The 266,840-nt window shown below is 37.0% G+C and overlaps 5 protein-coding genes across 8 annotated transcripts; 3 read left to right on the forward strand and 2 right to left on the reverse strand.

The window, feature by feature from the left end:
* Window positions 1-11,879: 11,879 nt before the first annotated feature.
* On the forward strand, window positions 11,880-40,544 carry LOC121422244. Of its 2 annotated transcripts, none has more exons than XM_041617153.1 (11): window positions 11,880-12,038; window positions 20,603-20,745; window positions 22,849-22,908; window positions 23,402-26,893; window positions 29,090-29,266; window positions 33,638-33,738; window positions 35,046-35,222; window positions 35,656-35,778; window positions 37,028-37,112; window positions 37,734-37,888; window positions 39,977-40,544. In XM_041617153.1, the coding sequence occupies exons 2-11, from the start codon at window positions 20,710-20,712 to the stop codon at window positions 40,185-40,187; spliced, it is 4,617 nt and encodes a 1,538-aa protein (XP_041473087.1). In that variant the 5' UTR covers window positions 11,880-12,038; window positions 20,603-20,709; the 3' UTR covers window positions 40,188-40,544. The 2 variants fall into 2 exon arrangements, with proteins under 2 accessions (XP_041473087.1, XP_041473088.1); XM_041617154.1 differs by having other exon boundaries at window positions 20,626-20,745.
* Window positions 40,545-43,166: 2,622 nt separating this feature from the next.
* LOC121422341 (lysosomal alpha-glucosidase-like) lies at window positions 43,167-81,325 on the reverse strand. Of its 2 annotated transcripts, none has more exons than XM_041617321.1 (17): window positions 80,859-81,325; window positions 79,807-79,952; window positions 78,807-78,975; window positions 73,580-73,676; window positions 70,103-70,341; window positions 68,059-68,190; window positions 65,943-66,053; window positions 64,587-64,700; window positions 63,707-63,803; window positions 62,991-63,108; window positions 55,576-55,709; window positions 52,592-52,743; window positions 50,665-50,813; window positions 49,226-49,367; window positions 48,433-48,649; window positions 46,946-47,160; window positions 43,167-45,853 (listed from the first exon to the last, which is right to left on the reverse strand). In XM_041617321.1, exons 1-17 carry the CDS (start codon window positions 81,237-81,239, stop codon window positions 45,791-45,793), a joined length of 2,676 nt encoding a protein of 891 aa, XP_041473255.1. In that variant the 5' UTR covers window positions 81,240-81,325; the 3' UTR covers window positions 43,167-45,790. The 2 variants fall into 2 exon arrangements, with proteins under 2 accessions (XP_041473255.1, XP_041473254.1); XM_041617320.1 differs by lacking the exon at window positions 68,059-68,190 and adding an exon at window positions 68,330-68,461.
* Window positions 81,326-83,823: 2,498 nt separating this feature from the next.
* LOC121422338 (DNA-dependent protein kinase catalytic subunit-like) lies at window positions 83,824-222,051 on the forward strand. 2 transcript variants are annotated; one of them, XM_041617316.1, is made up of 89 exons: window positions 83,824-84,018; window positions 85,493-85,569; window positions 86,527-86,694; window positions 87,447-87,555; window positions 90,928-91,040; window positions 91,606-91,705; window positions 92,854-93,026; window positions 93,748-93,903; window positions 94,527-94,622; window positions 95,646-95,728; window positions 97,095-97,170; window positions 98,111-98,279; window positions 99,744-99,793; window positions 100,247-100,369; window positions 100,889-101,023; window positions 103,857-103,975; window positions 104,897-105,056; window positions 106,569-106,859; window positions 113,506-113,659; window positions 114,625-114,740; window positions 115,443-115,635; window positions 116,704-116,846; window positions 117,336-117,459; window positions 118,907-119,058; window positions 121,302-121,429; window positions 122,349-122,443; window positions 123,803-123,905; window positions 125,029-125,162; window positions 125,994-126,063; window positions 126,432-126,607; window positions 127,330-127,553; window positions 128,333-128,455; window positions 131,100-131,194; window positions 131,592-131,724; window positions 135,875-136,012; window positions 136,704-136,975; window positions 138,568-138,685; window positions 139,644-139,801; window positions 140,695-140,797; window positions 142,097-142,224; window positions 143,396-143,603; window positions 144,648-144,826; window positions 145,268-145,436; window positions 145,965-146,118; window positions 150,607-150,791; window positions 151,547-151,687; window positions 152,025-152,144; window positions 152,951-153,094; window positions 153,881-154,020; window positions 154,506-154,637; window positions 155,918-156,026; window positions 161,354-161,484; window positions 162,877-163,026; window positions 163,785-163,958; window positions 164,732-164,830; window positions 165,554-165,764; window positions 166,339-166,528; window positions 167,422-167,622; window positions 168,551-168,666; window positions 169,102-169,233; window positions 171,086-171,265; window positions 172,724-172,811; window positions 173,795-173,918; window positions 174,935-175,073; window positions 175,823-175,894; window positions 176,454-176,564; window positions 178,181-178,306; window positions 178,720-178,818; window positions 180,440-180,548; window positions 182,682-182,793; window positions 183,542-183,698; window positions 185,196-185,370; window positions 186,107-186,217; window positions 187,392-187,480; window positions 189,971-190,154; window positions 190,720-190,889; window positions 191,937-192,059; window positions 194,937-195,116; window positions 195,417-195,593; window positions 196,103-196,171; window positions 200,662-200,794; window positions 207,284-207,572; window positions 208,201-208,290; window positions 208,846-208,944; window positions 210,725-210,796; window positions 212,227-212,428; window positions 217,298-217,486; window positions 218,132-218,265; window positions 219,748-222,051. In XM_041617316.1, the coding sequence occupies exons 1-89, from the start codon at window positions 83,871-83,873 to the stop codon at window positions 219,950-219,952; spliced, it is 12,519 nt and encodes a 4,172-aa protein (XP_041473250.1). In that variant the 5' UTR covers window positions 83,824-83,870; the 3' UTR covers window positions 219,953-222,051. The 2 variants fall into 2 exon arrangements, with proteins under 2 accessions (XP_041473250.1, XP_041473249.1); XM_041617315.1 differs by lacking the exons at window positions 83,824-84,018; window positions 85,493-85,569; window positions 86,527-86,694; ... (14 more) ...; window positions 106,569-106,859; window positions 113,506-113,659 and adding an exon at window positions 113,810-114,000.
* Window positions 222,052-222,084: 33 nt separating this feature from the next.
* Window positions 222,085-228,868, reverse strand: LOC121422339 (39S ribosomal protein L12, mitochondrial-like). Its single transcript, XM_041617317.1, has 5 exons — window positions 228,720-228,868; window positions 227,831-228,077; window positions 226,594-226,671; window positions 223,899-224,036; window positions 222,085-223,389 (listed from the first exon to the last, which is right to left on the reverse strand). The coding sequence occupies exons 1-5, from the start codon at window positions 228,776-228,778 to the stop codon at window positions 223,273-223,275; spliced, it is 639 nt and encodes a 212-aa protein (XP_041473251.1). The 5' UTR covers window positions 228,779-228,868; the 3' UTR covers window positions 222,085-223,272.
* A 30,934-nt stretch (window positions 228,869-259,802) lies between these two features.
* LOC121423026 lies at window positions 259,803-262,117 on the forward strand. Its single transcript, XM_041618297.1, has one exon. It carries the CDS (start codon window positions 259,884-259,886, stop codon window positions 262,083-262,085), a length of 2,202 nt encoding a protein of 733 aa, XP_041474231.1. The 5' UTR covers window positions 259,803-259,883; the 3' UTR covers window positions 262,086-262,117.
* The last annotated feature ends 4,723 nt before the right edge of the window (window positions 262,118-266,840 follow it).

Consider the following 266,840-nt stretch of genomic DNA (forward strand, 5'->3'; position numbering starts at 1 on the left):
ACAAGATTATATACATGTATATCTCACTGAACAGACAATGCGAGCACCAGGAATGATTTGTACCTACGCGAATTCACGTTACAAAAAGTTATGAAAAATATGTAATGTAATATAATAAATATAACATGAAATAATATGATATAACATGATTTTTTTCTCCCCCTCTATATATATATGTTTCTCTTTCTTTTCTGTTTCTCCCTCTTTACCTCCTCTCATTTTTTTAGCCAGCCGATGGGGGGGGCACGTGCCCCCTCCCCCCTTCCCTCGTAGTTCGTATTACGCCACTGCTTCCCTATAAAATTAAGCTTAATGTTATTTTCATTCGGGGGAGCATGGAGCGACCGAGCACGGTATTTTCCACCTCAATTCTGAAACTTTTTTCTACCTGCCTTCTGGGTATTTCCGTGAATAGATTATGAACCATGTACGTCATGTCCTCTCCCAGGACCGTTTCTTATTCTTCTTCCTGTAAAGTACAGACTGCCATATTGGCATATTATCGTACTTGCATGTGCTTGTCAAGTGCCCAGATGAATAGTGCGAGTAAAAATCTCTACTAGACTAGAAACATTTTGTAAAAAGTGGCCTATATAAACTTTAAGAAGCATTTTGGGGTAAAAGTTGGGAACCGGACTGTTTAACACAATTCAAATATGCTGAATCTGATAAGATCGGTTCCCAAGCTGATTTCTCATGTTTTGACCACCTAATTTGCATAAACAAAATGGCTACCAATCTGGCCATTCAAAATATTATTTTTACAATGTTCTCTAATTATATTCGCTTTGACAGACATGGATACTGCAAAATCTTGCATACATAGCATGTACCATTTGGAAAAATTGGCTATTTCGGTTTGCGGCTAATTAATTATGCAAATTTATGCATAGACTAGAGCCATTCTGGAAAAAGAGGCCTATATATAAACTTTAAGAAGAATTTTTGGGTAAAAGTTTGGAACCGGACTATTTCACACAATTGATTCAAATATGCTGAATCTGATAAGATCGGTTCCCAAGCTGATTTCTCGTGTTTTGACCACCTAATTTGCATAAACAAAATGGCTGCCAAATTGACAATTCAGAATACTATTTCGACAATGTTCTCTAATCATATTTGCTTTCACAGACATAAATACTGCAAAATCCTGCATACATGCGTGTACCTTTCTGGAAAATTTGTTATTTTTGCTTGTGGCTAATTAATTATGCAAATTTATACATATTTTGGATCATTATGCTAGAATTTGATAATTTCAGCTCAAATGTTTATATTTTTGGTACAAATAGCATTTGCATCATTACAAATAATTGTACGACCCTTAGAATATAATATCACAGTGAATAATAATGTATTTTATTGTTTTTTTTTAAATTTCTCATGTAATTCTTTGTATTTTGTCCCTTGTTTGTACATGTTTGTTATGAGATCTGTCAAGGTATTATCACTGGAAGAAAATAATCAGCTTCAATGATTTAATTATGTAATCACTTTTTTACATTTTTATTCGTATATATCCATGGGCATAAACAGATGCACCCCATCTGCAAAGGTAAATTCGTGCAGGGAGTGCCTTCCCGTTTAAAAGCACACTGGTGGAGACCCAACGAATTTCAGGAACCGATCAGTATTCAAGCGAGTGTCACTATTAATTGTTTCAATTTTTCTTATAAAATGGTATCTTGAATTATGATATCAATCAATTTATTCATATTTACAATTTTAGATGATGAATTATTAAATTTGAATTATGACAGTACTGTAATTCTCAACTCCTAATAGTCAATTAGTTGCATTTAATATCCTTTGGAGAAGTTATGTTCCCCTACCAATAGAATCTGATCACACATACATGTATATATATTTAGTGTGTTTTTCTTTAGCAAAATGAAGTGAAAACAGTCTGCTGAAATGAGATGTCCTGTGTGTTTCTCCATTATGCTTGTCAAATAGTCCCGATTTTGAAAAAAAAATATAATCCATCTAATATCTCATTTTATCATATCAATTAGACCGTTTTCCATGTTTTAAAAGCCAGACTGTGATTTCCTAAAGTTCCACTACGAATTAGTCACTGCATATATCCTTTCAATAAAAAAATTGATCATTGGACTTCATTAACAGATTACTTGTGCATCTCCATAATATATATTTTCCAATGCAGCACTGCACCTGTCCTATCACGGTTTGTCGCTTCATCCAACTTAGAGGCATCCAGCTTCCCCCAGCTTGATATACACCTTTACCTTCGTGGTGTTGAATGATCAATGTCAGCTCGATTTGGTGTTCCATATTTCATTGATAGGGCAGCCTCATATTATAAAAGTCATCTCTAATTGTTGAAATCAAACCAATTTAGTACAAGTATTCTGCGGAGGCAGTTCGTATCGAAATCATCGTGTTTTTGTTCTTGAGATATGTCCGATTCTCATGTCACAGATCCATAGAGAAACATAAACTTTTGTCTTGAGAGAGATCTGCTGTCTGACCAGATCTTGTTTCAGGTGTTAAAATGCTCGGAGTGCACCTTTTTAATACCGCAGTGAATCATGTCCCTTTGGCCATTTATTAAACTTCTGATATTCACACATCTTCATATCTTCATAAGATAGACTATTTCTAATTGATAACGAAGATATCTTTCAGATGATGGTGGGTACCTGACATGTTTGGCAGTCATGTAGGTTATTATTAATCCACTTCTTTTGATTGGTATTAAACTCAACAGCATCCAATAGCTTACAAAGCTCTGATAGGCATGCGAGTCTGATATTTCACCATCAAAGTCTAGGTCTAGAATTTTCTTCGATTGTAGAGCCAGGATATCTGTTTCTATGAGGAAAACAGTTGCCTATGTTATTTTTAACTTGACAACCGGTTTTGATACCACTGAACATGTCATTCTTTTTGGAAGACTGACAGTCTGTTTTGGAATTGATGATTCTGCACTCCAATGGCTTTCCTCTTACCTTGCCAACAGAGCTGTATGAAGCTGTATTCATCATTGGCGTGCAGTATCCTGTGACTACCCTTTGCTATGGAGTTCCTTGGGAGTCTGTCCTTTGTCCCTTACTCTTCAAACTGTACATCACTCCTCTTGGCTCTATACTGTGGCTTCATGGTCTTGGTATACACTTCTGATACACTTGATCCAAAAGTTAAAGATACAGAGGTTCGTGCAGCTGATTTTGTTGTTGGTACTGCCATTGAGGATTCGATTTTGGATGAAGGTCAACTTCCTGGAGCTTAACGATAAAAAGCGAAGTATCTTGTTCTGTCATCTCCATATATGTGTAATTATTATGACTACAACTCTAGTCTTAATAGTTGAGGAAGCTATATATCTCCAGTATGCAAGGGTAGATCTCTTGGCGTAGTCTTTGATAGAACAATGAGCATGAAGAAATGCACATCAGATGTCTGCCAATCTGCATATTACCAGCTCCACAATATTGCTGAGATCAGACATTGTCTTACATGAGGTGGTGCAGAAAATATCATCCATGACCGGATAACCTCTAGACTGGACTTCTGCAACTGTCTACATGCTGGTTTACCTTCATCAGGCATCCCGAGCACTTTTTAACCATCATGACCATAGGACGCAGTATGAAAATTTGTTCTGCATTGGGCAGTGACTGGGCTGGAAGCCTCCTCGTTTCGCCCATTTTTTTTATCATGGAGCTAATCTGTGTTTAGCCAAATGTTTTCATCATTTCCTCTTCTGTATTCAGTATCGTTTGTAAAAGAATCTTCCAAGGCAAGGATAGGATAGAAGCTGTGGATTTCAGTTATCACTTTGATGGTTGACTTGGGGAAAATGTATCGTTGCCAAATAAATGAATAAATCGGTAATGACCAAAAAATTATAGCAAGTGATCCAGTAATACAGACCCTTTGCATTTGTCACAAATTGTTCTTTGGTTAACTGCTTTGATTGTAGTTCTGATGGAGCTGAATCAAATGATATGATTGTGCTACGACGATGTTAACAATGTACCGATACTTATATCAGATTGATAAACTACACTGCTTAAGTCATACATTTATTTCATTATTAGATATGTTATAAAACATTATATTTCTCTTTCAAGAAATTTAATTTCAGCATGATTACAGGTTTTCCAACTCCTTAACTGTTCTTTTCGTACGGGTTCATTGAATTGGTAATTGGCATGATTATAGGATAATAGGCATCAAAGTGTTTTTATATTGGGCATGTCTACTATACCTTGCAAGTATAGTACTTTCTATATACAGGTGTGGGTGTGGGTGTGGGAGCATGTGTGTGTATTTGTTCCTGAGTACAATTAACATTTGTGGCAAAAGAAGTTTATCAAATGATTCAATCACTGAAGCTTAATATTTGTCTGCCATTGATATTAGTGTTTTAAAGATCTCATATCAAACAAATCCAAAGCAAATGGCAGAAAATACAGGAACATAAAGAAAAATTTAAAAAATGCTAAAATACATAGAAAAAAATGACCTAAATGTTATATCTAAGGGCCAAACAAGTATCATAATGATACAAATGCTATTTGTACCAAAAATGGTAAACTTTTAGGTGTAATTATCAAATTATAGCATAATATTGCAAAATATGCATAAATTTGCGTAATTAATTAGCCGAAAAAAGAAATAACAAATTTTCCCGAATGGTACATGTTATGTATGCAGGACTTTGTAGTATCCATGTCGATGAAAGCGAGTATTATAAAAGAATATTGTAGAAATAAGATTTTAAATGGTCAATTTGGCAGCCATTTTGTTTATGCAAATTAGGTGGTCAAGACATTAAAAATTGGCTTGGGAACCGGTCTTATCAGATTCAGCACATTCAAATTAGTTGAAATAGACCGGTTCCCAACTTTTACCCCAAAATGCTCCTTGAATTCAAATTCTCCCAATATTGGTCTTGTCTATACAAAAGTATGTGCGGCTAAAAACAGAAGAGGCCTTATAAATTAACGAAGCCTCCTTTGCTGCACCTCCCGCTCCTTCTGGTAGCGAGTAATGAAACTCTCAGCTGATGGCGCACCATGACCCTGGAAAGCGGGGGTGCTGTGTGTATTGATTCTCCATATAGGCAGCACCCCCTAGAATTCTGGGGGGGGGGGGTGTGGGAAAATATAACCAAAAGTACGCTCTTTATGTAGTGAACCTCCCCCCCCCCCTCTTTTTTTTTTGCTTGTCAAACTTCTCTGGCCAAACATTTCGTATTGTTGTGATTTTTTAAAATTTTTTTTTAATTTATGCTTTTTACAGCAGCACCCTCAGTCAAAAAAAATCGTTCCCAGGTCCCTTGGCGCACTTAACACTCTTTGTATAATGCTTCTCAAAAATTCAGGAGGAATGCAAATCCAGATAATAGTTGATACTAGTATGAACTTCTTTAATTCTGACAAATTCATCCATATATTCTGAAAAAATGTGTTCCACTTATGTCAAAAAATACAGGAATTGCTAGAGTATATTTTCGTTTGTCCTCTTTCCATCTTTCTCCATCATCTCGATTTGTTTCTATTTTTAATTCTTGCTCATTGCATTTTTTTTATTATTAAAAAAAAGAGTGGTAAGGAAAATACCATACCACACATAGTGACCCCGACGGGCCTGCCAAGTATGCAGTGATTATCAGTCAAACATTACCAAAATCAACTAAAATCTCAATTTGAAAAATATATGCACAGGCAAATGACAAAACCGTGTTTAAAACACATGCTGATTCACAATTTTTATTCATTCATTTTGTATGATATATAATTTGAATGAGATTGAATATAAATATTTCCTCATTTTTTGTTTTGTATATCACATGCTTTAAACTTGCCGTTTGACTCATATCAGATTTTTTCCCCTCAAACCCAACTTTCATTTTCATCTGCTATATTGTTAACGTATGTGCATCAGTGACATATGGGCGGATATTTATATTTATTTTGCAGATCATTGACTATGAACTTAGAACTTGCTATTTATTTTTTTTTCTTTTGAATTATAATTGTGTTTGCATATAATATGTATAATTATGTTTGTAAGAGACATCCCTCACTGCCTTACCTGGAGTTGGAAGGAATGACTTGCGGGTTACAGGAATTTTATATTTCTTTTTTTTTCTTCCAGGCAACTCCAGGACTGCAGCGGTGAGTCATTTTTTTTTTTAAATCATGCTTTGTAATGTCATAATTTTATGTTTTTTGTTTGTCTGAAATACCGTATAAATAATGATGATAATAATAATAATAATGATAATTTTAATAACAAAAATAAAATATCAAAATTCGAATTCATCGAAATGATACATGTATTTTGGACTAAATGACCTTACATTTTGAGTGAAAACCTTTTTCTTTTTTTCTTTTCAAATTTTCCAGAGTGAATAAAATAAGATGAGGGGAAGACAATGGAAAATAAAACGAATCTTTCATGTCACTATATAAAATTTTCGGTAGCGCTTCGCGCTCGCATTGCCTGTTAGGTTATTGTTCAATATTGAGCTTATAAGTTTTGACTTCCATTATTTTGTGTGATTTACAAACTGATTTTTAAAAAGTGCTTTGTTAAAATGACAGCTTTATGGTCTGAATATTGACATTTTCTGCTCGCGCTGAGCGCTCGCAAATTTGGATTTATTAATTACCTATTATTTTCGTGTATTCCATTTAATTTGAAAAATATCCCTTTTCAAGTCTGATTGTCAAAACGTATATCAGATAGCGTAATTGCTATATATTTATTTTCATCTGCTATATTGTTGACGTATATGCATCAGTGACGTATGGATGGATATTTATATTTATTTTGCAGATCATTGACCATAAACTTAGAACTTGCTATTTTTTCTATTGAATTATAATTATGTTTGTATTATGTATATGTTTGTAAGAGACATCCCTCGCTGCCTTACCTGGAGATGGAAGGAATGATTTGTGTGTTACAGGAATTTTATATTTCTTTTTTTTCTTCCAGGCAACTGCAGCGGGGAGTCATTTTTTTAAATCATGCTTTGTTATGTCATCATTTTATGTTTTTTTGTTTGTCTGAAATACCGTATAAATAATGATAATAATAATAATGATAATTTTAATAACAACGTTTTTAAAAATACGATTTTTTTAATACTTACATCATGTAGATATTGAGAGGTGTGTAGTCTGATAACACCAATCATCGGATTAGAAGAATGTGGTGAGATGACTTGATGTACAATGAAATTAAGTCACGGAATATTACAATTATGTGGTTCAAACGTAATTTGCACGAAGGCTTGTTATGCCTTGCTCAACGCGTGTGGGTCAGAAATCTAAAGCAGAATGAGGAAGGTAAGATCATTCATGGACCAATAGCAATAGCCTCAAGAATTTCAAGTCCTATCAAGTTCGGGAGTTTCTTCACTGCATTCGAACGACAGAGAATAGCCCACTTTATAAACGAATAAGGATGACGACAGATACACGTCTATAGGCCCGCATGTAGGCCTATTATATGTCGAGCTTTCAGATCGTTCTCCTAGGGGCGTTGACAGCGGGGAATGCTATCAACCAATCAACTCTTTGGGAGAGTTCAAAGTTTCCCGACAAACACAGTGGTGCTAAAAAAGTTCGTGAACCCTCTACCAAAAATGCTCTCCTTCATGCTGAGTTGTTGAATGGAGACAACAACACATATAATGTTCGGCGAGCCCAGAAAAAATGTTATCATTGTAATATTCTATCAATTGACTTGACTACAAATGTAAAATATCACGATGGCAGAACTTGAACACTTAAATAATTATGTTCATTTTTTCATTAACTTATTAGCACCACATGTATATGCATACAGTATATCTAGGCTATTGATTTCCGTTTCACAATGTACACAATATAATTAAAAGAAACAGAACAATATCAAAAATGTGGCTAGACCTATCACATATAGTACATGATTATAGATTACATAATTCCAGTGCTAAAAATTAAGCTAACTCTAATGACATTTTTAGTTTAGAGTAAACCGGAGAGGCTTGCCGAAAAAAAGTTTGTATACCAAGCCCCAAAACCTATAAGATATTAGTTTGATCACCTAATTTACAACAAAAAAAGATTAAGTTCGTAGAAAAAAATCATCTATATGCACTTTGCAAAAGAATCATCAAATGAGAGGACCTTAAAAAACACAATATTAGAGCCCCCTCCCCCATGTACGCCAGTGCTCCAACGTAAAGCTTAATGCAGGAAGGGTCCATACAGGTGGGGCCGTTGTAGAGCCCTCCCGAAGAGCCCATTTGAAGGTAACAGACGAAGAGCCCCTCTACATGTGATCTGGGACAGAACTTTGGAGATCTAGCATAGTAACTCTTGTTAGGCAGGGATACAATAGGGGATTATCTAGCCTTTGGCTAATTGTCATCATTTAATTTATTTCACTTTCTTACTAATGATAATGCATAAGTATTTCGGGATGATTTGTTCTCTTATATCATGTATATGTTTTTTCTTTCTTTCCTTTTCCAGCTCTGCTTCCGTTTTCCATTTTTTTTTAAAGTTTTCTTTTCAATTTTCCTTTCCTTTCCCTTCCCTTCCCTTCCCTTTCTTTCTTTCTTTCTTTCTTTCTTTATTACTTTCATTTATTTATTTCTGTCTCCCATTTTCCAAGATCTTTTTTTTCCCCTGTGAAATCCGCCAGGGATGGGCAGTCTGCCCCTGCACACCCCTCCCCTGCCTGTTACGCCAATGGAGGGACCATGGTAACATAGATACCTTACACAAAGTCGTCATTGAAATCATGTGATAATGAAGTTGTTCTATTATGCACGTATATAACGCACATACTGGAAAGATATAACAATGGTTAGTATTATTGATTCACGTTCTTTATTAGCAATCAATGTTCAAGACTATAGATATTGATTATACATTATTATTATAATAAGGGTCTGGGATCACTGTTGGCATGTTGGATATTGTCGCTTGTTGTTTGTTTAATGGTTTGTGATTTGCCACTGTTTACTAGATGATATCACTAGTTTGCTCGTTATTATTTTTTATCAAGTCACTATACTTGTTTCCTTATTGTCATCAGCCGTATCCCTCGACCTCTCCTTGGATGATCTGCAGAACAGTGAAAAGGGCATTAAAAGACCATGGAGCTATTATAGAAATACATTGCAAATGAATGCACATGTACAGTGTACGTCATACATATGTCCCAATAATTAAACAATAATTATACTGGCTGAATTCAACGTCCTTTTTATTACATAGTTAAAGATAATTCTACCCAACAAACGGTTGATTCGAATCAAGATAGAAAATCAAACTAGCGTATATAAGACTGAAAATTTCTTTGGTTAACTCACTATTTCTTTTGTATTTTATATACATATATATATATATATATTTTTTTTTTTTGAGGCAACTTTGCAAAAGAATCATCAAATGAGAGGACCTTAAAAAACACAATATTAGAGCCCCCTCCCCCATGTACGCCAGTGCTCCAACGTAAAGCTTAATGCAGGAAGGGTCCATACAGGTGGGGCCGTTGTAGAGCCCTCCCGAAGAGCCCATTTGAAGGTTACAGATGAAGAGCCCCTCTACATGTGATCTGGGACAGAACTTTGGAGATCTAGCATAGTAACTCTTGTTAGGCAGGGATACAATAGGGGATTATCTAGCCTTTGGCTAATTGTCATCATTTAATTTATTTCACTTTCTTACTAATGATAATGCATAAGTATTTCGGGATGATTTGTTCTCTTATATCATGTATATGTTTTTTCTTTCTTTCCTTTTCCAGCTCTGCTTCCGTTTTCCATTTTTTTTTAAAGTTTTCTTTTCAATTTTCCTTTCCCTTCCCTTCCCTTCCCTTTCTTTCTTTCTTTCTTTCTTTATTACTTTCATTTATTTATTTCTGTCTCCCATTTTCCAAGATCTTTTTTTTTCCCCTGTGAAATCCGCCAGGGCTGATGGGCAGTCTGCCCCTGCTCACCCCTCCCCTGCCTGTTACGCCAATGGAGGGACCATGGTAACATAGATACCTTACACAAAGTCGTCATTGAAATCATGTGATAATGAAGTTGTTCTATTATGCACGTATAACGCACATACTGGAAAGATATAACAATGGTTAGTATTATTGATTCACGTTCTTTATTAGCAATCAATGTTCAAGACTATAGATATTGATTATACATTATTATTATAATAAGGGTCTGGGATCACTGTTGGCATGTTGGATATTGTCGCTTGTTGTTTGTTTAATGGTTTGTGATTTGCCGCTGTTTACTAGATGATATCACTAATTTGCTCGTTATTATTTTTTATCAAGTCACTATACTTGTTTCCTTATATTATTATATTGTCATGAGATATACCAGATTACCGATATATGCCGGGAATATATGTACTAGTATATATATATATATATATATATATATATATATATATATACTAGTATATATATATATATATATATATATATATATATATATATATATATATATATATATATATATATATATATATCGGGATGATTTGTTCTCTTATATCATGTATATGTTTTTTCTTTCTTTCCTTTTCCAGCTCTGCTTCCGTTTTCCATTTTTTTAAAGTTTTCTTTTCAATTTTCCTTTCCTTTCGCTTCCCTTCCCTTTCTTTCTTTCTTTCTTTCTTATTATTTTTTATCAAGTCACTATACTTGTTTCCTTATTGTCATCAGCCGTATCCCTCGACCTCTCCTTGGATGATCTGCAGAACAGCGAAAAGGGCATTAAAAGACCATGGAGCTATTATAGAAATACATTGCAAATGAATGCACATGTACAGTGTACGTCATACATATGTCCCAATAATTAAACAATAATTATACTGGCTGAATTCAACGTCCTTTTTATTACATAGTTAAAGATAATTCTACCCAACAAACGGTTGATTCGAATCAAGATAGAAAATCAAACTAGCGTATATAAGACTGAAAATTTCTTTGGTTAACTCACTATTTCTTTTGTATTTGAGGCAGCTTAACATAGCAAATGTGGAAACAGTAAAAAAAAATCGTCAGCAAGCGAAGCGAGCCAGAAAAATTTTACCTAAAATGATTTTGAAATTGAATTCTAGTGATAGCTTTGGAAATCTAGCCAAAGTAAACATGTCTATAAATATAGACATTATATAAGAACAGCATTGTTCGTCCCACTCATGGACCCCGAGCATGGTTCATACGTCTGCAGTAGTATGATGGGGGACCTAAGCTACGCACTTGTTCACAAGCGATGTAAAATATGCCAATTTTTATCATCTTTTACTAATTATCGCATAAAAGTTCGGACTGCAGTTGTGAGCCAGCGCCAGCCACCATGAGGCAATATTATGGTAATGTATTTAAAAAACAAAGTAAAAAAACCATCGATATGCAGGCGGCAGAAAGGAGTAAATTAACCCTTTAAATTAAATAGAGGATCAGGAGAAAAGATCAGTGAAAAGATTTTGAATAAGAAAATGCCATGCTGGTTTTTCTACCATTGTAGGCCTACATAGTTTTTGTGGCTCAACTTACCCCAGAAGGTGGCTCAAATAATATCCCACAGATGGGGCAATATAAGTTGAGCCATGCATGGCCCATATCTCTTTTTTCAAAATGTTTCAGAAGAATTAAATTTTAAGGCAAGGTACTTATTTTTACAAGATTATTAATCATATCAATTCTAACATGCAAAAAGTGTCATAATTTACCCCGCCTTCCCCTACGGTAGGTACGGTACATGTACGACTGTCCAATATTCTACCAAGGCAAATTAATTTTGCGGGAAAATTTGAGCTCGCTTGCGCTTCGATTCGCTTCGAGCTAGCTGAGCTGAGCGAGCTAGCGCTATTGCGTTAGCTAGCTAGGGCCGGATGAAACCGTATATAGATGATCGATTCGCTAATAAAGCTGTGCCAAGCATGGACCCAAAGTCAGGGGCAGGGCATGCGGATGCGATGGTGTTACTGTTTGATAAAATAATTGGCAAATTATTCAATCTGGATTGCACTGATTAATAATTCATTGTTAAGGTAAGCATGAACAATAATTTGGATATTTTTTTTACGCAATGCCAATGAATAAGTCCCCGGAGCATTCACGCAGCCGGCGCCGCGGCTGCCCGCTCCATGACTCAGTCATGAGCTACCGTAGGCCGATCAGACCCCGTGCGAAGCGACGGCATTGCCGGCGCTCAGTGGGCCAGATTGCCAGAATGAGTTGAAAGTGCGCCAAAATTATATTCCGTGGTATATCTATACTTTATAATGTTGATTAATATTCTCCCTGCCATTACAGGTAATTGCACTTTAAGTAGCCAGCTTCAAGGCTGGTGCAGAAAATCCAATCATGCTAAGACTCCGCTGATTTATTTTTTTTTTAATTTTTTTTTTTTTTAACTGCACGTAGAATAGATCTTCCACAGCACTGTACATACTGCTGCAAAATTCTAGAAGTACGATGATACACCAACCTGGTGGACTGTACTTTAACGGATGATAATGATGCAAAGTTTTGGAGTTGCTTATAAAACCTAATGTTCTAGAGCGAGCAGCTTCATCAGAGAGGGACCCCTGATAAGCTGCATTGTGGTTTCCAAGAAGAACACTCCTGTTCCTTACTTAGGACCTTAATAGCAGCCTCTTCACCTTTTCATCAAAGCTAATACTAAACATGGTAGAATAACATATTCATTCCTTGATGCTGCCAAGGCATTTGATACAGTGTGGCACGGTGGTTTTCTTAGAAGCTCTATCAGGTGGGTGTGACTGGTTATCTCTGGGAGCATCAACTGTATGAAGGCCTTGGAGCTTGTGATGTATGCCAATACATGTATCATTGCCTAACTACAACTGTAAGATATTTATGCCTAACTATATGAAACCACTATGACTCGACCAACAAGTTCGAACAGAACCAGAACTAGATATTTAGTGAACAATAGAACCTATTACAGTCATGAATAGACCAACTCTCACTATGCGTGTAAATACATCTGTAAATAAATCAGTGGTAAATGAAGAAAACCACATAAGTAGTATTGATGATGGAAAGTAACCATCAGTAAGAATATTAGATTAACACATCTTTGGTCAATTGTAGAAGTAGCATTAACTAACAAAGCAATTCTTGGAAGATAAGGAGAAAGGAAATTATTGTATCAAAGAAGTTGCATGGAAGGACAGACAGAGCAACTGGGTTCTTATCCGACAAGATGTATGTCAAGGAGGAATTCTCTCCCCTCTTTATTTGGTCTACATCGATGAACTCGTGCAATAGCCGAGGAAGAGTGGCATAGGTTGTAAAGTACTCTCCAGATGTACAACTCCTTGCCAACTGCCCTAAAGATGTTGTTGTTGTTTGTTGAAAATTAATGGCGACCAGTCATATTTGACTATTATCGCCAACTCGTTAGGCCAACTATTATTTCTTTTCTTTTTTTCGACGTGTCTTTAAAAAAAAAATCGTTCCTCTCCTTCTTTTTTTTTTATCTTTTTTCTTTTCTTTTTTATTATTATTATTATTATCATAAAGACTATCGTATCTTACAGGTTACCGCATGATCCCGTCCTTTCTAACGACACCGTCCAGACATCGTCCTGTCTCTCCGGTGTAGACAGGGGGCTCCCTTTGGGATACTCTATAGTCTTGAAACTCGAAAAAGAAAATAGAAATAAAAATGATAGTCTTTTCCCGTGAAATGATCTCGCATATACCAATCAAATACATGTATGTCTGTTTTGTTTTGTATAAAAATGATAAAATTTGATATGGGGAGGTTAGGATGATTCGAAATTTATGGGGCATCCAAAATAAGGGCTTTAATAAATGGAATGGTGCATTGTTAAATCAAGGTTGTAAGTTAGATGAACATGGAATTAGTAAATAATATATATACACACATGCATATACATATTTTGTTTCCTTTCCTTCCATTTCTTCATTTTTATTATTTTCCTTTCATTTATTCTCCTCTTCCTTCCATTCTTCTTTTTTCTTTTCCCTTTTCCTCCTTCCTCTCCTTTCCCTTTCTTTTCCTTTTTTGTTTTCTCTTTCTTTCCTTTGTCTTTTTTTTTCCTCAAAATGGATAATAAGCTCTACTGAATACAAGGCATATAACCTAGAGAGAAAAGAGATATATCTTATTCTAAAACTAAAGTGAACAAGGACCATCATCTCATATGGTCATTATACTCATATAAATGATATATATACACACATGTGTATCTACATGAATAAATATACTAATCAAATATATATATTTCTCTCTTTCCGCCACGGAAAAAAAAAAAAAAAAAAAAATCCTATCGAATTATTCTTTTTGGAAACGTTTCGTTCTTTGAACGAAACGGACCAGTGCATTTTGGACACCAGGGTCCCAAGAATTCAGGAGCCTGGGAATTCCCTCGGAATCGGCGATGTCTGCCTCTATAAGAAGCATCGACCTTTCAATTAAATATTTATGACATTTCACAATATAGTGTTCAATTGTTTCTTTCTCCGGACATGACTTGCACTGTCCCGTTGGGTGTATTTTCATTCGCCAGAGATCTTCATTTAGTCCTATATGGCCTAATCGGAGTCGACGGAATATCTTTTCTCTTGCTCGGTCTAATGAGCAAGTCGGTGATTGTAAGACCGACTTTTGGATTACTTTATAGTGGGTGTTAGGGGAGTTTTGCCATCTAGACTGCCATTGATTAAAAGAAATTATCTTTAAAATGTTATTCACTTCGGACGTACATAAGTAATTTGTTATTTCTATGGGTTTATTGAGAGCTGCTTTGGCATGAAAATCAGCACGTTCATTACCCAGTATTCCACAGTGGGAGGGGATCCATTCAAACCTAACATCAATATTTTTCAATTTTAGATGGGACAAACTTAATAGTATTTCCGAAATGAAATTTTCCTCTTTGTTATTCTTTAATGCCAGTAAAGCACTTAAGGAGTCTGTGAAAATAACTGTACCTACATAGAGGTTATCTAGCTGGTGTAGCCAATTAAGGGCAAGCATGATACCTGCCAGTTCGGTTCTGTAAACAGAAGTACCATCTGACAATCTCTTTGATTGTTGATAAGAGAATGCTGGAACGCAAAATGCTGCAGAACTGCGCCCTTCCTTGGGTGTTTTGGATCCGTCCGTAAAAATGTGGAGCTGATTATTCCATTTCGTATTAATGAATTCTAAGCTTGTCTGTAACAAATGAAATGGATTATCTGACTTACTTACCTGGTTTGTCAGTTCCGTTGATATAACTGGTTCCGTTAGTAGCCAAGGGGGGAAATTTGTGGGTTTGAATTTTTCTATACATAAGTAATTATTCGAATTTGCTGTTCGATACCCGAAAGGTTTATTGCAATTCTTACCTTCCATATACTGATATTGCCAGCAAGGTTGTAAGCTTGAGAAAAGAGGATGCTTAGGTTGAAGTTCTATACTATGTTTGAATTTATGAGCTAGCTGTTGTCTTCTTAGATCTAGTGGAGTTTCTCCCATTTCTACTTGCAGAGATGCTAAAGAGGTAAGTGGAAGTGCACCTGCACATATCCTTAAAGATTGGTATTGTATTGAGTCTAAAGTTTTCTTAACACTTTCTGAAGCACTATCATATGCCTCACATCCGTAGTCCAGGAGGGATCGGATATAGGATCTATATATCATCATTAGAGACTTAGAAGAGCTTCCCCATGACGTACCAGTTAAACATCTGAGGATATTCATTTTTTTCTTACATCTGGTTGCAATGTTCTCTATATGTTCAGTCCAGGTAAGTTTCTTATCAAAAATCATTCCTAAAAAGCGATGCGAATCTTCACATTTTAGGGGTATGCTATTTATAGTAAGATTTATCTCAGATAATTTTCTACTCTTAGTAAAAAGTATGGGGACAGTCTTCTTTTGAGAAAGCTGGAGGCCCCATGAGGAGAACCAATCATATAGAACATTCAGATAATTTTGTATTTTCTTGGTAATGAAAGGGATGTTACTGCCAGAGATCCATATTGCACAGTCATCGGCATACAGTGAAATTTTAATCGAGGGATCTGTAGGGATATCATGTAACATAATGTTAAAAAGTGTGGGACTGAGAATACTACCTTGGGGGAGACCTCTATCCATCTTGAATTCTTTTGATAATTGCTTATCAACACGAACTTCATAAGTGCGGCCTTTCAAAAAGTTGCGGAGAAAACTAAGCAAGTTCCCTTGTATACCTATTTCATTCAATTTATGAACTAGACCTTCTATCCATATCGTGTCATATGCTTTATTTATGTCCAAAAAGATAGCTAATGTATGTTCCTTGTTATTTATACTCTTTTGAATGTCGTTCTCAAGGTTCACTATACTATCTATGACACTCCGGTTTCTTCTGAAACCGTTCATGAAGGATGGTAATATTTCATGTTTTTCGAGGAACCAATCGAGCCTTGACTTGATCATGGTTTCCATGATTTTTATCAAGCATGATGATAAGGCTATGGGCCGATATGATGAGGTATCACTTGAATTTCCGTTATGTTTTAAAATTGGGATCATTATTGAGTGCTTAAGCTGGGATGGGATTTGTTGTGTTTCCAAAATCGAATTGAAGAGCAAAAGTAAGTACTCTTTTGCTACGAGGGGAAGGTTTTGGTATACTATGTAAGGTATTTTGTCCTTACCCGGAGCAGAATTTCCTTTCTTTTCGATAGCTCTATTGAGTTCTGTAATACTTAATTCCTCATTCAGGACATGCGTGTTTATTTCCTCTGGTCTATTATTTTCCCTTTTTTTAAGTTGTTCGAAAATAAATTTCTGCTTGTTTTCAGTGAAATCCGTTGCTTCTTTGGTAAAAATCGTTTGAAAGAATCTCCCAAACAAATCTGCCTTGTCTTGGTCAGATTGGACAATTGTGTCTTTGTCTTTCAATATTGGGATTCTCTTGGGATGGGATTGTATACCGTTAAGTCTTTTAATGCACTTCCAAATAGTGGATTCTGGGACAAATCGATTAAGGTTCTTACAAAAATTATGCCAGTACTGCTGTTCACTTCGACGGAGAATTTTCTGCGCTTCCGCCTTCTTTTTCAGAAAATTATTCAAATTTTCAATAGAAATTGTTCGGTTTAATTTCCTTTTGGCTTTATTTCTCTCCTTAATTTTATCCGAACACTCTTTATTCCACCAAGGGATCGGCATACGCTGTTGTTTTTTCTTTTGGGGGGAAATTTTATTTAACACCCCAGTTATTTTGTCTACAAACTTACCATATAATTCAGTTGGATTTTCTTCAGTGTTTTCTGCATTGTTTTGCTTAAATACCTTTTCACATTCAACTGAAAAAAGTGCCCAGTTCATAGTTCGAAAAGGCCATCTGATATCCTCTTTTTCTTTTTGCATAAATGTATTATTACTCAGTAATTTGTCGAGAGTTATATCAATAAAAATTGGATAATGATCACTGCCGAACTGGGTTGGCGATGTAGACCACTCGCATTTGCCAGCTAAAGAAGGTGAAGTTATTGAAAGATCTAAAGCTGATGTTTTGGCATTCCTCGAGTCCATTCTTGTGGCAGATCCATCATTCAAAAGAACCATATGTGTGTCATTAATAAGATTTTCAATAATTTTCCCATTATGGTCTGTTCTTTCACCTCCCCACAGGGTGTTGTGAGAATTAAAATCTCCTACTATTATATAATTGCGGTGGTCTAGTATACTCACTTTAATTTCTTTAACTATATCATCGTTTAGTTGTTTACATGGATTATAAAAATTAACAATTCTACAAGTAAGACCTTCAATATATATATCTAAAATTTGTAGTTCTAGGTCCGTTTCTATTGAGGGGTAGGCATATTGAAATGAATCATGAATGTATATTGCACATCCACCTCGATGTTGGGATTGTCTATTTTTGGGGATACAGGTATATTCTGGAAAGTATAAATTAATATTGTCATTAAACCACGTTTCTTGTACACAAATAAGGTGGACTATTTCATTTGCTTTATTTTTGCTATTGACAAATTTCAAGAGCTCAGCTCCATGAGCTGGTAGACCTTGTGCGTTCCACTGAATAATGGAAAGCACAGCTAATAATGATGTAATAGAACTAGCTCTGGTCGTTCGGCTGAACTGGGCCTGAGCCCCTGAGTAAAAGTCTTTCTGATGACACCTTGATTAGGTGAATGATATTCTTTTCACTTATATCTTTGTAAAAAAGTTTCAATAATTCAACTATGGAAATTATCAATCTCTCACATGCTTCTGTTGTTGGTAACATCTCTGTTGGGGGGTTGTTCACATCATCTTCTATATCTAGACTCTGGGTATTCAAGTATGTGCTAGATGGAACTTTCCTCGGTGCTTCATAAGGTGGGGGTATAGATCTACTTGAAGTTTGGGTTGAGGGAGCGCTGTTGGATGGGGGACCTCTATTGGATTGGAGTTCAGCAGGCCTAATTGGTTGATGAGGCCGATAAGAGCCCCGTTGTGGGGGGTCTTGGTGAACTTGTTCTGGGATTGGATTTGAGTTAGGAACAGATTGGTTTTGCCTTTCACCCCAAACTTTTGTAGCTTGGGCGTATGTTAATTTACTTTCATATTTAATTCTCTGAACCTGTTTCGCCTTTTTTGCTTCTTTACATCCGTTGTAGGCAGCGGAGTGTGCCTCTCCGCAATTTGGGCAGCCCGGATTGTCTTTTCTTGGACATTCATTGAAAGAGTGAGGTTCTCCACATCTTACACATCTCAATTTAGATCTACATTGAACAACTGTGTGCCCAAACATTTGGCATCTGTAACACCTAGTTACTGGCGGAATATAAAGTGCTACTTTAAATGATTGAAAACACATTGTAATATTTTCTGGAAGTTGCTTGTTGAATGTTAAAATAACACTCCTAGTTGGGACGAAAACGGGTTGGTAATCGTTTTCAGCATTTCCAGTTCTTTTTGACATCTTTCTTTTTGCTGCTATAACATTTTGGTGTTTCAGTTCTTCTTCTATTTCTTTATCTGTCATATCTATGGGGATTCCTGAGATTATTCCTCTAGCGCCAACAGCTTTTTCTTGGACTTTTACCGGAATGTTACCAATTGACTGGATTTGCTGTAGGCTTCGATGTTGTTTTTCGTTTTTACATTGGACTAGAATTCCAGCGTACACATGGTTGATCCGCTCAATAGGAGACAAACCAACACATTCTTTAATTGACTTCGCAATATCTTTTGGGTTTATATTCTTCAATGATTTTTTCTTGTCGATTGGAACAATTAGAGTTTTCAGATGATTGGTGCTATGAATGGAAGTGCTGCGGTTAGGAGAGGGGGTTTTGTAGTCAGTATTTCGTGATTCAGAATCGCTGGAAGAGGAGTCCGCTCTGAGCGAGATAGATTCTACCGCCAGACTTCCTTCACGTTTGCGTTTATTTTGGCGTTTTTTATACGTGACAGTCCGGACATCCTCGTCCATGTCAAAAGGGTCGACTTCCGGAGCGGAAGTCGACGCCATATTGGGTGCGCCGGGGAGAGGCGGGAATTTTAAATTCCGCCACGTGTGTGCGTGTATTAGTGCTAGTAGTACTAGAGTGCAGTTAAAGCCCAAATCTTAAATGCTACCTTATCTCGTAAAATCCAACTCACCCATGCAGTCTCCGAATCTCAATTACAAGAGTATATGCCCATGAAATCAAATTCCAGAAGAAAAGTAAAAATTTTCTGTCAAAAAGATGAAATTTTCTCCAAAACTTGATCCGATCGGGAGAGTCACGTCAGTACGTCAGAGCACGTCAGAGCAGATCTACAGGCTATGCTTGATATTGTCTTAGAGTACACTATACCGTGGCACTACACCATCAATTCCTCTGAAAGTGCTGTTGTGTTCTTGGTTGTAGAACTTTTGGGGCCATGGCCCAAACCCTTTCATCTGTTTGCCAGTGCTCCACCCTGGAACCTCTTGATATTGGAGCCATTTGAATCTTACACAGCTGTCTGTTACTTTTATCAAATAGCGGGTATTTTTATATACATTGTAGATACATGTAACACATTTATTCAACACAGATGTTGTAATAAACCAAATATTTTGATATATTTTTACATTATATTCAGCAAATAGCATATCATATTTCATTGCTTTTCATTTCATTGTCTCCTTTGTTTTCTTTTATTTCCTCTTGGCTGTTGGACCAAGCCCCCCCCCCCTCCTGTACACCAGTACTTAACATAAAGCTTAATGCAGGGAGGGTCCTTTGAAGGTTACACACGAAGAACCTCTAATGCATGAGGTCTGGGGCAAAGTAAACAGCAAAAATTTTTATGGAAAAAATTTACTTAGGTAGTATAGGGAGTAGAGAGCTATAGATAGCTTTGGTTTATTTGTCATAAAATCATAGGATTACATGCAGTACTCTACCTAGGAAAGTTGAGGTATGAAGAAGAAATGAGAGAATTTGTTCCAAAATTGTTTTTCAAAACAAAAGATTACATGTAGGAGGAAGGTTTCTAGTACCAATAAGTGCAAAGCCCACAAATCATTTATGCATTACCTTTTAATGTTTTGCAATGCAGTATTATTGTATTTTGTATATCTAATTCTACTTTCAGGGTAGATTGTTTCATTACATTAGCTGAATTAACTGCTTGAAGAGAAATTGACAGGCAACATTGAAGAGAAGTATTCCACATCTGAAAGGACCTCTGACTTTTTCACCATGGCAAGCCCTTCAGCTGGATTAACCAAAGAAGAGGTAAGTTTCGGTTAAAAATGAAGGAATGTGTTACTTATGTTGATGAAAACGCTAATTTTTACATTTTCATCTAGAGTAAACTCAAATTTTGGGATTGTTTCTAAAAAAGTTGTGGAATTAATAATCACAAAACTTGTATTACTTGGAGGTAAATCCAAAGATAGCTGAATTTAGTTCCTCGGACCATGTAATAGTTCTTAAAAACTTAGTGATAAATAGAAGGTGGTTCACTTCTGCTTCATAATTGAACAGGCAAATTTTTGTGTGCCTTCACAACGCAATTTTCCATATGCATTTGTCAACATTGTATCAGAAAGCGTTAATTCTAGATGCATTAATTATTTTAAAGTGATTTTCCGTCTCAAAAAATTGCCTATTCCAATTCAGAAATCTGAAATTCTGTTTCAGCATGTCAGAAAGCGGAAAGTCTGTTTCCCCATACTTTGTGTACATTAAAAAGTAACAATTCCATTTACCCATTGAATAGCAATATCACAACACTCGCGTTAGTCAAAATTTGCATCTGCCACTGTACCAACAATGCAGTAGAATCTATTCTAATGGGATCTATGCGGGTACACAAAATATTTTGACAAACACATTTACAATGTAGCATGAATACATCCTTACCTTTCACATTATTAGCATTATTTTATGGTTAAATGAAGTTTTCTCAATAATTTGGGGGTTTTTGGACATTGTTTTCAGCAGTCGATGATTTTTGCCTATAATCTGCCATTTTGGATTTCAAGACCTCGATATCGTGCTGTTACATCTTCAAACTTATAGGGCAGGGACACACGACCGTGTTGTTGTAATCAAACAATGTCTGCGTGAATGTTTTTGATAAGCTCAACTCCGCCCGTGCCCGGCCAAGGCAGGGTATACGTTACAGGCACGAGGGGGTACAATCGAGTGTGATGAAGTCGAGTGCACTCAAGATGTGTGCATTGTCATGATTGTAGCGAAGTAAGATCATGTTTTCTGGGGTTTTGTGGCCATTTAATATTCATATTTTGTTGAGATATTTGAGTAATTTCTGTTGCTCTTCTGTGTGTTTTGAGGAAAAATATGTTTTCCATGATTTTCCATTTGAAATGCTACTTTCCTTTTCAAAAGGGCCTTTCTGTCAATTCTGTCCGTTTTCCACAATCGCAGAAAATCAATGTCCCTAATTAATTTGTATGTGTTTGTATTGAAATTATTTTCTATATTTCTTAAGCAGGAGGTTTGAAGATTGAAGTGAAGATAGATTGTGAGATAGAGAGAAGTGATATTTCAAGAATTTTATTTTCTCTTGTTCATGATGCCCCATGTCTTTAATATGTAAGCTAACAAATGAGTTTAGCCCATTATTAAGTGAATAATGCCCAAAGATGCATGGTCCTAAAACATCAAGTTTCAAATCAATTTCTGGTATGATCTAATTGGAGGACAGGATTGTTTTTGTGGTCATTGATTTTATATTTTCTCATAAAAAGATATTGTGCTTAGTTTAGTTTCAACCTTTTCTGATATATCCAGTAGTACCTAAACCTTCTATGGTACCAAATTTTGTAAAATTGTCCCACATAAACTTTCAAATGGTCATACAGTAAAGACAATTTTTTTTAAAGGATCAGTTGTTACTCTTAAGTACATGGTCTAGGGTACCATAGACCTGTGGTTGATAATTTAAAATTGATCATAACATTGATGTTATACACTTAAGCTACAGAGCATCAAGGCTCTACATGTTGTAATCTCAAATTGGGCTAAATTTCTTCAATTTTGAATAATGAGGATTAAATGTAATACTATGTACTCTGTATACTCTGAATATCTCATGATGGCTTTATTATAATTTTTTTGTAACTTACTGAATGCAAATCTGGTCTTTTTTTGATATTTCTGTACAAAGTGGATCAACGAACACGTTGAGTTTGCAAAAATATATTAGCATATTCCCCATCTTAGAGCAAAGCCAGAAAACAATAGATTCAGTGAACCGAATCTATTCTCTAGTTTTTACAGGTAAAAGTGAGTTTAATAAAGAAAACTGACTGGGAGTGTATATGTTCATTCATTAATTCTTGATCTTTCATTTGACTTTTCACTGTACAGATCAAAGAACGTCTAGCTCAGATGAAGAAACAGTATGCACAGATGCAGAAAAAGCTTGAGGTGAGGCCTGCTACCGATGCTACTTTTACCGGTAGTAGCATTTTGTTTTCCATCATTTCACAATATGTATAGTTTTGCCTCTTTTCAATGAATTTATTATGGAAAGAAATGTGTGAATTAGGTTTAGCTGCTTTGGAAAGTCTTTTGGTGGTACTGTGAAACCATTAAAACTTAGGGAATCACAAACCCCTTTAAAAAGTAAACCTTTCATGCTGAGATTGTGTACATATATAGTTTCTGCATACACTTGTCATGTACAGTGATTCTATTTCAGTTTGTAAGGTCATCAATTGCTTTCCATGAAGAATTTGTAGAGTTAGGCTGTTGATCCATTTCAAGCAAATATTGAGGAAGGCGACATAGGTGACGAGTATTCATACATCCTCTAATATGCAGATGCTTTTGGAGCAAAAGTGTAAAGTCACATTTCAACCCAATTGTTGAATACTGCTAACTCGCTTAATCTGAGTACCTTAATATTTTATCCAAACAGAAATCTGACAAGGCTGCTAGAGTGAAGAGGCATGTGAGCAAAAAGATTGCTGATTACAAGCGGAAGCAGTCAACAGGAGGATCTCCGGAGTGCACCATCTTGAGAGCAGATGACGTATCCACAGTCACCACTGGGAATACAAGAAGCCCATCTCTGTCCAAAGACAATAAAGTGTGTCTGTCTTCAGAACTCAAACGATCCACCTCAAGGAAGAAGAGTGGTAAGCGTCGGAGCGTGTCCTTCGTTCTTTCACCTCAGTCAACACCAACAAGCAGCAGACACAATGCTGTGCAAGGGACTGAGGTGGCCAGTGCAATATCAGGAGATGATCGTTTGGGAGTGAATTCACAACATGACTGTCGTATGTCACCTGAGCCACACATCCAGAATGCAAGCAGGCCAATGAAGGAGTCTGGAGATGCACCCAACAAGATTTTGTTCAGGAGTGGCAAATCTCAGAAAAGAAAACCGTTGGTACATGTAGTTCCATCTGGAGAAATTGGCGTTGACCAGTCAACAGATCTCAATGAAGGCTTTGTGTCAACAGATCTCCAGAATTCAGAACAGAAAAAAGACAAGGACATCACTACTGACAAATCTAAAACAAAATCAGATCCGGGGGATTTCATGAAACCTGACAAGGATTCCCCAGATGCAAAAACACCCCCAGAGGATACCCAGTTTGATCTCTTTGCTGATACAGATGAACAAAATGAATTTCAGCATGCCACTGAGGTCTTGTTCCATTCTCCAGTCAATAATGACAGTGCCTCATATGACAAGATGAGTGCAGCATGTGCACCAATGCAGACTGTGTCATCTTGTGAACTAAACACCTTGACAACAAAACAAACTGAAAAGGAGCCACAACCAAATTTTGTCTCGGGGTGCAGGATGAAAAGGCATGAGGATATATCACAGGAGTCTGTTATTATACTTGACGAGACTCAAATAGATATATTTCAGTCCCAGACTACCAGTAGGTGTAGTCAAAACAATGAGATTGAAATCTTGGAATCAACAGGAGTACAAGAGGCACTTCCTAGAAGCACATCAAATACTTATTCTGGAGCAGTGACTCTCAAGAAAAGCCCATCTATGATGGTATCAGAACCAGGTTATTCCCTAAAGAATCCTATGCATGTGAAGTTAAATAAAGACAAGATGGTGTCCGGTGGACATCAAGATATGAACCACAGTGTGCCAGATGATGAAAGTGCAGAAGATCCAGACGTCATTCCAAGCACCTTTCCTGAGGATCATGAGCCATTGACAATAACAAAGAACAGCGTATCCAATCAGAATTCTAGCACAGGCAATTCAGATGTCATGAAAACTAATTGCAATCAAGATAAAATGCCTTCACCTCAAATTGATGAACACAAAAATGATTTCCAAAGTTCATCCAAACATATTGTGGATGAAAAAGGAGACAACAGTGAATATGAAATGAAGGGCAGCAGTCAGGCAACTGATGTTAAAGAAGTAGACTTAGCTGTAACAAAATCCAGATTGTCTGGAAATGGGGAAATAGTACACAATGAAGATGCACAGTGCGTATTGAGAAACAATGACGTTAAAAAGGACACCAATCATGTTGATCCATCTTCGGTCCACCTTGATTCTCAAAACATTCTGGTTAGCTACCAAGAATTGACTTCTCAAATGATTGATACATCTCCTGAAGGAAAGGGAAGGACTGATACCCAGAAGAGGACGAGGAGGAGAAAGAACCAAAGAAGCATTGACAATCTCTCGGTGGATGACATCAGTTTGAAGGATTTTGTAGTGTCGCAACAGAACAGCCAGGAGGGCAATCACACCTGGATCGACGGACTAATGTACCCAGCAGAATACTATGTCAGGAAGACCAGGAGCATGTCGAGACCTTCGCCCAATCTACATTCTGCGCCGGTTCTTGGACAGAAGCGTTTGTCTAAAACTTCTCGGGGGAGAAAGGGGTCTGTGACGAGGACCACTCCCAATGGTGTGATGAGTGAGCCAGTTCATACCGAATTGCCTGATGTTGGCAAGATCCAGGCGGGAAAGGAAGGGTCTGAAACTGTGTCTTCAGAAAACTTGGAATCGGGTAATAATGACGCCTGCTTATCAGTAGAACAATCTCAGGACTTCGTTAGAGGTAGACAAATGGCAATAAGTGAATCTGTACATGACAAGGAATCACATCCTCCAAGGAAGATGAAAGTTTTGCGCAAAGCATCAACTACTAAAAGGAAGCAGGGAAGAAAAACCTCTCGCAAGAAACTGGAAAGTGACTCGGAGTGTACCATTACACAGGCAGCCACAACTTCTCCAACAGGAGCCCATTTTAATTCAAACAATGGACAAGATGAATACCAAAATGAAAGGCAGGATAATTGTGATCATCCTGAGCCAACAACTACTTTTGATAATGATCATAGATTACCTAATGGAGAAGAAAACAAAACTACGTCATCTATTTGTCAACTTACAGGGGGTTTGGCTTCACAGAGGAATTACGCCAAAGACACAATATCAGTTTCCTCAGGCTTGGTGTGTGAAGATAGTAAACACTTCTCTATCACTCAGATGACAAATAATCCACTGGAGAGCCAGTTCACACAGACTCAGGTCCCAAGTAACTTTGCCTTGCCAAAGGTATTTGGTAGTCCTGGACACTCCACCCAGTGCCCTGTTGGTCTGTCCCCAGTTTCTCCATCTTCCACACCCATGAATGCACTTTGCAGCCCGACCTTGATGCCAACTGCATCTCATCATGGGAATGAAATGGATCCTATTCAAACTGGGGAACATACATTTAAGCAACACTTTGAAGATAACCCGGAGTGCAATGACCAGCAGTGGATGTCAGAAGTGTACCTTGCAGATGTTGTACCTGAGGTTCCAGCCGATATTGATTCTGAACATCAAGGCTTGGACAGTCAACACGACGTCCATGCAGGACGTTTATCTCTTGATGGATGTGATATTTCACCCTCAGAAAATCCTGATAGGAATGAGCATATCCTGCCAACTCTGCAAGATGATCCCATAATAGACTCAAAAGTTAGTGACATTCTTGTGAAGAATGGGACACGACTTGTTGGCAGTGTCATAAAAAATGAACACAATCTTCCAGGAGGGCATGATCAGGATTCAGAGGATTTGTTTTCCCAACTGCATGTTCCTTTCAACGATGTCCAGGATGATAAGTGTGCATCTGAAAGGACTCCTGCCAATGACTTCAAAGACAAAGAACCCATCACAGAGCACCTCCCGTCCAGTCTTCCAGGTGGTCCTTCTAGCCTTTGCAGCAACATAAACCAGGGATCCCCCATGGCCGATGCAGCTACTGGGACTCCGCCTGAGGTTGCTGAAATGCCTCAAGCACAATCACAGTGCACAGACTCCTTGAAAAATGGATCAGAGATTGATAGGCATTCTGTGAAAGAGACATCTGAAGATGGCTTTATTGTCAAAGAATGCTTCCAGTTCAAAGGTTGCCTTGAGGTTAGTATCAATAATCTTCCCAAAGTTGAATTTTGATGAAAAGTAAATTTTCGGGCATTGAGTAACTTCGTCCAGGGCCCAGCTAATCCGCTAACAGTCATAAAAAATAAGTCAATTGAATGCAAGCAATCATAAAAATCACACTACAATCTATCACGAAGCTCAAGGTGACGGGGTGGAGGTTGTAAAATAAAATCACTGATTCAGTTGTTAATTCAGTTATACAAATGTAATTACAATGCTATTGGTCAGACAGGTCTGGTCAAAGCTTTGTAAAACCAAGTGGTCAGTTTTATATCAAGATATGTATGATTTTGCAATAAGGGTACCATTATACCATGACGATTTCCCTGGCAGGCGTGGTCCCCATGTGTCACATTCTATTAAGGTTTAGCCAATGAGTTTACATCTTTTTTTTTTGCTGCAGAAAGTTATTTTTTTTAAATCAAACTCAAATATGCAATTAATTAGAAGATGTAAGATTTTGAGACCCAAGATACATTTGCAATTGATCACTAGTTTCTTGCAGTGTTCCCAGAGGCTAAAAAGTACATGTAGAACTTGACTTTCTGATAGTAAATGTTACATCACCCTTATCTTCAAAAGTCTTTATGGCTCCGCCCCCCCCCAGGGAATACTAACTTTTCAAAATACTTTTGGTCTTTCATATTGTCAGTGGAATCTCCCCAAGTTACAATACATGTAAATCTTTGATTCATTGTAATCATAAGGTTCCAACCCACAGGAACTTTACAATGCTCAATGTCTAATCTATTTACAGCTTTTGATTTCAAAGAAATCATGGGGAATTGGCGTTTGCTCATGCTGGGCCGAACCTGTGGAAATCTTTTCCCACAAGTTTGAAAACCCAGACTCCAGTGACCACCTCTTGGGGCATTCTAAAGACATGCCTGTATAACGGTGCTTTTTTGACGGACAACCTTTTATGTATTCATTTTTGTCTCACCTGCATAGCAGAGTGAGACTATAGGCGCCGCTTTTCTGACGGCGGCGGCGTCAACATCAAATCTTAACCTGAGGTTAAGTTTTTGAAATGACATCATAACTTAAAAAGTATATGGACCTAGTTCATGAAACTCGGCCATAAGGTTAGTCAAGTATTACTGAACATCCTAATAGAGTTTCATGTCACATGACCAAGGTCAAAGGTCATTTAGGGTCAATGAACTTAGACCATGTTGGGGGAATCAACATCAAAATCTTAACCTGAGGTTAAGTTTTTGAAATGTCATCATAACTTAGAAAATATATGGACCTAGTTCATTAAACTTGGACATAAGGTTGATCAAGTATCACCAAACATCCTGCATGAGTTTCACGTCACATGACCAAGGTCAAAGGTCATTTAGGGTCAATGAACTTTGGCCGATTTGGGGGTATCTGTTGAATTACAATCAAAACTTCAAAAGTTTTTGGATCTGATTCATGAAACTTGGACATAATAGTAATCAAGTATCACTGAACATCCTGTGCAAGTTTCAGGTCACATGATCAAGGTCAAAGGTCATTTAGGGTCAATGAACTTTGGCCGAATTGGGGGGTATTTGTTGAATTACCATCATAGCTTTAAAAGTATGTTGGTCTAGTTCATAAAACTTGGACATAAGAGTAATCAAATATCACTGAACATCCTGTGCGCATTTTAGGTCACATGACCAAGGTCAAAGGTCAATGAACTTTGGCCATAATGGGGGTATCTGTTGAATTACCATCATAACTTCGCAAGTTTATGTATCTGACTTTTGAAACTTGGACATAAGAGTAATCAAATATCACTGAACATCCCGTGCGCATTTTAGGTCACATGACCAAGGTCAAAGGTCAATGAACTTTGGCAACATTGGGGATATTTGTTGAATTACCATCCTATCTCTGTAAAGTGTATTGGTCTTGTTCATAAAACGTGGAAGTAAGAGTAACCAAGTATCACTGAACATCTTGTGCGAGTTATAGTAGTTTTCAAAGTCAGCACTGCTGCTTTGTTGAATCGCGTGATGCAGGTGAGACGGCCAGAGGCATTCCACTTGTTTAAGTTTGAACCTGTAATATATATTTTTTCATCTCTTATTTGCTGTGGAGCACCTTGAGCATCTAATTAAGATGGAAAGTGCACTATATGTATTATTGTTGTTGGTGTTATTGTTATTATCAATCAATTAAATTTATCTCTTTCAGCCCAGATCAGAGCACTCACTAGAAGTCCAGAGTATTGTTTCATCTGTCTTTATCACTGATGATGTATCAGAACCTCTGATAGCTGCCGTCTCTCCTGAAGAGATCACATTCTGGATACTTCGCAGTGACCAAGATGGAAAGAGTTTTCAAGCTTTGTGTTCATGGAGTACAAATGAGGTAAACTAATCTATTCTATGGATTTTTTAAAATTCATTCTTTATCCTGAAATTACTTTTATTTTGTTATTTTTCTTACATCAATTTTCATTTTCGGTTCTTTTTTATTATATTTTTAATGTCGATGTATCACATACACATTGGAAACTATTTTACTAATTCATGCTCAACAGCTTAGGTGTACTAAGACTTTTGAAGGTTTAGGTGAAAAAAAAATTTCATGCAACTGCTTGTGGATTTTAGACTGAAATTTATGTTAATTAAGGTGATACTTCAAGCTAAAAATTATATGTTTTGGACAGATAGAGAAAAATCAGATAAACAAATGACTGAAAATTTAATCAAAATTGAACAATGAATAACAAAGTTATGACATTTTAAAGATTTGCATTATTTTAGTTAAACAGTTTTATGCATGTCTCGATGATTATTCAGTTTGCAAACTTATGATGTCACATTCCAACTTGTTCTTTCATATTTTATCATATGAAATTATATTTGCCCTCCAAGAATAAAAATGATTAGATTGACAACTTATTATTTATTAGATATTCAATGCTGCAACTGATTATATTGTAAGGGAGACATATGATGCACACATGTATGAAAATAATACACAATTATGATTTTATGTTATAACATACAGAAAACGAAAAGTAGGGATATGACATCAGTCCATGTAATGAATATTCATGAGGTGCATACAACTGTTTACACAAAATATTGCTTAACCTTAAAATTCATTAACTTCGCTACTCTATCAGGTTTTGATGAAATTTTCAGCCTTCTGCTCAGTGACTTTTACTCTATTTATATCGATGTCATTACTTTAAGCGCAGAGTACTTCTTCAAGGATGTTTCACAGCCTGGGCCCCTTCTTACAAATAGTTACGATTGATCCAATCAATTGTAACTCTATAGAAATCGATTAATTTCAATTTTTTTTCTATTGGAAATTTGCACAATGTCCTTTGTAAACATTCAAGAAAGCAATGAATGCATGAATATACATTCTGGTTAGAAAATATGTTGAACAAATATCAGTCCTTCACGTTTATAATTTCGTGGAGCTCAATAAATCGCTCTCCTTATTTTTTTGAGGAGCTCGATTGAGCTCAGAATCGCTCTCCGTGAGGAGCTCAAATCAATTCATTATTATTATTATTATTATTATTTTATTCGGCATACAGAATCAAATAAAATATTACAAACAAGTGAATACAAAATGCAATAGAGTCATACAGATTATAATATAAAATTCAAGACAAAATTGCGTTGTATCAGGTGCGTCTGGTCAAGCTGCCAGGGTATGGAAAAAGTTAACTTAATAACTATGGTCCGCAGACCTTCCTCCCCATACCTGACCAGACGCACCTGATATTGATTGAAATAATACATATATATATACATACATGTATATCAAAGTAAAATACGTACATTTGGTAATGGTCATGATGTATAAACGAATGGAGAAAAATTATGAAAAATTATTAAATCATTGCATATAATCACTAATTCAAAAACATAAACATAACATAATCATTGTTTAACGGCCTCGTTTTATAATGCTTCCAGGATTACATGTACATCAATTGCTGTGATAGAGTGAGAAACAGTTTTATGTAAACGGAATGAAGATATGCTCAAAATATAAAGTGAGAAGTTTATACAGTTGTATTTTGACATAATCAAAATTTATATGAATATTGCACCTTAGGGATATCCTATGTTGTTTATTAGTATTGTTGTTATTGTTGTGATTGTTAATAGTGGTAATAGTAGTAGTAGTACGGTAGTTATATTAGTAGTAGTGTAATAGTAGTAGTAGTATAGTAGTAGTAGTAGTAGTAGGGTAGTAATAGTAGTATTGGTATTAGTAATAGTAATATTCATAGTGTATCACCATGGGTATTATAATTTATACATATAACACAATTATTGCCCTTTGTTTGTTATTAAAATTATCACCAACTGTTCACAATCAGAATTTTAATCAATGTTATTACCGGTATTGATAGAATTAATAGCAGAAATGTAATTTTTATCAGCAACTCTTTGAGGAATAGATAGAGTCACAATGTGAATGTATTCATTAATTTAAATCATGTACATATAAAGGACTTCAAGTGTAAGCACCAAGTGCTGAATCGAATCAATAAAGCGTCATTACGTAGATCTCTAGGAAGAGTTTCCCACAATCTTGGGAATGAGTTTACGGCAAAGGATCGAAGTCTCTCAGTCCGAGCAAACATATGTTTAAACTTCAGATCAGAGGTGTATCGTGGGTTTACAACTATAAGGCTGTTTACACTATCACATGATATGTTCTGAAAAAGGCACTTCATTATAAATGATATCAATATGAACTTCCTTCGAGACTGCAAAGATGACCAGCGCAACTGTTGCAACCTATCGATGTATGACATTTCTCTCCGTCTTTGTTTCAGGACAATCCGTGTAGCTCTGCGTTGTATGGATTCAATTTTATCAATTAATTTTTGCGTGTAAGGGGTCCAAACAGGCAATCCATACTCAATTATAGGTAGAATGATGGATTTGTACAGGCAGAATGTGGCACGAGGGGAAAGGCCAGATGAAACATTAGAAAGAAGGCCAAGAAGCCGGTTTGCCCGTGATGTAATATAGGAAACATGACTATCCCAGGTTAAGCGACTGTTTATCATGACACCAAGATACTTTGTCTCATTGACAACCTCCAGTGGGATGTCGTTGATGCAATACTCTGGAAAACCAGGATTCTTTGCACAAGATATCCTCATTACTTTAGATTTGGAAGCATTCAGACACATCCTGTTATCCTGGCACCACTGGTTAATGATATCAATGTCCCTTTGAAGGTTTTGTTGATCGATAGGAGCGTAAATGGGACGAGATATAACGGTATCGTCTGCAAACAAAGCACATGCCGAGACAATATAGCGAGGAAGGTCATTGATAAATATGTTGAATAGACAAGGACCCAATACGCTTCCCTGTGGAATACCAGATGTCGGTGAACTCCAAGTAGAGAAATGTCCTTTATACTGAACACGTTGTTGACGTTCAGACAAGAAGGAGCGAATCCAATACCAAACATTTCCAGTGATGTTGTACAATGAAGACAGTTTATGTAAAAGAATGTCATGGGGCATACGGTCGAACGCCTTTGAAAAATCAAAGAAGACTGCATCGATAGGAGGCGAGCGACGCTGATCTAAAATGGTCAGCCATTGGTTGGTAATGGTCAGAAGCTGGGTCACACATGACTTTTTAGATACAAAACCATGTTGAACTTGAGACGATAAGCAATTTACTTCCATATGATCACCAATTGCTCTCGAGATGAACGACTCCATCAGCTTACTAACAACGGAAGTTAGAGCCACTGGACGATAGTTCGATACAAGCGAGCGGTCACCAGCCTTGTAAACAGGAGAAATATTGGCCTGTTTCCACAAAATAGGTATTGAGTGATTTCGGAGAAATATCGAAAATAAGCGCTGGAGAACTGGTGAGATGGTATGCACAGATTTCTTGAGCATAATTGGCGTGATTACAATACATGTATCATATAGCAGATTTTTCTTAACATTGTATATATGCAATAGGTGCGTTAGCTTAATATTAATTAATCTGGTGAAACTAGGCCTGGGTCACGTCAATACGTTTACAAGATGTCGTAAGCGCTCCTGCTAAAAAAAAGTAATTGAATAAAAAATTCCTAAAATTTCACATTTTACATCTTTAAATCCATGAAATGGTCTTCTTTTTTCCATAATTCCTTGAAATTTCTTTGATTTAGTTGAAAAATATCAGAAAAATTAAGAATGTTCACCTCTTTCCCGACTCTGATTTGAACTTACCTCGGTAAATATTGTAGTCCCACATGTAGACTTCCATGGTGTTGCCATGAAAATCTACATTTGGGGACTACATGGGACTGCAATATTTACTGAGTTTCAATTAAAATCAGAGTCGGGAAAGAGATGAATATTCTTTATTTTTCTGATAGTTTTCAAACTAAAAGTAATTTCAAGGAATTATGGAAAAAAGAAGGCCATTTCATGGATTTAAAGATGTGAAATGTGAAATTTTAGCAATTTTTTTTTAGGAGCACGATTTTTTGCTCTCCTTATTTTTTTTTAAGGAGCGCGGTAGGAGCGCCGGCGTGATCGTGCTCCTCAAAAATGAAGGTCTGAAATATGCATAATAGATGTTGACATTGCTGGCCGTCCATAGTTGTGATTGATCGGATCAATGGTAAGTCTTTGTAAGACGGGCCCCTGGTCTGTTCATTTTACGCTATGCATATTGATGTGATGATGAATGAGGAGCTGATTGATATTCTTCATGCCTATTTTCTCCATTCCAGAGTGCCTTGAAGGTAACCATGTGTGCAGTACTGCCAGGCATGCCTGACGTCATTGAAGCTCTTGTCGTGGTTGGAGGTCAGGAAAAGACTCACAGTGTCAGGTACTCCTCTCATTTCATAAAACTCTGATCAATAACAAGTGAGATGACATTGATTGTAACTGAAATCATGAAATTTGATTGGCTGAAATCAAATATGATTATATTTATATTGATCATGTTGCATGTACATCAACAAGTTTCATGGCAGACAAACTTTGGCATTGTTATTGCTTCTCCATTCAGACAATCAAGGATTGGATTCACGCATTTGTCGACACAATGCTGACAATATTACTAGACTCTTTCGAAACAAAATGACACAAAAGCCCTTTGAATTTAGTACCCTGCTTGCTCAGTGAGCCCTACACTTATCAGTTTTAACATTATCATTATTATTATTATAATTATTTACAAAGTTGCAGCAAGTTTACATACACTGACTCATCTCAAGAATAATACAAGATTGGCGATCCCATAATTTAATATTAATATTCTGAAGCATCTATGTATGAAATGTTTCTGATTATTCTCAGTTGGTGGGACTTTATTCCAATATTTGAAGTAAGGAAAAACTTTGTATGAATGAGTAAATTTAAATCTATATTTCAATGATCTTTGAGCAACCTCCACATCTAAATGAGACGGTGGAGAACAGCAAGTCTGAATGCACCGACTCACCAAAAGACAGTTCAAGACACGACAATCCTGTATTAAATTGTGTAGTATTACACATTCATGCATGAATTGCCTCTGATTGCTCCCTGTTGGTTAGTCTTCTCTTCTAAACATTCCAAAGTCGGAAAGCTTTGCATCAAGGAGTAAAGTTGAGTCTGAAACACCATAACTCTTTGATATTTTTGTGCCCTTTTTTAATTTCCCCGTGTGCTGTAACATATTAAAAAAGTGCCCCATAGAAAATGGTGTTGAGTCCATGTAGCTTTTATTTCGGGTTCACACCACAATGTCCAATTAGCTTATAGTGACTAGTCTATATAATATGCATGTACTAAAAACAAACATGGTTTTTCTGAATAAAAAACCATTGCCATTGAGAATTACACACACCAGATAATTTGTCAGAATAAAGCCATATTTTCGTATGTATCAAACTTTTCTTTACTAGGTGTCCAAGGTAATTGTTAGACATGATTTATATGGATCTAAATATCTCGGTCACATTTGTTCTACCGCGGCTATATGGCGAATCGAAAACAGCCGTTTTATCATTTTTTGTATCAGCTACACATAGGTGGTTTGAATAAAAATAAATAAAGTGACTGTTTTCGACTCATCGTACGGACGCCGGGTAGGAAATATGACCTGGGTATAAGATATCCAAATCCAATACCCGGTTTTTACATCACCAGTTTGATCAGGTGGGACTGTAAGAAAGCTAGATGGAATGAGTATCCAGTCTTGTCTCCTGCCGATGGTTCATCCTGCTCATCCCTCTGTGGTCTTCAAGGAGAGGAGGCTGCTGTAGCTATCCACAAAGAGGCTGTTGGCTCCGAAGTACTGGTCATAGGGCTTGACACGAAAAACAGGTAGAAATCTTCTCCTTCCATTTCAGTCTTGAAAAATATTTGTTATCAATTCGATTTTAATTGCTGATCAAAAATCAAATAGACATGCCGATGTGAAATATATGCACCTTACATAAAAAAATACCCCAATGTTTTAAGTAATGGAATAATTGCATTATTTCAAAAAAGGCAATTTGAGTATGTGGAAGATGATAACAAGTGATTTTGACGTGATTAGGAATGAATCCCATAATTTCTTAGTTGGTTGCAAGAACTTCTATTAATTGTAATTATTGTTTACTATTGGTAGAGTGGGCTTCTTTTCATCCTATGATGGTAACATAAAATAAACAAAAATATAAAGGAGTGAATACATGTGCATGTGTGTTACATTCCTTGTATTTATTGCACAAGATTCCAGATAATTGTTTTATTGTTTCTTCAATCTATTCAGTGAAAAGCAGGACTTTCCAGTCATGACCTTGCCAGCCTTGAAGGAAAGAATAAACTCACTGACAGTAGTTGAAGGTGCTGATCACATGCTGCTTGGAATGACTAACTCAGAGGCTTTGCTCTGGTAAGCCCCCTCCTAAAAAAAATAAATAATAATATAGGGTATTTATATTGCGCACATATCCACCTTGTTAGGTGCTCAAGGCGCTCCTATCTCCTATATTACCCGGCTAAGCTAGGCGTTCATAGCGCACACAGCTTCTTAAGGAATTACTTCCTACCGGTACCCATTTACCTCACCTGGGTCGAGTGCAGCACATTGTGGATCAGTTTCTTGCTGAAGGAAATTACGCCATGGCTGGGATTCGAACCCATGGCCCTCTGTTTCAAAGTCCGGAGACTAATCCACTTGGCCACAATGCTCCACAAATGAAAACTATAATAATGATATTAATGATGATGATGATGATGATGATGATGATATTGATAATGATATTAATGATAAGATAATGATAGTAATAATAAGATTAATAATAATAATACTTGAATGAATGAATGAATGAATAAATAAATACATCAATAAATAAACAAATAGTAAAAATAAATAGATAAATAAATAGATAAAAATGAAAATAAAATGAAATTGTTTGAAATCAAAATGAAGGATGTGAGACTCCTTAATTTTTTTTTTTTTGAGATATGAAATGAAAACTCTTAATTTTATTTGTTCGGTGGGGACTCCTTGCGTGTATCAGAAAACTGTATAATGTATATATGCATGATACATGTACATATATTTGAGATTGAGATAGAGGTTCAGCCAGGCACAGGTTTCCTTTGATTACAATATATGGACTATGCTTTCGAATGCCTTTCACAAGTTTTATTAACATTCTTTTAATGAAAATTTGAATTGAATTTGGCCTGATATGACCATCATATTAGAAAAACTTTGTGGAACTAAATCTTGGCAAGTACTGCAAACAGGGTGAATGGCAGATTTGATTTTCACGTATGCACAATTTTGTTGTATTGGATTCATTTTATGATTTTCAATATATAATGATTTTTTTGATATAAGGAATATAATGATGTTTGTTTGCCTGAAAAACTGTGTTTCCGTGAAATTCTGGGGATACCTCTTTACCCATTCGTTTCATGATGAAGTATTGATATTCCTTGTACCAAAGAAGAGCATTTAAAAAAAGAGATGAATCTGGGCCCTGTTTTAGAAGACTTGTTTTAATACCAAATGCATAATTTCTGTAACAAGTTTACTATCATCCAAACATATTAAATGATTTCTATAGCTTTTAACATATTTTATGAAACCAGCCCCAGTTCTTCAATGTGATTTCCTTTTGTCTTTACAGGCATGTCCCATCCCGTCAGTTGGTTCAAGTGTTTTGCCTGAAAGATCAGAAGCTGAATTACTCTATTGAAGCAACTGCAGAATCAGTAAGATGAGGCCTCAGATTTTTTTTGCCTTTTTTGATGTTGTATTTAATAATTGTGATATCTTGTTGAGCGCACACACCGTTCAGAGATGCTCATGGCGCTAGCCCAGCATCACTTCCTTTGGATATACAAACAACAAATATAAACAAATAAAAAAGAGATCTTAACAAATACAACCGAGTACATAATTTAAAAAAGAACAGTTTTGTATCACCCACCCGAATTCCTAGCTAGATCCTGGTGAGGGCTGGTGCCCTCCTACCTGCTGCTCCATTCACCGACAATTTAAGGGGCAAGCCCGGTCAGCTCAGAACTCACAGGAGCTCTAGCATATAAGGGCACCAGCCCCCATAGGAAGCCAGTCAGTGATGAAAAAACAAGATTTAGACTGTACTTTACTTGTATACAAATCTAATTTCTAAAAAAAAATGGATTTATTGAAAATAAAGCAACATAATCAGTGAAAGTAATTACAAATAGTTCAAGAGAATTACAACCATACACACTGATGTGATTTTATATTTACAAATACAGCAACTGCACAAAGAAATTGATCTGTACAACCTTGCAGATTAAACATTATTGATTAAATCATCTCGTATGTCCACTTCCTTACTCAAGGGTCTACTGTTCTTGGTAGCTTATAGCAAGCAACTCAGTAACTGCAAAGACCACTATGAGGAACCCTCTTGCAGTCTCCTGGTTCTCAATCCTCTGAACGGCCGTTCATCCACACTGTTGAACTACTCAGCCCCATGCATGCAGCCTGGAGTCCAGTAAGTACTCACGTCCCTAACCCTACTTAACACATTGTCAATTACTTTTCCCCAAGAAAATATGGATCGATTATTTTTACATTATCACCTATACAGTGCGTCCCAGAAAAAACGAAACCGAGATTTGGCGATCATTTATCATTACTTAACCATAAATAAAATAGACAAATGACCTACCAATTTAAAGCTTAGAATCTCCTCTTCCATCTGATATTACTTAGATTATTTTTCATTCACGCATGAGTGAGCAAAGACAATTTGAAAAAAGGATATCAAAAACTAATTAAGCGGGGGTATCTGGGTTTCAGAAAAAAAAAAAAATTCTGAAAAGTTCAATATCTCCTCTTTAATTTGATGCCTAAATTACAGAAAATGGTTGAGAAATAAGAAAGTTCTAGTTATTTGAAATAAGGCTTGAATTTCAGTAATTTCATAAAATGAAGAGGTTTTACAGGCTGGCTTTCAAACTCACTCGACACTCCGTTTTGTTGACAATCAGCCATGCATTAAATCTATTGTTCACCATGCGAAAGCTTCTGTGGGAAACCGGTGAAAACACATTTATCTCATGAAATTATGGAAATACAAGCCTTATTTTAAATGACCAGAACTTTTTTATTTCTTGACCGTTTTCTGTAATTGAGGTACCAAATAGCAGATATTGAACTTTTCAAAAATGTGGTTTTCTTTTTGAAACCCAGATACCCCCCTCAAATGAGTTTTTGGTATCCTTTCTTCAAATTGTTTTTGCTCACTCATGCGTGAATAAGAAATAACCTAAGTAATATCAGATGAAAGAGGAGATTCTAAGCTTTAAATTGGTAGGTCATTTGTCTATTATATTTATGATTAAGTTATGATAAATAATCGCTAAATCTCGGTTTCGTTTATTCTGGGACGCACTGTATAACAATGATAGCACACTTTGGACACATGTTCTTTCCCCCCTTTTATCTTTATTATGTAGAAATTCTGTACTTGTAATTGTTTTTAGGCAAAAATAATTAAAAGAATATATCATTTGTATAAGAACATAATGAAAGCAAACTCCCATCATTTGTTGCTTTAGAGATAATCTTACACACAATCAAAAGTGTGTAAAATTGTGCCATGTAATGTCAGTTACCGTGAAAATGCCCATGTGTATAAACAGAACATGTTTCAATGTTCACACCTCATCATCAGCCTAAAATCATAAACAGAGTTTAATGGTATTTATACATTTTGGATATCAGGAATATTTGAAGAATGTAGTTACAAGAATACAAAGGCATGTGGAACAGGGTGAATTCAATTTAAAGGGAGGAGTGAAAGTAAAAACTATGTCGGTGATAGGTCAATAGGGTTGGAGTTGATTAAATAGAAAGCATTATTTGATAGTAGTAGTAGTTTAGTAGTTTTATTCTTTATGAAAAAATCATACCAGTCAAAACCAACGGCCGGCCTAACAAGTCCTGAGTGATGGCATCAAAATGTATAACAGTCACATACAATTACAGGAAAAATGAAACCAATAGGTATTCACAGAGTAACTTAATATTTCAGGGAAAAAAAATTTGGGCTTTTTTTAGTGTGACAACTCACTGTTCTTTTGAAAATAAAACAGCTTTTCTGCTGGATCTCATACAATATCAATGTATTACTGGCCTGGTTCCTGAAATTTAGAAACAGGCCAATAATGCATTGACTTCAATGGGGCTAATATGTATTCATTCATGAGGCCATACCTAAGTCCCCCATGGACCGATTTCAACCAAATATGGGTTGTGGAGGTACATGTTTTTCACCATGCTCTACCAAAATATGGTATCAAAACGCTGAAATTCAAAGAGTGAAAATTGATGACATCGCACTTCTGTACTGTATAGATTCTTGGATCCAAGAGCTCAATCAGTGTACTTTTCAAAATCCTACATTTTTTCCTGTTTTCAAGATGTTTTGCCATGTACTCCAGATTTATCATAGCATACATGTACTAGTATATGAGTTATCAATCACCTTATATTTAATACACAGTCAAGGTATAATGTTCATTTGTATTTCTTTTTATTCTCACACCTCTCTTACCATCACACAAACCGTATTCAGAATCTGTGACGTGTCGATGTGTCCTGATAAGACCATAGCAGCTTCTTTGACGAATGGCCACACCTGTCTTTGGGATCTCTACTCCAGCCGTTTATTACTAGAGGCCTGCCTTGACCCACCCCAGAGCTCTACTCCACTGTGTATGCTGGATGCCAAGACCTTGCTGCTCGGTGCGGATGGCTGTGTCAGTATTTATGAAAGGAACTTTTGAACTGCTGCAATAGAATGTTTAATGTATTCATTATTTTTTTTTAATTGAACTGCACTTTGATTAAAGGCAGTCTGCACTGCCTGTGATGGTGATAATGGTAGTGATTTGTTTACCTGTTTGGTAATGAAGGAAGAAAGCTTGCAAACAAGTTGCCCAGAGGACCAAAGGCTCGAAGTCCCCTCTGAGGGACCTATATCATAAAGATGAATGCCTTCCCAAAGGGCAGCAGTGCACCAAGTGGCTCCTGGGTTACCAGAATGCAAGATCACCAATGTATTGACTGAGCTATGGTACCTGCATAAAAGTTTCATTGGCTTCCCAATCCCCCATTATTATGGAGATGCCGATTTTGGAAGATCAGAAGTGAAAAAAGGGATAGGGGCAGTCACCCCCCTTCACCACCCTTGCTTTTTGAACAGTATAAGTTGAAAATATTTTGAATTTTTAATTCTCATAATACATGATGATCAATTTTTTCCAGGCACCTTAACCCTATCTAGGCCGGGGGGGGGGCCTCGGAGGCCCCCCCTCAACGAATCGCGTGATATTTTCGCCGTGCGAAATTTTTTGACCGCGCCGCTCGCTGAGTTTTTACTTTCAAGTCTTGCGCAACTTTTGAGACCAATTTTGCGTCACCCGGGTATGTGGTTCCGAAATTACGCAACATTATGTAAGTGCATGTCAGACCGAAAATTGCTCAAAAACGTGATTTCGTGTACAAAGTCAATGCAAATTGTGTTTTCAACCAAATTTCATAAATGTATGATTATTTTTAGTTTTGCTAGTCTAAATGTATTCATTTTATGCTTTTTATGATCACAGAAGAGTCCCCAACAAATTTCATTGAAAAAAACAATGAAAAACAAAAGGTCAAAAAACAAAGAAATACATAAGAAATTGCAAAAAACAATATAATACATAAGAAAATGATTTGATATCACATTTTTTTCATGTACTCTTGCTTAGGACACCACAAAGAGTTTCTATACCAAAAATTAGTACATTTGGAGCTTTATTTAGGAAGTTAGAGGAAAAAGTATGATTTCGCATACTAATTACGCATAAATTAGCATAATCACTTAATAGCAATTCGCATGAAATAAATTACTATACAATCTTGTAGATTATGTCCCAGGCAACCCGTGTGCCAATTTTCGGCGCGATCACGCGGTCGACGGCCGAGATCTTAGGGGGGGGCTGGGAGGCCCCCCCCCCCGGCCATAGGAACTCCCAAAATACCCCGGCCTCGATAGGCACGTTAAAGCACCATATAGTTATTTTAGAAAGATTCATTTATATTTATGATACAGCTTTGAACCATTTGAGGGTGTTTCTGGTGCCTTAATTTAGTCAAAGACTGCTCTATAACAAAGTAGCTTTTGGTTTGATTGTGAATTATAAGCTGTATGAAATATGGTACGATTCGAACATCAATGTCATCAGCTCGATAGCAATGAGAGTGTCTCGACTGGTTATTGCTAGAATGCTCCCCAGGGAGTGGAAATTATGCATGCACCATATGCCAGCAAGCCAGAATCCAATGACTGGGGAAATAGTATGAAGTGCTTAGAGATGTAAGTGCTATATAAAATCAGATTATTAATATGCATCATATTAAACATTGATTTTGTTTTTAAAGTACATTTGCTTGCATTTACCGATACTGCCAAGAGTGAGCCATTTTAGGTAAAGAGTTTTGAGTATTCATTTTGAAATGAATTAAATTGTATTCAAGGTACTTTCCATTTTTGATTTCACTGACATCTCAGTCACTCCATCTCATTCTCAACTCTTGAAACAAAAAGAAAAATAACAGTTGCAAGCATCAAATTGCAAAATTAATGTGAATTTATTTCATAAAAACACAGTATCTCTCTCAATTACATAATCCTGATTGTGATTAACTTTCTCACAGTTATGCTTGAAAAAAAAAATCAATTCATCTAGAATCTAGAACTTTCCGATGATAAGCTTGTCTTTCTAGTATGATTAAGTACTATTATATATTAAAATAATTATCAAAATTTAATTTACTTAATGTACTTACACCATTGATACATTGTTAGCTGTATATACTTTTATTTGAAATAAAGTTTATTTGAGATCCAAAGTGCCAGTTTCTTTCCATTCTTTATGTATTCTTATTTCAGAAGATAATAATAAAAACGGCACATTTACCCAGGGTAGCCACTTCAGTTCCGAAAACTCTTCTGCCAGCAGGCCCTGCTAAGCTACATATATGTAGGCAACCGATTCAGGTGCACACAGCCTTTTGAGGAATTATTTCCTGCCAGTACCCCTATAATGATATGATGATGATGTCATGAAGACGTGCTAAACACTACATGTAATTCTGGGGGCTAATGAAAATTACTGTGCTGTGATCCAAATAGTTTGTCTTGGTCATATGGAGCATTGTGGCCCAGTGGATAAGTCTTCTGACTTTGAAACGGAGGGTCGTGGGTTCGAATCCCAGCCATGGCGTAATTTCCTTCAGCAAGAAATTCATCCACATTGTGCTGCACTCGACCCAGGTGAGGTGAATGGGTACCCGGCAGGATTAATTCCTTGAATGCATGAGCGCTGAAAGGCAGCTCGAGCTAAAGCCGGGGTAATAATAACAACGCGCCTCGGAATAGAATATTTCTAGATAGATGGCGCTATATAAATGCCTATTATTATTATTACATGTCTCTTTCATTTAAACAGAGTTATGCAATGCAGTAGGCTTATTAACATTTTCTTATGTTTTACATACCTTTGCATGACTCTGGCATGTTCTAAATTCTGATGCCTATTGAATAATAGGAGTATTCAGAGTCTTGATGGCAGTATTACAATAGCTTGGTATAGATGAAAATTCTAATGTGGGAGGAACCTTAGGATGAGTTCACTTAAAGCTTAGGAATGAGAGAGGCAAGTATTCTCTTACAGCAGCTGCAGAAGCTGGCCTGTTGGGGTTGGTAGCATCAGGATTTGGCAACGACGGCATGTTTTTGTACTTGTTATTCAGGTGTGGCAGTTTCTTGTATTTTCAAGCTAAGTTACACCACATTTCTCTGCACTGGACACGGACTGCTCCCGTCTTCCAAGCATTCTTGTCAGCGGTTACTGTAAGTGAATTTGAATTGTTACTCTTTTGTAATACTTTCATTAGCCAACTGTTATTAGGAAAGAAATTTATATATTTTTAAAGCTTAATTAATGTAATATGAATCACTAAATAAGTGATGTGCATTTTCTGTTGATATATCTTGGCTGTGCTGATAAAACCTTGTATCTCAAAATTTAAATATTTTTACAGCAGCTTAGAATAAACTAAAATTGAACTAAAAAAATGGGTAGCAATTTTCTTTTGCCTTGAAAGAGTTCTTCACAGGTATCAGGAGACTGTTTCCAGACAATATGAGACTGCCACCATTGCTATGATGCTTAAAATGTATGCAATGGACTACTGAACCAACAAGCTATCACCCCCCCCCCCACGGCAGTGGCATAACGGGCCTTATCTGCAGTAGTAAGATCCACTTGAAGTATGGATTCAAGATGAAATCAAAATAAGAGAAAAATATAAGAGGAAGACTACTTGATCAAAATCTTGATCAACAGAGAAAACTGAAACATTTCATAATTGATTCAAAGTCGCAAGTTGTACAGCAACAAAATATAATTCATGCAACAAAACATCTCAATACATCTTACTTGCCATCTTTATAATCGGTACTGATAATTTTTCAAGCTTCTCTTGAAATCATGGATTTGAAGTCTGTCCATGAAAGGAAATGATACCATCTATGTCGAGCAACAAACGCATCGCTATCAACGGCAAGTCCACTATAAGTAGCAATGCTTAAGATGTCGTGATTGGCTTTATAGGATCTACATGGAAGATTTCATTTCACTCTTGAAACTGATTAAAAGTTTCGTGAAATGCACCCTTAACAATGATTCAGTTGCAAATTAAGTACCGACAACACAAAAATTAATTTCCCCCAAATCAAATTGTAAAGATCTTTTTCACTGAAACGGTTTTGAGCAATTTATCTTGATCAGTAGTTCCCGGCCACACTATACAGTATGTAATTGACTTGTGTGTTGTCTATTTCAATTATATAAACACAAGAGGTAGTTTGTTTTGGTAAAGATCAGTGAGCACACACTGAAATAAATGACAGGACATCCAAAAATGCAATCTCAATAAGGAAAAAAAAAGATATGTAACCTGAAAACTTTAAAAATATATAAGCAAGTGTTTGACATGTGCTCACTCATGCATGGATTGAATTAAAAATCAATTTTATTTTTATACAACAGTTATCCCAGAAGTGTAGAAACACTTTCACAGTGAAAAAAGCTGTTTCAAAATCTAGAAAATTAATGCTCCATGTATTTTGATTTTAATAGGAGGAAGTCATGTTTTGACTACTGTTAGAATTTAATCACTGGCCCAGAGGCTGGGCGATCTCATTGATCATGCATAGTGACAAAAACACACAATTTTCACATCGAAAAACGAATCGGTACAAATCATATTACACACGATTAAAATATCATTAGCGATAGCAGGCATGATCTGATGGAAATTTACAAAAGTTACAAAAATAGACAAAATATGAAGCCATTTATAATTCTTCATTCAACTAAGGGAACAAAACTCAAAATACATGTATAAAGCACCTATTACCCGAAGAATTTGAGATTGCACAAATTTTTCTTTTTGCAATTTCTAACACATTTTGAATGTTTTTGACAACATCATACAAACTTTGACAGGAAAATGCATCACTTTGAGCAATGCAGATCATGTATGATGTGTTCGATCAATAGAATGATAAATCATGTTTGCACTTAATACATGCAAGTTTATAATTTTTAACATAAAAGTATTCATTAGCTTGATAAAAATTCATATAGGTACATGTAACTCAATATCCCTAGTCATGATTAATGTACCTTTTCATTGAAAAAAAAATGACCAGGAGCCCATCTTACATCAACAGTTTCAATTGATCAATCGCAACAATGGAAAGCCAACAAAGTCAACATATAAAATGCATGATTGTTCAAGAAATTTTCTAGATATGACGTATATTCATAAATTCATCGATTTCTTGACAGTTTGGTGCGTTCTCCTTTGTTTTCAAAGGACATTTTGCGAATTTCCTTTCGAAAAATTGATGACATTGATGGATTTCCATAATCAATTTAACTCTTTGTAAGATGGGCCCCTGATACACATATTATACATACATGTATGGCTACAGAAAGACAATATGGTTTCCTTTTACGCATTCATGTACATTAAGCCACGTACACTTTAAAATCAAGGTTTCTTTTAACTTCACTTTTACTTTCTAAGTTGATTTGGAATTAGAAACTAGTCATTTATGTCTCTACCCACATTTCAGATGTTCATGTAATACACACGCTTTTATCCATTAATATTCCTTTTGAAATACCAATATACATATCTAGAAGTAAACAATTACTTCCATAAACATATTCATTTGATAACCCAGAAAGAAGTGTCTGTCACACTGAATTAAATCAAAACATTAATTGATCGTCCATCCGTCTTGGAGATAGAGGTGCTGGCATGGTTTCTAATCCCACTGCAATGTCAGAGGCTTGTTGAAAGGAACTGGCGGACATTCAACGTCAAGCAACTGTCAAGAAAAAAAGACAAATTATTGTTTAGGAAACTAGGCAATTTCAGGTATTTCATCGGGTCATTGCAACATCCAGTGATGCCATGTGTGTAACCCAAATCAGAAATTTTCCACTTTGCTGATTTAACAAACCTTCAGATCGGGCAGGATCGGGGGAAAAAATTCTTTGCAGTAATAAAAATTTTCCAAAGAAAGGGGGGTTCATTATGTCCGAGTGCCGCTGTTAGCAAGCCAGAAAAGACCTTATGCTCATTCCAGGACTGCATGCCGTGTTGCTTAGGCTTTTCATGCCTCCCCCACAATTCAAAATGCACGTTTTCTGATAGGGAAGATCGACATGAAATTTTGAACGTGTTCAAAATTCTTATCCGATCATGCCAATCTGAATAAAATGCCGGATCTTACCCCCTCTTCATAACATTGTCATTACGCTACCCCGATTTCTAACAATTCCTATCCCGCTATCCACCGATCTAATGATCGAGGTTCCAGGTCATGATAGTGGAATGATAATTATGTGGGACAGAGAGAAAGGGTAATGAGATCATGAGCTGGCTTTTATTTGTTGTGGCCCAGTCGTTAAGTCTTCTGACTTTAAACAGTGGGTTCGAATCCCAGCCATGGCGTAATTTCCTTCAGCAAGAAATTTATCCACAACATGCTGCACTCAACCCAGGTGAGGTGAATGGGTAGGATTAATTCCTTGAATGCATGAGCGCTGAAAGGCAGCTTGAGCTAAAGCCGGGGTAATAATAACAATAACAATGCGCCTCGGAATAGAATATTTCTAGATAGATGGTGCTCTATAAATGCCTATTATCATTGATTGCATTGATATATATGTGCAAGCAACTCCTGAAATATGACATGAACACGCTTGTCGAAAAATCGTGTTTGGACGGTCCTTTTCAGGACCAACATAAATGTATGCCCACAGGAGAATTCATGGTGTACCATGAAACCATTACATTCTTCCTTCTTAGCCATGGAAACCTTCAGAGGTTAAATTGTTGTTGTTATTGTTATTACGCTTAGTTTATAAATCTCTAGAATTTGACTTCCGACTGAATGAAATCTTCTTGACTGTACCTGTGCATGTTCCACATATGTATCGTTACATCTCTGACCATTCAGAGTGACTGTGGTAGGGTTGGCAGTGACGCCTTGGATGATCCCTCCCTTGAACATCATCTTCGAGGATCCAGCGAATCCGTCGTAATCGACCGAACTCGTCACAGAATTCTGCTGCCCGTTGCTCTTGGCTCTGAAACTCCACGAGCTGTACTTTCCATTCTCGTAAGAGCCTAAAAAGAATGCGACAATCTCCATCATTTTTTGTTTGGATTATTTTATTCACCATTAAAAATATGCAATATACATGAATATAGTTGTTGCCCACAATTAGCATGAAGCTTTTTTTTTCAGTGAGGCCATGATAAACAAGTTTACAAGGGTGCAGAACTAAAAACCAAAACAAATTTCAATTTCAAGCAAAAATTCAATTTTGTACAAATTGCACATTCATATTCAATAAACATCATCTAGTGCATGAGTACAAATAACACCGATGAGGTACCTTTTGAAGAGTATTGCAGCATGTCCGTGGCAGTGCAGAGGGCGTTAGGGGGGTTTTAAGGGGAACAAGTGTAGGTAATTCTAAGAAAAATACTTTGTATTATTTGTTTTTAATACAAGAAGCGGATCAGTTATTTGATGAATCAGCCTTAAAAAAAAACATGAATGGTTAATAGAACTAGGCATTACTACTGGTCATTAGGATATTTTCCGGAGGGGGGGGTGTTTCATAAAGCTGTAAGTTGAGAACGAATTTAAGAAAGACTGGTGATCCTGTCTCGTAAATGATATTCACCATTAACTATTTGTTGGTGATTATTTAGCGTGTAAAAAAGGTTCACTAGTCGTTCTTAAAGTTGCTCTGAACTTACAAACAGCTTTATGAAATGGCCTCCTGATGGCTAAATAATTGGCTGGTCATGTGACTGAATTCAGTCAATCACTGATTAGGATCCATATTACCATTTTATAACACTGCTTTAATACACTCTATTCTATTTATCATTTTTAAAGAAAATTCTTTATTTTTATGACAAGTATAGACTGATCCAATCTTTAATATTTGACAAAATCATGGAATGCAAATCTACAAACACTGATATCCATATTAGACTACTACTTCTACTGATAATCATTTTTCTGCACCTCGGAATAGTTTACTAGATAGATGGCGCATAATAAATGCTGTGTTGTATTATTATTATAATACATGTAACTACTGAAAAATAATAAAACCAATGAGCAAGAACTTTTGAACAAACTCTTAAAATCAAAGTGAAGTTTTATCATATCATCACAGATCTACATGGAGATCTAGGAATCATTTCATTATTAAAAGGACTTGTTGGATGTTTCATCTGAAAAAAATTGTTTTATCAGGCAGTTACCATTCCTGACCAATAAAATTCAACGGGGGAAGGAGGGGGGGGGGGGTGGTTGTTATCACTGCTGCCTAGCCCCGCCCCTGATGAAGGTCATGATCCAACTGGACCTGATCTTACCAATCTCGTCTCCATCATCCCAATACATGTGACCTTTGGCATTCCCACTTTCATCTAATGACACAAGGAGCGTGACAGGATTTTTGACTGTCGCAGTTGTCGTCGTCTCGGGCGCCATCGTGGGAATGATGTAGCCCCCTCTAAAATGTATATTGATCTTGCCGAGAGGGGCGTCTAATGACATGGAGGTGGACTTGTTGAACGTCAGAGGTGGCTCCTAAAAAAAAAAGGAAATAGGAATAAATTTGGTATAATTGATATATATATTTGATGAAGGTGTCGTGGAGTAGTTGGTGGTACGTGGACGTATTGCTTTGATGACCCCACTTTTCAGACATAATTTTCAGTTCTCTAGATACTACGAATGATCAAAGTTCAGAAGCTGCCCAGCCCTGCTCGAAAGACCCCCATTACGAAGCATCTCAGTTCCCCAGCCCTGACAAAATTGTCAAGCGCGAGGAAACCCATGTGAGAGGTTGCAAATATAGCTTCGCAACTCCCTACATACAACTAGTAGCTGCTCCATGCATGGTTAGCGCATGCACAGAGCTATACCTACAGTGCCGCAATCCCATTGCATAGACCGTTTTTCACACCGCACAGTATATATTTAGTTCCCAAGACTCCGTACTTTACCATTTTAGTCAGTTCCTGAGACCCCCATTTCAGAGTTTCGTGAGGCACATTCCCGTCAAAAAATAATTTGAGTACCCCCCCTGGCTAGTATGTTCTTGCGGAAGGAGTTCTAGCTCTGAACTCCTCCATAAAACAAAAAAAATCCCAAGTGACTTACTGGTGAATTGCTGTACCATCGACCCGGTGGAAAGGTGGCTGAGACAGATGTGGCCCCCTGGGTAAGGACAGGACTAACAAGCACAGCGCCACCAAGCATGAATTGGGTGTCAACTTTGTAAAGGGACGGATCACGAGGGAAACTGGAAATAAAAAGAAAAAGGAGTGATAAATGACTGTGCTGCTGGAGTGGTAGAAATCAATCAATTTGACCTTTTCCCTGCTCTGGCCAACTACTGCTCACCAAGGCTTGTTTCCTTCTGTCGACTTCTGGTGTCGAACAGAGTCAATAAGCATCATTGTATGAATGGTCACAAGATTTTTTAAAGCAAACCAACCGCCAGATGTGTTTTATAACATACAGGAGTCAATGCAATAACTACTTTGAAATGAATTAATGAAATGCAACCATGATTTGAGAAAACCAAACGTGTCAACAAATTGATACAGAGGAAACTTTTCAAAAGTCTGTGCCGTGTCTTTCAGCAGGGGTCCAACTAAAATTGCTTTATGCATTTTTTAAAGCGGCTTTCCTGCATTCCAAGGTCTATGAGGAAAATGTGAGCATTGGTAAAGAAAGGCCGCTTGAAGGATTCCTTGGATTCGGTAGCATATAAATGAGAAAATAATTTTGAGGGGGCCAGACATGGAATATGGGGCAAAACTGATTTTAAAAATGCTGCAAGTGAACAAAGCAAGCGAGCAAGAAACTCAACTTTTTTATTACAAAAAATATTTTTTTGATGGATTTGACATTATACATAATGGTATCATAATTCACATTTTTCCCTGTTCCTTCTCTTTCTTTTTCTCCTTTTTTCCTGGTCATGATTTTTTTTTTGGGGGGGTCCAGTCCATGGCCCCCATACCCCATATCTGTTTGCCAGTTTTTAGATTCCTGCAGGAAAGAGGCAGCTCTTACTTCTGATAAGGTGCCTGAAAACACATTTTTCAACTGTTGTATAAAGGCACATGTACATCACACATAAAAGAAAATTGTATCATAAATCTTTAAGAAAGAAAAAATCTCTTAGGAAGAGGAAAATATGCATATTCATGATTTGCTTTGCTATTCCTTGGAGGTTTACACATGCTACTGGAAGATGAAGAATAGGGAATAGGAAAATAAAGAGTAGGAGAGAAAGATGAGGAGGAGAAAGAGGAGAAGACGAAGAAGGAAAATGAGGAGGAAGAGGAGGAGAAAGAAGAAGAGAAAGATAAAGAGGAGGAGGGGAAGGAAGGAAGGAAGGAGAAGGAAGGAGAAGGTGGAGAAGGACGAGGAGGAGGGACAAGGAGGAGAAGAAGGAGGAAGAGGAGGAAGGAGAAGGAGGAGAAGGAAGAAGGAGGAGAAATAGGAGGAGGAAGGTGGAGAAGGTGAATAAGAAGAGGAAGAAAGAAAAGGACAAAAAGGAGGAAAAGAAGAAAGAGAAAGGAACTTACTTGAAGAACAATGGTCTGGCTACCATACTCCCATTAACATGGGCCCTTTGGAACAGTGTGTAAAGATATGGAAGAAGGGAGTATCGCATGTGAAGAGCATTCCTGCTAGAGTCTTGGCTGGCCTTGCTGAAAATCGCTGGATCTTGGTCCTAAAATATTGACATATTGAAGGGATTTGATCAAGAGCTACTAAATAATATTCAAATATATTATGAAAGTCTCTTGTTTAAATTGCATCCCTCTGTTGTAAAAACTTGTGGCATGAAAAAAAGAAAAATATTCATCATTCCATTGATTTTATATAATACAAACATATCAGGCTTTGAGAAAGTATATTGGAGAGTTATTTATAGGATGTTGGACCAGCAAGTACTATTTTTTCCGAGGTGCAAAACCAAGAGGAAAATAAAGCTGTATTGCCAGTCCAGCCAAGGGTAAATAATTCCCACCAATACTTTCTAAACAAACGTCATTGTTTTTACAATTTATTAATGATTTATACTAACAATTGGACCCTTTCGGCTTCCATGGGCTATCCTATCAAGGTATTTTTCAAATTCATTGTGATCACCTTTGATATTCTTGACAAATAAAATCAATCAATCAGTCTGGGGTATTTGTTTTACATCCCCCCTTTAATATTGAACAATAAATCTCTGAAATCTTGTCCTGGTCGGTCCATACCCGCATTTTAAGTGAAATCTATCCAGCCACTGCACTCAGTGGAATCTGACCTGTGTCTGCATTGCTACACCACAATGGTTTCCCCAACGGAGACAACACGCTGTACGCTGTACCCAAGATTCAGCAATGGCTCTGAACAGTTTGATATTTTCCCTCAGGGAAGAGTTGCGCATGCTTAATAATTCTGAATAGTTTTACCCCACAAAATAAATGGTGCTAAATGGGTACCCAGTAGGATGTGAAAGTCATTGTAGCTTGTCCAGTACTGTGTGCGCCTTACTGGCAACTGACTGGAATACTCCCCAGGGAGTGGAGGATGTGAACACATTGTGTCGCGAATGACTGATTGAATGCGATGACTGATATAATATATCTGTAAAGCGCTTAGACACGTCGTTCCGACGTATTAAGCGCTATCTCAGAGCGGATTACTATAATCATAATTAAAATACAGTGGAAAAATATATTTTGTCACCTGAGCACCTAGTGACCAATCATTTTTTGATATTTATATATTAGAGGATATGAGAGATATAAAAAGACTATTTGATCAAAATATTGCAACCTGCATAAGGTGTCGGGAACTACTGTACATGAGTAGCTTGGGCCTTGAGAAAAGGCTAGGGAGCATTTCATTAACATTTTTTTCCCGACAAGTTGGAAGATCTGACAACCTTCCTTGATTTTGATTAAATGGCTATGAACCACTATTACTACGGAAACTGTCGGATAAAACTGGACTTGTAAGACGTTTTGTCCGACAAGTCCTTTCATGAAACATTCCCCTGATCAAAAAGGCTATGGCATACTGGTTTAATAGGTGTTTTGGCTCGGTGGATAAGTCTCCAGACCTTGAAGCACAGGGCCAGGGAACCATACCCCACTGCAGCACTCCCATCGATTGGCAAGGCTTCTAAATGTATGTACATTTGCCACTCTTCACCCAGGTAGGTAAATTGGTACCTGTCAGGAAGGAATTCCTTGAATGCTTCAGTGCCTGATCAAGGTAGCCATGCTAAAGCTTGGATAATGGTATGCAGTGCTTAGAACAGCTATATTATAAAGTACTATTAATGTTGCATATTACTTGATACATGTACTTGATGAGATAATTCTTCTTGCAGATCCAAGAGCTAAACTGGAATGAAAAGCTAAAATGGAACGGAAAGCTAAACTGGAATGCTTTAGCATTATTTCATTATTATTTATCAGAATAATTAGAATTATATTATAAAAGACCCACCTTGGCATTGAGAGTGTTGTGATTGCGGGAGAACGGGTAGAATGCACCCAGCTGCATCCAACGCGTGCACAGCTCCTCATTGGTGTCCCCATTGAAACCGCAGATATCCGCTCCTACCATCGGGACACCAAACATGTTGAAGTTGAGAATACCTGGCAAGAAAAAGAAAAAGAGAAAGAGGTAATGCACGTAATCCAGAGTTATACATTTTTAACTTCTGAAGGTTTCCATGGCGAGGAAGAAATAGTGTAGTGGTTTCACTGTACACCGTGTATTCTTCCATGGGCATTCTCTTGAAGAAGAATACAATCGTTGAAATGCCGAGTGTGGGTGGTCCTTTTTAGGACCAACGTATGCGCACAAATGAATACATGTACATGCTAGCTGTTACTATTATTTGTTTGGCATCACCTGTGCCTGGGAGGCAAAAGCGAACTGAATCACTATGACCTGCAGGTCTCTCCTCCCGATATAACTTATTGGGGGGAGTGCAGGTGGACCACTACACCGGGGTTTCCCCCTACTCTTATACGAATAGTGCAGTGGGTTCTTAACATGCAAACGTGGTGACTCTCTTCTACACGTGGCCTCCATTTAACGTCCTATCCGAGGGACGGAGTGTTTTCCATTGTTTCCATTCCATGTTACACATTTTATTTCAATGGTTTACACATACATTTACTTCCACTTGGTCTATTAGCAATTGGTCTCATTCTCAGATCAGCTACATGTAACACTGTCATGGCTTCACCAACTTGGAGTATTATCAACTTTGTGAAATTGCCATTTGGTTCAACCATTCCATGGTCTAATATTAGGCTAATGTCGAGAGGATCTAATTTCAACCGACTGCTTATTATTCTGCACTTTATCAAATGAAACTTTGGTTATCTAATCACAAATAATAAACAAGTGGAATGCCTCTGGCCGTCTCACCTGCATCACGCGGTTCAATATAGCAGCAGTGCTGACTTTGAAAACTACTCTAACTCGCACAAGATGTTCAGTGATACATGGTTACTCTTATGTCCAAGTTTAATGAACTAGACCAATAAACTTTCAAAGTTATGATGGTAATTCAACAGATACCCCCGATTCGGCCAAAGTTCATTGACCCTAAATGACCTTTGACCTTAATCATGAGACCTAAAACTTGCACAAAATGTTCAGTGATGCTTGATTACTATTATGTCCAAGTTTCATGAATCAGATCCATAAACTTTCAAAGTTATGATGGGAATTCAACAGATATCCCCAATTCGGCCAAAGTTCATTGACCCTAAATGACCTTTGACCTTGATCATGTGACCTGAAACTTGCACAAAATGTTCAGTGATGCTTGATTACTATTATGTCCAAGTTTCATGAATCAGATCCATAAACTTTCAAAGTTATGATGGGAATTCAACAGATACCCCCGATTCGGCCAAAGTTCATTGACCCTAAATGACCTTTGACCTTAATCATGAGACCTGAAACTTGCACAAAATGTTCAGTGATGCTTGATTACTATTATGTCCAAGTTTCATGAATCAGATCCATAAACTTTCAAAGTTATGATGGGAATTCAACAGATATCCCCAATTCGGCCAAAGTTCATTGACCCTAAATGACCTTTGACCTTGATCATGAGACCTGAAACTTGCACAAAATGTTCAGTGATGCTTGATTACTATTATGTCCAAGTTTCATGAATCAGATCCATAAACTTTCAAAGTTATGATGGGAATTCAACAGATATCCCCAATTTGGCCAAAGTTCATTGACCCTAAATGACCTTTGACCTTGGTCATGTGACGTGAAACTCATGCAGGATGTTCAGTGATACTTGATTAACCTTATGTCCAAGTTTCATGAACTAGGTCTATATATTTTCTAAGTTATGATGACATTTCAAAAACTTAACCTCAGGTTAAGATTTCGATGTTGATTCCTCCAACATGGTCTAAGTTCATTGACCCTAAATGACCTTTGACCTTGGTCATGTGACATGAAACTCTAATAGGATGTTCAGTAATACTTGATTAACCTTATGGCCAAGTTTTATTAACTAGGTTCATATACTTTCTAAGTTATGATGTCATTTCAAAAACTTAACCTCAGGTTAAGATTTGATGTTGACGCCGCCGTCGCCGTCGGAAAAGCGGCGCCTATAGTCTCACTCTGCTTCGCAGGTGAGACAAAAACAATAATTCCTTCTTATCATTAAAGCGCTTTTTCAAAAGTTGCAAAGCACTGAAAGACTAATGGAGTGTTGAAAGAAACTTGCAATCAATTGTAAGTCAATTTCAGGTCAAAAATTCAATCATAACTTCTTTTGCAATTAATTGCAACTTTGCATGCGATCGCTGATTTACTTCTTGTCTGAACAGGGAAGACAAAAAGAAGTATTTTATAATAATAGTAATAATAATAATATATACATCTATAGAGTGCAGAAACTATTCCATTACAAATATATTCTACTGCGCTTTATAGGACTCCTAAAATGGTTGTTATTAATTAAATAGATGTGTTTTGAGCTTTGATTCAAAGTTGTTTACTGATGGTGCTTTCCTTACTTCCAGGGGTAAGCTATTCCAGAGCTTGGGGGCTACACAAGCAAATGCTCGATTACCTAGCGTCACTTTTGTTTTGAAGGATGGAATCTGCAAAAGCAGAGGATCCGTTGAACTGTGTAAATTGCGACCACGATTACTGGTTTTATACCTCAATAATTCTGTAATGTAGCCAGGGGCTTGACCAAGAAGTGCTTTGTATACAATAAGTAAGACTTTGAATGCTATTCTCTCCCGTATTGGTAACCAATGTAGGTTTCTTAGTATTGGTGTGATGCGGGTATCATGCAACCAAATATAAGCCTTGCACAGGTGTTTTGCACCCTTTGCGATTTCAATAATTGAGAGTCACTTTTTTAAAACAATGCTTTCCCTCAGGGGCAGTCAGTGAAGGCTTTACAAGATAGAGGAGGGACATGGTTTTACCTGTGATGGATGAATGCATCTCAGGCCATTGACTAGCGTTATCCCCCAACCAGTGACCGCCGTACTTCCCGGACGATGGGAAGGTTGAACGAGAGATGATGAAGGGACGCTTCTTACGGATGTTTGCCAGCACTCTAAAAACAAGAGAAAAGGTGTTTATCACTGGACACTGTGTAATTGCAAAGTAAAAGCTTACGATTCTCTGTGCTTGTGACATTTCACCAACTGCTGTTGGCTTCGATCATCAGGCGAACAAACACCTGGGCCCTGTCTTACAAAGAGTTACAATTGATCCAATCAATCGTAACTCTATGGAAATCCATCAGTGTCATAATTTTTCTACAGAAAATTTGCAAACTGTCCTTTGTAAACAAAGGAAAACACACAAAATTGTCAAGAAATCTATGACTTTATGGATACACATTCATAGCTAGAAATTTTTTGAACAAACATGCATTTCAAATGTTGACTTTGCTGGCTTTCCATAGTTGCGATTGATCAGATCAATCGCAACTCTTTGTAAGACGGGCCCCAGGCACGTCTTTGCAAGTGATTTGCATCAAAGTCAGTAGACCGTAGCATTGGGCGAAAAGGGTGAGAAATAGTCTATACAAGGGCAATGACGCATGAGCAATTCAATTCCATCACAAACATATATCAGAGTTTCTGGTAATACTGCTAACGGGGTCATAGCTAAGGTGATAGAAGAGAAATATTTTCATAGCATTAACAGCCAGGTATGAAACAGTTGCACTAACTCATTAAAGGGGAAGTTCACCCTGAAAAAAAGTTTATTGTAAAAATAGCAGAAAAAATAATAAAAAATATTGCCGAAGGTTTGAGAAGATTTCATCAAATAATTAAAAAGTTATTAGAATTTAAATTATTTGATTTGTGACGTCATATGCGAGCAGCATTCCTACATAGCGAATGGTAAAAAATCAATGAAATGTCATTTTCTCAGAAAATTAAAAATGGTTTTCACTGTAACTTTTGTATTTCATTAGACAAACTATTTCACACCCGATCATGAAAAGAAAACAAAATTAAGTTATCAGGAACCATACAAAATTTGAAATTTATACATTTTACATTACATAACACATGGGGCATCTGCTCGTTTATGACGTCACAAATCCTAAATTTTGAACTCTAATAACTTTCTTACTCTTTAGCGGATTTTCCTCAAACCTTCACCAATATTTTTTATTATTTTTTCTGCTATTTTTACAACAAAGTTTTCTTCGGGGTGAACTTCCCCTTTAAATGTGGACATGGAAATACATAGTTAAACTTTGTGAAAATTAGATTGTCCCACAGCAACATTAATCCTTGTATCGCAATGTTTAGTATACTAACAAACAATTACATAGGGCTTATTTGCAATATCAGAACAAATCTTTAAAGAAAATCAAAATGCTCTTGGGTTGGAAACATGAACTAACAACATGACTAAAACCTCCATTTGAGAACATTATACCCCAATATCCCTCAATCAATTCTCTTCTCCAAGTACGACAACCCACTGCCCCAAGCAATAATATTTAAGTATCAAAACACCTGTTTCTTGACCTCGGTCCGAAGATAACACACAGCCCAAGTGCGGTCCCTGCAAAGCATACTGTCATTTTATTTACTTACTTTCCTTATTTCGAGGTCGATTTTCTTCATTCGAAATTGAAAATGGACTAACATTGGATTTCTGAATACAATATGCCTTTGAAAACGTGATGAAATATCAAATATAGTCAGGTCCAGATTTAAAAAAACGTGCTCAGAAAAAGTGCTTTAGGCATTTTGTGTTAATGCTGATTTATCAATTGTTTTAAGGTAATTCAGGGGTGCTGAACCCAAAAATGCTGTTTGCCAAACTTGATTCCGACGTTTTCATCCTCAAATCGGCAAAAAACAAAATGGCGGCATTTTTAATGCAGTTTCCCATATTAAACGATTTTTATGGGTGATAGTATTTAAAAAATTGGGATCTATGCGTTATTTTTGATACCCAGGGTTGCAAACATAATGTGTCCGATTGATTCGTCAGCCATCTTTAATTCCAAGATGGCTGCCATGATTCACAGCTGCTGATTTGATAAATAATATGGCGAAATATTTGATAATTTGGGTGCAATGCTGGCATATTCACATTGGATATCTAGGTGAGTCAGTCGATAATGTCCGCCATTTTTTCCTCGCCTGCATAGCAGAATCAAGACATGGACGTCGCTTTTCCGACGGCGGCGGCGAAGTCAACATCAAATCTTAACCGAGGTTAAGTTTTTGAAATTTTATAACTTTAGGGTTTAGATGTCTTATTTCATGAAACTTAGGCATGTTAGGATTAAACAAAGTCTATTGACACAGGTTATAGTTACAAAACGTTGTCAATGTTACCGGGAAATCCAACATAGCGTCCACAACGGCAGTCGTTGTACTATCAACTCCAAAAATAAAGTAAATCCTCAAAATCAAAATCATCAAAAAGCTTTCAAGGCAAATAATGAATCAGGACATGTTTACAAGATAGTGAGTATGTCAGAGAATTCAAGATTACCTTCCAAAATGGCGTCTATAATGGACGTTGTAACTTTGAAATGGTCCAAATTCATATAATATCCTCCTGGTAGAAATAACTTTGGGGTCTACCGATAATAAAATAAAACATAAAAAATCATGATTCCAAAGGGAAAAATTACATTGGAAAAATTTCAAGATTTATCAGTGGTGCAGTTTTGCCCCCCCCCAAAAAAAAATGATGGCTTAAAAAATAGGCTATTTCTTAAAAATCTGGCTGCAAAGTTCATATACTATCTACCTACAATGTAAGAACATTTTTGTGCCTTTCTCATGAGGGTCATATGATATACATGTAGGTGAAGACAGATTACAGGGAACCACTGTTGTCCATTTTATCAAAAAATTGAAGAACGCTCCAAAAATTACATTCAAATTGGCTACCATTGTTACAAAAATGACAATACTTCATATCTCATCTAGTGCCACTATTTTGGTGTCTCTGTTTCTAAGAATCATGAAAATATGTTTTACAAGAATTAGTGACATAATTAGGTAGTGGTGCAACAATAAATAAACATCCAAAAACAAACTTTAACAAGTGGAATGCCTCTGGCCGTCTCACCTGCATCACGCGGTTCAATATAGCAGCAGTGCTGAATACTACTCTAACTCACACAAGATGTTCAGTGATACATGGTTACTCTTATGTCCACTTTTTATGAACGAGACCAATAAACTTACAGAGATATGATGGTTATTCAACAAAAAACCCCAACATAGCCAAAGTTCATTGACCTTACATGACCTTTGACCTTGATCATGTGACCTGAAACTCGCACAGGATGTTCAGTGATACTTGATTACTCTTATGTACAAGTTTCATGAATCAGATCCATAAATTTTCAAAGTTACGATGGTAATTCAACAGATACACCCAATTCGGCCAAAGTTCATTGACCTTTGACCTTGGTCATGTGACCTGAAATGCGTACAGGATGTTCAGTGATATTTGATTACTCATATGTCCAAGTTTAATGAACTAGACTAATAAACATTCAAAGTTATGATGGTAATTCAACAGATACCCCCGATTCGGCCAAAGTTCATTGACCCTAAATGACCTTTGACCTTAATCATGAGACCTGAAACTTGCACAAAATGTTCAGTGATGCTTGATTACTATTATGTCCAAGTTTCATGAATCAGATCCATAAACTTTCAAAGTTATGATGGGAATTCAACAGATATCCCGAATTCGGCCAAAGTTCATTGACCCTAAATGACCTTTGACCTTGGTCATGTGACGTGAAACTCATGCAGGATGTTTAGTGATACTTGATTAACCTTATGTCCAAGTTTCATGAACTAGGTCCATATATTTTCTAAGTTATGATGACATTTCAAAAACTTAACATCAGGTTAAGATTTCTATGTTGATTCCTCCAACATGGTCTAAGTTCATTGACCCTAAATGACCTTTGACCTTGGTCATGTGACATGAAACTCTAATAGGATGTTCAGTAATACTTGATTAACCTTATGGCCAAGTTTCATGAACTAGGTCCATATACTTTCTAAGTTATGATGTCATTTCAAAAACTTAACCTCAGGTTAAGATTTGATGTTGACGCCGCCGCCGCCGTCGGAAAAGCGGCGCCTATAGTCTCACTTGCTTCGCAGGTGAGACAAAAAATGAGGTAGACTTTCACCTCAAAATTTCCATAATTCACTGATAAGTATTTCAAGACACGTCATTTTTGTGCTCAGTACTATCCTATGGTTTAATGATTAGGGGACAGCAGTCATTTTCACGCAATTTTAGAAGTCACTTTGGACTTTTTACGACGAAAAGGAAACTGACCATCTTTTTTATTTGTTCCAATTATTATTTCAGCCTTCAAACCACAATACATGTAGTGAAAATTTTGTTCACCTAATTATGACTATGTTTAGATGATGGAAGTAATTTAAGACTCACTTTGAAAGCCAACTTTAAATAATAGGCAAAACTGACTGCTTCATACCATTGTAACTAATCCAAAAGTATTATTCAACCCTTTAAACTATAGTGTAGACACCAATATCATATTTCCCTAGTGGATTTTAAATAGATTATGTCAATTTTTGAGTATCAGTATCCATTTTAGACTCCTTAATTGGAAGCCATCTTGGATTTTTAGACATACAGGACCATTGATTGCCCTTGTAACTTATCCTAATGTATTACTTGACCATTTAAACAAAGGGTTACACAACATAGTCATATACCCAGGCGGATATCAAACAAACTATGACAGTTTTTAGTTAACAATAGCCATTTTAGACTCCAATTTTGGAAGTCTTTTTGGATTCTTGGACATGCTGGACCTCTGACTGTCCTTGTCACTTGTCCTTATTTATTACTTGACCCTTTACACCATGGGTTAAACACCAAAATCATATACCCCAGGCTGATACTAAACAAACTATGTCAGTTTTTCGGTGAGAACGGCCTATACAGTGCGTCCCAAAATAAACGAAACCGAGATTTAGCGATCATTTATCATTACTTAATCATAAATAAAATAGACAAATGACCTACCAATTTAAAGCTTAGAATCTCCTCTTTCATCTGATATTACTTAGCTTATTTCTTATTCACGCATGATTGAGCAAAAACAATTTGAAGAAAGGATACCAAAAACTCATTTGGCGAGGGGTATCTGGGTTTCAAAAAGAAAACCACATTTCTGAAAAGTTCAAAATCTGCTCTTTAATTTGGTACCTCAATTACAGAAAATGGTCAAGAAATAAAAAAGTTCTGGTCATTTGAAATAAGGCTTGTATTTCCATAATTTCATGAGATAAACGTGTTTTCACCGGTTCCCACAGAAGCTTTCGCATAGTGAACAAAAGATTTAATGCATGGCTGATCGTCAACAAAACGGAGTGTTGAGTGAGTTTGAAAGCCAGCCTGGAGAACCTCTTCATTTTATGAAATTATTGAAATTCAAACCTCATTTCAAATGACCAGAACTTTGTTATTTCTTGACCATTTTCTGTAATTTAGGTATCAAATTAAAGAAGAGATATTGAACTTTTCAAAAATGTGGTTTTCTTTTTGAAACCCAGATACCCCCCGCCAAATGAGTTTTTGATATCCTTTCTTCAAATTGTATTTGCTCACTCATGCGTGAATGAGAAATAATGTAAGTAATGTCAGATGAAAGAGGAGATTCTAAGCTTTAAATTGGTAGGTCATTTGTCTATTTTATTTATGATTAAGTAATGATAAATGATCGCTAAATCTCGGTTTCGTTTTTTCTGGGACGCACTGTATAGACTCCATTTTTTGAAGCCATTATGGATTTTTGGACATAATGGAACCACTAACTGTCCTTGTAACTTGTCCCAATCTAATACTTGACCCTTTAAACCATACGTTATACTAAAAATCACATTCTCCAGGCGGTCATTAAACAAACTTTGTCGGCTTGTAATTAACGAGAGACATTTTATACTCATTTTTGCAAACCATCCTAGATTTTTGGACATGGAGGACCATAGACTGTCTTTTTACTTGTCCTAACGTATTTCTTGACCCATTAAACCATGGGTTAGACACCACTATCATATGCCCAAGGCAGGTATTAAACAAAGTATGTCGGGTTTGGGTTTTTTTAGATAACAACAGCTATTTTAGAATCCAATTTTTAAAAGCCATCTTGGATTTTTGGATATAGTGGACTGTTGACTGTCCTTGTAACTTGTCTCGGTTTACTTCTTGACCCTTGAAATCACCAATGAATACAACCCAAATAAAAGACAATAAAATACGTAAAAGACGAATTATGAATTTTTAGGCCATGGCAGCCATTTTTACGCAATCTTGGATTTTCAGGTACCCTGGAGTGCTTATGTTCACTCTTTCCTTTTTCGCCCTCCACCACTGAACACATGTATGCACCGATAAAGGTGTCTAGGGTAGATAAAGTGCCAGTTATTTTAATTTTCAGTTCATGGCGGCCATCTTAGACGCCATCTTGAAAATAACCACTTTCCCGGATACGGATTCTGGTGGATTTTTAGTATGTTATTTTTGAGAAAATAGTACCAAAAACCATTCATAAACATTTTTGTTACAAGTTCTGGGGGTCAGAATAGATTAAAAATGAGTGTAGAATGGCGGCCATTTTGTTTTGCCAATTTGAGGATTTTAACATCAAAATCAAGGTTGGCAAACAGGAAATCTGGCCTCAGCGCCCTCAAATTATGTTAAAACACTTCTCAATTCAGCATTAACACGATTTGCCTAAGGCAGTCTATTTTTCTCAAATCTGGACCTGACTAATACAATAATTTCATTCCGAAGGTCCTACTACAGGCAGAGAAGTCAATAGCACTGCTGTGTTTATCATTTCATCCTTGGCTCAACGCTCATTTACTGGCCTGTGGAGGTGAAATTGAGACAACAGGATTACCTGGCCAAGAAGGGTTTATCGGGGCTTGGAAATGTTATTGAGATTTCAAATGAAAATTGGGGTCTGGAACCGCAGTTTGCAATCTGTACTGCGGTCTTTCTCCAAACGGGGGTTTGACGTAATGAACAGGGCAGAAAGGAACAGTTTATTTTTCACACAATGTTTCATCAAAAGTTTGCTACAAAATGAAAGAGATGTGAAAGTTTCAAATCCTCAATCAACTTTCCCATAACAATCCTCAAGCTTGCAAAATCGCTTCAAAATGGCAGGCTTTTATTTTCTGGATAACTCTCTATTGGTTTGTATTACAACGTTGACAAGTACCCACTTGATAATGGTGAAAATGTGAAACTTGTAAAATCAAACAAATTGAGAGTTGTCCACTTGTGAATATTTTTAGAAGTGTGCTCCTTAACACACTTCAAATATTTTACTCACGTGTAAGAGACCATCACTTCTGACAATCCGTACAAGCTGTGAACATTGTAATGAATGTTACCAGTCTGCTTTGCCGAGGGGCACAGCGTCTTGGAATACAAAGTTCCACCACCAACACCTGAAAATGAAACCAATTAATAAAATAGAATAAAAAATTGAAAAAAGTGTAATGGTTTTTCAAAATCATATGCATCAAGTGTGCAAATTTCTTTAAAAAAAGATAAAAGGGATGAAAACAAATTGTATAACACATTTCTGGCAAAATGTCACCAATAAGTCACCAAACTTAATTATTGGAAGGTATGAAAACCACATTATAGAAAAGATTAGCTCATGTGACATCTCTAAAAAGAAATGTTTAAACTAGCAAAGGATAGGATTTCTCCTGTAGACATCCGGTCTTAACACTGCGGTTGATTGCTAGTCTGCAGGCACAGACCCTGAATGAAACTTTGATCAGCAAGTGTGTCTCCATGCAAAGACTAGCACATACAAAACTTGCTTTTAGAGGGCCTCCAGTACACAAGGCAAGAGTAGGCTGCACATTCAGACCCTTAACCCGAGTGAAGGGTTTACACAGCCCAGTAGTTGATTGCTGCTATCCTTCTATGGCTCATTCAAACTGGAATGTTCATCTGAAATTATTCAGCGGTATTCAAATCTCTCATTCCACCAAAATATGTTAGGCCAATCTTCAAAACTTTTCAATGACTTACCAGGAACGAATGGAGGGTTGTCGTAGTTGTTACCGGTACACCCAGGCTGACCCCCTGTCACTCTCCCATCTACAAAGTTGGAAGGCTCGTTCATGTCCTAAAGGAAGAAAATAAAAATTTGTAGCTGATTACCAGGTATAAAATACACAAAAACGAGTAAGCTTTCAATTAAATCGACAATCATTCATCTTCAGCATTACTAATAGTAATTGCCTGTTATAAGTTAAATAATTCCCATAATACATTCACAAATGACTTAATACCATTCAACTGGGGGGATGGAAAAATAGATCTAGCCCCCCCCCCCTCCAAACAAAAGGTTCACCAATTGGACTTACGCCAGTGATTTTTCGCCCCATAGAATAAAAATTTAAGTCCTAGCCCTGGCTAGCCTAGAAATAGATCACAATTATATTCAAATTACCATGACAATTTGAGTTTCCATAGACTAAATTTATCATTCAAATACAAGATTCAGAACAGAAAAAGCATATTTATGTATATCAAATACATTGTGTAGTATTCTGATTATTATATAAACCTAGGTTTTACCCTTGTCTAAACTAGAATTTCAAACCAAACTTCTATGGAATGTTGGCTTCATAATATTTATTCCATATTTGTGGCAATAACGATGTAGCAATAAATTAAATGACATTCATTATATTTTTATTCTTCCAATGTCACTTCTCAAATAATTGTTTGACAATTTTTTTTAGCAGGATAAGAACATTTTTTTTTCATTTGAGAATAAGTTGACAACTGGCACTTAATAAAATATGGTTTAACTACAGCAAACCCTGGCTTTTGGAATACCACCCACAATCTATGATTTGCAGATGTACACGAAGAAAGAAAAAAAGGAAGATTTTTTATTTACCAGCCACATGCCATCAAAGCTGACATCATTGTGGAACGTCTGAGCCTGAGATTGCCACCAGCGAGTGACATTGGGATGAAACCAGTCGGGGAAGGCCGTGTCACCGGGCCAAACCTGAAAACAAATAAAATCATGACAATAAATGAACAAATGTTTTCACACAGGTTTTCACAAGTATGACGTAGACTAGCATTTAAATCCCCACGGACATATATGTAACATACAATCTTATTGATAAATGCTCAGTCACTGTGCATCCTCTTCGCAAGATCTGACTATGGTAATGCAGTCATGCCTTTTATACCACACGCAACTTTTAAGTGCCATTCTAAGTTAGACTTAAATCTTTGTGAAACACCCCCCTGATCTGGGGGCCATTTCATAAAGTTGGTCATCCTTTCTTACATGCAAAACCATCGCTAATGAATATATACCATTTGCCACAAGAAAGGATCACCAGTTGTTCTTAAAGTCGCTCTTAACGTACGAACGACTTTATGAAACACCCACCTGGATCCCATTTCATTAGACTTGTTATTTTGAAAGTTTCACCATCAGCCAGTCATACAGAAGGATTTCAGTAGCTTTAAACTGCTACTGCAATTTTTTAAAATCAAAACAAGTTTTATGAATATAACTTCTGAAGGTTTCCATGGCGAAGAAGAATAGTGTAGTAGGTTTCACGGAAGTCGGGACAACTCGGACCACGGGACATCTCAGACCGCGGGCCGAGTTGTCCCACCCATTACGAGATTTTTTTTCACAAATTTGCGTCTATTTTTCCGTCATTTCGAAATTTCTTGTAAAGGGTGGGACAACTCGGCCCGCGGTCCGAGATGTCCCGTGGTCCGAGTTGTCCCTGATTCGTTTCACAGTACACCATGTATCTTTCTTGGGCAAGTGTTGGTCTCGAAAAGAACCACCCAATCTCGATGTTTCAACAAGTGTGTTCTTGTCGTCATTCTCCTGAGGACGACAAGAACACACTTGTTGAAACATCGAGATTGGGTGGTTCTTTTTGAGACCAACACTTGCCCAAGAAAGATACATGGTGTACCAGAAACCTACTACACTAAGTTTTATGAAATGGGGTCCCAATATGTAAAGACCAAAAAAGAGAGACAAGAAAAAAGGTCTTAATGAGAGGTGGTCTATATTAGAAGGTTCTTGTGATAAACCTTTGAAATAAATGCGAGAAACCTGGAAAAACAATCACATTTACAGTCAAACATTGTATGTAGGTAGACTAGCTTAACAGGGGTAATATAGGACCGCCTGGAGCACCTATAGCAAGGTCGATATGTGCGCTAGACAAATACTATATTATTATTTAAAGAAGAGCCCTTGAAATGGTACCTTTCCGATGAATATACTCCCATCATCTGCCTTGGTGAAGATGTTATCAGTGACACCATCATCATAGGGAGGGTAGGATCCTGGGGTCTGAGAGCTGCTGATAGCTGGATCCTAAACGCCGTAAAACAAGGATGGAAGAATTTCAAGATGCTATCTCTGATTTCATCATAAAATCACAAAAATATCCAAGTCCTTTGGAAGCACATAGAGACGTTATTCATAATGTGCTATGCGCTATACAAGAATCGACTATTATTATTAAACTACTAAGGTGTAGCACCTTGAGTGGGGAAAGGTGACGTAATTGCAGCTATGTCCCCCCCCATTAATATAGACTCAAATTTTCATACAAAGAATACCCTGTGGTATGCTTTGCCCCTTGTACCTCCCTTTACAAGGTGGGCATTTAAAAAAAATTTTTTTTTTCTAAGTAAATTTCTATCATGTAACATTGAAGAGAAAAGTTATTAAGTTATAATGACTCCCTCTTTATTTATGTTTTGGGGGCAGCTGTTAGAATGTAAAACATTTGCATGCCCCCCCCCCCCCCCATTCTCAATTCTGGATATACCCCCTGACTAGATCCATATCACTATTGTATGATGCTTATTTACCTCAGATTTTAGATTTGAAGAAAAACAAATATTCTAGCTTACATACATACAAGGGTCATTGTTGATAATCTGCATAGTCAAATGAAGTTTCAACCAAGATAGGGGCAAATAACTCCCAAGAATGAAATTACCTGACTACCCGTTCTCTCTCTCCCCAAAACTCGGGCATTCCAGGATTTCCATTTCCAGAGGAAATAACATAGATGATTTTAATAGTTTTATCAAGCATTTTGGTGAAATGAATGTTTTGATGAGATTATACTCAATTGCATGAATAATAATGTTCTTTATTTTATTAACATAATTTATTTACTTTTTCCCTTGATTCAATCATTTTGGGAGGGGGGGGGGTGAGTGATATACATGTAGTACTATCATGCATGATAAATGCTATATGAATTTTCATTTGATACATCAATCTCACAAATAAAATACATGTTAGTGCAGAATCATTTTTCCTGAAGTTCGAAGGGTAACCAAATGCAAATGCAAAATATGGATTGGATTTTCTGAATTTTATGATGACTTTGAAACTTCAGCTTTTTATTTCTACTCCGTAAGTATCTACCATTATTTCAAACAACATCTCACAAACTAACACAACTTTTATAATTTCCTAAAAAGCGCCTTGAGCACTCTACAGAGTGGATTTGGTGCAATATAAGTCTAATGATTATAATTATTATTATTACATGCAAATTTTTGTTTAAACAAAACAGACATTGTAATAGATGAATTATGTGTACTGAGGTCTGTTACTTCCATTATATGGGCGCAGATACATAATGCAATGAGCCAATGACTTCTGCTAAAATTGGCAGACATATGAAGGAGAAGATGTGTTTCATGCATTATTTACCGTGTTAACACTTAATCGGCTTTTTCATAGGGTGTAAAAGTGATTAACTTGCATCGGCTCGCGGTTCAGAACCGGCAATTTGCACCACCAAAGTAGTAGGTTCAGAACCGCGAGCCGATGCAGAATCGGCTTTTTTACTACGTGTAAATAGAAAGCTGATTCTGCATCGGCAATTGGCACGCATTTCATTTACTTAACCATTGTGACGTAATTGTAAGCGCACGGATCCAACGTCGTATTTATTTTGACGTATATTGTTGGCATGCGTATCATTTCAGATTTTTGCATCAGCTCGCGTTTCTGAACCGCAAGCTGTAACAGCGTGTAAACGCAGTGCAAGATAAAGCAAAAGCCGATTCTGCATTGGCTTTTGGTTCTGAACCAAAAGCTGATCAAGTGTAAACATGGTAATTGTTGAATAAAGTATGCGTGCCAAATTTGTGAACGAGTTTGGTGTACACGTACCTCATAGAGTTCTTAACTATGAAACAAGACAAAAAGTAATTTTTTTCAATCCAAATTCTTTGAAAACTTAAGGAGAAGATGTATTCATAAAGTGTATGACAAAATTGTTCCAAAGAGCTATTACTTTTAATGCAAAAAAGAAAATAAAAAAAATGAGGTGAAAATGTGATTGACGTACAACAATGGGCATGTAGTGAAGGCCGTTAGCGTGCAGGTCAGCTATCAATGTTGGCAGATTGCCAAAGGTGTCCGGATTTAGGGTAAAATCCTTCCGCCCCACCGAATACTCAATATCGTTCCACTGCACGTCCTAGATCACGTACGCATCACATCAAAATATGAAACAAAATGGCAGAAGGTAGACAGATTATATCAGAATGAATATTGATATGGATTTAAAACAAAATGATGCAGCATAATGTTGAATCAAACTCGATAGCAGTACATACTAAGATTGGGATATAATGTTGGCCGTTGCTGTGTAGATTGTCAACGACCGATCCCATGGTCTGGAATTTGGCTGGGTCAAGCGTCCAGTCTCGATGGTTGTTCATGTAGTCAATGTCGTTCCACTGGCTATCCTGACAGTGGAAAATTTTCAAAGTTATATATTCATCAAGTAATATACATATATTGACCACAGTCTAACTCTGTGCTAAGATTATGGGGAGCCACATATTAAAAATTCTGTTGATGTTGTACATCTCTTATTTGTTATTTGTTTCCTGCTGGTTTCATGATAATGAAGAAAAATACTTCAGTTATCATTCCCAGACAATTATGGACAATTTGAGTGTCAAATCAGTCAATAAATTGGATGTGTACTGTTAGGGATTTGTGCCCCGATTGGCTCTCCATAGTTATACCACGACTTTATACCAGAGTTTAATTTAAACCTGAATTCAGAATATGGGTCATAGAGTTTAAATTAAGCCAGGGCCACCAAGACCAGAGGCCCGAAACACAAAACTTAACAATCATTTTAGAACATTTTTTCGGGATTGATTGCATTGACTGCAATGTACAATCAATCGTGAAAATCAAGCGTATGATTGATAGCCAACCTTAGAGTTACGGGACCAAGGGCTGTGGATCTCCCATTGATTGACCCCAATGCCACTCTCATTTTCTGTGAATATTTTTCCCATTGGCTGTGAATATTTTTGGAACCTCCTTCTAAATTTTCACCATTATTGCTGTAACATTGCCATATCTACAGAAACAGAAAAGAAGCCTTGCCCTAAAAAGGCTCTTTTTTATTTTACACTTAAATTCAAGTAACAGTGCCAGGGGGTGATGCTGAACGTCTTTCCTAACTTCCATGGCCCGTAGTCTGATAGCAGGTTTAACTTAAACTCAGGTTAAAAGTTGTGGTTTACATGTAAGTATGGATAGCCAATTGTTACATTAATCACTAGCAGTAGAGATATCATACTTCAGCTTATTTTGCTCTCAAATCATTCATAATTGTCTAGGAAGTATAAATAGATGCTTGTCTTCACCATCGATGAATCAGGAAAGAGCAAAGTGAACAGAAGAAACATACACTTTTATAACAATTTTGATACTTTTGGCTTTCCATACTTAAACCACAACTTTAAACCCGAGTTTAAATTAAACCTGCTATCAGAATACGGGCCCATGTCTCTAGAGATGTCCAACATAGCCCCCTGGATCTCTCTCCATTATTTCACTACTTAAAAGCATTCTTTATATTTCTAAAAGTTGAGAATTTATAAACTGAAAGTGCAATGTAATACAATAGCAGGAAGCATTATACCACAATTGCAGGAAATGCTTATCTACTTTGAATTCAAGAAGATCATGATTTATAACTTTGTGAAATAAAATATCCTAATTTTATTACAAAGGTTACATGTATAGTCATGTGTGAGAGGTACTGAATGGATCAGCATGTTCACTTATTGTATTATAATGTGCATTTGAGTACAGTATATCTATACAGTAAGTGGAATGTCTCTAGTAGTCTTGCCTTCATTACACAATATAGCAGCAGTGTTGGCTTAGAAAATAACTTGATAAATTTGCTGTTCAAGAAAATGCCTATGTCTTGCTTCTGCTAAGCAGGCAATACACAAGTTGCGCAAAAAAATTTCACAATTGTTATTATTCATGACTCTCCCAAAGTATTCTTATGAACTCAAGACATACAGAATAATTAATCAAAGAGAATGAAGTCCCTCGCATAGTTTTAGTCATACCTGGGGAATCTTTGCCTGCCGCATTCGCTCCACAACGGCCATGGTGCCGTTGGCGGATCCGTAGCCCCAGCGACAGAGATGGAACCCAAGGGCCCACATGGGGGGCATGAAGGGCATCCCGATGACCTCCTGGTATTGCCGGACCACGTCGATGGGGTCAGGTCCGAGGAAGAAGTAGAAGTCCAGGATCCCGCCAATGGTCCTGTAAGTGACGGCCGGAGCTGGCTGAAGGATGGCATCTGGTTTTGAAGATGATTGGAAGAAAATGTGAAAATGGAAGCGCTATTTGTGTCATGAAGCATTATCATAATCCTTACTATAATTTGGCTAATCTTGTGTGTCCTTCCGTTTGTTTGAAGCACGTTTTCTCCGTGGTTTTCCACTCAATGGAGCTGGAATTTTTTCTAAACATGGTTAAATTGTTCACAGATTGTCATGACGGGGGTTGTTTGTGGTATTTTGGTCGCATTATTTAAAGTTTTTTGACAATTCGTAACTTTTTGGCATTCCTTTTCGCCGCCCTGAGTATAGCTTCGAAATTCCCAGTCCCTTTTACCTCTCTCGGGTCAGCGAAATACAAAGCACGGTATACGGTACGTACTTACACTCATGCGCTGGCTGCATGTATATATGCATGTGTAGCGCTGCTGAAACGTAAACAACATACCGTAATCGGCCGATGTCCTCATGCAGTGGTTACCGTACAAAATGTGGGCAGTTGTCACAAAGATGTTAACCCTATTCTGACTTGGCTTTTTGAAAACAAGTGTTGACTGGGGGTTTGCTGGGGGGTGAGGGTCTACATCTAATGTTTCTGCCCAGTTTCATTAACACATCCTTTGTATTTAATCCTATATATTTTAACAGATTGGGCTACCTGCTACTCAACGCTCCAAAACTGTGCCAGTGCTCTGTTGTACACAGTTGAACAGTGCATGGTTAGTATTTTGACGTAAAATGTAATATTTCTATTGAATGATTGATGCCGCAGTAAATCTAAATTCCAACATATGATGAAGTTGTTTGGTTGAGTCAGATAATCAACTCAGTGCTAAGTTCCAAAACCCAAAATTAAAATTGTCTTAAATAGATTTGCTATTAACCCTTTTCTTTAAAGGCAAATTTGAGCAGATTTTCTTCTGCAAATTGGCAACACTGGCATTTTTTTGCTACACATATTTTGTTTGACATGTATTCTACAAAACTCTGTTGTACATATGTAGATGTTTATTAAAAATGTAGATATGAATAATACAGTGTAAAAATGGTTTATCGCTTCAACAGCCAATACCGTGTATAACAGACATACGGGACCTTATGCATTATGCCATCTCAAATATTATGATCTTTTCATCTGTATACTGTTGTAGCATATCTTGCCTATTTGAATGAAATTATAATCAGTGAAGATGCCCATATAACTTTTAAAAGACACAATAATTCCATACTACATTTACAGTGTACTTTCTAAGATTTTTATCAATTATTTCAATGCATAACTATTTGATCCACCAGTAAAAAAAATATCTAAAACCTCTAAAAAAAATTAAAATGCCTATGTAAGCCATACAAATCTTATCTTTTTATCACAATTAACATCTAAAATCTTTTCTCTCTCTCTCTCTATCTCGCTCTTTTGTATTCTTTAATTTCTCTATCTATCTCTCTCTTCATCTCTCTCTGATTTTCCCACTGCATGTCTCTCTCATTTTCCCCACTATCTCTCTCTCTCATTCATTTTCCCCGTGTGGGTCTCTTTCATTTTCCCCTCTGTCTCTCTGTCATTCATTTTCCCCTCTCTCTCTCATTTTTCCCATTCTCTGTCTCTCATTTTCCTCACTGTCTGTCTGACTCATTTTTCCCACCACTGTTTCTGTCTCACTCATTTTATCACCCCCCCCCCCTTCTCTCACTCTCACTTCTTTTTGACATCCTGCCATACTTATATATGATTGAGCAACCTTTAATTTAAAAATTACAAACAACTGCAGTCTAATGTGCATTGTAAGGTACATGTGCAATGTACTTACATATTTATTTCCGACCCAATACATGTAATCATAACATTTCTATATCACAATAATTGCCTCTTGACTGCTTACTGAATACACCGTGTTCTAATACATTTTTCCATTTTATAGTTAGATTTGGATTTCACTCTGTAATGATTATTGAAGTTCTTCCTCCAGTTCAACCCAAGATGCTTAACCTAATTGAACCTCCTATCTATATTGAAAGAGAAGTCTGCTATAAATCAGTTGTCTAAATATATTTCATCAATAAACTGCTCGGCTTTCAGTGTAAATAGGCAGTCTAGCTGTACATACAAGAATGTCATCCCCTCCCCTCCCCCCCCCCACACACTTTGATAAAGAAAAATGACTCCTACCCCCTGTGCTGCCACTGGTAATTGCTGCTAGTAATAATAGTAATCCACTTTTATATAGCGCTTAATCCATCGGAACGACGTGTCTAAGCGCTTTACAGATATATTATTACCCCGGTCATCGGATTCAATCAGTCATTCCCGCACACAATGTGTGCACATCCTCCACTCCCTGGGGAGTATCATGGCATATTTCCCTGCTTACATCATCCTCTTTCTCTTTTGTCAGTACAATTTTACCTGAAAATTTCTCAGAAAAGAAAAATTAACTAAATAAAACCTTTATCTACATGTATTCATGTCAAAATGAAGAGATACCTGTGAAAAATACAAACATGAGACCTTTATATTGCACACGTATTGGAATCAGTAGACTAGCTTAGCCAGGGTAATATAGGAGGGCCTTGAGCACCTACCAAGGTGGATATGCGCAATAAACAAATCTTATATTATCATTATTATTATCATCATTATTATGGCCGTAATAAACCCCATCCCCCATACATGTATCTGATGGGGGTTGCAAGAAACTTGCAATTGATTGCAACTAAATGTGAGGTCGCATTTTCTTTAAGTTTAGAAAGCATAAATTCATTGTTTTATTGATAATTTGGTGCATTTGCCTTTGTTTACAAAGGACATTGTGTAAATTTCCTGTAGAAAATATTATGACACCGATGGATTTCAAGAGTTATGATTGATTGGATCAATTGTAATTCTTTGTAAGACGGGGCCTGATCTATCACATGCAAATTTGCAACCGGTGTGTTGGCTCAGTTGGTAGAGCGTCCGTCTCACAACCGGGAGGTCAGGGGTTCAAACCCCGGCCGCATCATACCAAAAGACGTTAAAAGATGGGAGTTGCTGCTACCCTGTTTGGCGTTCAACAATAAAAGGGATAGAGCCTCGTCGATCTGGCGCTGCTGGGTGGCTGCCGGGCCCATGATCAATTGGGCAAAGCAAATTTTCCGAGTATTTCATTTCATGTCTATTTCGAACAATAAAATATGGATTTTCATTTTCATTTTTAACTAAAAATTTGCAATCAATTGCAAACGATTTCTCGGAACACCCCTCTAAGAACAACTTACCCATAGCATTGCTATTAAGAAGAAAAACCCCATGGGCATCTCCATTTGATTCCAAGTTGATATAGAATGGATGCACTCCATACAGGTTCACATCAGGCTAGTTATATAACAAAAATTAAAAACAAAACTATTTAAATTACATATGATACTTTATATTTCTTATTTCTTTAGCTCTGCATAATGTTACAAATCTTGGTACTTTATTACTATCAGGTGATACGGTTTCCCAAAATTATTTTTTTACAACATATATCTGTAATGCCATCAGTTTTAAACATTGGGATATTAAAAAAAATGGTAGGATTTACATGTTTTGAGATATTTTTTTTCTGGTATTTTTTTAAAAACTGGTATTTAACTTTATTCCTTTGTTTTGGCGATGTTTAATTGAAATTGAAATTGAAAAGGTTTTATTCAAAATCATTGCATGTTGCAGCCAACAGGCTGAATTGTGTACAATTTACAGGTATATACATGTATAAATAGATGATTTAAAAACATCAAAACTTGAAATGATTAAGAAAATATAAGGCAACTTAACAAATGGAGAAATAGAAGACTGAAGGGTGGTGGTGGTGGAAGAATGCTTATTGACAAACATCGCCAATCAAAGTCAAACAATAAAAACATAGCTTTAAGCAAGTAACAAAAGAACTAAAGACAGGAGGGTGTCTGGGGACGAGCGAGCAGTCAAGTTCAATGCACAGCTCCAGCCAGGGAATGCCAATCCCTCAACAACACCATTCAACCTGGGCAATGGAATTGGTTATTCAAATCCATCGCTCAGGCGGAACTTTGGGTCAGCTAACCCCACTGGAGCTATGCATTAATGCATTAATGCATCTCTTACAAAAAAAAAATTCACATTCATAGCACACTCCTCATTCATCCAACAACCATAAGCATGTTAAATCAAACAACTGCACCCACCAACCCAGCAGTCACCCCTCACACCTTGCACTCATTAAGCATACAGATAAAAAAAAAAAGAACCAAGGGGGGGGGTGAGTGGTCGCCCGTCCCAAGAAACCGTCCTGCTCAATCCTGAGAACGATTACTTAAAATTTGAAGAATGACGCAGTTTGTAAAATAACACATCTTCCACCACATGAGAAATCTTAATAAAAATGAGTAAAATATTGGCATAAAAAACATTGTTTCCCTTTAGTTGTTACAATGTGAAATACATGCATTAAAATCATGACTAATAAAAACCTGTAAACCTATTCAATTGTGTTTGAGTTTAAAAAGTTCTAAAAATTGTAAAATTTTCATCTGAAGCTTGTGAGCTAATAATAATAACAAATTAGTATTAGGCGCGATATATTAGCAAAACACAACTTGCACAGTAGATGTTTGTAGACCTATGTATATCAACCGGGTAACTAGCTATATCAAGGAACACAAACTTATTTCAAGTTAGCGTTTAATAAATTTATAAAGTAAGGTAATGGGCTGTTTTGGAAACGTTTGGTTTTACAATGAAACTGACGATATTTAAGTCTTTTCCTCAATGAGTAATCAACATCGTTGTTCATAGGTAGCCAATGGTTACAAAGTGGGCTGTTGGCAAGGGATACAGCAAAGTTCATACACAATTGTTTTCGTCTTTCAGATAAAGATTTTAAAGAACACACTTCTAAAGCATCGGTATAATTAGTGTATTTTTCACCAAGCATAATTTTGCATGCTCTTGACTGAATACGTTCTAAACAGGAAACTTGGTTTTGTGTTAGGTTTCCGTTAAAAACTGGTACTCCATAATCCAAAATTGGCCTAATGTAACCCTTATATACTGTTATTAAATCGCAAAGTGGTAATTTATACGTTTTGAGACAACGAAGCATATAGAGCTTTTTATTACTACGACATAAAAGGTCTGATATATGACTTTCCCATTTCAAGTCAGACTGAACAATTATACCTAGTATGTTAGCTTTTTGCACTGTTCTCAAGCATTCATTTCCAATAAAAATACGATTTTGATCAACAATATTTCTAGAGAAAATTATATGCATGCACTGACATTTAGATGGATTAAGTGTCATATCATTGCTAACATACCACTGGTCGAATTCAGAGAGCACGTTTGGTAATTTGGATGGTTGAAATTGTTTGCGACTTTCAACTAGTGTGAGGTCATCAACATATTTAAAATATGGAACTTGAGATTTTATACATGCATCATTTATCATTATTAGAAAGAGAATAGGCCCAAGTTTTGTACCTTGAGCTACTTATTATTTTTGAACAGTTTCAAATAACTTTCAATTACTTGTAAATATTGTACGTGATTGAATAATAATAAAACACATAATTAAAAAAATGAATAACTGGTAATCATCTTTTAATTATTTTTAACACAAAATTTCTTCAAAATCAGTCAGATGTACAATAAGACATTAAACTCTACCCTCAATGAGTTATCAATATTCATACATCATCTCAACAATATTTAAAAAACACTTTGCAGTGGAAAATTGTGATTATTGTGAAACCACAAGCATCTTAATAATGCAAATTATCTCCTGGTAATGACCAATGCACTCGAATATCAATTGTTATCAAGCGGTCACTTGATCAGCATTAACGGCATTCTTAAATTTTAAAGGTTGCCCAAATCTAAAAATATCTTCATTCTGGCTATTTTTAGTATTTTAGTTGATTCCTCTTGATCCAATTATTCCTCGCAATAGATTTAAGTATGAAAAGGGGCAAGGTCTTAAAATCAATCCTCTGAATATGTACACTGAACTTGAGAATCATTTGAAATTTTATCTCCTGGTAATGACCAATGCCAATTATTGAATCAAATCTTTTTGGACGATGGAGCAAACACGAAGATAAGAAATCAAGATGGGATGTGATAAGAGAACAAAGTTGCATTCATCTGTGTCTTGATTTTATTCCTTGCAATACATGTAGATTTAAGTATGTAAAAGGGCAAGGTCTTGAAATAAATCCTCTGAATTTATACAAATTTACAATGACCTCGAGAATCATTAAATCTTTTATCTCCTGGTAATGACCAATGCAAATGATTGAAACACATAATTTTGGACGATGGAGAAAATACCAAGATAAAGAAATCAAAATGGGATGTGATAAGAGAACAAAGTTGCATTCATCTGTGACCTAATTTATTCCTCGCAACAGATTTAAGTATGAAATGGCAAGGTTTGAAATAAATCCCCCCAAAAATATACAAATTTAGAATGACCTTCAGAATCATCAAATCTTTTATCTCCTGGTAATGACCAATGCCAATTATTGAATCAAATCATTTTGGACGATGGAGCAAACACGAAGATAAGAAATCAAGATGGGATGTGATAAGAGAACAAAGTTGCGTTCATCTGTGTCTTAATTTTATTCCTTGCAATAGATTTAAGTACAAAAAGGGCAAGGTTTGAAATAAATCCCCCGAATTTATACAAATTTACACTGACCTTGAGAATCATTAAATCTTTTATCTCCTGGTAATGACCAATGCCAATTATTGAATCAAATCATTTTGGACGATGGATCAAATACCAAGATAAAGAAATCAAGATGGGATGTGATAAGGGAACAAATTTGCATTCATCTGTGACCTCATTTTAATCTGTTTGTATTGAACTCAAAGTTCACCCATCATCAAACAAGTTGACAATCAGCGTTCCAATTTTAGTTTTATAGAAAAACATGAAGTATCTATTTTTAATCACAATCGTCTACAGAATATTTCATTGTTTTTATCATGTTCTTCACACTTTAAGTAATCAGATTGAACACCATGAAACACATTTGCGCTATTGGCTAGGCTTTTGACTCTTTTTGGCCAAGAGGAGGGGGGGGGTCTCAGATCACCCCTTTCTTCAAAGATCTTGGCTGTGGATGACATGATCATTTAAAAAATCAACATGCCTATCACTGGTGGCATTATCAACAAAATATCATAGTTAAATTTTCAAAAATTATTCCTTTGAATTAGGCCCGTTTTGAAAGTCCATTTTTGATGCACGTGTACACGGCGTGTTTTTCGGTCGTGTACACGTGTACACGTTGTAAACACTGTGAGAGCGAGTTCTGTTTTCATGTCGACACGGACCTGCATCAATATGTCATAAAAAGGGTCTATATAGCCTAAGTCACGGTTTTAAAGCTTACCTGAGAAGTTTGAAGTATCAATCCACAAAAATTGGTGCAAATTAAAAGTTTACTCGGCTTAGCAGCGCATTAAATTAATAAAGAATGCAAAAGAAAATCAGTGCAGGGCCCTAGCTATCGCCGACGCTCGGTGGATGCGCATTTTGTATACTGTACCGTACATGCATGCACAGATCGCTGCAGATAAGTGTAACTGAAGTTATCGATTAATTTTCATTATTATGTTGCCAATTTGAAGAGCGTTTGTTTGTAGGCTTGTGTGCGAGCGTATAACACGTAAGTTGTAGCGATGATCGCTATCGCAATTGGTGATTCTCAAATTGACTCTGAGTGTGATTGAGCAACGCTTTCGAGCTTTTGAGACCGGAGCAGACCCATTTCGTGCCGATTTCATGGTACAAAAACGTGAGTCTCCAGAAAGAATGTGGATTAAATTGGCGATTTTGGAAGTGAACTCACTCTGGATTAATTGAAATATGTTGACATATTAGTAATTAAAACATGTGCAGTGTCTGAGAACTAAGATTTAATGTGAGGCTGTGAGCTTGTTTATGCAGATGCTACCGTGTACACGGTGATGGAATTTAGTACACGTGCACTGACTTGACCGTGCGTGTACACGTGTACACGTGTACCCGAAACGGGTTTTTTGATGTCATTTGTTGTTTGAGAGCTATCCTCCAATGCTTAATGGAAACTGAATCTGCACTTTTATTACAAAAAAAATCAAATAAACAATACCATGATAGTTTTTCAAAAAAAAATACATGTAGATTTATCCTTTCAACTTATATAATAATATAATAATAATGATAAAATGATTGTGAAGGGTAATGGAAGTCTACAAATGAATAGTCTGATATAAAACATCAAAAGCCCATTGCAAAAAGAGGTACAAATAAATACAACTCCAAAAATAGATTGCAACTTGATTACACCCGACAAAAACTCCATATCACTTGCGCTTATTTTGCTTTTGAACAGGCCCCTGGCCCTGCACTGGAAAAATTCAAACAGAATGCAATAAATTATACCTTTTTTTGTACCGGCAGTTATTTGGTTTTAATACATGACTTACGGAGGGAGGTTGGTCTCTGGCCCAGAATGCAAAGCTTTGCCAGTCAGTTGGTAGCGCTAGACTGCTCCGATGCTCACCCAATCCGTAGACGAAGGAAGAGGAGAGAGATGAAGAGATTTGGATGAATTGGTCAGAGTAGATGAAGCCTGGGTTGATGGTGGTGTTAAATCTAAAAACAAATGGAAAAAAAATTATCACTTTTGTGAATATCAAGCCAAGACTGATTCGAAGATTGGTTGGAGGCAAATAACAGATCAGTAGTCAGTTCTTTATAACACTACCGGTATTTACAGATGTCTTATATAAGGTTAGTTGCAACAACATCATCACTGCTCTAGAACATAGAAGGCAGAGCTTCTTGGTAGAAGTGCATGGTCACGTGTAATAACATAGTATAGTCTATGCTTGCAGACCTTTATCAGTTATCACCACACAGATATCTGAAGAGAATTTTGAGCGTAGCACATTTCAAGATTTCTCTGAAAAACATGATTTATTTTATTAAGTAGTGAGTGACCAGAGTAATATCATGGATGATACTACAGCACGAAAAGTAATGATAATGATAATAACAATAATAATAAGAATAATAAATAATAACTACAATGATAATGATAATAATAATAATTATATTAACAATGATAACAATAATAATAATGACAATAATAATACTAATAACAATACTACTCGTAATAATACTCATAATACTAATGATAATAATAAGAATGATAATCATAATGATAATAATAATGGAATAATAACAATAATAATGTGGCTTCAAATTTAATTTGCAACATTATAAAACATCAATTCTAGCTATACAATTTAAGTTTCATACACATTCACATTTTGAGTCTTTTCAGATTATTAGTTCAAAGACCTCTGAAATGCACGTGAAAGCCCCATGTCTTGCAAAATTTTATTACCTGTAGATGCCATAAAATCAAACAGATTCAACAAAAAACAGGAATGATAATAGCCAATTAAAAAAAATACTTACATGACTTCTTGATTTGCCTTCCTGATGACATTAAATCCTGTTTGTCCACTAGATAGCTGGACTTTGTACGTGGGATTAGATGGCAGGGAGGTGAATGGTGGGGTTACAATTGGGACTTCATATCTTGATTGGTTGGGGTCATAGATCTAAGAAAAGGGAAGTCAAAGAAAATAATACTTATGTAACACCAATATCCAGTAGGGGGGTTTTATGCTATAAAGTAAAAGGAAGTCAAAGCAATATTAATATTGTCAGGACAATTCATTTCAGTTGGAGCAAATTCATGTAAATGCAAACTTAACTGCTTATTTAACTTTGCCTTCTTCTTTCAACTTTAATAGCGATTTTGGACACTGACAAAAACAGCCAGTGATCACTTACACATGAATGATTATTTGTATTTTTTCCGCATCCAGCTGATAAGAGACTAGACAGGAATAACCGTCGTTTCTGGGGATTTATCCAACAATTTCTGACATTTTACTGTATGGTGAGTGGAGCCAATGTAGTTCAACCAAAATACAGACTGAAGCTTTTGGTCAAATATTATATAAATTGATAAATGGTGTTGACAGGTTTTTTCAAAAGGATACACTTCACAATAAAGCTCACAAAAATATGCTAACATTGACAGATTTTGGTTAGGAAAGAGCCATATTACTTTTTAATATAAAAACTCATCTTAATTGATTTGCTTTTAAAACATACAGAAAAAAACAGATACAGGAATCTTTTACAACATACTTTTTAAAGGAAAAAAATTAACAAATGAAAAAGAAAGAAAGAAAAAAAAATGGGAAAGGGAAATATGAAATGAATAGTCAGAGAGGAAAGAAAATAATGAGAAAAGACGAACTGAGCGGTAATGCTGGTTCAAATTGAATTTTAAAAATGAAAACTAAAAAGGGAGAAAAGAAAAAGAGAAAGGAAGATAATAATCACACAAAAAATAGAGAAAACTGAGGCTTTATTTGAATCATGCCTGGTGATCACTGAAAGTTTTGAGACTGAACTTTTTTGAAGTACGGTAATAATATTTTACTGAATTTTACCTTCACACGGAGTCTTGTGTCTGTTTCAAAATACACATCCATCTTTAAATTCATGATATCATTTGGATAATAACTCTGAGTGGTTCTTTTCAGATTAGCTGTAAACCCATAGTTGGTCTGCGTTTGTGGCCCGTTGATGTAACCTGGAAAATCAAGGGGGTAATAGCAGTACGGCACATCGAGTTTGACTCCAGCGTTGTTCCGCCAGGACTTCCCGGGAGCCCAGCAACAACCGCGCGCTTCGCATTTCTGCTGCGAAGCACCGAGCTCTGGATAACAATCGAAGCGATGATTATCGTCTACTCTTCCACATTTTTGCCCAAAGGAGGTGGCTATTATGCAGAAAAACAGAAATATATGATGTCGAATGTTAGAAGCCATCTTGGCTTGAGTTTGACAAGGCAGATCTGAGATGTTACTTAGATGCAACTGAGTGAGGGGGTCAATGGCAGGTGCGTCAGCTGTAGCTCGATTGTAGTCACATGACGTATCTTTGTGAAGTCACCTGACTTCAAATTCGTGAGAAACCACACCCCCTCATATTTTACATGATTTATTTTGATTTTATTTTATTTTATTGATTTCCGTTTCACAACGTAAGAATGATAAATATAACATGACAAGGTCGAAAATACTGCAAAACATAATAAAATTATTTGGCAATAAGTCTTTAGTCAGATTGACTTGTGCATGGTTGTGCAAATTGTGCATTTCATTGTGTTTTCATCAAATGGAGATATTTTTAACAAGGAGCAGTCAGGTTCTCTTTATCAAAAGTTGGATCTGATCATCTCATTTGCAAAGGTGACTACATAACTATGCGGCCCCCCGGCCGGCCCGCCCGCCCGGCGCCCCCCCCCCCCAAAAAAAAAATCATTTAGGCAGGCCATGGGGGTATCATCCCCACAAAGAATATTTAGTTCACAAAAGAATATAATGATGATGATGATGATAATAATAATAGGCCTAATAATAATAAAAGTAATAATAATTATAACAAAAATAATGTTGATGGTGATTATTCATGTAATAATAGTGATTGATAATAATAATTACAACAACAACAACAATCATAAATTCACACTTCTAAATTGGTTGTGGACATGAATTATATACAGTCAAACTAAAAATTAGACCAGTAGAATACGGGAGCAATCGATCGTGGGGGGGGGGGGGGCTTGAATAATTGGGGCGATGATTGGGAAATTGTCTCAAAAATTTGGTTTCATCAGTCTCTATTCTCTTTTATGTTGCCTACGCTTAGGGGATAGGCGGCATGATGTATATTAGATCCGGGTATTAGATAGGTAAGATTTATGACATCATATTTTTCTTGTCTGATCGATTTAATCATTTTGAGTTGTCACTTTTACGACACGATGCAATATCTTTCTTTCATTTATTTATTTATTTTTGACAATATGAGCATAGGTGAATGTGATTGGGATAGCTGAAGAAGCCACATTCCTATATTTTGCAGGCGGTGCCAAAAATGGGAAGGGGAAAGGAAACTAGGAGAAAAGTTAAGGATAAAGATAATTAAGGTGAGGATAAGAGGTGAAGGAAAGGGTGTCAATTTTTTTTTAGGTCTTTGGATACGGGCCCACTATGAAACATATATATACATATTTCAGCTTGCAGTTCTTGCATGCTCGCATTGTCTGTTTGATCACGTACATAGGCCTATTGTTCAAGATCATGTTGAAATGGCATGTTTTCTGTTTCAATATTTTGTTTAGTGAGATATATGCACCCAGTTTATGTTTATTGACCTTTGAAGGGTGTAGGCTTAATCTTGGTATATTTGGCAAAATTCCTATTAAAATAAGTTATCTAATAATGTCAGTGATAGATTTTGACACAATTAAAAAAAATCCTTTCCATCTTTCTTTTCTCCTCCCCCCCCGGTCCTCAAAACTTTTGGTCGACCTATTATTAATTTGACAAATAATGATAACCCAAAGCAGTATATCTTTCTCAATTTCTTTCCCCCACCCCACCCATGGCTTAATTTTCATTATCTTTAATTCTCCCCTTTCCCCGTCCCTCTCTTTTTCCTCTCGGTCTTTTTTTTACACTTTCCCTTATCCCCCCCTTTTTTATTTGGGGGGGGGGTTCGCAAACTGGGCAATTGTCACGACGACCGCCCATGATTCACCCCTGATCCTTTGTTTATATTTTAGATTAATAGCTCAAAGATGGCTTAATTTTCATTATCTTTAATTCTCCCCTTTCCCCGGCCCTCTCTTTTTCCTCTCGGTCTTTTTTTTTACACTTTCCCTTATCCCCCCTTTTTTTTTTTTTTTTGGGGGGGGGGTTCGCAAACTGGGCAATTGTCACGACGACCGCCCATGATTCTATCTATCTAATTATCTATCTATCTAATTATCTATCTATCTTTCTATCTATATATCTATCTATCTATCTATCTACTCATCCATCTATCTATCATTCTATTTATCTATCTATCTATCTAATTATCTATCTATCTAATTATCTATCTATCTAATTATCTATCTATCTATCTATCTACTCATCCATCCATCTATCTATCTATCTATCTATCTACTCATCCATCTATCTATCTATTATTCACTTATTTCCTTATTTATTGATTGACTGACTGATTTTTTTATTTATTTATTTATCTATTTACTTATTTATTGACTGATTGATTTATTTCATTTATTTGTTCATTTAATTATTTATTCGTTCATTGATTGATTGATTTATTTGTTTATTCATTTATTTTTTCATTTATTTATTCGTTTGTTTATTCATTCATTCATTCATTCATTCATTCATTCTGACACTGACATTTTGACTTTTTCCCCCACATTGTCACATGGCGCCCCATAGCTGACTCGCTTGGACTTGTCAATCCAAAACCCGCCGCGAAGGCAGGTGCGCTCCAGCAGCGCCCCTAGAGTTACGGGGGCCATTGACTTCCATTCTCGCTCGGACTCAATCCACGATTCGGGTGTTTTCACGCGGTGAACTTTAAATGTGAGAATGGCGGCTGCGGAATTGCAGCGCCATTTAGCTGAACTTCACGAAGTTATTGATTCAGGAAACACGGCACATGGTCCTGAAACTGCCCAGGATTTAGTGGTTGATATTGCTCACTTGTGTCTCAATCAGACCCGCGAAAATGAGCTGGGTGAGTAAACCAGGCCAGGCCGAGCTAGCTGAAAACGACGGAGGCCGAGGCCTACTATTGGGTGACAGACTGACAGATCCGCCTCGGTCATGGCAAGGGGGTCCCCGCTGCGTTTGATGGGGTGGGGGGGGGGGGAGGTATGGGATTGGGCTATCTCCCTCTTCACTGGCAAGCGGCAACAGAATTAAAAAGAAATAATGACTTTAAAAAGTTTAAATTATGGGCTGCCTAATTAATAAAAGTGAAAATGTCAGCGCTGAAACTTAAGTTAACTTAAAAAAGACAAATAGATCTAACCTAGTCTTGAGGACGCAATGATGATGATTTTTTTTAGATATGTCATATGACATGTATATGACATATCTAAAAAAATCATCATCATTGCGTCCTCAAGACTAGATCTAACCCAGGGAGCTCCAGCCCGCGAAGTGGGTCGGAGCCCAGGTCAGGACTTTTCCGTGTAATATTATTAGCCAAAGGGTACTCTCCAAAATGGGTTAGAATGGGGTCACAATTAATAGTACCCCAAATAAAAGGGGGAAAATAAATTATGCACTTAACCTCGATTACAGGTTACAGGTCTATCGTGACACAGAATCCTGACATCGAGGCACAAACTGGACCCTCAAAAAAAGGAAAAGTTCTGTCATGTTCATTCTCTTTCTTTCAAAATTAAAAATAATGGTTGATCAAGAATGAATGCGGCAGAGAGGTCTAACTTTTCCTTTTTTTGAGGGTCCAGTTTTACTGTGTGCCTTGATGTCAGGATTCTTTGTCAGGTATGATAGACCTTCATCTATATGATTGAGATAAGTGTATAATTTATTTTTCCCCCTTTTGCAGTGCTATTGCAACCCCATTCTACCCCATTTTGGAGAGTACCCATGTCTGCCTAATATTACATGGACAAGTCCTGGGTTATGTAGCTTCGCTCTGGCTAGCCTGGAGAGTAAAAGTCATTTACTTAGGCTTACTCTCCATGAAGCCTGGGACGACATGCCATTGCTCTAGCCTCTACACATACCGATGAATCAGGCAACAATATTGTTGCTCCAATATACTTGTTTTCTTAAGGTTTTGAGCCCAAACTTATGTTAATGGGCTAAAATACATTATGAAAGCTTTTGGCACCAAAGAGACACATTTTGTTAATCAAATTAAACAGAAATAATCAAAAATACAAGTAGAGAGGTGTTTACTTACATATACAGTCTGATATTGTCGCGTTCTTGCTGTCTTTTTTATCGTAGCCTAGCGGCATAGACGCGTATAGAGGGTGACAATATGAGCAGTGCCAACTTAGAAAAAAAATACTTGCATTGGTAGATAAATATCTTGAATCGTAAAATACTTCCATCGGCCGCTAAATATCATGAATTGTATTTCATGGCATTTATTTTTTTTTGTAAATCTTAAGACTTGAGACAAATGAAGATTTAAATTAAATATTTTTTTTTTTTGCTAAACTTCTTAGCATTTTGTCGGTCAGAACTGTTCCAGAAGGAGACGGGAATTGTTGTGTTTCTTCAAAAAGCAGTTTCAAAAGATGAGGTAAGACAGACAGTGAGTGGTTTCAAGTCCGTTGTTGGCCTTGGTGTTGGTGTTGAAATTTGGATTGCTTCCCCTGGCTCAATAACTTATTCAGAGTTTGTAAAACTGATCCAGATCACATTATTGCACATCTCAACAACTATTGAGTGACTTTTCGGGACCATCTACATTCTATGTTTGGTGTAATGAAAAATTGACCTAACACCAACACCAAAAGGTCAACACTGAACTTGAACTTTGCATGTGAGTTCTCAGGGGGGGGGGGGTATTCAGATATGTTTTATTGGTATGGTTGTAAATGATTTCTTTGAAATATTGAGCAATGAAACAAGCAAGCACAAAAATAATTGACTTTGTTAAACTCAAAGGTGAGTCAATTTGAAATCACAGAGAAATAATATCACACACACAAATTATGGCAGGGTTTAGCTAGTTATAAGATATAGATATGATTGATATGTACATCTTCTTAGTTTATGAGCAATTATACTTAATGGACATGGAATTTCATCCATTCTCATTTGAAGCATGCTCTCTCAAATTTATAGTATTAAAACAGAAACTTCCTGATAAGTTTATCAGACACATGTATTTGACATTCAGTTTTCAAGGAATTTTACAAATTTTATTGAATAGCTGTAGAGAATGCATTTGTTGTGAGTATAACAGACATATTTATGGAAATGTCATACGAATTATGCCTATCTGCTCAAAAAGTATTTAATGTATTTTAAAAAATACCTTTCGTGTAACTGAATGTTAAGACAATGTTAAAGAAACTATGGAATACTCTAAGTTTTTAAGTGAGATGCTTCGAAATTTGCTGAAATGTCATGTCCATGCCATTGAATTGCTCATATAAATTCATGAAGAGTGACCAAAGCAAATACAGAGGATTGCAGAGAAACTAAAGTCAGTTGAAAGTTCATCATAAACAATGATTGTTGTTTTCTTCAGTATGCTGGAAGCAAGGTCCAGGCCTTGGAGTTTCTCCTGGGCTTTGTGCAGAAGGCCAAGGAACTGGTGGTGGACAATGCCAAGGACATCAAGGATGTATGTATGTCTCTGTATACCAGGGACAAACTAGCCAAGGTCAAGGCCAAGACATTTCCACTCGTTATAGAGGTATGTAATCAAGGTGTCAATCGGGGAAGCGTTCCTCAGCAATTTTCATCTGACAAGTTCAAGTTGTTGGAGCTGACAGCTTTCCTTGGTTGTGATTGGCTGAGAAGCATACTTTCACTATGGTAACTGTCGGATTAAACCCAATACGGGACTAGTCGGATAAAACGTCCGACAAGTCCTTTCATGACAACACTCCCCAGATCACAAGGGAAGCATTTCATGAAGTTCTTAATTTTAATTTGCTCTCAGCCAATCAAATTAAGTGATTTTCGGTGGCTTATAACATCTGTGGGTGAAAGTTCTAGACAAAATTCTTGATGAAATGTTCCCAGCTCAACTATTGAGGGGGGGGGGGTAGTACATATAGGTGGTATCATTGTACAGTTGCAAGGTTTTCTGATGAAAGTTTATATTTATGGAAATTAATATTATAATTGAGTCTGCATTGATGGGGTGTGGAATTCCGGGCCAGCCCCATCCTACATTTCATTTTAACCCCCCCCCCTCCAAAAAATTCCTATTCTCTCACTGATTGTTTTACAAATCAATTTTAGTGAAGATTCTATCATTGAAAGAAAGTTTATAACTTTCCTTCCATGACTTCTTTCCTTAACATGTGAACATACTATCATTTCTCTGGTACTGCCACATGCTTATGCCTATCAATTGTAAGTTGAATTATTTCAGCTGTATCATTTGTCAGTTATGTTTTGAAATTAATTTTGTGTATATTTTTATAATTTTTACAATAGCTGCTGAAGCTGACAAGTGGTACAAGAATGGATGCAGTCATGGGTGTGGAAGGAATGCTCAAGAAATTCTTTGGAGAGCTTGCTCAGCCAAGTAAGCTTTCTCAATCAGGTGTGTATGATAGTGGTACCTATGAATATCTTAATTACCATAATTGGTTTAAAAAAAGACTTGTAAATTTGGACAAAACAAAACTTGATACTATTTACTGTTGATTTGTCCCTTGCTCTTTGTATTAGTTAGATTCTCTTTGACTTTATTAAGACGTTGCTGAGTTGTGCTGCTGAGACTTGTTTTCTAAACCTTGTTGCTAAATCTTTAAGTTGATCCTTGTTGCTGAGCTTTCCTGCATAACTTTTTTTTTGCTGAGCAATGTTGCTTGGTTTTTGTTGTCTGAAATTTGTTGCTAAGTTTTGTTGCTGAGCTTTGTTGTTGAGCATTGTTGCTGAGCTCTGTTGATGGGCTTTGTTACTGAGCTTTCTTGCTTTTGTTGCCAAGCTTGATTGCCTGGATTTCGTTGTTGAGCAGTGTTGGTTGTTGCTGAGCAGTGTTGTAGAGTTTTTTGCTGAGCAGTGTTGCTGGGTTTTGTTGCTGAGTAGTGTTGTAGGGTTTTGTTGCTGAGCAGTGTTGCTGGGTTTTGTTGCTGAGCAATGTTTTAGGGTTTTGTTGCTGAGCAGTGTTGCTGGGTTTTGTTGCTGAGTAGTGTTGTAGGGTTTTGTTGCTGAGTAGTGTTGCTGGGATTTGTTGCTGAGTAGTGTTTTAGGGTTTTGTTGCTGAGCAGTGTTGCTGGGTTTTGTTGCTGAGCAATGTTTTAGGGTTTTGTTGCTGAGCAGTGTTGCTGGGTTTTGTTGCTGAGTAGTGTTGTAGGGTTTTTTTTGCTGAGTAGTGTTGCTGGGTTTTGTTGCTGAGTAGTGTTTTAGGGTTTTGTTGCTGAGTAGTGTTGCTGGGTTTTGTTGCTGAGCAATGTTTTAGGGTTTTGTTGCTGAGTAGTGTTGTAGGGTTTTGTTGCTGAGCAATGTTTTAGGGTTTTGTTGCTGAGTAGTGTTGTAGGGTTTTGTTGCTGAGCAATGTTTTAGGGTTTTGTTGCTGAGTAGTGTTGTAGGGTTTTGTTGCTGAGCAATGTTGCTGGGTTTTGTTGCTGAGCAATGTTGCTGAGCAGTGTTGCTGAGCAGTGTTGCTGGGTTTTGTTGCTGAGCATTGTTGCTGAGCAGTGTTGCTGGGTTTTGTTGCTGAGTAGTGTTGTAGGGTTTTGTTGCTGAGCAGTGTTGCTGGGTTTTGTTGCTGAGTAGTGTTGTAGGGTTTTGTTGCTGAGCAATGTTTTAGGGTTTTGTTGCTGAGCAATGTTTTAGGGTTTTGTTGCTGAGCAGTGTTGCTGGGTTTTGTTGCTGAGTAGTGTTGTAGGGTTTTGTTGCTGAGCAGTGTTGCTGGGTTTTGTTGCTGAGCAGTGTTGCTGGGTTTTGTTGCTGAGTAGTGTTGTAGGGTTTTGTTGCTGAGTAGTGTTGTAGGGTTTTGTTGCTGAGCAGTGTTGTAGGGTTTTGTTACTGAGTAGTGTTGTAGGGTTTTGTTGCTGAGCAGTGTTGCTGGGTTTTGTTGCTGAGCAATGTTTTAGGGTTTTGTTGCTGAGTAGTGTTGTAGGGTTTTGTTGCTGAGCAGTGTTGCTGGGTTTTGTTACTGAGTAGTGCTGTAGGGTTTTGTTGCTGAGCATTGTTGCTGAGCAGTGTTGCTGGGTTTTGTTGCTGAGCAGTGTTGCTGGGTTTTGTTGCTGAGCAGTGTTGCTGGGTTTTGTTGCTGAGTAGTGTTGTAGGGTTTTGTTGCTGAGCATTGTTGCTGAGCAGTGTTGCTGAGCATTGTTGCTGAGCAGTGTTGCTGGGTTTTGTTGCTGAGCAGTGTTGCTGGGTTTTGTTGCTGAGTAGTGTTGTAGGGTTTTGTTGCTGAGCAGTGTTGCTGGGTTTTGTTGCTGAGCAGTGTTGCTGGGTTTTGTTGCTGAGTAGTGTTGTAGGGTTTTGTTGCTGAGCAGTGTTGCTGGGTTTTGTTGCTGAGCAGTGTTTCTGGGTTTTGTTGCTGAGTAGTGTTGTAGGGTTTTGTTGCTGAGCAGTGTTGCTTGGTTTTGTTGCTGAGCAGTGTTTCTGGGTTTTGTTACTGAGTAGTGTTGTAGGGTTTTGTTGCTGAGCAGTGTTGCTGGGTTTTGTTGCTGAGCAGTGTTTCTGGGTTTTGTTACTGAGTAGTGTTGTAGGGTTTTGTTGCTGAGCAGTGTTGTAGGGTTTTGTTGCTGAGCATTGTTGCTGAGCAGTGTTGCTGGGTTTTGTTGCTGAGTAGTGTTGTAGGGTTTTGTTACTGAGTAGTGCTGTAGGGTTTTGTTACTGAGCAGTGTTGCTGGGTTTTGTTGCTGAGCAATGTTGCTGGGTTTTGTTGCTGAGTAGTGTTGTAGGGTTTTGTTGCTGAGCAGTGTTGCTGGGTTTTGTTGCTGAGTAGTGTTGTAGGGTTTTGTTGCTGAGCAATGTTTTAGGGTTTTGTTGCTGAGTAGTGTTGTAGGGTTTTGTTGCTGAGCAGTGTTTCTGGGTTTTGTTACTGAGTAGTGTTGTAGGGTTTTGTTGCTGAGCAGTGTTGCTGGGTTTTGTTGCTGAGCAGTGTTTCTGGGTTTTGTTGCTGAGTAGTGTTGTAGGGTTTTGTTGCTGAGCAGTGTTTCTGGGTTTTGTTGCTGAGCAGTGTTGCTGGGTTTTGTTGCTGAGCAGTGTTTCTGGGTTTTGTTGCTGAGCAGTGTTGTAGGGTTTTGTTGCTGAGCATTGTTGCTGGGTTTTGTTGCTGAGTAGTGTTGTAGGGTTTTGTTGCTGAGCAGTGTTTCTGGGTTTTGTTGCTGAGTAGTGTTGCTGGGTTTTGTTGCTGAGTAGTGTTGCTGGGTTTTGTTGCTGAGTAGTGTTGTAGGGTTTTGTTACTGAGTAGTGCTGTAGGGTTTTGTTGCTGAACAGTGTTGCTGGGTTTTGTTACTGAGTAGTGTTGCTGGGTTTTGTTGCTGAGTAGTGTTGTAGGGTTTTGTTGCTGAGTAGTGTTGCTGGGTTTTGTTGCTGAGCAATGTTTTAGGGTTTTGTTGCTGAGTAGTGTTGTAGGGTTTTGTTACTGAGTAGTGTTGCTGGGTTTTGTTGCTGAGCATTGTTGTAGGGTTTTGTTGCTAAGCAGTGTTGCTGAGCTTTGTTGCTGAGCTTTGTTGCTGAGCTTTATTGCTGAGCTTTGTTGCTGAGCAGTGTTGTTGAACTTTGTTGTAGGCTTTTATTGTTGATCAGTGTTGCTTGGTCTTGTTGATGAGCTGTGTTACTGCACTTTGTTGCTAATCTTAATTTGTGAACTTGTTTGCTAAGTTTCATCAGGCAATGTCACTACAATCCATTATCGTGTAAGAATAGGAAAACATTGTTTTAACACTTTCTGTTTTCTACCAAATCACATCTCTCTGCTGAGCAAACTAATCTGTTTCTTTGTCATTTCCAGTCAAATTTGGCATCTACCAAACCCTTGGTGCCTTTGGAGAGTACTACCCGCAGCTTGTGATGGCCTATTCGGAGAGACTCTTTGGTGTCCTCGTATCTACACTTAAAGAACAGGTAGGGGTTATCCTTGTGTTAACCAATTTCAGGGCAAGAAGAAATTGCCATAGTTATGTAGTATTCAAATGAAAGATGTCCCTTTTTTGTCTTCATGTATCACAGGTATTTGAATATCTTATGTATTACTTTGACATCAATTTCATTTAGAAAGGTTGTTGCAGGTGTTATAGATTCTGTATGGAATGATACATGCATTATACTTACAAGTTATTGAAGTTGATTCTGGAATATCAGTTTACACCTTTTAATATGTGTTTAAGAGTTTTGTCTCAGATATTTACTTCCCTGATATCTTTTAAACATTTTTTTGTCTAATACAATGCATATCACATAATGTGAGCATGTCTCTAGGTGCACTTCATAGCAAAAAGGCTAGGGAAAGGGGGGGCATGTAATTCTTTTCCCGTGTCCATGTATTATAAGAAAAAAGAAACAGGGGAAAGATACACAATTTCAACTAAATGAACCAAACAAAATGGCCAAATTGATGAAGATGGGACTATGTTCTTGTCTCTATCAATCTGGCACTTGTATTTCACTTGATGTCCGCTTGGTTTCACAGATGACGTCAAAGACCAAGAAGCCGGAGATGACCACCGTTGCTGGCTGTCTGATGGGTCTATCACATCTTCTTGTCAACTTTACACAATCCGTAGAGGAGAGTGAGTACAAAGACATCAAATTTGTAATGCTTGGTACCGAGCTGCTAACTATTAACAAAAAGGTCATAATTATACTATTTTCATGTCAAATTATACCATTGTGCTATTGACTACATGTATTACTGATTATTACACTTTTGAGGGCAAATAATTATGTTCAAACATTTAATACTACAAAGTAATGCATCGGGCAGTGGCAAACTCATCTGAAGTTGGCCATTAATGCTTATTATTCGCATTATCGTGTATCTTTGTTAATTTTGTTTACATCGCTCTGAATGTTATCACATGCTTAAATACTGACACGATCTTGTGATTTTTCCTCTTGGATTTATCATGGATTTATGCAAAAGAGCGAAGACCAGAGGTGATTCTGAATGAGTCTTAAAAGAAAGAAAATTGATTTGTTTTTTAGGGATCTGTTCTTTATGTGATCTATTCAAAGAAATTTATGATACCATGTGGTGCCTATTAAATTATGACTTTAAGTAAAAATTATGACTTTAAGCTTCTAGATCACTACTTTTTCTTTTTAAGATTGGCAGCTCTGTTGGTAATGATAGTGATGATGAAAATGTTACATAGGATTGTCGTGGTGATGGTTTGAAAAAATAATGATAGTGTTTGTCGTGTGGTGGTGGTGGACTTGATGAAGACTGTGATTGTGGTTATGGAGATGACTTTTATGATGAAGGTGATTATGATGCTGATGATGATAACTATGATGATGTTGGTGGCTGTGTTGTTGATGATGATGATGGTGATCATGATGATGATGTACATGAGGAATAATGACAACGATTAGGACGATGATGATAATGATGATGGTAGTGAGTCTTTGCGATGGTGATGGTGATGTTGATGATGACGACAATGATTATGGTGGTGGTGATAAATTTGATTCCAAAGCGAGGGTGTTGATGATGGTGCTGGAAGCGATACCGATGAAAGACGGTGAAGATGGTGATGATGATTTTGGTAGCGATACAGATGAATGATGATGGTAATGGTGATGATGCTGTTGATGATGATATTGTTGACAAAAATGATTATGATCATGTTGCTGATGACGATTATGGCATTGATGCTACTAGTGAGCCTGAACTGAGACGAGCACCGATTCTTATTACCAAACTTTGGTCTTACAGACAGCAAGCATTGTAAAGCAATCTACCAATATGCGACCATGAGTGTGGACCCGGGACCTTACAAATCCAAGGAGGCTGGCTCAATCCCTCGATACGACATCCCGAAGGCTGGCCTTAACCTTATTGGCAGACATGCAGCACAGTTCAATGAATATCTCTATAGGGACCATGAGGTGAGGTTAGAGTGAAGAAGTTTGAATGGGTACTTTGGACTGAAAACAATGAAAAGTGTAACATGCACAGAGTGAAATGTGGCAAAAGTCATTTGATAACAAATAATTATATGTACCATGAATATTCATTAGGTGGGCTGATGATGTCATGTCCCTACTTTCCCTATTTCTTATGTGATTACATGAAATCATAATGCGTGTATGATATGTCTTCCTTGTAATAAAAGTTGCAGCAATGATTGTAGGGCACATTAAATCAGTTGTCAGTCCAATTTCGTTTTACCCTTGGTGCACAAATTTTGAATTGATATGATAAAGTACAAAAGAATAATCTGGGATATGACATCAGCTTGCTCATAATCTACAGGCACAGACCCTGATTTAAACTTTGATCAACAAATAAGCGAAACTTTAAAATGCCATAACTTTCTTATTTTACATCCGAGTTTGATGACATTTTTCAGTGTTATGCTTGTTTAATTTTTCTCTTTTTGTTTAAATCAAGTTTTTGTTGGGGTGGACTTGTGCTTTAATGTGCAGTCCGACGGGAAAGTATGCTATACAAAAGACTTAATGCATAGCACTCTTTCAATAATGTGGAGCAAATTGCGATGCGATTTCAGGAAAATTTTTCCTTGAAGTAGCACGAGGGCAGCATCCAAATAAATTTGCTTGTTAGCTGATGACGATGCATCTCCTGTCTTTCTCTTCACATGCAAAGATGGTGTACAGCCGACTGCTATACTGGAGCCACTCTCGTAACTCGGAGATGAAATGGGCCGGATACGAAGCTCTTCAGTCGTTCCTCAAAGTGGTGTCTTACATGCTGGTGGAAAATGCAGAGAAAAAGAGATCTTCAGATATAGCGGTCTTGAAGGTGAGAAAAAAATCTCTTCAAATTTTAAAATTTGATAATTTCATTCTCAAGATATCCCCAACACCTTCCTTTTTTGGTGGGGGGGGGGGGGGTATGTTACTGTGCAGGAATTATACCTTAATTTGGTTTGGACTAATGGAGTGACACATCAGACTTTTTTCCAATATATTCCAGTGATAAGTTTCTGCAATTTGCTGTTGCCATTGCATGTTTTATTTCTCCAAAATTGAAAACATCCCAAATTTCTGATGATGTTTTAAGTATTATAGATATTTCAGTACTTCATTTATATTTTAGAATGTCATGTTAATGTAAAAAATGTGGAGAGTCATTTCTTTTCAGAAATATGCTACTGTATCTTTCTTGATAATGTGGTTGTATTCTGTCATTATATTCATCATCTTATTTCTTATTAAGTCTCCATCCCTCAATGATTATTCATCCAATCAAACACCAAAATATCTTACAAAGTTTTGAGTATGTAACAAATTCAATAGTTACTTCTTGTTACATGTCACGTTAATTAGAGGAATGTTTCATAGATAAAGTACTGCATTCTTTGGGATAATTTGATGATTAGATCAATCTTGTAAATGTGTTTCTTCATTTTTTTCTTTCAATAGTTCTTCATCCAATCATTTAGGAATACCATTGATGATACAAGCAGCTCTTCCAAAGCTCTTTCTACGGCCATCAGGGGCTATGGTGTCTTTGCAGCGGTAGGTTTCCAAATGTAAACATATTTTTGATTTTTAAAAAAATTCAATTGTTCATTTATGTATTTATTTATTGATCTATGTATTGATTGGTTGATTAATAAGAGTGCGAAGTTGGCTCAGTCGGTAAAGCACCTGCCTGAACCCACCAACTTTAGTCGTGGGTTCGAGTCCACCCCTGGCGGATGACTGAAGACTGCCTTGTGTGTAAATGTCTCTCACCTATTCCATAGATGCAGGCTATGTTACAGTGGAAAACACTGTCCCTTGGGTAGGATGCTAAATTACCACCCTCTGCACTTTGGGTAGAGTAGGGGGGGGGGACCTCGGTGTAGTGGTCAACCTGAACTCCCCCAATCAGTTATTTTGGGAGGAGAGACTTGCGGGTCATAGTGATTCCAGTTGCTTTTTGTCTACCAGGCACAAGTGATGCAAAACAAATACTAATGATAATAATTGATTGATTTTCTTTCCTTCCTTTCTTCCTTCCTTTCTTTCTTTCTTTCTTTCATTCTTTCTTTCATTCTTTCTATATCCTTACTAACTTTCTTCTCACTTTCTCATAAACTTTTTTTTTTGGGGGGGGGTATAGTTGTAGCTGCCAGAGTGACCTCTAAATGATTTCTCTACTTTCAATAACAAGTGGTACATTTTTTATTAAAAAAAACAAATTAAGGATGATATGAAAAATGTATATCCATATTTGTAAAAATAGAGATCGAGTCATTCACATTTTGTAGAGGGAAATAGATTTGATAGGGGCTACATTTGCATGTAGTTAGTCCTAATGTGTAGCATGAGGCGTCTTCATGGATTTATAATCATTGATTGCAACATCAAATATTTAATTTCAAGAATTTGATCTTTTTGTAGATAACCTACTTTTTATACTTGGGTAATAAGTCTTTATCAAATGGTGAATTGACTAAAAACACATTTTATTTTAGGTCCGGTATATGTATTTCAATCTTTGTGTTTGAATATTTTCATTGGCATGGTTTTATTCTGCCTGATTTCTTTGCTCAGCCCTGCAAGGCGTTCATGTCGGAAGAAGACGTGAGATTCATGTTCAATGAGATTATCCAAAGAAGTGAACAACAGTTTCTGGTGTAAGTATTTAAAGGGGAAGTTCACCCAGAAAAAAGTTTATTAAACTGGAAGAAAACAAAAATGATACAAATTGTTGTTGAAGATTTGAGGAAAATCAATTTAAAACAGTTAGTAAAATTAATGTTTGTATTTGTGACATAATATTCGAGCAGCTTCTCCATACATCGAGTAGTAAAAAATTAATGCAATCTTATTTTCTATTAAATAAGATTCCTATCCATCCCTCGGATAGGACATTAAATAGAGGTCCCGTGTAGAGGAGAGTCACCACCTTTGCATGTTAAGAACCCATTGCACTATTCGTATAAGAGTCGGGAGAAACCCCGGTGTAGTGGTCCACCTGCACTCCCCCAATCAGTTATATCGGGAGGAGAGACATGCGGGTCATAGTGATTCAGTTCACTTTTCGCCTCCGAAGCAGGTGACGCCAAACAAATAATGATTATAATGATAAAAAAATTGATACTTTGAAAATGATTTTTGTTGTACCTTCATTATATCAACAAACAAATCATTTTGCACCTGCTTCTGAAAAAAATAAATTTTTGTCATCATAAACCATCGAAAACTTGATTTTTATGCATTTTATAATACATAACATATCGGGCAGCTGCTCGTATATGACAACAAAAATCAAAAACTTAAACTCCAAATAAATTGTCTATATAATCTTTGATGGATTTTCGTCAAACCTTCACCATTATTTTTTATTATTTTTGCTGGTGTTTTTACAATAAATTGTTTGTCAGGGTAAACTTCCCCTTTGCACTATATTTAATATGACTCTGCCTTCTATAAGTGGTTTTCGGGGGCACTATGTGCACTTTCTGCCTGTCCAATGTATTATTTTTCTTGTAATAATATTAAAGTTGTTAATTCCAAAAAAGTTGGATGAAGAACTAAGAGTATGCTGAGCTAATTCTTAAATTATTTCGAATAAAGTAGGCGTTTGATGAAGACAAAGATTTTTTTTTATATGTTTTAGAAATTGTGCTCAATAATGCAAATCGTATCTAATGATAATAAAATTTTGCAAAATTGATAAAAAATGAGATAAAGTGGTGCTTGAAAGTAAGTGAACCCTACTAGAGAATGAACATATTTAATGTCTTCAAGTTCTGCCAGGTTTTATATATTTAATTGTGAAGTCAGGTGATAAAAATATTGCATTAAATAAAGTGTGTTTCTCTGGGCTGGCTTACCAAACATTGTAGTGCTGTTGTCTACATTCAAACATTAGCATGAAGGATTGCATTTTGCGGTGGGGTTCACAAAGTTTTGAGCACAACTGTGCATGTATTAGTTCATTAAAAGTAATTTTGTGATGGAACATTGATTTTGGGGTAATATGTATCTTTTTGTTAGTCAAGGAGAAGAGAGATTGTCCCAACTACCTACATATCTGGAGGCATTGGCTAGCATTGTTGGGCAATTAGATACAGTGAGTATACTGATAAGTTCTGAAACATTGTCCAAATTGAAAACATATTCCAAATTTCCATGATATCATGTAGTTCTTAACACGAAAATTGTCATGTAAGAAACCCCTACAGTACGGAAGAGAGAGAGAGAGAGAGAGAAAAGAGGAAACTTACTTTTGCCAGGTATCTGTGGATGTCTGTGAATGTTTGTTTTGGTGAATTACATTTGTCATGCCATTTCAATGTTACAGCTAATGATTTGAAAGTGTAAAGAGTGATTTTGAATTGGTACTTTCCATTTTACCACAAAGACCAGGGCCACGTTGCACAAAGTTTACCATTGATGCTAGTTTTATAATTGATTACAACTGCCACAGGGAGTGTGTCTTAGAGCATCTTGTCAGAGATTTTCGCAGATTATTTTCTGAGTCAATCAGATGCAAGGATTTCTATAGTCTTTACCAGTTGTCACTGGCTATCTGCTTTGTGAAATGTTCCCCTGAACTCTTATGGGGTATTGCAAATAAAAATGAAGCCTTAGGGAGTGTTGCATGAAAATATTTGTGATCAGTTGCAAATATTCTGTTGTAATTTTACAGCTGACAGATCAACATTAACTATAGCAAATCAGAGTAAACTTCTTGTTTCAAGGAGTAGATTAGCAATCAATCACTAATTTGTAATTAACCACAAGACATATTGATTTAGGAACCAAAAGTAGACTCGCAATTGATCGCAAGTTTCTTGCAACACCCCATAAGTGTTCTAATCAAATGTTAAGGCACCTTGTGCAATGGGAAAGTTAAGTTGTTATTGAATGCAAAATTTGAATTTAATCAAAGGGCTTGCACTTGATTTTGGGACTTATGCATGGTTTGGAATTCAACCTTATTTTCTTGCAATACCTCATTAGTAACCTTGTTAATTGGATGATAGTAACACACTGCATTTATTTTAAAGGTGAGTGATACATTCCTGTCATCGCTTGAGAAGTTGGTAGTCCTGGTGTTTGGAAGTTACCCCCATCAGGCTCGGAGTAGTCAGTGGACCAGTCACAGTGCTATCCTACAGATCCTCATCGCGTTATCGGCTAAAGGAACATCCCTCCAAGGGTTCCTCTCCAGAGTGGGTAAGAAAGATTTATGGGGGCTGGTGTAGTGGTTCTGACTGATTTTTTTTTGTCTCGCCTGCATAGCAGAGTGAGACTACAGGCGCCGCTTTTCCGACGTTGGTGGCATCAACATTGAAACCTTAACCAAGGTTAAGTTTTTGAAATGTCATCATAACGTAGGAAGTACATGGGCCTAGTTCATGAAACTTGGACAGAGTGGTAATGAAGTATTACTGAACATCCTGCCTGAGTTTCTTTCAGGTCACATGACTAAGGTCAAAGGTCATTTAGGGTCAATGAACTTAGACCATGGTGGGGAATCAATATCAAAATCTTAACCAAGGTTATGTTTTTGAAATGTCATCATAACTTAGGAAGTAAGTGGACCTAGTTCATGAAACTTGAACATAAGGGTGATCAAGTATCACTTAAGATTTTGCCTGAGTTTCAGGTCACATGACCAAGGTCAAAGGTCACTTAGGGTCAACAAACTTTGGTAATATTGGGGTATTTATGGAATTGCCATCATAACTTGTAAATTTTATGGACATAATTAATGAAACTTGGACATAAGAGCAACCATGTATCCCAGAATATCCTGAGCATGTTTCAGGTCACATGACCAAGATCAAAGGTAATTTAAGGTCAGTGAACTTTTGCTGTGTTGGGGGGTATTTGTTGAATTGGTATCATAACTTAAAAAGTTTATGGATCTAGTTCATGAAACATAGACACAGTGGTAATCAAGTATGAATGATTGTTTTGCCCATGTTTTAGGTCACTTGATCATGGTCAAAAGTCAATGGACATAGTATTTTGTCATATGAATGCTTTGTTTTGTGAATAATTATTCAGTAGCTGTTATCATAGTCAGCACTGCTGCTACATCAAATCTTGTAATGCAGGCGAGAAGCATTCCACTTGTTGAATCAGAGGGTTTGGGTCTTAATCCCTGCCACGGCGTGTTTTCCTTCGGCAAGAAATTCACCTACATTATGCTGCACTCAACCCAGCTAAGGTCAATGGATACCCAGCAGAATTAATTCCTTGATCACACAGCACTGGAAATGTAGACTCAAGCTAAATATCGGCTCCAGATTATAGTGTGCCTCAGAATAGATTGTTTCTAGATGACTTGGGCCCGTTTTACAAAGTGTTGCGATTGATCCAATCAATTGCAAGTACTGAAAGCCAGCAAAGTCAACATATAAAATGCATGTTTGTTCAAAAAAATTATAGATATAAATATTATTATATAAATTCATTGATTTCTTGAAAATTTCGTGTGTTCTCTTTTGTTTACATAGGACATTTTTAATTTACCTGTAGAAAAAATTATGACATGGATGGATTTCCATAGAATTAAGATTGGTTGGGTCAATCGCAACTCTTTGTAAGACGGAGCCCAGGTCTCGTACAAATGCTGAATCAAACATAATTTCATCTTTATTTTTATTTTATTTGATTTTTTTCCCTTTCCAGTGTATCAGTGGATCCTTCGTACATGTTCCTTTCCTGTACTATTAGAATCAGTAAGTTGCTCTCAACTCTTTTCTAGTGTTGTTAACATTTTGATTTAGATTTTTGCAAAATGTTGCTTAAAGGCCACATGGTATTTGAAGCACAAATAAGATGGACTTATTTATAGCATAAACACATAATGTGTGTCAACACCAAACTTGACACCCATGTTATTTATACTGTGCTATAAATTGGGCGATTTAAAGTTTAGTGTCAGCGTTGGTGCTGGTGTTGGTGTTTGAAGCACAATGAATATCTGACTTCACAAGCTCCAACTACTAATGTGAATGTGAATAAAAATGATAGAAATGTCTTTACTTGCAGTTCAAATGTTAATATCATCCGGGACTATGATAAAGATGTGCTCAAAGTAAAAAGTGGTTCTAGCATGAGCACCGACATCAAAGGTTAACACTACACTTGAATTGAACCCTCTCCATGGTGTTTATTCTTGTGTTATGCAGGGAGGTGAGGAAGGAGAAGAACAGAGGAGTGACGAGATGGAGATAGAGCAGGATGCCAGAAGAGTCTCCTACAAAAGCTTCATGGATCTGTGGACCAGGCTGCTGGATAGCAAGTTTATCAAGGTAAAGTTATTGAGTCTCGCAACTCTTGTTGATAGCTCCCCAGGGAGTGGTTGAAGTTGCATATATGATCCAAAACGGCATGTCATATTGTAAAAGCCTTGGTCAGGCTGGAGACGGTGTCTGTGTTGTGACTCAAACATTAAGCAAAGAATTTGGGAAACTTGTTTGGATGCTCCCCAGGGAGTGGAGGGGGTATACATGATCAAGGGAGTGCTACACCCATTCAAACGACTGATGGTTTGTCATATTGTAAAGCCTTGGTCGGTCTGGATCCGGTGTAGCGGATGGGACTTGAACATTACAAAGTAGTTTGGTAACTTGTTTGAATGCTCCCAAGGGAGTGGAGATAGTGCATCCATGCTGGCAAGTAGAGATGTTTAGATGTATTTAGGCTTATATAAAACCAGAATATTATAACTATTATTACAGCACATTAGTAATAATGAGATTCTGTTAGAAATTGTTAATGGAATACAACAATTCCAAGTAATAATTTAAATTCTTGATTGTCTCTTAAAGACATCTGAAGCTCACGGTTCAAGCTATGCTGAACGGTTGAACATCCACACCATGATCTACAATGAGTTGATCGGCGGAATCTTGAAGGTTATCAAGAAACTGGATCTCAGCTCCAACAAACACAATGAGGAACAGGTTTGTCAGTCTTATTTATTCTCAAAAATATATTGAAAATAAATATTGCACATGTAGGTTTCAATAATGCCTATACAGTGCGTATAAAAAAAAACGGGACAGTTTTGAAAAGTCTATAAAAAAATTGTTTCAAATTGTAATATCTATATTTTGATGTTAATAGATGCTCTGATGTCTTATCTTTGAAATGCATTTTTTAAAAATATATTTTGTTCATGCATGAGCGAACATGGGACGTTTTTGTCGGGGGTTCAAAAAGAGGCTTGCGCCAAAATGGCAGAAATTAGAAATTTGATGATTAGACTTCTGGCCAATCAGCAGACTTCCTCGTGATCTTTTCATTATCTTTGCCATAATATTCAAATTATGCTGTCAAATTTCATTAACAAATTTATTTATTTACCTGAATTATTTTGTTTTACCTTTTAATTTTCCTTCATATGTAAGAAAAGAAGACTTTTGGTCAACCCAAGTAAGAAGACTTGCATTATTGATTGTGAGAATTTGTAATTATTCAAATCCTTTTATTATGTGAAACAAATTATGTTATGGTACCTATAAAAGACATGAATCCTATTTTGAAGGGGTTAATGAATCATTCACCAAGTTTAATCATGTGCTTTGCAGGACCATGGCCCTATTACAAATAGGTCCATGGTAGGACAAACAGGAAAGGATTCATGTCTTTCAATGGCAATGGTGTAGCCTATTGAGTCGATTTTGAAGGAGCAAGATATGGCAGATCGCGTAAAATGTATTAAAAAGTTGTGAAGCGAGCAAGCAAAAAATTTCCACTTTTTATCTAAATATCAATTTTTTTTATTTTGGCATAATATTCAGAAAATGATATCATATTTCACTTTCTATGTTTTCTGTTATTTTCCTTCCACTTTTATTTATTTATCTATTTTTTTTTGGGGGGGGCATCCAGATCCCCCATCCATCAGCATGCCATGGTTCAAAGGCACACTAACCTCCTTTGTAGCACAAAATGAAAGGATTTGAAAGAAAAAAAAAATTACATGTTCTCCCATTCTTCGGTTTAAAAAAATTGTTCTTGTCTAAAGAAGGAATATTCAAAGCTGAAAGAGAACATACTAAAAAGGAACAACAGAAATATTCAAGCAGATAAGTAGATTTGGAAACGAATTTTGACTGCATAATTAAAAAATTATGGCAAAGATAATGAAAAGATTAATAGGAAGTCTGCTGATTAGCAAGAAGTCCGACCATCATGTTTATCATTTTATGCCATTTTGGCGCAAGCCTCCTTTTTAACCCCAGACAAAAACATTCCATGTTCGCTCAAGCATGAACGAAACTAAATTATTTTAATGGCATTTGAAGGATAAGACCTGAGAGCACCTATTGACACCAAAATATAGAGATCATAATTTGAAACAAAAATTTTATAGACTTTTCAAATCTGTCCCGTTTTTTTTGATACGCACTGTATAGCATTTTCATTTATTCATCGTATGATAAGAAAGCAATGTACGTAAAGTGCCTTCCTTGAGGCAGGCCTGTGAAATCTCCGCTATTTAGCGGAAATCCGCTATTTTCATTTTTAAGACCGATTTCAATTTCCGCTTTTTTCCTGTGTTCCATTTCCGTTTTTTCTTAGTCAAAATTCCGCTATTTTATCCAAAACGGCTGGAAAACAAGTCTAGGTAAATGGATGTGAGCAGAATGGGTGTGTTGTGAATATACACGTTACGGGGGATTGTATTTTGCCTTCGCAAAGTTTCGAATTTTTAGTATATACCGTATGTAACTCTATGAAACTGCTGCGGATCACACCGTGCACCGTTGCCGTTGTTGGCATACAAACGCAAAGCAGCGGCTCAAAACGCGATATTTTGCGACTGGTAAATATGTCTGTAAGGATGATGACGTCATCCAAGATGGCAACTTACGTTGACCAACGAAAAGATCGAAGATGACGATGTTTCGATCATTATTTCAAAGGAATTAGCGGTAACTGCGGTCTAAGGTACGATATTTCTGAATTTTAAACATTTTTTCGTAAATATGGATGTGATTTATTTTTCATAATGTGACATTTTATGTACAAAAAACGATCGGAAAATCGGGTTTCCACTGTTAGATCTAACGTTACTGCTACAATACGTTGTCTGTACGTACGGACCTCCAAGTTCTTCAGTCTATGTATTGGTGAGTGAGCCAACGCAGTTCAGCGGAACAACCAAAATACAGAGACTGAAGCTTTTGGTCTAATACACCGTGAATCGTGATGGGCAAATGCAGCGGCTTGGCGATAGTAAATAGTAAGGTAGATTTTTAGATTTTGCCGCTATTTTTTTGAAACCCCACTCACAGGCCTGTTGAGGGCAGAAGTGCCATGTTGGGGATTGAACCTGTGACTTTCATGGGTGTAGTCAGGTGCCTTAGACCACAGGGCCAAGGCATCTCCAGTAATATGATAAAAGTTACAATCCTTTCTAACCACAAGACTTGTGACTCTCCTGTTTAGATGAATTCATGACAGAAAGAGATTTCCCTTTTTATGATGGCAAAAGTCCTTTAGAATCATATTTATGAGATTGGTGTAATTCTATAAATACATATGTGTTTTTATGATATTTGATAGGGTAACTCTGAATGGCTATTCTGGGGTAAAATTAGTGCTAACATACCCTTGTTTTTTATGTGTTTTTTCATCGTTTTGGATTCATGTTTTGACTATCTTGACACATTCATGATTGCCCTGACAGTGTTTGCTTAAATTTATGGCCATTTACAAAATTAATTATGTCTTCTACATCATCCATGTGTTTCATACACTAAGTTATAATCTGCATTTTCTATTTAGGCATCAGATGGTGTGACCTCTGACCTTGAAGGAAGTACTTCGTCTGATCCTCTGGAAGGGTTGAGGGCGGCCAAACCAAAGGACCAACAAGTCTTCATCAACCTTGTGGACTTCACCAAGTGAGATATTTTCTCCTAGAAAATGTTTTTGTTTTATTTATCGTGTTCTTTTTATATCGTCCTGCAAATACTAATGAATTGCTTAATACATGATGACAGTACAAAATAATGTTTTTATACAGGGGATATACAAGTATTTCCTGCTTCTGTCCATTTCAAACTACATTTTTTGAAGTTGTGAACCTAGTGGTAATATACTGGGACAACTAATCAATTGACGGGAGTTATTTTAGGGATTTAATAGCCCTCAAGCACTTGATGGTAATGGTGATGATGATTTTGATGATAATGATGGCAATAAGATTGATGATGATAATGATGATAATGGTATTGATGGTGATGAAGATGATAGGGATGAAGACTGGTGACATGTGATGATGATGTTGATGATGAAGATGGTGGTAATGATAGTGGTGGTGGTGATAATGGTGGTTGTAATAATGATGACAATGACGATTCATGCCATTTAAATGGTGCAATATATCTGTTTGCCAACATTCAACAACAGAGGGTCCTATGATAGTTACAATGATGATGATGGTGATGATGATCATGGTCATGATGCTGATGGCGATGACGATGATGATGATGGCGATGATGATGGCAATGATGATGGCAATGATGATGATGGTGATGATGATGATGGTGATGGTGACGATGATGATGGTGATGATGATGATGGTGGTGGTGGTGGTGGTGGTAGGTGGTAATGATGATGATGGTGACAGTGATTTTGAAGAAGGTAATGAGGATGCAGATGATACTGATAATGATGATGATGATGATAATGATGATGATGATGATGATAATGATTCACTCCATTTAGATGGTGCAATATATCTGTTAAGATATATGACAACAGAGACTCTTCTACCGAACTAAGCATACAAGTGCCTGAAATTTACTTTTCATTTTATCAAGGGAACTGCTACCCACAAGACAGATCCAGCTGTTTGATGCTTGGGTGTATCGTTTTGGCCATGAACTGATTCAGCTCTCTAGCCAACATCCGCTGATCAGTGGCTTCTACAAGTTGTTGACCGTCTGCATGACCATGTCCAGCAAGACTGCATTCTTCAAGGTCAGTTGACGGGTTCCATTTGAGAGATTATGAAACAACATACAAATATTGACTGCTCATGAGGGCAATAGAAATAAATATTGCATTAAAGTGAGCTTGGGACTATAGGTCCTTTTTTATTGGGGGGGGGGGGTGGGGGGAGGAACCTTCTTCTTCTTGGGTCAGTACATGAGTACTGTCTGGCTTTGGGGTTCTAAGACTCCAGATCTTGGGGGGGGGGGATAGTATATCTATATTCTCCAAGATGATGTAGGAATCACAGATTTCACTATTGACTGAATAAAAGAACATTGGGTGATTTCAAGTACGGTGTTGGTGTTGAGAGCGTGAAAAGGCTGCTGAACCGAGCCCCAACACCGAGCTGAGTTCAGAGGAGCGATACCGATCGCGTTATCGATATCCTATGACGTCACACCTCTGTGCTGCGCTGCTGATCATCTCAACTTTACATGAGTAATTCTCGACGACGGAAGTGAAATCGGGAAGAAATTGCAGTAAAATCTTATCGTACAGAATGCACAGGTTAAAATCACTGCAATAATCAGAAAGCATAAATATTATTTTTCATTAAAATGTGTAAAACTCTAATGATTTGCGCTCATCTTAACTGTAATAGATAATTTTACGGGGGTGTTTCATCGTGTTCGCCTCCTGTTCGTGAACTACAGTTCATCAACACCAACACCGAACTTGAAATCATGATTTTCCCAATCCCTGGGGGTTGGTGTTGGTGAATAGGGAAATTGCACGTAGATCGTCAACACCAGCTGTAATGCTCGGTTCAGCAGACGACATTCAACACCAGAGCTCAACACAAACTGCCGGAAATACGTCATATTTTCCGAGGTCAATCCCAACACCAGCGTGATTTCAAGTACGGTGTTGTAGCTGGTGTTGGTGTTGTCCCAACACCAACACCAGATTTCAACACCGTACTTGAAATCACACATTGAATATTTGTTTTATAAACCAATTATTTTCTGAGTAGGGCAATAGTAAAAACTATCACTCTACTCAGTTCATACCAATTGGTATATGTTTTTCTTAAAACATTTGAGCTTTTACTAATCTTATGGGCAATCTTTTGTCCAGTTGGGGTTTGTTCAGGCCAAGTGATAAGTCTCATGTTTTCCTGTGGTGCACGACAGTCTTGCAGGCTTTAGACCAAGATTGAGTATCCAAACTTCCTCATAAGTTTATGTATATTTAGTTTCATTTATTACTTGACTGATTATATCTTGTTACTTGTATGCTTTTGATTTGTCTTTAATCTTGTATTATGTATTGTTCTTGCTTTCTTTAATTGAGAAATATGAAAATAAAATTAAATGCATACATATTAATTTTGTAATAGACATTCCTGAAGGCACTATCTAATATTTTTCACATTTTGTAAAACTTTATGATTTAATTACTTTTTAAAAATATTTGTCAAAGGAAATCGTACATCATAAAGCATTCATATTTAATTTTACATACACTCTGCGTGCATTTTTCTCCCTTGGATTATAGGAAGTGGATCCGTATGTCCGTATGGAATCGTGTTTCAAACCGAAATTGGAAGATGAACCCATGGATGTGGATGACGACAGCGAGCCCATGGCAACCAAGACCACGCCTAGCAGCGTGTCTCTCTCGGACAGAGAAGCCTGCTTCTTTCTGTTTTCCAAGTTCTCGAAGGAGGTTCTGGTCCGACTGAAGCAGTACAAGGATGACCTCCTCGCTTCTTGTCTCTTTCTCATCCTCTCTCTCCCCCACCAGGTGGTGGAGTATGAGGTTCGTGATGTCATCCCAGCACTCCAGGTAATGTCACATCCTTTAACCCCCCCTTCCTTCTTCCTCTATCTTCTCTCCTCTTTGTCTCTTTCTCATTCTCTCTCTCATGTGATTGAACATCAGATTCATGATGTCTTTACAGCATTCAACTTTATAACTCTTCACTCACTTTCCATTCTCCTCTCCCCTTGTGGTTTCTTTCCCCTTCTCTCTTCTCTCCTCTAGGACCAAAAAAATCATATCATTTAGTGATAAACTGGAATGGTGATCAATTTCGGGGTGGGAATACCAAAATTTTACAAAAAGAAATACACTTGGATTGAATAATTCTTTGTAAGGGTGTATTTGATGATTTGATGCTTTGACCTGGATGATGTGCATCTGTTTTGCTTGGCTTGAATTCTCTTTCTACCAGATAGTCCAATATTCAGACTGCCACCAGTCTGGCTAATTGCACTTACACATTTGGTCTAATGGCCAGGTGATCTAATGTCCAGGTGGTCTAATTTCAAAATTTTGTCCCCTTATGCATTTTGTCAAACAAAAATTGGGTTCATAACCAGTTCCATCTAATCACATAGACTAAATGGCATTAGACTTTTAGATGCAATGGACCATATTCTGAACTCTGGTTTAAATTAAACCCTGGTTTAAAGTTGTGGTTTAAATATGGAGACCCAGTACACATTCAATAAGCCTGTTCACAGTTGTAAAAAAGGTGGCTTTCAAATTCACTGACATAGGCATTTGTGATTTGATGATTATTCATGTATTCCTTTCAAAATATTCATTTTATCACATCCAAGCTGAAGAGGAATAAATAGAGCCTTCATAATCACTGGTATTTAACAGTAGCCTAAACAATAGTCAAATGTACCAAAGGCAGACAATAAAACAGATTTCCAAACTTTATCCCTGATGTACTATTCTAGTCACCTGGTCTATACAATGCCTTTTGTTCTTAGAATTTGAATACTCTACTGGTAAAGCTTACGCAACATCTACATTTGAAAATGATAGTGCTTATCCTAATGAAAAATCACAAAGGTCATTTGAGAATAGTTGATCATGAGCTAACCGTGAACTGGCTTATTTAGTAAATCACATGACACCCAAATTGTTCATAATTGTCTGAGAATCATAACTGAAGTATTTTTCTTCCTTGTGAAAGCAAGCGAAAACAAAACAGTAAACCTAAGAAATATGCAATATTCAGGTATTCAGATTAACATTTATTTGGTATAAGATAAAAATCAAATTACAATAATATAATGTAAAACAACGTAGTAAATAAAATACCAGGATTGCTAAAAAAAGTTAAAAACTTGTAAACAAGCAACCCTCGACATATAAAATAATCAAATACAATGAGAATACAATTACATAAGATACAAAAAAAATATACATAAAATAAATAACGATGTAAATATAACAAGAAAGACATACGAAAACTTAAGGATTAACTAACATTAGAGAAATAGTAAGAATCATTCAGCATAATTTGAATATATCAATAAGTGGCAAGTATTGTGCTCTTTAATTCATTTTTGAATGAAATGTAATTCAAAGTACCCTTTATATTACTGTTTAGAGAATTCCATTTTTTTGATCCCTGAAATCTAATTGATCTATTTTGTAAAAAAGAATTTGTAAATTTTGGAAGACGAAAGTCGCCCTTTTTTCTTGTATTAATTGAGTGATAATCGGAGTTCAAATGAAAACTGTCATAAAAAGTATCTGGTAACATGGAGTATTTCAATTTATACATAAATAAAGATGTTCCTTGGGAAAGAATATCTGCAAATTTGAGTAATTTCAAAGATTTAAACAATGGAGATGTGTGTGCCCTGAAGGTGGCGTTGCAGCATAAACGAACAGCCCGTTTTTGAAGTATAAAAAGGGGTTTTAAAAATTTGTCAAATGTTCTTGCCCATACAAGATTACAATACATTAAGTACGGATATACAAGTGTATAATATAAAGAAAGCATGGCAGAAGATGGTAAAAAACTTCTTAGTTTACACATAACGCCAACATTACATCGAATCTTCTTGAAAATTATTTCAATATGTTTTTCCCATGAAAGATTGTTGTCAATGGTTATACCTAAAAAATTTGCAAATTGGACTTGGTCGATACATTTACCGTCCAATTTCAAAGTTATATTTTCAATGACAGTATCATTTTTCTTGCCAAAATTAAAAAAAATCATATATTTGGTTTTTGTATCATTAATTTTCAATTTATTTGCAGAAAACCAATTAGCAACCTTCTGAAGTTCAACATTTGCTTCAGAAATCAAGTTTTTCAAATTATTACCTGAATAGAATATGTTCGTGTCGTCAGCATATAATATATAATGTAATTTCTTTGAAGATTCAATAATGTCATTAATAAACAACAAAAATAACAACGGGCCCAGGATACTACCTTGAGGCACACCTTGTCGTATAAAAAGCAGTTCAGAATCAGTTTCATTGTATTTTACAAATTGCTTTCTTTTTGATAAATAACTTTTAAACCATTCCAAGGGAATACCTCTGACTCCATAAAATTTTAGTTTTTGTAATAAGATTTGGTGATCCAGACAATCGAATGCTTTGCTAAGGTCTACGTAGACCCCCAAAGCTATCTCTTTTCGTAAAATTTATACAGAAGTTCAGAAGCAAAAAGCAAAGCTGACTCTGTAGAATAACATTTTCGAAATCCAAATTGCTCAGAAAAAATAATTGAATGTTTATTGAGGAAAGTAAATAATCGATTGTACATCAATTTTTCTAGAATCTTGGAAAAGGTCGACAGCAATGAAATTGGACGATAGTTTGATAAATCGTTTTTGTCACCCTTTTTGAATAAGGGTATAACTTTTGAAACACTCATTGAATTTGGAAATAATCCAGATTGAAAAGATAAATTAAACACGTGGGTTAAAGGTTCAACAATATAATTAATTATTTTCTTTACAAGATATGGTGACATATCATCAACCCCACATGAATGTTTATTCTTTAAAGAGTAAGATACCTTCAAAATTTCACTTCTGTCTGTCGGCGAAAGAAAAAAAGAATTGGTTACACTGTTTTTTAAATAATCACGAAAACATCCAATGGTACTTGGATCATCAAAACAACCAGCATTAACAAAAAAAGAGTTAAAAGCACTTGCAATTGATTTCGGTTCAGTAAGTTTAACGCCATCTTTACGGATGAATGAAGGCAATTTAAACGATCTCTCTTTACCGAGCAGGCTGTTCAGAATATTCCAAGTTTTCTTTAAGTCATAACAATTCGATTTGAGTTTTGCAGCAAAATAGTTTTGTTTAGAGACACGTATAATATGAATAAGTTTGTTTTTATAGGATGTGTATTTTTTATTCATGTTATGGGTTTTCTGTTTTAAATATCGCTTATATAAGCGTTCCTTCCTATTAATGGATTTAAGAATGCCTTTTGTAATCCAGGGTTTTTGGGGTGCTCTACTTCTTTCTTTATCGGATGCTATCCTTGAATGCTACCCTTGAATGCTTGGATATAGTCTCTTTTAAACCCTTAATAAAAGTATCGTAAGCTACGTTGACATTGGATAAGTTTGTCACAGAGGACCAATTGTTAGCTGCTAAATCTTCACACAATGACTTGAAGTCTATTAGGTGTTTAACGTGAGTTTTATTATAGACATGGGTGTGGTAACTCGGTGGAAAAGAGTTCGTTAATTGAAAGATGGGGAAATGGTCAGATAGATCTGAATACAAAATACCAGGTAAAATCGGCTTATCCAAAACATTTGTAAAGATATTGTCGATACAAGTAGAAGAATTGATTGTAACACGAGTTGGTCTCGAGATAAGTGGGAGAAAAGAGGATGAATATATTGTATCGATAAAAGCACTAGTATCAGAATGAAGGGCGTAACTAAGTAAATCAAAGTTAAAGTCTCCAGCAATATAACAATGTTTCTTTTCTCTGTTGATTTTAGCAAGACATACTTCAAAAAGGTCATTAAACTCAGCACCACTACTATTGGGAGCTTTGTATACAGTTCCAACAATCACATTCTTCCCTTCCTTCATGATTTCAATAAAAACAGTGTCTATAGTTGGGGTACAAAAGTCTAAATCAGTTCTCTGCTTGAAAGTGACATTGTTCTTGATATACATACATACACCACCCCCTGAACGATCACTTCTATGTTTATGAATAAGTTTATAATTTGGTATATTGTAAAATGAGTGTGGGTCTTCCTTAAACCAGGTTTCTGTAAATGCATAGATTGTGAAATCGTGGTGGAGAGTGTGTATATAATCAATTATATGAGAAAACTTAGAAATAAGACTTCGAGCATTCAAGTGGAACAAGGAAAATTGAAGTTCCGATGTTCTATTACTCAGTTTGATATTAAAGGTGTCATTGAAATAATAGTTACAATTTGAAATATTATCGTCTAGCATAGAAGCCGTCACTTCATTAGAGGAAAAGATGTCAAAATCATTGTTACTGAATATACCAGAATTATGAAGTGGAATGTGATTTAATTGAAAAAATGAATGAATAGCGAATTTGAAATCTAAGTCATCAATTATATGGTTGAAAGGAATTACATTACTTAAACAAAATTGACATATCCAGGGTATTGAATAAGAGTTATCATTAGCACATGCTACATGACATATATTTCCACATGAGCAAAGGTATATTGATTGATTCTTATTAGCACACTTACAACAAATGTTACAACGCATTTTAGAAAGAATTAATGAATAAAACTATACATAGAATCATACTAACAAACAAGTAAAGAAAGTGATATAAAACATCACAGTTCAAAATGACAAAAATCGTTTAGTCCGTTCACGAAAAATCTAGATCGGATAATCTGGAGAGGTGATTTTCTCGGGTTACCTTGACATGTCCGCCACCAGGTTTGTTGACGATTATTACACCGTCCTGTGTCCATACTCGATACTCTGTGTTTTTGGTTGCTTTTCTGATTTTCCACAAGAGCTTCGATCTGGTTTTCGTCAAGTTTTCATTGATGTACACATTTGTAATTGATGGAGAATCCTTCAAACGTTTCCGAGCGCTATATACTCTCTCGCGGGCACCATAATTGCTGAACTTCACAATGATGTTTCTTGCTTTGGTTGTCGATCTCGAAGTCGTTGCGTGACCGTCGGTTGACTCCGGGTTTTCGCCATCCGGTCGAACGGGACCAAGCCGGTGACTCCGGTCGACATCGTGAACGTTGACTTCGATGCCGAGATTATCACGACAAAGGTCCCTAATCACTTCCGTGGTATTTTCTCCTCGATTCTCCTTAATGCCTGAGAAGATCAAACAGCTCCTGCGGGAGTATTGCTCCAAGTCGTCCATGGATCCGTGAACATCTTGCATCTCTCTATGAATCTCTGCCATACTTTCAGCTTTCAGTACTTCTATTTCTTTTTCTAACTCTACGATTTTGGCGTCACGAGATTCAGTGTCGAAGACCAGCGATTGCTTAATTTCCTTGCAGAGGGATTCATGCATTTCCAAAACTAGCTTCTCCCTGATCACATTCACAAATTTGTCGACGAATAAACTGTCTGTAAGCAAGGTCTCAAAGGCTGATTTAATTGATTCAGTCAAATCGTGGATGTCATCTGCACATTCGTCACTGAGTACTTCAGCAGCTTTTTTTGCTTTACTTCTCTTCTTTTTCGTCGGGCGACTATCGGTCTGGGTTTCTGGTTCGTCTCGCTTTGATTTCTTTTCGCCCGTCATACTACAGAGTTGCTGCTTTTGTATATAGTTGCAATGGTTGGCGGAGCACCAATTAAAACACGTCTACTCTGCGAAGAACATATATATAAACAGAATTTTTGGCCGCCCATAATTTTAGCACAGAGTTAGACTGCGGTCTAAGTTAAACCTTATTTCAGAATACAGGCCAATGGGTAAAGCTATAATAGAAATTAAACAAAATGGTAAATGGGCTACATGGCAATAAGACAAACTGGGCCCCATCTTGCAAAGAGTTACGATTGATCCAATCAATCGTAATTCTATGGAAATCCATTAGTGTCATAATTTTTTCTACAGGAAATTTGCAAACTGTCCTTTGTAAGCAAAGGAGAACACACCAAATTGTCAAGAAATCAATGAATTTACGGATATACATTCATATCTAGAAATTTTTTTGAACAAACATATATTTTGTATGTTGACCTTGCTGGCATTCCATAGTTGCGATTGATTAGATCAATCGCAACTCTTTGTAAGACGGGCCCCTGGTTAGTAAGACTGATTGTAAACGGAATAGGATTAGTCCATGTGGGATTGGACCAAATGGAAATCAGACCTAGTGGCCCGTATTCTGAAGTCGGGTTTAACTTAAACTCAGGTTTAAAGTTGTGGTTTAAGTATGGATAGCCAATTGTTACATGTACATAAATCACTCACAGTAGAGATATCATATTTCAGCTCTTTTTGTTCTCAAATCATTCATAATTGACTAGGAATTCTAAATAGATAATTGTCTTCACCATCGATGAATTAGGAAAGAGCTCAGTAGACATAAGAAACATACAACTTGATAAAAATTTTGACACATTTGGCTTCCCATAATTTAAGCACAGAGTTAGACCATGGTAATGGGTTTACGCTAAAGTGGCCAGTTACCGTTTGCTCATTTACAGACTGCGTTCAAGCTTGGTTTGAGTTACTTGCCCCTGGCTGAGTCTGGACTCTCAGCCCTTCAGACCTGGATCCGTTACATTCCATCAGATGTTCTCAAGCCTTACTATGCCCAGGTTCTTCCCCAGCTAGACGGCTACCTCAGGGCCGGAAGTGGTAAGTACTTGGAGTCCCCTCCTCCCCCCCAAAAGACACTGTAAATTGCTGTTAACTTCAATTCAAAATCAAAGGGAAAGGGGATACCTGGATCCGTTACATTCCATCAGATGTTCTCAAGCCTTACTATGCCCAGGTTCTTCCCCAGCTAGACGGCTACCTCAGGGCCGGAAGTGGTAAGTACTTGGAGTCCCCTCCTCCCCCCCCCCCCCAAAAGTAACTTCAATTCAAAATGAAAGGGAAAGGGGATACCTGGATCTGTTACATTCCATCAGATGTTCTCAAGCCTTACTATGCCCAGGTTCTTCCCCAGCTAGACGGCTACCTCAGGGCCGGAAGTGGTGAATACTTGGAGTCCCCCCTCCCCCCTTCCTGCAAAATAATAATGATAAATAAAATAAATCATCAAAACTTAGAATAAAATGATAAATATATGTATGCATTAATTGATTAATAAATAATGAAAAATAAATCAATAAAAAAATTACTTGCAGAGCATTTCATCATTATGTATTGATTGATGAGTTGTCAGATCTGACAATTTTTCTTGATCCTGATTGGCTGAGAACAACAGGTGTCCGAGATTTATTATGGTAACTATTAGATAAAACCAACTTTTTCAAATAAAAAGTCTGGAAAGTCCTTTTATGAAATGTTACCCAGCTCAAATGGAAAATTTTGATCAAACTGTTTTTGAATATTTGTGAGGTATAAGAGCAGCTTTGATTGCGGTTAGATTCAATTTGAAAGAAATTTGGGATTGCAAGAAAATTATTTGGATCCGCAATGCAAACTAAGTATTATATCATTAAGATATAATAATGGTAATAATAATTACAATAATCAGAATAATGATAATAATACTAATACTAGGCATTTATATACATGTAGTGCCATGTATTAAGTAATAAACTATTGTGAGGATCTATTTAAAATATTGAAACAGAATCCAATTTTTTTTGAAGGATCTGAAGATGACAGTAGCAGACCTGAGGTTCTTGTCGTTCAGACAGCATCCAGTCGCCAGGGACGGAGGCGCATCCCTTATAAGCTTCTGAAGAAAGCCAAGGAAAATGATCAGGTTAGCTTCTCTTACTCAATAATGTAATATACATTTATGTCTATTTTTTTTGTCTCACCCGCATAGCAGAGTGAGACTAGGCACCGATTTTCCGACGGTGACGGCATCGTCAACATTGAAATCTTCAAAAAGGTTAAGTTTTTGAAATGCCATCATAACATAGAAAGTATATGGATCTAGTTCATGAAACTTGGACATAATAGTAGTCAAGTATCACTCGACATCCTGGCAGAGTTTTAGGTCACATGACCAAAATCAATGGTCATTTTGGGGCAATTGATTCAGGGGTGTGAGAGTTCAGATTTTTATCTGATTTTAGATTTTTTTTGTTTTGATTTTCAGCTGAATTTCAGCTTATATTTGGAATTCCTCCGTACAAAAAGTGTGGGAGCTTTTTCTATTTCAGACTTTTTCAATACTCTTCAGCTTTTTTCAGATCTTTTTATTTGTGACCACTCACACCCCTGTTGATTAGACCATGTTGAGGGAATCAACATCAAAATCTTAACTAAGGTTTAAGTTTTTGAAATATCATAACTTTGAAAGTATTTATTACAACATAAGATCATGGTCAGAAGATTTTGAATTATCAATAAATAATAATTATACTAATTATGTACCACCTGATACATTATCAAAGGTCTTAGCCGCTTTACTATAATACAGGATGAGCTGTCCATCATAATTCGTATTTCTTCACAGAGTCAAGAATCCCCTTTGAGGAGTGTACAGCTCCAGATCCTCCGTCTCCTTGGCTCCTTGGGAGGTAGTGTGAACGTGGGTCTCCTGGAGACATCGGCCCAGGAGCTTGCCAAGGTAGCCCTGGCCTGGGATTCGAAGCCGAGACTCAACTTTCCTGTTCCATTCGTGGATATGAAACCCGAGATTCAGCTTGGTGAGCATTCTACATTCCAATATTTTGGAACCATTACATATAATAATAATAGCTGTATTTATATAGCGCTTTTTGCCTGAGGATGCAAGGCGCTTGCTATTACTACCCTGGCTTTAGGTCGAGCTACCATCACTGGCGCTCAGTGCATGCAAGGAATTAATCCTACCGGGTACCCATTCACCTCACCTGGTTTGAGTGCAGCACAGTGTGGATGAATTTCTTGCTGAAGGAAAACACACCATGTCTAGGATTCGAACCCACGACCCTCTGTTTGAAAGGTGAGAGTCAGAACCACTAGACCAAGACGCGCTCACAATACACCTTAGTGACTGATCACACAGCCGTTTTTACGATTGATAATGAAATCTACTCCACACAATCAATCTTCGAATCAGTCCCATGATCCCTCGCTAATAATGATAATAATAATAGTTCTTGTATTGTGCATATCACATTGTGAATAACGTCACTGTGCTTCCAAAGGACATGGATGTTACTACCTTGTCCGTAGCTCAAGCAGCCTTTTCAGCGCTCGGCATTTCAAGGAATAAATTCCTGCCATGTACCCATTCACCTCATCCTGGTTGAGTGAAGCACAATGCGGATAAATTTCTTGCTGAAGGTAACTACGCCATGGCTGGGATTTGAACCCACGGCCCACTGTTTAAAAAATCGGAGACCAATCCACTGGGCCACAACACTCAGCCTTACAAGTAAGTTCCAGGGCCATGGATTCTGTGACACAGAGCTGTATAGCGACTGATTGAAGACTCAGACAAGGTAATTTTGGTGTTGTACGTTTTACGGTACACCATGTATCTTCTGAAGATTCTCCTGAAGACGACAAGAACGCACTTGCCAAAATGTTGAGTTTGGTCCTTTTCAGGACCATCAAATGTCCACAAAAGATCCATGGTGTACCGTGAACCCTGCTACACCATTCTTCCTTGCCATGGAGATTTTCAGCAGTTACAAGGTAATTTTGCTGAAGACATTTTAGCTGATACAGTACATTCTGCCATTTTGATTTAGGGGTAATTAACCAACTTTTTTGTTTCTTATGTTCAGATGCCTTTTTGCCAAGGATTGTTGACCTGGCTTTGACCTCCAGTGACCGACAGACCAAGGTGGCAGCATGCGAGACCCTACATACCTTGGTCCTTTTCATGCTGGGTAAAGGATCTCAACAGCCTGACCAAAGGGAAGCAAAGGTAAGACATCATAATGAGGCCCCCCCAAAAAAACGAAAATGCCATTTACTAAAACCCACCTACTTATTTGACCTTGAAGGGGTTAAAGTGTGCTCACCAAGGCTTATTTTCATAAATTTTGTCTATCTTTAAAATTATAAATGAAGTCTGGTCTAACATTCCGTTTGGTGTATTCACAGGGTACTACCCCTGATCTTACGCAGAGCAAGACATGTTCTTAACAAAGTTACATTCAAAGACATTTTTACTTGGTTGTTTTTACTTCTTGACAATCATGATACCATTTGCATTGATAATGGGTAGATCCTAGAGGATGTTGATGCCAATGTTGCATTGGTTCTTGAACATAGTTACATTAGTAGACACCTTTTACATGTTGACTTGGTTTACTTGTTATCGAAACTTGAAGCATATTAAAGCTCATGAACCCATCTTGACAATCAGAGGATGTCGAAGCCAATATTGCATCGGTTCTCTCTGCAATTCCAGAGCCCAATGGATCAACTGTACAAGAAGGTCCTTCCTGCAGTACTTCAGCTGGCTTGTGATGTGGAACTGGTCGCCAGGCAGCTCTTTGAACCCCTTGCCATGCAGCTCATCCACTGGTTTTCAGGTAGGACTTCCATACAGTCCAACCTTCATTAATTTGTCATTCGTTGATTTGTACATGCCTTAAAGACCAGACCATTTCGGTTTCCTTCTTTGTTCCAGTAGTTCTCAAATCGTGTTATATTTGCTGACTTCTTCTTTTTCTTTACAAGATGGACAGTTTTTCGTTTTCTAAATTGCCAAGTTCATGTACTTCAAGGGTTCCCAGCCCATGAAGGAAAGAAGGGAAAATTATTTTACTTTTTTCCAGTCAGGGAAAAAGCTGGGAATTTGAGAAAAAAATTGTGAACTTGGAAAATGCATCAAATGAGGGAAAAATCAGGGAATTTTGATCAGCCCAATAGTAGAAAGCATGGTAGTCAGTCAGACTGTTATATTTTGTTGCATATCAAGACAACATCCATTGAATGACTGGTTATATTATTATTTTCATACTGAAAATGCATGTAATTCACTGCAACAACTTAGAAAACATGCGAAATTGAGAATGGGCTTAAATAATTATCAGGGAATGTTGTTTTCTTGGAAAGATGTGAACCCTGATTTCAGTGTTATAAACATCAAAATTTGTTCTCCTTACTTTGGTGACATATACAACATACACGATAAGGCAATTCTAAGAAAATCTTAGAAAAACACGTTTCCATACTGATAAAGTGTGGTGCACACTCGCTTTGATATTGTAAACAGGTTTTATGTGCAGATGTTTAACCTAAGTATGCACCGTTATGTTTTATTGGATTTACTTTTTATTTCAATGGTTTGTACTCTATTGTTCATCATTCATAAATTTGGGGCCCAAAAATCGTATTTTCTGTGAAATTATGTGTTTTTCCTTAATTCTGTGATTTTTTTCCTATTTCTGTATCACAAAAAACTGGGAACTTAATTCCAGGGACTTGTATTTCAAAGGGTTTTAATATTTTATGTCATTGTCAAGGTGGGATTGATATTAATTCATTATACTGACTATAGGCTCAAACATGATACATGTAGATGGTGCTGTCCGTAATTCAAGACGAGGCATGCCTGAGTGCGCAAGAAATGTGTTGATGTCCCCCCCCCGAAAAAAAAAAGAAGTGAACATGGGAAAAATGGTTGTGCTGTGCCCTGATTTATTGGAAAATTATCCTGTCTAATTTCTTTTGGTGATTTGGGTATGATATTTTCATTATAAAATAATGTGGTTGTTGGTAGATTATATTGGAAATTTATGTAATCAAAGTGAGTTTGCGTATTCTAGATTGAAATCTCATTTCTCCACATACTAGATTGAAAAAAAAAATCTCAGCAAGTGTGCATCTGGATAATAGAAAGATCCGGATAAGGGAGGCCAGATAAGAGAAGTCAGACTGTAGTTAATAATGGGAATTTCAGATCCATATCAATTTCAGTGTGATTTGAATCTTTTGCAACTCTTAAAAGTTTTTTATGTCCATTCAATCTTTCAGGGAACAAGAAATATGAAAGCGCAGAGACCACCACGTTGTTGAATGCCATCCTTGCCGGTATAGTGCATCCTACAGACACAGCACTGAGGGACTTCTGCGCTCGCTGTATCAGTGAATTCTTAAGGTGGTCCATCAAACAGACGAGTAAAAAGGTAAAGTTCAGTTCCGCAGACAAAGTTATTTTGTCATTTTGGATGCAAGTCTTTGATGTGGCAGATGTCTCCACCTGCTGTATTAGTGAGTTCTTAGAATGGTCCATCAAACAGACAAGTAGAAACGTAAAGGTCAGTTCCACAGACAAAGTTTATTTTGTCATTTTGGATGCAAGTCTTTGATGTGACAGACTTCTTCACTTCACCTGCTGCATTCGTGAGTTCTTAGAATGGTCCATCATTGATATGACACCTAGATATTTCCCTGTGATTTGATTGGTGGTTTGATATCGTTCATTCAGCCCATTTTGCAATGATGTCATCAATCGTTCAATTTTGTATCCATTCATCGTGCAATTTTGGATCCATACGATTTTGTCCAATGCACGCGCGCACCGAGGCTGCTGCAGCTGCAGGCACCAGCAGTGCGCATGTTGTAATGACGTAACAATCAACAGACCGAACGCGCACTGCATGAGCATGTTTTGCATCAAAATTCATGAATTTCATATGAAAAAATCAATTATTAGGTGTCACATAAACCATAATTTTTTTTCAATGGACAGAATACTTCATTTGATGAAAGATGAAATAATGATTCATTCAACTCAGCTACTCCTCGTTGAATGGATCATTTTATCTTTCACCTCATGAAGTATTCTGTCCATTGCACTCAGAAACATTCATTATTTGTATAATGGAACATATTCCAGTAACACCAAATAGATGTATTGGGTCTGGCTGGAGCCCATTTCATATAGAGATACAGCTATGGTAATTTTGCCATTATGACTACTGCCATGGTAACAGGGCTTGGCAGCCAGTTACAAGGTTTCCTCAAAGGTACGATGGTGGCAAAATCACAATAGGAATTCTCACAACATACATGTATCTCCTTTATTAGAAGGAAGGAAATATACTGTCCTTCCATTGATAATGCACATAGCATTTTTGTCTCACCTGCGAAGCAAAGTGAGACTATAGGCGCCGCTTTTCCGACGGCGACGGCGGCGGCGGCGTCAACATCAAATCTTAACCTGAGGTTAAGTTTTTGAAATGATGTCATAACTTAGGAAGTATATGGACCTAGTTAATAAAACTTGGCCATAAGGTTAATCAAGTATTACTGAACATCCTATTAGAGTTTCATGTCACATGACCAAGGTCAAAGGTCATTTAGGGTCAATGAACTTAGACCATGTTGGAGGAATCAACATCAAAATCTTAACCTGAGGTTAAGTTTTTGAAATGTCATCATAACTTAGAAAATATATGGACCTAGTTCATGAAACTTGGACATAAGGTTAATCAAGTATCACTGAACATACTGCATGAGTTTCACGTCACATGACCAAGGTCAAAGGTCATTTAGGGTCAATGAACTTTGGCCGAATTGGGGATATCTGTTGAATTCCCATCATAACTTTGAAAGTTTATGGATCTGATTCATGAAACTTGGACATAATAGTAATCAAGCATCACTGAACATTTCGTGCAAGTTTCAGGTCTCATGATTAAGGTCAAAGGTCATTTAGGGTCAATGAACTTTGGCCGAATCGGGGGTATCTGTTGAATTACCATCATAACTTTGAAAGTTTATTGGTCTAGTTCATTAAACTTGGACATTAGAGTAATCAAGTATCACTGAACATCCTGTGCGTGTTTCAGGTCACATACCAAGGTCAAAGGTCAATGAACTTTGGCCGAATTGGGTGTATCTGTTGAATTACCATCATAACTTTGAAAGTTTATGGATCTGATTCATGAAACTTGTACATAAGAGTAATCAAGTATCACTGAACATCCTGTTCGAGTTTCAGGTCACATGATCAAGGTCAAAGGTCATGTAAGGTCAATGAACTTTGGCCATGTTGGGGTTTTTTGTTGAATAACCATCATATCTCTGTAAGTTTATTGGTCTAGTTCATAAAAAGTGGACATAAGAGTAACCATGTATCACTGAACATCTTGTGCGAGTTAGAGTAGTATTCAAAGTCAGCACTGCTGCTATATTGAACCGCGTGATGCAGGTGAGACGGCCAGAGGCATTCCACTTGTTATTTATTTCAATGCTGGATAAAAGAGCATTGCCATTTAACTGCTCACGGGCATAGGTGTTGCGGCCGGGATCGATCCCCAGACTTCCCATGTATAGCCAATTGCCTTAGACCACTCGGCCGCGGCACCTACACATTGGATGGAGTGTATCGATTCTTGCACATTAATGTTCTTTTTTTTTTCAGCAACAAGAAAAGAATGCATTCAATACCAAGTCACTCCTGAAGCGTCTCTACTCCATGGCCTCGCACCCCAGTGCATTCAAGAGACTTGGAGCTGCTCTTGCCTTCAATAGTATCTACACCATCTTTAGGTAAGGGTTATATCACGTGGGTTAGAGCCAGAGCATTGCACCAAGAGATAAAGATTCTCTATTAAAAACTAAAAAAGAGAAGGTTGTTTAAGATTTAAGGTTTTATTAAAATATCCACACATCACAGACAATTAGGCTGAATTGCATTGGATTTACAAAAATTTACAATACAATGATAACGTGATGTAGCAATCAATCATTATAAATGTACTGTTTACAAATAAAATGATAAACACAATGGGTAACCTGGCAGATTAAGGAAAAGATGGCCAGAGTATAGAGAAAATGGCAAAAGGGGATTCAACAGAGTATATAGGGGATAAGGTAGATAAGTAGGGATGGGGAAATGAGAAGGACAGAATATAATTATGTTTCAATATATATATCATTGGAGAGAAATGGTTTCTTATCTTTAGGGTAGAATGGTATACCGAGGTGATATATCATAACAACAAGATTAAAAAAAATCTATTAAAGTAGAGAATAGAAACAAATATTAAGATATGAGGACATCTTAATAAGTATCTTTGACTATAAATGGTTATTTAAGTTTATATCGTGAAAATCCAGGGTATTGCATTGGACCTAGTGAGAAAGATTGTGTCTTAAAAGCTCAATATGAGAAATAGAAAAGGAGAACTATGTCTCAGAATATTAGGAATTCTTACTTTCCATAATTTATTGAGAATGATCTTAATAAACGGACAGCCAAGCAGATTTAATCAGAGTGTTTATTCTTAAAAACAGATCTTGATGAAGATTGACAAAAGCCTGACTTATTGTAACTGAATCAATTGTGATTAATTTTGCTCTTAATGAAATCCAGTGTTTCTCATGTGTGATTTTTTTATTCATATAACTGTATTTCTAATTGATTATTCAAACCCTGAATTAATGTTTGTGTTTTTTTTCATTGCAGAGAGGAGGAAGCCCTTGTTGATCAGTTCACCTTTGAACTTGTGGTAGTCTTTGTTCAAAGCTTGGCCTTGGCCCATCACGATGACAAATCACTTGGTAGGTAACCCCCAAAGCTCCCAATGTGATGGAAATGTTACTGTCAAGAGAGAGAGAGAAGTGATATTCTGTAGGAATAATTTATAAGGCTCTGTCCTATGAGGACTTACAACTGTGGTAACTTGGCCATCTGGGCGTCGTGGTCTAGTGATTAAAACTCTCAATCTGAAGGACGTGGGTTCGATTCCAAGCCATGGCGTGTTTTCCTCCAGCAAGAAATTTACCCACATTGTGCTGCACTCAACACAGGTGAGGTAAATGGGTACCGGCAGGAAACTGAGTGCTCTGGAATCTGTAGACTAGCTTAGCCAGGGTAATATAGGAGCACCTTCCGAACCTGGCGAGAACGTTGATCCCGTGTATCTTATTCCTTTCAGTAGACATAAATATTTGCTATTTTCAAATTTTCTAGTACCTCACTCTTTCATGAGCTGATTTTAATGGTTAAGCACAAAAGTACATGTAGATAAAGATATTTTTCAAGCACTCAGGGGCAATAGATAGAGGGTTTGAAGCACCTCCAGATTTTCGGTTATATGTTGGATTTATTCTTTTGAGTCAACCATCTGCTATAGTTCTTTCCAGTGCAAGTAAATTATTATTTGTTTATTTTCTGATTTTCATATAGCATTTCTCTCATGAGCAATCTCTCTATGTAAGCAATAAACATCATGACCCGTATTCTGGTTATCAAACCTAGGTTTGATCCTAGTGTACACTAAAATGTCAGACCATTCTTCTTTGGAATGCCGAGTTTCACAAAACTTTTTTCATAATTACCGCAAAGATATTGCACCAATTAATTCATTAAAAATCCTTGTATTTTCCTATTCTAATTTTTATGATGACATTAATTTTTTGGCAACTTTTTTTCCTGCAGAATTAGAATAGTTTTTACTTGGTAAATGAGTTGACAACTGGCACTCCGTAAAGGGTGGTTTAAGTTAATCCAGGTTTAATTAAACCATGTCCAATTGCAGAATTGCAGTAAAAGTCCTGGAAGGACCGAGATAAAAGTGGATAGAAACAGAAGTGAAATTGAAAGGAGACTCCAGCCAGCCTTCTCTAATCTCCTCAGGCTTTCTACTCAAGCCTCTCACCCTGCCTCCTCTACTTCACTCTCATTCTGGTTTACAGTCCTTTTTGAGGACTACACTCATCCCGAAAGAATACTCTACTTCCCAACCTCCACTTTCTTGACATTTCATTTCTATTTCTATCCACTTTTATCTCAATCCCTCCAGGACTTTTACACATGGTGTACCGTAAACCTCTTCCGCGATTGTTCATACCACCATGCAAACCTTCAAACATCATCTGAACCATACCTATCATAATACAAACATTGTATTTTCTCAGGCACTCAGGAGCAAGGTATAGAGGTTCTGAAGCACCTGGAGAGGATCATGCGAGTGAAAGCAGCCTTACTCAACAAAGAGAGCAAGAACAGAAGGGTTCCAAGGTATGCGTGCAACCTTATCATGCCTCTGCCCACCGTAGGTAGTTTTCAGAGGCATTGGCTTACATTCTGAAATCTGGGGGGTGTTTCACAAAGGGTTAAGTGTGACCTTGAGAAGTGCTTAAATTTCCAGTTGCATGCTGTGTAAATCACATCACTGCATTGGTAAAATCTTGCCAAGAGGACGAAGTGTACTAAAAGGACTCACACACGCTACTGCGAATGTATAAGATTGCGTGTTAGATATCATGTGTTTTATAACGAATACATAAATAAATAATATACCGAATAAATAAAATTTTAGACATGACTCTAGGTCATACTTACCTCTTTGCGAACCTACCCCCCCTGAATGTACAGTAGACATCGCTGTATGTCCATATACATGTATGTATAATTGGATTTAATTCAAGAGGATTACTGGAGGATTATGGCTCTACTTTATGGTGATGTGGCTGATGACACAGTGTGGATGTCCACAGACAGAATGTAGACATTGTTGTATGCTTATTATTATTGTTATAATTGGTTTTCTTTGAACTAAAGGGAATTACCAATAACCCTGCTTGAGCCATATGATGATGTGGCTGATGACACGGTGTGGATGTCCACAGTGTGAATGTAGACATCGCTGTATGTCGTTGTAGGCTTATTATTATTATTATTATTATAATTGGTTTTCTATGAACTGAAGGGTACTACCAGTCATATATGTATGACAATGTGGCTGATGACACAGTGTGGATGTTCACAGAATGAGTGTAGACATCACTGTACATGTGTACATGTATGTCGGTGAAGGCTTGTTATAATTGGTTTTCTTTTAATACAAGGGGATTACCGGAGGATTGTAACTCTACTCTGCATCATATGGTGATGTGGCTGATGACACAGTGTGGTGGTCCACAGACAGAATGTAGAGATTGTTGTATGTCAGTCTATGCTCGCTATTGTTGGTTTTCTTTGAACTGAAGGGAATTACCAGTAACCCTGCCCTGAGTCATATATGTATGATGATGTGGCTGATGACACAGTGTGGATGTTCACAGAATTATTGTAGACATCACTGTATATGTACATGCATGTTGGTGTCGGCTTATTATATTTGGTTTTCTTTTAATTCAAGGGGACTTCCGGAGGATTGTAACCCTACCCTGAGTCATATGGTGATGTGGCTGATGACACAGTGTGGCCGTCCTCAGACAGAATGTAGACATCAGTGTATGGTCCTCGTATACCAGTTGACATCCCTCCTACCAGGTCAGTCAGTCAGTTCTGGGGCCCGTTTTACAAGAGTTGCGATTGATCCAATCAATCACAACTATGGACGGCCAGCAACGTCAACATCTATCGTGCTTGTTTGTTCAAAATATTTTCTAACTATTCATGCATTCATTGCTTTCATTCACTGTGTTTCTCTTTGCGTACAAAGGACATTGTGTGCAAATTTCCAGTACAAAAAATTATGACATTGATGGATATCCTCAGAGTTGCAATTGATTGGATCAATCGCAACTCTTTGTAAGACAGGCCCCAGAAGTTCATTTCACATACGCCATAGTCTAACTCTTTGCTGAAATTATGGGAAGTAAAAAATGTTCATATTTTGGTTGAATAGTACATTTTTATGGTCTTTTCTAATAAAAGACAAGAATCAAAGCCTTTTGATCGCAACGTTTCCAAGCAGTCAGTGTGTAAGATTACTTCAGGCATCTTTTAAGTTTTGCACTAAAATGAAAATTTTGTTGAAAGGAAATTTATATAAACTGTAAAATATGAATTTATAACTGTTCCTTGGGACAACCCCTGCCTCCAACTGTGGACTCAATATAAGCACACAGGTTGATGGGGGCCTGATGCTTAATAAAGAAGCCTAGTAACGAATGGTATGGTTGTGTTTAGAGGTAATTTAATTGATTCTTCCTTTGTGTCCATACAATTTATGATCAGATATTTGGCAAGTACTTTGGATGTTTCACAGCCTTCGTATTTGTAGCCTTCAGGGATTTATTGAAGTGGTATAATAGCGATAAGAAAGAGAAAAAGAGTGAAATAACTATTTCTATACATTATTTTTTTCTATAAATACAGGGCGAAACACGCCTGCAACATGGATGGCAAACACGGTCAAGGAGAGGGGTGCTGAGTATTTTGTTGCAAGGTAAAGACAAAGTACTTTCCATTTTAGCAATTTGCAAGCATTTTGTATTTTGTACAGTAACAGAAATTACTCAACTTGTCTTTTACTTAACTTATTTCTTTGGTTAATAATAGTGATAGTGAATTAATATTATAAGCAGCATACATGCACCCTCTTTTGTTTTTATATTCTTTAAATATAAAAATATATCAAGTTGGCAACCTGCTACGATGTGCACACTATGCTGTCTTCGTGAAACTCCTGTATCTCATTGTTTATTAAACTTAACAACTTCAGATTTTGACAGTATGAAGAAGGAGAACTGCCTAAGGAGAATTAACAGAAGGAGAAGAATGGCAGGTTTACATTTTGTATTTAATATGATGTAGGTTTGAGGGAGGTGGTCATAAAAGTGGCATTCAGAAACATCCCCTTTCGGCCTATAAAGATGATCAGTTTACTGTGAAGGCGACCATCCTCTGGCTGGAGTACCTGTTAGCTGCGCTGGACTGCTTCGTCTGGGTCTTGAATGAAAGACTACTCACACCAACTGCTCTATTCAGATGTAAGTGGATACTTTGTAGAATTTCATGGAAAATCATCGGATGTGACAGTTTTTATTAATTAAATTTTTTTTTACTGGTATTTTATTTTTTTTATTCACCCCCCAATTGTTATGTTGCCCTCATCCGACAGATCCTGAAATGTTTATGTTATATTTATGTTTTAAGACTTGTTGTGTTTATATCACACAGTCAATGAGACCACACATATAATCAGCATTTGTCATTTTCCTCCCCTTTCCCTGAAAGATAAATACCAGTTGTGGTAACGATCTCAAAATGAGTTCGAACATATTCCAATAAATTACCACCCCAAGTGTTTGTATGTATGAATAAAAAAATAATGTGTCAAATGGCTCTGGAAAAAAGGCATAATTGCTGAGAATTGAACAAAGTAAACATGGAATTCCATGAAATGTCTGGTATTTTTCCAAATAATACATGTACTGTCCCTCATATGTTTTTCTGTGTTAGTAATCATCAGAATTATCGGTTTCAGGATTTCACATAAGTTTATTTCAATGTACCAGAACTACATGTATATCTATGATAATATGGTGGCATTCAACCTTAATTTTAAAGACTTTCTCATGAAATAATTGTTTGCTGCAACAACTTTCTTTTACCTTCAATATTAAACAATGAAACAAAGAGAGAGGTTTTAATCCCCCAAAACGTCTCCTACTAATTACAGTACCACTAACAGCATAATTGTTTTTTGCAGCCCCAAAAGAAGGAAAAAGGAGCAACCTCTTCAAGTCCATTGATGTCTTCCTGGTGATGGCCCAGTGCCATCTGCATGAAACGGCCAAGCACTCGGGTTCCACGGAAGTGGGCTTTTCACCCAGGGAAGAAGAAGACTACGATCGATCCAAATGTACGGTCCTCATCCGTCTCTTTGATTTCATGAGTGCCATGCTTGGAGGCTATTCCAAGGAAGCTTTAGAGGTTTGTATTTCACACAGTTGTTTGTAAGTTATGACAGACTTTAAGACCAACTGATGTTCTCTTCATGATCTGGTAGGATATTGTGTGCACCAAAATTTTTATAAATGTTGATTAAGCTCTTAGGCAAGAATCAGTCCTTTAGAGTCATTTGCATCTTACGACAGCTTGGTGAAAAACTCGCCAGTAATTCAAACTCTGGTTTAATTCAAACTCTGGTGAGTGTTTCATCAAGCTGTTAATAAGTTAAGAGCGACTTTAGGAATGACTGGTGATCCTTTCTTGTGGTAAATGGTTGATTCATTGGGGATGGTTTAGCGTGAAAGAAAGGATCACCAGTCGTTCTTAAAGTCACTCTTTACTTACATACAGCTTTATGAAACGGCCCCCTGGTATGAAGTTGTGGCTTAACTGTGGATAGCCAACTGTGGCACAAATCTCCAACAGCACAAGTACAATTTATCAATTCATCTGAAAATCATTCATAAATATTGAGAAAAAATATCTAAAATTACATTTCAATCATGAGGGAAGAGTGAAGTGAAAAAAAAGAAGAAACAACAAAAATTTTCGGCTTCCCATAACTTTAGCACAGAGTTAGACAATGATCTAAGTTAAACTAGACTTTAGAATTCGGGCCTTTTTCTGGGAGTGGATTTGAAGAGCTAAGCCCCAAAATAGCATTTTGTACATTTATTAGCGTTATCATAATTGTTATTGAGAATTGGTGGATTATTCATACTAAATGGGCATTATTTTAAGTTATTTTCATTATTTTCTAGATTGTCCCCTCCAAGCTGTGGACTGGTCGATTTGCCGAGGTCCTGTGTAGTTGTGTATTGAAACCTACTTCCCTGGGTTTCAACATGGCTGACACGGTCATCATGAACAACCTCCCTCACACTGTAAGTATTTACTTTTGTCCTGTGACTATTTAAGACCTGCCAACCAGTACGTTTTTTGCAACCCCAAAAATATGTGTTTTGTAAAGAAAAAATATATATTTTTTTACAAAATCGTAATTTATTGAGATAAATCATCTCTATATGTCTCTATTTCATAAAGCGTACACAAATATGGTTGTTAGATCAATGTAATTTCAGGTAACTTTTTTTTTTTTCAATTATTTCGTTAAAACCAGGGTAAGATATACACATGTTTCAATGTTTTTTTTTTTTCATATGCAAGAGCAGTACGCATTTAAGCTTGCATGCAGCTTGAGCGCCGCGATGAGCGAGTGCTCCAAGCATTTTATTATGAAATACACTTTTTTGGGGAAAAATACATTTTTTATCATCACAGAATACAATTTTTCATTCCCAGAGGTTGGCAGGTCTGCTATTTGTATAGGCCCAGTCACATTGTTCCCTGCAACTTGCAGTTGACTGTTTTTGCAACCCACAGATATTTCGCAGGTCACTTGCATTGACAGTATCTTGCACGCAGAAAAGTTTTGAACATGCTCAAAACTTTGTTGCGAGTGATTGCCCGCAACTCGCCAGCAAGACTTGCATTGACAGTATCTTGCACGTAGAAAAGTTTTGAACATGCTCAAAACTTTGTTGCGAGCGAGTTGCGAGTGATTACCCGCAACTCGCCAGCAAGACTTGCATTGACAGTATCTTGCACGCAGAAAAGTTTTGAACATGCTCAAAACTTTGTTGCGAGTGATTGCCCGCAATTCGCCAGCAAGACTTGCATTGACAGTATCTTGCACGCAGAAAAATTTTGAACATGCTCGAAACTTTGTCGCTGGCATATTACAGGTGATTGCCGCAAGTTGCCAGCAAGACTTGCACCGAACAGGGCCTTTCATTACATACAACTATACGCACAACTTAAACATATATTGGATGTTAAGTGGTCTACATTGGTATATTAAGTTAGCACAAGAAACCAGACATACACAACTTTCGAATAGCTTTAGGAAACACTGGGTCGTGTTTTATAAGACTTTTTTTGGAAGTTAGTTTAATATGACCAGGGCCCCGTAACACAAAGGTTAGTGATTGATCATATGCTCGATTTTCACAATTGATTGTACATTGTAGTCAATGGAATCAGTCGTAGAGAAATGTTCTACGATCATTGCTAAGCTTTGTGTTACTAGCCCCTGATGATGTTTGAAGATTTACATGCTGGTGTGAACGATTGCGGGAGTAGTTTACGGTACACCATAACAATAATAATAATAAACAGTTCTTGTATAGCGCCTATCACAATTATGAATAATGTCTCTATATGCTTCCAAAGGACTTGGATATTATTACCCCAGCTGTAGCTAGGCTGCCGTAATTACTATGATTACAGCACACACGCATTTCAAGGAATAAATTCCTGCCAGGTACCCATTCACCTCACCTGGGTTTGAGTGCAGCACAAAGTGGATAAATTTCTTGAAGGAAATTACGCCATGGCTGGGATTCGAACCCACAACCCCCTGTTTCAAAGTCCGGAGACTAATCCACTGGGCCACAACGCTCCACCATGCGTAAAGTCCAGATTGATCCAGTCAATTGTAACTCTATTGAAGTCCATCTGTGTCATGATTTTTTCTACAGAAAATTTGCAAAATGTCCTTTGTAAACAAAGGAGAATACAACAAATTTTCAAGAAATCAATGAATTAATGGATATACATTTATATCTAGAAAACATGCATTTTATATGTTGACTTATCAGATCAATCACAACTCTTTATAAGATGGGCCCCTGGAAGTGCCAGCTATATTACTTTGCCGACTCAAACTTTCCCTTTGCACAAACCTTCTACTCAAGACCCCCACCCGGTCTGTGACTCAGCTTCCACTCCTGGTTTACAGTCCTTTTGAGGACTACACTCATTCCAAAAAGAATACCCTACTTCCCAGCTTCCACTTTCTCGCCTCTCCACTTCTATCTCTATCCATCTCAGTCCTTCCTGGGGCTCAAAGCTTTAGCAATCAGTCATACAACATTTTTCTGCGATTAATTCCATTGACTACAGTGTACAATCAATCTTGAAAAAGAAGTGTATGATTAATCGCTAACCTTTGTGATACAGGACCCAGGACTCTACACATGGTGTACTGTAAAGCACTTCTGTGATTTCTTATCACCTCACACGTGAATGGCGACCCATTCTTGAGTGCTAAATCAGGGCCCTGTCTTACAAAGAGTTATGAATGATCTGATCAATCGCAACTATGGACGGCCAGCAACATCTATTAAGCATGTTTGTGCAAAATATTTTCTAGCTATGATGTATATTCATTCATTCATTGTTGAGAAATCACTTTCGATTTCTTAACTATGCAAGAGCTTGTAACCCCGCCTGGGGCACCTCGGACTTCGCCGGTGACTTAGTGACAATGGACAATCTTTCAGAGGGGAATATCATGCCTGAATTCAATACTTTTTTAAATTCTATTTGTTATTAGGGTTGGGGTTAAATACATTCACATTATTTGTATGCAAGAACAGTGAAAATAATGTCATCTTTTTTAATTGTTCAATTTTGAAAGCCTTTGGACAACTCTTTTTCCCCCCCTCTCTCTTCCTCCTCCCACAGATGAATCAGATCCTTGGTGTATTGTACAACAAGCTACCTACAAACCTACTCAAGGAGCTTCAGACTGTCATTCATGAAAGGATTACTGCTAGCAGGTGAGATCATTGTATTGCTGGAATACTCCCCAGGGAGTGGAGATTGGGCATGCATCATATGCGGGCGAGACTGAATCCAATGATCGGGATAATACATGTTTGAAGCGCTTTGAAATGTCGTTCCAGTGTCATAAAGAAGCAGATTTATCATCTTCAGATTTATAGTCAAGATATCATGATGATACATGGAATTAGTCTAAAAGCAATTTGTGGTATTGTGTGTAATTGCTGGTCTTCAAAGATTTTCTAGATGTTTTTCTTAACTTACATTAAGAGTAATTTGTTTAGCGATTATGAAATTCAATTGATTCTTTACAGAATGAAAAAAAAAAGATATCTGCACTTACCTTATGTGATTAATTTTTTTCATATACATATATTACAATTATTTCACCAGGAATGAGGATCTATTCTCCCTTCTTCCGACGTTATTCAGTGATGAGAATGAACTTGGCTTGGATCACGTACAGCTTCAGCATCTCGTTCTGGGCTACAAGCAGCTACAGAAGGCCAAACTACTCACCAGACAGGTAAGAAATGTCTGGTGAAGGAGCCATGGTGTAGTGGTTCTGACTCTCGTCTTGTAAACAGAGGGTCGTGTGTTCGGATCCCACCGCGGTCTAGCTTCCTTTGGCAAGGCGTTGATCCACACTTTGCCACTCTGGACGCAGGTGCTAAATGGGTACCCGATAGGATGTGAAAGTCATTTGTAGCTTGTCCAGTACTGTGTGCTCCTCATCATGTGACTGACTGGAATACTCCCCAGGGAGTGGAGGATATGCACACATTGTGTGGGAATGACTGATTGAATCCGATGACCGGGGAAATAATATATCTGTAAAGGGCTTAGAGACATTGTTTCGATGTATTAAGCGCTATATAAAAGCGGATTATTACTAAGAAATCCAAGAAAATCCCTTATTCAGTGTTAAAACAGAACAAGATATTGTAAGAAATTCAACCCAAGCTCAGATAACATGGTCATGAATTGAAAATGCAACAGAAATTGAACATACATTGTATTTGGGGGAAAAACACACATTTGTAATAACATGTTCATACTTCTTGTAAGGTAAAAATGTACTTGTATGATGTAATGTCCGAATTATGATTAGTTTTCTCAATGTTGATGGCATCAAATATGGACCTCCATGATGCGATTTGAAAATAATAATTCTATGAAAAATTTCTGCTTTTATGTACTGCTTGATACATTGGAGAGACATCTCTGAAGCACATTGCAGATGCTGTACATGTATATTGTTTCCTCCATTATCGGATTCTTGCTTGTTCACACACAATACATGCACTTTCTCCACTCCCTGGGGTGGATTCCAGAAGTGTTGATCCTTGTCATTGTAACAATGTATTATTTTAGACAATAGAAATATAGACCATATATTTCCTTGAAACGCAGCACACGTAACAGCTGCATTGCTAAAGCCAGGGTAATTATGCTGCATGTACTGTAGAGCGCTTAGAGACTTCTGACAAAAGAAGTATTAAGCGCTATATTATACAGATATTGACTGATGGTGTGTGTAATATAAACATTCTTTGGTCCGCCGGATTTGTATTTTCCCGAGGGGTTATGATCACGAGGGAAAATATTAATCCTTTAGGTGGTCCAAAGAATGTGTTTTTTTACACATCCCATCAGTCAATATCTGATGGGATGTGTAATATCATCATTAGATGATGGGATCTAATATCATCATTAGATAGCCTCTAATGATGAAGATAAAGTTAGGCCTAACGATGCGTGCAGCATGTTTATGATATTCACAGTGATTGATTGAACTGGTTTAGATCTAACGTTAGATCTTGATCTATAGATATCTAAGTAACGTTAGTCTAACGCAGTGAATGACCCTTTTCTAATCAAATCAATTTTGTTTAGGCCTAGCCCTAGATCTAACTCTAAATTCGAGCCTATGCCAGGTCCAGGACCCAAGGCAGGCCGATAATGCATGGTAACATCTAATCCACAAGAGGGCGCCATACACGTAGAAAAATATATTCATGGACCGGTTGGTCAATATATTCATCGAAGGTGGACCGGCTGGGAAAATACATTGATTTCGATCATATCACGTGACGCGCTATGGACCAATCGCGCTTAGCTATCTGTCTTGGCTATCTAATATAAGCAAGTATAATTCTTAAAAAGAGGTGCTCAAAAATTGGTTAGCCCCACCAGAAAATGAACATGTTAAAAGTGTTCAAGTTTTGCCATGTTATAGATAGTTAATTATGGAGTCTGGTGATGAAATATCACATTATATTAGATAGCCAAGACAGCTAGCCAAGCGCGATTGGTCCATAGCGCGTCACGTGATATGGTCGAAATCAATGTATTTTCCCATCCAGTCCACCTTCGATGAATATATTGACCAACTGGTCCATGAATATATTTTTCTACGTGTATGGCGCCCTCTTGTGGATTAGATGTTACCATGCATTATCGGCCTGCCTTGGGTCCTGGACTTGGACTGGGCTCGAACTTAGATTTAGATCTAGGGCTAGGCATAAACAAAGTTGATTTGATTAGAAAAGGGTCATTCACTGCGTTAGACTAACGTTACTTAGATATTTATAGATCAAGAACTAACGTTAGATCTATACCAGTTCAATCAATCACTGTGAATATCATAAACATGTTGCACGCATCGTTAGGCCTAACTTTATCTTCATCATTAGAGGCTATCTAATATAACTGATATTGACTGATGGGATGTGTAAAAAAAAAATTCTTTGGACCACCTAAAGGATTAATATTTTCCCTCAGCGCTGCGCGCTTTGGGAAAATATAACCCCTCGGGAAAATACAAATCCGGCGGCCCAAAGAATGTTTATATTACACACCCCATCAGTCAATATCTGTATATTAAAAAGTTTGTTTCTCTGGGCTCGAACAAGGAGTGCAATTTGTGTTGGGGTTCACTAACTTATGAGGAAAACTATGCATAATCAAATGACAAAGGAGTATGAGCAATACATCAAGCCTTGAAATAAGCACCTGTGAGCCGGGGGCAATTTTTTTTTTAAATTGCCCCCGGCTCACAGGTTTTTTACAGGAACCGGGGGCAATTTTCTGGAACCGGGGGCAATTAAAAAATATATATATATATAACGGTGAACCACACCGCAAATTTGTTTATAGTAAGCACAGCTCCTGTAATTTTTTAATTCGTACATGAATAGCATATGCTAAGTATTAGGCTTATTCAAACATTTAAGAAATCAGATTTAAATGTTTAAGTGTGTTTTGACACTCTCACTCTACATCCCCTTTAGAACCATGCACACACACACATGGGCTAATTCATTTTCATCTTAAATGAACCACTTTTAACGAACCCCCCCAAAAAAAATCTAAATAAATGAATAAAATAAAAATATAGAAAGAGAGAGAGAGATGAAGAGAGAATTCAGATAAAATAATAAATTTAGAAAAAAATAAATAATTTTTAAGGTTTTTTTCATGGTTAGAATCACGGGTGTGGGTGAGTGTTTGTGTGTGATTGTGAGGTGCACTTGGATTGCATATAAATTATGCTAAAGAAATGAAGAAATGAAATCAATATCTAACTCAGTCTATTCAAATTCCAGCACATATACATGTAGCCACAGGCTTTGTAGGCCTACATGTATCTTGTGTATTGTAGGTTCATGTAGGTTTGTAGGTTTTCACAAGTAATTTGAAAACGCAGATCTCCACAGAAAATGCCTTTCACTCTTGGAGAGTCTAAATTCTGTGAAAATGTATTCATTAATAACTTAAATATTCATCACAATGAAGAAATCATAAAGTTTTTTTGACAGTTTTCAAAAATTAACATGAAATCTAAACTCTATCTGAAACGGAAAATCACCATCACTTAGGCCATTACTGATAGAATTCTCACCCAGAGCTCTGGCAGAGATTATGAGCTCAAACTGGCTAGCTAACACCACACTCAAGTGCACGGCGTCCTCCTATTTTTTTTTAGATGGAGCCTTGTTTGATGATTTATTGTCTGATATTTACCCCTCTCCAAGAAAGTAATTAAAAAGCTACAATTCTGTTTCAACAAGCAAAGTCGGCGACTGTGAGGATAAAAGACTCGCACATCTAATGCTGTGAACAGGGATTTATCTCCTGTGCAATTCAAATTACTTTATCGCAGAATTGTGATATCCCAATTGGAAATGTGTGCATTAGAAATTGGACATGGTGAAGTATGGAAAAACCGCTACCCGAAGCACGCGCGCACATGTATTACAGGAAAAAAAGACGGACGTAGCTCACTTTTTATGGTACAGAAAAAAACACGCACTTGGCAATTTTAAACTGTGTTCATCGTAAATTGAAAGTTACTTGATTTTGGCTTTTCAGATATTTAAATTACATGTATGATATGGCTTCACTGCTCACTCACGGCGGGCGCAATTACCTGGAAAATATTTGCGCCCGGTCATCAAAATTTTGATGATTTTGGGGCTTTATGGGCGCAATTGATGGCTTTATGAGCGCGGATTTGCGCTCAGCGCCCACTTATTTCAAGGCTTGCAATACATGTATGTACATATTAGACTTTGCCAGCTACTCTTTTGAATTAAGTGTTCAGTTATGTGTAAAAAGAATAAAAATCAGTAGTTTCTTGTGAATTATATTTATTTTGATAGACGATGAACCAGGCTTCGTCCATCTTGGACTGCGTGATGCGTGGACTGGTGAAGAGAGGCGAGAACGGACAGGAAGCTAGGAAAATGACCCCCTCGGAGATTGACCTAGGTCAGAGCTTACTGGAGCTTGCATTCCAACTTGGGGTACAGGTTAGTGTTAGGTCGAACCTGTGTCCGTGTCCACACATAGAGAAGGACCTTCTGTCTGCCAAGACCACAAATACTTTTACATTTTATATTCTGGCCCATCATAATGGCATGCTTACCAAATTTATGAACTGCTGGAAGAAACATATCCCATTTAGGCTTATTTATAAAATGTAAGAAGTTATAGAAGCTTTTCAATTGCTGAATTATTCAGCATATTTCTGAGGCGATAATTCAAATGTTTACTTAATTTCACCTGCTTTTTTTATTCTAGTTTGGAATGCCATTTTGTATGTTTTATCAATGATTCCACAATCTGTTTTTTAGATTTTTTTTCTCTCTATCTGTAAAGATCACAATTGATATATATATTTTTCTGAATTATTTAGCATATTTCAGAGGCGATAATTCAAATGTTTTCTTAATTTCACCTGTTTTTTTTTTATTCTAGTTTGGAATTCCATTTTGTATGTTTTATAAATAATTCAACAATCTGTTTTTTAGATTTATTTTTTTATCTGTAAAGGTCACATTTGTACATTTGATATATATATATTTTGCTGAATTATTTAGCATATTTCTGAGGCGATAATTCAAATGTTACTCAATTTCTCCTGCTTTTTAATTCAAGTTTGGAATTCATTTTAGTATGTTTTATCAATGATTCAACAATATATCTTTCTTCAATTATCAGACAAACGGTTTGATTGACTGCATGTTGGATAGTACCCCCATCGTCAGCAGTTCATCGCGGTCTGTGACTTCGAGGTTGTCTGCCGCAGAGACCAGCCTAGGCATCCTGTTCCTGACCACCTACAAGCAGCCCATCATGGACCAGCTGGTTAAGCACGGACAGGACACGGTGTACCAGCTGAGTGACCGGGTCCGAGAAGACAAGCAGAGCGTCGGGATGATCGTCTACGGCTTGCTGGAACATGCTGTGGGCAGCAGGGATATCAGAAAAAGGTTGGATACAATGACCCATCGAGAAATCAATTGAATGAAAATAATTTGGTTTGATTTGTAGAATTAGAAATGTTGTAAAGATTCTTTGAGCTACCCCAAAATGGAGCATACATTTGCACATTTGCACATTTGCTCATAGATGTGCTAAGAAGTTATCCAAAATTTATGTAATACCATGATTTTGTTTGAATTGTGCTGTAAATGCTGTACGGTATGATATTTCAAATCCTAATACTCTGAAGGGGGGGGCATGAAGAATCTTCTACACAAATTTTTTTTTACTGCTGCGCTCACTGACTTTTACTTTCAAGTCTCGTGCAAGTGTCAAGACCAAATTTGCTATGCCGGGGTACACAGTTACAAAATTTCACAACATTATATTCATGCATATAGGACGCCAAATCGCTCAAAAACATGATTTCATGTAGAGCGATTCTACCGACTACCAACCACCTTGCGTGCATTAAGATTATTACACATTACAAATGCGAACCAAAGGAGAGTAGGCGCAGTGTCCATAGGAACAATAAAAATCTATTTCATGAGAGAAAAGAAAGGGATAAAAAGATAGGAAATTTGTAGAATTCATCAAAATTGTATTGACCAGACCCCGGACCCACTGGAAAATGGCTGTTCGTACCAAGAAATCCGATAGGAAACAGCTTTAGAACAAATATCCGTCATCAATCGTCGAATCATGTGCCGGAACTTGGGATGGAAGTGGCGACACAATCACCCAGCCCTATGACATAGAACTGACTTTGAAGAGACAAAATATTTCGCCAGCGCGACAAGTATCGGCCATGAAATTGGTTTATGGCGGGTGGTCAGTCCTAATGTACATAAGGGGTGCCAATGAGCAAATTTGAATCTGTTGCATTCGTTGGTCACCAATGTTTATGTGCATAATAATAATAATAATGATAGCTGGATTTATAAAGCGCTTTTTGCCTGAGGATACGAAGCGGTGCTATTATTACCCCGGCTTTAGCTTGAGCTACCATCACTCAGTGCTTTGAAGGAAATATCCTGCTGGGTACCCATTCACCTCACCTGGGTCGAGTGCAGCACAGTGTGGATATTATTTCTTGCTGAAGGAAAACATGTCATGGCTAGGATTCGAACCCACGACCCTCTGTTTCAAAGGTGAGAGTCAGAACCACTAGACCACGATGCGCCCTCTAGAATCTAGAATCTAGAATCATAGAATCAGAGTCATTGTTCTAAACATTGGATTCTGACTAGGGGCTGTTCATAAATTGTATGAGTTACTTTTAGAACGACTGGTGGTCCTTCTTGTGGTAAATGGTGTTCATTGTTGATTATTAAGCGAGTAAGAAAGGATCACCAGTCGTTCTTAAAGTTGCTTAACTTACAAACAGCTTTATGAAGCACCCACCTGGTCAATTTTCTGCACAAATGACACGAAAACTAGTTAAAACTTAAATTTTTTTTACAGATGCTTAGAAAATTAGGTGGTCGATAAGGGGTAGGTCCAACCATACACTTGTACATAGACAATATGCATTTTCGGCAACAATTCATGAATTTATGATTTGTTTTTCTTTTATCTCTCGCTTCTTTTCTGGTAGATATGGGATGGCTATTTACAGTGCTGTCCTGACACAATGGGATACTCTCTCAAACCTTGGTCAAGACGATGATTTTGTTCTCAACCTTATCAAGAAAGTTCTTCAGATTGATTTCAAGGTAGGTCACTGCATTGATAAGAGACAAAACATTTTGGATAGTCAGAGTTCTTGCAACAAAATATAGTCAGTGTTTATTTCAGGTAAATAAAAGATTGAGTCCGCACTTTTATGGGATACTTGTGTTTCCGTTAGCGATTTTGTATTTATGACATATTATTATAGACCTAAAAATTTATTTTGTACTCATTTTTGTCTCTGCTGAATGGAGTCCGTTCCTGGTGGTCTGTTACAAAAATGTTGAAGGTTTGGTTCAACTTGCTCTTATTTCTGCATCAATTATGTTTACACTGGTACATTACATAATGATCCTTGGGTAATACCACATGTGTGTTTATGAGGGTGATGGGGTCAAAGGTTATCAAGGGGTCAAAAGGTCAAGTCATATGTTTGTGTCCATCCTTATTTGAAGTTTTTGTTCAACTTGCTCCTGTTTATTTATTTCCTCATTGATTTGATCACACTTAGTTCAAATGAACCTTGGGTTATACCACATGTGTGTTTATGAGGATGATGGGGTCAAAGGTCATCCAGGGTTCCAAAGATCATATTGTATTTTTAATTGATTGCAAAATCAGTTGAGTGTCATAATAATAATGATAATAATAATAAACAGTTGTATAGTGCATATCACAATTATGAATAATGTCTCTATGTGCTCTCAAAGGACTTGGATATTATTACCCCAGCTGTAGCTTGGCAGCCGTAATTACTAAGATTACAGCACACATGCATTTCAAGGAATAAATTCTTGCCAGGTACCCATTCACCTCACCTGGGTTGAGTGCGGTACAATGTGGTCAAATGGTTCAGAATCTGCATCCAGTTTACCAAGGATTCCACCCAGTCTCCATTCTTCCCTTTGAAATATATGAAACAAAACCTCAGTGAATATGACCTTCATTGTACTTCTTTATCCTCTCAAGAATATATCTTTAATCTTGTTACCCTCCGTCCAGTTTGCCAAGGATTCAACCCACCCTGCTTTCCGCCCTGTGTTCAACCAGTACCTGGGCATGCTACGGGACACCAAGAAATCTCTTGCCTGGAAAACGCAAGTCCTCGATGTCCTCTACTTCTTCGCCAGTGTACCAGAGAAGGAAGAAAAGGAACTGAAGTAAGATCACATTTATTAATGTTCCATTGTATATAATTGCATATACTCTACTGCGCTTGATACTTGGTATCATGTTATTACCCTATAGCTGAGCCGCCATATAGGTGCTAAAACATTCAAGGAATAAATCTTACCTGGTGCCTATTCACCTTACCTGGGTCTAGTGCAGCACAGTGTGGGTAAATTTCTTGCTGATGGAAAACATGCCGTCAGGCGCATTCGCGTACGCAAATTTTCAATCGACTTGAAACACCCATTTTCATGAGGCCCCCACAATACATATATTGTTCTGATATAAAATTGGAATATCATTGTTATTAAGTCATATGGGACATGAAAATTTTTGAATGTCTTAAGGCCACTGCACACCTTACGACCCGACCGGTCGCCGACTGGCTTGCGACTGGGTGAGGGGAGATGTGACGTCACAGCTCTTGTCAGCTTGAGCGTCGCAGACCAGTCAGAGACAAGTCGCAAGGAAAATCAGAAGGATTTGACATGTCGAATCCTTATGACTGGGTCGCAAGCTCAATCCAACCTCCAGCCAATCAGACAGCAGAGCTGCATAACACGTATTATGTTAAACAACGTGCATACGCAGTAGTAAGCGCAATTTCTCAGATGCTATGCCAAAAAGCAAAAAGCGCATGCGTGAGTCGCAGATCGGCTCGCAAGGTGTCCGGTGTCGAGGCTTACTACTGCCTTGCGATTCATCTCCCCTCACTCAGTCGCAAGCCAGTCGCCGACCAGTCGGGTCGTAAGGTGCGCGGTGGCCTTTATACTTACTCAAATATTATTTTTATTATTATGTGATACATAATAGACTTGGATATTTTGGAATGTCATACAAGTCATGTAATCATTTCATTTTGTTCTTCCTGACTGTGATGTAGATCTGCTCTTGACCTTCTTGTAGCAAACCACTTTCCTCTCAAGTCTACAGACCTTGATGTTGGAAGCCCTAGCTACAATGACTACATTATGGCTCTCAACAAGGTAACATACTGGAATCCGGAGAGGATGGGGGGGGTGGCTACTTGCATCTATTTGGAGAACTGTCCGATCTCTCTTATCCGGCCTCCCCTTATCTGGATCTCTCTATTATCCGGACGCACACTTGCCAAGATTTTTTTTTTTTTTAATTCAATCTAGTACATGAGGAAATGAGATTTCAATCTAAACTCAATCGTGGGGGTAATACGTAATCTCACTTTGATTACATATATTTCCCAATAATATAGTCAACCTACAAAAAATTATTTTCATGAAATTATCTCACCCAAATCATCAAAAGAACAAAAGGCATGATTATTTCCAGTAAATCGGTGCAGCGCAAACATTTCATCACGTTTCTCTTTTTGCTTCGCGGAAAAAACAACACATGTCTCGCTAGCTAACATTAGGCCTCAATACGGACAGCGCCATCTCTCATGTTTGAGCCTACAGTCAGTGTAACAATGGCTGACATTGTGAAACTGCGATACTCACCGCAATGATCTAATGGTAAAACTTGGTTTCATCGAGTCATTCTCTTTCTTTCGAGGTATGCTCGATGTATACCTCAGTCATTTTAGCAGTTTATGGCCATCAATCTATTTCATTTACGTAAAAACACTGCCTATAATTTGCAATGTTACTGCAGTGAATACTGTCTGTACGCCCACTACAATAGTGTAGCTACCGCCGTTGTCCTGGGAAGGCAACTGGCAGTGCAGCTGTGTGTATTTGATATTGGGTCTCCCAGATCCGGATAAATCCCTTATCCGGATTGGTGCTGGTAACTCTTAGGGGGTGCTGACATTTATTGGGTGAATTGGGTTGTACCAGTAGCAGATCACTCGGGGGGGGGGGGGGATGCTGACATCTCTTGGGATGTGCCAGTGCCAGATCACTCTGGGAGTGGGGGGATTGCATCTATTTGGTGTATTGGGATGTGCCAGATAACTCTTGATAGAGTGGGGGGGGGGGATGCTGACATCTATTGGGTCTATTGGGATGTGCTAGTGTCAGATCACTTTTTATAAATCTCTTAAATATTCCTATTATTCCTTGCTTTTCTCCCTCATTTGTCTGAACTCAAATGTTCAAAACCCTTTGGCATGGGTCCATTCAGTGTATTGTTTTTCACTAGATGTAAAAGCTTTTGATTTCGTATTTTTGAAGCACATGTTTATAAAATGTATACATGTATGTGCTGGCGACAGTTAATAGATACCCATCCTCCTTTGTAATGACTAGATCTTTGATGGTACTGGGCATTTAACATACTCAATGATTGTTCTTGCTCTATCCAAGATTCTTACATCCCTTGTGATGAGCCAAAGCCTGATGCTTCTTGAGCTAATCATCAGCATCCTCTGCCGAGATGAGAAGCACAGTTACGAAGACAAGATACAGGGCGCCCTCTCGTCATTTGCCAAGCGGTGAGTCGTGCGTCTTTGTTCCAGACCCAGTTTCATGAAACCTTGTCATCGATAATACAACAGCCCATTTTTAATACTGTAAACACTGAATTCATATGTGTGTGATCAGGGTTGTCACTGGAACTTTTGGAGAGGTGAAAATTTGATCGACAGACTCCTATGCCATGGGATGTAAGAATGATGAAAACCAGAAGTATGTAGTTTTCAGATCGTACACATTGCAAAAATGCCACTTTTGTATGATTTTATTTTCTTTCAGGGGGGTATTGACATCTAATCGTGTGGAGTGCCATAGAGACATTCTATCATAATGTGACATGCACAAAGCAAGAAATGTTTATTAGTATTACTATTATTATTGTTATTATTGTTTGTATATTTATTATCATCATTATTGTTATTATCATTATTATTATTCTTATGATTCTCTTTGTTATTTTTCTTTGTGTTATTAATATTATTATTATTACTGTTATTAGTATGATTATTAATATTTTTCTGATTCTTGCTAATATTTATATTTTTTTGTCTGATTCTTGTTAATATTTTTTTTGTCTGATTCTTGTTAATATTTTTTTTTGTCTGATTCTTGTTAATATTTATATATTTTTTTGTCTGATTCTTGTTAATATTATTAGTGCCAGGTGAGCAGGTATGATAATTGCTGCATTGAGTGCTGGTCAGAAATTTTTGGAGTAATGGAAGGTTCTTACCAGCGTTGACCAAAAAAGGGGTAGCACCTTTTTGAATTTCGGAGCCATGTCTTTCTTGCAGGAATCCTGCGGTGTTTCATTTTCAATCATCTTATTATGTCACAGACGAAGTAACAGGGAATGTGGGAAAGCTGCCATGACACGTCACTGAGTTTTGATAAGTTGCCTTATGGATGTTCAACCTCTTTTTGTTGGCTATTTTAAGTGTAATTTCTATGTTATTTCAATTTTTTACCATTTTAACTACATGTATCTTAGGTTGAAGTTTATAAGGTTTGTTCTTTCTTGCCACTGCCCTCATACATATTAAATGCATGTATAATTTCATTGTGTATTCTTGTATATAGTATATGCTTGATGATTGCTCTTTATGAGTGAAAAATAGAGAAATGCTTGAATTGAATTTAATTTACAGTTAGAACTTGCATGCATATTTTTATATAATTGATATAATGCAGCCTTCCCCCGGAGAAGCAGTCTGCCGCTGCCAACATCCCGTTTGAGATCTTCAAGCAAGACAGGCGCTACTCCAAGGAGATTCGTAAAGCCGCCATCCAGCGGGTCTGCATCCCTCTCCTCAGGCAGGCCTCTCGGGATGCCATGGTGGCCTTTTACAAAGGTCACATCCATGATCTGGTTTCTCTGCTAGAAGCTAGGCTCACTAAGGTAATCAATATCATGTGTTTGTTTATTTATTTTCTAAGTTACTTTTGTTAGTTTTTAAGTCTCTTAATAAGCAGGCACCTTTATATCTGCGTGATTTTTGGACCCTATACACCCCTCGCAGGAATGTACGAGCCTCCAGTGACCCATTCCGTCTCACATATAGAATCACTAAAAAACTGGCTGGAGATAGGACTTTTACCATAACCGCTTCAAAATATTGGAATCGCTTACCTATTACTCTTAGACAATCACCATCTGTTGCTTCATTTAAAAAGGGACTTAAAACCTTTCTTTTTTCCAATCCAGATTTTTAGGATTGTAAGGTTTCATTTGTATAGTTGTAACAATTTCTTTTTTCTTGTTGTGAGCGCTTTGGACCATTCTGGGAAAAGCGCAGTATATAAATAACAATAACAATTTATTTATTTGTTGAGTTGTTTGTGTATATAGGTATTCATATACTTATTTATTTAGTGTTTTATGAGTTAAACCTGCCTGTGCATATAGAAGCTAGGCTCACCAAGTTAATCGACACGGTTCTAGATGTTTTTTTTTGTTTTTTTTGTTTTCTGTATTTCATGAATGTGTTTCTTTAGTTATGTATTTGTTTTTCAGTTATTTCTGTATAATTTGCCTGTTTATATATTTATTCATTTATTTATTTATTCATTCATTCATTCATTCTTTTATTCATTCATTCATTCATTCATTAAGCTTTGTAGCCCAGTGAACTAGTCTCTCGACTTTGTACAGGCAGGAAGTAATTCCTCAACAAGTTGGATAGGTGTGCCTTATAAATACCCTTTACTATATTCATAATAATCATAAAACAATCACTGAAAAGGTTCATTTGATTGGTGTGTTGACATGGGAATATTTTTCTTATTTCACGATTACAAAAATTTATCTGTCGTTTGGGCGAGCTTTATGGCGGAAAGCTTCGTCAAACCATCATAGCTGGCGCTGTCGCTGATGCAGCACGACAGCTACTACAGCTATGACGGTCTGACGCATCAACCCATTTATCTGGTTTCCATTTTTCAGAACCCTGTGCAAGCGTTCGAGAACCAACTTGTGTCCAAGATCTGTTACTTTGAGCTGATTGAAGTGCTATACTCCAGGCTGAACAGGGATGACCTCCACACAAAGGACTCTGCTCTCAACCGAGAATATTGCCATGGCAAGGTCGAGAAGGGCAATGAAATGTCCACTGCATTGACGAAGTAAATGATAACAATTTTTTTTTCAGCAAGAACTAACAAACCGTTTGAGGGATCAACTTTAAACTTAATTGGTTGTATGGATATTGTAGGGATTTCGATCTGATTAGATTGGGGGTAATAATCTCAAAGGACAAAGGTCACATTAGTCATATACCATGAAAAAATCTTGCTCTTGTGATAATTAAAGATAGATTTTGATGGTCATGAGGTCAAAGGTCTACAGACACACAGGCCAATATTTGAAAAATGAAAAAGTGAGGTGTTACTAAATTGGTATGTTGTTTTGGATCTGATGGAGGCATACATTTCGACTGCAGGTAGTCAAGAATTTGAGTAGAAATCATTTATTGTAGATACAAGGTCAGCTCACTCCAGCAGCCATCAAAGAATTGTTCCTTTATAAATTTTTATTTTTCTTCCTCCTGTTCTTTGTTCCTGGAGGGCATCACTTGGAGCTCGCAATGAGGATTGCCGTGGGGAAACGGTTGCCGTGGAGCTGAGACGCCAGTTTCACTGCGCTGCATTCAACTGCTGTGCTGCCATCATCAGTTGCGTTCAGGACAACGTCAAATTCTTCAATGCATTCATCTTCAGTGAGAATTTGTCTAAGGTAGGCAGAACTCGCTCTGTTATTGAATCCTTTCAAAATGATAATAACCGGTGTGTCGGCTCATTTGATAAGAGCGTCCATCTCACGACTGGGAGGTCAGGAGTTCAATCTCTGGCCGCGTCAGACCAAAAGACGTTAAAAGATGAGAGTTGCTGCTACCCTGTTTGGTGTTCAACAATTCCAGGGATAGAGTTTTGTCAATCTGGCGCTGCACACTAGCTGCCGGGCCCAAGACCAATTGGGCAAAAGAATTTTTTGGGATATTTTTATTTTCTATTATGTTATCTTGTATCATAATGAGATAATATAACCTAAAATCAATTGTAAATCTTAATAACATGGTTTGCCATAGACTAACAAGTGATATCAGTTGTAAGATTGGATTTATAATCAATGTTGCAGTCACCTTGCATTCCATAGTTAAGATTGATTTGATCCTTAACACACCCTTTGTGAAAATGGGCTTTTTTCTATCACAGATATGAATCAATCTGTAACTTGTATCTCAAATGTTCATTGTCCCATTAGGGCCAGTTCCTGTTGGACAACCTAGTGGACCCCAAGAAGGAGTACAAGTTTGCCATTGAGGCTGATGCCCCCGTGGAACGCAAGAAGAGGTTTGTGGCCATCCGCAGCCAAGCGAGGGAGGCAAATGCACCCGAGGAATCCGGATATGTTTCAGGTCGGCGATTTAATTGATTCTGCAGAGTGATGATTTAACCCTATCTAGGCCGGGGTATTTTGGGATTTCCTATGGCGGGGGGGGGGCCTCCCAGGCCCCTCCCTAAGATCTCGGCTGTCGACCGCGCGATCGCGCCGAAAATTGGCACGCGGGTTGCCTGGGACATAATCTACAAGATTGTATAGTAATTTATTTCATGCGAATCGCTATTAAGTGATTATGCTAATTTATGCGTAATTAGTATGCAAAATCATACTTTTCCCTCTAACTCCCTAAATAAAGCTCCAAATGTACTAATTTTTGGTTTAGAAACTCTTTGTGGTTTCCTTAGCTAGTGTACATGAAAAAAATTGTGATATCAAATCATTTTCTTATGTATTATATTGTTTTTTTTGCAATTTCTTATGTATTATATTGTTTTTTGCAATTTCTTATGTATTTTTTTGTTTTTTGACCTTATGTTTTTCATTGTTTTTTCAATGAAATTTGTTGGGGACACTTCTGTGGTCATAAAAAGCATAAAATGAATACATTTAGACTAGAAAAACTAAAAATAATCAAACATTTATGAATTTTGGTTGAAGACACAATTTGCATTGACTTTGTACACGAAATCACGTTTTTGAGCAATTTTCGGTCTGACATGCACTTACATAACGTTGCGTAATTTCGGAACCACGTACCCGGGTGACGTAAAATTGGTCTCAAAAGTTGCGCAAGAGTTGAAAGTAAAAAGTCAGCGAGCGGCGCGGTCAAAAAATTTCGCACGGCGAAAATATCGCGCGATTCGTTGAGGGGGGCCTCCGAGACCCCCCGGCCTAGATAGGGTTAATGAAGTGCTTGGTTTAAAAATCAAAGAATATGGGGAATTGTGGTTTTTTACTGGTACACATTCTGGCGATTTATGGATGTTTTGTTTGTTTTTTTTTTTTTTTTTATTTGTATGTTCTCATTTACATCGTCACTGTACATAGAACAAAAATAAAATCAACATCATGATATACATTAGAATTCAACATAAAAAAAAAAACATTTTATAAATATAGCAAGAAAGAATTTTAAATACATGTTCAATAGTAAGCAAACATAACGCCTAAATTGACTATTCAATTTTTGTTTTGCATTTTTTCCAAAAAATACTTCTTTTTATATTTGCTCTCCATTTTATTTCTTCTATGAATATTTCAAATATTTCTTTAAAATTTGATTTTCTTTTTTGTTGAAAAATTGTATAAGAAGCTAAATTGATTAATACATTAAAGAAAGATATAACGTTTTGTCCATTACCACCATGTCTACCAATCACAATATCTTTATAATTAATATCCACATTTTTAATATTCAGATTGATGGTAACACAAAAGTTACTGAATTTTAACCAAAAGAGTCTAGAATAATGGCAATCATAAAATAAGTGATAATAGTTGTCAATAGTTTTACATTTAAGACAAAGTGGAGATTCTGCCAATTTAAATCGAAACAAATATTCATTTGACATCAAAAGTTTATACAAAAATTTAAAGTTGAATTCAGCTAAACGAAATTCTTCAATGAAAGTAACTTTTTCTTTCCAGATATTGTTCCAAATCAGATTTTCTTTGAAATAAAGTGACCAATATTGCTCATTATTTGGGGTTATAAACTTGTTATCCACAAGAAAATTGTATAATAATTTAGAAAGTTTAAAAGATAAATGTTTACTTTGTTTTATATGTATGACAGGATCATGATCCTTCAATTGAAAGTAGCTAACAATTGAATGATTTAAGCAATGTTTTTCTTTAACCAAAATGTTTTTCCATTTTTCTGGTATACAACTCCAAATTAATTTCGATTCACATAAATAATTTCCTTTTTTCTTTAATTTTGCATGAATACGCAATATATCCAATAGTCCATCGCTGTTAATAATATCTCCAATAACAAGAATGTCTGAGCATACCCAATGCTTCCAAAACAAACATTTATTCTTATACAAAATGTTTTTATTACCCCATAACAATTGTTGCCTAATATCTTCACCTGTATTTTCAAAAGAGGGTTTGTTATTACACATTTCCAAGCAATTATACATTGACGATAAAATAATGGAAGTTGTTTCATTTCAGGCATTTGACATTCTTTTTCAAAAGACATTTTCAGAACAAGTGAATTTGGTCCAAAGTAATTGAGGTGTAGTTCAGGAAGGAACTTCCATCTAAAATTGTGATCCTTTTTTTCAAATAGATTGTTTAGCCAAACTGTTTTTAGGGCGTTACATTGTGAGACAAAATCAGGCATATTTATTCCTCCTTTTTCAGTTCTACCAATCATTGTTTTTCTTTTTATTTTATCTCGCCCTTTCCAAATAAACTTCAATATAATTTGTTCAACTTTTTTATTAATGTGATCAAGCATGGGAAATACAGTCATTAAATAGGTTATATTTGAAAGAATTAAAGATTTTAATACAGTAACTTTTCCGAAAAATGTTAAATACCGGCATTTCCACAATAATACTTGGTTTTCAATTTTTGTAACTTTTTCTTTCCAAGTTTTTTCATAAGCATCAAACATATTTTTACTAAAATACACCCCTAGAGTTTTGATAAACACACTTTTCCAATCAATCTTTTGAAAAAAATTGCAATTAAAATTTCCAAAGCTAAAACCTGAGCTTTTCGAAACATTTAACGATGGTCCAGCAACTTTGCAAAAGGTTTGGACTCTTTCCATTACTTTTTTTAAAGACAGTTCATCCGCTACAAATACTGTGGTGTCATCAGCAAATTGACTTATCTTGATCTCAACTGAATTATTTACATTATTCGTCAAAGTAATACCTTTAATGTTATTATTCTTATTCAAATCAATTGACAAAAATTCTACAACTACTAAAAATAACAGGGCAGACACTGGACAACCTTGTCTCACTCCTCTAGTTAGAGGGAAATAAACTGACTGCCAATTTAAATTCATTATACAACTTTCTGCATCAGCATATAAGGCTTTTATATAACTTATGAATTTATTACCGAAATTAAATTTTTCAAGGGCTTTATAAAGAAAATTCCTATCAACTTTATCAAAGGCCTTTTCTAGGTCCAAAAATAAAATAGCCCCCGATTTTTCATGTTTTGTCATATAATTTATCACATCATCAATAAGTCTTATACTGTTTCCAATAAAATGGCCTTTTAAGTAGGCATTTTGATCGAACGAAATACATGATCTTAATACTGGTTTCAATCTCTCTGCCAAAACTGATGCCAATATTTTGTAATCAGTGTTTAAAAGACTGATAGGCCTCCAGTTGGATAGTAAATCTTTTCGTCCCTTTTTATGCAAAAGTGTAATAACAGCTCTATTTTGACTAACTGATAAATTCCCAACTGATAACGAATGGTTAAATAAATTTAACAAAATAGTTTTTAAATGATCCCAAAAGCATTTGTAAAATTCAAACGTTAAACCATCTGGACCTGGACTTTTACCAAGTTTTGAATTTTGGATAGCTTTGTTACATTCATGAATTGTAAGTGTGCTATCACACATTAATTTTTGTTTTTCGTTTAATGAATTTTCTATGTGAATATTTTCAAAATAATCATTAATATCCTTACTTTCTATATTTTCCGATTTTGAAAAAAGTTCTGAGAAATATTCCACCTCAGCAGTCAAGATATCGTTTTGACTTGTGAAAACTTTACCATTGTGTTCCACTTTAAACAAATTCTTCTGTTGATAATTTCTTTTTTCAAGACCTAGAAAAAATTTGTTATTACGTTCCCCCTCTTCATACCACTTGATTTTGGATCTTACTAAAGCTCCATGAACTTTATAATCATAAAGATTATTTAGTTCTCTTCGAATTTCTTTAATTTCTTGATTCTGTTTCGTAGATATAATTTTCTGCTTGGTAAGATAATCAAGTCTTTGTTGTAAATATACTTGTTTACATTTTATATTGTTAGATTTATCTATACAAAAATATATTGATTTTTGTTTGACATCTTTTTTGAATAAATCCCAAAGTAATCTTATATCAGCTACTTGATTATTAATATTTTCCCCAAGGTCTTTTATTAAAGCAATAATTATTTTTTTGTATTCAGAGTCTTGTAACAAAGAGTTATTGAGTTTCCATAAACCTTTGCCCTTTCTAAATTTGTTGAATTCAATTTTTATTTTTTTTATTTTTTTTATTTATTTTTTTTATTTCTTTTTTTTTCATATGAAACACAAAGCAGACAAGTCTGGAAGTCCTGCATATACATGTAGAGATTGGATATACGTACAAGTCATGTTCGTGATAGAATTGCCCAATATCACATAATTTTCTGTTCAACATCTTAATTTGAAATGGATCCTAGACCATTTTACACAGAATTTCTTTGAACCAGTCAGTATTTATACTATCAATTCTGTTCTATGAGATTGATTTAGAGAAATGTCAGTACATGGTATTGTCCCTGAGATGATGTGATCGTGTGTGTTTTAATTTGTTAGGCCCCGCCCACTACCTATCATCCCAGTATCTATCCGACAGCAGCCTGAGCGAAGACGTGAATCAGTTTGACTTCTCAAGCAGCATCAGGCATTTCAGCGGCTCTGTGGAGAGTCAGAGGGATGTGGCAGGGGGTAGTCAGGGAAGCCAGGGGAGCCAGCGGTTGGGACCCATGGTCGGGAGACAGGTGAGTGATACTGGTGATGATAATGATGGTGGTGATGATAATGATAATTGTGGTGATGATAAGGATGATGATTAAGATGGTGATGATAAGGATGGTGATGATGATGATGGTGATGATGATGATGGTGATGATAAGGATGGTGATGATGATGATAAGGACGGTGATAATTGTGGTGATGATGATGATGGTGATGAAGATGGTGGTGGTGGTGATGCTGATGATTTTGATGATGATACTGATGATGATGAAAATGATGATGATAATAATGATTAATGATGCTGATGTTGATAATGGAAGTGATGGATGTTATAATCCTGATGATGAGGAGGATAATGGTGATTGTTGTGATGATGGTGATAATGATGTAAAGGCCTGGTCCCACTGGCCAACGGAAACAAAATGTATTCATAACGGATACAGCGGACAAGCAAAATTTCGGGGTGGCTTCATCTGTTTTCATCCGCTCTAGAAAATTGGCAACAATGGCAAAGAGTGAAGTCATAGTGGACGGAGGCTCGTTGGATATACAGCGTATGAAACAAGTATGCAAAGAGTACACAATGGATACGTAAATTTTTCCAATGGATGGCTGGATATTTTTCCGTTTTATATCCTCTCTGCATCCGTAAATGCAGTGTGGCCAAGCCTTAATAGTTGTTGGTGATAATGATGGTGGTGATGATGATGATGATTATGGTGATTATGATGATGGTGATGGTGGATTTTCCCTCACGTGTCATCCAACATTTTCCTAGGACTCGAAGGCAGTCTTCTCCCCCGGTGGAGAGTATCTAGAGATGGAGGAGGATGAGCTCAACCAACATGAATGCATGGCTGCGATGACAGGCGTACTCAAACACATGACAACAAACAAAATCAACCCAGACATAACCAAGGTGAGATTGCATATGCAGGCGAGACTGCCAGAGGCACTCCACTTGTTTGTCTAATGCACTGATTCGCTAATGACTGGTGATGAGCAGTCATGAGTGAAATTTTATTACCAGTCATGGTTTATTTGAAAAAGTAGAAAATGATATTTGACTTGATCATGTTTTGGTACGTTTCAGAATATTCTATCCATAAACAAGGTGTAGTACATACATATCACAGTTGTGCTTGAAAAAATACTAATTTGTTTTCTTTTCTCGATAATATAACTTATTTGAAATTGATTGTCATGCCACAACGCCAAGAAGTTTAATGATCTTACTTTGATCTTTTACGATGTAGGCAACCAGAGCTGAAGAAATGCCAACGTGGATGTCGGATCTTCAGAAGAAGCTATCTTCACCATCAACAGAACATAACATCAAGCTCTTCATCATCAGACTAATCATCAATACCCAAGATGTATGGTTAAGTATTTCTAATTCATAAAACTAGACTTCAGTAACTGTTATGAAATTAATTTGATATCGTTTGTCACTTAAACTTTGATGTCATGTATCACTTTGATTGCTGTCATCACCTTCTCTTTGATGGCATTTATCACTTTTGCTTTGATAGAATTCATCACTTCTGCTTTGAAATCATTCACCAATATCACTTTTATGGCATTCATCACTTCTATGTTGATGATTTTCGTCACTTTATTTTGATGACATTAGTCACTTTAGATTTAATGACATTCATCACTTATTTCAGGACATTCATCAACTTCAATTCCAATAACAATCATCACTTTCACTTTGATTGTGATCTTTGTTTAAAATATGATGACATTAATCGCTTACCCTTTGAAGCTATCTTTTACTTTGCATTTTTGACATTCATCACTCTCACTTTGATTGCATTATTTTCTTTCATTCTAATGTTTTTCATCACTTTTGCTTTGAGGACATTCACCATTTCCTTGTGATCACAATTGTCATTTTCATTTTATTGACATTAATCACTTTAAATTTGATAACATCTAATCCATTCAAATCAAAGATATTTTTTGAGCGCCAATTAATTTGTTGCTCAACCAAGGGTATTGATGAGACTGAAAATTTTTAATTTTTTTAAAAAGATGAATATATATGTTTCAAGATTCTTCACTTTCACTTTGATGGCATTCTTCATGTTCACATTGATGACATTAATCGCTTTCATTCAGCTGACTATTGATTGTCTAGTTTTATCAGCCATGGGTTTGTTTTGCTTACATACGAAAGGTGTTCCAGCCTTATGCCAAGTTTTGGCTGATGCCATTGATGCAGTTCCTAGCCACCGCCAGAGTACAGCGAGATGGAATGAATGACATGGTCATGGACATCATGTTGGTCATGCTAGACTGGTCCACCATTGCTGTCCCAGAGGTAAAGTTGTCTAACGAAGGGGGGGTTGCAAGAAAATATTTGCAATCAATCGCAAATATTCTGTTGCAATTTTACAATTAATAGATCAATTTTATCTGTAGCAAATCAGATTACACTCCTTGTTTCAAGAAGCAGATTAGCAATTACTCATAAATTTACAATTAATTACAAGAGGTATGATTGATTTCTCTACTTCACCGGTCTACCAATCTCTGCTGAAAAATCACCAGCGAGTGCAATAAAAAAAACTCATGACTCAAACCTATCCTCGATATTTACATCTAAATAACACTCTAGCAATGATTGTACAGATCTGCCAACCAGTACGTATTAGGCGTATTTAGTACGTTTTTGCAACCAAAATACGGCAGTACGTTTTTTCGTTAAATGTTTTTTGTAAAAAAAAATCTTTTTTTTTGCTTATTTTTATACAAGACCGTAATCCATTGAGAAAAATCATCTCTATATGTCTCTTTTTCATAAAACGTACACAAATATAGTTATTAGATCTTTATTTCAGGTAGCTTGTTTTTTTTCAATCATTTGGGGGGAGATATACACATGTTTCAATGTTTGTTTGTTTTTTCATCTGCAAGAGCAGTGCGCATTTTAGCTTGCATGCAGCTTGGGCGCCGCGATGAGCGAGTTGCCAAGCATTTTATTATGCAATACCCTTTTTTGGGGAAAAATACAGTTTTTTGATTGCAGAATACAGTTTTTCATTCCCAGAGGTTGGCAGGTCTGATTGTAACCCTGATTTTATGTGGGTTTTTTTTTCAACTCCAGGACAGCCGTTTGGCGAGTGGAGTGCTAAGATTCCTCATGGAGAATAGCTACCACGAAAGGAAGCCTGTCATGAAGAACAACCTCGAGGTCATCAAGACGCTGGTAGAATGCTGGAAAAGTGTCATCACTGTACCTACCAGGTCTGTCCTATATAGATTTGCACATTGACCAGCTGTTTTACAACCCATAGCGCACCCATGTTTTGCTGTCTCTGTTAAAGTGCAATATATTATCTTTGTACATTTTGCATTTATACCTTTCTTATGTATGTACTGTTCATTTTCAAATGGACCTGCTAAAATAGTTAGATTTTTGGGCTACTATTCATTTGTATGATATTCAATAAAAATAATGGGCTCATATTCAGTTTAACTTCGGCCTAACTTGTGTGTCAAATGAAGTGATGAAATGAATCTGTACTGTTCAAGATTTGTAATTACAACTTTAGACTAGGGCATAGAATAAAACATTCAAAATATGGGTGAATGTGCCTGAGTCAAATCCCTTCAGACCAAAGAAATCCATTTAACCTGCGCAATTTTTAAATATTGCAAGATGTATTAAATAAAGACATATATGGTCTGGAAAAAAAAGTTCTGTGATCATTTATTTCTTATTTTTTCAGAGTAATCTATGAAAAGCTCCAGGACCGTTCCCCAGACAAAAAGGACAGTGCTGTCGGTATTCATCTTCTTGGGGTAATCCTAGCCAATAAACTTCAGCCTCTCAGTCCCACGTGTGATGTGGATCCCGACAGGTAGGTAGTCTTCTTGGGGTACTCTTAGCTGATAATAACCAATCTCATAGTCCCACATTTGATGTGGATCCTGACAGCTAGCTAGTCTTCTCTGGAGTTATCCTAGCCAATAAACTTCAACCTCTTAGTCCCACATGTGATGTAGATCCCAACAGGTATGCACTTTCCAAAGCAATTTCACTTAAATTCTAAGGACCGTATTCTGAAGTCAGGTTTAACTTAAACTCAGGTTTAAAGTTGTGGTTTAAGTATGGGAAGCCAAACGTATCAAAATTTTTATTAAATTGTATGTTTCTTATGTTTACTGTGCTCTTTCCGGATTTATCGATTGTGAAGACAATCATCTATTTATACTTCCTACACAGTTATGAATGATTTGAGAGCCAAATGAGCTGAAATATGATATCTCTACTGTTGGTGATTTATGTAACAATTGGCTTCCCATACTTACAACCACAACTTTAAACCTGAGTTTAAGTTAAACCCAACTTCAGAATACGGGCCTAGGTGTTTTCCATTCATGCTTTCAATGCTGACGAGTAGGATTAGAAATTACTCTTGCCTCTTCTTTGTGGTTAAAGTGAGGTCGAATTAATAAAGCTTTAATGTGATAGCACATTTTACTTATCACTCTAAAATTAGCTTGCAGTTCTTTGAAAAATATATTCTTTGTACTAGATTTCCTATTTTTGATTTCATGGTGTAAGAATTAAATCATTGTTCTGTACCATTTGGAAGTGGAGAAACTTCATACATGTACATTATGTGATGGCATTCCAGGCCCCTAAACATAATGATAATTATAATCATGATAAAACTTAGTATTATTATTGCGCATTTTCCATCTTTATTAGATGCTCAAAATGCAGAGTGAACAGCCTTTTCATTTCTTTGCTTAAAGTTTACCATACAGAATTGCTATCAAGTATGACAAGCTTAGGGGTAAAATGAAAGTCTGAGGAATTTCCTGATTATCAAAAGAATATGTTTGAACTTTCTACCTCCCGGTTGTGAGACGGACGCTCTACCAACTGAGCCAACACACCGGTTGGAACTAGAGTTCCAACTCAATTACTAGGTATACAGTTCTTCATATTCTTTTGAACTCTACTGGGTACACATTTAACACCTGGGTGGAGAGTGGCAAAGTGTGGATTGATGCCTTGCTAAAGGACAATAGGCCACTGATGTATGCGAACACAGGACCCTTTGATTACAAGACAAGAGTCAGAACTGCCACAACACGACGCTTCAACTTCTTGCTATCTTGCTTTTTCTAGGTTTTACTCTGCACTGGCATCCAACATTGACAACAAGTACAAGGCAGTTCATGGGGCAGCAGCTGAGGTCATCGGCATGGCGATGAAACAGATGGCAGAAACTGATCAGGTTTGCTCAAAATTCGTTCACTGTATAGATAATGAAAATACTAATAATGATATCATGAAGTATTTATATGAAAATTAAAACCCATATTTTATGAAAATCCGTATTTTTTTGTTCGAAATAGACATGAAATGAAACACAAAAAATTTGCCCAATTGATCTTGGGCCCGGCAGCCGCTGTGCAGCGCCAGATCGACGAGGATCTATATTTTTAAATCGTTGAACGCCAAACAGGGTAGCAGCAACTCTCATCTTTTAACGTCTTTTGGTCTGATGCTGCCGGGGTTCGAACCCCGACCTGGTTGTAAGACGGTTACTCTACCAACTGAGCCAACACGCAAGTCATATAGCGCTTAATATTACCCTGACGTTAGCATGGCTGCCCAGATCAGTTGCTTGAGCATTCTAGGAATTCCTTCCTACTGGATACCCATTTTGAATATATTACATTTTACAACAATTGTGAAAACACCAACATTACACCTGCAAAATAGATGAAATAGATGAATTAAAAAACTATTCTATAGATTTTATGTTTTTATTTGGACTTTGATAACTTACTAGTATCTTATTATTCTAATCATCATTATTATTATTGTTATTATTTCTATTATTAGTGATTTAATAATGGTTGCAATAATATCAGAAAAATTATAGCACACTTTATACACTGTACATATGAATGTTGAATTGTCTTTCCTGCAACTAATGAGAAATACAATACAGAAATAATGTGAATAACGCAACTTGAATACGAAGGATCAATGTGTTAATCATTACGTATATTATTTTTTTTTTATTATTAGGTGGTCTGTCTATGACAGATCACCTATTGATTTTGTCAGAATGATGTGCCCTCCATTTTTTTGATCATGCCCATATTTCGCTTGCAAAGTTGGACTTGTAATTCTCAAAATTACTTACGTGTATTCTCTTTGGGGAATATCGTGGCTGAATGGATAACGCATTTGACTTGCTTTCTAAAGGGCGCAGGTTCGAGTCCTGGGGTAAACATTTTTTTACCACCTCGTACATGATCCTTTATGATAATTTAATGGCGAGAATAAAGACAGACCACCTAATTCGTCCGCATGACGAATTAAATTCTAGTTTCTTTCTTTCTTTATTCTTGGCACCTATGTTTGTCGCCAACTTTTCTCGGAATTGGCTGAATCAATTTTGCTGATTTTTTCGTCATACATAGAATCTATCATAGAGACGGCATACTAAGCTTTTCAAGGTCATATGGTCATGATGACGTCATCTACGCGCCATTTTGTAAAATTCTTCATTTGATCATATCTTCATTATCAATTATCAAAAATTAACAATATTTACATGACATTAACTTCAGGTCAAAGGTCAACTGTCAATGTCATCAAAGGTCATGTAAAGGTCATGACGTGCGCGCGCGTCAAAGGTAAAAAAATTCTCCAAATGGCCTATAAAATTTTTTGGGTACGTTTCAGGTCATTTTAAGCATTTCGAAAATGCGCGCGCGCACATATGCGCGCGTGTTTTCGCGCGTAACGCCCTAACGCAACACAGAAACACCGTTTTTTTGCATCATTGAATTGATAATGAAATTATGAGCAATTTGATACCATGATCAACCTTCTACGACCATTAATAACGAAATTAACACCAGTTAAAGTTTGCAGCACGTGTGCGCGCGAGCTCTCACTATAGGCCATATATGGGCAAAAACATGCCTATTGCAAATTCACTGTAGCTCTTTAAATAGTCCATTGACCCCCAATTTTTTTTTCATATATCGATAGAGTATGAGTTGTAGATTTGATTTCATGTCATCAATGTCCCTAAATTATATCATGACGTCATCAAAATGGCGCCTAAACTAAAAATTTCATTTTTTCAAAAATGACGTCATCAAATTTATGCAAATTTGGTTGTAACTTCTCGAATATAGATTGTTTTTCGCCCAGATTTCGACATGTTGTAGATTAGAATGTATTCTTTCTCCTCAGTTAACATGAATTTTCGTTTTGAGAAATGCATCATTGCGTAAAACAGCGATGAAAAGAGGCATGTCATTTTTCCTCATTTTGCGTGTAATCTCTATGGGACATGACTTTTTCTCAAAACTAGAATCGACATTCCTTTATTTTGTGAGCCATATCTCCATTTCTTCTTGTCAGTTTTCCCTGAGCTTTTAATATGTTGTAGCTGAGATTCTGGGCTCTCGGTAATGTGCCCCCATTTTTTTGATCAGATGCCGGGATCATGCCCATATTTTGCTTGCAAAGTTGGACTTGTAATTCTCAAAATTGCTTACGTGTATTCTCTTTGGGGAATATCGTGGCTGAATGGATAACGCATTTGACTTGCTTTCTAAAGGGCGCAGGTTCGAGTCCTGGGGTAAACATTTTTTTACCACCTCGTACATGATCCTTTATGATAATTTAATGGCGAGAATAAAGACAGACCACCTAATTCGTCCGCATGACGAATTAAATTCTAGTTTCTTTCTTTCTTTATTCTTGGCACCTATGTTTGTCGCCAACTTTTCTCGGAATTGGCTGAATCAATTTTGCTGATTTTTTCGTCATACATAGAATCTATCATAGAGACGGCATACTAAGCTTTTCAAGGTCATATGGTCATGATGACGTCATCTACGCGCCATTTTGTAAAATTCTTCATTTGATCATATCTTCATTATCAATTATCAAAAATTAACAATATTTACATGACATTAACTTCAGGTCAAAGGTCAACTGTCAATGTCATCAAAGGTCATGTAAAGGTCATGACGTGCGCGCGCGTCAAAGGTAAAAAAATTCTCCAAATGGCCTATAAATTTTTTTGGGTACGTTTCAGTTCATTTTAAGCATTTCGAAAATGCGCGCGCGCACATATGCGCGCGTGTTTTCGCGCGTAACGCCCTAACGCAACACAGAAACACCGTTTTTTTGCATCATTGAATTGATAATGAAATTATGAGCAATTTGATACCATGATCAACCTTCTACGACCATTAATAACGAAATTAACACCAGTTAAAGTTTGCAGCACGTGTGCGCGCGAGCTCTCACTATAGGCCATATATGGGCAAAAACATGCCTATTGCAAATTCACTGTAGCTCTTTAAATAGTCCATTGACCCCCAATTTTTTTTTCATATATCGATAGAGTATGAGTTGTAGATTTGATTTCATGTCATCAATGTCCCTAAATTATATCATGACGTCATCAAAATGGCGCCTTAACTAAAAATTTCATTTTTTCAAAAATGACGTCATCAAATTTATGCAAATTTGGTTATAACTTCTCGAATATAGATTGTTTTTCGCCCAGATTTCGACATGTTGTAGATTAGAATGTACTCTTTCTCCTCAGTTAACATGAATTTTCGTTTTGAGAAATGCATCATTGCGTAAAACAGCAATGAAAAGAGGCATGTCATTTTTCCTCATTTTGCGTGTAATCTCTATGGGACATGACTTTTTCTCAAAACTAGATTCGACATTCCTCTATTTCGTGAGCCATATCTCCATTTCTTCTTGTCAGTTTTCCCTGAGCTTTTAATATGTTGTAGCTGAGATTCTGGGCTCTCGGTAATGTGCCCCCATTTTTTTGATCAGATGCCGGGATCATGCCCATATTTTGCTTGCAAAGTTGGACTTGTAATTCTCAAAATTGCTTACGTGTATTCTCTATGGGGAATATCGTGGCTCATTGGATAACGCATTTGACTTGCTTTCTAAAGGGCGCAGGTTCGAGTCCTGGGGTGAACATTTTTTTCCCCATTTTTTGTCTCACCTGCGAAGCAAAGTGAGACTATAGGCGCCGCTTTTCCGACGGCGACGGCGACGGCGGCGGCGGCGGCGGCGGCGTCAACATCAAATCTTAACCTGAGGTTAAGTTTTTGAAATGACATCATAACTTAGAAAGTATATGGACCTAGTTAATAAAACTTGGCCATAAGGTTAATCAAGTATTACTGAACATCCTATTAGAGTTTCATGTCACATGACCAAGGTCAAAGGTCATTTAGGGTCAATGAACTTAGACCATGTTGGAGGAATCAACATCGAAATCTTAACCTGAGGTTAAGTTTTTGAAATGTCATCATAACTTAGAAAATATATGGACCTAGTTCATGAAACTTGGACATTAGGTTAATCAAGTATCACTGAACATCCTACATGAGTTTCACGTCACATGACCAAGGTCAAAGGTCATTTAGGGTCAATGAACTTTGGCCGAATTGGGGATATCTGTTGAATTCCCATCATAACTTTGAAAGTTTATGGATCTGATTCATGAAACTTGGACACAATAGTAATCAAGCATCACTGAAAATTTTGTGCAAGTTTCAGGTCTCATGATTAAGGTCAAAGGTCATTTAGGGTCAATGAACTTTGGCCGAATCGGGGGGTATCTGTTGAATTACCATCATAACTTTGAAAGTTTATTGGTCTAGTTCATTAAACTTGGACATTAGATTAATCAAGTATCACTGAACATCCTGTGCACGTTTCAGGTCACATGACCAAGGTCAAAGGTCAATGAACTTTGGCCAAATTGGGTGTATCTGTTGAATTACCATCATAACTTTGAATGTTTATGGATCTGATTCATGAAACTTGTACATAAGAGTAATCAAGTATCACTGAACATCCTGTTCGAGTTTCAGGTCACATGATCAAGGTCAAAGGTCATGTAAGGTCAATGAACTTTGGCCATGTTGGGTTTTTTGTTGAATAACCATCATATCTCTGTAAGTTTATTGGTCTAGATCATAAAAAGTGGACATAAGAGTAACCATGTATCACTGAACATCTTGTGCGAGTTAGAGTAGTATTCAAAGTCAGCACTGCTGCTATATTGAACCGCGTGATGCAGGTGAGACGGCCAGAGGCATTCCACTTGTTTTTCTTTTTACCACCTCGTACATGATCCTTCATGATAATTTAATGGTATAAAAGTTAAAATTTAGCAAGATAAAACAGATTTTAATTACTTTTTTTCATATCACATGTATTGTCATACATCAAAGAGACTCTTTTCACAGTGCTTTATCATCTCCCGTCTTTCACAAGTATTCCATCCATAATGAGCATTCCGTTGTCATCATGAAGATCATATTGATCTGCATGAACATGGTAATAGTGATCATGATGGCGAGAATAAAGACAGACCACCTAATTCGTCCGCATGACGAATTAAATTCTAGTTAGTCTTATTATTGTTGATATTATTGTTATTAGTAGTACTATCGTTATTATTGTTGATATTATTACTATCATTGTTATTATTATTTCTATAATTATGAATATTATTATGATGAGTTATATCTGTTTTAGATCACGGATGGCCATCTTCATGAAGTAACCTACAAACAGCTCCATCAGCTCCAGTTAGGCTCTGGAAAAGAAGTCATCTTCATCACATGTCTGCATAAGATTCATCTCAGTTACCCGGTCTTCACCGATAGGTTTGTGATTTTTTTTCTTTATCATTGCAGAGGAGTTTCAAAAGTTCACTATAATTCTCGGGGTGTTTCACAATTCAAGAGTTAAGTGTGATTAGCATCATGAGTAAATTTGGAAGTTCACATGATATGTAATGCAAAATCTTATTGATCAATATGCAGTAGCTCCTATCCTCTTAACCCGATTTGTCCAATCCGGTGATGCCTTTTATACCACATGTAACTGGGAATTTAAGTGCGACTCTAAGTCAGACTTGGGTCTCTTTTAACCCCCCCCCTCTGGTTATTCAGGCAATTTTTTAAGTAAATATAACTTCTACCCTTTTTTATTGGTGTTTCCATTTATTTTATTTTCTTAACTGCACCAATAGCATCTTCTTTTGATGGTTATTGCTTCTTTTATAAAAATGTCCACATTATCATTATTATAATTATTAGTTTTATTATTATTACTGCGACTACTACTACTATTTAATATCTAACTTGAAGACTCTATTCCAATGGAAGATGGTTCCAAGCTATGAAGGGGTTACTGATAACAAATTGTTTTTTCTAGCACAGAGATGAAAACAAATTAATTGTACAATTTGGGCTTTTAAAGTTTAAGAGAATCATATGGGTCCCCTAACGCAAATGTTAGCGATTAATCGCTAAATGAAATGGCCTATCAAGATCATTGTTGCATGCACATTTTGCTAGGTAGACTGACGAAGAACCAATCAGAATTGTTCTTTCAAATTAGCGATTAATCGCTAACCTCTGTGTTACGGGACCATGGTGAATAGAATAGGGGAGCTGAAAAGGATTCACTGCTGGTTAATTATAATTCTACTACTAATAATAGGCATTTGTATGGTGCCATCTATCTAATAATACTCTATTCCGAGGTGCATTATTATTACCCCGGCTTTAGCTCGAGCTGCCTTTCAGCGCTCATGCATTCAAGGAATTAATCCTGCTGGGTACCCATTCACCTCACCTGGGATGAGGGCAACATGTGGATAAATTTCTTGCTGAAGGAAATTACGCCATGGCTGGAATTTGAAGCCACGACCCTCTCAAAGTCAGAAGACTAATCCACTGGGCCACAACGCTCCAAGAGGATTCTGAATAATGCTGGCAGTATGAATGCAGTCAGAATGTAGTGTGGTACTCAAAGGTTAGGGAACCTGAACATATCTTTGGTGTTCAAGTTCTGTCATGTTTTAGAAATTTAATTGTGAAGTCGGGTGATTATATGACATTCAATGAAGTTTGTTTCTCTGGGCTTGTCAAGCCAAATTGCAGTGGTGTTGTATACATTCAACACTAGGCATGAAGGAGTGCATGTTGTGGTGGGGTTCGCTAACTTGTCTAGTGGATCTTTAAATGTGTAGTATGGTCTTTTTGTTGTAGATTCATGAACAAGCTGTTGTTCATGTTGCCTTCAATCCATGGTCAACCAAAGACGGAATGTCTTCAGATCATCACAGCCAGGATAGAACACATCGACAACGCTTTCATTGAGATGAAGAATAAGAACATCCTCGCTCTTCTGACACACAAGTAAGGCCCATAATCATCTTTCATCATTCCTCATTCTTTCATTGATCATCGATTGATGTAAAAAAATAATTGAAAGGATTTTAATGATGTGCCCTAAATAATCTATCCCAGTGGCAGACCCTGACCCAGAGGAGACAATGATTGGAGGGGAACTGTATTGTTTTTGAACAATGCTGCGCCCCTCCAATAATTTGTCTCCTCTGGTCACGGTCCGCCGCTGGTCAATCCAGTTTACCCTTAAAAAAAAATCAGTACAAGTTATGAACCATAAATTATCAAGCTGGTTTAAATTTCTCGTAAGAATCTGAAAGCCTTTCAAGTCGTATGCCAGAAATATTCCAAATTATTTTTTTAGAATGTAGATTTATTTGTTCTGATAGTTGAATCTAATGAGTTTGACTTTTTACGTGTGTGTGTGTGTTTACCTATCTTTCTCTTCGTCACTCTTATTTCTTTCTTTCTTTCTTCCTTTCCTTGCCTTTCCTTTCCTTTCCTTTCCTTTCCTTTCCTTTCCTTTCCTTTCCTTTCCTTTCCTTTCCTTTCCTTTCCTTTCCTTTCCTTTCCTTTCCTTTCCTTTCCTTTCCTTTCCTTCCCTTCCCTTCCCTTCCCTTCCCTTCCCTTCCCTTCCCTTCCCTTCCCTTCCCTTCCCTTCCCTTCCCTTCCCTTCCCTTCCCTTCCCTTCCCTTCCCTTCCCTTCCCTTCCCTTCCCCCTTCCCTTCCCTCTTCCCTTTCCTTCCTTCCTTCCATCCTTCTTTCAGAGATGAAGCCGATCAGTTGACAAGTCTCAAGTTAGTCGATGGGATGCTTCCCAAGCTTCAGCCGTCGGAGCTTCTCTATCTCCTTCCCGCCATCAAGGACTTTGTCTCTCATCCTAGCCCTACCTGCCGAGATGCGATGTATTCCATTCTCATGTGGATCTATGATAACTACAGGTATTCTTTTTTTTTTAATTCTGTAATTAGAAACCTTCTGCAAGGCCATATTATAAGCATGCAAAGGGATTTTGAATTTATTTGATCTGAGACGCGTTTCCACGATGGTCATCGTCTGTCGCTTTCATTAATCTATTAGCTAGAGTTGATACTCGGGAAGAAAATTAGTAGTACCTATTCAAGTTAAGTTGTGCATTTCGTAATACCAGGGTCAACAACATTTCACAACATTTCTGAGATAGAACGCACTGCCAGTGAGACATGGTAATTAAAGTAATAGTTAACTGAACGTTATATGTTGTGGCAAGGTATTCCAGGGACCCGTCTTACAAAGAGCTGCAGTGATCCGATCAATCGCAACTATGGAAAGCCAGCAAAGTCAACGTATGAAATGCATGTTTGTTGAAAAAAAATTCTAGATATGAATATATATCCATTGTGTTCTCTTTTGTTTACAAAAGACATTTTGCGAATTTCCTGTAGAAAAAATTATGACCTTAATGGATTTCCATAGAGTTACGATTGATTCAATCAGTCGTAACTCTTTGTAAGACAGGGCCCCGGATAATATTTTAAAGAAAATCCATGAACCTGAAAATGTTATTTGGGGATTCAACTTTGAAGTATGAGATGTACAGTGTAGTATTGGAATACAAAAGGAGAGTAAAATACCTGGTTGTTATAATCAATGTTGCCTACCGTGAAAGAAACAATGTCAAAATATACTGAAATTCATTCGATGTAAAATTTCTTGTTTGATCATGTTTATTTAGGGAAGACGATAGGAGAGACGGTGAGGACGCTGATAAGGCGCTATCTATTGCTAAGGATTCCCTCCTGCAAGGCCTTTCTGATCAGGAAAACTACCTACGGTAACAATCATTCCTTCCCTATCACATAATAATAATAGTCAGTTCTTGTATAGTGCATATCACATTATGAATAACATCTCTATGCGCTTTCAAAGGACTTGGATATTATGACCCCAGCTGTAGCTCAAGCAGCTTTTACGCACTCGGCATTTCAAGGAATAAATTCCTGCCAGGTACCCATTCACCTCACCTGGGTTGAGTACTGCACAATGTGGATAAATTACTTGCTGGTCCTGCTCCAAATGATAATGATGTTGAAAACACCACTTGACAGGTTTTTTTTGTGCTAGAAATTATTGTCTTCTTCTGTGGCCTAAACTTCAGTCAGTCATTTAAAAAAAATTGTTTGTATTGGAAGACCACCCTGATGATAAGTTGGTTTTTCAAAATGCGGAAAATTTGAGAAAAATATTGATGAAGGTTAAATGAAAATCCATCAAAGCATAAGAGAGTTGTTTTTTTAAATAATACATTTGTTTGGTCATATGCAAGCAGCCTCCTCATATATCATGTGATGTACCATAAATTCGAATTTTAATGAAATATGATGAATGTAAATATTTTTCTTACAGAAAGGGTTAAAAATGATGTGTCTGTTGATATATACTCAGCACAAATTAAATCACCTTCAAATTTTTGAGAAAATGGCATTTTGGGGAATTCATGAAGACCTAACATATAGGGAGTCGGACATACAAAATTCATGGAATTGTTCTCTTGCAGATTGAGAGTGAGTAATTTCTGGAGCCACGAAACCCGTCTCCCTAAAGAGACTCTAGGTCGGCTCATCGCCATGTTGAGATGCATGTACTCCCCTTCCACGGAGAATCGTTACCTTGGTTACGCCACCAATCTACTGCTAGAGATGACCTCCAAGAGCCCTGATTTCAAGAGAGAAATCTTTGACCATCCATTATCAGCTTGTAAATTTGAGGTATGAAACAGTCTGCTTGATGATTTGTCATTTTTCATGTAGATTTAGTGATTAACATTTCAGACTATTTGCATGTGTATCTTGAATTATCATTTTGTGTGTGTGGATTATCGATGTTTCTTTATTATATTAGAGCATTATAAGCCATACTAATAATATGCATCAATGTTGATCGTCATATTAATGCCATTTCCCTCATTTTTTCTTAAATTATAAAAAATTAGGGCTTTCTCATTCTGATATCTACATCTTCACATTTTCATGTAGAAATTCTCTTCTTTTTTGTCAGGAGGGCCCTTTCTGAGATATCATTTCCTTTTTTACATTCCCTTGTCTGATTATTTTCAAGCCATCACTATTTTATTTTTCTTATAAGTGACACTGCTTTCACACAAAACACAAATCAGTCATTTACCAAGAAGATAACAAAACAGCAATGACACTTAATGCATCGTATGTCACATTACAGGCAGTCCATATTTACCACTATCGCCTTTTTATTTTTCTTTGATGCTGCTTTCACAAGATGACACAACAGCAATGACAGCTCATGCATTCACTGTTCACTTTACAGGAAGTGCAGATCGACCACTCCTGGCGACAGCGCCACGCAGCAATATCCACCCCTAAGTTCGTGGAGACGCAGTTGGGCCAGTCCCAGGGTAGTATGAGGGGATCCCCCTCGTCCCAGAGTATGGGCATGGGAAGAGGGCAGCTCAGGGCAACCCAGGCTACTCAACAATTTGCCCCAACTCAAGAGAATGGTGAGTGGTGGTTGTCCTTGAGGCGGGGCTTGAGAGAAAAACCCAAGGGCCCGTATTCTGGTTTGATTTAAAATCTGGTCGAAAATTGCGGTTTAACTATGGATAGCCAATTATGACATAAATCTCAAACAGCCAAAAGTTGAACTTGTTATCTCATTTGAACACTCAAATCATTCATAACTGACCTGAAATAATTACTGAAATGGTTCTCTTCATTATTAAACCATGGGGAAAGAGCCAAGTATAGGAAACATAATAAGAAACCTGTAAGTAGTGTTATGAATAGAGTTATGGATATCCCTCAATGTCAATATTCTTCATGAGTATGATATCACATTCAGAAAACATTTAAACAGATGTATTCATTCTAGATGTAGGGATTGTAGACTTTCCGTAGTTGTGATTGATAAGGTTATATTTAGAAAACAAAGTAAGTGAAGTATGCATCCTAAATGCTGGATTTTCAAGTTTACCCATGTGATTGATCAGTTTATATTCATAAACCCATTGTAAAGAGACATAAGCACTCTAGGTGTTGGGGTAGAAGTCTACCCATAGTTGTGATATTAATTATAATAATGATGGCATATTTACCCAGGGTAGCCACTTCAGTTCCGAAAACTGTTCTCCCAGCGGGCCCTGCTATTTTTATTACCCGGCTAAGCTAGGCTACCGTTTCAGGTGCACACCGCTTTTTGAGGAGTTATTTCCTGCCGGGTACCCATTAACCTCACTTGGGTTGAGTGCAGCACAATGTGGGTGAATTTCTTGCTGAACGAAAACATGCCACGGCTACCCATGACCCTCTGTTTGAAAGGCGAGAGTCAGAACCACTAGACCACAACGCGCCCACAGCTGATCAATCAGCTAGACCTTGTTGTATCTTTTCATAGCTGCTGCCAGCCGCAAGAACGCCTACAACTGGTTGACGGGAAGCCAGGACACGTTTGCTGATTATTCTTCTTCATCTTCATCGGCAAGCGAGTCTTCCTTGCTCTTCACGATGGGGTCTCTACCGAAGAGAACTGATGCGTTCAAGAGCAGCAAGCAGGACACCGGAGCAGGTGGAAGCAGAGGCAACGACACCAGGAAAGGTCTGTAGACAATTTTATAGAGACATTCCAATAGGGTGTTTCATAAAGATATTCAAACGTTGCACATGACCTTACAATTGACTTGTGACCTTTTGATGTTTTATTTGCTTTTTGCTTTTATTGCTTATACAAAATTATAAATCTAGATTTGTCTCCGTGGGAGACAGGCCAGATTTTCCTAACACTTGTAGGAATTGCTTTAATTCTCTACTGCCATTCTAGAGAACTTAAAATAGCCCTTCATTTTAAAAACATTAATATTCAACATCTGAATTCAAATTGGGTTTCACTTAGTCAATGATTCTGCTCTTTGGTACAATATTGATTTTGTTCACAAAGACAATCCTGCCGGATCTATACATTTCGTCAGCATTCATCCGAACCGTTTTATCAGTCAATTTTGGTAAAAAAATGAAAGTGCAAGTCCTATTCTATTTGTAACTAAATTTCTAGGCAGCAATTTATTTTAATTTCTGAGATATGAGGGAATTTTCTTGACGATGCCATACAAAGTTTTATTGAAATGCGCAAATCCTATTGGAAACTTGTACAGGAGTAGAGCGATATGACGTTTTGACTGACCACGATTTCAATGCGCGCAGTCATTCAAACCGTCGTATCGGCCGTCAGCACTGCATTGACTTTGCACGTAAAAAGCGATACAACGTTTTGACGCGCATTGAAATCGCTGTCAGGGTTGTTGTATTCCCTATTGCGTTTTTGTATAGGGAAAATCTAAACTGCTCAAAACGAAATTACAAGCATGGTTCTCTTTTGCAATATTTTCTCTGATTCTTGGTTTTGTGTAAAAATAAGGATACCAATGTCAGTCAAGCAGTTGCCTTGGTCTTTCCAACCATGTATTTTTCTAGCAATGAATTTGTTGTAAGGCTTGTCTTCAAGTCTTAACTTTTATTTTTGCTACCAGCCCCCTCTGAAGGCGAGAAGGAGATCCAGCGCCTCAAGAGACGATTCTTAAAAGATCAGTCATCTCAGAGTGCATTCTTTGCTAAACGAGCAACCAGACAAAAACAACTCAGAGAGGTAGATTTTATTTCTTACCTGTCCTAACTTTATTTATTCTCAATTTTTGTACAAATCTATCTTTTTACCTTGTCTAAAAAATGTTGTGTGTGTGTTCAGCTCTCACTTCATATATCGTTTTGAAGTAAAATCAATCATGCTTGAAATTCTGAAAGAAGATTGAAGTAAAAACTTGAAATGTAAGGTTTCAATTCATTTCTTATTTTAAAAGTTAGGCAACATTTAGTCATTGATAATTTTGGGGTTAGGGGTCTGCCATTGTGGCAAAACCATGGTAACAGGGCTCAGCAGCCAATCACAATCAAAGTTTTTATACATGTGGTAGTTACAATAATGGCAAAATTACCATACATGTAGTTGTGACTCTTTATGAAATCAGACACCAGACTTCAGTTTTATTTAAATTTGTGTGTGACCTTTGACGATTTTTTTCAGGAAGTACAGAAGAGCCAGAGGGAGCGTAGGTTTGCCCAAGTAACGATGTATCGTCAGTATAGGACTGGAGACCTGCCGGACATCCAGATCAAACACTCTGACATCATCGCACCCCTGCAGGCGTTAGCACTGGTAAGGAATTATGTTTGGTGTAAAGTGTTTTATACATGTAGTTAGTGTAAGAAGGTGGATTTATTTGTATCAGTATAGGACTGGAGACCGACCAGACGTCCAGATCAAACACTCTGACATCATAGCACCCCTGCAGGCTTTGTAATTGGTAAGGAATTTGCAATTGGTGTAAAGTGTTTGCTGTTAAATGTTTGGTGTAAAGTGTTTGTTGGTTATCATAAGAAGTGGAACTGTCTGTTTGAGTATGGGGCTGGTGACATTCTTGATATCCAGACTAAGCATTTTTGCATCATAGCACCTCTGCATTCCATAGCACTGTTAGATAATATGTGTTTGGTGTTAAGTGTTTGTGTAAGAAGGGGAATTTATCTGTATCAGTAGAGGACTGGAGATTTAGGACACATTCAGAGGACCTGTTCTTAAGTTAGAAATAACTTTACAAGTGTCTGGTGATCCTTTCTTGTGTTACGTGATATATCCCTATGTCGCTGATTTAGCACCTTAGAATATGTTCCAGTTGTGGGTAAACTCGTGGATAACTTTACTAACAGGTTTATGAAACAACTCCCAGATTAAACACTCTTGACATCAAAGGACCCCTTCAGGCTAGTATAGCACTGATGAGGACTTTGCGTTTGGTGTTAAGTATCTATTACTTGTAGGGACAGTGATTTTCCGCGATCGCGGAAAACGGACCTAATTCACGGAAAGGGCCTTTTGAAACGGAAAGTGGCATTTCAAACGGAAAATCACGGAAAACGTATTTTCCCTCAAAATACACAGAATATCAACAGAAATTACTCCAAAATCACAGCAAAATGAGAATATTGAATGGCCACAAAACCCCAGAAAACACGATCTCACTTCGCTACAATCATGACAATTCACACATCGTGACTGCACTCGACATCAGCACACTCGATTGTACCCCGCGGCCGTACCCGGCCGGCCGGGTTGAGCTTCATATGCACACATATCGTTCCAACTACACGGTCGTGTGTTGCTGCCCTCTATGTTTGAAGATGTAACAGCACGATATCGTGGTCTTAAAATCCAAGATGGCGGATTGGCCAAAGTCGTTGACAGATAACGATGTAAAAAAACCCCAAAATAATCGATGAAAATCGTAAAATAATGCTAATAATGTGAAAGGTGAGGATGTATGCATGCTAAATATGTTCATAAAATAATTTATGCACCCGCATAGATCCGATTAGAACGGATTCTATTGTGTTGTTGGTACAGTAGCAGATACAAATTTTGACCAGTGCGAGTGTACGTGTTGTGATTTTGCTATTCAATGTGTAAACGGAATTGCCACTTTTCCGTGTGTACAAAGTCTATGGGGAAACGGAATTTCCGTTTTCTGACATGCTGAAACGGAATTTGGGATTTTCTCAAACGGAAGAGGCATTTCTTTTAAACAGAAAATCACTGTCCCTATACTTATTGTTGAAAAGGGATTTATCAGGTCATTGATGTGCATCTTTCTACACTTAGAAAACTCAGTTAAATACTGGAACATTAGAATAGTACTAGCTAATTTTGGCACTTTGGTGGTGTAGAAGTAACTTCATATCAGTACATCAGGACAGTTTGATATTTCACATTTATACCCAAAAAAGCCACATAGTTCATTATTAGATACAGTTAGATGTGTGAATTTAATTGGTTAGTTTTGTGAATTGCACATTATTCACAATGGGTTTTCCGATGAACAATTAATTGCTTGGCTTTTAATTTCCTCTGCAGAATAAAATATCACATACTTTTGCTTTGTGGAAAAAATGTCAACATTTTGTTTCTGTTTACAAATGTTTTGATGTTTGAATATTTTTCCTTTGACTTTTAGAGAGATTCCACGCTATCTCGGTTGCTGTTTTGCGCCCTCTTTAGGGGAATCTTTGCCCGGATCGGAGACGATTGCACAGAGAGAGAGGCGGGGATTCATGTGAAAGAGATTGAAACTCACCTCAACCAGATGCTGAATGAGTCCAATCAATTTGATCCGGCTTTCATCAGCTGTATTCTGGTAAGGGTAATCAAGTCTACCAGTCTTGGAGCCAACACACACACACTTTATTTGTGCACACTTGACACACAAATCACACACACTTATCACACATTACACATGCTGAATGAGTCCAACCAGTTTGATCCAGCTTTCATCAGCTGTATTCTGGTAAGGGTAATCAAGTCTACCCAGTCTTGGAGCAAACACACACACATTACACACATTGTGTGTGTGACACAAAAATCACACACACACTTATCACACATTACACATAAGCCAGATGCTGACTGAGTCCAACCAGTTTGATCCAGCTTTCATCAGCTGTATTCTGGTAAGGGTGATCAAGTCTACCAGTCTTGGAGCAAACACACACACATTAAACACTCATTGTGCACACTTGACACACAAATCACACACACTTATCACACATTACACATGCTGAATGAGTCCAACCAGTTTGATCCAGCTTTCATCAGGTATATTCTGGTAAGGGTAATCAAGTCTACCAGTCTTGGAGCAAACACACACACATTAAACACACATTGTGTGAGTGACACAAAAATCACACACACACTTATCACACATTACACATAAACCAGATGCTGAACGAGTCCAACTAGTTTGATCCGGCTTTCATCAGCTGTATTCTGGTAAGGGTTGTTCAAGTCTTAACCAGTCTTGGAGCAAACACATACACATTAAACACACATGTGTGTGACACAAAAATCACACACACACTTATCACACATTACACATAAGCCAGATGCTGACTGAGTCCAACCAGTTTGATCCAGCTTTCATCAGCTGTATTCTGGTAAGGGTGATAAAGTCTACCCAGTCTAGGAGCAAACACACACACACATTAAACACACTTTGTACACTTGACACACCAATCACACACACTTATCACACATTACACATAAACCAGATGCTGAACAAGTCCAACCAGTTTGATCCAGCTTTGATTAGCCGTGTTCTGGTATGGGTGATCAAGTCTACCCAGTCTTGGAGCAAACACACACATTAAACACACACATTGTGCACACTTGACACACAAATCACACATGCACTTTGCGCATGTTATACACACTCAACATACATAACACACACTTTTTTTCTAAGCATTGCACAATTCTTTGGTCATAATGTTTTTCTTTACTCTTCCCAAAACAGTTTGAGGATAATGAACAAGTCTTTAAAACAAGATATTCATAGTGTTGATGATATTGAGTGGAGCAAAAAGATTAAAAACTGACATAGTCAAAGTCATTATATTGACACATTTTCCATCTTAAATTTTGTATGTTTGTAATCAGTTTATCAATATATGATATATTATGGTCAGCTCTTGAAACCCCTTTATATGAGATGATTCTCAAAGAATATAACCACAACTGCATAAGGTACACAACAGATTCAAAGATTTTAATTTTTATTGTCAAAGGGCTGATCTTGATTCCTCTCTTTTCTAAACAGGAGATTGGTTTCTACCACAGTAAGCAGTTGACCCTTGACCCAGCGGCTATCAGCCAATCAAGTCTGACCAGCCGTCAGCTGCTAATTGGTAAGAAACTCTTACATCATTATAGAATCTGAAAGTCATTCCTTGAATATGTATTTCAAATGAATTCTTATAATAAACTTTCTGTAATCATCAAACCAGAGGGTCGTGTGTTCAAATCCCACCATGACCTCGCCTCCTTTGGCAAGCCGTTAATCCACACTTTGCCACTCTCCACCCAGGTGTTAAATGGGTACCCAGTAGGATGTGAAAGCCTATATGTAGTATGCCTAGCAATTGAGTGTTGGAACTCTTGTTGAAATGCTCCCCAGGGAGTGGAGAAGGTGCATACATTGTATGCAGGCATGCAAAGATCCAATGACCGGAGTAATGAGATGTCTGTAAAGCTCTTAGAGACGTCGTTCTGATGTATTAAGCGCTATATAAATTTGTAATATTATTAAAATAGACATTCATGTATTATAAAACCACACTGAAGTATGAAAGCCTATTTTAAGTTTGATAAACCACATAAAAGAGTCTCACTATTCCAATTTATCACTAGATTATGATGCGGGGGATATAAAATTGAAATAATTTTTACTCAATAATTCCTACCATTTTACTTGAACAAGTTATTTTGGTTGGATGCCTAATCAAAGTAGAACTGTCTGCATAATGTTTTCACATTTAAAAGCACTTCCCAGCCACAGAATGGGCCAAAATTTCAGGATATGTTTCATTTTTGTATGTAGCTTTGTGATATCGAATCACTATCAAAATTTTGTAAGAGAAGTGCTGAAAAAGGACCTATTTTGAAAGAGAAATTTTGAAAAATATCACCAAGGGGGGTTAGTAGGCATCACAAAAGATTTAAAATTCATATTATCATAACGAACGGATTCGACAGCCACTACACTTTTCCAAGATGGGTATGCTTGCCGATAACTCAAATGTAAATCACCGAAATTCAGTCTTTGAAAATGAGCATACATGTAAATGGTTATGAAATTTCTAATTTTCGCGTTCATGTGTCTCAATTGTAGGTATCCGAGTCTTGGAGGAGGTGTTGATAAAGAAAAGCTGGGACGACGAGAGGAGCAGGAAGAGGGCAAGGACATCCAGACCAGAACAGAGCCAGGAGATGAAAAACTGGATTGAACTAGCAAGGTAGGGTCAATGGACATTATTTTTTCATATGAATTTTTTTCTTTTTTGAATGGTTTTTCATAGTTTTCAAAGTCTGCACAGCTGCTATATGAATCACGTAGTGTAGGCGAGACTGCCTGAGGCATTCCACACTTCAACTTGTTTGTGTATCTTGCCCCTGATATTCCCAGTCATCTAATAATAATAATATAGGATATTTATATTGCGCACATATCAACCTTGTTTGGTTTTCAAGGCGCTCCTATATTACCTGGCTAAGCTAGGCGTTCATAGTGCACACATCTTCTTAAGGAATTACTTCCTACCGGTACCCATTTACCTCACCTGGGTTGAGTGCAGCACATTGTGGATCAGTTTCTTGCTGAAGGAAATTATGCCATGGCTGGGTTTCGAACCCACGACCCTCTGTTTCAAAGTCTGAAGACTAATCCACTGGGCCACAGCGCTCCATCTAATGGTAATAGGAATTTAGTGCTTGTCACAATATTTTTCTGAATTTCCTTCTTGATTGTAATCGGTGAGAAATATATTCCTTCATATCCCTGCAATAAACCTTCAATATGTTTAAGAACCTTTATACTTTGTATTCATCAGTGAAATACCAAAGCAGTGCTTGCCACCACATTTTGTATACTTTTCTCATGATTGCAATCAGTAAGGAATTTACCCTTGCATGTCAGTGTGTGTATGTGAATACAGTATTTATGCTTGATATATATGAATTAATAATCACAGCAAAAAAATACATATACAAATATTATACAGAATCACCATTGAAGTGGGCATAAAACCTACAAGCCTCAAACCTGGCTTTAATCTTGCCCCATTTTTCCTATTTTTATGCTCATTTGTTTATCGAATTTTCTTTCCTCTTATGCTGTAAATGTATTTTGATGTTCATGTTCTGTATTCATACTATCATTGCTGTTTTATAAATGTAAATCTATTTTTGAAATTGGAAATATAGATTGAAATTGAAATATGTTGACAATGAATTTGATGTATTTCAATTTCAGGCTGTACAAGGCGATGGGCGAATTTGATGTACTACGAGGAATATTCGGCTCCCGCATTGAGACCAAGGATGTGACTCACAAAGCGATCCAAGCCGAGTCAAGGGGAGACTATGAGAAAGCGCTCAAACTCTACTCAGAGGTAAAAGGTCACTCAAGGTCAAAGGTCACTCAAGGCTGTAGTTTCTTATAGACAGTGTCATTTAGGGGGTGTTGCAAGAAAATATTTGCAATCAATTGCATGTCTATGATGCAAATTGACGATTGATATTTCAGTTGTAACTAGCAAACTAGAGAATCTTTCTTGTTACAATTGGCAATCAAGTGCGATTTGGGGGTCAGAAATTGACTTGAAATTGATTGCCAGTTTATTGCAACACCCCCTTAGTGTCATAGCTCAAATGTTCACCTACTCTTTTGGAAATGCAAAATCCTACAAACTATGAATAACTGTGTATGGTTGTTGAGTTTTACTTGATTGTAAACTAACCTGTCAACATATAATGGATATGTATATTTGGATGGATATGGAGGGACCTAAGTAATACAAGCCTTGCTTTCAGTGTAGGTTCCACCACTTTTATGTGGGCAGAAACCTGTTGTTCTGACTTGTTCTACCTTGTCATAGAGTTGCTCACTTTTCAATGGCACACTACACTCTACTTCTCAGGGGTGTGAGAGTTCAGATTTTTATCTGATTTCAGATTTTTTTTAAAGCTTAATTTCAGCTTATTTGGGCCTTCCTCTTTCCAAAAAACATCGGAGCTCATTCTTTATCAGATTTTGTCAGCACTGTTCAGCTTTTTCCAGATCTTTTATTCTATTTGTGACCGCTCACACCCCAGTGTTCTGCTCCAACCACTATGTTGATTGCATTGTTTATGTATCCAGGCAATATCATCAGAGTCGACCCAGGACGTTACTCAGGAGGAGGAGGACTTCTGGGATGAGGCTCGTCTTCAGGTTAGCATTCTCTACATCTACTATCAGGAAATTGAATTTTATGATATGATAGTTTTATGATCAAGATAATGATCAATACTAATCAAGCAATGACAAAAAGTGTTCAAACACAAGACTAGGTTTTAACAATTTCATACACTGTAGCAAAGCTATTCTTTAATCATCTTTCATACTATGCTTTGTTTATATGATATTGCCATTATAATGCATATTTTTTTTTAAAGTTACTTTTGGTCAATCGTTTTTTTTTTTCGTACAATGTATGTGTAGAAAGAGATGTAGGTTTAGGAGTTTTTATAATGACACATTTGTGATTATTACCATGCACAGTATTAAGCCAGTTATCAACTCGTATTTCTTCATTTTTTGATAATATGATACTCGAATTCATGTACAGATTTAATTTTTGCGAAATGAAAAATGAAGTGTATACGTGCTTGCATCAGTATTCTGAATATCACGACTAGGATTAACTATCTGATAGCCCTAACAAAATATAATTGATATCAAATTCTTTGAAAGACAGTGTATGTGTATTTGATTTATTTTCCGTTTATAGTGTTGCAACCAGTTGACAAAGTGGGACAACATGGAATCCTTTGCAACTGATCAGATTGAAGGAAAAGAAACCAATGATTTCTCTGACTTGTGGAACGACTCTTACAAACAGGTACATCAAACTTTGCCATGAACCCGCTGTCATTGTGTTTTTTGTACCCTATGGCCCGTATTCTGAAGTCAGGTTTAACTTAGACCGGGGTCTAACTCTGAGCTAAAATTATGGGAAGCCAAAAATGTCAGAATGTTGTTTACATTGTATCTTTTTTATATTCATTGTGGGTTTTTGTAATTCTTGAATGGAGAAGATACTATCCTATTTACCCCTCCCCAGGCAGTTAAGAGTGATTTGAGAGCCAAATGAGCCGATACATGAAACCTTTAACATTAGAAATTTATGTCGCATCTGGCTTTCCATAGTTAAACCACAACTTTAAACCCGACTTTAAAATATGGGCCTATGAATTCTATTTCTAATTGAAAAAAAGGTTACGTTTTAATTGGTATTCAAAGCTTTTACCTTTTATACCATGCACTGTTTTTTCCTGTATTTTCTTTTAAAGGAGGTAAATTCCATAAATATTGATATATGAACCCCTTTCTGATATAATTTATGTCAGTTTTCCAGTTCTTATAAGATTATCAAATGCTCTTGAAACCTGATAAAAAGTAGACCAACTTGTAAACAAAGGCAATATAAACCTAAGCTTTCACTAGGAATCTGACTCTGCATTCTTTCCTACCTACTACCAATTTCTGCATACACAAATCAAAACAAATGGAGAAGTATCCTACATGTAGTGAAACTTTGGACAAGACTTCCACTTTTTCCTTTCCGTTTCTTACAATTTTTCTGTTGACAAAAACAATGGAAACTTGAGGGAGCCAATGAAAAGTCGTGCTTGTAGAGGGAATCAAGTTCGGCATCTTTTTTCTTTTCAGTGCTTTAATTTCTGCATAGACAAAACACATGGGATTGGAGGGAGCTGCTTTGAAATTCCACTTGCTGTGATGAATGAGGCTTCCTTTCAGCACCTTTTCCTTTTCAATGCTATCATTTCTCCATTGTTAGAAACAATGGGTAATTGCAGGAGCCACTGTGAAATCATGCTTTGAGTGGGAATCAAGCTCAGCGTCATTTTTCTATAATAAGCAATGCTTCCTCTCAGCACCTTCATTTTCAACCCTGTAATTTCTCCATAGGCAAGAACAATGAACAGTTTTATTAATTGGGAAACTATAAATTACAAGCTCTGCTTTTTAAATAGTTAGCCCTTCATATTCTCATCTTGATATATCTGTCTCCAATCCAAACATTCAATTGTATAAAATTTTTCTGATTTATCATAAATTATGGTGATGTATACTATATTATTTTATTAATGATTTACTGTCTTTCGATGGACATTACATTGTATTTGATATTTTATGAGATAAGAAAATAAAACCAAACTGAACTGAACTGAATGAGTAATTGCAGGAGCATCTACAAAATCATGGTTTGTGTCTTCATTCTTTCAATGCTGTAATTTCTTGATGGACATAACAGCAGAGAATTGGCTTGCCAATGTAAAATTCATTAAATACATTGAAATAATATACATGTACATGTACTTGACTTTTCTTATTTTTTGTACCTTGAGTGCTGATGTTGAATAAATTTGAACTTCTACACTTTTTAAAACTCTCTTAACTTTTTAAACATTGTTGACTCGTTGAACTATGCAGGAGATCTACTTGCCCTGTATGATACGATCCAAACTCAAGATGTTACTTGAAGGTTCGGGGGATGACAGTCTTACGACGTTCATTGATTCATCCGCCAAGAACCCAGAGAGAAGAGCTATTCTAGAGGTAAAAAATATTGGAATCGCTTACCTTTTACTCTTAGACAATCACCATCTGTTGCTTCATTTAAAAAGGGACTTAAAATCTTTCTTTTTTCCAATCCAGATTTTTAGGATTGTAAGTTTTCATTTGTATAGTCGTAAAACTCTCTTTTTTCTTCTTGTATGCGCTTTGAGCCATTCAGTATATACATGTAAATAATAAATGCAATGATTTGTTTGCGGCGTTTTAGCGATGCATCAATATAAAATTGATAGTATTTTTATTTGCAATGTGAGATCATATTGCGCGATGTGCCAAAATTGATTTGTTTATGGTATAAATCTGCCACAATCATGTGCTACCAGGTAAGTTAATGTATACATGTAATTGCTCAAATGATTGTTAGGTTATTTTGTTCTCTCTTTGTTAATACTCAGTCCCGATACACTGAGGAATTAGCTGCCTTGTCGATATTGAAAGAAGACTACAACCGAGCGAAGTACTACTTGGCAAACTCCACAAGTTCATTCCTTCAGGTAAGAGTACAGGCTAAATCTGAAAATTTTTTTTTGCTTTTCAGCATTGAAATTTCTCCTATTGGTCACAGGTATGCTATACATGTAGGAGGAGAGAGTGTATTCACATGTAGAAGCTGCTGATGAACTACATACATGTACATACAATGTTCCCAGCCCATCAGGGAAAGTTATTTTACTTTATTCTAGTCGGGGAAAAATCAGGGAATTTGATTTTAAAAATACCCCAAATCAGTGAGAAATGCTTCATATGAGGGGAAAAGTCAGGGAAATTTGATCAGCCCAAAAGTCGAAAGCACGGTAGTCAGTTAGACTCTGTTACATTTTGTTGCATCTCAAAACATGATCCTTTGAGTGACTTGTAATGGTGGTACTAATTAGTTTTATATTATTGTTTTTATACTGAAAATACATGTAATTCACTGTAACAACTGAGAAAACCTGCAAAACTGGGAATGGGTTGAAATAATTATCAGGGAGTCATTATACTTCATTAGGGAAAAATCAGGGAATTATGTGTTCTTGAAAAGCTGGGAACCCTCGCATGAGTAGGGTCAATTTTTTCACTGACATTTTCCCAATCTGTGCTGTGACCCTTGGAAGCATCTGGACATTGGTGTTGCTTGGGATTTCTTTTCAGCATATACCAAATTACCATTTCCTCAATCTCTTTCATTTCATTTAGTATTTTTTACAGTTGATAATGTTTCAATTAATACCTTTTTTATACAGTGCAGCAATGAGATATAGATATGTGTTATTGTCAATCAAAATGACATATCGAGTTTAGCCATTTTTGCCAATATTCTGAACCCTGGGTTAAATTAATCAATGATCAAAGTCTTGGCTAAAATTATGCAAATCTACAATGTATTAGTGTCAAAAATTTGTTGCCTGTGAATCACTGGCTGAAATATTTTTTTATTTATTATAATCTCCTGACAGTTTCTAAATAGACCAAGTTTCCTTTTTAAAAGGTGGATATTAGATCACCTGGGCATTAAGTGCACTAAATGACGGTTAGGCCAAATAAAAGTTAGGTCAAATGGTAATTAGACCAAATTGATACCTATAGACCAACTGGTGTGGGGGCGTTGTGGTCTAGTGGTTCTGACTCTCGCCTTCCAAACAGAGGGTCAAGGGTTCGAATCCTAGCCATGGCCTGTTTTCCTTCAGCAAGAAATTCATCCACACTGTGCTGCACTCGACCCAGGTGTAGTGAATGGGTGCCCGGCAGGATTAATTCCTTAAATTCACGAGCACTGAAAGGCAGCTCGGGCTAAAGCCGGGGTTATAATAATAAAAACAATGCGCCTCGGAATAGAAGTTTCTAGATAGATGGCACTATACAAATTCCTATTACTATTATTATTGTTATTATTGGTGACCCAACATTTGCTCCTGCGACAATTGCTCTGGGCTTAATTTCATCTAAGATGTAGGGTTAGGTTTGAAATCGGGTTTTATGTTAGGTTTAGGGTAGGATATAGTGTTAAACCCAAGGTAAAAATTGGCCATTCGATTAGTGTGTGGAATTTAGAGCGGAGCATGTGTTGCCAGAGCAAATGTCATGGAACCAACCAATTGCATACAAACCAATGAATCCACTTCATATGTGTAGGAATGGTCTGGCCTGGGACCTCTGATGCTCTCAAGCCGACTGTCCAAGCTCCAAGACATCCAGAAGCTGACCGAAGCGGAACAGTTCCTGCAACTTGCCAACAAACCATGTGAGTCGTGTCAAGTGATTGCTTCAGGATGGAGGGGGGGGGGCAGGGTTGAATTGGCGTAATCGGTTATGCATCTGTCAAAACAGATTGTAGGGTTGAGTCGACCATTGCGGATGACTGAAGCTTAATTCATGCCCTGACAGTTTCGTAGAGGTATTCTTCATGTATCTTACAGTGGAAAATCTGTCCCTTGGATAGGCTGTTAAATTGAGGACCCATTTGCATGCCAAGAACCCATAAGAAAAATTGTTTAGAATTTATTGAATAGAGTAGAAATAAACAACCAAAACTGAGAATTTTGTCAGATGACAGATGAGAAAACAAACTAAGTTTTGGAATTGGGTATTTTTTGAAAATTTGAAAACCATGCCCCTCTCCCTCCATCTGAAAAAACCCCTACTGTATACTGTAATTGCCTCGGTCTCTATGGGTTGAGAAGTGAAATGAAATATATGTTTACAGAGTTAAATGCTCAGATTTTTCTGTTTTCAATTTTTTTTTCATTCAATATGAGTTAGTGATTTGTGTTGCGTATGTTATGCATAATAAGCCTGACAGGAAATAATCGTGTGAAATTTCTGCAAATGATGAAGCCACCACAAAATGACTTCCAGTGCACTCAAAGCCCTAATCAATTACGATATTTCAAATACCTTTATCCATGTTTTGGGAAAAATAAGTAGATGAAGTGGAAATGATGCATGCTGAAATTCCATTCTATGGAAAGCTCTATTTTTGTCTCACCTGCGAAGCAAAGTGAGACTATAGGCGCCGCTTTTCCGACGGCGGCGGCGTCAACATCAAATCTTAACCTGAGGTTAAGTTTTTGAAATGACGTCATAACTTAGAAAGTATATGGACCTAGTTAATAAAACTTGGCCATAAGGTTAATCAAGTATTACTGAACATCCTATTAGAGTTTCATGTCACATGACCAAGGTCAAAGGTCATTTAGGGTCAATGAACTTTGGCCGAATTGGGGATATCTGTTGAATTCCCATCATAACTTTGAAAGTTTATGGATCTGATTCATGAAACTTGGACATAATAGTAATCAAGCATCACTGAAAATTTTGTGCAAGTTTCAGGTCTCATGATTAAGGTCAAAGGTCATTTAGGGTCAATGAACTTTGGCCGAATCGGGGGTATCTGTTGAATTACCATCATAACTTTGAAAGTTTATTAGTCTAGTTCATTAAACTTGGACATTAGAGTAATCAAGTATCACTGAACATCCTGTGCGCGTTTCAGGTCACATGACCAAGGTCAAAGGTCAATGAACTTTGGCCGAATTGGGTGTATCTGTTGAATTGCCATCATAACTTTGAAAGTTTATGGACCTGATTCATGAAACTTGTACATAAGAGTAATCAAGTATCACTGAACATCCTGTTCGAGTTTCAGGTCACATGATCAAGGTCAAAGGTCATGTAAGGTCAATGAACTTTGGCCATGTTTGGGTTTTTTGTTGAATAACCATCATATCTCTGTAAGTTTATTGGTCTCGTTCATTAAAAAGGGAAATAAGAGTAACCATGTATCACTGAACATCTTGTGCGAGTTAGAGTAGTATTCAAAGTGAGCACTGCTGCTATATTCAACCGCGTGATGCAGGTGAGACGGCCAGAGGCATTCCACTTGTTAGTTTGTAATAATTATCCAATGGAAAACTAATTTCTGTATTGCGGATGCAATTACATTAAATTCAATCCTGTTTAAAGATAAATTCCAGTTCTGGTAACGATCTCAAAACAACTTTTTACAGAATCTAATGTAATGACCACCCAAGTGTCTGTTTGTATGAATAAAAAATATGTGCCAAAGGATTCTGGAAGAAATTGTGTAATTGCTGAGAAATAAGCAAAATAAGCGCGGATTCGGTCACTTCCGTCGGGTTTTTATTCCAGCAATAATAATACACTGTTCCATGTGTGCCTATCTGTGATGGCGATCTTCAGTGTGATCGTATTTCAGCTTAGATTTTATGATTTCACAAAGTTCAGTTTATGTAACTGTACCAGATCTAGATCCATGATGACATAGTCATACTTACCTTGGTTTTACAGCCTTTCTCTCGAAATTAGTGTTTTACTGCAACTGCTATCATTTAGCTTTAATTTCTAATGATTACAGTTTCAGAGGGATTGAAATCTTCCGCCATCAGACTTTTATCGAACTGGTCCAGGAACCTACCAGATCCAAAGAGAGATCCTATCAGTGTGTGGGATGATGTCACGCAATACAGGTAGGACTACATGTATGTATACAAATAATATAATGCTAGGAGGTTCCAGAGTCATATGCTTTGAAACATTGGTAACATCCACATTTCCTGGAGAAAAAAAATTATGTACAGCCTATGAAACTAATGTTTTGTTGTAACTGAAACGATAATGATGTATATAATTGATTAAGAGACTAAAAATTGCAGTCATCATTGTCTTCATGAATGCACTACAGTGCATGCTCTGTTTTTCGTCAGTCCTCAATCCAGTCATTGTCCTCTTTCCTCCTCTCTCTCTCTCTATTTCTCCATCTCCTTTTTGTTCTCTTTCTCTTTACATGTTTCTCTCTTCCTTATCACCTCTCTCTCCCTATGTGCTATTTGGTTCGCCCTGGAGCATTTCACAAAGTGCCTTGTCAGCGATTACCTCTGACCACTCTTGGCCAATCAAATGCAAGGTTTTCAGTAGCTTATAACATCTGTTTTTGTTATTTATTTATTATCAATTCGGCAATTACAATATACAATAAATTTCAACAAAATATAAATATAAGCAGAGCCGTAGATGGGTACATGTACAGTAGCTTAGCTTCCTGGGTGTTGGAAAAGCTAACTTGATACCTGTGACCCGAGGGTCTCCCTCCCCGACCGAGCTACATGTACCCAGAATTGGTCTGTAACAATTATGAAAATTGATAGAATTGGTGAAAATCACTGACAAAACTCTCATGAAATCCCCCCCCGAACCTTTATGTTTTTCCTCCCTCAGATGTCTCTACATGGACAAGCTCTGCAACATCCTGGGCGATTCCCCGGGCGGTGGAGGCGACACCATGGAGACGATGGGGGATGGAAAGTTTGATGACCTCGTGAGGAGGAAGAAGGTTCTCCTGTCGATGAAGATGGCCGACAGTGCTTGCCAGCAGGTATGACTTGTTGGAAATCTGAATCTCTAGAGAGTAGTGTAGTTACATGGGAGGTTACAACACTTACAAGTGGCTATGGCCAGGGAAAAAATACACAGGATCGGCAGGCGAATTTGCCCTGGAAATGCCTAAAGTCACCCTCAAAATCACCCAAAATAATTTTCCAAAAATAATGCAATATTAACAATAAGTGAATAGGTATTCGTGAAAAAAGAGCATTTGAAAAGAGCCCCAAAAATGCAAAAGGGAGCCCTCCGGAAGGTAGAAATGGAGCTGCCCAAATTTTACAAAAAATTGAAAATGGAGCCCCCCCCCAATTTTTTTTACCCTGATCTCTCTGAGTACAAATTTTCTTGAAATACATGTATGATAAACTTCATTAAATGAATTTGTAAACAAGCAGGACAAACTGCGATGCAAAACCATGCGTTAAATCGTGAAAATAAAGAATGGCTCTCAAATACCGAAAATGACTCTGGTAAAATGAAAAATGGCTCTCAAATTTTACACTGAAATTTTTACATTGAAATAATTCTGGAGTTATTGTTGTCATCACAGTGAGCACAGCTGTGCAAATTGTACAAGATATGCCGTTTTGTAGCCGTTTCATGTACTAAACACCAGAGAACTCTATAGGGACACAAATAGCCATTTTCTAGTCATTTCTTTTTTTAAGAGCTGCAAAACAGCAAAAAAACGGAAAGTTGCTTACTCTGCATTGATAACAATAAAAATAATGTGTTCTCGTATAGTTTATACACATTGTGAGCTTATGTACATGTATGCATTGCCAACGGACATGAAATATTATACAAATAATGCACGTGAGCACGTGCATGCAGGGCCAAATAATGAACGATATGCATTTGGCGAGTCGAGCACAGAGTTCATTATTTAGGTCCTCTATGCACAAGAATGCGTGCATTGTTTGTTTTATACAACCCCCCATGTTACTGAGTTGCCCCGATCATGCTAGATTTTAATCTAAATTCAAGGTAATTCTAGATAATTTCAGACATCGCACTATCCTACATCTCTGACGTCAGAGTGCAGGATAGTACATTTGGCATGACGTAAGAGTGCAGGATAGTGCATTTTGGATGCAATAGTGATCCGATTTGGACCAATCAAATTACAGGAGATTTTGGGACATTTGTATAATACCTTCTCATGGCTTTACTTGCGCAAGTAGTGCTCGCTGCTTTCTACAAATGGATAAAGATCAGACAACTTTTCTGATGATTGTAAAAAATCCTAAATTTTCATCATGATTTCAAACATTTATTGTAGTCTAAAAAAGATCCCCCATCCTGAATATTCATTACCGTCTTTTCTAAAGTTAAATATACATGGGCAGATAAAACTTCCCTCAAACGCTGCAAGTTTCAAGAAAGGAGGGTATAATATATATATTTGATATCCGTGTGATGATGTCATCTTGTAAAAACACATTCGCAAAGTAAAATGTATTTCTTCATTTCCTCTTTTTGAGTACAGTCCAACTTCTTTGTTGCAACCAAACATCTGAAATCAAGTCATCGAGACCTTGCTGATTTTGAAGATCTGAAACCTGCCTGGACTCACAGCTACGTATCTATGATACAGAGAAAGGCTCTTCTTCTTGAGCCGTATGAAAGGATCACCTCTCTTCTCAAGACGCTGGAGCAGCTCGGTAATCAGCTCATGAATTTTATTTGATTCATGATATATGTTTTTCATTGTCACTTTATTGTTCGGGCTTGCACAACAGAGAAAAAAAAAGATGCATTAGGCCAGAAAGGAGTTTCATAAAGCTGTTTTCAAAGTTACAATATGATCTGTAATCATTCATTCATTCATTTGATGGTTTATTCAATAGACATGTATCGCAGTAAAAACCGAATTACACAAGTCATGCTTTACAGGGTATCAATTAAAATACATGGTAAAAAATACAGAGACAATTAAATAATAAGTACAGATGTACAGATGTTGAATGTCCTGCATTTTCCCATCATCAAATGAGTCCTGTTGGGTGTTTCATAAATCTGTTTATAACTTACAAATAACTAATTATGCATGACTTGTGACCCTTTCTTGTGCTATGCGATGTCAACTTCATGTAAGTCCTGTTGGGTGACTTGTAAAACTGTAAGTAACGAATGACTAATTATGCATGCATAAGTCATTCGTAACTTACAAACAGTTTTATAAAACACCCAATAGTTGATTGCAAATATCTTGCAACACCCCATCAGAGACTTTTTGTAAAGTTGTCAAATTAGTCACTCGATGTTCAAATCATGTCACTTTTTGAGGTAGTTTTGACTTCTGTCTTGCAGTCAATCACCATAATGTTTGGGGTTTTTTTTTTCAAAGAGAATCTTTATTCAATAGTTCTCATTATCACCATTATGTTTCCTCAACAGGCAAGCTGCCAGAATCTCAGGGCTTGAGGAGCGATCTGGTCCTGCTGTGCAACCATCGTATTCTCACCAGTAACACCTATCGGTCTATGGCTACTGCGCTGCAAGATGGAAGTGAGTAGACAATAAATGGCACCAGAGTGTTCTGGTCAGAAGAATCTTTGAAGGGCGAGCTATTGTGGGTTAACAATGGTTTGATACCCCCCACAGAGCTTTTGGATTATTGCAAGAAACTTCTTATCAATTGCAATTCTATTTGGGGCCACAGATCAATCATATTTGTTGCAATTATTTGCAAATATGCAATTGATTGGTGATCTGTTGATGTTTCTGTTTATGGTAACTCCAGTCGGAAATTGGCAGGACAGCTTTTTGGTGGTAAATGCCAAGCTGGTATATGTATATAATCAATTACATAGGCGACATTTTACGTCTTAGATGATGGGGTGCAGTGGCTGACCTTATAGACAGGCCTTACAATCAAAGTGGAGACAATGGCAGAGTGGGGATTCAAACTCACAACCTTGCAACTGAGAGTCCAATGCTATAACCACTAGACTACGCTGCCCTTAAATGCAATTGTTTGCAAGGAGTATAAACTAATTTGTTGGAACAAAAACTGATCTATTAATTGTGAAATTGCGACAGAATTTGCAATTGATTGCGAATATGCTCTTGCAATACACACTTTGTCTGCTCAGAAGGTTCCAGTGCCACTCTATTAAAGTAGGTCAGGGAAGTCATTGAGCAACTTGTCAAGGGTTTCATAGGTTGATTTTCACCTACAGAGTTTTCCTCTACCAATCGGTTGTGATTTATTTCAGTAGCTTGTAACATATGCTGTTGAAAATAAGAAAGTCTTATAAGTTTTATGATTGCAAATAATTTTAGCATACTATTCGTAGATGCATTCCTGACTAGGTATACTATGTTCATCAATGCCCCTTGCCGCAATTATTCATATTTGGTTCCTAGAAAGATGCCCTCTTGACCCATTGGAAAGTTACCGTTAAAAAAATCAATCATTTTGTAAGTCTGAACCCTTTTTTTCTTTACTTATACTCAACTTCATGAACTAGTTAACCCACGATAATGCGAGAGCATTACACATTTCATATGAAGCATAAATTGCAGGCAAAATAATGTTTTGAAGGTCTCGCATACAAGGGTTACACATTTTTTTATCATGGAATTGACCATGCATTATTGTGGCTGCTAATGATGCCAATGTATTGGATAAAATTGTTTTTTGAGCTTTTGTTTCTTGATCATGTTTTGATACTTTTAGAAAGAGAAATCCTAGAAAGATTAAGCGATGAGGGGAAGTTGGATAAGCTTCTTGAGGCAGCTAAATGTAAAGAGAAAAAGCATGAGGAGGTGAGATACCTGACAAATCTTTATTCCCTTGACAGTCATTCTTTACCTTTCCTGTGGCATCATTGTCATTGCCATTATCATCACCATCAGTGTCATCAACATCACTATTATCATCACATTCACCACCGTCATCATCAACAACATAATCATCACCACCACTGTCATCATCATCATCATTAGTATCATTGTCATCATCATCAGCACCACCACCTTCACCACCATCATCATCACCATCATTATCATCACCATCACCGCCGTCATCACCACCTTCACCAATATCATCATCATCATCATCACCATCATCATCATCATCATCATCAACATAATCATCATCATCACCGCCATCATCATCATCATCATCACCACCGTCATCACCACCTTCACCAACATCAACATAATCATCATCATCACCGCCGTCATCATCATCACCGCCGTCATCATCATCACCACCGTCATCACCAGTTTCACCAATGTCATTATCATCATCATCATCACCATCATCATCATCACCACCATCATCACCACCTTCACCAACGTCATCATCACCATCATCATCATCATCATCAACAACACAATCAACAACAAAATCATTATCATTACCCTCACCATTATCATTGTTATGATTTTAATCAACATCATCAAACCATGATCATTAAACTCACCATAACCCTCACCGTCATCATCACCATCATCATCACCATCATCATCACCATCATCATCACTGTAATCATCATCACCACCATCATCAATGACACCACCATTATCACCAAATCAAACATAATTTGCTTGAGCTTTATTAAGTTTCATACTATAATAATTTCAACCTTCAACCAACAGATAATCTCCGTTTTTTTACAATTTGTGCAAAAGTCTTGATATTTCACAGTATTTCAATACTTGTACCATAAACTTCTTCTTGACACACACAAAAATAAACTTTTTGCATCAAATATTTTATGTGTGAAAGATACTTAGATCTAAATAGAGGAACCTTGGTATTATTGTTTTTCAACAATCAATAGAATAGGTAGTAATTGAGCATGTTTTCAGGCAACTTTTTCTCAACCATGCATAAATCATACTGTATTTAACGTATGATGTCTCATATGAAAGAAGAAAAGATGGATGTTTAAGTTATGAACTTTGTTTTCCGAATAGACAGCATCAAAAGCCAGATAAACCAACTCAAAACGCAATTTGCTTGTGCAAATGAAAATTTGGTAACACTACTTTCCATTGTTCTACATGTAACTCTGTCATTAATGCATTATGAACATTGAGATGGGTCTCAAATAAAAGAAGAGAAGCATATTTATGATCATGATAGCACAAAATTACACTGAATCTCGGTTTCGTTTTTCTGGGCCGCACTGTATATAAAGATATGGTGTATATCCATTTTCATTTGAATTGTATGGAATTGTTTTTTCAGAACAATTGCATGTGAAATGAGTTTTTATGCAAATGAACAAATAAATCCTCATGTCCTTAAAAACATGAGTTGATTAGGTAAATCTTAACCCTATCTAGGCCGGGGTATTTTGGGAGTTCATATGGCCGGGGGGGGGGGCCTCCCAGGCCCCCCCCTTAAGATCTCGCCCGTCGAATACGCGATCGGGCCGAAAATTGGCATGCAGGTTGCCTGGGACATAATCTACAAGATTGTATAGTGATTTATTTCATGCGAATTGCTGTTAAGTGATTATGCTAATTTATGCGTAATTAGTATGCAAAATCATAATTTTTCCTATAACTACCTAAATAGAGCCCCAAATGTACAAATTTTTGGTATAGAAACTCTCTGTGGTATTCTTAGCAAGTTTACGTGAATAATATTGTGATATCAAATCATTTTCATATGTATAATATTGTTTTTTGCAATTTCTTATGTATTTCTTTGTTTTTTTTTTACCTTTTGATTTTCATTGTTTTTTCAATGAAATTCGTTGGGGACTCTTCTGTGATCATAAAAAGCAAAAAATTCATTCAGACCAGCAAAACTAAAATAATCATGCATTTATGAATTTCGGTTGAAAACACAGTTTGCATTGACTTTGTACACGAAATCACGTTTTTGAGCAATTTTGATCTGACATGCACTTACATAATGTTGCATAATTTCGGAACGACGTACCCGGGTGACACAAAATTGGTCTCAAAAGTTGCGAAAGACTTGAAAGTAAAAATTATCGCGCGATTTGTTGAGGGGGGGCCTCCAAGCCCCCCCCCGGCCTAGATAGGATTAAAGGGCTACAGGGTGCAGGGAGGCATGATTGCCTCTTGACATTTTCACCATTTTTTCCCCTAAATACATAGATATAACACCACAAAATGTTTAGATTAAAAAATAAAATTACCACCCCCCCCTCCCCCAAGTCCTCTATGCCTCAGAAACAGCTTAATCTTTGTACTGTTGAATTATAGTTGCATTTGGAGTTAAGTTGGATTGCAACTGTTTGAGCAACCTGCCCCTACTCTCATTACTCCCAGGTGTGTCAGAGCCTATTCGAGAAGAGCAAGAAATACCTTGACGAAGCTGTAGTTACTATCAAAAAAGATCCTGAGTCCAACTCATCATCCCACCTACTGTCCTCAACGGAGAGGGAGAGCATGGCCAAGGCTCACATGACTCTCGTCAGCTTCTCGGATCAGTTGCTACGGCAAAAAGAAAGTGGTAAGCGGATTAATGTTCAGATCACTCTGTCATGAATTTGAAACAATGCTTTGTGGTTTCTTCCATTTGGTGGGAATCAGAGTCAGAATGTATCAGAGGCATTTGTCACTAATACTTGGATTGACTTTTATCAATGTTTTTTCATCAACTCATGGCTCGTCACTTTGCCGGAAGCATTTATGTTTCTTGGTGGGTATTTCATAAAGCTGCTCGTAAGTTAAGATGGACTGTAAGAACGTCCGGTTATCCTTTCTTGTTGTAAATGGTTTACACCAAATGTACATTGACGATGGTTTAGCCCCTAAGAAAGGATCACCAGTTGTTCTTAAAGTTGCTCTTAACTTACGAACAGCTTTATGAAACGGGCACCTGGTCATTTGTCCATACTGTTTGCATTCTTGTGATTTCTTAAAAGTCATTGGTTATGTCAAAGTTAGCTCATGACTAAAAAAGGAGTGATGATGATGTTCTGAGTGTTTTCAAGTATCAAGGTCAAAAGTCACTCAGGCAATTACATACCACATATCTGCTCATTCTTGCCGCAAACTTTCTTTTTCTATCCCAGAAAACTGCGATCCTGATTGCTTGCCCTCGTTGGAAACCTACCCTACAACCTTGGTGATATCGACTCTTCAGGCCATGAAACTCAGCTCGACCAAGGCAAGACAGCACTTCCCCAGGCTGCTCCAGATAGTAGAGAAATATCCTGAAACTATGAAAACTCTTGTCAAAGAGGTAAGTAGATAATATAATGTTTTCAAGCTTCATGATTAGCCAAAGCCTGTCACATGACATTCAACTCTTTCTGCGTAATGCACTGCAGTGCAAAAAAGAGAATGCGCAACAAATTGACATTGCAAACTTCAGCAAACTAGTGTTATCATGACAAACTAAGAGAGCAGCAAAAATGTGTGGAAAATGCTTTTGAGACTCGTTTTTCTGTGGTTCTATTGTATAAAACAAATAATGCACTTGCTCTGTCATTAATGTAAATGAAAGTAATAGCAGTGAGAGCTCTTTTTATTGCAAATGATACATACTGGCACCTGCATGAAGGCTTTTGTACAATGGGAGACCTATTGGAGAAATCGCATGCACTGCATTTCCACTCACTCACTTGTTCTGCGTGAAATTTGTAAAATGTTGCGATGTGTAGAAAGTGTTTTGCTTTTAGATAATTTGTAGACATCAAATATATCTTTAGAGGGATATTCAGGTTTGTGATCCAAGGTATGGGCACAGTCAATTTTTTTTTTTACATATATTGATTTTCAAATTACAGAACTTTCAAATTGAATATTGGCCTAATTAATAGTCAATATTTTTCTTTGTTTTCTAAGGTAACACTGCTATGTAAAACAACTTGCCATATTAATTGTTTCTTTTATTTCATCAAAGGTACCGTCAACCTTTGCAAATTTGTGCAGATAATTTGCCCTTTTTTCGCAGGGCAACAAAGAGCAGCATTAAGAATTAACTCCATGTTCTCTTTTGTGAAATTGAATGCTGGAACAACAAATACAAAGCAGCTATAAATTGATACCCCGCCCTTCCGCGATCAATACAGCCAATGCAGTGTATTATGGCTACATGGAAGCCTAATGCGCCCAAACAGTCCGAACATGGAAATAATTAGGATTAGACGTTTGACACAGAAACTATAGCCTATTGATAGTATCAATCGGTATCTATAACTTTTTGTGTAGCTGGTTACCTGTATTTATATGATTATGATTTGAATTGATGTTATTCTTTGTTCAATTTGGTTTTTTCTTGCGTTAGGCCAGCAGCATACCAAGCTGGATGTTCATTGGATGGATTAGCCAGATGGTGGCTCTTCTTGACAAGCCAGAATCCTTAGCCGTCCAAGAAATCCTGAAAACTATCGCTGAGGATTACCCTCAGGTAACTATGTACCTCTGCCCGGCTTAAGCCATTGGGTGATTTCAAGTTCAGTGTTGACCTTTTGGTGTTGGTGTTGGGTCAACTTTTACACGACTATAACACCAATCATAAAATGAGGATGGTCCCGAAAAGTCACTCACTAGTTGTTGAGATGTCAATAATGTGATCTGGATCAGTTTTACAAGCTCTGAATAAGTTTTGGAGCTAGGGAAAGCAACCGAAATTTCAACACTAACACCAACACCAAGGCCAACACCGAACTTGAAATCACCCATTAACGTGGTCTTATTCTAGGCTCTCTTTTGCTATTTACTATCCAATGTATTAAATTTATCTGTCTTTTTTCCTTACACTGTTCGTACACTGTGGAGAAGATGTGGTGTAGTGGTTCTGACTCTCGCCTTGTTAACAGAGGGTTGTGTGTTCGAAACCCATCGCGGTCTGGCGTCCTTTGGCAAAGCATTAACCCAAACTTTGCCAATCTTGAACCAGGTACTAAATTGGTACCCGGTAGGATGTGAAAGTCATCGAAGCTTGTCCAGTACTGTGTACGCCTCACCGGCGACTGACTGGAATACTCCCCAGGGAGTGGAGGATGTGCACACATATTGTGCAGGAATGACTGATTGAATCCGATGACCGGGTATCTGTAAATCACCTATACACGTCATTCCGATGTATTAAGCACTATATAAGATATAAATATTATTATTCTTTTATTACTATAGATGAATAATGCCAGCTATAGGCCATCTGGCAACATATCTTGCAAGGAAAGACCATTAACGGAAATTTGCTGTGCCAAAATAGTCAATCGACTCCTACAAATACTCCTTCCCAGGGACAATCCGAATAAGGAACCACCTGCCGGCAAAATTATATATAAGGACTGGTCAGACATTTTTATCTGACAATTCCCATTTTATCTGACAGTTACCAAAGTAACAGTGCTCTGTCACAACCTTCTTTTTTATTGTAAAATAGAGCTCCTCACTATGACACCAAGTTATTTCACCAGTTCAGCTCTTTTCGGAAGGAATTGTTTGAGCAGCAAAAGGAATTGTTTGTTATAATGCAGGCCTCTTTTGGAGTCAGCTATATGATAAATATTTTCCTGCATAACCTCTGTCAATGAACGATGTTGAATCTTGTTAATTACCCTTAGGGTCTAGTCTACCCATTTAAGATCAGCAGTGCAGATTTCAACGTACATGTATGCCTCCTTTAGGGTCAGTGATTTGCTAAATAATTTTGTGATTGACCTTTGTTAACGACTGAAGTTAAATCTTGTTTATGTCCCCGAGGCTCTAGTCGACCCATTAAGATCAGTAGTACAGATTTCTACATGGTCCTCAGTTAGGTTCAGTAATTTGCTAAATAATTTCCTGATTAATCTTTGTAAAGAAATTAAGTTGAATCTTGTTAATTACACTCAGTTGACCCATTTAAGATCAGCAGTGCAGATTTCAATGTAGGCCTCCTTAATAGGGTCAGCAATTGCTAAATGATTTTCCTGAATAATCTCTGTAAATGAATGAACTTGAATCTTAGGCTCTATTGATGATGTTAGTGAAGATTTCACTGTTGGCCTCCTTTAGGATGAGCAATTCGCTGAATAATTTCCTGATTAATCTCGTTAAATGAATGAACTTAGGCTCTAGCATTACCCTTAGGCCCGTATTGTGAAGGCGGGTTTAACCCTAAAAAGACTGGGGGGGGGCTGATTCAGCCCCCCCCCCTCGACATTTTTTGTGATAAATCCGCTGCGCGAAATTTTTTGACCGCGTTGCTCCCTGACTTTTTACTTTCAAGTCTCGCGCAACTTTTGAGACCAAAATTGTGACCCCCAGGTACACGGTTCCAAAATTACGCAACATTTCGTAAGTGCATGCAGACCCAAAATTACTCAAAAACGTGAATTTGTGTACAAATCCAATGCAAATAGTGTTCTTAGCCAAAATTCATAAATGTTTCATTATTTTTCCTTTTACTGCTTAAAATCGGTTAATTTTATCTTGTTTATGGTCAAAATAAAGTCCCCGACAATTTCCATTGAAAAAACAATAAAAAACAAAAAGTTGAAAAACAAAGAAATACATAAGAAATTTAGAAAACAATAGAATACATAAGAAAATAAATTTGATTTTGAATTTTTTTTAAAATCAATTTGATCAGATGCCTATCTAGAGTATGTGAAACAAAAATTAGCATTTCAGGGGCATTATTTTATTAATTAGAGCAAACTTATGATTTTATGCATAAATTAGCATAATTAATGAGACATGAGATTTTTTGCCGAATTTGATGTTATAGTTTTGTAGATAATGCCATGGGTAACGCGTGTGCCAATTTTCGTCGCGATCGGGCGATCAACGGCCGAGATCATAAGGGGGGGCTGAATCAGCCCCCCCCCAGTCTTTTTAGGCGTCGAAATAGCCCAGTCTATTTAGGGTTAACTTAGACCATGGTCTAACTCTGTGCTTAAATTATGGGAAGCCAAAAGTGTCAATTTTTTTAAGTAAGTTGTATGTTTTGTATGTTTACTGTGCTCTTTCCTGATTCATCGATTGTGAAGACAATGGTCTATTAATACTTCCAAGACAATTATGAATTATTTGAGAGCCAAATGAGCTGAAATATAATATCTCTACTGTTAGTGATTTATGTAACAATTGGCTATCCATACTTAAACCACAACTTTAAACCTGAGTTTAAGTTAAACCCGACTTCAGAATACTTGCCTTAGGCTCTAGTCTAAGGGTGATGATCAGCAGTGGAGATTTTGATATAAGCCTTGTTGAGGATCGGCAATCTGCTGAACGATTCCCAAATAATCTCTGTAAATGAATGAACTTAAACCTTGTTAATCCCCTTCAGGCTCTGGTCTACCCATTCAAGATCAGCAGTGAAGATTTCAAGCTTGGTGATGGATCACCAGAGGAGAGACAGAGGAAGGATGCCGTCAAGGAGATTGACAACATCTTATCCAAGGTTTCTCTGGTAGAAAATCTCACATTGGCTCTTCAAAGACTCACACATCCTGGCTTCCTCTTCAAGGTACTCAACTTCAATTTTACTTCAGGACTGACAATGATCTGATTATTTTTTAGGGTATTGAATTAGGTCCTAAAGGGCATATACCTGATAATCTAACATTCAGGCAATAACTTAAGAATACGGAGAGGGTTCAACTTCACACTTGGCCAAGTTTGCTTATGTATGCATTTTATTTATGTGAAGGACTTTCCAACTTGGTTGCACATGCATTCTGCATTGAAGAGACATGATCATGAGGTATGGTCTTAACAAACTATAGATTGTTGATTTCTTTGTCGATGTGAACACTTTCGATTTCAGGACTGGGTGGAAGGCATGAAGCCTTTTATGGACAAAAGGACGCACAATCCATCGGCCATCAAGAGAGAATACCAGAAGCTCTACCAGCAGCTGTTCGAGTCTGGAGGAAGGCGAGGCGAACCGTCAAGCTCTAATCAAACAGTGGAAGCTGGACCATACTGGAAGAAAGTTGGAAGGGTAAGTACTTTTATCAGTAATTCTGGGGCCTGCCTCACAAAGACTTGTGATTGATCTGATCAATCTCAACTATATGGAAATCCAGCATTGCCATAATTTTTCCTGAAGTAAATTTGCACAATGTCCTTTTGTAAGCAAAGAGGTCGAGGAGCTTACTGAATTGTCTGGAAAACAATGACTGTATAAAATCAATAGACATCATATCCAGAAAGTATTAAGAACAAACATTCATGTTATATGTTGATGTTGGTTGCTTTTCATAGCTGTGTTTGATCAATCGCAACTCTTTGTAAGACGGGACCCTGATTTCTCCTACTTTTGTTGCTCTTTGATCATGAATTTCACGCTCCCTGAACATACCTAGAAACTGTGTTGGTATGTCCTAGTTATATTGAACTCGTACTTACTAACAATAATCCCTAATTATTTTCAGACCTCGGTTCATATTCGTTCAAATCTTACCATCGACACTGCTTATGGAAAATATTAAATCTCTCTTCCTTTTTTAGGAATATCAGAAGAGGTTTGATTCAGAATTTGGTAAAGATGGGAGTAAACTTGCATCGATGGACTACAAGGTAAGGTCAAACTGCCTTCTCATGGACCCCACCATTACTATCTATTTTCTTGCATTAATGTTCGGTTTTGATAACCTTTTAAGGGTTTTGACTTTTGCAACATGATGATATTGTGCACTGTGTAAAGTAACATTTCTAAATAATAATAACGCAGTTCTTGTATACTGTAAAAGTGGAAATTTTCGCGCGATTAATTTTTCGCGCTCGGCGGAGTGAAGTGAATTTCGCGTGTTTTTAATTTCGCGGGCTGTCCGGACCATCGGACGATCAATTCACTCAGCTCACCACTGCCACAGTGCTGGCCGGGCAGCTGCGATACCAATACACTTCACGATGTCTAAACTACAACATTTCATGAATGCTGCCGGACTATAAAACGTGAAGAAAAGAAGAATAAATACTACTAGTAGTAAATACCGCTCATAACGTTGCTTTGGAAGATGAAATATTGTTTTACACAGTAAAATACGCATGGAAAATGCGGAAAATACATCGATTTTCATGAGCCTAGCTTACCACAGATGAGCACAAATTTGTCGCACTGAGCTTGTTCTGCATTCGCTATGCACATTGGACGTTTGTTTATGGAATAAGCACGCATGCGCACAGATTTTATTTTTCTTCTTGTACTTGTGATTCGTAAATGTATGAGTGGTAGCGTAATAGCGATATGTTGTCATTGTTTATCTTATTTTTTGTGTGTTTTCCTTTTTCATTGCCTCCTTAACAGGCACTACGAGTATTACCGAGACTAACTAGATTTTATGTATTTAGCCATCTCCTGCATGGGTCCCCATATTTTTAATTAATTTCCTGTATAAGTCTAATTAACCTGAAAATAAGAACGTTCATGTTATTTATAGGTCCTGTATTTTTTGTTTAAATGACGGGCAGTGGACGTCTCCCATTGCTTACCTCTTTTTTTATACCTTGTTTATTTCTTTTATTTTTTCTTTTATTTTTTTTACTCCTTGTTATTATATTTAATGACCACCATCATGATTCCCCTTTCTCTTATTTTCCTCGTACTACCGTAGACGTGCCTAATATGATTACAGTGATAAATGCTCTAGTTTTCTACTTCCATGGTTACTACTATCAACTCATATTTAAATATCTAGGTAAAGAGTATAATGATATAAATAAAATAGAAATGTAGAGAGTCTACTTACATTTACTGTACTAGTACTTGAATGATCAGTCCGTCCATACATCCATGCTTGATTGTAAAAAAAATCCAATTGTCCAAGGCCGTCGATAATTCCAACTAAAATGATGTAGACCAGTTCAAATGCACAGTTTAGGAAAAATTTTCAGTACAAATAATTGTCATATTGGGTGGTGCCATTGGTGTAATAAAATGTTTGAAGTTAACAAGAACAATTAACATGTCAACAAATGTCAAAGTCAAACTCCAGTTGAACGTATTTACAGATGTTTTGAGCATCAAAGGTTACTTGTTACTCCTCCCAGTCTCCATCCTCCACATCGCTATCATCGCATGTGGGGACGGGAGCTTCCCTTGCTTGCTGAACAGCCTTGGAGATACCCGTCACGGCGAATCCTTGCTTCACCAACTCCTTCTCATTGGCAATCAGTTCTTGAGTGTTCATGAGCCACTTTGCGTGAACAGGCTTGATTGTTGCTGTTCGGAGATCAACAGAGCCAGCGATTTCCTCAGTACTGCGCCCTTCTTCAACCATCACTGCAACTCTTTCTGCAAACCATCGCTGGAATTCGCTCCTCATGAGTTGCTTGTATTTTCCATTAACGGTAGCATCAAGAGGCTGAAACTCGTCAGTGCACCGTGCAGGAATGAAGACACAGGGGGCGCCAAGATCTTCAAGAGCCTTTCCCACTTCTTCTGTGCGATGGGCAGCAAACACATCAAAGATGAGAAGTGGGGGCGAAGTGGTTCCTAGTTCCTGTTGAACACGCTTTACGTACGGTGCTATGATCTGCTCAACATACCGAACCATGGTGCTTGTGGTGCTCCAGTGAGAAGGTGAATGCCATATGTCCCAATCATGCGGAAACTCAACATTTGGATGGCATCTGTCCGTCGTCCCTTGATAAATAATCTGAGGGGGTAGCATCTCACCGCTTAGGGTACAAGCAAGCAGCGCTGTGTATTGGCGCTTGTCATCGATGCCCTTGATTTCTACCTGCTTTCCCCCTTTTCACTCATGGTCCAGTTTCCACAGGGAATAACCTCCACCGCCGTTTGGTCCCAGTTGATAACAAGTTCATCTGGGATATTAAACTTTCTCACACGACGTCCGATACGCCGATGAAACTTGCCGCCAAGTGTTTCAAGATCATCTGGACGGTGCTTGGCAGCCTTGGTGCCCTTCCTCTTCGTGAAGTTCATTCGCTGGAGTAGTGAACGGGCCCAAGTTTTTTCTAGGGTTATTGGACCACCAAAATCCTTCAGAAGTGGGGGCTCGCATTTTCTGAGCAGACCCTTTGTTGCCGCAATGACGATAGACGTAGAAATAGGTCCGCCACTATCCCTCAGGGCTGTCACAAACTGTCTTACTTTCTTGTCACTTTCATCGCCAAGGAGTACGGGCCGTCCTCTACACTTTTCCGGCAGGTTGGTAATTGATCCAGCATCCACATCAACTCCCTGATTCAATTGCACAAGGTACGCCTTCTTCATGCCCCTAACGGTGCTTTCATTTACCGATCTGTTCAATTCCTTGCTAAATCTCCTTGCAGCAGCGTTGACTCCATTTTCAGCCGCATACCTCCCGATCTTTGCGCGCATCTCACTCGGGTAAACGCCGTACGGCCCTCGCTTTTTCCCCTTGTTTGCAGGAGAGCTAGAGCTGTCACACGACGATCCAGTGGCTGGCGCAGATAGGGCATTCGAGATGCTATCATTAGCATTCCGCACTGATGCTGGATCAATACCAGGAACACTAGTTGGATCAGGAAGTCCAAGACGTTCCTCCTTTTGTTTGGAAAGTGGCTTGAAATAGCGAAGCATGGTGATGTTGTTGAAGCACTACAAGCTGTGTAAGGCCGGCTAAACGTAGACTTACGTGACATGTGATGCATCAAAGCAAGCGCACGTACCAACGCGCCCCGATATGATCGTCATTTAGGCGCAAAAATATTCGCGCGTTTTTATTTTCGCGCCAAATACACGTCGCGCAAAATGCGCGAAAATTTCCACTTTTACAGTAGCACATATCACGTTATGTCATAACGTCCCTAAGCACAATGACAATGTTTCAAGCAAATATGTTATTGTTGAAATGATGATGAATGACATCCTTGTCAAAACAACAAGATAACAAGAACATAAATGGAAAAATGTCAATTTTCTAATGGACAAAGGACCAAGCATACATGTGTGCCCCCATAAAAATACATCTTTGTACCTTAGAGCCTCCATATGACATAGTCCCATATTCTGAAGTCAGGTTTAATTTAAACTCTGGTTTTAAGTTGTGATTCAACTATGGAAGCCAGTTGTTACATAATTCTCTAAAAGTAGAGGTGTAATGTATCAGCTCATTTGACTCCCAAAACATTATCATTATTAACCCTAAATAGACTGGGCTATTTCGACGCCTAAAAAGACTGGGGGGGCTGATTCAGCTCCCCCCCTTATGATCTCGGCCGTCGATCGCGCGAGCGCGACGAAAATTGGCACACGCGTTACCCATGGCATTATCTACAAAACTATAACATCAAATTCTGCAAAAAATCTCATGTTTCATTAATTATGCTAATTTATGCGTAAAATCATAAGTTTGCTCTAATTAATAAAATAATGCCCCTGAAATGCTGATTTTTGTTTCACATACTCTAGCTAGGCACCTGATCAAATTTATTTAAAGAAAATTAAACATCACATTTATTTTCTTATGTATTCTATTGTTTTCTAAAATTTCTTATGTATTTCTTTTTTTTTCGACTTTCTGTTTTTTATTGTTTTTTCAATTATGGAAATTTTGACCATAAAAAAGATAAAACTAATTGATTTTAAGCAGTAAAAGGAAAAATAATGATACATTTATGAATTTTGGCTAAAAACACTATTTGCATTGGATTTGTACACAAATTCACATTTTTGAGTAATTTTGGGTCTGCATGCACTTACGAAATGTTGCGTAATTTCCGAACCGCGTACCTGGGGGTCACAATTTTGGTCTCAAAAGTTGCGCGAGACTTGAAAGTAAAAAGTCAGCGAGTGACGCGGTCAAAAAAATTTGCGCGGCAGATTTATCATGAAAAATGATGAGGGGGGGCTGAATCAGCCCCCCCCCCAGTCTTTTTAGGGTTAAACTGCCTGAGAAGGATAAGAATGACAGTTGCCTTCACCATTAAAGAGTTAGAAAAGAGCACAGTGAACACATGAGAAGCAATCACTGTAAACAAGATTTTTGAAACATTTGGCTTTCCATGATATTAGCATAGAGTTAGACCATGGTTAAACCTGACTTCAGAATATGGGCCTATGACTTTGATTCTTGCAGATGTTGGTGTCCGTGAAGCAGAAGATTTACGATAAGATGAACCCTGGGAAAGATGATCCTGGTAACCTCAAAGAGTACTCACCATGGTTCACTGCCTTCCAGTCTCTACAGGGAGATGAGCTGGAAATACCGGGTGAGTTGATGGTCATGTGACAGATGAAATGAAGGTCATGTGATGGGTGAGTTGGTCGTGTGATAGGTGAGTTGATGGTATTGTCACATGTTAGTTGATGGTCATGTGTCATGTGAATTGATGGCATAGAGATGTATACTAATTAGGCTAGAGTGCGGCATCCTTATAGGCGCGCGTACTTAACGTCTGTGATTGCGTGGAGCAGGGTCGGCCATTGCTCGAAAGGTCTAGATTTGCAAAAGTACCCAGATGTAAGTTACTAAGTTAAGTTACTAAATTTTTTTTTCAAATTTGCTGTTTAGGGGGTGCATGGGTGTAATTAAAGTGCACCCAAGCAAATTCAATTTCACATACTGATCAAAAAAGAATACAGGGGGCGCAATTCGGACACCTCAGGCCCTGAAGTGAAAATAAACATTTACTGTCCTACCTATTCTGCGCCCACATATAAAATGATATAATAATTTTGTTCATCCATGTAAATAACAAACCTGAATAATCAAACTCAGGTCCACAGACTAGCAATTGAAATCAAAAGAAGAAAAATAAGAAATCAAATTCAGTATATACGTATATACTTTAAAAAAAAAAAATAAAACTGAATATGCAAAATGTGTATTTATCTGTTTAGTGTACGTTTTGGAAATCTTTGCCATAAAGTTAATATTCAAGCGACACAGACACAGTTAATTAACACAATAATTTCAAGAAAGGAATATACAGCTGAGATTATAAATTAGGATGATCACTCAACAGCGGACAATTTGTAAAATCGTATTCCAAGTATTTGTCAGTTTTAATATTATTGTTTAATAAGTTTGGTTTTGTATTCACAATTTTGCAACCGCTTTTATATGATAAGTTCATTAAGTTTGCAATTATCTCTTTCATGTCTGACATTGTTATCAATTGGTTTTATACACTCAGTTTTAGTAATAATATTCTTTAATTGTAGTAAAAATACACATTATAATATCCTCCTGAACCGCCCCTTTTCTTCCCCTATACTTCTCCTTTTTCTTCTTCCTCTCCTTATATTACTAGTATTCTGTCCTTGATTTGTTCATATAATATTGGTCCATTGGAATCATTATAGGATCACAAACACCAGCTATATATCAATAGAATATTTCAGCTGGTTTGCCTATCAGCATAGTATTTCAGCCGGGTTGAATCACTTTCCAGAAAATCAAAGTGAATTGTTTTATGTTGCACATTGTAATTTGTTTACTCTCTGAAATTCTGAAATGTTTGCAAGTCAATAATACACTGTAAACATCCTAACCCCCCCCCCATTTAGGCCTCCTGTACATTGCAAAATTGTACGACTGAATGCGCGCATTTGATATGCAAATTTTGCTGTCAACAAACTTTTCTACATTGATCGCATCGATGGTTGCCTACATTGGAAATCTTCATCATCAATTAACTGGACCAATGGCAATGCGTAAATCATTTTTAAATGTTATCAATAAAAAGTAATTTTATGATACTCACGAGTTATTGTGATGTTGGTTACATCGACGTTTAAGCCCACGGGGAAAAGGGAGTTCTGCCCTATTCTAAATTTCTATATATGATTTCTATATGTGTAGACATATATAGAAAACAAATTATAACAATTATCAAGTGAAGAAATAAATTGTCAGCAATCAGCATCATAGTAATTAGGAAATTATACTTGAAAAAATGCAGTCGTGTTTTTCGCGTCTCATGCAGATGCATCAGACACTGTGATAGGGCCATTTTTGACGTACTTGAATACCAAATTATATTAAAACATATTAAATTCATTAATCAGGAGCAAGAACGATATGCCTAGGCCTACATGTCTTTTTCAAAATTCATCACTTCCAAATCATTTGAAAATAGAAGTCATATCATTATATCGAAATGTTATGACCCAAGCAAAAATTATTGGGGATGTAGCCTATTGATCGTTGGCATATAGTATGTGCTATAGTGGGCCTATATAGGCATGCCTGTCTTCAGTTTTGTTCGATTTTTTGTTCATTTGAACTTTAATCTAGTGCAATATTTACAATTTTGCTTTTCCATTTGCTTTCGCTCTCATATGTCATCATTTTGTTCCGGTTTTATGCTCATCCATGTACATGCCCCATAGGTACTGTACGCGCATGGCAGGCTGCGAAGACCTATCGAGTAATGGCGGCCGGTCTCCGCGTAATCACAGCGATTTGACGAAGTACGCCCTCTAGCGTTATTAAGTATATATCTCTATGATTGATGGCAAGTGACAAGTGAACTGATAGTCATGTGACAGGTGCACTGATGGTCATGTGATGGGTGAGTTGATGGTATTGTGACAAGTAGTTGATGGTCATGTGACAAGTGAGTTAATGGTCATGTGACAGGGGAATTGATATTGATGGTCATGTAACAGCTAAATTGATGGTCATGTGACACATGCTTCTGGGTTGAGCTAGAGATACTGTGTAAGTTGATGGTCATGGGACAAGTGTCCGTTGATGGTCATGTGACAGGGGAATTAATGGTCATGTGACATGCTTCTGAGTTGAGCTGGAGATACCAAGTGAGTTGATGGCCATGTGACCAGTGAGTTTATGTCATGTGACAGGTGAGTTAACGGTTATGTGACATATGCTTCTGCGTTGAGCTGGAGTATGCGGGTAAGTTGATGGTCATATGATAAGTGAATTGATGGTCATGTGAGAAGTAACTTGATGGTCATGTGACAGGTGAATTAATGGTCATGTGTCGTATCCTCCTTCGATTAGGTGGAGTTACCAGGTGAGTTCATGATGACTTAATGTTATCTACATGATAGATCAACGTTCTCTCCAGGTTAACTCTGACACTTGTCGGCGCGAAGCGATGAAAGCCGCGCAGCGGCCTCGGTGCGTGCGAAGCACGCATGGGGGGAGGGTTTGGGAGGGGGGTGTCCCCCCTCCCTTGCGAAGCGCGGTAGCTATCGAAAATATCAATATCGACGAGCTTAAATTGCTGCTAAATGCACCACATTTTATGTCTATTTAGTGCTTCTCCGTTCACGCAGCCGTAGCGGTTGCGTGAATTGCGATTGAAGCGGAAAGGCAAACTACTGATAAAGGCTTCAAAAAGTCAATGGAAACTAATTTTATACTTACAGTTTACAGATTTATCCACATCGATGACATCGATAAATGTATTCCATATATTTTCTAATGTCTTGATCGTTACGTTCTTAGAAAGTGCGATTAATTTTGTGAATGCTTGTTGCTTCTTATGTCAATGACCGACTGATCTACGAACCGCATGCGTAGCCCTTTGACTTGAGCTTGCGCCGCGCCATGCCCTTACTAAATCCAAATAAATAAAGCCTCGGAAGAAACCTTCCGAGGCTTCCACATAATGGGCATTGGTATTCATGAGACGGGGTTCCTAAATTATATGATTTGCATGTTTGTTTTGTTTTCAGATACTCACTGAAACCATGGACCTATTAGGTCCATGCTGAAACTATAACTCTCATAAGACTTCTGTTGATCGATGATGCTTATACTAATAATATCCAATCAAGATTTGTTTATCACTGTCAATTATTGCTATGTTGATTTGTATTGTTCTATACTTACCTATAAATAATGAAACTGCCCATCATGAGCGGGAGAAATATTTTTAGTCATTCATAATACTTTGATATTATGACTTTGTTCTATAATTAATTGCGATTTAAAATGTTTTGAAAGTAAAGCTTAATTGACAGGAAATCAGATTTCTATTTTAGATAATGCACTGTGTATGCCTACAAAATGCGTGTGTGAAAGAGAGAAGAAGGGGGGAGGGGTTGTAGCTAGTATGGTCGAAGGGAGAGAGCAAAAGGGGAGGGGTCGTGGTGTGGACAATAACCAGGGGATTGTACGTGTGTATGTGGGATTGGTGAAGAAGTCAATATTCGAAGCGAATGCATATTTAGAGACATGTCTTTACTACTAACTGGTGATGACGGCTGAATAATCTTTCTTTACATGTATATTTTGGCGATTTTGAATTTTGAAAATATTTTCTTGCACCATGAGTGAGAAGATCGAGGTATGTGATTCAATAAATTGCATCAATTTTTAAGTTAACAGAAATTCACGAACAGAATATTAAAAATGAAAAAAAAGAGTCAGAAAGATCTAATTCCAGCGTAAACAACATGAAGGATATTTGAGGTCACGAAACCAGCTGATTAGCATTCAAACAACAGGTTAACAGGTCACGCACATGGCACACATTCTATGGGCGGGAATTCAGGGAACCCTTTTTCAAGCACGATGATTGGCTCAACCCCGAATGTGAATACTAAGTAGATCACGTGCCATCGGCTTTGGGGCATCTTGTTGACATTCCAACTCATTTCATAAGTAATTAGGCTAACGAAATTGTAAAGATAACTCTATATAAAACACAATCCCGATCTGAAACATATTGAGACATAAGTGAAATAGAAAAATTTATCCAACGATATTTAAATTATACTAGCAACTCATGTGGGCGTGAACAAATGAAATACATGTCCTCTATTTTAAAACGTTCACACATCAACTTCAATAATCCGTACTTGAAATGCAGGGACCGCGGAAATGTCTTGAAAGTGGGGCAGGGGGGGCTGACTATGCAAAAAACACTATTAGGTGGTTCATTTTATGTCTTTGTACACGGTTTTGGAAAAAAGGTGGGGTGGCTGAGTCCCACCCAGCCCCCCCCCCCCCCCCCCCGTTTCCACGGCCCCTGAAATGAATATCTGTGAATGAATTGTCACTTTCACTCTGTTGTATCAAAATCTATTGAATCACGTACCCCTTTCCAATCGCCATAAAGATTATGCAGCCACAATTAGGTATCGTAGACACATCCATAAATGATTTTTAATTTCATACGCTCTGAACATTGCCTTCTTTTCGCCACTCCTCCCCCACAAAGTCACAAACATCCCATCATTTTCATTTACATTACCCACGACCACCTCCCATTATTCTCTATCTCCTTTACACCGGACCTTTACACAAATTAATATCAAATAATTTATTTTAAATCGTAATTGTTAAGCAAGTGTACAACAAATTCATGAAGCATTCACTGTGATGACTACAAACATTTCTCAGGACCTGACAGGTGCGTTCATTATTTAAATTGGCAGGCAAAGAGAAATAAAGAACAATACAAATGAATATACACTGTAGGTATAACTCACATTCAAAAATGAGTCGTAATATACTAAAAAGTGTGAATAATATGTATGAAGATTATTACTTATGAAAATTATAACAGATTCAATGAATATCTGGAAGTAAAAAAAAACATTCAAATTAAATCAGTTTTGGATCCCATCTAAGTTTGGAAGACTCGGATCCCCGCGGATCAAACATTTTGATGCCATGTGCAATATGTGGCCGTGGCGAGCGCGAATGCAGTGCTAGTGACACAGAACTTGGTAGACACACCGTCACGAAACTAATCAAAACTTTCATAAGATCGATGCAGAGATCAAGACATTGGAAATTAGGGAGTAAAAGCGGAATGTAAATGTGAATAAATCATTTTGCTGTAAGTAAATGAGTTGGACATTATATCAATCCATTCCGGTGGCTTTGTCATTATTAACGTGATCTTTTAATAATTTTTCTCAATTCGCTCTACGTCAGTGTCATCAGAAATGCATTCATGTGCTGGTAGGCGTTGCGGTAAATGTAGCTATGAGGCCTGGGACGAGATGAAACTAAATTTCGATCAAATTTTTATATTATTTTTGACACACTTTCGACAAAATAAGTGACATTAAGTGACAATATCAATTGAAATTCAAGACATCTAAATGACATTGCCCAACCCAGTAACCAACGGTACCTCTCTCTCCTCACTTTATTTTTGAGCGTATTTACTACCACTCACAGACGTAAATAATGTGAGCAACGCGATACGCAAATGCGAGGTAAACATCTTGGGCCTTGAGTCGAGGTCGTATCGTAGGTCCATGCTCTGAGTGAGTCAAAGAAATCCCGGGAAGAAATCGTGGACGAAATAATCGACAAGTTTATTTCAGGATCTGAAAAGCAAATTGTTTTTTTTTTTAAATATATTCGTTTTTTTGTGTAGATCTAGGCCTGTTTTACAGTTGTCGGCCACGGTTGTCGGGGAAGTTCACGGTTGTCGGATTTGCTATGAAAATTTTCAGGGTTGTCGGCGGCCAACAAGCGTGACGCGTGGTAGCGAGAACGTTGTGATAGATCATAATGGCCATAATCCCCCTACATATTCTGTGATAAATCTGAAACGGGAAAAGTTTGTATCGGGATGTTTGACGCTTTCTTCCAAGTCTCGCCCAACTTTTTTAGACCGAACTTGAAATGCATTCCAAAATTATGCAACATTATGTGATTGTATGTCAGACCCAAAATTGCTTGAATCCTTGAAACCTGTATTCCCATACAGGCAAGATTGGTTGGAGAGTTCAAAATTAGTTCTTTCCTGATCCATTCGCAGGTCAGTATGATGGGAGCAAGAAGCCCCTCCCTGCTTACCACGTCAAGATCGCAGGCTTTGACGAGACAGTGATAACGCTGCCCTCCCTGCGCAAGCCGAAATGCATCAAAATCCGCGGCGACGACGAGACGGACTACCCTTTCCTGGTGAAGGTCGGCGAGGACCTGAGGATGGATCAAAGGATTGAACAACTCTACTGCATCATGAATGGCATCTTGGCACAGGATGCAGCATGCAGCCAACGAGGGCTCACTCTCAGAACCTATCAGGTCATTCCCATGACTTCAAGGTATGGCAAGAAATTATAGATAGGCTCAATTTGAGGAATGGGTCACTTCTTCTTTTTAAAATAGTTAATGTTTTTTATGTCTGGCCCACAAATTTCTTCATTCATACAACTTTTTGTATGATGTCAAATGTATGTGTATTGTGATGTACCGGACATATATATTACATGGAATTTGCAATTTTAGGAGAATTGTAAATAGTGATGACACCTATGATGATGACGATGGTGATGGTGAGGAGGAGGAGGAGGATTAGGATTATGAAGACAACCATAGAAATAAGATAATTAGAAAAATGGTTATTATAACAATGATGATACTGATGATGATGATGAATATGATTATGGTGATGATGATGATGATGATTATGAAAAAGATTATATTAAATATACTACATGTACTTCTGCTTACTACTATTTATGAAAATAACAATCACAAAAAATAAAACTGAATATTTGGCAACACAAAGAATAAAATAGCAATGCTACAAGAAATGGTAGCGTTTTAGAAATGCTACAAGAAATAGTAATGTTTCATCATATTGCAACTTCTCTTATATCATTATTTGTAATAAATATACATGTTATGATTTGAGATCATTCTTAAATCATTTTATCTCCTCAATTGAAGACTTGGTATTTTAGAATGGGTGAAGAATACGACGACCCTCAAAGATTTCATCACCCGGGCCATGAGTGAAACCGAGCACAATGCCTACAGGTAAGTTCCAATTATATTACAGATGTGATCCTGGGGGGGTGTTTCACAAGAGATACATGTGACTTAAAGTCACACTTAAGATAGTTATTTGCTTTATGTAATGCATCACTGCATTTGAGGCCCCCACCTGAAATAAACTTTCGAGCTTTCATTGGTCATTTTGTGCCAGCCTGGTTTTTTTTTTTTTTTGTACTGTATATATTGTATTTAATTGTTATCAATTAGACCATGCAAAACAGTATGATATCACACAGCAATATTTGCACACCAGCCCTTGGGGAATTGGTTAGATATCTGCGCATCGTACAATATGCTCTGAGATGTTTGTATTGCTCCACCAAACCAGTGTTTTGGCGGGTGTTAAATGGGTACCCATTAGGATGCGAAAGCCTATGTAGTATGCTTAGGAATTGAGTCTTGGAACTCTTGATGGAATGCTCCCCAGGTAGTGGAGAAGGTGCATACATTGTATGCGGGCATGCAAGGATCCAATGACCGGGATAATAATATATCTGTGAAGCGCTTAGCGCTTTATTATATTTTTTTTTAATTCAGGAGTGCAGCTGGTCCAGGAACTCTGTTTGCTCAGTGGATAAAGAAATTCAGCAATGATCGGAATCCGAATGAAGTTCAAATGTATGCTGCTGCATTCCAGTAAGATATTTTCAGTACAAAATTCCTCATAATATCCTTGGTGTTGAAAAGTATATGAAAATTGTTGGTATAATAGATTATGATTTGTGTTCTTTTTGTTCAGAACACACTGAATTCACTGCTCATATATTTTCTCTCGTCGATTTTTAAGAGATCGTTTTGAAAAATGCGCTATCAAAAGTGAAATTCAGTTATCTTTTGATGATTTTGTATTTATCATACTGGGTGGAAATTCTTCTTTAAATTTTGATATTATATATGATATAATTATATATGTTTTTCAAATATATATGCAAAAGTTAAACTTTTAATTTAAATAAGCTTTATTTATCATTTTCATCAGAAATAAAAGTATCAGCATGAAATAGATAAAATGCACAATGAACCTGCAACAAAATAATTTTATTGTATATCTTGATGACTCAAGGTAATTGCTAATATATTTTAATTCATTGATTTTTTATATTGAAAAATACTGTCTCAAAAGTGAATGTATTTGTCATACCAGGTGGAATTCATTCTTTTAATTTTGATATATGTGCTTAATATTAAATATTTTCAACTAGATGTGCAAAAGTTTATATATCATTTTCATCATTTTAAAAGAAATAACAATATCAGCATGAGGTAGAATGCACTATGAATCTATAACAAAACAATTTTATTGTATATCTTGATGACTCGAGGGACATTGAGCTAATAAATGACAATTCCACCCCAACAAATAGTTGATTTGAATAAAAAGAGAAAATTCAACAAGCATAAGTCTTAAATTTTCATCAAAATCGGATGTAAAATAAGAAAGTTATGACAAGTTTCGCTTAATTTCACAAGACAGTTATATTCACATCCTAGTTGGTTTGCAGTTGAGACAGATAACGTCATCCACTCACTATTTCTTTTGTATTATTATATGAAATATTCTAATTTTCTTCTTATTGTCAACTATAGCAATGATTAATTTAATTTTCCTGAACATGTGAAATTAGCATTGTTTATTTATACTATATGGTTCAGTCAAGTTGGTCCTTATTGCCAAGTCTGTAAAAATGAAATATTGTATAATTCAAACAATAAAGAACAAAAGAAGTTGTGAGTGACGAACATAATTGTCTGTCTCATTTGCAGGTCATTGTTTTGTGCATATCACTATTTTGTGAAAAATAAGCAAAACTTTAAATTGTTAACTTTCCTATTTTGCATCCGATTTTGATTACGCTAGTTTAAAAAAAATAGCTCATAGTACATAGATGGTGGGTGAAAATTAAATAGAGAAGCCAGTCTCTATCACACCATGCAATCCATTTTGATCAATTATTTTTTTAATTACAATAGATTGAAAATATAAGTGTTGTAATATCACAGGCATTACAAATTGTGTATAAAGAAAAATGGCAATGTCTTTGGGGTCAAAAGGTAGATACTGGACGTCATTTGAAAGTTTACAAATTGGATAAGTGTTATGTTCTTGATCTGTAAGTGATGGAGGTAAATCTTTCAACTGTATGCTGTCAGTATAGCTATAAAAATATGTTATCCATTCTTCATTTGTAATTTCTTATGATATACACTTCTGTAGGTTTAGTTTGATGTTTTTCATGCAACTATAAAAAGGGTATGCATTAACATAATATTGTTGTAAGTGACGTAGTTGAATGATAAACAAAGAAATGTGTTGATTTTTTTATGCAACTATAAAAAGGGTATGCATTAGAATGTTGATGTAAGTGACATTGTTTAAATGATAAATCAAGAAATGTATTAACTTTCTTTTTTTTAGGCGTGCTAACGAGACAGAAACTGTAAAGGCTTTCAGAGAAAGAGAAGCAAAAGTACCATGGGACCTCCTTAGGTATGTCTATTTTACGTTATACACAGAGATTCGAAGGATATTCATTTCCGAGAATGCTTTTTATTGTCTCACCTGCGAAGCAAAGTGAGACTATAGGCGCCGCTTTTCCGACGGCGACGGCGGCGGCGGCGGCGTCAACATCAAATCTTAACCTGAGGTTAAGTTTTTGAAATGACATCATAACTTAGAAAGTATATGGACCTAGTTAATAAAACTTGGCCATAAGGTTAATCAAGTATTACTGAACATCCTATTAGAGTTTCATGTCACATGACCAAGGTCAAAGGTCATTTAGGGTCAATGAACTTAGACCATGTTGGAGGAATCAACATCGAAATCTTAACCTGAGGTTAAGTTTTTGAAATGTCATCATAACTTAGAAAATATATGGACCTAGTTCATGAAACTTGGACATAAGGTTAATCAAGTATCAATGAACATCCTGCATGAGTTTCACGTCACATGACCAAGGTCAAAGGTCATTTAGGGTCAATGAACTTTGGACGAATTGGGGATATCTGTTGAATTCCCATCATAACTTTGAAAGTTTATGGATCTGATTCATGAAACTTGGACATAATAGTAATCAAGCATCACTGAACATTTTGTGCAAGTTTCAGGTCACATGATCAAGGTCAAAGGTCATTTAGGGTCAATGAACTTTGGCCGAATTGGGGATATCTGTTGAATTCCCATCATAACTTTGAAAGTTTATGGATCTGATTCATGAAACTTGGACATAATAGTAATCAAGCATCACTGAACATTTTGTGCAAGTTTCAGGTCTCATGATTAAGGTCAAAGGTCATTTAGGGTCAATGAACTTTGGCCGAATCGGGGGTATCTGTTGAATTACCATCATAACTTTGAAAGTTTATTGGTGTAGTTCGTTAAACTTGGACATTAGAGTAACCAAGTATCACTGAACATCCTGTGCGTGTTTCAGGTCACATGTCCAAGGTCAAAGGTCAATGAACTTTAGCCGAATTGGGTGTATCTGTTGAATTACCATCATAACTTTGAAAGTTTATGGATCTGATTCATGAAACTTGTACATAAGAGTAATCAAGTATCACTGAACATCCTGTTCCAGTTTCAGGTCACATGATCAAGGTCAAAGGTCATGTAAGGTCAATGAACTTTGGCCATGTTGGGGTTTTTTGTTGAATAACCATCATATCTCTGTAAGTTTATTGGTCTAGTTCATAAAAAGAGGACATAAGAGTAACCATGTATCACTGAACATCTTGTGCGAGTTAGAGTAGTATGCAAAGTCAGCACTGCTGCTATATTGAACCGCGTGATGCAGGTGAGACGGCCAGAGGCATTCCACTTGTTTTCTTATGTTCTACATGTATGTTCTATCGTATTTATAAAGTCAAAAGTTTCTTTTGTCATTTTCTCTGCCTTGCAATTTTGCCCACTTCCAGACGAGGCTTTATGGAGCTGAGTGCCTCCCCTGAAGCATTCTTAACCTTGAGGGCGCACTTCGCTCGTTCGCACGCTGTCCTGTGTATCTGTCAGTACATCCTTGGTATTGGCGATCGTCATCTTTCCAATTTTCTGATCAGCTTAGAAACTGGAGGAATGGTGGGCATTGACTTTGGACATTCCTTTGGCTCAGCTACTCAGGTAGGTGACTTTAGATACTGCAGGAGAAGCTGTCACTGATATAATTCTTATGTAGATGAGTTCAGCTTATTTATAGAAAAATTCCATATGAAAATAACACATATTTGCATGTCAAGGAAGGTTAATGTTCTCATTTCTACATGTACATGGTATATATAAATAATAGTTTTTAACATTAAAATATTTAAGGAATTTAGGGAAAAGCCTAAAATGGCCGGATGGCTTGTCGAGACGGCTACCCTAGTTGGGAAATTAAAAGATTATTATCAATATTAGAATAAAATTAGATACAAAGCTATATTAAAAATAACTTAAAGTAGACACCCGAAGAATCAAAAGTATTTTATAATGCCTTTTTGTGGTCATCATTGTAAAGGGGAAGTATTACTAATCAGATATATAACTTCACTTTTCAAAATAGTGATTAGAGTTTGCAGAAATCAGCTCTCAAAAATGATTTATTTTCATGCCATATTTCTGCCTTCCACCGGTCCTCTTGCGAGCTCGAGCTGAGTGACGTCACACAATGAGCGGTGAGCAGCTGAGCTGACAGCAGCCCATTGAAGACGATCTTTCTAATCAGCGTTTTTGCTCTTAGAATTGTTTATTCCTCACAAGATCGGTCTTGTTATATAGATAAAAGTTTGAATTTACTGAACAGTGAAATAAAGTGCACATTTAACGTATTTTGGTAACCGATATTTAGCTTAGAAAAAATGATTTTTTTTCAAGAAATATATTTGAATAAACAAAGCGTATTTTCACTTAGAAATCACACTTGCGACAAATTAATATTATAATCAATATAAAGCATAGACATTCTTCTTAACGACTGAAAAAAAATTATGAAATTTCATTATGTAACAAAGTCAGGAACCACAAAATAATACGGTAATATCCATCGCGAAATGATTGAAATTGCAGTTGAATTGCCGTAACATGATTAGCCCACAGCGGCGAGCGGACTTTGTTTCATATATCTTAAAAGCCTACGATATGGAAGGAAATGGTCTGTGGCCACATGCGTTGGCTATTGTTTTGTCATGTGCGAGGACCCTGGTTCAAAACTCGGATTCATTTGGATATTTTTTTATTCCTTCTCGTCCCTACCCAGCTTTTTTTCTTTTTTTTCTTGTGAAATCCTATTCAGACCTGTATTTATCAAATCTTACTTAATTGCTGCTTTTGATTTTCAAGTTCTTGATTAAATTCTACTCTTATTTGGGATGGGAGGGGTAGAGGATGAGTTAAAAGTCAAGTCCACATCAACTAAAAATTATTTGAATAGAGTAATTTCCCTTGTTTTTACTCAAAACAGTCACAAAACAATGATATGCAAATTAGTGTTGTCACTCACATCACATTCGTTTCTAATTTTTTGTGGCATTTTGTTTTTTAATTCTTTGCAGATTTGATAGGAAACTCTTCATCCGATCACAATAGGTTACATTTACGGAACTGTAACTCTAAATGTTATTTGGAGGAATTAAAATCCCTCCAAAAATTTTTCAGAAAATAATTAAATATTTAATCTACATGTCATGTAAATATATCAAACAACAAAATACAATAGAACTTAGTGCGTGTGACATAATCGGTTAGTTTAATTTGCACATCGACACAGATGAGCATATCATCGTTTTATAAATTAGGCAAAATTTCTCAATGTTAAAATAGTAATTATATAAATTTGAATCAAAGTTTTTATGAAATTTCCTGCAATATCTTATTTTTGTTTAAATTCAAATTAATTTTTGATTGTGTGGACTTCTCCTTTACTCTTAATGTAGGGAATGCATAGCAATATTTATCCAGAAACAAAATTGTCTTAGAATATGCAAATCTGTAATTGGGCACATGTTCACTTTTCTTTCATCCAGGCCACTTCCTCACACCCACCAGGCTTACAGTCTTATAACAAAAATGATGAACCATCACACAACAGCACACAACATTCACAGTGCTTCACAATAAATATTTCACTTCTGTTCATACATGTACATGCAATAAATATTGTGGAAAAGAAATAAAAGGCGTACCCATATTCAAATACCGTTTAAAAGGACAAATATATTATACCTTTCGAGAAAAATCAGCACGTTAGATATCTGATAACAAAACATAATTATGGGGCACTGCAAGAAACTTATGTTCCATTGCAAATCAAGCGTAAGTCTTAAATTCAAATTCAAGCTTAATAAGGTCGCGTTGCAATTGCAATTCAACTACATGTTTGTCTTTAATCAAAGGACGTACCCTTGATTTGGGACGTGTGATTGATAAGAAAATTTCTCGCAAAATGCCCTAGTAACATTAAAATTGTTCTTTTGAGTTGTATGTTCTTATTTTCGACAAGCTGTATTCCTGTCCAAGTCAATTTTTTTTTAGTTCTCTCCAAAACTGTGCTCAAAATTGTTTCCAAGATCGATAAAGATAAATTTTCTGTTGCATCATTATCAGTCCAAAACTTGCACCGTACACGTAGCTCCTTGAAAGAGTGAAGAAAAAAATGGCTATATCCAAATCATAGTAAGAGGACATGATGGAATCTTCCACATTGAAGTAGCGAGCAGAGACCAGAAGTCACCAGAGTCAGCAAGTGTGCAGATCTGTGTGTAGAAGAGTGAGAGAAAAAAAAGAAGAAATAATTTAAATAATCAAATCAAAGTATGAAATTCATTATCTTGATGATTGATGACGTGCGGTGACATGTAATTCCCGGTCAACAACAAATAATAGTAGGTTTAGACACCTGAAAAATTCCACTCAGAACACTGGTGCTCTACCTCAAGTGATGTTTGTGTAGGCCCCACTCTGCTTCACTACTGCTACACTACCATACATGTATGCCACACCTATCCGGGTAGGTGTGTAGCATAGAGTAGGCTGTAGCGGTAGTGAAGTGGAGACTACGCGAACATCACTTGAGGTACGGTACTCTGTGTCATTACAAAGAGTGCATTTATCTTCATTGTTGAAGGCATTACGCATTCATATGTAGCAGCACTCTAATCAGAAAGAAACACCAGACTCTAGTTTTGGCCAGGAATCAGCATGATCAGGTTGACCACTGCTGAAAATTTGTCTTGCTTCATGACATCGGCATTATGGTGATAATTCTGTGTATCTGGATGTATACGATGCAGGGCCCTCCTGAGCATAAACGCATTGGGTACTATATAGACCTGTGACATTGTGTAAACTTAAACATTTGGCCTTGTCGTGAAAACATTCGGCCTTATCGTGAAATTTGGTGTTTGTGCGCTCATTGTGTACAAAGTCAATGGGAGTGGATCACCGCCATTGACGAAATAAACGGCAGTGAATGGACTTAGTCTTGAGGACGCAATGATGATGATTTTTTTTAGATATGTCATATATGACATATCTCAAAAAAGACATCATTGCGTCCTCAAGACTAGAATGGACTGGTGACAAAAACTACGATAATGCCAAACATTCCTCTGAAACAGCAGATTTTCAGCCATGGTCCATGCCAGTGCTCCTAAATAATTTAATCGCCTGAGTCCTGACCAGTTTATTTAGAAATCTGAAGAAAAATCTGCTGGAATTGTGCAAAAACATAATTTCTAAATAAAGACTTTTTAATTTTAATAGTAGGGGCCTAGTCATGCCAAAATGCATGATTCTAAAATTATATCAGATCTGTATCTGTCATCTGACCTGAATGCATCGTCAGAACAACTACAGACTACAGTTTCCTAACAATATGCTTACCTTGACTTTTGACTGGATCAAACAGCGTAACCTGCAACATGCATCGGCAGCAAGTGAATGGGACCGTACAGCTTGGTGTTTTTCAATATTCAGAGCGACACAACGAAGACTGTCGAGTGGACAAAATCGGTCTTTCCAGTTCACAATTCAATAAAAAAATAACACAGTTCTGGTTCTCTTATAGTCTGAAGTTGTCGAAAACAGAAATCGGATATCACAACACATGAAGAAAACGGTAAATTCGAAGAAAAATAGAGACCAGGAAGGTGTATCAGTGTATTATGCACAGAGAGATGATGTGCTAGTTGATCATGTGACGTCATTATTCTCGACTGTTTTCGATCGCGTGATTGTCTGCCGGGGGGGGGGGGGGGCTGAGAAGGGTCTCTATTAATTTCATTTCTTGCATTTCCACGACATCTGTAAGACTTTTTAGTGACATATTTGTGTATAAAAAGACAAGACCTTTCCATTCATATATAATTTGTCTATAATCACCACTTTCGTGAATTTTCTTTGTGTGTATACGTTAAGAGAAGAACAGTTCAGCTACTACACAAACCCTGTACAAATCTGCATTTGATGAGATAACAGAAATGCATTTAAAACATTCAAGATGTCAGCAATACTATTTAAGTTTCTTTTTGAATGAATGAATTGTTTTACATGCACAAAATTTCTTCCGAAAGACTTTTCCAAATTAATGTTGCACGGTGTCGAAAGGGTCGAAGTATAAATTTTTTGTCTAGCCAGCATAGCAGAACAAGACTATAGGCGTCGCTTTAGGCGCCAGCGGCACAATTCCACAATTCTAGTCATTATAAAAAACAGTCTATGAGTGTTACAGACTTAATTGCACATTTGAAATCAAAGAAAAAGGAAAAAGGAAAGACTAAAAAGCCTATAATGGCTATAACGTTAGTGTCACATTGATAGGAATACTTAATTCATAAGTACGAATGAATTTATGCAAGACTATTGATCCTTTCTTGGGCAGCCTGTTCCAGTCATGCATTAAGTTGTGCATAACTTCAAGAACAGCTTTGTGAGACTCCACCCTGGTAAGTTTTGAATCATTTTACAAAAAAAAACACAGATGTTTTTATATTTTTTTCCTTTACCTCATGACAGTTCTTGCCAATCCCTGAACTGATCCCATTCCGCCTGACCAGACAGATCGTGAACCTCATGCGTCCTATGGAGATAGAGGGCGACCTACAGAGTTCAATGGTCCATACGTTGAGGGCGCTTCGACAAGACCATGAGCTCTTACTGAACACCATGGATGTGTTCATAAAAGAGCCCTCTCTGGACTGGAAGGTTGGTTTGTAAACGGAACAAGTGCTTTCTGGTGACGAGTCATTCATATAACTCATTGATGAATTAAGGACCCCATATTGGAAAACAATCATGTGTTTGGGCACACATTAATCTATGTTTGGTCCCAAACCAGAGGATTAAGATCAAGAACAATATAAGGATTAATGAAAGATCAAGAAAAACAAAAGAATTATTGAAAGATCATGAAAAAATAAACAGATTAATTGATGCCAAACTTGAGATATCCAATTCTGCAATACACTGTAGTACAAAACACCATTTTTGCCACTTTGATTTTTAGCAATTTGGTTACACTATTCTTTCCATCTATGAGCACCAAAGTGAATTAAGTATTTTTTTTTGTTCTTGGTCTTGGATTGTTTTGTATCGTTGAACAATGTTTAGGGTCCTTTGTCCTTTTTTGGTTCTCTTTTATATAGTGTTTGTTCTAGCGTTCTGTTCATTCATGCAATTTTACTATGATGAGTGCATGTCTGAGAGCTACAGTATGTCTGCTTTTAATGCTGTTTTCTGAATAAAATTTTTGAATAATTATGACGAATAAATTTGAAGATCTAAGAAAAAGTCATTTTACAGTTTTCCTAAGATTAATTTTCCAAGCCATGTTTGTTTGATAATTTGTAGGGTTTTGCTGATAAACAGGCGAAAACACTAGAGATGTCGGAAGAAGATCGTAAGGATATATCCTGGTACCCGAGAGAGAAGATCGATTTGGCAAAGATGAAACTGCAAGGAGCGAACCCAACATTCATTACCAAGTATGTATTGTGTGTGCTTGTAAAGTTTTACAACTGTGAATGAAAGTCTGACACACGAATAATACACAGGGATGGTCCCCAGTTGTTTAGCCTCCATTTAACTGTAAATCAAATGTAGACGGTGCTAGGATGATTTAGAAAATGGCCCAATGCATGTATTTGTATGCACCCTTGATGTCCCCAGTTACCGCTGGATTGCTGTACACATCCATAAACATACCCAGCTTGCACAACAAAGAATTTGTATCCTCACTTGCATGCAGTTATACAGTTTTTTTTTCCTGTCTCCATTTGGGGGGATTTAGAAGTGTGTGTGTTTTTTTTTGGGGGGGGTAGGGGTGTCCAGGAAGGTGTTTTGGATGAATTACTAATGTAATTGGGATGTAAAGTTCTTGCTATTCTGCCAAAGGTTGTTTTTCCTGACATTTTCATTTTTTTCATTTCATTTATTGATTCCACTTTTAAAACAAATATTATAATATACATAACAAATGTGGTCATAAACATAGTGTATCAATGATAAAATTAAGTATCTAACATAAGTTTTTTAAGCATAAGGTACACTACAAATGTAAAAAAAGTGAGGAAACCTAAATAAAAAGCAGAGCTTGTAGAAAAATTAGGCTCCCAATGGGGAAAAAATATATGTTGTTACTTTGAGCGAACAAATGTGAAAAACGGAATACATATTTATTACGTAGATTGTTTTACACAAATGATATCGAAAGGCATCAGGTTACCAGAAAATGATGAAATAGAAAAAAAAAAAAACGAATAGAAATAAAAATAGCAAAATAAAAAATTGGAAAACGACCAAAAAGATGGGGGGGTCAAGGGATATAAAGAGAAAGAATAGACAAAATTAATTAATTGCAGTCATCAGTACGATCCAGCATTGTACTTCTCCAAGAGGTATAACTTGAAACAAAGTATAACTATATTATAACTTGAAACAAAGTATAACTATATTTCAATTTATTTCTTTCAAAGCTTGTGATTCTATATCAGAAAGAAAGCGTTCATTTGAAAGATTGGTTTATTTGGGGTCTATTTGATCCCCCCCTCTCGATTTCGGCCACTGATCGCGCGATCGCCACAAAAATTTTGACGTGCGTAGAGCTGGATGTAAACTGCAAGGCTGTAAAATAAAATTGTCAAAAAATTCATTGTTTATATTTTTTATTATTATGCAAATAAGTGTATGAAATTTGCACTAAATTTGTTTTTTGTGTGTGTGTTTCTGCCTTTAACTCAGTTTAATTGGCTGGTAGAATGTTATTTCTGATCCCCCATACTGGTAACTGCCCAAGACTTATTTCTTGAGACCACAGATACATGTATCTGTTCAACTTGGAAAGAGGTTAAATAACAGGTTTTTGTTTTTGCATAACATGGTCTAAAAAATTAAATTCAACTTCGGCAAATATTCAACACAATTTCAAGTGTATCTCGACTCTCGTTCTGCTTTGTTTCCAATTACAGGAAAGAGCTCGAAATGGGCCACTCAAAGAACCCTGATGTGTTGAAGGCATTGAAAGCTATATGCGGAGGAACAAGAAATCACAAGAGAGCCCAGTGTGGTACCAAAGGACTTCGGGTTGAGGATCAAGTCGCTTGTCTGATCGACCAGGCAACTGACCCTCATATCCTGGGCATAACCTGGCAGGGATGGGAACCATGGGTGTAGGTCTGTTGGTCAGTCATTATGGACTTCAAAGATAAGGGTTGAGGATCAAGTTGCTTGTCTGATTGACCAGGCAACTGACCCTCATATCCTGGGCAAAACTTGGCAGGGATGGAAACCATGGGTCTAGGTCTCTTGCTTGTTCATATATGAAGCTCTTTTAAATGGAGGAACTAGAGAGCTACCAAATGCTGGTGAATTGCCAATTCGCCCACTGCCTACCTGCCACTCATCGCATGGTCTATGTTAATTTAGTCTAATGCCATTCCTTCCAAATGGTATATGGACTAAATGGCTGTTAGACCAACTGGTTATTTGACCGAATGAAAGTAGACCATGTGGTGAGTGGACGAACTGATGGTAGGCGAAATGACAGTAGACAAGTTTGAGATTGGACAGACTGGCATTAGACAAATTGGAAATAAACCCAAATGTCGAGGGGTTGAGGATCAATTCGCTTGTCTGATTCACCAGTTAGCCAGGGATAAAAACCATGGATCCAATGGGGTGTTGCAAGGAGTTTCCAATAGATTGCAAATTATAAGTCTGGTGATTAACACAAATTGTCAATTGATTATTGATCAGCCTCTTGCAATAGAAGAGTATTGACCTACATGCTGTATTTGATCTATTATATTTTTTTTGCAATTAGCCGACATGTGCAGTCTTTCAAGTTTCATTTTAAGATTGTGATGATGAATAGCAAGGCACATTTAGGCCTTGTCTTTTAGCGAAAATGCCACTATGAAATTGCGATGCATCTCTCTGGAGTGGCTTTCCTGCACTCCCAATTGTTTTGGCTGAAATCAAATTTACATGTATGTGTGTCCGATTTCAATTTCTTCTCCATTCTTAGTTTGCTTCATGAGCTACTTCATCCATGATGATGTCAAGAGTTTTGCACCCTTTGTTCAGTGTTCAAACCAGAGTTGATCACTTCAGGAACAACCCACACATAGGGTAGCATTTAATGAAACCGATCTGTCAGTGACTTTTTACTGGCAATTGTTCCGAGCAATTATTTCAGTAGCTTATCAATAACATTTGTTTCATGAAAAGCTCCCCAAATGTACATGCTGTTAAATACATTATGAATGAGGAAGATGTGAATATGACCACCAAATATATCATCTTCAATACATGTTGATGCATTCTCTGAAATTGCTTTTCTCTTTCGTTCTGTGCCTATTGTATCAGATAGTTTTCACATTTTAGCCTCTTGGTACTTTCAACCTTTTGCAACTGGTATAAGTGTAGTGATAAACGTGCTTATTCATTCCTAAAGCAGTAGTACTTGAGATGTAGAAATTTAGAGTCCAAACTCTATAAAAAGATCAAGGAGTTTTGTATTTGTCGTTTTGTTTTATTTTCAACAGTAATGATTCTTTTTTTTTTACTTTTAAGGTTGTGTGAGTAATTTTACAGAGATTTGCTAAAGAGTGAGAGATGAGATTGGGCAATTTTTCTAAGAAGTGACTTCTTTCACGTTTTACTTAGAACATCCATGAATGTGGCAGAGCAAACTGGTCTCGCTTCATGCTAGTCTCTAAAATCAAGCTTTTGAAACTTCTCAAGTGAAACATCCTCCGAATCACAATATTCTGTAATTAAATTGCACCTGCATCCAGAATATCTTTTCAGACATGTGCCAAATTTAAAATGCAAAAAAGCTTAGTTTGTGACTTAATTTTCTTGCTATCTTCTCTATTTTTAATACCAATTTTTGTTGTGTGATTCCATTCCATGGGTATTGTACAAAATATATTTGTATGTGTTGTTTGTAGTACAATTTAAGCTTTTCATGTCTATATATATATAAAGTTAACTCTGCATAAATAAATTGCACAAGTCAGATTTGAATATCAGGGAGAGGGAGGGGTGCCAATACTACCAATATACCATCTAATTACATAATTTGTAAGTCAAATTTTCATGTTCAATTTAGACAGGGTTAACTGTACATACCTTGTTCTGCCTTTCATTCCTGCTTTAGCAAGATGCAGTTACTTCCAAGAAGAACTCTAATAATATTAGATAAATGTGTTTGTTACTACAATGACTTTCATGTATGCAATAATACTTTTCACAATAAAATATAGAAATAGGAAAGCATGTACTTTGTGAATATGTTTTCATTTATTTTTTTAATTTACAAAAGGAGCCTGATTCATGCTATTCATTCATATCAAGTTAGGCCTGAAAGTTCATATACACTTGGAGAGGAAAAAAATATTTATCAAAAGTCATAAATATGAATGTCTTTGAGTGTAAATTAAAACTATTTTGAAGACAACGCATCCTCCCACAGGCAAAGCAATATCTTAAAGGAGGAGTTTGTGCTTTAAGCAAGTGAACATAAACTTTCGGGCCAAACTGTACATAAACAAGTAGTTGATGGAGGTTCAAGGAGGGCACACACAACAACTTTCCTGAACGAGAAAAATCAATGGTTTCTTTTTTTCATATACAGCACTAGAGACATGGACTGGCCACACAGGATGGTTGGTAGCACTAACGGAGTGCAAACGGTCGGCCCAGTCACATCTTTCAGATGTGAAGTCAAACGATATAAGTCACAAAATGTTGTGACATGAAGCACACTGCTGGCTCTACCAACATTTCTGTGCCACCGGTCCAATAAATTATATTTGATATTTCTGTCTTAAATCTTACAGATGTACTTGACTCAGTGTTTGCGATGGATTCCTTTTGGGTTTTCCCTGCATCACTGCATCCTGTCTGAAAACAAACTAATCTTGCCTTCCGGGACCCAGGGTTAATTTCTGAAGGTATCACTTCATTTGTTGGTTTCCTTCATGTAAACCCATTGACTACTGGTAACAGATAATCCCTGTACAAAGCCTACCTGAATTACAAAATATGGTGGTCAATCGGTTAATATGCATAAGTCAATGTGAGAATCCAGTCACAATTGTCTTTGGTACCGTGTAGGTTGACCCCAACAGTTGCAAGAAGAAAACCGCTAAATGAAGTACATGAAGGTGAGAATCCAAGGTCCGCATCCTTGCAACGCTTGGAGTGAACCAAGTCCGAGGATTCCCCATTCCCTGGAATAAGTGCTTGTCTCACTGTCGATGGATATCTTGTGTGCTGATTTTCTTTTCTCATTTGTTCTGTTATATTGATATGTGCCCTATGGTGGCCTTCTTGCTGTCTGAATTCAAGGCCTTTCCACAAACTGAATATGTGCATCAAAACTCGCGCTAAAGAGTGACGTTGCATGATAAGACACCCCTTTTCTGAGGATTCAAGCTGGCTGATGCATCAGTTACTCTTTGGTATTCCATCTTTGTCCAATTCTATCATTCAATCTCGCAGGTGCCCCCTGCTTCTTCCAACTGTTTCTTGATCTCTTCGGCTTCCGTCTTCCCGACATCGGCTTTGACGACCTGTGGGGCCGACTCCACAAACTTTTTGGCCTGCAAGAAACAGACGTGAAGAACATGTGATGATTATTCTGATGCATTTGAGCGATGCATAAACCTTTCAACGATTACTCTGATCAAATTTCCCTCATTCTATTTCACGGCTGCAGAATTCAAGTGTGAAAAGACTATAGTTATTCTCCACTTCACAAGTCCAGCTCAGAGGAAGATATTTTGTTGTTCTTATATCAAGGTATCTTTCCTTCTTTTTCTTTCTCAGTGCTTTCAAACTTCTGTATAAAGCACTTTATGAAATTTGTATATTTATTATTAATTATACTCTCTGGCAATAAGATTCTTTCATACTAACAGATGTTTTTGCTGTATTGATACATGATAAAACAGGAATGCCTTGCTCAAGGGCACACGTGTTCGAACCCCCAATCCTCGGATCTCCAAACAAGCACCTTAGATCACCCGGCCATGGCACCTCCAAATGTCATGGAACCTAAGAAACCTGAAACAAGCCCCCCCCCTCCATGAAATAATGAATATCTACATACCTGTACCAGATTCATCCCTGATGTGAGAGCTTTAATTGCTTTGATTAGTTTCACTTTACTGGCTTCATCAAACTTGTTTAGTTTCACTGTAAACTGTGTCTTCTCTGGAGCCTTGACCACATCCCCCTCATCATCGTCCTGAAAAATGACAAAAATATATGTATAGATAAACCAGTGCGTTTTTGGCGTATTTAGTACTTGTTAAAACTATAATATGACGTTTTTTCTTTTAAAATACAATTTTGTGATAATTTTTTTTTTATTAATTCAAAATCGTAATTTATTGAAAAAAATCATCTCTATATGTCTCTTTTTCCTAAAACTTACACAAATATGGTTATTGGATCAATGTAATTTCAGGTAACTTCATTTTGTTAAAGATATAGACATGTTTCAATAGTTTTTTTTTTCATCTGCAAGAGCAGTGCGCATTTTAGCTTGCATGCAGCTTGAGCATTTCATTGAGCACTTTATTATGAAATACAGTTTTGGGGGGAAAAATACAATTTTTTTTAATCAAAGAATACAATTTTTCATTCCCAGACTTTGGCAGGTCTGCACAAATGGTGTCTTCATCATATCTCATCATAAAATTAAGAAGATTCAATTCAGTGAATGGTTTATTCAGCAATAAAATTCAATACATGATGTACACAGAGCTGCCAACCTGAAAAATAACATTTCAGTATTTTTAAAGTTGAAAATCTGTATTTCGGTGAGGAAATCAGTATTCTTTAAAAATACCATAGGACAACACATAAAGCTGTAAATTTAGAAATCAGTATTTTACATTAAACTCTCAGTATTTTTCTCACTTTTCAGTACTAAATACTGAAAATCAGTACTACTTGGCAGCTCTGTGTACAGCCACAAGACTGAAATTATTCATGTTAACAATAGAAATATATGTAATTCATCAATGGGCAACATTAAAACAAACAAAAAAAAAACTGTAAAGCATACAGGTACATGGAAGAAGTTATGGTAAGCTCAACATTTAAGTAAAAAAATAAATTTCTAAAAAAGAAGTAATAATGTAAAGCCATCATAAATAAAATAAGATTGAATGTACAGAATCACAATACATAAGTAAAGAAATACAATTAACAAGTGGAATGCCTCTGGCCGTCTCACCTGCATCATGCGATTCAACATAGCAGCAGTGCTGGCTTTTAAAACTACTATACTCTTATTTCCACGTTTTATGAACTAGACCAATACACTTACAGAGATAGGATGGTAATTCAACAAAAACCCCCAATGCTGCCAAAGTTCATTGATCTCACATGACCTTTGACCTTGATCATGTGACCTGAAACTTGCACAGGATATTCAGTGATACTTTATTACACTTAGGTCCAAGTTTCAAAAGTCAGATCAATAAACTTGCAAAGTTATGATAGTAATTCAACAGATACCTCCATTATGGCCAAAGTTCATTGACCTTTGACCCTGGTCATGTGACCTAAAATGCGCACAGGATGTTCAGTGATACTTGATTACTATTATGTCCAAGTTTCATGGATCAGGTCCAAAAACTTTTAAAGTTTTGATTGTAATTCAACAGATACCCCCAAATCGGCCAAAGTTCATTGACCCTAAATGACCTTTGACCTTGGTCATGTGACGAGAAACTCATGCAGGATGTTTGGTGATACTTGATTAACCTTATGTTCAGGTTTAATGAACTAGGTCCATATATTTTCTAAGTTATGATGACATTTAAAAAAATTAACCTCAGGTTAAGATTTTGATGTTGATTCCCCCAACATGGCCTAAGTTCATTGACCATAAATGACCTTTGACCTTGGTCATTTGACATGAAACTCTAATTGGCTGTTCAGTAATACTTGATTAACCTTATGGCCAAGTTTCATGAACTAGGTCCATATACTTTCTAAGTTATGATGTCATTTCAAAAACTTAACCTCAGGTTAAGATTTGGTGTTGACGCCGCCGCTGCCGTCGGAAAAGCGCGCCTACAGTCTCACTCTGCTACGCAGGTGAGACAAAAATGGGATTAGATTAAAATTCAATTTACAAAAATATTGAAATGGAGACTGAACAATTGTAAATTCTATATAATTTTGAGATTTTGAACATGAAAAGTGGTTTGAATTAATTAAATCTGGCATCAATGATAGGGGGTACGATCAAGTCAGTGTGAAGGCAGTCACGATGTGTGGATTTTGTTGTGATTGTGGTGAAGTGAGATCGTGTTTTGTGGCCATTTAGTATTTTTATTTTGTTGAGATTTTGGAGTAATTTATGTTGCTGTTCTGTGTATTTTGAGGAAAAATATGTTTTCCGTTTGAAATGCCACTTTCCGTTTCAAAAGGCCATTTACGTAAATTCCGTCTGTTTTCCGCGATCGCGGTAAATTATTCTCCCTACAATGACTGGAACACAACAGATAATAGATGTGTACGTTAGATCTTGAGAATACCTTTGACTTGAACTTTGGCAAAATTTTAAACGTCAGATGCTGACTGATGCAAGACGACAGAACCATCAAGTTTTAAAGTCTTCAAAATAAACTAATAATTTCCTCCTTCAAAAGAAAATATAAATAAAATGCTGTATATTTAAATTCCTATATTCTCTTTTAGTGCAATTATTCATTTTTTTGCATAAATTGATTATTCATAATCAATGATGGAAGTGTTAATTATATTTATTTAAATGTTAGTTTTACCTGTTCTGCTGGTGCAGCTGCTACTGCTGGGGCTGCTCCAACGGCCATCATGGGGGCATCCTGGATGTTCAAAGTTTTCTGGAAGAAAAAAAATTGGTGATTAAAAACTACAATCCAAAATTTTGCTCATTGGTTAAAATGTACAGACCTGACCTTACTGTAACTTCAAAATAACAAGAATATGTAGAAGACTCCGAACCTCACTTTGACCCCACCCACCCTACTAAAGGGCTGACATTCTACCATGAAAGTTATGCAAGTCCTCAAGAAAAATAAAAGACTGCCTTTTTCTACGACTTCATGCTACAGGCTGGCTCTAATAAATGGCCTGGAAGAAGGCTTAATTGATTCACTTCTGTGTTATTTCTGCAAATAAAAATACTTGGAACACTAAACTGAGTGATTGCATATCAGAAAGCTACATATGGAGATTTTGTTCAGAATTTGTTTAACCATTCCATGCATGAGAAGTAATTTCATACCAAAAAGGGGAAAACGACATTTTCAATAAAATATATCTACTAGTACAACAGATCAGATTCTAGCTACACATTCAAACAAAATGTGTTTTATATTCTGTACTCTTATATTTCATCTTGCAATGAATCTTTTTTTTTCATGAATAACATAATTTATAAAAACTCTTTACAGACTTTAAAGGAAACCAAAACCCAAGAAGAGAAGCAATATTTCTTGGAAAAAGTAAAATGACAGGAACAATTTAAAAAACGTTTCATCGAAATCGGTTATAAAATTAGCAAGTTATGGACGTTTAAAAAGTCTTGTTGTACGAGTATCCTCAAAATGGAAAACGTGATTCAAAATTGCGATTTTGTAAACTCTCCATTTGTTTTGTACACAAATTTTTCTCATTATTTTTCAAATTGCATCTTGCCTCGTTCTGAGCACAACGTATGTCATGGGAAAATATAATTCACACCACATAAGTCAAGGTCAGGAGATGGTGTAAAATATGTAAAATAAAGGGGGAAATCTGAAAAATTGTGTAAAATACAACTGGAGAGTTGTCTACAAAATACGCCATTTTAAAGCATGTTTGCCAAATTCGAGGATCCCCACAGAAAGTACAAGACTTTTTAAACGTCCATAACTTGTTCATTTCCTAACCGATTTTGATGAAACTTTTTTTTGAAAATTGTTCCTTTCATTTTACTCTTTCCAATAAGATTGTTTCTCTTCTTAGGTTTTGGTGTCCTTTAAGTAGAGAGAAACGTACCTTTAGTAACTCATTCAGATCGCTGACTTCTGATAATGTCAATGCAGCTATCTGATCAACAAGTGATGAGATCTTTTCAGGATATTGTTTGGGTTCATTGTCCCTGCTAGGGGCTGGGATAGCTCCACTGCTGTACTGTCTTGTACATGCTGTAACTTTTGGTGGGTTGATAACTGGTCTTGATGAATGGTGAAGTCTTATCCTTGTAGCCGCGGGAATTTGAACTTCATTTGCATGTCTAGACAATCTAAAGATATATACAGAACATAAGGGAATGAGAGCTGGTGAATAATGAATTCAATTAGGGGCCTATGAGATTTGAGGTGTAAAAAATTCCATTTTTACAATTGGAAGCAATTTTAAGGGGTTAATAGACAAGGATATGAAGAATAAGAAACAAGATAGAGGCATAAACATCACACTAGTTTCCCCCATCTTTTATATTTTTCTAGTTTTTTACATGAATTCTTGTTTAAAAATGAAATCACTATTGTAGAAATGTTGGAAGTGAAGTTGTAGCCCACTTACATGATCCACGGCTAGTTTTAGAAGGAAAGTGAAAATCTTGGGGGCAAAAGTTTCAGTTTTTTTCACGGTACCCGCACATGAATGGGACGCAATCCCTGGCTCCGAGTAAACATACTCAAGTAAATGACTTTTACTCTCTAGAAGCCTGGCTACCCCCACCAGGATATGAGTCCGACCGTCGTCCGTGCAGCTGCAGTCATGCAGCGTTTCCCCCGATATGACTTGACAGGGTAAGCAGACACCTAAACACACACCAGGGACCGAAGAAAAGTTAACGAGCATACCAAAGTAAACAACAATCAATTTTGTTTATAATAGCGAGATTCTACTAGATTAAATTAGTACCTAAAATAAACATTACCTAATTCCGAAGGTAAGAAGACGAAAAATTGGTCTCAGATTTGAAGCAGGATTGTTCATGTTTGCGGGATTTCAAGGAAATTCGCTTACACAATTTGGAAAGACAGACAGCACGAACCATGTGTAAAACAACTGTCGATAGAGGGCGCACAACTACATCGGCTCTGCATGCGCATCTGACCAGGGGGGCGTTTCATGAAAGGACTTCTCGGACGTTTTATCTGACAAGTCCCATTTTATCCGACAGTTACCATAGTAACAGTACCTCTCAGCCAATCAACATCAGAGAAAGATGTCAGATCTGAAACTTGTCAGATGAAAATGTTGATGAAACACTCCCCAGATTCGGCCAGAGAGTTATTGGTTATTATACTAATAATAATTCGTATTCCGGGCTCGTATTACACATGCACTAAGAAATAGGGGATCAAATTTGAACCCTCCGGGTTGGTACAATAGCTGCATCCAAAGGGGTGCTCATGAGTCTAATTATGCTTATTTGAGGGTGCATTCATAGGCGGCGGAAGCGGGGGGACGTGTCCCCCCTAAATTTTAGGTGGGGGGACGGTCCCCCCTAATTTTTTTGGGGATAACCTTTTTTTTTTTTTTGCTTGTCAAAATTTTTTTGGTTAGCCACTCCTAAAATTTTTTGGGGGCGCTTGTCCAATTTTTTACCTGTGTCCATCCCAAAATTTCAGGTGGACACCCCCTACATTTTTTGGCTTCCGCCGCCAATGGGTGCATTTAGCTATGTTAAGTACCCTATGAAATTGAACTTGTGTTAAATGTTCAAATTTGAACCCTTTTTAAGTGTCACTAAGTATATGCGCCTTAATAGGTTCATATTTGCACCTATTTGGGTGCAAGCGAGCATTTCTTGGTGCATTTAATGATAAAAAGGTGCATTTTTTCACCTTTTACCACTTAAGGTGCAAGATTACACTCCTAAAGGTTGATACAACTGCTTCATTAGGGTTCAAACATTCCTTAGTGTGTAAAATATCTCTCGATCGATGATCCGGATATAATTTCCTTTGTTTTGATTGGTTAATGATGAGCAAGACCGTCTGACAAATGTTTGTTGAAAAAATCTAATATCTTTGCAATATTGCCGACCGAAGTTGAATTTAGGAATTAGATTCATAACTATATATTCCGTTAGCTGCTACAACACAGCATAAACCTAAAAACGTTTACAGAAAAAAAAATGTTTATAGATTAATGTGATGGCAACTGCTCACTGTTGGCCTAAGCCTGTCAGCAGAAAGATAGATTTGTTTTTTCATTTATTCATATTAAAGTTTTATGGAATAACTTCTCACTTCGTGAATTCACGAATCTTCCCTGAAGAAGGTAAATGTCCATAGGCGGAAGCGGGGGGGGGGGGGGGGTACAGGTCCCCCAAAATTGAATTTTTCTTTTGCTTGTCAATTTTGTTTCCTGCGCCCCCCCCCCTAAATCCCAAATTCTGGTGAAACCCCCTTTAAAATGTCTCTTGTCCCCCCTAAAATTTAAGTTGATGACTTTTTTTTTTTGCTTGTCAAATTTTTTTACATGTGTTCATCACAAAATTTTAGGTAGACCCCCTAATTTTTTGGTTTCCGCCGCCAATGTAGATGTCTACCGAAAATTTGGAGAATGAATAAAAGAACTTAATTGTTGTCATTGCAAAAACTGCATTACTCGTGAATTTATTTTGCATTTCCGATTTATGTATGTATATATATATATATATATATATATATATATATATATATATATATGTATATATATATATATATATATATATATATATATATATATATATATATATATATATATATATATATATGTATATATATATATATATATATATATATATATATATATATATATATGTATTACATTCCGCGTGTTGGCGCTGTCACATCTTGGCGTTTTAGACAGCGTATGCCCGATGTATGAGGAATTTGGCGAATACGCTGGCGTACGTCGAATACGTTACGGGTAAGTTTTGTATACGTTAAGAGTAGGCTAAAAAACGCTGGTATACGTCGTCATACGGCGAGGTCGTCGAAAAATTTTGTGCACTTTTGACGTATGAAAGCGTATGGCTCATACGTCCCGCATACGCGGGCCATAAGTTGTAGTCAAGTTACGCGATCGTTGATACACGTTGACACACATTACTCGTAAGTTACTCATAAGTCGATGTACGTCGAGATAATTAATGTCCAGCGTACCCTAAAACTTACTTCTAACCTATGAGTAACGTATGGAAGCTTAAAAGTGCCACCGAGATGTTGAGATAATTATCTCGGGAAGTCGACATCTTGATAGCAAAATATAAGATGACGAGATCCTGGATCTCATCATGTTGACATCTTTTAGAAGAGATGATGAGATGACGAGATCCTGGATCTCATCATGTCAACATCTTTTAGAAGAGATGTTGAGATGACGAGATCCTGGATCTCATCATGTCGACATCTTTTAGAAGAGATGATGAGATGACAAGATCCTGGATCTCATCATGTCAACATCTTTTAGAAGAGATGATGAGATGACAAGATCCCGGATCTCATCATGTCAACATCTTTTAGAAGAGATGTTGAGATGACAAGATCCCGGATCTCATCATGTTGACATCTTGTAGAAGAGATGATGAGATGATCTTGTCATCTCAACATCTCTTCTTAAGATGTTGACATGATGAGATCCAGGATCTTGTCATTTCATCATCTCTTCTACAAGATGTCAACATGATGAGATCCGGGATCTTGTCATCTCATCATCTCTTCCAAAAGATGTCAACATGATGAGATCCAGGATCTTGTCATCTCATCATCTCTTCTAAAAGATGTCAACATGATGAGATCCAGGATCTTGTCATCTCATCATCTCTTCTAAAAGATGTCGACATGATGAGATCCAGGATCTCGTCATCTTATCTTTTGCTATCAAGATGTCGACTTCCCGAGATAATTATCTCAACATCTCGGTGGCACTTTTAAGCTTCCATAGTAACGTGCTTTGAACGTACGTGTAACTTAACTCCAACGTATATTGACGTATGAAGACGTGCTCCGGACGACCACAAAACTTACTGAACGTGTTTATAACTGACAGCTACCGTATAATGGCGTATTGACAACGTTTATAGGAATTGGTATATAAAGGTGGGGTTCACAGGAGGAACCCATCAGAACTCATGAAGACTTCATGGTGAACAGATGCCAGGGGAATTCTTGGCAGCGTTCTTCGAACCCTTATAAAAATCGCCAATGGTATTTGAATGGTGCCGAATGGTAGTTGAATGGTGATCTGAATGGTAAATGGTACGCGAATGGTATTTAAGTGGTGTTTCAATGGTAAGTTCTTAATGGTAATTGGTAGTTTATTTAATGGTAAATGGTATACCATATACCCAATGGTGTCTCAGCGGTATGTGACTAATGATATGATTGGTATGACGAATGGTATACCATTACCCAATGGTGTCTCAGTGGTATTCAATGGTGTCTCAGTGGTATGTGCTTGTAATGGTATGACTGGTATGATCATTGGTATACCATACACCAATGGTGTCTCAGTGGTATACAATGGTGTCTCAGTGGTATTCAATGGTGTCTCAGTAGTATGTGCCTGTAATGGTATGATTGGTATGATCAATGGTATACCATACACCAATGGTGTCTCAGTGGTATACAATGGTGTCTCAGTGGTATTCAATAGTGTCTCAGTAGTATATGCCTCTAATGGTATGACTGGTATAATGAATGGTATACCATACACCAATGGTGTCTCAGTGGTATACAATGGTGTCTCAGTGGTATACAATGGTGTCTCAGTGGTATTCAATGGTGTCTCAGTAGTATGTGCCTGTAATGGTATGATTGGTATGATCAATGGTAAATGGTATACCATATACCCAATGGTGTCTCAGCGGTATGTGACTAATGGTATGATCAATGGTATACCGTACACCAATGGTGTCTCACTGGTATACAATGGAGTATCAGTGGTATTCAATAGTGTCTCAGTAGTATATGCCTCTAATGGTATGACTGGTATAATGAATGGTATACCATACACCAATGGTGTCTCAGTGGTATACAATGGTGTCTCAGTGGTATTCAGTGGTGTCTCAGTAGTATGTGTCTCTATAATGGTATGACTGGTATGATGAATGGTATACCATATACCAAATTGTGTCTCAGTGGTATTCAATGGTGTCTCAGTAGTATGTGCCTCTATAACATGTATAATGGTATGATTAGTATGGTGAATGGTATACCATTACCCAATGGTGTCTCAGTGGTGTCAAATGGTGCTGAGTAGTATGTGCCTCTAATGGTATGACTGCATGGTATACCATATACCCAATGGTGTCTCAGTAGTATGTGCCTCTATAATGGTATGATTGGTATCAATGGTATACCATATACCCAATATGGTGTCTTAGTAGTATGTGCCTAGTGGTATATATAATCATGTTGGATAATTGTAAAGCCATAGTGGCTTAGTGGTGTTTGCCTAATGAATGCCATTAATGTTAATGGTGAATGGTATGCCCAGTTGCATTACCCATTATCATAATTCCGAAGATTTAAAGAAAATATATCAAAGATTAAAAGGTATTTAGAGTTAATTAAATATTTGAGCTGTGACTTTTATGCGAGCAGCTTCCCCAAGTCAAGTGTAATCGCTCATGATTGTAAACATGGTATCTTGCATTCTTTTAAATTGTCTTTTTCCTTATTAAGTAAAAGGTCTATATGTGTTTAAATATTATTGATCCAGTGGTTATAATACAACATTATAAATTTGTTATATTTTACAATTGTACATGTTACTTTCTAAATTTAAATCTGATGCAATGGGTGCAAAAATAAAATCAATCGTTCAATGAAATCTTTTTTGATAATAAGGGTTTTGATTTTTAATTAATAAGTTTTATTCTATTTTTATAATAATTTTGCTTGTTTATGGCCGCTTTTTATAAAAAAAACTATATATTGAGTGTTCCAAGAAGATATTTGCAATCAATCCCAAAATTCGATCAGATGCAAATTTACAGGTGATGATAAACCTTAAGTTTATCTAGAACATAACAATTTGGATTTTTTTATGGATCAGTTGCAAGTTTGCAATGAAAAGTATGACTCTCATGATTTTGGAGTCTGAAATTAATTTGCATTCGATTGCTTCGATTGCAAGTTTCTTGCAATGCCCCATATTTTGCTCAAAATGAATTCACTGTTGGTTGTCTTGGTCCCCCAACCTCTATCAAATTCCCATCCGCAAACCCTGATTTGGTCTGTCTGCAACGTCAAAAGCCCCCTCTGAACCCATTTGTACACTATTATAGCTGCTTCCAATCATGAATTATTTCTCTCTTTTTTTTTACAAATGATATTTTCAAAATTCTAATTCTATTTTTTAGGCCCTAATTATTCTTTCCCACTTGTGGACAGCGTTTATAAAGAGGAGAGATATTCTATAGGCCGATCATTACTTGATTGAAATGATTTATCCACTTGGTCTTGCTCCCTCACCCCTATCAAAATTCCCTGCCGCCATCAGGGTATAGTACAATGTAACAGAAAAGAAATCTACTGAATGAAATCTCAATTTCTATCATTACAAAAGCAAATTAAAAGGGAAGATGAGGAGTGAGTAAAAAAATATATATTAAGGGGAAAAAACAAGAAAAGAAAAAAGGCAATGAAGAAAAGAAAGATTAACAGAAAAGAAAAAAGACAACGAAAATAAAAAAGAAAATAAGAGAATACAGGAAAAAAAAGTGAAGGGATCGAAAACTTTTTCATAGATTCCAAGATCCAAGGAAAACAGTGACACGCCATCATGGTTTCCAACCCAGAGCCGATCGAGAGGAAAAAGAAGACACCCCTGATTTGGTTTTAATTCACCCCCCTCCCCCCCCCCTCCCTTTCGCGTTGGCAAGCAGGGCCGCTTGGCTGCTTGTTAGCTAGCTCTATCGCACGCACGTACGCGCGCGCACGTCTAACCGCCTTCTTCTTCTTCTGTATCCTTCCTCCGCTGTATCGGAGATCCGCAGTTTGATACTGCATTAATGGTAGCGTTACATATTTTGACGTGAGAGTAAGGTAGATCGAGAGAGGTGAATCTTATGCAAGAAATTTAAGACAAGTAGGTTAAGGTCGTTTCTGGAGGAATCTGCTAATTCGACGTCAGGTAGAAACAGGACGGAAGTGGTAAATTGTTGTGGTTCTTGATCATTGAAATACACAGAAAAATACTGCAGTTCCTCGTCTTCTTTTATTAAGTGTAGAAGTGTTTTCCTGTGTGTGCTAAACGCTGGGCATTCTCCAACAAAATGTACAACGCTTTCCAGTTCGGAGTGGCAGAACTTGCAGGACGTTGTGGTACTTTGATTCAGAGAGAATAATCTTCTATTCGTTGGGTATGTACTGCAGGATAATTGAGCTCTGATGGATATAGCTTCCCTCAAGAGAGGGCTGGAGACTTGCTTTGGGTAATAATTCTTTTTATTACGTTGGGTCATGCCCGACCATAGACTTAGAGAAGATTTTTTAGCAACTGCAATTTCAAGGGCTGCATAGTGTTGTTTATAAATTTTTCCCATTGCTAGCTTCTTCCATACTTTATATGGAATGCGCTCTCTAAGGATGTTAGTGAGACTTGGAAGCTCATAACTATTGAGAATTTTTATCCAGCGTCTTACCAATGGTGTATTGTTTGCTATACCATTCAATAGGATTCTTCTTTCAGTGCGCTCGTCTGAAAGGCTTGCATATTGCCCAAGTAAGAGAAGAATTTCATAGTCGATTCGCTTATCCATTGGAAGGATATCTAGCAATAAATAAACAATTTCGTCAGCCGCACTCCTTGGCAAACCAAGCACTCTTTTAAAAAGAAAAGATTGAGCCTTGTTCAGACGGGACAGCATGTAGTTGGTAAGTTGGATAATCTGAATCCCATACAGCATTCTTGGTATACAGAACATTTTCCAAAGATGAGTACATATTGGTGGCAGCAGGCGTAGAGTTCCTTGCTTTGTTCCAGTAAGCGAGAAGAAGGTGTTATATCCCTTTGAGATGATGTCATTGGTGTGATCAATATTACAATTGCTTTTTATTATGCCAAGGTGTGGGTGCTCTCTGCTTTCCTTGATCGTCATTCCTCCCATTTTCCACTCGATTGAACTTACACTGGTTGATGTTTTTTTGTTTATTACTACTACGGCACTTTTTTGTGGATTAATTTTATATCTCCAGGCACAGGAATAATTGAAGGTGAGGTCCAGCATTGATTGGAGTTCACGAGGGCATGTACTGATAAGAGCAACATCATCTGCTAGTACTATCACTCCCATGTAGCAACCGTTAATAGAGCATCCTAGACAAGCATTCCTTAGTGATTTGATCAGGCCGTCGATGAAGACTGTATATAAGGTGGGAGAGAGCACACTTCCCTGTTTTACACCTTGAAGGATTTGAAAAGGAGAGCTGACTTTTCCTTCCCACATGACTCTACTGGTACTACCATTGTAGAATTCTTCCAGTGTAGATAACAGAGATTCATGGAGGCCTAGGTTTTGAAGCTTAGAAAATAGGCCTTTATGCCAAACGATGTCAAATGCTTTCTGTGCATCAAGAAGAGCAAGATATGTTGTGCATTTCTTGGCAGAGTTCAGTTGGATTATTAATTCCAGTGAGGATGCAGTAAGGAGGCAAGATTTGCCTTTCTGGAATCCAATTGCAATATTTGAAAAAGAAAACTCCATCTACCGGGACCGCCGTTTTGCTGTTGATAAGTCCGTCGATAATTCATCAAAAACTAAAGGAACACGGGTCAGATTCGGACAGCGACTTCAAAGTCATTTGTAGAAGGCTAAACAGTAAGTTCTATAACAATTTTCTTTGATTTATTTCTCAAATTGTCTCAAAATATTAGATGTCGGTGTACTGCCACGACCACTGCACTGCACTGCCACCGCCATTGCATGCCCCGTTGGCGCTGGCCGCTGCTCTACTGGCCGGGACGTGGCTATGACGATAGGGAGTGCTTATGCTTTGTGTTGGCTGAGTTGAGCTCGGCGAGCATGGAATAGATTAGTAATTCGCTCGTATTGCCTGATGTTTATTGTCAATGTTTTACAAAAACCATCTCTGAATACGTTGAATTCATGAATGAATGATTTGTTAATGCTAATGTCAAGACTGTCAAAGCGTTAATTGTGAAACACTGCACTGCACAACGTAATTCACTGAAATTGAAAACTTGCCGACAAATATTGTTTTGGAATTAGGTCTATAATTTGTTGTTGTTGATAGATGTTGGTAAATGAGATAAAATGGAGGTGAAACACGGTAGGGGTCCTAAAGTTTGAAAAATGATAAAGACTACGCAGCCCCTATAAAGTTACACTGTACACACCACTCATCGCACATAGGGTGAAATGTGCACTTTGTGTGTGGAACTGTGACTGGACAGAGTGACAAACGATTCCTATTCAATTTTTCTACAGAGGCTGCAATAATTATGCAGAGAAAAGTGGCGCTAATGCAGTTTTGCACCGGCCGATTACCCACAACGAACAATTGTCCATAGACTGTGTACAACGGATAGATCGTCTCCGCACAGCGATTCGAAGACCGCTGATTGGTCAATCGCGCAGATCACGTCATGACCACGTGGTCCCAAAAATAATTCCTTCGGACTGCGTGCGGAAGTATCGATAGCGATAACGATATCCGGTCACGTTGTGTACGCCGTAAATAGTTTTGGTTCGTGATCGGATCGCTCCGGTATCGATCGAAAATTATCGAAACTCTGCAATTTCATGCATATTCACGCGACGCTCCGAAACCCGGAAGCCAATTGACTTTGCGCACGTTGCGATAGACTCTACAAATTCCAACGAACACGATGGCATATAGACGCTAATTCGTAAGATTTTGACAGAAAAGCAGTATCCTGAGAAGTAATCGAAATTTGCTTACCTGTGCAGTATCGGTGAGAAAATAGATCCTCCGAGAATACCTTTCATAATTCATATAAAATACGGGAAAGTGAAATTCTAGGTCGATTTTGGTACGAGGTGATAGAGAATTGCACACTTGTTTTGGTGGAATTCTGTGTGGGGAAATAAAAGGCTTGCACTGCGCATGCTTACTATATTTTCATTCATAAATTGGTTCTCGGCAGGGGCTGGATGACGTCATGTAATAAGCAAAAATGTACACGACCGCTACGTTCACGCTCCGCTATCCGTTGTACACAATTGTTCGTTGTGTTACCAGCATACCTCATCACCAAAATTTGTTCCCAAATGTCATGACAGGTCTCTCAGTCACATTTCGATGTTAATACCACCTCTTTTCAAAATATCGGGAACGGCTGTATTTAGTCTTAGATCTCGAGGCGTTGACAAATGGTTGATCTAATCCGTAGAAATCACTTCGCGGATTGGATTCGCTGTAATATTTATTGGGACTGAAGTTAGCAAACAAATCATGCTAACATGTGGCGAACAAACAGCCAGCATGCCGCATGCGAATCTTTTGGTCGCATAACTTCGGTCCATTTCAACATGACGGCAAATCCAAGCGATCCGCAATATTTTGAAAAGTGGTGGGCATATTGTGTATTGACCTCAAAACGTGTGTAGACAAATACGACAATTTCTGGTGGGGAGTTTTGCTCGAAGTTGGCTGGTGTGAAACTTGTGAAGCATTAATGCGGGAGGTTATTATTAGATCATTTCATGGGGCTAGGCATATCAATTTTTAAAGTAAATTTTATCCTTTTTTAAGTTTGTCCTGTGATCACATTTTATCTGTTTTTATTTATTTACTGATCAAAACTTGCCTAAAACAATGTCTGGAATTCATCCACTGGCATACGATTGTCCATGAACGGATCCATGATTTCTCAAAGGGGGTAGTGGGGCAGATTTTCCCAAGGAAATTTTATATAACAAGCAAACCAAAAAAGAGATCCTCACTCTTGTATGAGACAATATTTTCAATATAAATATTTGCTGTAACTTTCGAAGGGGGGGGGGGAACACTTGTGTAAGAAAGCCACATTTTTATCTTGCTCTCAAGGTGGGGGCACAGGGGTCCATTGCAGAAAGAGTTGCGTTTAAACCCAGGTCAAAAAATCAATCGCAAGTCCCAAATGCGCGCTGTTGATTGGTTGAAAATCAAGTTGCGTATGATATTTAGAGTTGCGATTTATTGCAACTCAAAATATACAACGGACCCCAGGTCAAATGTGCCCACTTGGATCCGCTTCTGGGATTGTCAATACCAGGGAAATGGAATTTATGACATCGATTACCCTCCTTTTGAAAATTGCTGCTCTGGAAATTTGATTTCAGATGACATAGCTATTACTAGTATAAAGCATGCACATTTATAATACAGCCTTGTCTGAACTAAGCTGAACAATATCACATTTTATTATTGTATTCCTGAATTGTGGGCTGGTAATCAGAGATCCATGAAAAATATCTCTAAAATTAAAGTTCTAAGATCATTCTTTTTCTATTACTATATTAGTATTCTATTTTTGTTTGTATCTGCACATACATGCAGATTTTACAACACTTAAATTGATTTTATTTCATTTTCAAAGTTTGGACGACGGATACACTGGATGATAAGGTAGATGGTCCAGCCTTACATGGGAATGACACGACGGGTGTTGAACACAGAAAACGTGCCGTGTACAAGAAAAAAATGGAGTTTATGAAAGGTATGTGTGTAAGAATTTTCTTCAGTAGGAAAAATTGCAAAGCTTCATGAGATAAAACAGATTGTATTCTTGCAGTGGCATAGCTGAAAAAAAAAATCAGTATGTTGGCTGAGGGGTGGACACTTTGTCCTCATGTATTCATTTGTTGTGGTATTTGTCATCATTGGGGCCTCCCATTAGATAATAGGTTATTTTCTTCCCATCTATGGTTAAACATAAATTTATTTATCATATTTTACAAAATGTTGATATTTGTTAATTGGTACCGTTCAATTGAATGGTAGTGTATACTGCAAATTTCTCGATATTTAAAAAAATATAAGAACTTCTAAAGAAAGCTTAAACACACGACAAGCATTGATGTTTTGAACCTTTAGCTAATATACTGTCCTTTGCATTGTTTTCATCCAATATTTCTTATTACAGCTTCAAGGAATTAATCCTGCCGGGTACCCATTCACTTCACCTGGGTCTAGTGCAGCATAGTGTGGATAAATTTCGGGCTCAAGGAAAACACACCATGGCTAGGACTCAAATTCATGACCCTCTGTTTGTAAGGTGAGAGTCAGAACCACTAGACCACGACGTACCCAAGCTGATGTCATATCCCCTCTTGTTCTTTTGTATTTTATTACAAGAAGTCATGCTTTTTTACACTTTGTCCTTCGAGGACTATAAAAAATGGAGTGAAAATTTATTTCAAAGACATGTCCACCCTAACAAAAAGTTGATTTGATTAAATAGAGAAAAATGAAACATAAAAATCGGATGAAAAATAAGAAAGGTATGACATTTTTAAGTTTCACTCAATTTCACTTAATAGTTATATGCACATCCTGGTCGGTATGCAAATGAGGGAACTGATGACATCACTCATTCACTTTTCTTTTGTTTTTTTAAATATGAAATATAATTTTCTCCCCATTGACCTTTGAAATAAAGTTTTATTTCTCACTGAATATGTGGAGTTACCATTGCTTAACATTATTTGGTTCAGTCCAGTTGGTCCTTATTGTCAAATCTGTAAAAATTGAAATATTGTAGAAGTAAAACAATGAAAAACAAAACAAAAAGTGAGGGACATCATCGATTCTCTCATATGCATGTGGGTAAATTGTGCATATAACTATTTTGTGAAATATAAGCGAAATTTTGCATCCGATTTTGATGAAATATTTTGCATGATGCTTGCCTGATTTTTCTCTGTTGATTCAAAACAACATTTTCTGTGGTGGACTTGAACTTTAATGTGAAGATATGCATTGCTGGAAATAATGATATGATACTTGGGACATATCATACACACATGTATGAAAATATGAAATAATTATGATTTCATTTCATACAATAAGCCTAGCAAATATTCCTGACAATCATGTGTACATTAGGTTAGTTTTTTACCAAAACATTGTTAAAATTTCAAATTCAATAACTTTGTTATTATTAGATGTTAACGAAATTTTCAGCATGATGTTTTTCTGATTCATTCTCTCCCTACCAAAATCTCCCCTCTTCTATGCTTTCTTTCTATGGTCCCCTTCATTCTCATAACTATTTTATGTGTAAAATGTAACCGGTCGTCCAACCCATTTGATTGAAGGGCTAGAGGTACTCGAGACTGAAAGTTATGTGATATAATTCAAAGTGTGCATCAGACAAACAAAAAGCACTGAAAATTTCATCAAAATTTGTTGAGGATTAACGAAGTTATGACGAATTAAAGTTGTTATTTTTTGGTAAAACTGTTCTCTTCAAGTCCTCATGAATATACAAAATCACAATTTATATATTTTTTGTATTATATGAATTCAAATTTTGTCCAAGCTAGGTTGTAAAAAATTACAATTGACTACTGATTCTGTGTAAGACAATAATCATATTATTTCTCACACATAGTTGAGTTATTCATCTGATTCAGCACAGCAAAAATAGACAGAAAAGAAATAAGTGGGTATCTTGTATATATTATTTTCTATATATTTTGCAAAAAGAGGTCTCTATTTTTTCTGTTTTTTAGTGTTCCAAATTGAATAATTTTCTTTCCCTATTTTCATTATATTTTCTTTCTATGTGTGATATATTATTTATTTCTTAATGTATCTTTATTGTATTTATTATAAACTTTTGGGGTGTTTCTACAGTAAATCATTAAAAACAGTTTATCTTTTCCGGACTCGAATATTCTTATCGCTCTTAAACCAACCTGTTTCTACGGACCGAATAATCTGATTAACTTGCATTTCACTTAGCAAATAGGGCAGAAATCGGAAAATTCAACCTATAACATCAACATTGCATTTCGGTATGTCTCGTTAGGAAAATGTCTCGTTAGGAAAATTTTCAAAATTCATGGTAGATCTCACTCATTGTAGCAGGTATACGTGTTTCGCGATCAGCTGGCGAGATTAAACAGGCCAGAATATATGTATACTGTGAGATCGCACTTCTGGGTTCAAGCACTTAAGCCAGACATGCATGCTATTTTGCCCTATGTTTTACAGAAAAGTTAAACGGATTAACATGGCAATAACCACCTCTCAAAGAAAAATGAGAAACCGTATTTTGTGCGATGCAATTTATCAATTAACCACATCGCGTCTGTTTCTACAGGAAACTTATCCAGGATTCTGGATACTTAGGCGGGTAATACTTTTTAACAATTCTTTGTAGAAACACGCCATTGATATATCTTTTTAGGTGAAAAGAAAAAAAGAGAACAATTTGGGGGTACTATTTTGCCCCCTTTTGGGGATATTTCATTTCTTCTAGGTGTGGTACCCTTTATTCATTTGGCCATGTGAAGGCTATCGCACATTTTGAGTTTAATCTTCGAAATTTGGTGTTCATTAGTTTGTTGTCCAAATTCTGTCTTACATGTAAATTTGTTTATAGGAAAATTAACATAATATCTATGTGGAGTGCAATCATTGATCTCTTGTAGTGTCGCGTAGTCACATGTATTCATAATATGGTGCTTTTATGCCATACCTGTCAATACTCTTTTGTACTTGAACTTATTAGTAAAAAAATGTTTATTAATGTTGTTGAAAGCAATTACACACAACAGATTTAACATCAAGTATCAGGTTTGTATGCAGAACAGTGGTTTTGCCAAGTACGCAATCCATGTAAAAAGCAATAAGAGAGAACAGGTTTATTTTTGGAAATGTTAGTCTTCATTTGTTGTGTTTTTCAAACTCGATCTGTCTTGATACATGTTTATTTTTTTCATAGCAAGATTGACAGAGATATCAACGAATAGCTAAGTCATATATATTAATAACTTATGTGCTTTAATCATAAAGTCTATACTTGTGAATACTCTGTGCCATTTATGCTGTACTTAAACTTCTTATAGTAAAAGCAATTTAATGACGTTCTTGAAATAACTGCTTTCATTTTTTTCTTGTGTATACCGGGGTACTTATTCCATTATTAAGCTTTCCATTAGCCCCAGAGATATGCTGTTCACCATTGGTCTACCATTCACTGTACTTTATTGGCTTACTATACATTGCACATCTTTGTTCTACTGTCTACCATTGGTCTACCATTGAATGTACACTTGTCGTCTATAGTGTATGACCAATGGTGTTATTTGAATGGTTGACTAATAGTATAGTGTATGGTGTGACAGTATTGTATGGTAAATGGTAGGTCAATGGTGTACAGTGTATGGTAAGCCAATGGTGTATGGTAAGCCTACGGTGTACGGTGAATATTAGTTCAATGGTGTATGGTAGGCCAATGGTGTACTGTAAATGGTAGGTCAATGGTGTTCGGTGTATGGTAGAATGGTGTAAAGTGAATGGTCAATCAATGGTGAACGGTTTACGGCGAATGGTAGTTGAATGGTGAGCGCTCAATGGTACACGAATGGTGTATGTTGAATGGTACGCGAATGGTGTACGGTGAATGATACGCGGATGGTGAATGGTACATGAATGGTGTATGGTCAATGGTCAATGGTAGGCGAATGGTGTATGGTGTAAGGCAATTGGTAGGCCAATGGTGTCCAGTGAATGGTGGCTGAATGGTAAATGGTAGGCCAGTGAATGGTGGCTGAATGGTGAATGGTGGTCAATGGTAAACCTGTCTATAGTGGCCATATGGTAGATCAATGGTGAATGGTGTTTGATCAATGGTATATGAATGGTAAATGGTGCTCATGAATATGGTAATAGTAACGTCCCAATTATTTAAATTAGTTTGAATGGTATACCATTGAGGCTTGAATGGTATACCATTGGTGTATGGTGGGTGCTGTGCGAATGGTATTCCAATGGTATATCAATGGTGTATGATGAATGGTAGTCAATGGTATACCATTCAATTTTTTTTATAAGGGAAGTTTTCTTCGGAATGGCGGTGGTGCTGGTACAGCGATGTATCGTGCGATTATGATTTGAATAGTCGAGCGGCAATACGCTGCCACGCGCTATGCGTAAGTTAGGCTATCGTAGGGCATAAGTTGTGTACGCCAGCAATACGCTAAGCATTCGTTGGAATACGTTCGATATAAGTTACTAATACGTTATGTATACGTCCAACTCGTTATGAATACGCTAAGTATACGCCCAGAGTTGAAAAAGAATCAGTTCAGCGAATGCCGACGTTTGTTAAGGCCCTAAACCGCAAATTGCACCTAAACCGCAAATCGCCGCCTAAGCTTGTAAAAAAGTTCAGTCTTGTTTACTCGGCAATAGCAATGCGTGCACACGTTCGCGCGAGAAATGAGCCAGCTAGCTGTGCATACATGTATACATGTACGTAAACACTTCATGCAATTCGCGAAAGTTGTTTGATTCTGCTAAGTCTGCTGGCCTAAAATTTCGCGAGAACCTTCATCAAATTTTCATAATGAATTAGAAAATAATAACTTTGTTATTTGGGTGTTTGGTGTTAATTCGTCCGGCCAAGAGTTTCAAATGGTGTTTATAAGCAGTTTCTCAATAAAATTTACTGTTAAAATGAGGTTTGGAGAAAATTTTGAGTTCGGATCTATTACTGAACTATCCCTTTAAAAGTTTGTCAATTTATCATATCTTTCTTTACATTTTTAGCTCACCTGAGCCGAAGGCTCAAGTGATCTATTGCCGTCCGTTTTTGTCCGTCGTCCGTCGTCCGTAAACTGTTACATTTTCATCTTCTTCTCCAGAACGGCTGGTCCAATCTTGACCAAACTTGGTAGGAATCATCCCTATGCATAGGGGATGCAAAGTTGTTCAAGGGATACCTGTAGCCCCCATGGGGGCCCTGGGGGAGGGCCCCCAAGGGAGAAAACACTGTAAATTTCAAAAATCTTCTCCAGATTCAGAAGTAGAACAGTCAAGTTGTTTTGTGTGTAGATACCTTAATAGGCGAAGAATAAAGTTGTTCATGCCAGTTCCTTGGGTGACCCCCTTGGGGCCCTGTTGGGGCTTAAAAGTCGGGGGTGGGGCACTTCAGGGGAAAAAACATATGTTTTTTTTCTGTTTCAAAATGGATGGTCAGATATCATTCAAACCTGGTAGGAATTATGCTTAGGTGTAGGGGACACAAAGTTGTTCAAGGGATACCTGTAGCCCCCATGGGGGCCCAGGGGGAGGGCCCCCACGGGGTAAACCCTGTAAATTTCAGAAATCTTCTTCAGATCCAGAAGTAGAACAGTCAAGTTGTTTGGTGTGTAGACACCTTAATAGGTGAAGAACAAGTTGTTCATGCCAGTTCAAGGGGTGGCCCCCTTGTGGCCCTGTGGGGGCTTAAAATTTGGGGGTGGGGCACTTTACGGAAAATCCTTTTTTTTCTTCTTTTTCAAAATAGATGGTCAAATTTTATCCAAACCTGGCTGAAATCATGCTTAGGGGTAGATGACGCACAGGTGTTTAAATGGTACCCCCTGGACCCTGTGGGGGGGGGGGGCATCCAGAGGCAAAACTGTAAATTTCTACTTCTCCTTCTCCAGTTCCAGAAATGGAAGTTGTGTCATGCATAGAATCTTATTGGGTGAAAAATTAAGAGTTCTTCATGACAGCTCCTAGGATGACCCCCTTGGGGCCCTGTGGGGGTTTCGAGTTGGGGGTGGGGCATTTCAAGGGGGAAAATATTTTTTTCTGTTGCAAATTTGATGGTCAAATTTTATCCCATATTGATACTGGAATTGTGCTCATGAATAGGGGATGCACAGATAATATTCACATTGTAAATATGGCCCTCGCGGGGACCCGGGGGGAGGGGTGGGAGAGCCCAAAGGGGCAAGACTCTGTAAATGTCTAACTTCTAATCCAGAAGTATAGGAGTAAGTTTATTGTGTCCAAATACCTTCATAAGTGAAGAATGGAAATTATTCCTGAAAATACCTGGGATTATGAATATATTGTTCTCTCAAGGTAGGCCACCGATTGCTGTCATTTCAACAGAATGCTAAATTTAACATGTTTTTCTTGAATGGTGATAAAGGAACTTTGGATTTCAAATTATTTAATTGCAATAACTTTTGGCTGTTGGAATCAGGGCTGCACAGAAGTTAAAAAAATGCACATGAATATAATATTAAACCATGTTTTTGTATCTTGTTCAATACCAAAATCTCTTCAAAGAAATTAACTTTATATTGTTGGTTAATTGTAACTAAATAAACTATAAATTACTACTACTTCTACTACTACTACTACTACTACTACTACTAGAACTATACCACTACTGCTACTACTACTCTTGCTGCCAATAATGATAATTATTGTGACTATATTGATAATGATTATACCAATGATAACGAAGGACCTTGGATGAGTGGTTTCACTCCCCTGGTAACATTTAGTATTAAAGTTTGAAAATTTTTGAAAATAAGCTACTATTACTACTACTACTACCACTAGTACTACCACTACTACTACTACTCCTACTCCTATACTACTACTACTACTACTACTACTACTACTACTACTACTACTACTACTACTACTACTACTACCACTACTACTACTACCACTACTACTATTACTACTACTACTACTACTACTACTACTCCTACTACTACTACTACTACTCCTACTACTACTACTAAAACTACTACTACTACTACTACTCTTACTGCTACTACTACTTCTACTACTGCTACTCCTACTACTACTACTACTACTATTTCGTACTGATTATGACTATAATAATATGAGTACATGGCTTCATTACCCTCGTAACATTTTGTATTAAAGTTTTAAAAAGATTATAATAAATATTTAAAAAACTATTTATAGCGATTCTTTCTTTATTTTCCCCCTTTCATTTCTTCCCTTTTCCTTTTCCTTTGCTTAAACCTACAGGCATTAGATTATACTAGGGGAGAATTAGGGATACACAAAAAAACACAAAAAACCCCACAAAAACCGGCACTATGTACAGCCCAAGTTGCCCAACTCCCGCCATAACCAAAAGTCCAAAACCAACAAACAAGAAGAACAATAATGATAGCCTTTTAGGGCCCCATGGGAGACCAACTTTATGTTGAATGAGCACCCTGGTAAAATATTTAAATAAATAAATGAATGAATAAATAAATAAATAAATAAATAAATTGGTACTTCAAATATATAAATAAATAAATACGTGTATCAACAACAACATTTCTCATAAAATGAGATCAGCGCCCTAGTTCTAATTCCTCACTCTTCAACCTCTATCCTTCTGCGATTTATGTTTGCCGCCCTCTGTGTTCACGCCTCTTACGCGCGCACGGTCCTTGTTAATATTCTACATGCTTAGGCGGCAATTTTGCGGTTTAGGTGCAATTTGCGGTTTAGGGCCTTAACAGACGTTTCAGAGAAAATTTGATACGTCGGGCATACGCTGTCTAAAACGCCAAAGTGTGACACCACGATATTAATGAGGCAAAGTGGTAATGCATTGTACTTCGTCTTGTCACTGTGAGCTTTTTGTATTCCTGAAGAAGACGTGTGCCTAACGGCGAAAATTTGGACTTCAAAATGAACGGTTGGAACTAAGTACAATGCATTACCACTTTGCCTCATTATATATATGCTATGTTTCAATAATTGAAAAAAAAAACACAATTTATCTGGTATAATTATATATTCTATAAGAATGTATGCATACTATATGCAAGTTATTCATTATGTCATTTGCTTATTGTTATGTTGTGCTGAGAAAAAATATTACACTGTCTTGTATTGTATATACCTAATTTTGTTATTTGAGTGTGGAAATAAATCAAATATGCGGTTTTAACGTTCGCGATTCGATATCCGAGGTTTTTTTTTGTGAGATAAACATGCATCCTGTCCACGATTACAAAAAAGTACTACGAGGAATTTCAGCTGGTGTTGTGCGTGCGACTTTTTTTGCGAAATAAGTATTCTCTTTATGAATTCCTATGCACATTCATTCCTTAAAACATCCCCCTTTTCAGGACAGTAGATCTATATATTTTCAATGCTTGGTATGCGCATTATGAAATATTTTCGTTAGATATAGTCTTAATAGCCGGGGAAAAAAATATCCTATTCATAATGTATCTATATGTTTAACAGTGCTTACCGTGCCTTCGTTCTGGTCAGTATATCAACAATATCATCTTGTGTTCCATGCATGCATTGATCATTCATTGAGATGCATATCTTTTTCTTTAAAAAGAAATCTGCTTAAAATGGTTTGTGCCATACCTATCGGGTCGGCCAATCACATATATACCCGACTATTCTGTTATGATTTTCACAAAACTGTAAACTGGACCTGACGCTTAGGGAATTTAGGGGACCTTTTCTTGAATGGTCGGGTAAACTGAACCCGAGGCCTTTGGGAATTTAGGGGGCCTTTTTCTCGAATAGTCGGGTAAACTGAACCCGAGGCCTTCGATAATTTATGGTAGACTAGAAACATTCTGGAAAAAGAGGCCTATGTAAACATTAAGAAGAATTTTGGGGTAAAAGTTGAGAACCGGACTTTTTAACACAATTCAAATATGCTGAATCTGATAGGATCGGTTCCCAAGCTGATTTCTCATGTTTTGACCACCTAATTTGCATAAACAAAATGGCTGCCAATGACCATTCAGAATATTATTTTTACAGTGTTCTGTTATTATATTTGCTTTCACAGACATGGATACTGCAAAATCTTGTATACATAACATGTACCATTGGGGAAAATTGGCTATTTCGCTTTGCGGCTAATTGATTATGCAAATTTATGCATAGACTAGAGCCATTCTGGAAAAAGAGGCCTATATATAAACTTTAAGAAGAATTTTGGGGTAAAAGTTTGTGAATTGACTATTTCACACAATTCAAATATGCTGAATCTGATAAGATCGGTTCTCAAGCTGATTTCCCATGTTTTGACCACCTAATTTGCATAAACAAAATGACTGCCAAATTGACAATTCAGAATATTATTTCGACAATGTTCTCTAATTATATTTGCTTTCACAGACATAAATACTGCAAAATCCTGCATACATAGTGTACCTTTCTGGAAAATTTGTTACTTTTGCTTGTGGCTAATTTATTATGCAAATTTATGCATATTTTGGATCATTATGCTATAATTTGATAATTTCAGCTCAAATGTTTATATTTTTGGTACAAATAGCATTTGCATCATTACAAATAATTGTACGACCCTTAGAATATAATATCACAGTGAATAATAATGTATTTTATTGTTTTTTTTATTTCTCATGTAATTCTTTGTATTTTTGTACATGTTTGTTATGGGATCTGTCAAGGTATTGATTATCACTGGCAGAAAATAATCAGCTTCAATGATTTAATTATGTAATCACTTTTTTACATTTTTTATTCGTATATATCCATGGGCATAAACAGATGCACCCACATCTGCAAAGGTAAATTCGTGCAGGGAGTGCCTTCCCGTTTAAAAGCACACTGGTGGAGATCCAACGAATTTCAGGAACCGATCAGTATTCAAGCAAATGTCACTATTAATTGCTTAAATTTTTATTATAAAATGGTATCTTGAATTATGATATCAATCAATTTATTCATATTTACAATTTTAGATGATGAATTATTAAATTTGAGTCATGACAGTACTGTAATTCTCAACTCGTAATAGTCAATCAGTTGCATTTAATATCCTTTGGAGTAGTTATGTTCCCCTACCAACAGAATCTGATCACACATACATGTATATATATTTAGTGTGTTTTTCTTTAGCAAAATGAAGTGAAAACAGTCTGCTGAAATAAGATGTCCTGTGTGTTTCTCCATAATGCTTGTCAAATAGTCCCAATTAAAAAAAAACCTCAGAACTGAACCCGCATATAAACCATCTAATACCTCATTTTACCTATCAATTAGACCGTTTGCCATGTTTTAAAAGCTAGACTGTGATTTCCTAAAGTTCCACAACGAATAAGTCACTGCATATCCTTTTAATAACAAATTTTGATCATTGGACTTCATTAACAGATTACTTGTGCATCTCCATAATATATCTTTTTCAATGCAGTACTGCACCTGTCCTATCACGGTTTGTCGCTTCATCCAACTTCCCCCAGCTTGATATACACCTTTACTTACATGGTGTTGAATGATCAAGGTCAGCTTGATTAGGTGTTCCATATTTCATTGATAGGGCAGCCTCATATTATAAAAGCCATCTCTAATTGTTGAAATCAAACCAATTTAGTACAAGTATTCTGCGGAGGCAGTTCGTATCGAAGTCATCGTGTTTGAGTTCTTGAGATATGTCCGATTCTCATGTCACAGATCCATAGAGAAACATAAACTTTTGTCTTGAGAGAGAATCTGCTGTCTGACCAGATCTTGTTTCAGGTGTTAAAATGCTCGGAGTGCACCTTTTTAATACCGCAGTGAATCATGTAATGTCCCTTTGGCCATTTATCAAACTTCTTATGTTCACATATCTTCATAAGATAGACTATTTCTAATTGATAACGAAGATATCTTTCAGAGGATGGTGGGTACCTGACATGTTTGGCGCTCCTGTAGGTTATTATTAATCCACTTCTTTTGATTGGTATTAAACTCAACAGCATCCAATAGCTTACAAAGCTCTGATAGGCATGCGAGTCTGATATTTCACCATCAAAGTCTAGGTCGAGAATTTTCTTCGATTGTACAGCCAGGATATCTCGTTCTATGAGCAAAACAGTTGCCTAAGTTATCTTTAACTTGACAACCGGTTTTGATACCACTGAACATGTCATTCTTTTTGGAAGACTGACAGTCTGTTTTGGAATTGATGATTCTGCACTCCGATGGCTTTCCTCTTACCTTGCCAACAGAGCTGTATGAAGCTGTATTCATCACTGGCGTGCAGTATCCTGTGACTACCCTTTGCTATGGAGTTCCTTGGGAGTCTGTCCTTGGTCCCTTACTCTTCAAACTGTACATCACTCCTCTTGGCTCTATAATGTGGCTTCATGGTCTTGGTATACACTTCTATGCTGATGTCATACAGCTATATACCTCACTTTTGATCCAAAAGTTAAAGATACAGAGGTTCGTGCAGCTGCTGTTGTTGGTGCTGCCATTGAGGATTCGATTTTGGATGAAGGTCAACTTCCTGGACCTTAACGATAAAAAGCGAAGTATCTTTTTCTGTCATCTCCATACATGCGTAATTATTATGACTACAACTCCAGTCTTAATAGTTGAGAAAGCTATATATCTCCAGTATGCAAGGCTAGATCTCTTGGCGTAGTCTTTGATAGAACAATGAGCATGAAGAAATGCACATCAGATGTCTGCCAATCTGCATATTACCAGCTCCACAATATGTGGGAGCGTGGGTTTGGGAGAATGTGTGTGTATTTGTTCCTAAGTACGATTAACATTTGTGGCAAAAGAAGTTTATCAAATGATTCAATCATTGAAGCTTAATATTTGTCTGCCATTGATATTACTTTTTTAAAGATCTCATATCAAACAAATCCAAAGCAAATGGCAGAAAATACAGGAACATAAAGAAATATCAAAGAAAGATAAATACATAGAAAAATTGACCTAAATATTATATTTAAGGGCCAAACAATTATCATAATGATACAAATGCTATTTGCACACAAAATGATAAACTTTTTAGGTGTAATTATCAAATTATAGCATAATATTGCAAAATATGCGTAAATTTGCATAATTAATTAGCCGCAAACAGAAATAATAATAATAATAATGAGACTTGTAAAGCGCCAAATCCACTCTGTAAAGTGCTCAAGGCGCATAAAGAGCTAAGAGTTAAATAGCAAAGTTTTTATAAGATTTTTGAAAGGTTCCACAGAGGTACATTTTTTTATGTCTTCAGGGCCCCGTTGCAGAAAGAGTTGCAATCGATCGCAACTCTAAAAATCTTGCGCAACTTGATTTTCAACCAATCAACAGCGCGCATTTGGGACTTGCGTTTGATTTTTTGACTTGCGTTTAAACGCAACTCTTTCTGCAACGGACCCCAGGAAGGCTATTCCACAAAGTGGGGCATGCAAAAACAAATGATCTTTCCCCCCCAAGTTTTTTAAACTTTCGGAATGACAAGTAAGCCAGAGGTGGATGAGCGCAAAGATCTGCCTGGTCTGTAGTGATTGGTAAATGTCTGTAATGCTATACACCTGTTAACCTGCTGAAATACCAGGCAACCTATCGTGCCTACAGTTTAGTTACTAAGGTATGCAGTCCACATCTGTACATGGAGTTTAACAAAAAGAGTTGCCCAGATTTGAATAAGATCCTACAATTTCAGAATATCAAAAATTTTCTGCGCTCGCATTATTAATGTAGGAAGACACAAAATTACCCATTAGTCCAGGATAGGCCCCATAGAAACTTGACCAAACCTTGTTTATATATATATATATATATATATATATATATATATATATACGTGTAAAGTTATACATGTACAACAGCTTTTGGCAACTCTTTTTTATTTAAATAATGTAAAGAAATGGATGAAGAGAACAATGGTAGGCGTAGCTTAAATCAAGGTTCCCCAGAGCTATCTACCCTTTTGGAAAAATTGGTGATGCCGAAAAAATGTCTCTGCCGGGAATCGAACCCGGGCCCCCAGCTTTGAACGCCGGTGCCTTAACCACTAGACCACAGAGACGGGTTAAGGGCTAGGGCGAACCCAATCCGATTGACCGTCAGATAGACAGATTTTCGACACTATACCAATTATAATTTCCTTTGTCGGATGAAGGTGGGTTTAGAACAATGACAAGCCGCCATGCCTCAGCTGGATCAAAGCTTTTGTTTCGAAAAAGTACATATATGGGAGAAGAAATACAAACGTGTAAAGTTATACATGTACAACAACTTTTTGCAACTCTTTTTTATTTAAATAATGTAAAGAAATGGATGAAGAGAACAATGGTAGGCGTAGCTTAAATCAAGGTTCCCCAGAGCTATCTACCCTTTTGGAAAAATTGGTGATGCCGAAAAAATGTCTGCCGGGAATCGAACCCGGGCCCCCAGCTTTGAACGCCGGTGCCTTAACCACTAGACCACAGAGACGGGTTAGTGGCTAGGGCGAACCCAATCCGATTGACCGTCAGATAGACAGATTTTCGACACTACCAATTATAGCAAAAGCTTTGATCCAGCTGAGGCATGGCGGCTTGTCATTGTTCTAAACCCACCTTCATCCGACAAATGAAATTATAATTGGTATAGTGTCGAAAATCTGTCTATCTGACGGTCAATCGGATATACGTCGTATCGTAATTCAATTTACGACACGACGTAAACAATTACGTCGTGTAGCAATTCAAATTACTACACGACGTAAATAATTACGTAGTGTAGTAATTCGAATTACTATACACGACGCAATTCCGAATTACTGCCCAACGATTTAATGTCATGACCTTAGATGAATTAGTGTCGCTACATCATATAATTAAGGTCGTGTGGTAATTCGAATTAATAAACGACGTAAATAATTACGTAGTGTAGTAATTCCAATTACTACACTACCTAAAGAATTACGTTGTGTAGTAAATAATTACTACACGACGTAATTCCGAATTACTGCTCAAGTTTTTAACGTCATGACGTTAAATGAATTAGTGTAGTGACGTTAAATCAACCAATGAGACCGTTCGTTATATGAGCGCAATGCGAAGAGCTGAGACGACAGAGTATTGTACAGGAACGTACCGGCAGGAAGTTAGTTGGATATTCGATATTCAAACTGTGAAGTTGGTTTGATATTCAGGTTCCATATTCAAACGCCTGTGAAGCTGGACCAATATTTAGTTATATACCTATCCTCTTCATGATTAGAAAAGTGTTTAGAATGTCTCTTTTTTGGTCTCAAATCTCCATTTTGTTTCCGCTCGCGCTTCGCGCTCGCATCAATTGTATAGTTGTATACCCATCCTGTTCATGATTACAAAAAGTGCTTAGAACGTCTAGATATCATCCCCGGATATCAAAGCTGTTCGGCTCGTGAGATATCATCTTCATGGACCAATTAATGCAAACTGCTAGTCCTTAACAGGTCCCTTTTCAAGTCAGTAGAGACTACATTTGAAATAAAATTAGCTTGCGCTCCACGCTCTGTTTTTTTTTAAATGTGTGTCACCCTCCCCTGGCCCCAAAATGTTATTTTGTCTCCTCCTAGGTTAAAAACCCTGGTGCCGTCATTGCCATGGACCCGATCCGCATACCACTGCCCCCCCAAAAAAATGTTCTACAACCGAGAACAAATGATGAAAGGAAAAAAGGAAAGAAAGATGAAAGATACGTCATTTTATGCATACCATGTCAAAATCAATCTCAAAGTTACGTGTTTTTTTCTCGCTGGCTTGAGACTTATTATTAAGCAAATTTTTGCTGCATGCGCCATTGTGTGCCCCCTCTTTTTGTTCTTATCACCTATTTAGCTTCGCCCTAATGCTCGGGGCACAATCATAAAACATCCTGTTCATACAATGATATGACCCCTCCGTTCTCCCTTCTCTTTCTCTCCCGTTCCCCCTCCTTTTCTTTCCAATCTTCCCCTTTCGCTTCTCTCTCTCCTATTATGTATTCTCTCTTTCCTTGTTTTTTTACTCTACCAACTGGCGGCACCAAGAGATTAGTCAAGACCGTGGTTCCCCATGCTTGAAATATTCCGTTTTGTTGTCTCACCTGCGTAGCAGAGTGAGACTATAGGCGCCGCTTTTCCGACGGCGGCGGCGTCAACATCAAATCTTAACCTGAGGTTAAGTTTTTGAAATGACATCATAACTTAGAAAGTATGTGGACCTAGTTTATGAAACATGGCCATAAGGTTAATCAAGTATTACTGAACATCCTATTAGAGTTTCATGTCACATGACCAAGGTCAAAGGTCATTTAGGGTCAATGAACTGAGACCATGTTGGAGGAATCAACATCGAAATCTTAACCTGAGGTTAAGTTTTTGAAATGTCATCATAACTTAGAAAATATATGGACCTAGTTCATGAAACTTGGACATAAGGTTAATCAATTATCACTGAACATCCTGCGTGAGTTTTATGTCACATGACTAAGGTCAAAGGTCATTTAGGGTCAATGAACTTTGGCCGATTTGGGGATATCTGTTGAATTCCCATCATAACTTTGAAAGTTTATGGATCTGATTCATGAAACATGGACATAATAGTAATCAAGCATCACTGAACATTTTGTGCAAGTTTCAGGTCTCATGATTAAGGTCAAAGGTCATTTAGGGTCAATGAACTTTGGCCGATTTGGGGGTATCTGTTGAATTACCATCATAACTTTGAAAATTTATTGGTCTAGTTCGTTAAACTTGGACATTAGAGTAATCAAGTATCACTGAACATCCTGCGCGCATTTCAGGTCACATGACCAAGGTCAAAGGTCAATGAACTTTGGCCGAATTGGGTGTAACTGTTGAATTACCATCATAACTTTGAAAGTTTATGGATCTGATTCATGAATCTTGGACATAAGAGTAATCAAGTATCACTGAACATCCTGTGCGAGTTTCAAGTCACATGATCAAGGTCAAAGGTCATGTAAGGCCAATGAACTTTGGCCATGTTGGGTTTTTTTTTGTTGAATAACCATCATATCTCTGTATTAGTTTATTGGTCAGTCTAGTTCATAAAAAGTGGACATAAGAGTAACCATGTATCACTGAACATCTTGTGCGAGTTAGAGTAGTTTTCAAAGTCAGCACTGCTGCTATATTGAACCGCGTGATGCAGGTGAGACGGCCAGAGGCATTCCACTTGTTAATTTTAGCCCCCTATTACCATCCATGCGCCGGGTAACCTAGTCAATTTTACAAGTTAGGATAGGTGGTTACCCCGGATAGGCGTCGGGATATTCCTGGGGGCCCCTTGGAAAAAAAAAATTAAACAAAATGCGATAGCGATAAATAGCCCTTTATTCCTTTAATTTTGTTAATTTGAGTCCCCTAAATGTTCTCGTACTTGGGCAAGCCAGTGTTGTTATGGTTGCCCAAGACGTGCTGCACCTGTTAAACCCCTTAGCTTTCAGAACCCCTGAATATTTGAATATCGAATATTGGTCCAGCTTCACAGGCGTTTGAATATCGAACCTGAATATCAAACCAACTTCACAGTTTTAATATCGAATATCGAACATCCAACTAACTTCCTGCCGGTACGTTCCTGTACAATACTCTGTAGTCTCAGCTCTTCGCATTGCGCTCATATAACGAGCGGTCTCATTGGTTGATTTAACGTCACTACACTAATTCATTTAACGTCATGACGTTAAAAACTTGAGCAGTAATTCGGAATTACGTCGTGTAGTAATTATTTACTACACGCCGTAATTCTTTAGGTAATGTAGTAATTGGAATTACTACACTACGTAATTATTTACGTCGTGTAGTAATTCGAATATACAAGACCTTAATTATTTGATGTAGCGACACTAATTCATTTAACGTCATGACATTATATCGTTGAGCAGTAATTCGGAATTGCGTCGTGTAGCAATTCGAATTACTACACTACGTAATTATTTACGTCGCGTAGTAATTCGAATTGCTACATGACGTAATTATTTACGTCGAGTAGTAAATTGAATTACGACACGACGTATATCCGTTTTTTTGACGGTCACTTCCATACAACATAACTCTGGTTCTTTGTTCTTCAAGGACACGGGTCTTCGCTGATGACGTCAGTCGCGTTCTTCATCGTTCCATAATTGTTCTTCGTCGTCGTCGATCATCGGCATACTACTTGTTCCTCGTCATAATCGTCCCATCTTCGTAGTCGTCGTGGTTTGTGGATCTCTTCTGTTTATCTTTTTGTCTAGTAGTATAAGAAAGAACATTTAAATTGAGTGAAAACATATTACAATACTTCAATGGAAAAATGTGATTTTTAACCGAGTACATAAAGATTAGAGTATTTAAAGTAATTAGTTCATGGAGAGGTAAAATATTCATCTTTTTGAAAAGGGGTTTACTAGCACTTTGCATATGGGACTTTGTAATTAACCGGATTGATTTTTTCTGTAGGATATATGGCTTTACAAGGCGTGATTTGTATGTATTACCCAAAATACAATTACAATAATTCAGATGTGGCAAGATAAGGCTACTATAAAGGATATTTAAAACATTAGAAGGTAATATGAATTTCAATTTATATAAGATACCAACAAATAGATAAATATTTACAAATTTCTGATATGTGTATGCTCCAATCCATGAGCTCATTAAAAGTAACTCAAAGAAACTTTATATTCTTTAATTTAGAAATTACAAGATTATCAATTATAACATGTGGTAGGTCATGGGGCACTCTCTTGTTCCTTGATCTAAATATAATATAGTTTGTTTTGGCTATATTCAGAGATAATTTATTTGCTTTGAACCATGTAGAGACTTTTGCTATTTCCCTGCTTACCGACAAGACAAGTGTGTTAATGTTACTGCTACTCATGAGTGCACAAGTATCGTCGGCAAACAGGAAAAACTTGAGAAGAGAAGAAGATTTGATAATATCGTTGACATATATAAGGAACGAGGCCCAAGACAGATCCTTGAGGGACACCACAGTTGAGATGCTGTATTGAGGATTTGACACCATTGACCATCACATATTATCTTCTGTTAGATAGATAATCTGGAAACCATTTGAGGGCAAGACCTCTGACACCACAAGAGTCAAGTTTTTTTTAGCAGTATGTGATGGTCAATGGTGTCAACTGCTTTTGACAAGTCCATAAATTAGAGACAGCTAATGGATGTGCGTGTGTGTGTGTGTGTGTGAAGCTATACATGTACAACAGCTTTGGCAACTCTTTTATTTTAAATATTGTGTAAAGAAATGGATGAAGAGAACAATGGTAGGCGTAGCTTAAATCAAGGTTCCCCAGAGCTATACCCTTTGGAAAAATTGGTGATGCCGAATAAATGTCTGGGGGCCCCGGTTCGATTCCCGGCAGACACATTTTTTCGGCATCACCAATTTTTCCAAAGGGTAGATAGCTCTGCGGAACCTTGATTTAAGCTACGCCTACCATTGTTCTCTTCATCTATTTCTTTACACACACACACACACACACACACATATATATATTTATATATATATATATATATATATGTACATGTATATATACAGTGCGTATCAAAAAAAAGTTACACTTTGAAAAAGCCCTGGGAATTAAAAAATATACATCATGCGGGTAATTTTTTTCAGATATAATATTGGGTATGGGTCTCATTTATCGGATGAAAGTAAAAGTTTTGACAGAATGTTACACTTGAGTGAGCACGGTCCATTTTTGTAAAGCTCGCAGAAATCTGTTTGCGCAGAAATGGTCGTTTTCACGCTGTGTCAAGGGGAAAGGGCGAAATCAAACTTACCTTGCGAAACATTTCTCATACATCTCCCTTGCACTTTTAGTCAATTTAAATAAAACGGATACATTCAAGCATTTTGTAACAATTTTGCCACCCAAATTGAAATTTCAACACTTAGTAAGCACAACCTTTACCCTTTTTTGTGTCAGTTGGATCTGAGGACATAACTGAATCTGAACTAAAGTTTTTATCAGACATCTCCAGCATTTTTTCACTAAGTTTTTATCATTTAAACGGTGTTTACATTTCATGTTTCATTTAATACTGGTTTCTCCACACTTTTCCCAAGCTTGAGAATGATTAACAAAATGAAAATCAAGCCGTAGCCATTTCATGTAAATCACAGCTCAGTGTAAAGCACATATCGTCACGATGGCCTCGGTGTGTGGGGGAGTGGGGTGGGGCGCAATGCACTCTTCGAAGTGTTTCGGGCAAGGAAACAAGTTTAAAAAGCTAAAAGATATCTTCAAATCAACTTACTAGCTAAATTATACGTTTCATCATGATTAAGGTCTACTTTTATTCGCGTAACTATTACAAAGTTCTGCGCAAATCATTTTTCACTAACTTTTCAAAAGTAAGTGCTGCTCATTCAAGCGGAAATATTTTTCGACAGTTATATCGTCATTTGCATAAATGGATCGGTACCAATGTGAAAATGTGAAAACAATCTTCAGGATATTTCAAATATATAATTCTACAGGGTTTTTTCTAAGTGTAAACTTTTTTTTGATACGCACTGTATATATATATTTAATCATGAGTACTGCCAAAATAATACAGGTTGCTAAGAATCCGAACCGAAATTTGCTGCAGAAAAAATGGAGAAACGTTACGTCAATTGTTAAACATTGTGCAAAAATATATCACATTTGTTTCCATTTTCCAAAGGACAAAAATATTTTTTGTTCGCTTGTAATTTTTTAGATATGCCCCACACGTGCTAGATTTAGCCCCTGGAATATTTTTGGCTCATATTCCGCCAGCGCTTTGAAAGGCGTCACTCAAGTTTAAAATGCTTTATTGGACCGTAACTAAATATTTACACAAGTCAATTTTAATGGATAATTAACCCTTCGAGAGTATAGTAAACTGAGCGAAAGTATCGGTCATGTGTTCAGTCTCAAATAATGCACTTTTTTGAAGACGCATGCGCATGCTTCTCCACCATTAAGATGTAGCCCTGGTAGTGAAGTGGAAAGGGTGCGGAAGGCATAGTCTATATCATCTAGACTTGTTTAGTGAGAGCTTTTTGTAGACAACTCGGAAATATATAAAAACAAGTTAAGAAAATTTTCTTCACGAGTACGCATTATTTTTTCACCTGAAGCTATTCTTAATCTTCCTATATATGTCATTAAGCCATTTCAAATAATGTGTGTTAGATGAATTATCTCTGAAACGTCTCCTGATGGAGACTACGACAAATCTATACTTTCAAGAAAATTAATTTTGTAACTTTCGTTTCCGTGGAATATTGTCGATAATGATCAGTTTTAACGTACTCGAAAGTATCTTGCGTTTTAATATAGATGAAGCCAGGCGATCACGGTAGACGTAGATTTTCGACGTCCCAGTGTTCTCACAATCTTGAATGATGGATGCTAGAACAAAATTCTGTTTGATTATTCTAATCACATCATATATCCAGAATGCCAGATGTATACTCTATTTGGAATACAGTGGTAGCACCAGAGCCGAGGTTAGCATTGGCACCCTCGCAGCGTTTGAATGTTCCTCGTCACGGCAAATCTCTGAAGGCAATTTGCGAACCGGTCGGATTGAATGGGGCAGAAACACGAGATACTCGGTATCTACTCAAGTCATTGCACGGTGGACAAATGAGCATGGAATTGAGATCTTAGTCGATAACTCCGATGAACGATACAATATTGAAGGTGGAATCCGATCAAACGGACGTTTCAGACAGGATCTGACTATTCGAAAAGTTCAACGGATTGACCAGACTGATAGTACTGGGTATTATTGTGCTTTATTCGATTCTTCAGAGAATATGTTGTTTAAATCTGGATTCGCTCCATTGACTGTCAAATATCCTCCTGCAGAACATTATCCTCTTTGTACCGCGACACCAAATGACATCACCAGAGAAGTAATGCTTGTGTGTATATCCGAGAAAACTACTCCAGATGTAACTGTACAATGGTATAAAGACGGTGAGAAGGTGTCGGATGCTCATCCAAGTGGTTACACAATGAAATCGACCTATGAGGCCCGTGAAGATGAATTACACGGCGAATTCGAATGCCGACTATATTACGAAGACGGAGCTGATGTTGAGGTTCGTCGATCCTGTACATTCAGTAAACCTCGAGTGGCTATTTTAAGGATGGGAGGGGAAACTCCAAATGAAGAAAGTACATATCATGCATTTGCTGTATCTAACCCCCCTCTCACATCCGACATCAATTGCACACTGGAAGCATCTTCAGACACTTCTCAACGTTTCGATAAAGAGTTTCCTGGATATGGGGTGGCAGCCGTTGGACCTGTAGCTCCAACTGATAATGGTAGCACACTGATGTGTCAGGCCAAAAATGTCTTCGGAACTGAGGATGCCAGGATGAGAGTATACAGTCCAAGCGATAACCAGGATGGAGAAACTACTATCCCGTCCGTTGTGACCAGTTATATGCAAGGCGGTCAAGTTCTCCAAGTCGCAATTTGGCCCAAAGTGCTAGAAATAATTCCTGGAGAGAACGCGACGTTTATGTGTAGCTACAGCCTTACCATCCACTCGCGTGTTACGGCACAAGTAGATATCAAATGGGAACATGACGGCACAATTACTACTGAGACAGAAGAGAATGTCCTTTTCATCACCAATGCAGAGTATGATTTCAAAGAGACATTGGTAAAATGCGTTGCTTCTGTTATTACCGATGACCCAATGATCAATACAGTTCCTGAACGTAGTTCTGCAACAGTTCGAATCGGCAAAACGAGTCCTTGTGACCCAAAACTATTATCCTCGCACTCGACCCAAGGACAGTCCCAGACCAACATGAAACCTTATTATATCGCCGGCATAATCGTTTTGGCCGGATTGGTTTTCATATTGATTATCGCTCTAATGTTTGTAATGGTGAGAAAACAGAAACATCAGAAGAAATCTCGCTCTGACTCTAAACAATCTTCTAGCTCTCAAGTTACCTACCGTGCTGATTCTGCCTCTGCAGGAGAAAGACCTGACAACAGAATCGTCCGTCAAGCATCCATCCAGCGAGCATTACCGGCCGAACCAAATGAACCCGCATCAACCACTACACTCCGATCCGTTGTGACATCACCTTCTCCAGCCACTTTGATAATCAATGATCCTGACAGACACATGCTGGAATCCATCTCCAGTTGCAACACCTTTAATACAACCACTACCGATCTTCCATACCAGGAGATGGTTGGCGATACTGGCATCAGCAAGAGCCGCCACGGAAGTGTCTCGAGCAACGTCAATTTCCAACGCCACGTCCCTCTTGTCCGCAGTCTCTCCATTCCTGCATCGATGATCCCTGTTCCAAATGGAGGATTCTTGCCTCCAACTGCTGGTGACCGTCCTGGTATCCAACGTACGGTGAGCGAAGGTGCTGATGACGACCCTTACGAAGATCCCGATGCTATTCGAGAGCGTCGTCGGACGAACCGAGCTCCTAGCAACGATTACCAGTCGACAAACAGTGGCTTAACAATAATGTCTATGGCAATTCAGAAGAAGCAACAAGCGTCCCAGTATGCCAACTCATCGCTTACGGATGATTCTGTTTTCCTTGTTTGAGAGGATGACGACTTCAGCATCCATCCTTTTTTTCCTCACTTTGTTAAAACATCACGATTATTGAAGATTTCTTACATTCCAGTAGGTATATCAATATCAACGAAGCATATACATTGGAAGAAATTCTGTTTTCTGAAAAGATTATTATGCTGACTTTGTTGTTGGTATATTATGGCAATAAATGTGTAATAAATGTGTAATATAGCACCAAATTATCATTATCGACGGTTGATTTTGCCAGAGCAGTAACAAAGATGATGACAGCGGTGGTGACGACGAAGATGGCGGTGGTTTTGATAAGGATGGTGATCATAGCAACGAAGAAGAATCGGAATGGTGCATTCAATATGATGACAGTGACGACGACAGCCTTACGATGACGAAAGTGATAACGATAATAGTGATGGCGACGACTATGATGATTGTGAGAACTATATCCATGATATCAGAAGAATAATTAAGAAGAAAAGAAGAAGTTAAAATATTATTTTGAAGACAGAATTGACATCGAAAAAAGACATTGTTGTAAGTCGTATAATTTTCCTTAAACATATTTGGGAATTAAGATCGTTCTCTAATCTTTGTGATTTCTTATCAAATATTATACTATAAAGGTAATCTTTATAAAACTTAAGACCAGTTGTAACTTATAAAGACTTATCAGTTAGGTGTTAGTTTCTTCGAACATGACTAATTTCTGCTTTCAAATATGTATTCTTATGCATAGTTGTGAAATAATGAATGTTCATCTTGATGTAAAAGAAACTAAAAGAGTGAGTTAGAGACAGTGCTTACCTCTTCCTAACGTAATTCAGTTAACATATTTTGATACGTAATGACAAGTTCTAGAGCTATTTAGAGAATACATGCATTTTTGATGTCTATTATTTCTTCTCTTAAGAGATGTGTTTAATCAATCATGTGTAGGAGACCTTTCAATTCAAATTCAAACTCAGATTGATCTTTTGTTGTGTACTTATCCGCTATATGAAAATATGGTCGATCGTAATTGCAATTTCAGTTTGATTCAAATTTATCTCAAATCTGAGACGAGTCTTTATTAGGTCAATGCTATAGGATTGGGTCAGATTTGAATTTATTGCATCTTTTAGACGGGTCCCTGAAACGAAACCAATCTTCAGTTCGATTCTATTCCAGTGCAGCTCTTGGATCATCAGACTGGTCTCTGATCTTCAGAGTGGGTAGATGAATGAATGAGAGAAATAGTTAAAGGGATGGTCCAGGCTGGAGATATTTCTATTTCAATAAATAAAGTAAAATTCACACAGGAAAATGCTAAAAATTTCATCATTTTCATGTCATTTTTGCAGTGTAGTAATAGAAAAATAATTACCACAAAGCTCTTCGTGGAATTTTGATAACCAAAATATACTGGTACTTTATTTCAAAAGTGAAATATTGGTGTTAAAACAGTTAATTTTGTGCAGTAACGAACGAAGAACTGAAGTAATAAATCAAAATTAATTACCTTCTGATATTTCATTGTGAATAGCAATGATGGCAGGGCAAAAAATAGTATCTCTCATATCGGTTTGAATCACTTATTCTCACACCTAGAATGTTAAATATAGGCTTACATGGTTACACTTCGTAATTCCGAAACACGTAAATTGCATATACCTCGATGTTCGTTAATCCGAAAACGTAAAAGGTTCGTTTATCCGAACATTTGTGGCGTTATTTGGAAGGTTCGTTATTCCAAAGGTTCGATAATCCGAAAACGAAATAGGGTTCGATGTTCCGAAGGTTCGTTAATCCGAAAACGAAATAAGGGTCGTTGTTCCGAAGGTTCGTTAGTCCGAAAACTAAACAAGGTTCGTTAATCATTTCGTTTTCGGACTAACGAACCTTTGGAATTACGAACCTCATTTCGTTTTCGGACTTACGAACCTTCGGAATAATGAAGCTTCGGAATTACGAATGTATGCGGGCTTACATTACCGTACTAATCACTGAATATTTTTTTTTTGTTCAGGTGATGACAATCATGGTGCCGAAGGGGGATTACAAATTAATAGCCTGATATATTTGTTCAGTTGTGTGTCGATTTTCTTGCATTTACTGAATTAAAAAGGTGAAATGTAGGGGGTATAGAATATCGTTCTATAATCTGAATCTACATTTTTTATTTTTGTAGTACAATACAGAAATAAAATAATGCAAAAATATATATTTTGGATATTAATAAAATGTCAGAAATAATTTAAGGTTACAGAATAGTTCAATTTATATTTTAAGAACTAGTAGTCACACTTCCTCTGTCCTGCATTTAGAAAGTGTGTACTGTGGATATATTTCAGTACTCACAATTGACAAAAGAAGAGTGTTTACATAGTATATATATGAATATAAAACGGCAACAATAATGTACATACACAAAGTTGAATGTTTGTTGGATAAGACACAAACCAATTTGAATATTAGAATAAATTTAGAATAATGTGTTTACTCTTTATATTATTCTCATATCATTAATAGAACACTTTGCTGTTCAATGTCACAACGTGCTTTAATTATTTTCACTCTATAAATATAAAGGTTTTCTTAATTTCATTGTAACCAAAATGAAGAACGAAAAATGCACTTAAAGATCGTGTTGCAAAATCGTAGGTCTTCCATCAAGTAATTAATGTAATTAATGTTTGTTAAAATGAAAAATATGATAATGATAATTATGATAATACACGGTTCTGTTATAGCGCATCATACACAGCAGATTGCATGTCATATATGCACTAAGGGTAGAGGAAAAGCAAAAAGTGAATAAGAAACCTGTGCATACAATTCATTATTGGACACTGAGTTCACTGGAAAGTGAAAGTGTTAAAAGTGAAAAAGGTATCTCTTCAGAGAAACTTTGAACTTATCTAAATTATTTTGGCATTTCATGGAATCAGGAAGTACATTCCACAGCTGTGGAGGTCTGTGAAAAGAAACGTTCACCGTATATTTAGATGGAAGGAAGAAAGATATGACATCCGTGCACATAGAATGTCAATTGTTTATGTTAAAAAATAGTTACACTTTATTTGTAGAACAAGAGTTTTCAAGATTATGTTAATGACTCTGGCATTGTCAAAGATACACACTGCATGCTTTAGTACACTTAACTGTCTATGTAATAATAACCAAAGCACTGTGATTCTATTTTGTATAATTATGGAGGTTTGTACGTCCTCCACGCACTCTAAAAAAACGCTGAGTAACATTTTACCCAGTGTTGAGTAGAAAGGGAACATGCATGTTTGCTGCCCTTTGTTGGGTATTCCCCCCCCCCCATATCGGGCTATTTCAACGCAACATTGCGTAAAATTTTACTCAGTATTTTTAAATAGAGTTTTTTTTACCCACCTGACATGCATGTCCCCATTTTACCAATTATTGAGTGAACCCTTATTAGAGAGCTACGCACGACGGATTCGACAACATAGAAAATATATTGTCATATGCCCTTCATGGCATAGAGCAACCAAGAAGTCTTTGTCGAAAATTGGCGAATGAAATGATAATTTTCGTCCTGTGGACTCTGGGCAAACGACATATTTGCAATTTTTCGTTAGCACGGAAATTTAGGACCAGATTGCCATTCCAGCTTACCAATAATTATTTACAAAGACCTCCCAGCTGTCCTTTGTCATTTGACGGGCATTTTTTCAATACATTAACTGTGCTCTCGACGGCTCTCGAATCGTTCGCGGAGCAAAAAATCCCAGAGAGCAGATACCAAAACCTCAACTGAGACATTTTTTTTTACCTCCAAACGCAGAGCAAGAGCAAATGATTTGGGCACATTAATTCATTCATTCATGGTTTATTTATTTCCAATAAAACAATCATACATACACTGCAGCTAAATGGCTGAAATCTATGTATTTACAAAGGTATAACGATTGCACATGTAGTATAAATCAATGATGTAATAATGATAAGACTAATGGTACATTAAGAAAAATCCAGTATACAAAATGAAGTTATAATGAAAATATACACTTCACGAATTTGTAAGGAGATTGATAAAATAGGCATTGCTCTGTGTTAAAAACAGGAAGTACTGCATTTGTATTGCATATAATTCTGTTTATTGCCTAAAGTCATTCCAACAGAGAGAAAGCTTAGCTACAAATTGTATGATATGATAGAGTTTTACGATCAATTGATAATATCAAAGCAATTTATCGAGAAAGAAAAAAAGTCCCAGCTAGGGTTGATCATTAGGCTATGGTGTATACAGGGATCTATATTGCACAAAATAATGATGCTCTTGCCTGTGTAATATCTTTGCCTCATCCATACATCTTGTCATTTGAATATACGTCCTATAATAGGTCCGTATACTTACCCATTTCCAACGATATATGCCTTAATTATGTATAACAAATATAAACTACTTCAAAATTGTATTGAAAGTTAATTAAAAACAAATTGGGACGTACAAATCATGTCATTCTAAGTATAAGAATTTATAAAACTTAAATGACGTTTGATTGACGAGGTGAGGGGCCCCTATATTATTACTAGTATAGGAGGAACCTATACATGCACACGGGGGGGGGGGGGGCAAAATTGAGAATTGTAACGCAAGTGACAGGGAAGGGAATGGGAATTGCAAAATGGTATCCAACCGGTTCCACGACATTTGCACTGCATGGCGACAATTGCACAGATAGAAACTCTGCAGGTTTAGTCAAACATAAACCCTAACCTCCAAAACTAAATGAACTCTAATCCTCACCT

Source organism: Lytechinus variegatus, chromosome 10, assembly GCF_018143015.1.
Source record: "Lytechinus variegatus isolate NC3 chromosome 10, Lvar_3.0, whole genome shotgun sequence".
Lineage (NCBI taxonomy): Eukaryota > Metazoa > Echinodermata > Echinoidea > Temnopleuroida > Toxopneustidae > Lytechinus > Lytechinus variegatus.

Coding starts and splice junctions, on each gene's coding strand:
- LOC121422339 (XM_041617317.1), bottom strand. CDS start 228,778: ATGAACAATCCTGCTTCAAATCTGAGACCAATTTTTCGTCTTCTTACC. Junction 228,078..228,719: donor CTTCTTACCTTCGGAATTAG/GTAATGTTTATT, acceptor ATATATCTTTAG/ATTGTCTAGACATGCAAATG. Junction 224,037..226,593: donor CAGCTGCACCAGCAGAACAG/GTAAAACTAACA, acceptor GTCATTTTTCAG/GACGATGATGAGGGGGATGT.
- LOC121422341 (XM_041617321.1), bottom strand. CDS start 81,239: ATGGCTTCTAACATTCGACATCATATATTTCTGTTTTTCTGCATAATA. Junction 78,976..79,806: donor AAGGCAAATCAAGAAGTCAT/GTAAGTATTTTT, acceptor ATTTGTTTTTAG/ATTTAACACCACCATCAACC. Junction 66,054..68,058: donor TTCACTACATGCCCATTGTT/GTACGTCAATCA, acceptor TACGGCGTTTAG/GATCCAGCTATCAGCAGCTC.
- LOC121422338 (XM_041617316.1), top strand. CDS start 83,871: ATGGCGGCTGCGGAATTGCAGCGCCATTTAGCTGAACTTCACGAAGTT. Junction 172,812..173,794: donor CAGCCGTCAGCTGCTAATTG/GTAAGAAACTCT, acceptor TCTCAATTGTAG/GTATCCGAGTCTTGGAGGAG. Junction 178,307..178,719: donor AGAGAAGAGCTATTCTAGAG/GTAAAAAATATT, acceptor GTTAATACTCAG/TCCCGATACACTGAGGAATT.
- LOC121423026 (XM_041618297.1), top strand. CDS start 259,884: ATGATGGATGCTAGAACAAAATTCTGTTTGATTATTCTAATCACATCA.
- LOC121422244 (XM_041617153.1), top strand. CDS start 20,710: ATGGCAAGCCCTTCAGCTGGATTAACCAAAGAAGAG. Junction 22,909..23,401: donor AGATGCAGAAAAAGCTTGAG/GTGAGGCCTGCT, acceptor TTATCCAAACAG/AAATCTGACAAGGCTGCTAG. Junction 37,889..39,976: donor TGCATGCAGCCTGGAGTCCA/GTAAGTACTCAC, acceptor AACCGTATTCAG/AATCTGTGACGTGTCGATGT.